The sequence below is a fragment of the Pezoporus occidentalis genome, unplaced genomic scaffold (genome assembly GCF_034315485.1).
Source record: "Pezoporus occidentalis ecotype Australia unplaced genomic scaffold, CSIRO_AGI_Poc_V1 ctg78, whole genome shotgun sequence".
NCBI lineage: Eukaryota > Metazoa > Chordata > Aves > Psittaciformes > Psittacidae > Pezoporus > Pezoporus occidentalis.
In genome coordinates, this window is record NW_026916137.1 from 625,622 (window position 1) to 913,021 (window position 287,400).

The 287,400-nt window shown below is 44.0% G+C and overlaps 5 protein-coding genes across 8 annotated transcripts; 3 read left to right on the forward strand and 2 right to left on the reverse strand.

Annotated features, from left to right (window-relative positions):
- The first annotated feature begins 15,187 nt into the window (after nucleotides 1–15,187).
- On the forward strand, nucleotides 15,188–185,759 carry ABTB3 (ankyrin repeat and BTB domain containing 3). 2 transcript variants are annotated; one of them, XM_062602739.1, is made up of 17 exons: nucleotides 15,188–16,403; nucleotides 112,398–112,547; nucleotides 126,608–126,812; nucleotides 137,575–137,727; nucleotides 151,616–151,781; nucleotides 155,159–155,248; nucleotides 158,402–158,503; nucleotides 159,618–159,711; nucleotides 159,821–159,956; nucleotides 161,570–161,790; nucleotides 163,214–163,392; nucleotides 174,624–174,729; nucleotides 175,519–175,621; nucleotides 177,423–177,504; nucleotides 178,361–178,429; nucleotides 181,515–181,628; nucleotides 184,321–185,759. In XM_062602739.1, exons 1-17 carry the CDS (start codon nucleotides 15,446–15,448, stop codon nucleotides 184,528–184,530), a joined length of 3,138 nt encoding a protein of 1,045 aa, XP_062458723.1. In that variant the 5' UTR covers nucleotides 15,188–15,445; the 3' UTR covers nucleotides 184,531–185,759. The 2 variants fall into 2 exon arrangements, with proteins under 2 accessions (XP_062458723.1, XP_062458724.1); XM_062602740.1 differs by lacking the exon at nucleotides 158,402–158,503.
- Nucleotides 185,760–204,188: 18,429 nt separating this feature from the next.
- Nucleotides 204,189–227,215, forward strand: PWP1 (PWP1 homolog, endonuclein). Of its 2 annotated transcripts, none has more exons than XM_062602699.1 (15): nucleotides 204,189–204,313; nucleotides 204,409–204,467; nucleotides 206,384–206,538; nucleotides 206,978–207,063; nucleotides 209,268–209,364; nucleotides 210,636–210,746; nucleotides 211,374–211,504; nucleotides 212,810–212,883; nucleotides 215,106–215,202; nucleotides 216,212–216,273; nucleotides 218,195–218,306; nucleotides 222,731–222,821; nucleotides 223,668–223,789; nucleotides 224,705–224,810; nucleotides 225,540–227,215. In XM_062602699.1, exons 1-15 carry the CDS (start codon nucleotides 204,248–204,250, stop codon nucleotides 225,641–225,643), a joined length of 1,473 nt encoding a protein of 490 aa, XP_062458683.1. In that variant the 5' UTR covers nucleotides 204,189–204,247; the 3' UTR covers nucleotides 225,644–227,215. The 2 variants fall into 2 exon arrangements, with proteins under 2 accessions (XP_062458683.1, XP_062458684.1); XM_062602700.1 differs by having other exon boundaries at nucleotides 204,250–204,313; nucleotides 206,364–206,538.
- A 342-nt stretch (nucleotides 227,216–227,557) lies between these two features.
- On the reverse strand, nucleotides 227,558–245,684 carry PRDM4 (PR/SET domain 4). Of its 2 annotated transcripts, none has more exons than XM_062602698.1 (11): nucleotides 245,499–245,684; nucleotides 243,830–243,963; nucleotides 242,998–243,183; nucleotides 240,162–240,956; nucleotides 236,647–236,796; nucleotides 235,299–235,417; nucleotides 234,477–234,562; nucleotides 233,193–233,320; nucleotides 232,326–232,640; nucleotides 230,160–230,328; nucleotides 227,558–228,764 (listed from the first exon to the last, which is right to left on the reverse strand). In XM_062602698.1, the coding sequence occupies exons 1-11, from the start codon at nucleotides 245,507–245,509 to the stop codon at nucleotides 228,455–228,457; spliced, it is 2,403 nt and encodes an 800-aa protein (XP_062458682.1). In that variant the 5' UTR covers nucleotides 245,510–245,684; the 3' UTR covers nucleotides 227,558–228,454. The 2 variants fall into 2 exon arrangements, with proteins under 2 accessions (XP_062458682.1, XP_062458681.1); XM_062602697.1 differs by having other exon boundaries at nucleotides 235,299–235,438.
- Nucleotides 245,685–254,004: 8,320 nt separating this feature from the next.
- ASCL4 (achaete-scute family bHLH transcription factor 4) lies at nucleotides 254,005–256,050 on the forward strand. Its single transcript, XM_062602629.1, has 2 exons — nucleotides 254,005–254,466; nucleotides 254,553–256,050. The coding sequence occupies exon 2, from the start codon at nucleotides 255,464–255,466 to the stop codon at nucleotides 256,028–256,030; it is 567 nt and encodes a 188-aa protein (XP_062458613.1). The 5' UTR covers nucleotides 254,005–254,466; nucleotides 254,553–255,463; the 3' UTR covers nucleotides 256,031–256,050.
- Nucleotides 256,051–272,906: 16,856 nt separating this feature from the next.
- On the reverse strand, nucleotides 272,907–283,278 carry RTCB (RNA 2',3'-cyclic phosphate and 5'-OH ligase). Its single transcript, XM_062602736.1, has 12 exons — nucleotides 283,081–283,278; nucleotides 282,903–282,981; nucleotides 282,135–282,202; nucleotides 281,019–281,118; nucleotides 279,629–279,785; nucleotides 278,855–279,011; nucleotides 277,583–277,742; nucleotides 277,088–277,263; nucleotides 276,299–276,487; nucleotides 275,703–275,813; nucleotides 274,889–275,008; nucleotides 272,907–273,981 (listed from the first exon to the last, which is right to left on the reverse strand). The coding sequence occupies exons 1-12, from the start codon at nucleotides 283,171–283,173 to the stop codon at nucleotides 273,874–273,876; spliced, it is 1,518 nt and encodes a 505-aa protein (XP_062458720.1). The 5' UTR covers nucleotides 283,174–283,278; the 3' UTR covers nucleotides 272,907–273,873.
- Nucleotides 283,279–287,400: the final 4,122 nt, after the last annotated feature.

A 287,400-nucleotide genomic window follows, 5' to 3' on the forward strand; every position in this document is an offset into this window, starting at 1 on the left:
TTACCTTCAAAGTCTATGGCATAGGCTGGTTTCAAAGATTACTTCCAGGCTTATTTTAGATCTGTTTTAAGCCAGAGGAAATGCTGGTAGAGTCTGTGGCTGGCTTGCTCTCGCCTGGCTCTCATGCTTTCAGAATGCCAGTTATCAGACAGAATTTTAATGGCTTTTATGGTCTGTACGAAAGACTGGTGATATCAGAGGGAATTCTTAAACAGGCTTTTCTGGGCTTTACACAATGTCTTTTTTGCCTGCTGCAGAAATGGAAGCCCTAGTTGTGTAATGCAAAACAGTTTGGCTGTTGAATACTCTGGGGAGATGGTGCTGGGAGAAGGTACTTCCATGGCTGGTTCTATTCTAAGGGTGGGTTTGCATCTGCTGCCTGCGATGATAACCTGGCTCATGGGCTGCTCCCGTTTCCTGTGAAAGGGCCTCACATCGCGCTACCCCTTGTCCTCCTGGGTGGAGCTATCTCTGGGTTTGTGGCTTAAAAGCTGAGTGCTGGCAAGGGGAGAGAGAAAGATCAATAATCCTCAATAAGGAGCTAAGTAAGACAGTGGCTTAAGGGAAAGCTCCAGAGAGCTCATAGTTACCATTAGGAGGGACAAGCAGTGATGTCTTATTGGCATATCTCATTAGAAATTGCTCGGAGCTACTGGACTGGACAGTCTCTTCAAATGCCAGCAACCCTGGGGGAGCTGGATGTAAATGTTGTAATTGATATAAGGATGGAAGCTACTGCACTACAAAGTGACATTTCAAATATTGTGGGAATGGATGATGTGAAACATCCTCAGCAAGATATGTTTCCGTCAACTCTTTTGACTCCTGTCAGAGGTACATGTTTGAGCTTTTCTCTGGGCAGATGGCTTCTGCAAATAGAACCAGCTTTGAAATATGAAGTTTTGCTGAATTCATTATATGCCTTCTGACTTCAAAGCTTTGCACTTTCCTCTTTGGTTTTAAATAGAGTCACTCAGCTGCTTTCAGGCCTGTTACATTTGAGACAGGGTCTGCAGTGGATGTCACTGATAAAGCACAGTAGCGGTGGAAGGGTTATTCAGGGTGCACTGAGCAGCAGTGTGCCTGCCCAGAGCTTCTTCTCACCTCTGCCCACATCTGGCCAGGAGGGACACAATCCCTATAGTTACATGGGTCTCAGGCGGCTCTCCCTGTTAGTGACTTTCCTGATTTTCCCATTCCTCAATGAGAGGGCTGGCTGCACTAGCCTGTCCCTGCACCCTCAGCTTTCCCAGGGTGCGGGGCACTATGCAAGGAAGAGGATGGAAACAATGCTCACAACAGGACTTGTTCTGCCCAGCTCGGTGTAAGTCTTTACAAAAGGAAGCTTCTTCCCTGGGAGGGAAGATCTATATGAATTAATCTTTAAAGGGCTTTATATTGAATTTACCTTCTGGAGTGTGATGGCTTTCCACCTTGGTTTATCCAGTGGATGCTAGTAGTCAGAAGTTACTATAAGCATAAAGCTGTCTTTATTGCTTTACTTTGGCTGTATGTACTTCAACTGAAGTAACGGGTTTGGGGTTTCATATCTCATTTTTACTTTTGATGATGTGTTGCAGACACTCAAAGGGAAACAAATTGGAGAGCTTTCTCTTTGTATCTGCTTGCTATGCAGAGAGATGACATTTTGTTGGCCAAAAGTTTTCTTGGAAAGAAAATGTCACTTTGGGGACTGAAATGTCAGGTTAGTCGAATTGTTCATATGCACAAAGAGGGGGAGAGATGAGCACCCAAACTTCAAAGCAGCTGAACCATTCCTTTCAACATCATCTGATTTGCCACAACTTTATTTCATAATCCTTCAGATGCAGTTTGAAAGTTTTAAAGGTTCAAGGCCAAAATATTCAGACTGTACAAAATGTTTGCTTCACCCACAAACTACTTTTTTCTTTTTCCTTTTTCTTTTTCTTCTTTTTCCTCTTTTCCTTTTCCTTTTCTTTTCCTTTTCCTTTCCCTTTTCCTTATCCTTTTTTTCCTTTTCCTTTTCCAAATTGGCATCAAACTAAAGATCTATTATTTGCCCTGCTCTGGTTGCCTACAGCATCTGGGTAAATTGAAGGCAGAGCTCATGAAACTGCAAAGTATTTAAGCAGAAAAAATTCTTCATTAGTACCTCGGCTCTCAGCAGCTGGATCCTTTATGGATGCTCTAGAAAAGAGGTGTATTACAACTTTCAATATTCCTTCATGTACTCGTGAACTGGCGAGTTTTTGTGAGATTTTTGTCTATCAGCAGTACATTATAAAAAAAGTCAACTTTTTCCAAACCTTCATCATTTCATTGAAAGGGTTATTCTTAATTATAATCCTGGAGTTAGTTTATGCATTGTTTGATCGTCTGTTCCTGCTTTCATACAGATGCTAGCAACGTGGGCAGCAGAGCAGCCCTGTCACAGAGGATTAATAGCAGAGCGTGGTGTCGCTTGCGGAAGCAAACTAAAGGTTAACATTAATATTGTACCATATGAATAAACACTGAAATTGGAATAATTTTTCTAAATGTTTCAGCATCCTAAGTACAAAGTAATAACTCTGTCAGGAACAATATTCACTGCTCTCTTGTCTGGCTGCGATGGAGTTAGCAGCAGCCTCCTGGGAGGAACTTAGGTATGTCAGTGGTAGAAACCCACCATGTGGTTGTGTTAAGGCAAAAGGCAAACAAATCCCTTGTCACAGTACAGGGGGAGAAACCTAAGACTGCTTGGAAAATCAGCACTGCTTTGAGTATGGTGTTTATCTTGGTTTCCTCATGAGCAGAATAATGCAAAAATTGGAAATATGTATTTGTATATCAGACGCAATGTGTTGTAGAATTCGGTAGAGAATAAAAAACAGAGTCTATGAAAATCTAGAATCAGGGCAGGAAGAGATCAAACAGTGGATGATGAGAAATGACTTACTGAGTACTCTCTGCTGAGATATCTGTAAATATCTAGCTCTTCCTACCTGCCCCAAGGTCAGCACTTAGAGCATGGGAAATGTCAGGTGGAGGCACTTGCATAGAAAAAACAGATGCACAATTACACTGTTTACCCTGTCTGCTCAAAACCATGTTGAGCCCTAGTCATCTTTGAAATAAAATCTTCCTCCACAACATATTGGTGGCCAGTAGCATGTGTCACAGAACTCATTTAGGATTTCTTCTGAAGAAGCCAAAGTCAGCTACTGCCAGAAATCAGATATTCAATTAAACAGTCTCGTGCTTCAAGCAGTATGGCAAGCCATGAAAAAATTGCTGCTGTGGGAACAGCTGGGATTACATGGTTATGGAGGGAGAATGTTTACATCAGCAACGTGGTCACTTGCACATATGGAGTGGTAGGATCTGAAGAGGACAGTGATGAAGCTCAGTGCATGTGTGGTGTTTCCCTCTTCCAGCCTCCAACCATGATCTATCCTGACCATGGCAAATCACAGCAGAGACAAAAAGAGGCTCCACTGAAATGATGATTTGCAAGAAACAGTTGCACTCCAGCTTTGGCTTTCCTTGAAGTGACTGTGCTGGGGCTATTGGCTTTGAATGTTGGCTTTGACAACAAGGCAGGTTTGTGCCTCTGCTGCTCTTCCACCCTTCTAAGATGGCTGTGTCTATGCGTAGGGCTGTCCCAACACTGAACAGCATCACAGAGTGGAGCTCATACCCTCTCCCTTCCCCTTTTGCTTTCCTCATGTTATTCTTCCCACCAGCTCAGCTCCTGGTGCAGCCAGCGATTACCAGGCTGGGGCAGGGACTCACCCAAGGGAGCAGGAGATCTCTGTGCCTGTGACTGTAACGTGTGAAACAGAAGTTATTTGATTTGCCCTTGGATCTAACTCTCTTGGTTTAGGTAATGTCAAACTGTAAGGACTGACGTTAGCCACCTCACTTCTATTAGCAAAGCCGCTTTAATACCTTGTTCCGATCACTTTGTTTTCTGCCTGTCTGACTGCTACTGCTGAACCCAGGACACTGCCTAAAGACCTTTTTACTGTTCCTTTGCATGATGACTGCTTTCCACAGGCTGAGCCATGCAAGCAGAAATCAGGCACATGCATCTTGCTGATATGGGTATTTTGAAACCCTTTCCAAATACCTTTGCCAGTGAGTGCAGAAAAGCTTTTATATCAGTAACGATGTGTATATTGGGCTTTCTTCCAGAACCTGTGAGAGGGGCACAATATGTGCTGCAGCATTATTTTACTAACTGAATAAATGTCATCTCTTTTTCCAATAAGAAGCTTGGACTATGGCAGAAGAGGTATTTCACTTTATAAATGAATTCTACACATCCTGAGTGGGAACTCAGTGCCTTCACAGGGCAGAGAAGCTCAGTTCTATGCAGACAAAGCACCCCAGTATTTTCAGTGTGGCAGATTTTGACTGTCCGATATTACACATTGTTTTTCTCCCCCTTGGATCATTTGGCTTTTTAAAGCAGCAGCTGAGACCCAGGGGACTATTAAAGCCTGAGGGGGGAAATAAATCTTCACAAAACCTCAAGCTGGGCCTCTGATTTTGGGACACATGATTGAAAATGTGTATTCTGGACTTTTACCACTCTGTGCCCTGTTGCTCTGGGGGATGGTTGAGCTATACGCTGTTTTGTATAAGGGGATGGATTATTGCACTCAAAAGCCTCACTGATTTACATAGTTCTTCTATCTGGTGGTATGTCACTGGGGTATTTTTCCTTTGCAAGATGAGAATGTACCAGGAACAACAGGTCTCTTCAAGAAATGCATCATGTGGCTTAAAATGTAGTGTACAATGAAGGAAAGTATCACGTTAAAATGAAGCCTTCTGTTTGTAATTAGGAGATTAGTTAAGCGCTGTGCTCTGCAGCTCTGGAAAAGCCACAGGCAGCAGCTGAAATGCCCTGGGAAGGACTGTAATAGCTGCCTTGGTACTTAGGAATCAGTCTGTGGCAAGCTGTGTGTGTTCCCTGAAGTGAAATGTATCGTGGACCCTGATGAGCTTGTCCTTCGAGACAGCTAGCATGCTGACCTTGCTATGCTTGGTGGGGTTGCCGCAGATGTACTGTACAGATGGTGACTCCAGGGAGCCCATCTCCTAAATGCTGATCTGGATGCTCGAGCCAATGGTGCTGTGCAGCGAGTGCAGCATCCTGCAACTGCAGAAGCTGCGGAGCCAGCTTCGACACTGGTCAATTTTTAGAAGAAGACATCCTTATAAACTTACTCCTCTCCTTCTGTGCTGTAGGACTTTGGAAAAGGCAGAGTATTGTCTACAATCCCCGCAGGTCCATGCCTGGTGGGATGGGAGCTGCGTGATGCAGGGCCACCACAGATGCTGGTACCCATGGCAAATGCTGGTACCCACCACAGGGCAAGCCTGCAGCATGCAGCTGCTCTCTGCTCACCAGCAGGTAAAGCACTTCTGTCATACACTCTTGCTAAAAATGCATGGCTTGTGGCATTATAGGAGAGAAATCAATGCATTTCCATTTGAGTACAGTAAGTGTATTTTGCTTCTGTGGGTAGTTCCTCTAAGGCCTTAATTGGCATTGACTGGTGATGATCAGGGTGTAGAGGAAGAGCCGGAAGCAGACGGTTTCTCAACCACAAAGTAGCAAGTGGCTTTGGGCTGACTTTTAGCACAGTGTAGAATTAAGCTGGTTTCTTCTGAAGCTTTCCTAGAAAAACCTTGAATTCATTCTGCAGTTTGCCTCTTTGCTGGATGGAGTACAGTAGATGTTTGTCTGAGCTTGCACAGAGGTTAGCTTGGGATTTTTCTCTCCCATTGTCAGCAAATGGGACAGTGCTTTTGTTCCCAGACAGTTCTTAATTTTTAAAGCTGATGAGTGCCTCACTTTGACAGAGTGTTAAACATTTATACGCACCAGTAGGGTGCCTTCTTCATATCACACTCAGATGGCTCATCTGCAAAAATAGCCCCCAAAACAAACTGAAAACAATTCTCCTCATATGCAGAAAACTCGGCCAAAAAACTTTCTTCTGTGATCAAAGTAGGATCTATGTAGTTTGGTTTTTGCAATGGGGTTAGATCTTTTTTTCCTCCCTACAGGGAGGAAACAGCTTGTCAGTTGTCAGCCAAGAGATACATTTGGATTTTTCATCCCTATGTGGATATGTGGGAACACGCACTAGGAGACCAGATCAACATTGTAATAGTGCCTGCATTGATCTAATGCAGTGTTTATGTGGACTCCAGCCATCACTCATTTCTTCTCCAGCATCCAGAGGCTATGATGGGTTATTTTATACAATAATCATGATTGTACTTAGCTGTTGTCTAGCACTTACGAGGCATTTTATGAAGAAGGTCAATGTAATTATCTCCCTGTTACAGCTGGAAAATAAAGACACAGAGACATAGAATGATAGAATGGTTAGAGTTGGAAAGTATGTTAAGATGATCTAGTTCCAACCCCCCTGCTGTGAAGTGATATGTCCAGTTCCATTAGCACCATAGCAGTGATGGGACTAGGGAGAGGATGTGGGTCCCCAGAGGCCTAGAACAGGATTCTGGGTGGTGTGTCCTGGCCATGTGGCTAAAATGAACCCTCTCTTTCCATTCAGACAAGGGTAAGACCCCTATGGCTCTGGGATCGGTTCCCACCCCGTAGACTCATGCCATGGGAGGGATTATCTCCCCAAGAGGACACGGCTGCTGAAGGATACAGACCATGTGGTTGTCCAAAATAAACAACTGCTCTTTCCTGCAATAACTGCATTGAGATGGGATAAAAAGGGAAGTGTTTATGTCTTTCATCCCTCAGTTGTCTTTTCCTTTTGGGAAATCCTGTCACTGAAATTTGACTGGAGCCTTGCTGGTGTCTGGGATATCTGCCCTGGCAGCTTGTTTCTCCACTGACTCACTGCATCTTCACCTCTTCTGCAGCCACTTCCTCCAGCGGCCCAAGGAAACAGGTCTCATCCTTCCTCACCCCTTCTCCCATCTGGCCCAAGAGGGTTTGGGAGCCCAGCATGGCCACCTGTGAGAACTTCATCCCTCCCAGCCCATCCGCAGCTCATGACGAGATGTGAGAATACAGGGGCTTCCTCACACTGAACTGAAATTAAGATACGAAGCCAGATGAAGGCAATGGCTTGTCACCAACACCACCGAGCTTCTGCGCTTGGGGGTAACAGACTTTGCATGTCGGGAGTTTGCAGAGGGTCTCTCTTGTTGCCCTAAACTCAGTAGATAAAAATAAATCACCAGATCAGTGTTTAATACTGCCTAAACCTCCTGCCCTTACAAACTGGGCCCCACCTAGCTTGTGCCATGTTCACAGCATACGCTTACTAGTGTTTGCAGTGTATGTTTAAGAGCAACTTAAGGGCACTTTCCTGCACACAAGCCCAGCCTGCAGGGGACAGGAGCATGGGTTAAGTGTGTCATTCCTTTTCCCTTCCACAGTCCTTGTAACTACAGGGTAAAACAGTGTGCATGCTTAAGCCACACCTCCTCCCAAGCCCAGGGTGGACTCCTGTCCTGCATTTACAGTCTCCTTCAGCATCCAGCTACTGTCAAGTGTGAGCCCTTCCCAGCCTCTGCTTTGGGTACTGGAAATGTTATATTCCCTTTGCAGCTGACATCAGCCTATGACCATATCAAGGTGTATCAAGATATCCAACAGGGGACTCTGAAAGGAGAAAAAGTTGCTAGTTTGGAAAGGTTGTTTTGGCAGGTTTCTAAATGAGATACGGGTCATTGAGAGCTTGTGATGTGAAGCATAAATGGCTCCCAGGTGTTTCCCTTGCTTCTGCAGTGCTTGCTTCCTGAGCCTTTAGGCATCTGCAGATGCAAGAAATACTTGAAATTACAAAAATTGGAAGAGGCAATTTGGTAGCTCATATTTCTTAAAGTGCATGGAACTCCAGTAGGTCACTGGCTGGATAAAATGGATAAAGCATAATCCCTGTGCAGACCGTAAATAGTTTGTCTACTCCCAGCAATAGAAGGGAAAGAGGGGGAAATGGCGGAGAAAGCAGGGATTATGGGTTAGTTAGGGCTAGAGATTTCTCACAGTTATGTTCTGATTTACTCACACCTTTACCATGTGTGAAATCAAGGGGTCTTTGATAACCTTCCAGTTCCTGGAAACAGAGTTACTCAGTTCAGAAACCTCAATGGGTTCCCAGGAGATGTCTGCTCCTGAGCGGAGCCCACTGTCCTCATGGGTCAAGTCCTCAACTTCATTAAACCAATCATAACCTCATGCAACTGCATTCCCTGAAGTGGAGAGCTGGCCTTTCCCCTCCCATCTTGCTGTACCCTCTGCTTCTGAGTCACCAGGGTACTTACGCTGGACTGCACTGTACGATGGGGCCCCATGGGGTGATGAAACAGGTGATGAAACACACCTCATGCCGGAGTTGGGAAATGTCAGTTCTCATCGCCCAGTGCTCTCTACTGTTAATCTTAAAAAAATTACTATTAACCCTCAGAATAATAATTTAATAATAATTTAACAATAATGTAATTAATTTTCAGAAAGAAAAAAAAAAGAGGTGTGTATTATATGTTGCTGTATTTACTTGTTTTATTTTTTATGTGTGGACTCCCATGTATTAAGGTATAGTTGTTGAACCTGATAGACTGTGGTGATGTAATATCTCCCTACAAGGAAAAGCGCTGACAGCAACATGAGCTTTTCAGGAGTTAGTTCTTACTAGGTCTGAGGCAGCTTGGCTGTTTTCTCCCCTCTCATTTATTTATGGGCATTTCAGCAATACTTTTGGTCAGTCAAGGAATGAACAGAATGCTGTGATGTTAAAAAATAAAATATGGAGCTTTGATCAGTTTTTGAAGGGAAATGAGAAGAAAACACGCAAAAGAAGTTGTAAATGCTAGGACAAAGGAAAGGGACTGGTACAATGCTGCTCAGTTCCTTCCTTATATGTTATATCATCCCAAAATGCCTAGGTTTTGTTTCCTTGTTTTTAAAGGAAGGAAAAACCCTTTCATATTACACTGACTTCTTTTGTGAGCAGGACCTCAGCCATGGCAGCATGGATGGTGAGGATGGGAGCTTGTGGTGCAAAAGATATCTCTTTACACGGATGGCAAGGTAGTTGGTATATCTGCAAATGCCCCCTGTAAGAAAAAAACAACCAACCAACCAACCAAAAAAACTCCAAAGTTACATGGGGAAATAGGGAAAGTCTTTACCTGGGACTTTTCTTTGTCAAACAGAACTGTCTGGGAATAGCCTTAACTGACATCATGCCTTTTAAACAACAGAAACATAAGTAAGCCCTAAGTACTGGCAGGAGGCAGAGCTGTGAATAGATTTTAAGATAACCTTCTGTAGTCCTTTTTCTTCCCTCTCCATTCTAAAAGAAATACCCAGGAGTGTGGGAAGTGAAGAGCATGGCTCATGTCCTTCTTCCACCCTTCCCTTCACACATTTTCTAGAGGGAAATGTTATATTGTAGAACCTGAACCTCTTAATGTTGCATGTGAAACTATGTGTGGACTACAGTACCATAAAGTATCATTTTTAAAGCCTCCTAAATACTACTTCTCTTCTAAAATCAGGACTGACTCTTAAATTGCAAACAAGGACTAACAAATTAGTTCGATATGGGGAGATTCAGGTTAGATACACGGAAGATGTTCTTCACTATGAGGGTGGTGAGACATGGGCACAGGATGCCCAGAGAAGCTGTGGCTGCCCCATCCCTGGCAGTGTTCAAGGCCAGGCTGGATGGGGAGTTGAGCAACCTGGTCTAGTGGAAGGTGTCCCTGCCCATGGCAGGGGGTTGGAACAGGGTGAGCTGTAAGGTCCTTTCCAACTCAAACCTTGTAGACACGCTGCATGGCACGCCGGGATCCAAGTGAGCACCAGACCCAGTCCACCGCCCTCTCATAGCACCAGGGTGCATCAAGTGTGGTTGCCTAACTGTGGTACTTAGCCTCTGCCAATGGCAGTCTTTGCAAACGAGTTTTTCAGCACTCCTCTCCTTGAGGAGACAAAACTTCTGAACTGCCAGGTAGGAAGAGGATCTCAGTGGTGATAGATAGACAGAAGCAATTACTTAAAATGGTAGAGTAACTTACATCATTTTTATGCTGGACATCCTCCCAAGTGAAGAGTAAAAGGCTGGCTAACTTGACAGCCACTGCTGATCTCAATCACATTTGTCACTTTAGATTTCACCTTTAAATTGTTTTCTCATATACCCATGTACATATCCCTTACTCAGGTTTGTTGTGTCTTAGGTGGAATGGAAATTTCCACTGGCTGAACAGAGTCTTTCCTTGTCTCTGTCCTTTAGAAAGCCTGCTGTTCCTGTTTCTTTTAGTTCTGATCAAAAAGCAGTATGTATGTATAAACTTCCTGCACATAAAGCAGGCAAACGCTGTTACACTTTTTGGAGTGCTATAGCAAATTGTAAGAAGCACCTACACTTGCTGGCTGGGGGCTAACTGCATGTGGATTCTGCTTGGCTCTATATATGCTTTTAGTAGTACTGCCTAAGATAAAATGAGACAGCGATGCCAGTCCTCAAAACAAGTTTGGGAGCATCTTTTTATTTTTTATGTTCGTAGGTTAGATGCTAGGAAGGCTGTTTCAAACAGTAAGATTATTTGGACCATCCAGGGATGTTGCAGTCTTAATCACAGATGGTTTAAGAAACAAAGAGATTAAAACCTGTCAGGATTCGTTTAGAGGTTGCAGCCAAAGGTTCATTACAACAAAGGACAAGATCCAAGATCTTGTGAAGACAGTAAGTACTGCTGTGTTGGCTGTGCAGACCTCTGAACCAAGTTGCACTTGCAAACTGGTGGTAGTGCCCTTGGCTGGTGTGGGAGTAAGGGCTTAAACCAAGGGACTGCCTTTGGGGCTCTGGTCCCATCTCTGCAGCACATTATCTTGTCTCACACAGCCACCAGCAGCAGACCCATGAGGAACTGAGCAGTGCTCCTTCCCCTGGCATAACCTCCCCTTTTCTGGCAAACAGCTGTTGAGAAACTTCCTGAGATGAAGACTGCATGTGCATCATTCTGTTTAAATTACCAGTGGCTTTAGCCTTCAGGAATTTGTCAGATCTCTTTCTCAAATTGCTTATGCTCTTGGCTTCCAACACATATGAGGCCGTGGGCTCCACAGCTTTGGTTTTGGCTGGGAGTTTCTCTGAGAATCTGAGCTTCTGAAAAATCCCAAGTAATAGCTCGTGGCGGGGGGGGGAGCCAGGCATGAGTCTCCAATGGACTTCTACTCTCAACATACAGTGGTGTGGGGACTGCAGGAAGAAAGTCAGGAAGGGTTTTGAGCTCAGTGGGAAGTAGGAGCTGCTGCTTTTGTGCAGCAGAGGAGTTTGGCTAGGCAATAGTGAGCTGAAATTCAAGGACAGGCTTTTTCCTTAGTGTCTGCAAGAGAAGCAGCTGATCGGCTGAACCTTGCCTCTGTGTGGGGCAATAGCTCCTGCTGAGTCCTTGCCAGGGCTCCTAATGTAGCTGGTTGCTGAAATCAGCAGGACGGAGCTGATCCAGACGGGAAAAAGTGGATTGTACGGCATTCAGCCTCCATGTGTCCTTCCTTCCCACTCACACTGGAGGCACCACCAGTGCCTCCCTTCCAGCTAGCGAGCTGGTGGCCTCATTGTGTCACTCATCCCCACTCCTTTCCATGATGTGTGTGCTTGGGAAGCAACACCAGAGTCAACTCCTGAGCCTGCTTGTCTGAACAGTTGGCAGCACTCACCCAGTAGCCCTGCAGGGACAGTGCTACCTGATGCCAGTGCTTGGTTCCTTTTTTGATGGATGTCGTATTCGCAGCAGCCCCAAAGGCTCCTCCACCAGGGATGTGCATTTCACACCTGCTTTACAGGTACAGGATTACAGCCTTGCTTTGTAAATTAACCTCCTGTGATTAGAAACATTAGCACTCTGACTTCCCAAGCAATATAAGCATGGTTTTCCTAAGGCTCACCACTTGTTCCTAGCAGTCAGAGATAGCACTGGGAGATCCTGTGAATGCTGCTTTTGATCCAAGCTGTACTGCAGTGCACTGCATTCTGAATATAAAAATATGTAGTAGCCCTATCCTAGGTACATTCTTGCTCTGTCCAAGAGCCTGTTTGCTGTCATGCTTTTCCCTACGGCAAGAAAATGCCACTTGCAGGCAGTTGACTGGGTGGGGAAGGAAAGCATCATGGCACTTCTCTCCTGATACAATTGTCAAATTCCCATTCACTTAAGTTTTCCCTGAGCGCCTTTCTAAAACGTGGTTCAGTTTCCCTCTTTCAGGTTTTTTTCTGGCACTTATCATCCTGGAATGGTACTTAATCAGTCCCTGTCTGAATTCTCTGTAAGGATAATTGATGTCTATGTCTCCAACAAGCTGAAAATTGTCCGTCCCCCCCCCCAGCCTTTGGCATATAAAGGGACTTTGTTTTCTGCAGAGGATGTTTTTGTTTAATAAAAGCAAATGACCCCAGCTTGCAGGGTGGGGGTACAGCTGCAGACACCTGCCTTTCGGCCCAGGGCAGGAGAGATGTGGTACCCTTTCTGGATTAAAGCTCAGGACTGTCTCCAGAGCTCACCCCATGCAGGCACTGCACATGTTCCAAGGGTGTGGGTTTTTCCCTTCAAACTGTTTGATCCCATCTTTTCCCAGGGCGGTTTCAAGAAGGAAGTCACCCTGTCTCAGGAGCACTTTAAGATGTCCTTCAGTAGCTTGCTTTGGGATGCAGCAGCCAGTGTATCTGCTCCCAGGCAGGTGAGATCCTTTAGGCACCAAAAGGTCGCTGGAGATCCAGAATGGCCACTCTGCAGTGATTTGAACTTCAAGCCCTTTCAATGAGGTCATTAATCTTTTGACTAAACGAGTCAGAAGCTCTCGCTGCCACTTTCAAAGGTTTAAACCAGCTGCTGACGTGCCTTTGGTGTGCCCAAGTGTGGCAACATCTTCTGAACTGGTAGTGTGACCAGGAATCAAATTAGGATGTGAGTCGCACATCTCATTGTGACTACAAAATCTCCAGTAATGTTTTCAGTATTTTGCTTTCCAAATTAAAACAAAAAAACCCTCCAACATCTTTTCAACTACAAACTGGCTCTGAGCTGGCAACATGAATGCTTGAGTCTGCACACAGCCTGTGACAACTGTTCACTTCTCACTTATCTTGTTCATCTCAATGCATGGTTAATGCTGCAGCATAAAAAAAATGATGCAACACCTAAGGCTGGTGTTGACCTATAAAACACCATTTTTTACAAAGGCTGGTAAGCAAACCACCCAGATCACTTGTTCCATACTCCCTGGACACCCTCCTTGTGCCTCCGTGAAGCCCAACAAACCATTTATTAGAAAACCTCCCAAACATGGACTTTCCCTCAGTTTGACATGCTGTCAAGTGTGCTCAGTGTGAGCCATTGTGGCACTTTGTGAAAGCACAGGGACAGAGTCAGGCAAATGGAGAGTGAGGGGTTTGGTCCCAGTGGTGCCTGCGTTCCCCTAACAAATGGAAATATGGATTTTGAAGGAAGTTGTGAATGCTCCATCCATGGCAGTGTTCAAGGCCAGGCTGGACAGAGTCTTGGGCAACACGGTCTGGTGTGAGGTGACCCTGCCCATGGCAGGGGCGTTGAAAGTGGATGATCTTAAGGTCCTTTCCAACCCTAACTCTTCTCTGATTCTATGAACAGCCACTGCACTGAAGCACTGAAGACAGCAGAGGGCTCTACTGCGAGCCTTACAGCTGAGTGGCCACAAAGTCCATCCGATTTTGCTCTCAAGTCATGCTCGCTTTTTTCGTGATCCTCCCCCAAAGCCTAGCTGCTGCCGGCAGTGTGGGCCTCAGCTTCTCACTCGCAGCATGACAGTGGCTCTAGTTCAGGTTGCTCCTGTCCTCAGCTCTTTTATCAGGATGTGGTGGTGGTGAGGATTTCTGTGGAAACCTATTGAGTTCATGGTGTGCCCTGTGGAAGAGCCAAGTCTGTGGTGAGAAACCAGTTTCTGACAGCACTTGACTTAATTTGGAAGGCAACCCCGTCTCAGCGTTTTTGATGGTGTCATAGTTCTCCCCAACCTGACAAATGAACTTACCTGTAATTGTGTTAGTGTCTTTCCTGTAGGAAGTTGCTGTTGAAGGATAGCCAGGCTTTGCTTGTTTGGATGGGGAAATCTCTTACGTGACTCGCCTTGTCTGCTCAAGAATTTTGGCTGCCTCTGTTGGCATGATAGAAAAATGTGCGTACTAGGCTTTTATCCTTAAAGGGATAGAATTTCACTGGTATTTTACACTTAAAAGGATAAAACATTTCTTCAAAACCAGAAGGCACAAGCATATACATTCTCAGTCTGTCGCCTGGGATATTAGGCAGACGACTCCTAATATTGCTAAAGCCTAGCAGTGTAAGATTAAAATATGTTATTTGGGGATAAATTGTCTGTATATTGCACAAAAAATCTTAATGGGCGTAGGAACTGTGCCCTAAGCCCAGTACAAATCTTACTTGCCAAAGCTTTTGTGATACTTGTGAGGTTAATTTCAAGAACAACTTAAGGGCTTTATTGTACTTGTTTTAATTATTTGGAAATTGCTCTTCCTGACTCCACTGATGCCTGGTATTCTTACGTGGCAGTTTCTGCTCAGTTTCAAAACATCTTGACAGTCTCGTGCTATTTGTGTGTATGCCGGTGCTCCCTTTCTTCTGTTTATAGTAACATCAGGAAACTGCTGCTGTCAAAACCGAGGGAGGGCTGGAGCGGGACGCCGGTTTACGCGCCTGAGCAGCGGCTGTGCTGGATGTAATGAAAACGTGCTTCACACCTTGCGGAGCCGGGGGGCACAGAGGACGCGGTTGGCCGGATTCCGCCCCGCGCATCGCCACGCACCCGGCTGGACCAGCGCCGGACTAATGTGGTCATCTTCGGGGCGCACAAAACCCGCGCCTTCGGAGGGGAACTGGACCGCGGGTTCCTGCCTGCGCGCAGCCTGCGGCCCGGGCGGGGCCCCGCGTCACCTGGACACGCCGGGGACAGCGAGCGGGACCGGGCCGCGCCCCTCGCTGCGCGGTGCTGCGCGGAGTGGCTCCGCGCCCCGCGGAGCTGAGGGGAGGTTCGTTCAGGCGCAGGGTGCAGCCCCATTGGCCGCCAGGCACGGTGTTTTGCATGTCTCCGCCCCCCCGCACCGCCCCATTGGTTGAGAGCCGGAGGCGCTTTGCATGGCCCCGCCCTCCCCGCGCCGCCTGGCCGGCGCTGCGCTGCGGTGCGGTGTCGGGCCGGCGGCGCGGCGCAGTGCAGGAGCGGGAGCTTGCTCCGGGGGTAGGGCGGCGGGCAGCACCGCCGCTTGGCTGGAGTCCGGCGGAGCGGCAGTAGCAGCAGGCTCTGTCCGGCGGGGTGAAGCGAAGCGGCCGGTGGGTCTCGCTGTTCTCCTCCCCTTTTCCGCCTTTCCTGTGAGCCGCTCCCCGCCCGGGTCCCGCGGGTGCAGCATGAAGTGCAGCGATGGCCCGGAGAGGTAAGACGGCGGTGAGGACGCTGGAAGACCTGACGCTGGACTCCGGGTATGGTGGCGCGGCGGACTCGGTGCGCTCCTCCAACTTGTCGCTGTGCTGCTCGGATTCGCACCCCGCGTACCCCTATGGAGGAAGCTGCTGGCCGCACCTAACTGACTCCATGCACAGTCGGCACAACAGCTTCGACACTGTCAACACCGTCCTAGCGGAAGACTCCGAGGTGCTGGACTGCGCGGGGCAGCAGTGCTCCCGGCTCCTGCCCGACCTTGAGGAGGTCCCCTGGAGCCTGGAGGAGGTGGAGGCGCTGCTGCTGCCCCCGTCGCGCCGGGAGCCGCGGGCGCCGGCCGCCGCCGCCAGCCCCGGGAGCCGGGATGCGGCGGCGCGACTCTCGACGCTGGTGAGCCGGGCGCTGGTGCGCATCGCCCGGGAGGCGCAGCGGCTGAGCCTCCGCTTCGCCAAGTGCACCAAGCACGAAGTGCGGAGCGCCATGGAGATCGTCCTGGGGTGGACGTTGGCGGCCCGCTGCACATCGGCCGCCCTGGGTGCCCTCTCCCTCTACAACATGAGCAGCAGCGGCGGCGACCGCTTCAGCCGCGGCAAGTCGGCGAGGTGCGGGCTGGCCTTCTCCGTGGGCAAGTTCTACCGGTGGATGGTGGACAGCCGCGTGGCCCTGCGCATCCACGAGCACGCCGCCATCTACCTCACCGCCGGCACCGAGAGCCTCTTCCGCGACATCCATGCGAGGGTGCTGGCCGGCCCCGCCGCCCCGCTCCCGCCGCCCGGCCGCCCCCCGGCCACCTCCGCCACCCCAGCCGAGAAGGAGAAGGAGGGCGGCGAGGCGCCCCGGTTCACCCTGGAGGCGCTGGAGCAGACGGTCAACAACGACCCCGAGCTCTGGGGCTTGCTGCAGCCCTACCAGCACCTCATCTGCGGCAAGAACGCCAGCGGTGAGTGCTGCCGCGGGGCAAGAGCGGGGGCCACCGACCACCTGTTGCGCCGGGGCGGGACCGGGCGGACCCCCCGATCCCTCGGCGGGCGTCCGTTCGTCCGTCCCACCGGGCGCGGGGCGGGCGAGGCACCTGCCGCCGGCGACGGGGTGGCCGGGGGGACGGAGGGGTGGGTTTGCCCCTTCCTGGTGGTGCCCGACGGAGCGCGGGGAAGGGGCTGCCGAGCATGCCCTTCTGGCTCTGCCGGGGCTGCCTGCGGGACTCTTGTGTGTGTGTGTGTGTGTCAGTGTTTAGGAGCTGCTGGCCGGGGTGCGGCGAGGGCCGGGTGATAGACATCGTTCGGAGCTTCAATTTTCCACAGGAAATGGCAGAAGCGCAGCTGAGCGCTCGCAAGCGAGATCAAACTTTGTTACATATGCAGTGGTTTGGCCAGAGATTGCGTGGTTGGCGCTGAAATGCAGTCTTTCTGGACAGATTTCATTCATGTTGCTGCTTGTTTACCCAGAGCTTGACACAGATGCAACACGGTGATGCATCAGTATCCTGGGGATTTTTTCTTTTCTTTTTTAAACAAAGAGCTCGATGTTTTTCAGTTATCGTTCAGTACAGCAACCAAAGTTGACGTTTCTTATTTCAGCTCCCTGTTTGTCAGGGAAAGGAAGATGGAATGAGCCACATCTTGGAGAGTCGGAGTTGAAATCTGGTGTTTTCCTGCTACCGTCTCCTAAGCGTGCACAGGCACATGCAAACACTTTTATTAAGCTTGAATACAAAATACCTGTCAAGCTGAGATGCAAATATTGACGGGTGGTAGGGGAGTAGGAACTGGGAGAACAAGGATAACTGGAAGCCTAGATCAGGTCTACAGATAAGCCCTGTTAAGTTTTTACGGCCACAGAGGATGCATTACAGCTAATTATCTATTGTGTTAAGACACCTTCTCTCCCATAAGAGACCCAAAGGAGAATGCCAAGTGTGAGCAAAAGAAAGGGGCAAATCCTCCTCCCCTGTGTGAATTGATGCGGCTCTGTTACATTCCTCTGGTGGTTCTACTCCATCTGAGGATGCCCTCCCCAGAGGCTCCTGAGCCTCCCTCCTCTCTCCCAGTGCATCTCCTGGCAGGGACATGGGTCGCAGGGCGCTGTGCTTGACCCTGGTGTTGCAGGATGAAGCCTTCCCCAGGAGTGCCCCGCTGTTTTTTCCTGGTCTGTGTACCAGGAGCCCTGGTACTGTGCCTGTACGTTTCAGATGGCACTGTGTTGCGTTTCTGACATTGCAGCACTGCCTGTGCAGGCTCCTTCATACTGAGCCTTTCATTTTGTTTTGCGGCTCTCTCTAACTCCCTCTGTATCAGCTCAGTGGGTTTAAATGAACTTCATCCTGACCCTCATGGATCTTCCTTCCAGGGACATGATTCAGAGTTTTCATCTCCATTTTGTTGTGGCTTTACCTGGCACAAATCTCCTTGGTAGCTCAGTCCTGACTCGAGCAAATGGCATTTTCTCAGATATTCCAATCAGACCCTAGCAAGTTGTCCATTTTGTTTTGCCTCTCTCCCTGTGTCATTATGCTTTCTATACAAATGACTGTAATGTTGGTTTGCTTTTTACCATCTTGCAGTATGTAGTTTGGCATCCTGTTATATATATTTAGAGTTACAGGTGCAAACGAGTCAGGCGTTCTTGTTATAAAAGCCATTTTTTATTGCTGTTTACATTTATTTAGATTTAATCCAAGGACGCGTTGCTTGCTCTGAAGTACTTTAATGACAACTAAAACAGCCATTATAAACCATTAAACACATCAGCCTGTTTCTTCACCAGTGAGATATGTATCTGTTTATACAGTCCTCACCATTTTGATGTCTGAGTGCTCCATGGTTGGTTTCCTTCTCAGGCACTTAAAAGGTGGGGAATTCTGATGGGAGAGATTATTTGACCTGCTTGAAACTATTTGGGCAATCTGTGGTAGGAGGCTAGGAGTGCTGGAAGTTACATCTCTATACAGTGGCATAACCACAAGTTCATCCTTCCTCTCTGCTCAGAACTTGAAACACCATGATAAAGCAACTTAATAGGTGGCAGACTTCTTGCGTTTCTCTGCACTGCTACAGGAGAAGAGACAGGGCTTGTACTCTGGAGGTTCAATAAGTCAGGGTGCCGTTCGCCAGCTGAGTGGCACATGGACGCAGGTGCTAAAATCAATGGATTTGGCCCATCTGACATGGATGAGAAGTGGTGGCAGGGTCCTTTCTGGAGGTGTCATGGCCAATATAATTTGGTGGGGGGGGGGAGAGAGAAAGCTATGTAAAAGCAGCCATCCTAGCTGTTTCTCTTTCTAGCAAGCAAATGTCCACCCTTCCAAAATTTTCTGGGCTAAATTCAGTACCCTGAATTCTGTCCAGGCAGTGAAGCAGGCAACCTGTGAAGAATATGGGATGCAGGTATGTGAGGAGCGTGAGTTTGTGCATGATGTAGTCTGTGATTGCTCTAAGACAGTTTATGAACACAAGTGTTGGGGAAGATGTTCTGAGGATCTGCAAGACACAAACCAGCTTTTCAGGGCTTCCCCGACGGCTGTGCAGAGCATTTAGTGGTTTTAGCTGAGGTTTTTTAGCCTGGTGTCATACCCAGTCATCTTGGAAGCTGCTGAATAAGATCAGTATTGCAAGATAACCTTCTCGTGCCTATAAATGACGGTCACATGCCTTCAGACAAAGTCTGAGCTGGTTCTTTTAGTGGGTGCTTCAGCCTGTTGGGCTCATCTTGGGTGTGTCTGGCCCCAACTTAGACAGTGGCCCTGATGGGAGCCCCATTCTCTGACAGATACCTGTTCATTCCTCATGCAGGGTGAAGGCATATGGATGAAGGTGGTGGCACTCCTTCCTTTGTGCAGCAGACCACACCTCCTTGATAAGCCTCTTGATAACCTCTTATGTAGGACTGGGGTAGGGATGACAAAGGAAAATCAAGCAGTGGCATCTGGAGCAAGATGCTGGAGTATGCCAGCAGCTGCTGACATCTTGTCTGAGCCTATCCCAGTTACTATATCAGAAAGAATAGAGCTTAAAAGCACTCTGAGGTAGTAATTTCCCCCTCTTCCTCCTCCCCACCCCAAATTTTAATGTCCTGGTTGAATGAAAATTAAAAACTTCACATTTGGGAGTTCATTTGGTGCTCAAATGTTTCAATTATGAGCTCCATCCTAACAGCATGGTACACGTTTTACATCCCGTAACAGTTGCGTGGGGTGTTATTTCCCTTGAAATAGTGGGAGCAAAATATTGTGTACTCAATGAAAGGCAGTAAAAGCTGGCACCTCTGTGGTTTAAGCTATATTATTTCCGTTTTCTTATTGCTCATCAAACCCGTACTTTCAGGCCTGATTTGGGAGCTGGATGGCTGAGAAGTTTCCCTAGGTCTGGGATCTACCGCGAATTGTAGAAATAAACCCATGCATTTAATTTTCACAGGGGATGCTTGGATGGCAGATCCAAGCAGCTCAAAGTCACCTGTGCTGTATTACAAAGGTCCTCTTATACCAGGTGGAGGAATGGTATTAGACAACACTTAGGTTAATATAGAACTTTGGAAAGAGGTTGTTCCCATTTCAGTCTTAGGAGTCTCCTTATCTTGTGTGTCAGGACTGATGGTGGGAAGGGCAGAGGCTATAAGCAGGACATCCATGGAGCCAGGGAGGAGGTTTTGGAGGAGTAGTCAGTGTGCACAGCTCTGCCTTGTGTGTTTGTGTGCAGCTACTAAAAATAGTTATTTGGAACCCAACTGCATCCCTGTGGTTTCTTCCTATTTTTAATATTATTTAGAGAGGAAGACACAATGACCAGGAAGAAACCCGGGATTAGGTCAGGCTTGGCTGACACGTGTCTGCTAACCTCGGTTTAACCTCAGCCTCTTGTCCTAACCCCCACAAACTAAACGGACTCCAAGCAAATGAGCAATATCAGTGTATTAGCACGGCTTAACTAAATCTGTTAATGCTTTTAAGTTCTGATACATATGTATGCATACACGTGTGTTTATAGAGACCATATCCTCTTTTACTCATGAGCATACTGTTATCTGTTTGTTACTTCTCTGCTTTCTATTGTAATTGAACCATTCAAGATGCTATTACATCTCTTGGGGCAACATGAAAATCAATCTAAAACTTATTCAGCTAGGATGATAGAGGAATATTTGGGCACAAAATAGAATTTCATGCCTTTTTCTTGGGCTTTTTTTAACTGCGGTTTCAAGAACATTCCCTTCTCCCCCTTAAGCTTTCAGAGTAAAAAACCCCTGAAATACAGTTTGAAGTTTCTTATATATGCTTGTATGTTATACTTAGAGGTCCCTGTTACTATGTTTCTCCCCATCTGTTCCTGGGCACTTGAGTCCCTGGCTGAGAGGTTAACACAAGTAGCGGTACAACAGATGATGTATGTGTGTCTTTGCTCTATTCTCTTACCTGACAATCCCCCAAGCAAACTTCGGCAGCCTCTCTGAATACATTGTGAATTTATTCCCTCTTTGGGTGGGAGGGAGAGTTGCCTGGCCAAAGGGCAGGAGGTTGTGCCTGATTGTGGCTTGTGGCCACCAATGCTGATGAGACCTGGAATGGCAGTGGAGAAATTGTGCTCCTTTCCTGGAATGCTATGGGTTGCTTTAACACCCAGTGTTAAGCAGGAGCAGGACAGACTGAGAGCTCAGCATGTGTACGCTTATTGCAGACCTCCATTACCTCACAATGGTGAGACTGTGAAGTACAGACTCAGTAGGAGGCTGAGGTTTGACTGGCAGGCTCACAAAGGTTTATTTCCCTCTGAACATTTTTGTTCATATAGTTTGATTCAGTTATGAGTATAACATTAAGAAAAAAGTCCCAGAAATGGTTATACTAGCAACACCCATAATAATCATATTGGCATACATCAGCTTTATGATTATTCCCCTTGTCATGTTGGAAAGTACCTTAATAGCAGTTATAGCCACTCTAAGGAGTTTTAGGGCTGCAGCTAAACACTTAGGTTCTGATGCAAGCAAGGCTTTGGAATAATGATTGGAAAATATGATTATATACACAAGAAGCATAATTTTATCAGTATATTGTGTTCCTGGCTGAAAGCTAACAGGTCGCATGTGGTCTTTCATCCCTCTCGTGAGTGGGTGACACAAGGTGCAGATGAGTGTTAGGGACAATGTTGTGCATTTCCCTAATGCTTCTGCAAATGCTCTCTGTTCTGTAACTGCTCATGGAATCATAGAATGGTTTGGGTTGGAAAGGACCTTAAAGTCATCCAGTTCCAAACCCCTGCCACGGGCAGGGACACCTTCGCTAGACCAAATTGCCCCAAGCCCCGTCCAGCCTGGCCTTGAACACTGCCATGGATGGAGCATTCACACCTTCCTTGAGCAGCCTGTTCCAGTGTCTCACCACAGAAGTTACTCAGTTACTTTGAGTGGAAAAGACACCGTGGTTAATGTGTTGGCATTTGTGCAGTGCTTATGGAACCAAGCTGTTGGTTATCAGTAAGAAGTCTTCCATGTCATCCAGAGTAAATACCTAGTGGTGCACAGCCTGGGGACATCAACAGCTTGGAGCTTTTCTCCCTTGTCCTGAACAGGAATTGAGTTCTCCCTCAGAAGTCAGAGGAAAGCATTATGGTCTTCCCCCCTGACCTTGCCTCCAGTGGAGGTGTGAAAGGAGAAAGCCACACTTGATTAGTTGACACCAGAGCAAAAGAGAGCTGATTTCTGGAGTGTGTGAGTGCCTGTAGTAATTTGCTCTGGCCAGTGTGTAGTGCAGAAAGAGTAGGGTCTCCTTTCAGATGGCTTCCTGAAACTAGCAGCTTCCATCCAAAATATCTCTGTGGCTGGCCCAGTAGAGGCTGTACAGAAAAAGCAAGGAGGAGATGGATGAGGATGTTCATCACCAAGATGTGCTCTCTTCCTGCGAGGATGATGAGCAGCAGCGCTGCTGCTGTTTGTGTCCTTGAGCAGCTTGGTTTTCTGTGCACTAGCAGGGGCCAGGGTGGGTGTTTGGATCCCTGTGGACAGTGGACTGGTTCTGATCTCTCCTTTAACACCAAGTATTAGCATTAGCTGCTGGACAGAGAAGTGAGCAGCTGCTTGGTGTTGTAGGCTGACTTTTCCAATGCTTTTGTCTCCTAAATCTTCTGACCAAAAGCTATTTACTGCACCATCTCTGTATAAATCTGTAATTGTTATGTACCTGCTAAGTGTATTAAAGATTTTAAAAGACATACACATGGAGACAGAATTCCCCCAGAGCTTGTGCAGCCAGCTTGCTCTCTGGTTACTTTGTCAGAGGTGTTCAGTTGGGCAGCCTGAAAAAACACAGACATTATAGAGGACTATGCCACCCAAAGCCTCAAATGCAGCTCTTGATCTGTCCTTGCTTTCAGGGATTTCCTATAACAAAGAGTTTCTATCAGTGGGTTCAGCATGGCTGCATTTGTCTGCCAGTGCGTAAGCTTCCCATTTCCCAAAAGGTAATACAGCAATCCTGCTGTTGTAGGCTGTGAGGAGGTAGAATCTGGTGGCCATAAAGCTACATCTCTCCCCTGTAAGAACAGGAGAGAGGACACCATCGATCAGGTGAAATGAGTCAGTGAGAAGGCAGTTGTAGGCTTGTTTTGATAGCAGGAGTGAGGGGTAAGTTTCTGGGAGGAGCTGAGCACAAGGAGCTATCATTGGTGTGGATCCATTCAGCAGCATGGATGGGGCACAGGCACTTATGCCTATACCTTGCAGAGGCTTGTCTTTGTTATTTTAATTAACTTAAGCTGTTACACTGCACTGATGCTTTTGAATCATCACACGACCTTACCATGGCAGTTTGTGGGTAAGGAGGAAGTTGCACAGCATGGCTTATGGGACATGACCATTTCCTTGGGCTCCATTCCAGCAGTGCTTGTCATCTTGGTGGTATTTTATTCTATTCCTTGATTCCTACGCTCAGTTCATAGTAAGCAGTACCCTTGTGTGGTGTAATTGTTACTGGGTACGACCAAGGAGGTTTTAGAGTATGGTACTGTATGGGGGCCGTTGGCATCCTGCAGTAAATACATGGACCAGCTTGATGGCTGAGAAGCTGCTTGGGACACTTGCAGGTTCCCACAGGGATTTTCTTGGCTCATCACTGATAAGGAAAAGAAATTGGTTTTGACTTGATTTAAATTATACCGGATTGGTAATAGAGAAGAAAATTAGACCTCTCCTATCAACAGGCTTTGGGAAAAGTAATTGTGCCCATGATGGACTAAGCTGGCAGAGGTGGGTAAGGGAGCAAGGATGGACTCATTCACCAGATCATTTAAAAGCACCGTGTTAAATGGCATCCTACTTGTTAAGATAATTTTGGGACAGATTCTGGTCATGGTGCAAATGTATGTGTGTGGTGGTGTGTTGTCTGTTGTCAGTGAACAAACAGATCTGCTTGGTGGGAGCTTTGGTGGCATGATGCTTGAGGAATGGGCTCTTCTTGCTGTTGTGCTGAAGGCAGTGATGGCTGTTGATAGTGGGGTCTTTCAAAAGCTACGTGGAAGCACAGGAGAACATGTATAAGCTCTTTTCCCCTGGTGTCGTAAGGCAGCTGAAAGCAAAAGTGCAGGGAGGGATCCGTGTTGCAGGATGTGTGGGATGTGGGATGCTCGCCAGGAGATAGGAGTGCATGGAGGCATTGCAGCTGAGCCGGGAGGGACGGGTAATACCTTTGGGTCAGCAAATTCACAGCCTGCTCCCAGAGCTCTTACATGGATAGATCTTGCTCATGTGAACAGCACATGGATTTCCCATGGCATAGAGGTCTCAGGAATGAGTCATGAGTGAGCAGGCGAACAGGAACCCCCGAGAAGATTAGAGAAGAGGCCTCTTCAAGGACCGGATTTCTGTCCTCGAGTGCTGTGGAGTAGCACCTGGACCTGTGAGAGTCTGAGGCTTTAAAATTAATAAAACCACCCTGCTTTAAAATTGCAGTGGTATGAAATATTGCTCCCAGGTGGGGGAAGTGAACAGGGCCAGGGTTGCAGCAAGGGGTATGGTGAATGCATTTGCATTTTCGAGGCAGTTAAATAACTGGAGGAAACTTTGCATCCCGCAGTGTTTCGCAGTTTCTCTGGCCCTGTGGTATTCTTGGATAAACACTGCTGGGCTGTTGTGCCTTTGCTAATGTATTGTGTTTGGCTGCGAACAAGGAACTAAAGTGAGGGAAAGTCAACTTTCTCTTGCTGAGCAGGTCTTGTGAGCCTCTCTCCAGTATATTATCAGGCAGGGATTTGGAAAAATAGAGGTGGTGAGGCTGTGAGCCGTATCCAGTCCCCAAAGTGCAGGTCCTTTGCCCTAGGTGAAGCATCAAAGCAGAGGATGTGGCTGATAGCAAGGGAAGCTGCCACTGGGTAGGCAGGCCTGGTGCCTGGGGACTGATGCTGGACTCCCAGCCCTGTGGTGGGGAGTGCTGCCAGCAGAAAGGAGAGAGATTTCAGAGGCTGGAGCAATTTTGGGTACCCATTGGGGTGCTTTTTGTGGAGGATGCCGAGAGGATTTCTTTGTAATACAGAGGCATTTTTTTGCATGCCAGTGTATCACAGAAAATTAGTTGCACTGAGTCATTCACTATAAGTTTAGGTAGGTAGATGATTTTGCTCTTGGCTGCAGTATAGTGAACAAAACTTCTAGGGGCTTCTAGGGGCTAATGCAGTGTTGTAGTCCTTGGCTGGGCAAGGACTGTTCCCACTGATTTCGGTGGTGAGGGTGGTCTGTCAAATGCCAGAATGAGATGTTGCATTTGGTAATAAATTAAAGAAACTCCCGAGTCAAAGCTGTAGACCCAGGTTTAGTTTTGCTAAAAACCAGCTTTTTCAAACCCGAAGATCAATATTAGATACTTATTCCCGTTTTCGTTTTCATTGTTCTAGTGATTCATGGTGATGGTTTTAAACTAAAAGAGGGGAGATTCAGGCTGGTTATGAGGAAAAAAATCTTTACCCTGAGGGTGGTGAAACACTGGCACAGGTTGCCCAGAGAGAGGTGGTGGATGCACCATCCCCGGAGACCTTCAAGGCCAGGCTGGATGTGGTTCAGGGCAACCTGATCTAGTTGAAGATGTCCCTGCTCATTGAAGGGAGTTGGACTGGATGAGGTTTGAAGGTCTCTTCCAACTCAAACTGTGCTATGATTCTGTGGTTCTATGGTGTTCAGCTTGAAGACTGCTCAGCGCAGCCTGTAAGCCCTTGTGCTAACTGGCTAGCCTATTTCCGCTGGCCCACATGAGAAAACCCTAAAAATAGTCCAGCAGCATGTGTTTTCAAAAGTAAATTAGATTTTAAAAATAAGAGCTTCAGTTTAATTATCTGGCATGCTCTCAGTGAGGAGGAGGGGTTTCAAAATACGCAATTCCTTTAGCATGGAAAAAAACCTCCAAACCCAGTAACCCCAAACAAGCTGCCCCTCAGTAGTTAGACCCTGCTATTGTACTTTAACTAGTTCTTCACTATACCACTGTGCTCACACAAAAAATTGCCTTGTGCATCAAATGGTTTTGGATAGTGGGAACAGTTCTGCAAGCTGAGTTGAATGCAGGGCAGACAACAGCAGCATGCACACTATTTCAAATGAAAAATTCCTGCCTGTGTGAATGCATATAATACCTTGCCTTCCATCTTAAAGAGCATGTTTGGTGAACCATGGGAAGATGAGCAGGAGTAATTTCAACTATTATGCAGGTTTAAATGGAGGAATGAGATAAACACCTGTCTAATGCAAAGGATGCTGAACTTACGTAGCAATGTTCTTGCAGCCGAAAGCTGGGAGCCAAGATAGGTAAGTCAGTGACGCTGTCTGTCTGATGTACATCAGCAGTTAAACTGTCGTGCCTGAATGTGTCTACAGCAAGATTAAATACAACAAGAGACAAATACCCTAGCCAAAGTTTATTCCCCCTTAAGCATGCAGTCTAATTGATTTTCATGAAGGATATGGGCTGTCACTTCTCTTCAACCCATAGAAACTGCCTATGTGTGGGATAATTGGCAGGTTTTATAAGGAGACCTGTGGTGATGAGAGCCATCAAACCAGCAGGGCAGATGGGGATGCTGATGTCTGCCAACTCTACCTCCTCTCTGCTGACCAGGAATGTCACGAGGAGAGAAGGGCTGGAGACAGAGCTTGAGGTTGTGGAGAGACCAGGCAGTTATCAGAGGGGTGGAAAACCACCATGTTATCAGGGGTGGTGAGGTTCTATGGAGACACCTTTAATTACCGCCTGAGTCGGTGCGAGGCAGGAGCTGGTGAGTCACAAGGTGTTTTCAAAGGTTTTGGGCTGGCCCTGAATGCTCAAGCATTGGCTGCTATCACAGCTGACTTCTCTTTCATTCTGAACAATTAGGTGCAGCCATGGCAAGGTTCCCTTTGGACCCTGCCTCCCTTACCCCTGCTTTTGTCACCTTGAGATCAGATGGCTCTGACTGGCCCAACCTAGGGCTATTCTTTGGGACTCCTTGGAATCACCTGGAATGCCGATGCCTGCTTAATAGCTGGTTCTCATGCAAACAGTGCAAACACACCCAAACTGCAAAACTGGCTACAGAGCTAGTTGTTGAGCAAAATTAGACCTGTACAGTGGAAAGGAGCTGCAAGGCCCATGGGCAGCTTGTCCAATCCATGTTGCATACTATGACTGCTGCTGAGGCATCCCTGGCTAGAGTGAGAATGTGTTATGCGCACACTGGGGTTGGGATTCATACCTCTGAGTTGGGTGAGCCCCTGGGAAAATGTCCATTTTGGGAACAGGATTTAAGGTAAGAGGGGTTGAGAAAATGAGGACTTCTTAATTTACTTCTCCACTTAACTGTGGCTTGAGGAGCATCATGGGTATGGGTTCTGATCTTGTTCCCTGTGGAGGTTTGCACTGCTGCTGGCACTGCACTGATACACTGAAATAGTTGTCGATATTTAAACACACGAGTGTTGGCCATGGTGTAAGGAAAAATGAGAACAATTCAGCACCCCCATAGAACATCCTCTGAGCCTGGAGTAATTAGTTCAGTTTCAGTAGCCTCATTTCCAGAAAGAGATAGAATAGAGCAAACAGCAGAAATGATAATGAAAGCTGGGGAGCCCAAGGGGGATATTTCAGTACAGCAATAGCCAACTGGCGTGGCGTTATTTGGTCCAGAAAGAAGGCACCCAGGGGAAGCTGTGATTGCGCCATGCAAAAGACTGAGTGGCAAAGCGGGAGCTGATTTTATTGCAGAGAACCACGATGAAAGACTGAAAGAGAGTATACTTAAAATAACTCTAAAGAACCCTCTCCTTTTGCAATGTACTGGGGGGGTTTGTGGAGCTGGATACTGTAGGGAGTGACTGGGAAACAGTATGTCGGGGTTATGCATATGAAGGAGGCTGTTTCTAAAGGTTATATTGCTACTCTGCCTTACAGTCATAGTTGCAGAGGAAGTACTGTTTCATGTTTTAGCCCAGGCTTTGCTTGGATGGCCTTCCCAGGCATTACATATGGTGAGGTGGTTGTTTCTGGCCTTTCTCTACACTGCAGAACCATTCGCTGCTGACGGTGCACTGCAAACTGAGGCTCCTTCCTGCAGTATTGCTCACACAAATAAACTTTATTCCTTTCAGTAGTCCTGTGAATGAGTAAGAGCCACAGGACTGAATGATCTACTGTTCTGAGCTCCTTTCATGATAACTTCTCTAAGTTTCCTTCTGCAGTTTTGACACGGGAAAATCTCCCTTCCCTCACTTTCATATGTGCTCCCAGCATTAGGAGTGGTGACCCTCTAGATATTATAGCTGCCTTTTTTCCCTCCTTTAGCTTCAAAGAAGTTTAGTATTTGCTGAAGAGTCTCGCTAATTTTCTGCATTCTGGCTTAATCTCTCTCAAATGCCTCTCTGAAAATAGTCTGTCCGGATGAGGTAAAAATATTCACTTGTCAAAGCAGAGTATTTAGAAATAGCTGTAATTTTGAGTTGTATCAAATAGAAACTCGTGCATTTGCATTTGATTAAGGACAGGTGTTTAACTTTTTGTGCAGCTGGGTTTGTTTGTAAGGTTGGCTGGAATTTTTGACCTACTGGAAAAAGAGCCCTCACTAAATCTGGCATCAGTGCTGCGGCGCTGTGAACTTGGTGTTCAGTAGGAAGAAGGATGCAAAGCATCGCTTCATTACACTGGACTTTTGCATCAATAATGTAGTAACATAATGACTTGGAGGGAAAATAATGGGCTCTAATGGTGTAACCAGTGTGTTTACTGATACTGTAGCACAATTAATTGTGGCTTTTTTGGAATTAAGTGCTGCAAACAATTTCTGTTGAAAATGGTTGCAGTGCATTCCAGCTTAGCCTCCTCCTTCCTGCAGGGAGGCTGGCGGCCTTGCCCCATTCCCTTGGGATGATCTGCAGGAGAATAGAAATGGGCCTTGTTAACTGAAAATTATGGAAGTGTTTCTCTGTTTATTGTCATGGAGCGCAAGAAGCTGGTGCTCTGCTTCCTCAGGCCTGTGTTTTGTGACTCTCCAGTAACCTGGGGTCTGACTGGGGGAAGTGCCATGGAGGGGCTGTGGACTTCAAGGCTTTGTCCCTATGCCTTTCCCCATGGAACTGTGAATAACAGGGCTGAAGCCTTTCTAGTTAGTCTGAGAGGCTTTTGTGCTTCCCTGAGCACTGTACCCTCTGGGAATCGTTTGATCTCACCAGGAAAGGCAGCAAATATCCCCTTACGTGGTACCCAGTCATGGTGTGGGGAGGAGGCGCTAGGGAGCACAGAGCAAACCATGAGGCTGGTTGGGCTGCTGAGACAGCAGAGTGGACTCCATGCTTTATTCAACTGTTATTTGTTTTTGTGGCCAAAACCCAGGGGTGCAGGGATGAAGGAGGGCTTTGTGCTTGGGTTGGATTGATGAAAACTTTTGCGATCTTTGCATCATTCCATCATTCAGAATACTCTTCTGTTGCTTTTCCAATACCTGACAAAGTTTCAGCTTGCTGCCATTCTTCCCCTCAATGGAAGATCTGTTGTTTCCATAATATTTGACGGAGCACAGTTGTCAGTGGCCATCCCTCTGGCCATATGGTCTTTGGCCAGAGCTGGTTGAAATCTGCATGTGATCTGGAAGGTTGCTGGGGTGGATGGAAGGACCAGCAGGCATGTGCAGCAATGAAGATCTCATTTTCTTAGAAAAAAGCTAAGAAATGCAACTTTCCATTTTGACAGATTTTTAGGAAATGGGTCTGCATTCATATTTCTTGTAAACTTACTGAACAGTCACCATGGTGTCATGTACAGTAGACAGAGAACTAACAGGAACTGCAGCTTGGGCTCCAAACATGGTGGTTTGTGGGCACCCCCAGGTTCCTGATGTCTTCAGCAGGTGAAACTCCCTGGTTTCGTGTCAGTGGGCTCCCAGATGTGTCCTGCTTGCTTTGTTGTGTAGTATTGACAGGGAAGGGAATCCAAAATAGAAAGGAATACATTCCTTGAAGCACTTTATAATGCACTTTTGTCCCCTAGTTTCAAATTGAACAGGATGTTTATGAAGGGATTTTCAGTGATGGTTGTTAGAAGATTTATTTTCTTGTTACAAAATGAAAGAACTCTTTAGTTTGATCTTCTAATTTGTTATAAAAGAGCCAAAAAAAGATATATTTAATCATTTCATAACCACACACTTTCAAAACTGTATTTATCTGATCTTTGTGCTGCAGAGGATAATTGCTTTTTTGTACAAAACAGTGTTTTCTGCTGGTGGGTTACTTGCTTTTTCGCATGTATGTAGCAGCTTTGTTTTAAAAAGACTGTGCCAGGGGGAGGTCATGCTTCAGTTCACAGAAGTGACAGTGTGCATTTGGAAAGTGGGACACTTTATGTAGCATAGAGAAGCAGCCATAGGTATCCGTGTGATGTGAACTTGGGACTGGCACTTACTGGGAAGATTCACCACTTTAATTACGTGAGAAGCTCACCCTTTCATGGGAATTTGCCACAATTTTGCTGGTAGCACTTTTCTGTTAATAAACATTTACCTCATTACTTGACGATGCTATGTACAGACAGCTATTTAATGTGTTGTAGACTACCTGTAGCCATAAGCCCCCATGGGCATAGTCAGCTAATGGTGGTGGAGGAGCTTCCTCCCCAGGAACAAGGGGGAGCTTCTCACATGCTTGGGCCAGAGGCCAGGCTTATTTTTTCTTACATTTTCTACATGAGTTTGGTGTCAGACTTCTTCCAAAGAGTACAAATTCATAATTTATTTTATTTATAGAGCTCTGTGATTTATACCCTGAGATATGTCTCAGCGGCTTCAAGTTACAGACAAGTATGGAAATACTGGCTGATTTTTCACTTACCCTGTTCATAGACTCCAAGCTGCAGGTTCAAGCCTAAAACTCAGCAGCTGGTAATGGAAATACAGTTCAGTTTCATGGCCTGCAGTCTTGCTGTAAACCTTTCCTAAATTTCTGCTTCCTAATGTGTGATGAGGTTTGCTGCAGTGATCTTCCTTAGGCTTATTGCTGCTGTGTGAGAAAGCAACTTTAGCTGCATTTAGGTCCAATATGTTATCAGGCAGATCTAGTGGTTGAAGAATGGAAAAGTTCCATTGAAGTCAATATAGCTCTGTTAAAATAAAAATAAAACAAAACCTACTAAATGAGTCTGTGACCTGGTATCCTCTCAAGTTATTGAGAGTTGACCTAGAAAAGATACATACATACTTATGTTAATCACCGTGGTTTCTATTCCTGGAATTTTCTTTGTTGGAGGAAAAACTTCTCTTATATTTGAACTTTGATACAGTGCTTCCCTCCTTACACGATTTCCAGTGATACCAGCCTTTGTGTTTGAAATGGTGCTGTTGATGGAAGCTGCCCTTTCAACACACACACACACTTGAAATGCCTCAAAATGAACGACTGATGTGGGCTCCAGCGCATGGTATGTCACAGCTTTGGCATGCCATCCATTTGTGAGGGCAGCTTAAGGGGTGCTATCCCAATCTAGCAAATACACCACAGCCTATTCATGTTGCCCACTGCCTTCTCCCAAGCGATTCTTCAACAGGGAGTTGTTTCAGACAGTCTTGCTGCCTCGGGGTACTGGATAAGTTGTCAGCTACTTGACAATTTGCCTCTGTTTTACATGTGTAAATGTAGTGTTGGGAAGCACCATCTCCCTAGAGCATGCACAAGCCAGCCTTATACTTGTGCATGTGTTTTAGTCTGGGGATGTTGAGGTTTGCTGTCACCTCACTGTGCAGGAGAGCACCAGAGGGTAGGTGCAGCTGTAACTACTTATGGCTGTAGTCAGTTTGGTGCCTCTCACTTCGGTGTAGCATCAGCTGCCAGACTGTGGGAGCTCTTTCCTCTGAGTCTTGAGAACCTGGAAAGGATGTAAAGCAGGGGTGGGTACTGCCTTCACATATGGAAATGGCATGTCTCCTGGCATGCCTGGCCTGGCTCAGTGCCCTGCTTCAGCCCTGGGTTCTGCCAGGTGGAAACCATGCAGAGCTATTGGGTAGTTGGGGGTCTTTGTGCACCCTTTTCCTAGTCATGAGGCTGGGGAGGCTGATGTGCCTGTTGAGATGCCCTGGTTGGTTTTTAGCTCTCTGTCTCTGTTAGCAGGACACCTGGCTTTAATGTTTGCAAAGACTGTATCTTGGGAGCTGAGTAGAAAACAAAAGCTCAAGTGCCTTGACTTTTTGATCTTCCTTGCAGAGACAGGCTGCTCCTTTCAGACCTGTGCTTTCTATAGACAGCCACTTCTGAAGTCTAGTCATTTCCAAAGAGCCAGAGCCAAACAGGAGGTCTTTGGGAGCCTTTCTGCTTGGAGGTGACCTTCAGTGCCAGCCCTGGCACTCTCCTCAGTGCTGAGAGGCTGGTGTGGTCCCATAGGAGGCTCTGTTGGGAGGTATTGGAATGCTTATTGTTTTCCGTGACTGCAGCAGGGCCTCTGCATCAGCACAGCAGCTGATGGCATTCAGAAACTGCACCTTTTTATGGCAGCAGAGGGAACCAGAAGGCTTAACGAGCCCAGTTGGCTTCTCCAGAAAAGGAAGGAGGGATTTATGTTGTTCTGTGGGCTTTTAAATAAAAACAATGAAAAGCCAAATATGTTTTCAGACTTGCGTGAAGTGAATGTCTAAACTTGATGGAAACTGAGGGGAGATTTATGTGTCATCTGCTGTCCTGCACATACCTGTGTAATTCCTTGAGAGATGCCTGGGGGGAAGGATCGGCTTTGTGTTGCAGCAAATCTGTTCAGTGTTTGAGAGCTTCACCAGCTATCGAGGCCGGCTGCCTATTTTTACCCACATGTATGCTGCAGGAAAAGAGGAAGGGTGGTTCTCAAACCACCTACCTCTCTCTTCAGTGTGTAAATAGTGGATTTGAAAGCAGTGTCAAAGTTAACAGTGGGTGCAGATGACATATAAAAGTGCTCTCCACTACTTGACAGGAACAGGAGCTGCAGTGCATTTGACTGGAAGTGATAGCAGTGGCTACCTCTCCTAATGCACCCATAGCAGTGTCCCCTCTGCTGTCATTCCTCTGAGGCACTCTGTGACATGGCCTTTTGCCTGCATTGGTGCTATAAACCTCCCTAAAGATGTCCAAGGCAACATTCCCAGGCTCTCCCAAGGAGCAGCTGCTTTACAAGGGTTCTGCTTTACCTCTAAAATTGGATTGTGAGGTTTCACTTAGAATCCACAGGCTGAGGCAAGTAGCGGGGCTGATTTGGGATTAACCATGAGATGTAGCATCCAGTTTGGATGTTCCCTGGCCATCACCGTGATGCGTCCTTTGAATAAATCCCTTAAACCAAAACTGTGTGCTACATCGGGAGGTCTAACCTTGTTCTTTCACTCAGCGGGAGGTTGTTGGAGTGACAGTGTCATACATCATGTGTGGTGTAGCACGTTACTAATCATTGTGCGTGGGCTCAGGCAGCTCCGTTCCATACATTCTCATCTCCATTTGTTTCTAATTAAGAGTTACCATGCTGGTGGTCTCTGGTGCTCCCCACATATCGTTCGTAGGGTAGGCATCTACCAGAAACTGGTGTTTCCTTCAAATTAGAGCTACGCAGCCATCTCCCTCTTTATTCCCACAAAGATTCAAACTTCCCTGGCTTTACAAATGTGAAATGCCTACAAGCATAGCTGTGAAGAATTACAGGTAGCCACTTTTGCTGTGAAATGCAAAGGAAAGTTGGGAATGCCAGGATGTGCAGTACAATCCTGTAAAGAATGAAAAGATGGTTTGAAAAAGAAAGCATGGGTATACAGGATGAATTCTTGAAGGTGGACTGTAAAGTGCTTTCAAAATGGAATTGTCCCTTTAACAATATGCGAACAGCAGTAGGAAAGGGAGCATTTAGTCACATTTATTTTATTTTTTCTTAAAAAACCTCTGAAATTCTCCAAAACTGTAGCAGCAGGCTGTCCCTGCTGTGCTGCGGTGCACTAGAATGCTCTGATGTCCCTGGTACCCCACTGGGTGATTGATCTACCCCATACAGGTTTTGCACGGTGGTGATTGCATATTATGAGGATGGCACAGCTTAGCATGGCCTGTGATCGTAGTATTTTATATGCTTTTGAGAGAATGTATATGGCAGTGTTTTTAAAGATTGTGAAAAACTGTTGCTCTCTTTAAGCAGTATTTTTCCATCCTTCTTTCCAAATATGTCCTTTTTCCAGTGAGGAGAAAGGTGAAATGAGTGGAGATAATTGTCTTGGCCATATGGGCTGGCAAACCAAGTGGATGCACTTCATAGTCTGGTATTTTAATTTTCAAGTTTCTATCAGTGCTGCTGAAAATAGTTTGTTCTTTACATACATTTTGTTCTGCTGCTTTGGAATGACATGAAATGTGTCCATAGCATTTTGCAGCTTCTAGCTTTTGCAGTTTGGTTTCTCATGGCCAAGTTGTCCCTGTTTTCTTTCAATAGCTTTTCTATCTCATCCTTCAGCTGGGCAAAACCTTGTGTTGTGCAGAGACAGTGGAGGAGACACAAAAGGTATTACCTAACTGGTGCCTCAAAACTTATCCTGGTAAATTTGATCTACTGAGCATGGTTGAATGGATTAGATGTAAACTTCAAATGTGTATAACATCTGACTAGCTTGGGAGGTTAAGGAATAAAGCAACTCACCACAGCAGCATTAATGGAGGAGGTGCAAATGATCTAGTATGAGTGTTTTTGCCTCCTCCTTCTGTGCTTCATAAATGGTTGCTGAATACTTACCATGCACCAAATTAATTTGAAACATCATTGCACCGTGCAGCTAGTGACCATCTTGAGTAAGTCCATGTACTGTCACTGAAGACACACGCTGATACAGGCTGAAAGTTACTAAAAACTGCATTTCTGAAAACTTTCCCTTCCTCTTAGCACTCTGCTTTCTCAGCGCTGTGGCCTGCAAGAACCCCTGGTGTTGACCAAAACCCTGGAATACTGCAACGAAGAAGGAAGTCGAGGCTGATGCTCCTCCTGCACCTTGCTTGGTGATGCTGCATCACCTGGCTTCCTGGGGAGAGTGTTTACTCTTGGAGAAGCAGGAGTCTCAGGAGCTTCACTGAAAGTCAGGCAGAAAGAGATGTGGGGAGCAGCCCAGCTTTTGATAATCCCTGAGTAAGCCAGCCAGCTCCAGGTTTATCCCCTGAGTTGCTGACACAACAGTTGGAAATAGCCTCTCTGCAAGGCCCAGGACTTCCTGGGAAGTCAGGTTAAGGATAGATGTCCTGCAACTGCACTCCCTCAGCCTTCACTCTGGAAATGCCTGTCACCTCCAAGCAGTGAGGTGGGGGGTGGTAGTGGGGGAGAAACAATGTACTTTCACGAGGGCCGTGAACTCCATAAAGAATGGGTGAGCCTGAATAAACTTGTTTTCCCATTCCTGTCTTGACAAGGTAAGCTGCCTTTAAAACACACAGTGCACAACAGGCACTTGTAGTTAGTTGCTCCTCCAAGAAGCACAAATTACTGTGTTGTGGGCCTTTTGATTGACAGCTGCTGCGGCAGCCCTAGCCTGGCTTTGAAATTCCCTATACTTGCTGGAGTTATTGAGTAGGTCATGCAGAAGCTGTGGCAAACATCAGGCATTGGACTTGCAGTCAGTGCATCCCTTCAAAGCTAAAGGCACGATGGAGGTCCAGCCCCCTCCCATGTGTGTTAGATGCCGGTTGGGAGGCAGAGGGATAGGCTGGGTATGATGGGAAGTTCCTTGAGGTGGGGAGCTGTTGCTTACTGGGGTGTTATTAGGGATGATTTATTTACAAAGCGCCTCCACAGGCAGGGCAGATAATGTCAAATAAAAAGCAATTTTGAGGTCTGGTGCCAGTGGAGGAGCTGTTTGGGTAAGCACCAGGAAGCCCGCACCCTGGTGTCTTGGTATGATAATGCTTTACCATAACTTAAAGAAATCTTTGTTTGAAGCTGCTTATGACTTTTCATCTGTTGTATGTTATCTGCCCTCTTGCTGCTATATATTGCTGTGTTTCAATTACACATAATTGTCTAATCGTCTCCACTTCCTCTTCTTTTCCTGAGCTATTAACACATTTCCTCGAAGCCCCTATACCTCCTAATACTCCAGGTTTAGGAGAATCCTCTTGGTGGCATCTCTGCAGTTGTGCCTTTCCTACCCCTTCCCTTCCCGCCCCCAAACCTGCAGCCTTTAGCACAGAATTGTGCATTTTGGCTGAACAAAGGCTTATCCTTCGTGAGTGCTTGTGTCTCCCTGGCTTGTGGGCTCATTGCATGGTTTCACTCAGTCTTCCCCTGTGGTGGTGGTTCTCCATCACCTGGTCACCTCCTCAATGCTCATCATGGTGAAATGGGGTTTCTTACCAGGCTGTAAGAAGAGGGCTAGTGCAAATGTGCATCAGGCCATCTTCCTGTCATCAGATTCTGTTCGCTGCCTTTTGTAAATACAACTTGATCATCAAATTTGCTTGGTATTTCTGTTTTTTAAGTGATTTTCTGTAAAGACACTCTATTAGTGTTTTTCACACTTGGAGATCTATTGGTTCTGTGTAAAGGTTGTGGGTGCGATAGGAACTTTTTCCTCCTCCACCAATACTGTAAATAGGCAAAATTTTGTGTTAAAATATTGTAAGACTATTTAAATGCTCTAAATTGCCAACTGGCTGGTCTGCCCACGGTTCTGATACACCTGGCTTGTTTAAGCTCACAGTAAGCACGCTGACAAAAGATGTGGATCTGTGATTTGCATAGGTGACTGAAAAATCTCCAGGCATGTTCTCAGCAGTAATGCTCATCTCCAGGGGAGAGAGTCAGTGATGTGAATATGGGTTTGAGTTCATCTGAATCTGTCTCCATAACTGGTGCTTCTGTCCAGCAGCTTGAGGTCTGACCATGCTCAGTGATTTATTAATGGTTCCTCTGGCATGACTGGTGATTTGCTTTCCAGTGTGAGCTGAGAACACTGTTATTGCTCTGTGCTAAATTAACACCTATCCTAAGAGCATTAGTTCACACTGTGAATGGATTGGGTCCAGGGCTGGTCCAGTCTTGGCTTCCAGCTCTGCTGTGCTGAATCCACAGCAGCTGGTGAATGTTATCCAGATTTACACAGGCATAGTTGAGCATATACTCTGACAGAGGACTTTCTCATTCCCTGTTTTTGTGGGATTACTGTGGAAATCATACTCTTACATATATATTTGTAATCCCATAGGAATAAGTAGTAATGACTGCTTGCTTAATCTGGGATTCATTCCCTCCAAGACACTTGCATGATTGGAAGACATTCAGGTTTCTCTGGGCAGAATAATTCTTGAACTTTTCTTTTACTCATCATGCTGTTTTATGTTGTGTGTTTTATTTCTTCTAATAAAGCAGTTGATTGGAATTTCCTAACTCTGTGTCTTACCCCATCCCCATGTTGTATTTATTTTCTACAAGCTGTTTATCTCCAGACTGCTCATATCTTGCTAGTTCTGTATTAGCTTGAAGACTGCTCCACAGCAGTTTTATGGTCTCAGTGTATATTTGGTTTCTTTAGATCCCTCCTGTGCCTGTCGTTTGGTCTTATTGAGTTGTAATATGGTAGGCTAAATATATCCCTTGTTTAACTCCATTGACTTCAGTAGATGTTTGCTATAGAAAGAATTTGGCATGTTGATTAAATGGATATACACTCACATTTCTTCTTCATTTTTTTTTTTCCCAGGCTTACCTAGATCAGGAATTGTATCTCCTGCTAAATACTTCTGTGTCCTTTGTACAGAGCACATAGGGAAATAACTACTGAGTGGCTTCATCCGTCTGGAGTCTTGTTACGTGATCCCCTGCCTTGTTCAACAATAGACTCATTCTCTCTCCAGTATTTTCCTTGGTTATATTTATAAAAACATATACTTGTTTCCCATTACTCTTTCAAAGTAAAAGCAAAACAAAAACCCTACTGTTTGTCCCCTTTATGCCTTATAATATTTTACCTCCAGTGTATATTCAGGCTTCATAACTTTTCTTTCCTCTCAATTTTTTTTCTCATGTAAGAAATGAGCTCATTGCCAAGAGCCAGAGGAGCCATTTATTTTGACCCACTTGTTTCTCTGTAGCAATGGAATTGCTTTCACATGTATTTCTTCCAGGTTAGCCTGTAGGGTATCTCATCCTTTGCATTTTGAAACGCAGGCAGTTTGTTTTCCTGAAGACAGATTGTAAGTCCCTTCCTTAGTACTTGGTTCATGCAGAAGGGCCACCAAGATTTTTCTTCTTGTTTTTTAGTGAACACCTCGCTTCTAGCATCAAATTTAGCATTACCTCATGTCTCATTGCATTCCCCATTGAAATGTGTTATCGTTACCTTCACAGTTCACAAAGTCCTCTGACCTATATATTATAGGATGGCAGGTCTTTCCTGAGAGCTAGCTCAGCAATTAAAGTTTCCCCCTGGCACAGATGGTTATGATAATAGGACATCATATATTTATATATAGAGAAAGTGAGGCAGGAGAGAGTGAGCACTCCTCCGTTTTTCAAAGCAGTGTACAAACATTAGCTAATTAACCCTAATAACAGCTCTGCAAGGAAATTAAATGTGATTATTCCCATTTTATAGGTGGAAACGCTCAGGAAAGCAGACTAAGTGACATGCCAGAGGCCAGCACAAGATGTCATTACTGAGGGGTGGGGTAAGATTTAAGGACCAGAAGCCATCCTGGCATGGTTACTGTTCAGTCCAGCAGGTTGCTGAGTGCCAGGTGAGATCTTCCCTGATCTCCCTCCAGCTGGTTTACACCTCTTGTATGGTTTTGAGTTGTCCCTGGTGCGCATATTTATTTGAGAGAGTTAAGTTGTTATTCTCAGAGCTCGCTCTTCTTTACATGGCTTGCATTTGTCACTACCCTGAAGCTAGAAGAGGTGCTTGGTGCTGATAGTTTATTTTCTATACACGTTTTGTGGTGATGAAAAAAAGCAGGTCTGTGTTGTAGCTTCACTGTGGACATCCACCTGGTTTCGGTGCAGGGAGCTCTAGCACCATTGTCTGCGCATGGCTACTGTGGGAGTTGAAATGTAATCACTGGGGCTGTTGTTGGAGGCTCCAACCTGCAGAGAAAACATGTGTGAGTAGTTGAGTAGTAAATTATTATTTCGTTTAAGTGACTTTTTGTCATCTCACCTGCTTCACCCACAGTGTAGGGTGTGTGCTCAATCTGTGAATGGAAATTGTGCTTCAGTGGGCACAGTGCTTACCCCATAGCAGCACATGGGGTCATGCTGTGTATGCCTTGTCTCAGCATCGCATTGAAGCAGTGTGGCAGCAGCCTGCTTGCTCTTAGAGCCCCATGACAAGAGGCTCAACTCATTTAACACTTACCAGTCACCAGCCCTATTTGTGCCTTAGCTTATCCACAGTTTAACAGGACAGCAGATTAGTAACTCTTTAAGTCTTCATGGCTTTTGTGGAAGCCCCTTTATGCAAGGGGAGTATGAGGTGATGTCCATGTCAGAATCAAGTGGGCAATGCTGTGAGGCTGTGAGAAGGGTTCCATGTTTGGATGGTTTTGAGGATTTGAAAGTGGAATCCAGTTGCGTGTTCTTAATCTTTTCTCACCTTGCCTGTCACTTTTGGTTTTTAAGGAGTGGGCAGAAGTGTTGTCTCGTGTTATCAGCTGCTATTTTTAACCAGAGCAATCAGCACCGTAGATAACCTGTACACTTCGCAACAGTTCCTGGAATGTGAGTCTTTCACATAACCTTCATCTCAAAGAGCACGTGCAAAATCAGATGCAGAGGTCGCAAGCATTTTGGGGAAAGATGGTGGAGTTTTGAGTGTTGCTTGCTTTTTATTTTCAGGTAACCATCTGGCTGAACACCTGAGAGTGGGAGTAGTATGGTGTTTACTCTTTTATTATCAGTCGCTGGCAATAGCAAAACTTCTCCCTGGAGACTTGTCCTGGTGAGGGCACAGCAGGAGCATTTGAATTGAAAATGGTTGTGCTATCTGAATTTTTCTGTGCCTAATGGAAACTCCAGCAGGGAGCTGGAGGAAACAAAAAAGCATTTCTTTTGCTGCGATGTCACTATCATAACTAATAATGTAACACAACCCAGTTTATCTCTTGTTGGCCTCCCACCCAGTAAACAGGGAAGCAGTGCAAAGCTGTCCTGGGTGATGAAGGGCTCCTAAGAACCGTCACACCCCTCTGCACAATAGGAGCGCTTCCTCAGCAGCAGGCATCTGCAAAACCTGAAATCATTCCTAAAGCAAGAGCTGCTCCTGTGTCTGGGAGCTGAACCTATGTGTGGCCACCCATGCCTGGGACATGTCCAGGGGCTTTGCCTGGTCCCTGCAGCTTGGGGGGAAGCTTTGCTATTCCTATGTTATGGAAGGAGGGGAGTGTTTTGAGGGAGCAGAGGAGGAGCAGGACATAGGTGCATGCCCTGGGAGACCATCTCCCTGAGACCTTGAAAGAGGGCTGGGAACTAGAGTTGTTTGAGCCCTGTCCAGCACCTGGGCTGCGGAAGCAAGCAGGGGAGGTGGCAGAAAGTGAGTATCTGGGGAACTTTAAGGGTTTGTGCCACAGACTGGGCCCATCTGAAGCAAGGAAGGGTGGGGATGTGACACATTTCCCCCCAAGTAACCATAGCCCATGGGTGCTGGGAGGGAGGTGGACCCCACTGCAGGTCCGCAGCAGTGATCTCTGCCTCCACGAGCCCTGGGCTTAATGCCTTTGAGAGGAAACTCTGCACTGTGTTTATTATCCTTGCTTTGTGTTGGGCTTCATTGTTTAAATGGGTCATTTGTCATAGGGCTAGAATTGGGCTTGGTAAAGCCTAACGTGGATTTGGTTTATGGAGGAATGTGAATCTAGCAGTGCTGCTTTCAGAGGAGCCTCTTTTGGAAAGCAGTTTCACTACATCAGGCTGAGTGTTTTAGTTCTCTTTATTCTTTCTCAAAATCCAGCATTCGTGAAGTTACTTCTGTACATTAGGAACTACACTGGCAAACATCTGCTGGCTGGTGGCAAGGTCCCCACCTAGGGGAGCCCAGTTGGTGAGCTGGGCTTGTGAGGTGGGTACATCACCTGAGCTGAGGTTTTTAATTGTCTTCAAGAGCAGTATTATGTGCTACTGCCCTAAATCCCTGCTTTACATATGGTTTTGACATGAGCCCTAAAGCTTTCCTATGTGCCTGACCCTTGGGGAGCTGAATGCCCGGCTGGGCTTGTTTTCAGTGTGCTGCAGCAAATGGATGAGCAGAGGCTATGAAAGAGCAATGTGCTACGAAGCTGCACCACAAGAATACATGGGATTAGAAATGGTCTCTGGAGTTGCTGTTTATGTTCTGAGTTAAATTAAGGTTTCTGAAATTTGGAGTCAAGGGGGAAAGATGGTGCAGTGCACAAAAGCTCATTACAGAGGCCTGGGTAAAAAGGCCCTTAGGAATCTGATGGAGTGGTTATATGAAATACTGAGAAAAGCCAGGTTGCATTTCCAATTTTGCCCTTAAATATACTTTCTTGTCTTCATTAAAGTCAGTGACAACCTTGCATATACATCTGAGGTCAGAGTTTCATCTATTAGAAGAGGCAGGCTTAGGTTGTTTATTGTTGGTGTGCAGATTGACTCTGCAGGGGATAAATGCAGTTTATTTTCATGTGATGTAGTGTAAGAATGCTTCAAGGAATTGCAGGCACCAGCAGGGCCTTAAAAGCAAAATCTGGAAAGATACTCACGTACTTGAGAAAAATAAAGGACAATTCATTTTATTTGGAGCTTGGCATTATGATATTTTTTTATTCTGCTGAAAAGTAAGATTAAAAAATTGGTTTTCATACGGCACTAATGGATTGGTTACATAGCTCAAGCTAGGAAAAAATCTTGAGACCTGGCTGTATAGTGTGAAAGAATATTGATGTCATCTCTGTGAAGTTTTCTGTGTATTAACAAGTGGCCTGGACGAAGTAGAAGTGAGGCGTGTAATACCCAGTTATCTGAAGATGGCAAATTGGGCGTGCTTTTCACATACGGAAGCAACTGCGAGACAGAAAGACCAGGAGAGTGAAGAAGAATGGGCAGCTGCTTGCAGTGCTGGCATTAGCATAGGTGTGTGGAAATGCTAATACACTTGGGGTGAAAATACTATCAGCTAGAAATTAAAAAGAGATTATTAAAATGCAGAGGAGCAGGGAAAGCCTGAGGATACCTCACATAACTACCTAACCGAATGTGAGTATTCAGTTTGATGTGTTGCAGAAAGCAAATGCTATTTGCCTTCCAGGACTACAAGAGAATATAATATATCCAAGAGCAAGTAATGCATTGTTAAGTGGACCTGCTTAGCATTCCTATGTTCTGGGGTAAAATAAGTTGGTTTGTACCAGAGGCAGCATGAGAAGGGGCCTGGATTTCTTGATATAGGTTATGCTAGTGGGAGCTAGCTCTTGCTGGAAGTCATGCTTAAACTTACTGTATGTTCTCCTGTCATGCAGGGAGCTTAAAACTGAAATCACTTTGGCAGTGGTATTTTTCTTTATTGTATGCCATTTTTGAGAGGTTCTGGGAAAGTCGAAAAGGAAATCATGTTAGATGTCTTGTTTCTTGGCTGAGGGGACTCCACTTCTTTGGTGCTTGGGTATGCTCCCAACCTTAACAGCCCCTTCTAAACTTGTTTGCACAACTGTCATGGGTTAATGCTTGCTCCCTGCATTGCATGCATGGCCTGACAAGGGAAGCTTTGCTGCTTTTTTTCTCCTGCTGTGTTCACATGGCAAAAACCATGAAAGATTCTCTCTCTGCTTATCAACAGCATTGAGAGACTAGTGCTAAGCACAGAAGATAGGGCTTTTGAGGGCTGTGGTCAGGATGCCAGTGAAGACTTGCTGTTCTCTTTTCAAACCACCTTACATTTCAGGTGCATCTGCTGATAATGTGGCCTATGCCCCCTTTAGTCATTCCTACATGACCTTTACATCCTGTAAAGGTCACCTCCCCTATTTCTGAGAGTTCACAGCTTGTGAAGGTTAACTGATGAGTGAGTTGTTCCTGAGAAATTAGCCCAAGCCCAGTTAGTAATTTCCAGCAGAGTAACTCAAGATAAGCACGGATTAACAGAGTTTGTAGGCTTCTGATTTTGACCTGGTAGCATCTACGTTCTTACACTTGCAAACAGGTAGGCTTACCCTGGTTTTATTCACACTGTACAGCAGCCCAGTCCCTGGAGTGCCAGTTCATGTCTTATACTGGAAACTAGAAGCCAGTGGTGCTTCTAAGAGGTTCTCATAAATACAGGCTGACTGTGTGGGATTTTTATTCCTCTGTGATATTGTGAAATGTTCTGTGTGAATGTCAGTGAAGGTAGTAAATACCTGTGATACTTTTCCTTTGTTGTTTTGCTAATGTTCCCATGCTTTTGCAAGAGTAAACTCACTGACTGGAAGGAGGTTCTTGACTCAAAAAGCAGTGTGATGAATGTGTATATATGAGTGAGCGAGTGAGATGTGATCAGCTATTTGGCTGGCATTCTTCTCTATGATCAGCGGGTCTCACTAGCAGTGCCCTCCGTGAGCACTGGTCAGCCTGTGGGCAGTGACACCAGGCAATTCCCTGGTGCATAGGGGCAGGAGGGACCACTGCTATCTCCCTAGTAGTACTACTAGGTACAGCATCACCTTCAACTTTGTGAAGCAGATAGTGCCAGTTCCCTTTCTTTGTGCCTCCTAAAGTGATCGCCCCAGCTGTGATGTGCTCAAATCAGCCTATACAATATGCACACCCGCTCCTTGTGTCCTTAAGATGGGCAAAATACCTCCTGTGCACTGTGTTGTGCTGCCTGGTGAAGCATGGCTGCTGTGGGTGGGGTGTGTGATTGCTCACCAGCAGTGACGGATGGACACAGTGTTTGTGTTGGCGTAGAAGAGTCAGTGCAAACCTGCATATGGGGGAGACTGGTCTTTATTCATGGAAATAAGGAACGTCATCTCCTGGGAAGAGGTACTCTACACCGAGCCTAAAAATACAAGGCCATAGAAGTCTTAAGATGTGATTATTTTTTTTTGCCTGTCTTTTCTTTCCCTCAACCAGCTACTGAGAATGAGAAACAACCAACCAACCAAAACCAACCAAGCAAACAAAACCGAGCAACAGCAGCAGAATTTATTTCTTCAAACCATGTGTGGAGGTTTTTTTAACTCTGCAAATGGATTTTCTTGCTGGGCCGCTTTTGTCCAGCACCTTCAAAGTCTTTCAGGTTAGCCTGGTGCTGGGGTCTGTTGTGCTTCAGCCAATCTCCACATCACATTGCTTCCCACACATTTTCTCCTATTGCAATGAATATTTCTGTTACAATCTTTATGAGCTGCTTGATCTTATCTTCAAACCAAGGCCAGGATGTGGTAGCCCAGCTAAACTGAAGGGTTTTGTAGCACCCAAACATGAGAGCTTTTCTATGATACCAAGCCCTGGCTCAGTCATAGGGCACTCTTGGTGGCTTGAGCCATTGAGACCAAGCTTGGGGACTGCATCTTGGAGGATAACTGCAAGATGGAGTAACCACCTTGAGTTCCTTAGGGCCCAAATACTGTCCACTGGAAATCCCATTTTATTTTCCCTGTGCTGAGGTGCTCCTTTCCTCCCTCTCCCAGCCTGAAGTTCAAATCCTGCCCTCGGAGCCTGCTGCAGTAGCAACAGCTGAAATGTAGTGAATTCACTTATTTATATTCAATTATATTGAAAATTATATCGAATATTATATATATTATTCAGTTCATTCAGGGAACGTTTCAGGGACATAGAAGATCATTTAGGGGTGACTCTCTTCCTTTTCAATAGTAGTGCGTGAGTGTTTCATGTGTATTGAGGAATGCTTTCTGCAAGAGGTTGAAACCGCTGCTTACACCTCTGTCCTCTCTATTCTGATGCAGTGTTAAGATAACTCTCTCCACTCAAACCAGATTGTATCCTGAAAGAAAATCTCTCTGGGAATGAAGTTGGGCAGCTTGACTGTGTCATTTTGTATTGTCATTTGAGAGAATCATTTCTCTGCAGCTGGGGCCATTGCTCTAAAAGAAGTGAAGGTTATAATTTACTTAGCTCCAGCAGGGCAGGGGATGCTGCATAGCCACACATTCTTATTGTTTTCACGGGGTTGAGCAGCACCATTTTCTCAAACTCAGAACCTAGGGTTTAATACAGCTTATGAGAAATGACAGCTTTTGCAAGAAAATAGAGTGAAAGTGTTAATCTGCGTGCCTTTATAATTCCCACATGGAGTGAAAATTAGCCTCTTTCCACTTTGCAGGAAAAAATTTACCAAGAGGGGATCTGAAGAAAAGGTTGCTTTATTTTCACTTAATATGCTATATTACATTTACCTGCTTGTTATCTAACTGAAACTGAACTGCAGTTGTCAAAATAGGTAGAGCACATCTTGCACATGTATAGAAGGGTATCTGTGTATATTGAGTTAGTGCTTGGTCCGGAATGGTCATGACCAAATGATCACCTGCTCCTTCAGCCTTTTGGAACAGCATTCTTGATCACTTATGGTCTGAGCCAGCTTCTGGGTATGTCACTGAAAAAGCTCTTGTTGACTTCATTTGAAGCTGGCTTGGGCCCCATGCTTCAAGATGCTTTAGGGTTGTTTGCATGCAGAGAGGGAAGGGACCTAATACTCCATGCTGGAATGAACTATTTTAGCTTGACATCCAAAGCCATGCTGCACACTTCATTCTTGAGGGTGATGGCAACTATTTTCTTACCGGCAGTGAACTGCGGTTGGGGAAACATTCCTGCCCATAGTGCAACAACTGGTGGAGGAAAGCACCTGCCAGGGATCCCATTGCCTGGTGTGCTGTTACTTCTGCTTTAGTCTGTCAGCTGTTGTAACAGGAGTTACATTTACTGGCTGCTGGAGCAGTGGAGTGGATATCAGATTGCTTCTTATGGGCTGGAAGACTTCAATGCATTGGTAGATTCTTCCATATATAGTGCCTTCTCTGCTTGATGGAGAAGTGTCTCGGCAAGGTTACCAAAATAGCACAAGAGCAGAAAGTACACAACCAACTGCTGTCTCCATCCTAATGTGAAATGTGATGGCTCCGGAGATGAGCTCATCCATGTCCCATTGGAAATGTCAGTTAGAGGTCAAGAGAGATGGACCCAGGTATGAAGAGTTGGGAGTATATGCAGTATACTGTAGCTCTGCAGGCAGGTCCCCTGGCCAGTGAAATGTGTTTTGATGGGCACACACAGAGGCTTGCCAGAAGTCAGGCAATGAATTAGGTAAGCCTTAGAGGTCTCATTTTCCAGGAGCATGCTATGGCCATTGGCAAAGCCTTGCTCGTTGCAGAACCTATGACAACTGTTAGATCAAGAACTATTGCAGGAGCTAGGTAATACTTTTATTTCAGAAGAAAGAATGCTGTACAGGTTTGCATTCAACAGGCTGATATGCTTAAAATCGTATTACAAACAAAATTATTTTGCACTGAAAGATGAGACTGTTGCAATTTGATTATCTCTTTTTTTCTTCTTTTATATTTGGCACAATTTGACTTTTGTATGTGATGACTGGGGGCATTGCAAAGTGTTCTAAAAATACAGGTACGTGTAAACATAAGCATCTGTGATGTTCCTATGTAAAGATACGGTCAATACATGTATGCATACTAATGTGTATAGGAACACATATTTGTGTAAATTTAGCAAATGGTAACAGTAAATTCTTTGCATTATTTAAAAATATTGAACATCATATCAATTTCCAACCAGTTAAATGCAGGGTTAGTTTTCCTTGCTGGACTGTTCTGGAAACTTAAGCCAAATATTTACACGTATTGCTCATGCTACAAATGGTATAATCCTATTTCAGAGCAGTTTAGTCACTGATACCAGGTTAGGTTAACAGAGGTTAGATGATGCAAACATAAATCAGCAGAAGCCAGGTTTCAGTGAGAGTTTAAGTTTTCAGAGCCCAGGAAGGCACTGGCAGTCACCTTAGTAAGGAAAACTAACACAGAGACGATAAAAATGCTGAGTGCAGTGCTTTTCATGGTCATGAGCAAAGCACTTTTTTCCTTTTAAAGGAGCTATTTGTGTATGTTTGTGCAGCATTTTATGTTGTCACTGCCAATCTAGCTTCCCTCAGTCCCCTTTCTCAGCCATTATACAGAAATCCACCTCTCTACTCCCCCATCTTCCCACTTACTCTTCTTGGGGAACCCAAATATCATTGTATTGAGCTTAGCAGAGGTAAATACCTGTTGGAAAACCAAGCAGCACCTTAGTAGACATGCCGTTCCACTGCAATTTGTAGGACGTACTTGCATGCTCTTTTGAGCATGTTTTGCACCACCTACCCAGCTGGCTTTCCCCTCCTGTGGTTTCACAGCTCTTCAGCAGTAGTTACACATATCCCACGTACCCATAGATGATTTATCCACTTCTTTTTCCTGTCCTTTCCAGTTGCAGCACATTTGCCTGTATCGCTTTTCAAGTGTCAGCCTTTTATTAGTCTTGTTGGGGTAGGCTTGCTCCTGTTCTCCCAAATTAAGTAAGTTCAGCCCATGCTGTCATTGACACATTCTCAAATCAAACTTTATAATCATTCCATGAGCTGTTTTTTGACCAGGTCATGAAGTTTGCACTGCTGTGAAATCACTAGGCGTTCGCCTGAATAAAAAAAAAACCAGAATAAGGTTTTCTTTTCAGGGTGAGCTTGTTATAGAATCATAGAATCCTTTAGGTTGGAAAAGATCTTTTAAGATCATTGGGACCAACTGTTAACCTAGCACTGCCAAGTCCACCACTAAACCGTGTCCCTAAAGTCACATCTACACATCTTTTAAATATTTCCAGGAATGGTAACTCAACCACTTCCCTGGGAAGCCTGTTCCAGTGCTTGACAACCCTTGCGGTGAAGAAGTTTTTCCTAATATCTGATCTAAACCTTCCCCAGCGAAACTTCAGGCTATTTCTTCTTATCCTATCACTTACCACTTGGGAGAAGAGACTGACTTTGCTACAACCTCCTTTCAGGGAGTTGTAGAGGAAGAAGGTCTCCCCAAGCCTTCTTTTCTCCAGCCTGAACAACCTCAGTTCCCTCAGCTTTTCCTCATAGATTTTTCTCCAGACCCTTCACCAGCTTTACCAGTTTAAAACTCTGTCAGCGAGCCCTGCTAACTCCTGTGCAAAGATCCTTTTTCCCCTTTGGGACAGATGTACCTGGTCTGTTGCCAACAGGCCTGGTGTTGTGTAAACCGACCCATGATCAAAAACCACAAAATTCTGCTGGTGACAGGTATTGATCTGCTGGCTCTTCCCTCATCATTTCCTGCAACTGGAAGGGTAGAGGAGAAGAACACTGCTTGTGATCCAGTTGTCCCAAGGCCCTGAAGTCTCTCTTGATTGCCCTTGGACCTCATGTTGCAACTTCATTGCTGCGTACCTGAAGAATCAATAATGGGTGATAACCTGAGGGCTGCACCAGGGCGGGAAGCTTTCTCTACACAGCTTTAACCCAGGCCCCAGGGTGGCACCAGACTTCCCTTAGCAGTGGTTCCAGTGTGAATATTGGGCCTTCTGTTCCCTTCAGAAGAGAGGCTCCTATGCCAATGACCCATCTTCTTTTCTTTATGGAAGCAGTTTTGACAGAGGGTGTAGACCAACTTAACAAGTTAGATGACCCATGGTCCTCATTGTTCGGTTCCACTGTCAGAGCCTTGTACCGGTTATGCGAGGGCAACTGGGCATTTGGGGCAGTCACAGAGTACACGTGCCTGCTGTGCTGGGTGGGAACTTGTTGCCATTCCCCCCTGTCCCTTAAGCCACTGTGTTCAGTCAGGCAGAGAGAGGATACGGAATCCTCTGCATCACATGTGGGCCAGTTTCAGGGATGGTAGGGTGGGATTCCTGTAGTGTCTCTCTTTTGCTCCCTGATACCCCTCAACCCCTTCACGTCCTCCGGGAGCTCTGTCACCAAGCGGAGGAGCTCCTGTGTGAGATGTGCTCACTCCTGTTGTTTGATACAAGCCTAAGAGCAGGGTACACCCTGCAGCCTGACACCTGGGTGGCACCATGTTCCTGCCTGGGCAGCTGCCTCAGTCGTGGTGCGTGAGAGCTTAGAGAGGCCATGGCTTTCTGCAGCGTGGATACCGTGATCCCCAGTCAAGCTGATGGAGCTTCAGCACCCTTCCTGCACACCCTTCCTCGCAAACTGCCGTGCTCTGTTTGCTTGCTCTGGTCAGTGTGCTCCCTAAGGGCTGTGTTTATCGGGGTGTGTGTGGCGGGTTGGTTGCCATTGCTCCTGGCCCCGTTCAGGTCCCATCAACTGTTGTCTCATTAGCTGTGGGCTCCTGGGGTCTCTCTCAGGTTCCTCAAGAGGTTCCCCTTGGATGCAGATCGTGCTGGCACCAGTGCTGCTCGCCTTGGCGACCTTATGTTTGTGAATTTAAGCCTTCCCTTTAAGACAGTGGTCATGCTTTGAATCAAGTGTTCATCCTTGCCTCCTACTGCTTACTTTTTTTTTTCTATCTCAAAGGCTTTTGGTTGGTTCCAGACTGTTGGTCTTATGTGTGGCCATGAGGGTTGGTCTTGGTGCCTCCCATGGGCACCTAATGTCCTATAATCCAGTATATTTAATTCAGGACTTAAGACATGGTATTTATCTGGCTTAGCCTTTGGTTACTGAAGCAGCAGATCCTTCTCTTCAAAAACAGAAGGAGGAGAGCCCCTGCATCAAAATGTAACTCTGAAACATCACCACTTCTTCACCACAGTACTCCAAAGCAGAGTAAGAGCACAGGTGCGTGTCAGGGCAGAGACTGGGCTCTGTGTTGTAACCGTGTTTTGGAGACAAGCTGGTTAGGTGGGTGATCATCCTTTCCTCTCTCCTGTTTGCTTTTTGTTACTGTTTTGGTTTATCGTGTGTGTGTGCTTTTGTTGTTGCTAATTTTTGGGGTAAAATACTGGTACTTGTGAGCCAAAAGAAGAGATGGTGTGGTGTGTTACAGCAATAAGTAGCTCTGACAAAAGATGTAATTGTGCCAGGGCTTCTGGTCACCACATGAAACATATGAGCAGGCTTTGGATGGCTTCTCACCACATGGCCCAAATGGGAGGTGCTTCGATTGCACTATTATATTTGAAAAATAAACTGGTTGTACTTTGCTTCAGCTCAGTTTTGCACTTGTTTGTGATTACCTCTGGAACCCTCTCCTTCCACCCAGGAGTGACTTGAATGTGTTCTGTGTTTTAGTATCAGGAGCCAAGCCTGTATGGTGTGGGTCTTCTCTTGTAGTGTTTTCTGCCAGAGAATGAAGATGCAGGAAACAGCTGGAGGAGCATTGCAGCTGGCACTGGTGCAAGCTTCAGGGTGGTGGTGGGGTTGATTGTTGAGACCCTGCAGCAGTTTGCTGCTTGGTGTCTCTTCCTTCAGTGCCTTTTCTTTTCATGCCTGGTCAGACTTCACTTTGGCTGCAGCCCCAATTGCTGCAGAGAGGGCCAGGAGAAGGGAAAGCACCCTACCCCCTGGGAGCCTCTTGGCTAGGAGTCCCATGCTGCAGGATCAACCTTCCCATGTTCCATGTTGCTCTTCCTTCCTCTCTGCTCTGTCCCTTGAGGCTTTGTGGCTACTGGTGTGAGCCTGCATGGCAGTGCTAGTCGATGGAGTCCCTTTCTGTAGGTAGCCAGGTGCCAGAAATGTGGGTTTATGCTCTTCTTGAATATTCAGCCTCAGTTGTGACCTGCAAGTTGGGTGGGTTGGTGTAGCAGTAGCTTGGCTGGGAGCAGCCCTGTACGCAGGACTTCCCCAGGGCTGGTGGGCTCCTCTGCTGGCCCTACCCCAATTTACATCTATTTAATAGAAAGTGTGACTGCAAACGAGTTAAATTTGCTTGAAAAAGTTCCTGGGCTGACTGAGGACTTCCCAAGCCAGAAGCTAGGGTGTTTCCTTTACTTGTTCCCTTGAATTTGGACACAAATTATGTGTAAACCTTGTGATGGGAATGCACGTGGGAGATTACAGTCCAAGGTGCTGGTTTCCATGGGACTTCCAAGTTCAGTTCACCTAGCAGTAGGCTGGGCGCAGCTTCCGTATGGTACTTAACAGTGCTTATAACATTGATTGCCTTCACTTTTTGGTAAAGAGTGCCTGCTGATACATACAGCTTTAATCAATAAATAGCAAATATGAGTCTGCGTACAATCTGCACTGGGTTCCTTGGTTCAGAATGCCCATTTTCCTCCGCAGAGTCTACTGATTTGTAATGCTAGGTGTGAGACCCTCTCTGTAATGCTTCCTCCATGTCAGGAAAACCTCCTGGTAAGCAGATGCCTGCTGTGCTTGGCTCCAGCAGCTGTTGGGCAGGCTGACAGCTAAAGATATGCTTTGCATTTTCCGTGGGGAGTGTTTCACGTTAGTGAGTAATTAGCATTAATAATAATTAATGTTGGATGGAGAGAGTTTGTACCTCTACAATACATTTATTTTGAGAAACTCAAAATGCATGTAGTTGTGGGCTAGCAGCCTGGAATAAATCTTGATGCAGCTGGGGTTGATGGCTTTGACCCTGCTGTTCCCTAATGAAAAGTGTGAGAAAGCTGGAAATAAGAGCTTGAGGCCTCTGCTCCTCATCACTTGTGGAGCAACTTCTGGGTCGTACCCTTCCTACCCACACAGGGCCACTTGTGTTTCTTACGTGTATGTTTTATAGTAGTTCTTGCAAGCATCAGCAGAGACCCATTATGCTCCCTGTGGAGGTGATCGCAGCCCTGACCAGCCCCACTTGCAGAAGCAGTCTGCCTGCCCTGGTGTGTGCCCCTGCCAGCAGCCGCTTCCAGCACGCCAGCTTGTGAACATGGAAGTCAGGTGCTGTTTGGTGAAACAGCAGCGAGAGGGATGGAAGCAAGTGGCATGTGATGGTGTGGGGAGCTCGGAAAGCTGGCAGCAGTGGTGGCGATGGAGCCCGGCACTGCCTGCTTCAGCAGGGACAAAGCTCGTGTGCTCAGCCACACGCCTGTCACGGGCTGTGGGTTGTAACCTTGGTGGAGAGTACCCTGAGCAAAGCAGAGCTGTCACAACCTTGTTTTATTTAATGAGTGAAGCCTTGTGAAGGCACAGCTTCATTTATTGGATCTGTTCCCTGTGCTTTTTCCTAGCACTTAGCGGTGCTTTACATGTTCCTTGGAAGGCTGAAGAACAGGACCATGTCTATTTATTAATCTTTGCCTAAGAAAGATGACTACCAGATATGTTCTTTGGCCTTAACAAAGAGGTATAGTCAGTGATGAGATTAGATGTGACCCAAGAGGAGGTGCTTTGCTTAGGAAAATATTCAGTGATGGCATATAATACAGCCTGTCTGAGGCACCATATCCTCCCTGGAGGCCTTGTCTCAAACTGAGCAGTGACCCTTCCTAGCACTTCAGTGCCATAGGGAATCTAGGAAGAATATTAACAATAAAGGGATATACAGAGCAAGCTTTGCCTCAAACAAGACACCACCAACCTAAAATTATTCAGCAGAAGTTTAGTTGGCCAAGTTAATAATTTATGGTTCTGGCTGATAGCACCCCATGCAATAGCAGTGTGTTCAGCAGCCCCAGACCTGATTAAATATGCATGGACTCATTGGATGCAATTTCAGTGCAATTAGAGTATGAAGGCTGCGTATGGAGGCAGAAGGAACTCTATCATTTCTGGAATTGTCCTAAAAGGCCCTGGTAGTTCTTCCATTGTCATGTTTTACAGGATAGCAATTGTTCCACATCAGCTGTATTTAAGTACGCTGTTTTAAGGAGCGGCTGCCGGCTGTGTTATGTACGATATGAGAAGACAAGTACTCTGCGTGTCAGTAGGCACACAGACTGCTTGCAAATGTTAAGCTAGTGCAGGACTAGAGAAAACTTGTTGCAGTAGAGCTTCTAGCCTCATGTGTGTCAGATTTGTAGGTGCTGGCAGTGATGATGGCATGAGGGAAAGGTTAGACCAGAGAAGATGATAAATCTCATTTGTTTTTTCTCTGTTTGCTGTGAAAACTTGTGTATCATGCTCATCACTGAGACTCTGGTGAATACGGGGTGCAGGAGCTTAAATCCTTATAAAAATGCTTTAAGTAAGAACAGGGAAAAAATCGTGTTCGATGTTCCACAGTCAACATTGTTGGCATCTAGGTGTGTCCTGGCTAAAACGCCAGCCGCTCCAACAGCTTTCCTTCCTGGAGCCACACCACTGACTACTGTGTTTCATCCATCCCCAGCATGGCCAGCTCTGCAGATGGAGACGAGTCTGACCAGTTTATGCCAGCTGACAATCTGGCTTATTCTGTTCTGTGACCAAGGAAAATCCTCGCTCTTCTGTGCAGCTTCCTTCATTTTCTCCTCTCTCCTTTTGCTTCCTTGTTGCCCTCCCTTCTCCTCACTGTCTCTTTTTACCTTCCTCCTAGCTGTATGCTCTTCGGTCTGCTGCCCACTTATGAGCCACATTGCCTGAAGATGCTTCAGTGCCCTGGGTTTCTGTCATGGGTGCTTTTATTCTCCAAAATCCATTATTTTACTGGCTTTTTGCCTAATGAGATTTAAGACAACCCTCAGAAGGGTTGGATTGCCTTTACTTGTGGATCTCTTGGTGGAAAGTCACCTGAATGAGTGATTCCCTGTAGAACCTAAGGGGAACAGAAGCTCAGCAGCTCAAGACTGGAAAGGAGCATGAAGGGAAGAGTGGGCACATGGTTTGTAGCATTGCACTCTGAGCCTTGGAAATCACTGATGCCAAGAGTGGCTCAGTACTGTGGAGGAGAGAGACAGAGAAGAACTGGGGTTGGAACAGACTGCTGGAAAGCACCTAGTCCAACATCTGGCTGGAGGCAAGATGAATTTCAGATTTAGGTCACTTTGCTCGAAGGCTGTCTGGTCAAGGGTGTTAGAAAGAGCAAGAAAAAGAACCTGTATTCCTGCTCTTCAAATAAATGCATAATCACCGGTTTTGGCTGGTGCAGGTGAATTGTTCAGGCCATGGAAAGAGCTTTCATATTCTCGCTTTGGTTAAAATTCTGAAGATGTGCAACCTGTATTTACTGGTATGAGCTCATACAGGTGTCTGCTCACCTGGTCGTTTGATCTCGTTGCATTATTGTGTCTGTCCTGTGGAGGCCTGGGTTCATGTTATTTTTTGTAGCGTGATGGTGTAGAGAGGGAGGTGGTCCTGACTGTAAGGCAGAGATGGGGGGCATCTCATTCAGAAGCTTGGTCCTTGCAACCCTGTGTTGTCCATACAACTGCAGCATTAGAGTTTTCAAAGGAGCTAAAGGGAAAGACAAAAGCAGGGTGAGAATTGGACACTGAGAATCATGTTGATGTTTAATTTCACTGGAGTGCCTGCAGCTGCCTTGGCCTTTACTTGCCCCTTCTGAGCTGCCCTCCAGATACCTCCAGGGCCATTGGTGTCTAGGGACAGGGAGCTGGGAATTTAGGGCAGCTGAATGCTGCCCTTAATGCCTCCAGGTCTCCTTGAATATTCAAGCCTCCAGCTTGCTTCCTTGGCTTCTCAGTCAGTAATTTGGGGATAACAGAGGTGTCTGCTTCTCAGAAGTGCTGGCAGGATTAAAGGGTGTTTGGGAAGCAGCACTTTGAAGAGGAATGTGAGTAGTGGTGTTGCAGGGTGGCAGATGGGATTTGCTCTGTGCCTCCGGGGGGAGAGTGGCATGAGCCACCTCTGGCCAAAACTGCAATGTTTGTAGCATGTACAGAATAATCTGTGCCACCTCAAAATACACATGCACCCTGTTTTCCACACCTGTTACCAGCCTTGCAGATGCAAACACAGCTCTGCTGACACAGTCTCCTCTGCCTGCAGCGCCCTTCTGCTGGATTGCAGGCACCAGGAACGGGTTCAGATATATAGGTGCAAAACAGGTACTCTGTCTCATTTGTGGAGCCCAGGGGAGGTAATGCTGTACGATGTTTATCAGCTGTCACACCTGCAAAACCCCAAGAAGTCGCTGTGTTGAGGATGCTTTGGAGGAAGGTCACACAAATAGCTCATGGTAGCATTGACCTTTATCAAGCACTTGGTGCTTTTCATCATGGAAGGTGTTACTCTCAACTGCAAAACAACTGTTTGAAGGAGGGAGCTGTTGTTAGCATGCTCTGTACAGATGTAGAGCTTGGGCATTAGGCAATCTCGCACGTATTGCGTGGGAAAAACCTGCAGGTGGCTGCTTGCAGGGCTCTTCATCGTTTAACCCGTGGCCCTAGGGCTTCATTGAGAGGCAGAAAACTGAGTGATAGCTTGAGTCTGCCCTCTTTGGCTGTCGACTTTCAACATACACTGATGGAGTTACAACAAGTGACTGATGGTACAGTGAGGATAGATTGAAGGAGAAGTTTGGAGCATAGAGAAGGCAGCAGGCCAAAGGAAGGCAAAAAGGAAGAGGGAATTATGGTGTAGGACTAAATGTCTTCTTGCGTATTTATGTCAGGAATGACCCATATACATCCACATGAAAGGACATTGGCTGCCATTTACATACTGGCTCTATGAGGTGTATCTCAGATAAGTAGGTAGAAGGAAAACCGAGGCCTGATGAGGAGAAAGAATAAGATCATTTGAAAGATCATCCCCCCCATCCCCTCTTCCCTCAAAACCAGAGGCATCTTGAAAGTTTGGGCTAGAATATTTGTAGCAGCTCATGGGAAATCTTAATATAAGCATTTTGTTTTGTTTTTAATTTGTAATAATCAGCTTCTCCTATCTTTAAAAATGAAGTTTGTATTCATTGTTTTCTTCTAAGTATGTATTTTGTTCGGCTTCTGAAAAAAACATTTCAACCCACACATTATGAAAATCAGCAAGATTCAGCTTTACATCTGTCTGTCAATTCCATTTTTTTTTTTTTTTTTTTTTTCCCTTAAGAAAGGAATTCCCATACTTTATTTTTCCAGGCTGCTACTTCTGGAGGATCTGTTTTTTTCCAAAAATCAGCTATTGCACGTCTGGCTGTCAGTAGCAGTTGTGGTGTTGTTGGGTTCTCCCCAGTGCAGGAATTTCCTTGGGTTGTGACCTAATAAAACCAATGTGAGTTTTGTGCATAAAGCTACTTTACTGATCTTGCATATTCTATTTGTTGGTTTTGTTTTTCTCTCTAAACCAGTACTTTAGGCTATCTGTACGTTTCCAGAAGACTCCTTCCTTGAAGGGGAAATCATAAATAATAAGGTTTTCGTGGATGTTGAAAGGATGGAGACTCTTGAAGGAGAATCCTGTTTATAATTTCCTGGTTTTCCTCCTGCAGCAATAGTTAGCTTTCTTTTCTGTAAAGTTGTGGAGGTTATGGAAATATATTGTGCAAAGGGGTGGGCAAGGAGTTAACCACTTCGATGCTTTACAAAGCATTTAGTAGCGATTTGGAAAGCTGAACAGTATTTCTCTTTGCAGGATTTCTATGTGGCAAAGATAAAGGTAATGGCAAATTTCTCCGATCAGAAATGGCCTAAGAGTTTTGCAGATCATATCTATAAAAATAATTTATTGCAGTTATTCATTAGGGGAGGCATTCAGTAGCAGAATGAAGCATGTATGTGAGGAACAGATTATTGCCTTTAAGTCAAAGACACATTCATATTAAGTTTTGCATAAACATAAATTGATATATAATCAAGAAGACCAGTTCTATTGAGGTTCTGCATATTCAGCAGCTCTGAATGAGGGATTGGTTCATATCTTCCATCAGCCTTCAACAATGGAAGTATGCAGACTATTTTCCCATGAAAATTAGAGTTGCAACATTGTCAATGTGATTACTCAAAACAACTTTTCTCAAAAGCAAGGATAAACCAAGGAGTTGGTAGTTAAATACTGGCCTTCAAAAACAAAACCCAAAAGCAGAGTTTTTCAGTGGAAAGCATTGGTTTTCCATGGGAACTGTTTATTTAATGATATAACTTTAATATAGTGGTGGTTTAAAAGAATTGGGTAGGAAAGATTTAAATAGCTTTTTTTTTTCTTTTGGTATTTCTAGAATATTAGCTGGTAGCTTGAATGTAAATAGAAGGATAGGAGTTCTTCATCTGCCCAAAGCAGGCTGATACCGTCATGTAACTAAAGTGGGGTTATTGTGGATTGCAAGCAGGAAAGCTAGATTCATAAAAGAAATTGCTGTTAGCATTTCTTTTTATCCCAAACCACAGGGTGGTTTTGATTAACCAGTTATTCCTGGCTTCTCAAGGGAGAGTTTGGAAATTCAGAGTAAGAAGAAATAGCATGACAAATGGAAGAGTTTGAGATTTTTCTGGCTCACATCAGCTAGGACGATGCAGGGGACATAACTGGTGTAACCACAAAGTCAGTCTTTGACTGTGGTTTTTAAACCTGCTTTACTTTTTGTCAGCAGAAGCAGCATTGAAACCATGCTGCTCTTGGTATGTAACTTACAGATTTTGTTTTTCTTTTTCAGTACTGTTTGTTTGTAGACTTCCAGTTTACTGAGGTCCGGATCTTGTTGCTGTTGTGCATCTCGAATAGCGGCGACGCTATTGCCAGTTTCTGTAAATTTACTGCTAGTGTTTCAAGAACTGTTTCCTTACTCCTTGTAAAGCCAACTACTACAGTGGGATTTCAAAAGAGTTCATTTAATTCTCCTCCTTCCCTCAAAACCCACCCCCAACACACACATCAGTTTTTACATGCCATGGCTGTGCAAAAGAGCTCAAAAATGGGAAGCATGTGTGCTCCAGAGGCTCAGAAATCTGACAGCAAGTAAAAAGAATTATGGTTTGAAAATGTATACATTGGGCTTTTTCAGCCAGTTGCACATTAGGGGGGAAGAGGGTGGCTGGCAGATGAAGTTTAAGCCTTTATTGGCTGATCTGAGCCCTTGAGCCCAGATACTGGTTATGGATTTGGCGCCTTGGCCAGGCAAGTACAGCATGTTGGGAAAGGCATTGGAGAACATATTAAACATGAACTTTGCATTTTGCTATAAATGCAGTTCAAACAGTCTTTTATTTAAATAATTAGCCTTAGCATCCCAATGCTGCTCCCACAGTTGCTTCTAAAACATAAGCTTTGCCCAAGGATTAGCTGGTCAAAAATGTCCTGGTGTATTATCTAATTTATTCAAGTGGGTTCTCCAGGCAAAAAAAATATGAAGAGATATGGCATGGCTTTTCTCCTTGTGATGTGACTGCTAAGTGGCTTTTAGGTTGGTCTCAATCTTGAGAAGCTGTCAAGGCCTTGCTGACTTTGACAGGCTTAGTACTAGACCTGTGCAGAAGCTTTCTTTCACATCACCTGAAGATGCTGGGTTCCCGTTAACCCCCTCATATGCCAGCAATAAATTGATGCTTGCAGAGACAGTTGACAGAAGGATTCATGTATCACTTAAACTCTTATTTGAAATATCAAAACACAGATAGGTCGTCTTAGTGTATATGGATGCATTTGTCATGGACTCCCTTTCTCTCCCAAATACTTATGAAGTAAGAAGCAGCAGTAGCTGGTAATCAAAGACATGAAATAAATAGATTTATTTTCCAAAGACTGACAACCTGCTATACAAACCAATGCCTTGACTTTGCAAATACAGGGATCTTAATAGATGCTAGGATACAATGCAACACTATAATTAAGTGCTTTTACCTGGGGCTTGTCCTTATTTAAAACAAACAAAACCTTGGTGGTGGTAAAAATGATGGAGAGTCTGCCAAAGGAGGCAAGCTTTTTCTACCTGTCGCAGTTGCTAAAAATACACAAAGTAAGTCGTGAGAAAAGTGCATTTCAGCCAATAAAGGTTCTGTTGAAAACTGTACTTTATCTACAGTGTTCATCTAAGGGGGAGACTCCATGATGGAAAATGTACCATAATAAGCCTTTCTGGACTGCATTTCCTTTAGGCATTTTGAATATTGAGAGCAAGCTTTGGCACTTTGAGTTTGCAAGTCTCAGGGTTGCTCCACGATGGTGTTGGCATCCATGTCTGGGTCATCCAAAGTTGCTGATTACTAGTGAGTAGCAGGCACGTTGGATGCAAAGCAGGGTAATGTATTATGCTCTGCTGCCATTACTGCTACCTGTGCTGTGTTATTTTTGGGTACCATTATTAATCTAAATGGATGTACTAGAAAATAGTCAGAGGGGATCAACAAAAAAAAAAGCCAGGGAAAGAAAACAAAAAAGCAAAGATTTGGAAGCAGAAAGCTTGTAACAGAAAAGCCTGAGGATGAGCTCTGTGCCAAGAGACAGACAACTAAGAGACACAATATCTACAAATACGCAAAGAACAGTTTCAGAGCAAGCAGGGATCAATTATTTGTAGTCAGTTGGGACATAAATAGTGATGAAGGGGAAAAAATACGTGGAATTAATGGTAAAAAGGTGAAGATCGCTTTGGGAAGGGCCATGGGGTATCCACTGTGGATGCTGCAGGCTTCTGGTGGCAAGGAGTACCTTCTGTGGGATGATTGTGCCCTGCTGGGTGCAGCTGGTGGGCACCACCATGAGTGGCTCAGTGGCCAGAAGTAATTTTAAGCCCAGGTCCCAGTGCTGAGGAAACACTTGAGCACTGTCTGGGTTTGAGGTGCATGCTGGAGTCCTGGTGGTGGCAGCAGGAGCTCAGTGCCTCCTTTCCTTCCATGACACCCCTCCAAAAATGTAACTCTTCAACTTCTGAAATGTAGAGAATTTCAAAGTGAGGTTTTAAATGGTAAAGCTAAGCCAGAGCACTGAAGGAGACATCTCCAGTGGCAGTGGAAGCTGGAGCTTGAAGCCTTAGTTTCCAAGTCAGGAGTTGTGTCTTTACAGACCCTCAAGCTGGGGTGATCTGATAGTCAGTGCAGGAGTGCAAGCTGTTTGCAAGGGATTGGAAATTGTTTCTGATGTCTCCATAATGAGTCCTTGGGTGTTGTGGGTGTGAACAAATAGTTTCTGTGACATTGACTTGTTTGGTGGTGGGGAAAAAGCTAGTGACAGAGAGAAATTAATGGTTCCATTTATACTTTTTGACCATTTCTTTTTCTTCTGTAAGTGTGGCTCCCACAGACATGCCATGATCTGGAGGAACTAAAGAGGTCTTTATGAGCTGGGAACCAGTGGTAGGATCCATGCTCCCAGGAAACACACACACAGATTTTTTTGGTGTTATTGATTTATCAAGTGCAGTCTACTGATAGAAATGAATGTTGCTCCCTCAGAAACCTGTCCACCACCTCTTCCCACGGAGCTCTTGCCTCTTCATTGAGGAAACACAAGCACCATTTAATGCTGCTAAACTAAAGCTGCCAACAAGGTAACAGTTGACTTTGCTTGAAGCTGGACGCACTCAGCTCTGGTAGGGCCAGTATTTGAGTAGACAGCTGCCTTGAAAAGGTATTAGCTATCATCCTAAATACGAATTTACTTGTTGGGTTGACTTACTTTGGAGGTACGTGCCGCACTAAAAGCACAGTGTGCTTGTGGAAGAGTTGTCCTGTGCTATGGTGTAAGTTTGGAGCTTTCAGGAGTATTATGTCTTTAGGTGCCCTGGCACAAATGCACATTGTGTGTTTGAACGAACTAGCCCTGCTCAGACAAAGGTGACCTCTTGCATGCTGCTCCTTCTTGGGGAGAGAACGAATAGGTGAGAGATGGTAGTAATTCAGCTTCAGCAAGCACAAGAGTAGAGCATCTCATGTCAGAAACCATATGTAGATTGGTGTGTTTATCAGTGTTGACCCATTATGGTCACAGCTACATCCAGGCTTCGTCTTACCTGTGGCAATTGCCCTTCACCTCACCATTCTCTTTGGTTTCCTTGTTAGCTGCAGAGAACCAAGACTCAGTTACCTGTGTGTTGCATGCAATGCAGACACCACTGCTGTAGAAGTCAAAGCTTAGAAATCCTTAGCATTTCTCACTCAAATGCAGTTAGTCTGATTGCCATATTTCAAGCCTTCCTGCAGATATTAACCTTCTCCTACCAGCTTTTTATTTCTCCTCTGCAGAGCCTTTAAATCCCCATCAGCTGCTGTGGCAGTGTAGAAGATCTCATGATCCTATGATACATTCCTTTGATTTTGGTTTTATTCCTCTGAGTGGATGCCCTGGACTGAGTGAAGGTTCTTCAGAGTCTGAGCTGTTCAAACTTAGTATTTAAGCCAGTATTTGAAATATCGGGGGGGGGGGGGGGGAAGAACCTCCCAAACCATCAGTTTGTTTGTTTGCTTGCTGGGTTGTTTGTCTCCACTGGGTGCTGCTGGTAGAAATCCCCCAACAGGCACCGCAAGGCAAAATGCCGTTCAGGAGACTTCCCAGTTTAGCACTGTGATTCAGCAGGGTCCTGGAGCAGAAACCTTGGTGTGTGGTTTAATTAGGAGCTAAAATCAGGCAGAAGGAAAAAAACCTGCAGAGCCTCGGATAGAAAGTGAACAATCTGTGATATGCTGTTAAAAGCGGCTTTCTCAATGGGTTTGTGTATGCTTCTGTCACCCAAGCACAGAAATCCCAAATACCCTCTCATCAGGCCCACTGTGTCCCCTGTTTGTCCCTGTGTCCCCAGGCTCCTTCCAGCCTGCTCTCGTCCTCTGCATTGTGGGCAGGCAAGAGGCAGTGTGCCCCTGGCTTCTGCTGACCCTGTGTCTCATTGTCAATTTTTGTTCAGTTTGGAAACCTCGTTCCCTCCCTCAGATGGGGCTGAGGGTTGTCATGGGCTCAAAAGGAAGGGACACCAGGAGGCATGAGCCTCCCTGCTCTGGGAGTACAGGCTGCTGCAGAGGGGCACAGCCTGGGTAAAGAAGGGGAAAGAAATTCCTGTTTGGATGGAGAGGCAGTGATGAAGCTAACACAGCCAGCTAACCATATTGCATTTCTGAAAAGAAAATGGAAAATGGGAAAAAAAAAAAGAGGTTTTCAGTTCTGTATTATAAAATCTGGTACAGATTTGTAGACAATAAAACTTCACGTATGAAAGAACATCTAAGAACGGGAGATTTGTCTTATCAGTGCCGATTATGTTTTCATTTTCCATTCTCCTGAAATGATGTATAAGAACATTTTTAATTACCTTTTCAATGTTGTTCTTTATCACAATGGTTTTAACTTTGAGGCCATTCTGTATTTTCCACTTGAAAAATAATCTTTTCCTTAAATTTCCTCTCTTTCCCCATGCTTGTTAGATGCCATTGAGTCAAGTATCAGAATGGTTATTTTATTTATATATGTTTAAGGGATTATATAATTTTATGTCAGATACTCGTTGCGCATATGAAAATAGAGCTAAGCAAATTTCATGCTTCAGGATATAACTACTTCTCTGGAGATGAGGAGAGATGGTTTGCCGCATTGCAAATTCGCCTGGGTGCCTTGGTCCTGCAAATGGCCAAGGAAGTGTTGAGCATCTCTGGGCACTCCGTGAAGGCTGGTGGGGGGGAGACAGGAGCACCCAGCATCTTACAGGATTGCTCGGGACCTGGCAGCTCTGAAGCCTGAGGCTTTGACCTTTTGTTGTAGCATCAGGTATTGCTCGCTGCTGGAAAAAGAAACATCAGTCTGGTGATTCGTGAAGTGCAGACTTCTCTGTATTTACTAGACAGCTCTTACTCTTGTTTTATAGCGGGGATCCCGTCTCTGCTTCTGGAATTTTAAGATATAGTATGCAGTGCAGAAACCCATCTCTGCAAATGGAGCCCTTTAGCTGACTTCTTGCACTTCGTCATCAGCTGTTTGTCTTGTTGCCAGACTGTAAATCCCTGTGCTGAAACTTCCCAAGAAGGTCAGCAAAACTGATGTTTGTGCATATTTTAATTTTGGGGTGGGACGGAATGTCAACCAGAATAGCTCAGAGATTTCCAAGAAATATGTTGTGTGGCCCAGGTGAGATATTTTTGGGAGCAAGGATTTGGGGCCTGGCAGAGAAGCTTCTTGGTGGCAGGCATGCCTCCTCCCCATCCTCATAAAGATCTGCACCAAGTAGGCGAAGTGCAAAGCCTTGGATGAATGTCATGCTGGAAGAAGGCCAGATTTGGCCGCTGTCTTCTCCCACTCCATCAGCATCCCTCTTTCCTCCCTGCTGCTGCACAGTGGCCATCCCCACTGGGGCAGCCCTCACTGCTGGCCTCCTGGTACCCAATGCTGATGAGATTACCAGGCTGTTGGATTGTGCTCCAGTTCTCCCTGAACTCCAGCCACTGGGCTCTCATGGGTTTAACAGGTGTGTGAAGTAGTGCACAGGTGATTTTGCATGCCTTTTTGAGACAAATTACTCAACGGAAATAACCTGAGATGCTGTTATTTATATCCACAACCCCTTCATACATTTTCTTGCTTCAGTGCATTTCTCAGTACAGAGCTTTCATTGGGCTCAGGAGCCTGGGGTCTCTCCTCCAACTGCCACAAGCGTGGCCAGCAGGACCAGGAGCTTCTCATCCTGTTCCCCCAAGGTGCTTGCTTTGCCCTTGGCAGGACTCACAATCAAACAGCAATTCTGCCTGCTAAGAAAGGGTATTTTCTGTTTGCAGCCTCCTCATGCAACCTGCTCTCATACGTGCCCTGTGGTCTCTGAGGGGATTGTGATAAGCATATTGCTTAGCCCCCTGCCAGGGCTGTGGCATTCCCAGCTACTGCAGATCCCATCGCAGCAGTGGCTCTGCTGGATTAGTTTTCTTCCTTCAAGAGAGATTTTTGATAGGCTTCTGCTGCTATTTCACGGTCCTGTTCTCTTGTGCTGCAGTTCAGAAGGGCAGGTTTCTTGCTTCTACAGTTTTCCAATAACTGAGCAATAGCTTACGTTTGCTCCGCAGTAAATTCAATTTTTAGTGTACTGGCCTAGTTACATAAGTGATCCGAATCCCTCTGGATGTCTCTTGTGGTTGCTTCGTATTTACTACTCCCTTCAGTTTCATGTCATCAGCAATTTAGCAATTTTACAGCTAGTTTCTTCAAGTAATTTATAGACATTATCAACAGGGTGGAATAGATACTGAAAATTTGCTGCGTAGATCCCACTGACTTTAAATGAACTACTTTTGCAGGAGCAAGAGTAGTTGACGGGGTGGGGAGGTGATGGCGTATACTCACATCTCAGGCGGGCAATGTGCACGCTGGTGATCGGGGAGGTAGTCTGGCCATAAATTTTAGTGCCAGCATTGGAGAGTTTGGGATTGATGCTTCTGAATTTTTCCAGTTGGGTAGCCATGCTGATATATATAACCTATTTCAGCTGCATTAACAGCAGACACTACTGTCAGCATCACCTTGAAGGATGCTTGCAGTGAGATACTATCTTAATTCCTTCCCCTGGGAGATACAGGTATTTCTTGTGCTGCTCCTTTGGAAGGAGTGCTTAGGGCAAGGATGCTAAATCTCTGTGCTCTCCTCAAAATAAGAGATGGAGAAGGGATCCTAAGAAGAACCACACAGCTGAAAAAGTCTTTAGTTTGGCAGCATGAGGAGTTAAAAAAGAGGTGGAGGGATATCTCTGCAGGACTGCTTGGACATGTCTCCTGTAGCTCAAGGAGCAGAAACTGCTGAGAACTAGGCTGCTCTTTGATAAGGTGCCATAGCTGCTGGCCCCTTAGAGAGTACATAGCAAGAGAAGGCTGCACCCCCTGGGGAAGTCCAGTGTTGAGGCGTTTCGTGTCATTGCGCGTAAAACCCACGGCATTGCTGACCTCAAGGCTGTGATGATGGACGTGAAACTGGGGAAATGACTCACTCCCTCTGGTAATTCAGGCTGAAAGCTAGTGTTCTCCAGCCTTTGTTTGACATTTAAGAGGTGTCCCCCTTCCCCTCTGAAGAAAAGTGAACTCGGAGTGCCCCAGCCAGTCTCACTATTGCTGTGTCGTGTTGAGGACTTTCTTTATGACTGCAGGCGCTGAGGACTGAGTTAATCCAGTAAAATTAAAGCTGACGGTGGAAAATAGTGGGAGGGCAGGTCTCTGCCTAAGCTGGCTCACTCTTCTTCGGGAAAGGAAGGGGTGACCCATGCTTAGAGAGTTGTTACCACAAACATTTATTCTGAAGGGCAACAAAGCACATCCGTTCTCATGGGGAATATTAAATGTGTTAGAAGTTTTTAGTGAATAATACATGGGCTTCCCCAAGAAGCCTTAGATTATCTAGGGAAAATGTCTCTTGCCTCTTCTCTGGTTGAGAGAGAGATGCATTGCGGGTGCTGCGTGCTCCGGTAGGGAGCGACTGGGTGCGTACCGAGGGAGAGCAACCTGCTGCCATTTCCAATGGGAACATCATAAAAACTTGTTATGAGCATCACAAAAACTTGTTTTGAATATTTTCAGAATTTGTCTTGGCCCTGCCATCGTTTCATAAAAAATCAAATCAAACAAAGAAACCAGCCCTTTGATACTAGTTGGGATATTAGATAGTTCTAATTGCTTTTCTCTGCAGTGCGGAAACAGTCCACTCCCTGCAGACACACCTTTTATCACTGGTATTTTCTTTTTGCTTATCTATGCATAACTTTGCTGTATTTTCGTGGTGACATTTCATACTTGGTTTTGATACTCTTTGTTTTGCTGCTTTTGCTTTGCTTCTCAAAAGGGATGAGAAAAATTCAGTCTTCCAAGGTATGAATAAACCTCTTATCATCATAGTTTCAAAGGGTGATTAATGGAGCATTTCAGGTCCATTTTTTCTGGTTGTTTTTCAGGTCCTTTTCCAGTTTTCCATTTGCCAAGTAATTCCTTGATTCTAGAGTTAACTCGCTTGATTTCTCAACTGATTGAGCACTTCTGACGCAAAGAACAAGACTGGCAAAATTGGTCTCTGGAAAAGCACCCTGGTAATATAATAAATAGCATAGAATTCAGTGTTGTTTAAAACCCACCACACATTCAGTTCCTCATAGACTTCACACAGCCTGGTGGTGGGTTCAGTAGTTTTGTCCAAGAAATTCAGGCGCAGGCACAGTCAGCATAGCGGAGAGGGAAATGCCTATAAATGTATAAAACCATATTTATGTACTGTTGCCAATACTTTTAACACAGCAAAGGCCTGATTTCTGAGGTTTCTCTTCAAAGTGCAGGCTCAATAACCTGTCTTGCTGGGCGCACACTGATTTATTTGCCCTATGTTTGTTACCACATCCTGTAAGTCATTAACGGTCACCTCGGAGGTGCTGGAATGTCCTGTCTGAAGACCATTAGCAAGGTGCACACATATTTCTAGGCCCCACTCACTTGCTCCTGCCCAAAACCTGCCCTGCAGCAATGCTGCCTGTACCATGTTGCCCGTCATCATCAAGCATGAGCATGGGACTTGTTAGCATATAAAGCCTGTACCTCTAGTAGGGTTTCCCTTCTCTTCCCCCTAGTTTTACCTGGCCCCAGGGAGGCTGAATGCAAACAGAACCAGACTTGCCGCGGGTCAAAGGAGCGAGGCAATCAAGAAGGCAAGTGTATTCCCAAGGGGGGATGGACTTGCTGGCTGATGCCTGGGATAATGAAACTGCTTGGGAGAAATGTCAGCTTAAATGAGTATGTTCAGAAAGCCGGTTATTGCAGCAGGACTAGTGGGTCGTGGCCATTTGCAGGACAGCATGCTGGTTTGGTCATGCCAATGGTTAGCTTGTAATGGTTGCAAGGGTGGCTGCTTGCCAGTGTGAATAGCTGGGTAAACAAATGTATAGGAGAGCAACTGTGGATGTGAATAACCCACTCTTTATTCAAAGGATGTGAAAAAATGTGTAGCTCTAATCAAATCTGCTGTGGAAGCGACTGCGGAGGAGATTTGGGTGTGATGAGGAAATGGAAATATTTGCCTGGAGGAGAAGAGAAGCTGAGCACTGTGGTGGGGGCACAGGGGCAGGAAACCCTGTGAGAGGGCATTGCCTCTGTCTGTGGGCCCTTCATTGGCAGTAGCTAAGGGTTTTGAGGGCAGCTGTCCCCATGTTGCTTCTGGGGCCGAGGCTGTGGGGACAGAGCAATGGTTTTTGTGGCTTGACCCAGCTGGTGAACAAGTGAAGGGGTGGATTTTTCTTGTTTCTTTCGCCTGGCTGCCTGGTCAGCCTCCGTGCCAAGCTGCTGGAGTTGTGTGGAGCTCCCTTATGTTGCCTTCCTCACTGCTCGCCTACGAGGGTGATGTGGGGTGAAGCATTCTTCCTCTGTCGGGTTGGGATGCTTCTCTACGAGGCAGGGTGAAAATCAAGGGCAAGCTGAAGCTCAGCAGAAAACTGCAGTTTTGTGCTAAATACGTAGCCACTAGGAGTAAGGGTGCTTTAATTCAATGAGTCATCACTTGTTCTTATTAAAGAGTCTGTGGGGACAGCTTTTCTGGCGCACTTGGCTGGGTTGAGGTACAGAGGGGAGTTGCTGTAATGTGTAGCCAAAGAGCCAGTCCCAAAGGCATTACCCCAGCTGGAGGAGCTTGGAAAGGCATTTTCTCACAAGAACTGATTGATAGCCCATGACCAAACGAGAGACCTGGTCAGGAAGGAGGGTCCTGTCTGACAGGCTTGTGCAGGGAATGGAGCCATCCTGGCTGGGTACCCCACAGGGCAGGAGCTGGGGTGCCCCAGCTGTGGGATATGGGAACATGGGCAGGATGAATGTGCTGATGGGCCTGTGAGGGTTGAGTGAGAGGATACTTTATTTCTCCTTCAGTTTCCCTTGCTAAGATAGGAAAACACAGGATTCCAAATCAGAGCATGCTTTCTACTCATTTCCCCAGCCCTTCCCCGGGCAAGGAGAAGCTTGTAGTTTACTTTCTAGAGTTGATGCCTAAGAGTGTATAAATAGATGATGTCTGAAGGGATAGAGCTTTAGATAACAGTGATGTTAGCTGTGCTTTTCAAGAAGTTAGCTTCTGTTGAAGTACCCAACCGTATCTTATTGCAGTTAAAGGTTTTGAGGATGGATAGCATTCTCCAGACTGCAGAAGTAGCGTAAGATGTGCTGTGGGTCATGTTATCAGTCTCTTGCAGGTGGTGGTGCTTGTTTAGTGTGCAGCTTTGAAGAGAAACCCCTTTGACATTGAGGTGCAGTTCCATAAGATCCAGTACAGGTGTAATGCAGAACACAGACCTTCTCCAAATAGCTTATGCTGTTGATTTAATAAATGGCAGTAACGATTGTCTTAATATAAAACCCATAGCATAGTTGTGATATTGTAGAGTCTGAAATCTTGTTGTCCATGTTGGGTGGTATTTTTGGTTTTGAGAAGATAGCCAAGAAAAATAACTGAGCAAAGTCCTTGGAAAAATTGGTGCCATCTTACTCTTAAGATGTACTTGAGTTGACCTGCTTCAGGTCTAGAGGTTTGGTAGGAGGCATCTTCAAATGGACATTTAACACTGATAGAAATAATCTTAATTTTAGGTGCATTCACAATAAGCAAGTGGTTGCATGAGCACTAAGAAAAGCTGTATTAGGTGAGTGAAAAGCAAGGTGCAGTGCTATGTAAGGCAATCAAAGAGGCATTCATTGTCTATCTTTTCATCCAGCAGCATTTTGCATAAAAATTAATTGCATGTAAATACATAAAAAAGTTAGACTGATATTCACCTCATCTTCATTGCTAATTGGAACTCCAAATTGCTGTGTTATGTTTGATAACAGATTGATTGACCTGATCAAGCAACGCTTGCTTATCTCTAGAATGGAGACAACTGAATTAGCGTTCAGAAAAATGCCAAGATGATTATATCATACCCCATAGTTCATAGATGCTTTCTTCAATAGTATTGCCTTTAGTCTTCAATAGGTAGCACTGGGCTCAGTATTAATGTTGCCATGATTAGAATACGGCCTTTATGGAGGTAGGAATAGGTTCAGGAAGCACCATATTCTGTACTGCCAGTCAGACTTGGAGACGTGATCTCATCTGTCAGTGGGTAATGAAAACTTAAACTAAGTTAGCTGTCAAGCTTATGTAAAAAAAAAGAGACATGCTGAGTTCATGTAAAAACTAGCACATATAACAGCAGCATCCATAAGAAGATGAACAGGAATGATGGAAAGCACAAACCTGTACATAAATGTCTTGGATTCAGTATTTACTTGCAGCTGAGAGGAAGCATTGGGCCGCAGGGCACAAAGCGCCCTCTTTGTAGGTGATCCAGGTATGCAGTTTTCAGACAGGTACTCAGATGCTTTTTGTTATTATTACTTTTCCTTTAGAAAAGTATTAAGATCTCAGGCACAAGGATAAAGAGCTGTGGAAGTTCCTGAGCAAAGGCAGCTGCGAGAGGATAATAGGACTGAGTCTAATTGGAGTATTTTTGGCACTTATCCTCTAAATAATTAATGATGCTGAAGCTGAGCCATTTTGCTCAGATGTTTTGATTTCAGGAGTGTTTTATTAGATTCCAAGATTTAAGATGGACTCCCTCATCATTTACCACTTGGGAGGAGGTAGTGAGAGGTGTGTTGAGGTGAAGGAGGGAAAGAAAGCAGAGGGGAATAAAAAAATCTGCCCTGTTCAATCTGTTGTGTCTCATGTTGAGTTTCCCTGCTACTAGTTGTGCCTGTAAAACCTCCAACTTACCAGGCACAGAGGGATCCCAAAAAGGTAAACTGAATTTCATTCTTGGCTTGAAAAAGTTTTTTGTTGTGGGAAAAACATTCCTAATGAGCAGCTGCTCCTTCTTACGCAGCTCAGAAACTTTGGGGCCTGCACTGAAGGATAGCATTGATGTCTCCGTATTCAGAGGTTTGACAGGAAAATGTCTTTTACCACATTGGCAGGAGTGATCCCTTGGGTAGCAAGCGCTGATGTTAATATCTAAAGGGAGTCCGTGTTTTGTGGCTGTATCATATGGAATGCAGCATGTGGTAAAATATTAGTAGGTTGGAGAAGGTTTTAGATAAAATATGTTGATGATTACTTGAGCAGCTAAAATAGCTAGGTAAATAACAGCTCTGCGGGCAATTTAGTGATTAAAATGTATTGAAGATGTCTTCAGACAGCTAGCATGCATGCGTATCAAGTGAGACATCAGAGGCTAATTCTCCAGGGATAAAAACGAGGCTGTGATCTGTACTCATTTGAGAGCTTGCTGCTGAAAGGTGGTGCTGAGGAATAAGGGACCTGAAAGCTGGGAGCCTGCAAGGATGGTGGTCACATTGCGTGCAACGTCCAGGGGAAACCTGGAACTGAGCATCATTGCCGTTAAGTTTTTGTCCCTTTAACAAACCAAATACATTTGTTTAGTGTGTCTTCAGCACAGTATAAATAAATCTTCTGGTGACAAGGCTTGTGCCTTGGAGTCTTCTGAAAAGTCCACATGAGCAGGAAGCAGTGGCTGGCAGTGAGTGACTCTGACTACTTACAGCGACTGGCTTTCAAAAGGTCTTGATCTAAAGTGTTGCTAGTGTGCAGTGCATGATTTTTAGTTCAACATGCTTGGTGAGCTTGGAAATGAGACTCAAGGAATAAATTTCCCTTTTGACTACTGTCAGAGAGTTTCAACAGTTAGTTTATCAAATCTGTACCAGCTGTTTGGTGAGCCTGAAAAATTATGGTCTGGGACGTTATCTCCTTTCCCAAGCCTCCATTTGCACTGGAGCAGTATTGTCTTGTTTGCTGGGGACAGCAAACACACGAGCAAGTGCTTGGAGCAGATGCTACTGCAAAGGTAACTGCTCTGTCATTCCTTTCAGCTGGAAGTGTATTTGTAATTTTAGGATTAGATTTGGGTGGAAATGTTACTTATTTATAAATACATGCACATGGCAAATTCTTTTTTATGTCATCTAATAAGAAACAGAGGGCAGGCAGTGTGGCTGAAACATTGCTTGTATCCTGGGTTTCCATGTTCATCAATGGTAGCTTTCTAGTGTTCTAAAACCCCATTTTTAGTGGAAAAATCCAAGACACAGGCATACAGATCTGGAAGCTAATGCAGTTCCATAGCCTGCCAAGCTCCTGGCAGGCACCTCAGGTCTTCTGTCAGATGATTTTGAACCCATTTTTTTTTTCCACCAGTGAGTTACTTCTGTCCTTTGGAGTCTGCTGTTCTTCAGTTAGGGAAGATGCACTGTGACCTTGGGTAGTCATCAAGAAGTCAATGGATTTATATCAGCTGGAAATCTCATGGCAGTTAAAATAGTGCTGGGTTCTGGGAGGATGGGAAGACCTTGAACTCTGTCTGGGGTGTCTGTACCTCCCATCACCACAACCTGGCTGCAGGCAGAAGCCCAAGCTCTGTCTGCCTCACCTCTGTGTGTAAAGTGGGGATGCCAGCAGTGGGAGCCTGGTTGAAGTGCTTTGAGGACCTGAGATGGAAGGATCTACACCTTGTCCGTGTGTTTGTCAAAACCTTGTTCATGTTCTTTCACCAATAATACTGCTGTACTTAACACTAAACAAGCAATGCATGCATGTTGTTGCTAACCATTTATGTAATAACGAAGTCATTATTTTATCATCTTGAGCCTGGCAGTGCCAGCCAACAAGAGTTTTGAAAGCAAATGGTGTCCTTTCCCACTCCGGTGAGCATTGTCCTTCCTCCTGTCCTCGTCCACAAATAGGAGGAACTCCTAATCTCTGTTCTTGATAATGCCTTTTACCATCTCGCAGTCCAGGACTCTTACTATACACTCATAAGAATAGATCTGAGAATTATTTCAGGAGTCCACCCCCTTACACCCAGTAGGATATTTTTGGCTGAGTTCACCTATTCAGTTTGTAAAAGCCTTTAACATGGGAAATTCCACAGGCTCCCTAGGCAAACCTCCTCCTTCACCATTGGAGAAAAGCCTTCCCTAATGCTTAAATTAGTACTTCATTGCTGAAGGTTAAGCCCATAAGTTCCTGTTCTATGCACTGTCAATGTGGAGAACAAATCAGTTCATTTCTATTTGCAGCAACCTTTGATGTGTTTGCTGACCTCAGAGAAAATCTGATCACTAGCCTCTCACAGGTCCAGACCTTTGATTATTCTGCCCTTGTCAAAGTATTCCCTTCAGTTATCTGAATTTTTTGTTCCAAGTGCAGATGGCACAGATTTCTTTTTGTTTGGTTTTCTTTTTTTTTTTTTTGGTGACAATGCTCTGTTAGATATGTGTAAGTTCAACTAAGGCACATGTTTGGTTGACTGAAGTAGCTCATGAGTCTTGAAAACTTTCTTTTATGTACTTGCTGCTATCAGTCACGTTGCCATTCCATTGATTTCTTATGTCCTTATTCTACAGTCTTGCAGCCCTAAGAAATCAAGTTCTTATTTTTGAAGGTTAAAGCTTCCAAGAGTGTCAGTGATCACTTGTTTTGTTTCCTTTTGAGGTAAATGCTATGTTTTCTTTCAAGTGTCAGATGACTGCAGGTGATCAGCAAGGGCGTAACAATGCATGCATAGAAATCATTGGTGTGGGGGGGAAGTCTAAATGTCAAAACCAAGAAAATCACACAATCCAGTAAACCCTTGACTCTCCTTTAATGTCCCTGGTAGTTGGACATTATCTGACTTGTTCCCCATGGGATTTACTTGTATGGCTGCTTTGGTTCCCAGGCCTTTTGCACAGTAATTTTCTATCTCTGTTTGGCAGTTTACAGTGGATTACCTGCAAAGTCTATTCAAAAATAAAAAAGGAAGCTCATTGAAATTCAACTGAAGGGTGTATTCACAGTCTTTTAGGGACTGAAGAGTGAAAAAGGGTTAAACCCACCCTTCCTTTTGGCCCCAAAGTCCCTCCCTTTTCTAAAGTAAATAATTGCTCTTCATATTCTGTAGCTTCTCTCTAACCCCCTTTCCTCCAGAAGCACTTCTCTTCATCCTCAAAGTTTTCAGGAGAAAAAAAACTGAGATAGTTTAAGATATTTTGATCGGGATCTGTCAATTGGGATAATTACTGTTATTTAAGTTCTTCAAAATGGACAAGATCTGGTGACGTTTATTGTTAGATGTTGATGAAATGGGGTAGTAAGACCAAGAATATATTGTAAGAGAAGATTTTTTGAACAGCAGATGTAGCCATAATTACAAGTATTTTTTCCCTGTATTTTTTTTGCTTTTCTGAAAGTGCATGTTTTAACAATAAGCATACATTTTTAAATAATACCACAAAGAGTACTGATGTGTATGTGGAGTTGTGCTTAAGTCATTTGCCAGACTATGCTGGTTGTAAATGACTCCCTGTCACTTTAAAAAGCTGCTTTTCTACATCCTACAATAAAATAATTCACAAGGTCACAGAACATTTGCAAATACTCACAGGGCACCATTCATACAGATTGGCAGGTGAAGAACGAGTCATAAATAATTACAGAGTCTTTTCTTTGCCTTTGGTGAGCTTGGGATCAGGACATGGTAGCTGGTTGGCAATTGAAAACTGAGCTAAAAATATTTGCATAAACGATCTGCTTCATGGCCATGAATGCTGAATACACTGGGAATCTTTATAGCCTCTTTGAAGACCATTTGAAGCATATACGGATAAATTATTTAGGTAAATAATGTGCAGCTAGCAATTTGACAAGATTTAGGTTTTGCTGCTCTAAAAGGCAAGTGCTTAAGTATCTTTGTAATGTGCAGATGAAAAATCTTGTCTTAGTTATCGTACAAAGTTTGGAAGAGTGAGGTTTGCTGAGCCTCTAGCAAGTCTTGCAAATCTTCTGAAACAGGGGCATGCCATAACACTAATAAAAAGACAGTGACATATCCAGGTCCATTTATAGAGTGCTTTTACAAGGACTGAGGTTTCACTTGACAGAAACGAGGGGGATTTACTTGGGCAGAGGAGAACCAGTGGTTTTCTTCTTGTCTCCCTGTCAAAACACAATTAGGTCAGAGGCAACAGTTGAGTAAGCTTAGGGATGTCCAAAACCCAGTTGCATTCTCATAATTTACTTGCCTAATTTAGCTACAGCTAGTGGGTATTTTGGTGCTAGCATGGGAGAGGTGAAGGCTCTGAAACCCATGCAGGTTCCCAACCTCAGTAGCGCAGCTGAATTTTAAGCATGCGGGAGATGCCTTGCTGAATACCAGGGACTGGCAGTCCTGGTGTATGGGGAGGTGACTTGGAAAGAGCTTTTGTAGCAGTGCTGAAAATGAGTGGCTGCTGTTTAGTCAGCATTTATCTAGAAACCTTAAAAAAACTCTCATATTTATTCTGATTTTTCTTATTTTGAGTCCTGCTTTTGCTAAGATGATGGTTTTCAAGAGCGGTCAATAATAGATACATTGGTTAGAGGGCTGCTTTCTTTAATGCTTTTTAGGAATGATGAGAGTAAACAGATGGAAATGAAGAAAGTTGTCTATAAGCTTCAAAGTTCTGCTTAGTCTGTAAGAAGCAAATCTGCAGATTGGAGCTGGAATTAATCAGTGATTTTTTTTAAATTCTTTTCTTGTGTGCAGTTCCCATAGGCTGACTGTTCTTGGCATGCAACAATGGCTCTGGTATTCCTTTGGGATAATTTTGTTGTTGTTTGGGAATTAAATCTGCTGTACCAGTAATTCACTTCTAAATATGAAATTTCAAAGAATATCATACATTTTGTAGCCTGTTGCTATTGCGAGCTTGAAGAACGATTGAATGTGAAGTTTTATTAACTGTAGCCCTGGCAATTTCAAAGATACTGGTTGTGGTGAAAGCTTTTCTGACAGTTCTTATTCATAATGGCCTGAATATGTCCCAGGCTGCTGGATCTATAGCTTTTAATCAGCTAATGGATTGAGCCTCACAGTGAAACTTGGCTGTATTCAGGCTGGTTAGAGCAGAAAGTATTTTGCCATTTTACTGTTTTCAGACTGGGGCAAGTTTCTGAGGGAAGCAGCAGTGTTGTTCCTTGCTGCTGGTTAATGACAAAGCAATGTTATACCTCAGAATAAAAGGTTGCTCAGCTTCCCTGAAGCCTTTGTAATGGCCTTTGCCCTTGTCCTGTTTTAGGATTTGGGATCTTTATATTGCTGTGTTTTCATCTAGCTATGGGTAAGAGCAAGTAAAGCAGAGCAGAGGGAGATTACCACAATTCAAGGGTGTATTTCCACTGTAAAACTTTATAATCTGACCTTTTCCACCTGGATTGCAAATTCAAATAGGCAAAGAAAAGGCTGTATAGAGATATAGGCAATGGTTGGGATTGCCACATTTTCTCCTGCTTGTTGTTGCAGTGATGGGGAGGATGTGCTGTCAGGGTGGTCCATTGGTGGGGAGAAGCCAGGTGGCATTGCCAGTGATGAAACCTTCAAGTTCAAACCTAGACATGCGAGGTGTGTGTGTGTCCTGAGACCATTCAGGGAGATACACATATACATAGGAGGTCTGAAGTAGTTTACTGGAGTCTGACAAGTTCCCTTGTCAAAATTCCTTTGTGTGTTATCTGGGCAACCTGATCTAGTTGCAGGTGTCCCTGCTTATTGCAGGGGAGCTGGACCAGATGACTTTTGAAGGTCCCTTCCAACCCAAGGTATTCTGATTCTGTGTCTGAGAGCTTTTCACAGGTTGCACATTTCCAGTTATTCTGTCAACCGCTTCCTTTTGTCTTTTAGTCCAAAATTCCAAGACTGGAGGGGGGTGGGGGGGTGGAATCCAAGAAAGAAAAATCAGGTTGATTTATGTCTTGGGGAGTGGGAATTGCTAAGGGATAGAGAGGAGGAGTCATTCTTCTTTGAGCAGAGTAAGAAGATGAAAATTGCCCTGTGAATATGAATTCACTGGCTTTAGTGTGTGTGTGGTGATGTTCCCAAGCTCTGTGCCTGTAGTCACAAAGTCTGGTGAGACTTCCTTGATTTTTTTGTTGTTTTTTTTTTATTTTTCCTCTTTCAAAAAATAGGAAGATACTTCCTTCAGGATAGGCCAGCACTGCTGCAGGTGTCACCACCTGGGTGCAGGTGATGCAGTTTGCATCCACATTTACTCTGGTGTAGGTTGAAACTGACTTGCCTGCCCTTCTGAATTCTGTGCCTGTAGGGTAAAACAGACTCTCTTCCCTTTAAACAGTCTCAGATTTCTTATATGTTAAGTGTGTTATTCACACCTGGCACTGCACAATGAAGGCACTATATTTTTGGTTAAAAAGAACAGGAGAGAAAGAGCCATTCTGTGGTGATGCTCTTCCCTGCTGCCCCCCAAAAAGAGAGGTTTGGGTTGGCTTTCTGTTTTGTTTTGTTACGAAGAGGTTTACCAGTCCCTGGAGAGTGGGGTGCTGAAATGACTGTTGCAAGCACAGGCCTGCAGAGCTGCCAGGCACCCAGACACCCCACTTATGTTATAGGGAGTGATGTGGTGTTGCTGGTGGGGCTGGGAGCACCCTAGCCAGCTCCTCTTGCTGCCAGGAGCAAGGCAGCTCTGTGCAGCAGCTCCCCATCCATCCCCATGGATGCAACGCAGGACCAAAGCTACTGGGAGGGCTCTGGCAGGGATGAAGGAAAAAGAACAGGTTCCCAGGGTCTCCCCTCTTCCTGGGGAGGCTGTGGCAGCACATGGTGGCCCCTGGGTGAAACACAGAGTGGTGCGTGCCTTGAGGGCAGTGCTGACCCCAAGCCTGCCCCGAGCCCTGCCCCACACACCCCTTCATTTCAGCGGGGTGATGCAGGAGAAGGGGTCAGAGGCTGGGAGCCACAGTGGTTCAGAGCTCCCCTCTCCCTGTCCTGCCACTGCGCTGGGGTGGGTACCGCAAGCGGGTGTTTAAAGGGATTACTTTACACGCTGTTACTACACAAGCTGGAACATGATTCAGCCCTTAATTAAGATGCCATAGTTAGGAGCTGTCTGCAGACAAGCAGCACCATTTTCCCACATGCGGAAGGCTCGTACTTCAGCTTTGCAGAGAGACTGCCCAGAACAACAGATTTCAAACTGTCATGGAGAACATGATCTGCAACCAAAGGTAATCTGTGCTTGAGGACAGCAGCAGAGCTATACTGATCCTCATGTCTTACACTTGAAAGGTTTTTTTTTTTTTGGCAATGATGGGTGGAGGAGGAAAAAGAGGAGCAATAGTCTTGTTCCACACAGGGCAGGAGTGATTCACAGCCCACCTTTGTTATTGCTGTGACTTCGTGTTTGCCTTGCCCAGGAAGTATGTCGTATTGGGTTTGCAGGCGTGCAGGCATGAAGTGAAGTTACTGTATCAAAGAGCTTCAGATCACGTGGGATGAAAGGAAACTGGTGGGTGTCAGGAAGAAGGTGGTATTTCTTGTGGTTGCAAGTGGAAGACCCGCGACCAGTGGGCTCACCAGTGTCACACTCAAAATCTGAGGCAGATCCGATGTGAGCCCTCTCTGCCTTCTGCAAAACTTGTCTGTAGAAGAGAAGTGTTTGACAAAGTGGCTGAGTTTGAATGAGAGTGAGCGAGAGTTTATTTTATGGAGCCATTTAAAAATTGTCCGATGTCACATTCTCTTGGGTACGATGGGTGTATCACTCATTTTGATGGGCTTCCATGAGAATAAGCCTTTGGTCCATTGCTCTTGGTGTAGAGATTATTACTGATCTCAAATGTGGTATGGACCAGGATTGGGTGACCTGTTCATGTCCCTTCAAATGGGAGAACTAGTATTCCTGGGCTACCTAGCCACCATGTTGGTGGTAAGCCATATGATGGAAGAGTTTTGATTTTGTCATCTTATGGCTTGTATCAGAAAACTGTACATCAGAAGCTCTGCAGAGTTTGGTGGTGACGGAGGTAGGGTGGCTGTGAGCCTGGGGAGCCTCTTAATGATGGGAAGGTTGTTGGGGACCAGGTCACACCTTGGGTCCGAGGAAGTTTTGGTGCCCCCATATCAATGGTATGCACATGGTGGGACCCTGATCTTCAACCTACACTTTGGCCTGTGGGTTGGAGAGCTGCAGGTTTGGGTAGGAAAGAGTCTGCTAAAATCCCACTTGTGCGGTGTTGTAGCCACTGCACTCACACTGTGTGAGCATGAACGTCTGGCTGGGCACACAGCTGCTCCCTGCATCTGGGCCTCAGTTCCTTGTTTGTCATTAGCAGGTCTCCCTCCCATGCCGGATCCTCCCCAGCTCTGTGCGCTTCCCAGAGAGGAAGTAAATCTAGTGAACCAGGGAACAACCTTGTAGTAGAGCCAAGTGGGATGGAGGGCTGCCAGGAAGCTGCATGGGTGCAGGCTGAGCCTAGCAGATGTGCTCCTGGCCCTTTGACAGTGGGAAAAAGCTGACTCGTGTATCAGGCGGGCAGGTATCGTCTGCAGCCACCAAGGCTGGTGTGCGTGGGGTTGTCTCTGCAGCCTGTCTTGTCTCCTATCTCTGCTACAGGCAGATGGACAATAAACCCTCATCCCTCAACTGCAGTGTCTCTTCTCTCTTCACACACGACACCTATGAGAGATCACACTGGCAGTCTTGAATATTTGCATTTGGTGGGAGGGGCTGGTTTGGGGTATGGATCCTAAGATGTGTATCAAAGGGATTGCTCTTTTATATGATGTTTCCACAAGTGAAGATTTCATCAGACCTTCTCATGGCTGGTTGCTGTTGGCTCCAATTGTCCAGCAGCAGTTGATGGGAAATCCATTTGCCATGGGAATTAGCAGAGGTGGGATTTGTGCCAGGGCCATGGGAGATCCAGACTCTTCCTCACTGCTCCCAAAACTCCCTTAACACCAGGTGCTTCCCTTCATCAAGATAAATGAGATAGACAGTTTTCCTAGCTCTATTTTTTTTTTTTTTTGCATATACAGACCTCATTATTGTCCTTGAGCAGCTGTGGGTATGTATCTGTGTGCGTGTGGTTTGCAGACCATCTGCCAGCAGGCAGAACAGTTTTTAGGCAGACTTTTCAGATCTGAGGTTCAGGTCCTGAACTGATGTAGGTGGGTAACCCACCAGCATTTATAATGGGAAGCTGGTGCCTGAAATATCTAGGTGGAAACTGAGCTACAGGTCAGGGGGGCTGGGGAAGCCTTCAGGGAGTCACAGAGAAGCACCATGGATGAGTAGAGTCAAACGGCAAGTCCCTTTTGGCTAAGGGATAAGATTGGGCTTGAGTTGGATGGCTGTGGGCTCATCCAAACTGCCCACACAATCTCTGGTGCAAACACCTAGTTTTGTCCCGCACTTGACCACAGCTTTGGAAGGAAGAAGTCAATTTTCTGCCACTGATCTGTGAGAAGAAGTGAGGGTCAAGCCTGTCTCTGGAGGTGGACGTCTCTTTCCCTGGGTTTCAAGGGGAGCATGTGGAAAACCGACGCACTCCTCCAGCCATTGTCCTGCTTAGGCCATGGGGAGCGTCTGTCTCCCAGAAGAAGGTGCTCTCTGGGGGAGTTGGGGCAGAGCTGATGCCTTGGGGTTTCACCCACGGGTGGGAGAGGGGCTGTGGTGGATGTGGGTTTTGTTAGCCTGCCCTCCCTGGGAGCTCGGGAGGAAGACAGAAGCCTGAGCCTGGTGGAGGAAGGAGGAGCAATTATTGGAAGTACAGTTAATCTTTCTTTAATTAGAAGACATGCTAAATTAAAAGACCCAGGAGTGATCCCACAGTTGTCAGCTTACTGAAAGATAATAATTGGTGTGAGAATCTAATGTTTTGCTAAGCTTCATCTCTGCGTTTGATGGCATTGTTATGTATTTGTGTGCTTTGTTTAAACTGAGAGAAACTTGACCCAAATAGACAGCTCAAGCTTTGTGTTCTGTCTTCTTCAGGACTGGCATTGGACAGTTTTCTTAAGCAATAATGCCCATGATGATTATAACAATAATAAGCATCATGATTCTCTATTGTCTATAATTTTTGGAGAAAATAGCAGCCAGCTTTAGAAACCTTTGGAGAACAAATGTCTTTATGATGGCAACTGTGGACTTCAACTTTTGACAGCAGCTCTTGTGGGTAAACTTCCAGGAGGATAAACCTGAGTGGTGAGAGGCAGGACATTGCACAGAGCAGGCAGATCCTCAATTAGGGTATCACACAGCAGAGATATCCCGGCTCTGCTCAGCGGCAGGTAAGAAAATCTGCCGTCTCCTTTCCAAAGTGCAACAAGTTTTTCTCCTGTAATTCTGGGTTGTTCTAGGAAATTCCCCTTTTGCTTTGGGAGTGGGGGCTGGCTGTTAAATCCATGCTGTGTCAAATCCTGTGTCAGTCCTGCAGTCCCCATCCAGTTGCCCCTCCACATCCTTCTCTGTGGGACCCTGGCATGGATCTGAGCTCATCCCATGTGAGTGCACAGCAAAAGGCAAGCACTGAGTCCTGGCTTGGGGACTTGCCTTTTATATGTAAAATTTAAGCCAGCAATTTTTTTGAGTGTAGCAAAGGATCTGTACTTTCCTTAGAGTTAATAGGAATCAGCAGCTCTTGCTTTATGGGATGTCGGTGTTGGTGAGGCTGTGCCTTAAGCAGAAAGAAATCCTCTTTCATGCACAAAAAGAGGGTCCCTCTGAGTATCCTTAGAGAAAATAGGAGAAGCACTTCTGTTGAGGGAAGAGCATGAGGGTAGAAAGATGATGATGTTCATGCCTGAGGATAGCTCAGGGTGCTGGGTAAGTTACAGCTGGTGATGCCTTCAGCCTGAGTATTCTGCAGAAATAAAGGTTGTGGCACATGAGAGGGAAGCTTATGGATTTTCACGGGCCTTTGGATTTTGACTTGAAAGCACTTTCTATTACAGTCTGAACCCGAGCAACAGCATTAGAACAAACGAAAATAATCATAGCCACTTTATTGATATAGACCTAGTTACAAGGAAATAGACTGTTCTTTTGGAACCGGTTTTCCAATACAGTAACGCAGTCAACCCAGTGCTTTTCTGACTTAAACCTATTTTATACTAATGTTTATATGAACTGTGATGGAATTATTCCCGGTTTACATTGGTAAGTGAGAGGAAAATCAATTGCAGGGTATCGACCTTTAAATGCACTAATTACTTGCTGTGTGCCAAGCTGGGTGCAGCTAAGAACTGCTCTCTGTGTCCCACAGAGCTTTCTTCCTTCCCTCTCCTCCTGCATGGTGGCTGGGGATGCGTGTGGTTTGACTGCTCAAACAGGCAGCAAAGTTTTCCTGCCCTTTCAGGTAAGATCTCATCGAGATCCTGACTCTGGAGCCCTTTTGGCAGTCAGCACTGTAGCAGAGAAAGGGCAGGAACTGCTTTCCCAGGCATTGGCATGGCCAGGCCCCGCATCCCAGGGGAAAGAAAAGTCTAGGAGATGCTGTCAGTGTCTTCCATTTGTTGTGCAGACCTGGTGAGAGGTGCTGGAAGATGCAGCCCCTGAGAGGAAAGTCCTGGCAGAGCCTAGAGCCAGGGCTGGAAGTTGGTGGGTGGTCCCACAGCCACTGCAAAGTGGCACTGAAAAACTGGGAGGCTCGCAGCACCTCATCCCGGCCTCAGAAGTGCCACCCCGTTGTACAGCTCTGGCCAGTGTATGGACGTTCCTCACCATCCCACTGCCCCCATCTGTATTGTTTTATTTTTCCCAGAAACAGGGAAAATAGCTGACATTTTTAGTGTTTTTTCTTAGAGTTGCTCTGAATCTCACTCCAGTGTGAAGTGAAACCTGAGGTTGTACCCAGTGTTACATAGATAGTTAACCCTTCTCTCACATGCCTGTTTTTTGTGTGTGGCATATCTTCAGGTTGCAGAAAGATGTTATTTCTCTCTGCACTCAGGAGCTTATGGTCTGGCTCAGACATAGGATTAGGTACAAGTAAAAGGAGATCAAGATATCGATTCAGCAAAGCACTGGCATTTAATCCTGTGCCGCCCCTTAATAATAACAACACTGGTAGTGTGACTATAATCAGTATTTACCATCTGCAGTTTAAGTGCATGCTTTTATGCTTGGCTGAATTGGAGCCCAGTTTTCTGTGTATGTAGCAGAAGGGGGGAGAGGAGTGCTGGTGGAGCAGCAAATAGTACAGATGCTCTCTTATCAGGACCTTTACATCCATGTGCTTGCACTGATGTGGGTACACCTGTCTTACACCCAGGCAGTGGGGTGGCTCTGGCAGCAGCACATCATCCTGCTGAGGGTGACGGGGTGGTTTCGGTATGCTCTGCTCAGTGATGGGAATCGTGCATCTTGCTGAGGAGGCTGCCCATTCTGCCTTCTGTGCTTGCAGAAGTGGTTTGCTTTGGCTTTTGCGCTGCCACATGCTGTGGCTGTAGGTCTGAGGCACAGAGCAAAAGCATTCCAGAAAATGAATGGCAGCATTTTTTTTAAGAAAGCCTTCAAGAAAAACTGTTATCAGCCTTTAGAACAAGAGCTGCATTCACCTTGTGTTTATAGCAAAGGCTGCTCCACTATCTGGAAGGTATGCCTTCCCTTTTCATTTCCAATGCAAGGAAGTCCTTTTTTGTGTGGCAGTTGAGAAAGAAAACCACAGAAGCTTCCTCTTCTTTCAGTGCACTCAGCCCAAAACACACTTTGAGGAAATACTTGTTCCTGCCTGAGAAAGGAGACTGCTGTGTGCTCTGCAGTTCATAGCTGCAGCACAAAACACATGAAGCTAGATCATTTTGCAAGCTGTCCTAATGCAACCGTCAGTAGTCCTAAAATGAAGGAAATTAGGAGGCTAAATAATGGCGAGTAGCTGATAATAGTAATTTAAAGAAGACATGCCAATAAGCAAGTTATTCTCTGAAACAGCTCATTATGATACTATAAATCCCGCTACTTTCAGGAGGGTCAGCCTGCAACTTCTAGCTCTTTGTGTCATTCATTCAGCCTTGTCATATCTATTTAAAACATTGGTTACCTACTTAAAAGCATTCACGTTCATAGCTTTTCCTCTCTTGCTATTCCTTGGGAGAAGACTGGATTTTCTTCTGAGCACAACAAAGTTTTAGGTTTTTACGTGTTTAGCGAGGCAGCTGCTGGCCTTGCTTTCACCAGCAGCACTGAACAAAAGAATTAATGGGTAGATTAGTCTATTTTATCTAGTAGGCAAAGGCTGTTTATCTGACTTTTGACTAGAGCACTGACTCACTGTCAATTTTATTTTAGTCTTTCAGCATTTCACGTTCAGTGAAAAGTCCAGTGTTAAATGACATAAACCCAACATCTCCTTTTCCAGTCAGCCATGCGATTCGATCAGTTGTTTGTATGAGTTTTGTGCAAATGTCAACATTACGAATTGATGGTGCTTGGCTTGTCCGTGACTGATGATGATTGATGTGTTTTGGCGCACCATATTTGTTCATAATTCATGAACTTGCCTTTCTGCCTGTGTTCGTATGTGGCCAGAGCTTACAGCTGTGTAAATCAAGGCAGCACTTGAGCAGTCGTGGTCCCTGCTGACCTGAGAGTCTTTCTGTTAAAGGCGAGTTAAGATTGTCTCATCTCATTTTCAGATGTGACGTTTGCATCACCGTGGGGCAGGGAAAGGTGCTCGTGGTGGAGACATGGTTTGTGATTGCTAACATCCTTGCATTTGAATGTGTACGCAGCCCAGCTGGCAGAGCAGTTGAAGGCAGTGTTGGACACAGATGAGAACAGAGAGCGTGCTGCTGGTCTCTGCTTTCTGACAGACAGATCTGCAGCATGTTTTATACATAGGCTGTACGCAAGGATGCTCGGCAGCGAAAGAAATAAATGTTTCGGCATGACGGAGCCCATTTTTGCTCTCATTCTCATTGCAAGATCTATGCTTATGGTAAGCTCTGGTTTTAGCAGGGCTTTTTTGCTTTTGACCTAGCTAGTGACCTTCAGAGTGCCCTAATCCACACAGTACGGTCTCTGGACAATATTCTAGCCAAATTACTCATCACGGCCATACAGTCCCCGAAAGGCTTTAAATGATGCATTAAGCAATGTAGTAGCATCTGCCACATGTGGTTACTCCTCTTGGGGATGTTTGCACCCAGGCAGCTCTTTGTTTTGCTTTGTGCTTTGGGAGGACAGGGATATGTGTGTGCATGTGAGCAAGAGAAAAGCGCACGTTGATTGTGTTTGCATGGATGGATTTAAAGAGGTGTACCTGGTGTAAGACCTGCAGCATTGACCTGGCAGAGCCTTTAAGCTTCATAAGGTGTGAATAATGTTGGAGAGTTTAAGGAGGCACCTTAAGTGTCTTCCTGGACAACTGCCCAACTACTTAGCACCTTTTGGGTTTTGTGTGAGATCTGTGGGTGTTGGAAGCAGTGGAGGTGAAGGAGTGTTTCTTATGTAGCCTCTAGCAATCATGGCAAAAGGTTGGTTGGATATTTGTAGCAAGGGCTCCATCCTGCAGATGTTTTATCCTGCAGGTAGCCCTGCTGGAGCCTGCTGGGCTGCTTGTTGGATGGGCCCAGGGCAGGAGAAGCCTGCAGTGGAGGAGGAATGCAGCACCCATGTTCCCCATGCCTCATAGAGGCCCATGCACTCAGCTGTGCAGCCTGGCTCCATATCTTGTGCATGGCAGAGTGGGGAAGGGGAGAGTAAAGCCACTGAAACCATCTCAGACAGGGTGAGCTTTTGCTGTCATGGCACGCAAGTGTTGCTTGTGATGATGAAGGTGCTTTACCCTCTGGGTTCATGTCAAAGTGGTGGGGTGACCTCTGCGTCACATTGTGAAGGCTGAACTGGCATTGCTGCAGACGGCGTGAAAGGGCTCTTGCAGTGCCTGGGGGGATGCAAGCACTTGTGCTGTGTAATGTATGCACAACTTAGTGTAAATATGGAGTCTTGTGTGCAACCATCTCTTTAAGCACCATTACTATTAATTAGTAAGGAGAGTAATAGCACTGAGGGTGCTTGACCTGAAAGAAAAGGAAGGTGCGGTCTTCTGTACGTTGGTAAATTCATGCAAAGATTACTGCAGAATTTAAATGTGTCCATAGTGACAGGGTTATATTTGTGAAGAGGAAGATTTGCCTTAGAAAGTCACACCTGGAGCACAGGTGGGTTTTACTTGAACCATCATGCTGTGATAAATTGCTGTGGTTTTGAATTGTACCTGGGGAACAGCACTGAAAATAGCCCATCTACCAACTGAACCTAGGTGCTACCATGACTGTTGCTGATTTTATTATAATATTATCCAGAAGGTCCTGCTGTTGCTGGTTGCATTACAGTAGGCACATTTTTTGCATTGAGATAGACTAGCTCCTTTCCTGGAAATCCCCATATCCTGTGGGTAGATGTGGGGTGGGAGAGCATTTGAGACTGGAAGTTCACACAGATGCCTTGTCCAAGGCCCCTTGAGGAGTTTCTAGAAGTGGACCTCAGTCTTCCCCATTTCAATCTAGTGCCTGAATACTGAGATGAAATTTGTTAATGACAAAGCAAAATTATAATGACTCGGGGGAAAGTGTGACGTCTCTAACACTGACAGATGCAACGTGGTGGTTGTCAGGATCCAGGGCTTGATATTTCCTTGAGTATAAAGAACCTGAGTGGGTCCCTTGCTGAGATTAACACCTCCAAATCAACCTGGTGTACATCAGGAGGGAATACACAGATTGTCAATTATCCTTGCTGAAATTACACCTCTGAATGAATCTGATGTACAGCAGGAAAAAATACATCGATTGCTAAATATTCTAGAATGGAGACAATATTTCAAATCCTATTTGGATTTGGAACAGTATCCAAAAAATTAGTGGAATGTTTCTGGATCTCTGCAGCCCTCCTGGAGAGTGAGGAATAGCAAAACAACCCTCTGTCAAGGTTCAACAGATTACAAACCTCTGCATTGGTGTGTTTGGCTGGGCAGAAACTTCAGTTTAGCCGTTTGTCTCTCCAGTAGCTGCAGTTCCAATGGCAGGGAATATGAGATACCTGTGGGAGACGCTGTCATACAGAAATGTCTAGGAGGGAGGGAGGCAAATAAGAGCTGTATTTCTTCTTTTTTAGCTAAGGGAGAGGGAAATACTTTTTAGAAGGTTATGCCACTTTCCTCAATATTTGAGTTTTCTTCCAAGAGAGTGAGTTTTGAAACTCAAGGTAGCTCCATCAAGAGCTGGGAAATGTGGAGACGAAAGGAAAATTTTAACTTTCTATCTGTAAGTGTAGTTCTTTGTGCGGTGACCATCAGGATGATCTGCTTCCTTCCTCTGTCTTGGTGGGACAACTTCCTTGAGTGCAGGTAGCATTGCCGCTGAACTTCCTTCTCAGTATATGTTCATTTGTATTATCCTAATTTTGGAAAAAAAAAGAAGGAAAGAATGAAGATGGGGCAAAAACTGCTGGCTAACCCAGCCACAGTTAATGCGCCACTGGAATTTGTGTCAACAAGCTGAGTGATTCTGAGGTTACGTTGTAGTCCATTGTGGAGATATTTAAAACCTCGTCAGTGGCAATGCTGGGAGAAATAAATGATTTAGAAAACAGATTATAGATTCATTTTGCATGGAGTAGGTGCAAGCCATATGGAGTCCAGATGTTCCTGGTGCCTTCCGAAAAGGTAACAATCCAGAGCCACTAAAGGAGGAATTTCAGACTAAACAAATGAGAAAAATATGTGGCTGAACACAACAGAGCTTTTCAGCACAGCAGTCTCTCCTGCCTCTCACCTCCTCGCCATTGCCCTGTTTCATTGCCTTCTGTGGGAATTTTTTAATGTAAAGTAGCAAAAAACACACCTTGATAGGCAGAATAGTGTCTCAGCATCTGTGTGCAGCCTGAAGTTAACAAACAAGGCAAGGTTTTGGGGGATAACAAATAGAAAATGTTTAATAGATGAAAATAAAGAGAATGAATAGAAAACATAAAACATTTTAAAAAAATCTGTGATTTCCCCCCCTTGTTTCTCTCAGCATAGGCCTCAATATTTCCTCTTAAAATCCTCTATGCTGAATTGTAACTTTTTATCAATAATACATAATTTGCATTTGCAGCACATTACCTCATTTGCATTTTACTTGTCAAGCAACTTGAATACAAAGAGGTAGAGGCCCCAGCTCTGCAAACATCTATATGTATGAGTAACAGTTCAATTAAGCAAAGATATACATATGCATATGTTTTCAGGGCGGAAGCCTGTGTGTTCCTCCTGAGGTAATTTTGGAAGTTTAGGGTTTATTCAGGTTGAGAATTGAGTTCATGTCTCTCAATAGACAGAACACTCTAAAAGCCATTCTTCATGAAAATACAATGCCTTCCATGTGTTTGCAGGGAAGACAGGATTCCTGGTAATTTGTTTTTCTGTACATGAAGAAGAAACAAAGGATGAGGGAAATATCTGTGACAGGTAGTGCTTAGACATTCAGGACTGTGTTCCTCAAAGCCGTACACCAATATTGCCTAGTCATGCACCAGCTGCATTTTCATGCTAAAATTATTAGATCCTTAAACTTTGTGTTACCTCTGTCTGGGATATCTGTGCCAGCAGAAGACCCATGCAAGTGTGGACATAAAGGGAAATCGTGTCTCTTGTCAGGATAATTATTTTGCTTAAGGTGGACAAGGGGAAGGAAGAGAAGTTTAATTGTAAAATTGTTCTTTAGTCAATTGAGATTGTCTAAGTGTTAGGAAAAGCCCGCTTTTGTAAGCTGCTTTTCTAGCTGTGTAGTAGGCAGATGTTCCCATTGCACACCTGCTCTAGGAGGGTGTCTGGTGTGCAATCGTGCCTTGTAGCATGCCTCTCTTTTCCCTGACTTTCATCTGAGGGATGGATAAACCTCATTTGCAGAAAAAAGGGTGAGCGCTCCTTGTAAAAGAAGTAGTCCCACGTATGAAACCAGCAGCCTCCATCTCCCCTGAGTTTGTACAATATAGTGAGTATAACTGCAGTATCTTTTTCTCAGGTTCACCTTCTCCAAATTAAGCGAGGAAATTGGTTTTCTTGAGGCACGCTCCTGGCGTTTACCCTCATTAAGACTTCCTGCTAATGTGATTGCTCAGCAGTATTTTGCCTTTGCAGATTACAAAGCTAATGGGTGAAGGCTGCAGCTAATGAATGACCTCCTCAGTCCTTCTGTGAGCTGAGAAAAACACTGCTCAACTTGGAGGATTTGGCATCACTTGCAGCATTTTGCACTTCTGGATAGCTCTTGCTTTGGATGTTGAGGAAGCAGAGGTAACACAGGCCAACTGCATCCCTGGTGTAATGCCGCATGTGGTCAGGAGGAAATGGCCTTGGACCAACAAACGCAGGCAGTCACAGCCAGCGTGGTGGCTACCTACTGAGAGGGTCAAGCCATCAGCAGAGGTGCTTTCCCTGCACTAGCTTCCCTGGTGCACCTCGCTGAAAATGACAGATGCCTGCAGAGCTATCAATCACCTGGTTCATCTACCTGCTCCCTGTCCCACTTTGGTTGCAGAGCCTGGCCATGTTCATGGCTGGGCGACTCCATCTCCAGCCACAGAGCTGCTGTAAGCAGATGGAGAGAGGCTGGTGTGGTTGGGTTGTTGGAGGCATAGCTGGAAACAGGAGAGGATGTGCGTCCCGCTGGTCTCAGACAGGGAAGGATAAAAAACATCTGGAGTATTCAGTCTTGCACACTGTCTAAGGTGCAAAAAGACTAGAGATGGGGGCAATTCTCTCCAGCTCATGTTCCTTTTTGTTCTCTCTGAATGAGACAGAAAACAGCAGAAGAAAGTAAGGTAGCATAAAACATGCAGGTCAAAGTGTGTCATCTAGAAAACAAAATAAAGAGTTTTCAAAGAGATGCTTTCTGAGGTTTAAAATTGCTTTTTCATGTGTGTGTGCTGCTTTATTAAGACGCTTTGAGTTTCAAGCTGAAATTTAAGTTATGTTCGTTGTCTGCTTAAGCAAGGTGTTGTTTTGTTCCTACTTTCAAAGCTGTTGGTGTCAGGTTTGGCTTTTTTGATGTCCCCATCACATGTGCCAGCGTTGCAGCAGCACCTGGCTTTTTTCTTTTACCCCAGGCCTTGAAATCAACAGTTTTTCTGACAATCAGGCTGGTTGTTTACTACATTCATGTTCCAAAAGCATCCGTAAGGGGGCTATTGTGATGTAAGCAGTCTTGAACCCACCTCATTTTGGTCTGGAAGCATTTACCATTTTAAGGTTATGAAGTCTTAAATTTTCCCTTGGTCTGTTTCTGGTATTGGCTGAGGGTGCCTTCCGCTACACATGGCAATACATGGAAGATGATCAGAAGGGCAGTTTAATATATCTGTCACCTTTGGGACTGTGAGTGGGGCCCTGTTATGTGTTAGTGGCATTTGGAGAAAGAAATTCCATTACGACATTTTGTTTCTTGTCTTGCACCTTCTCACATTTTAGTGAGCTGTTCATCTGTTGTTTCACTGAGGTGAAGTTTACGCTGGTGATCATGTGGGAAGGTCGGAGAGAACCATTAAAAGACTGAAGAATTGCCATTGAGGGGACATATCAGTCTAGATTCAGTCACCCTTGCTTCTGACCTCAAATAAACATGAGATTTCGGGTGTATGCACCCATGTGCAGTTCTTCAGATGTTAAAAATTTACTGCAGCAGTGCCATAATGTTCATCACCCTGTGCTGTTGGTGAACCTCACCCTTGAAATGTGTGCTCTTTGTGCTTTGTAAAGCTCCTCTTAAATAACTTGTAATAATGCAAAGATTTTAACCTGGGGTTAGGAGTGAGCAAGCTTCTCCAGAGGGCTTTAGCAGTAGGGCTGGGACAGGTGATTCAAGAAAATGAATTTATAGTTGTCAGACATTGCTAATCATGGTGATAGTGAAAGACAGCACTTGCCCTTGGAGGTTTAGTGATGGAGCGAGCAAACTGAAGGCTCCCAACCTTCTTGCTGTCAGGGTGCTTAGAGACACCAGGCAAATCTTTGCTCAGTACAGCAAAAAAGAAGCTCTTGGTCATCAATCGTCCTGAGTTCTTCGGGCCTTTGTGCTGCCTGTTAGAGAACAGAACCTGCACAGTGGCCCAGATAGTCTATTTAATGAGGTGTTCCTCTAATGAGGGGTTATCATTTTAAAGCTGAGCGAATAAAGGGTGAGGTGTAGTTTCAGATGCTTCCTTTTTGGGCTTTGCTGGGTGTTCAACTGGCCTACTTAAAGTAAACAAAACTGTAGCATTGCAGAGCAGCATTTCACAAAAGCAGATTTGTCCTGTGTTTTCATATTCTCTGGAATATTACCTGGTACAGATGGAAAAACTGGGTCGTCTTTTCTCCTCCCAGGAGAAGGTACTGCTATGTAGATGTTCAGCCAGAGAAAAGGTGGCTGACTGTATGTTGGCAGCACATCAATGTGAAGCCATCCATCTCAGTGACAGGAGGACAAGGAAACGCAGTGGGTGTTTGGGTTTAGTTTTCTTTCCTTGTTATTGTTTCTCTCTAGAATCAGGGACTAGTCACTGTAATCTTCTGTTATTTCTGTTTCCCTTTCAATTTTCCAGGTCTCTGTCAGTTTGGTAGAAAAACCAACCTAGCAGTGAAGTAAAACCATGTGTGGTAGTGCAGATGTATAAGAAAACAAAATTGCAAGTGCAGCAGTAAATTTAATCTGGCAATCCCTAATTTTAGAATACTTGACTTTGTGACTTTAACTTTCCTTTGGTGTGGTTTGGGCATACAGTTAACTAAGCTGTTCCAAAAAATTACGTTTTCTGATTGAGTCATGTGTGGAATAGTTCATAACATAAGTGAATTATCAACCCAAAAGTAATAATTTGTCTCTGTATTTTGTTACCTATATATTGGTGAGTCCACTCATTTTCCTGCATGTGGTTTTTGATTTTTTATTTTAGGATTCTTTTGTATTTATTTAGTGCAGATGTTAAAATTTGTGCAATTTTTATCAGCTGTGTAATACTGGGCTGTGAGGTTTGATTTTAGTCCAGGTTGTGCTCACGCTGGTTACTTAAACACTAGTGGATTGCTAGGAGGTGCAGTATCTTATAAGGTATAGACTGCCTTTGCCATTTAAGGGGCTTTACACTGCTTTAAACATTCACTCTTTTTTTAAAAATTGGCCTTCATAGTTTCCAACCTTACAATAAAGACAGATAGTACGTGCATGTAAAACATTTATAGAAACATTAAAATTGTAACAACAGAAAGTAGGAATCCTTTCACATCGCATCTCATTTCTAGTTAGTAAGTTTCTCTTCTCTTAAGCTATGACTTTTAAGTATCCACCAGTTTTGTAGCACAGCTCTATAAAACCTTTAGTTGAGTGAAGATCAGTTATATGAGGGGACTGATTTATTGCTGATCCCCCGAGTGCTTGCTTGCAAGCAGTTTTGCTGTCAATATCATTTCCAAGGGTGCTGTATTATTTTTGCATGTGGAAGAAGAGCACAGCAGCAGCCTGCGCTTTCTGGAGACAAGGCATAGCACAGTGAACCTTCAGCTACCAGGAAGGAGAAACATGACTGCTACTGCTGAACCCAGGACACACAGGCTGAAGCTGTGTTGGTGCTGTGGAGTCCTGCTGGTGTGGCTGTCAGCAACAAGTTGCCTCCTCCAGCTGGTAAAGCCTAACCAGCAAAAAGCCCAGAGTCTAGATGGTGTTACACAAGCAAAATTACTGCCTTTTGGTTCTGTATTGCTGCAGCCAGGGTCTAATGATACTGCTTTTCAGCTGCCTGTGTAGAAACTACTCCAAAAAGCCACTTCTGTTTCCAAAACTTCCATTGTCATCTCTGCTCTTTCCAGTTTTTTTTCTTCCTGTCTTCTTCGGGTCAAGTCGCATCCCTACCATGTTTTCCAAATGCTTCCACATCTTCTTCTGGGTAGCCCTATAGATAAGATACAGCTTTGGAGTAAATCCTTGCATCTCTTATCAACTCATTTTGTGCTATACCCAGGATTTTCTGATACATTTGTGTCTAACAGTGTTTGTCTATCTATTCCCTTCACGGATTTACAGCTTTCCTGCCTTGATATACAGGCAAGGGTAATATTTTAAGTTGAAGACTTGTAGTCTTCAAGAGTTTGAGCCGTAGATAATATTTTTAATGGACAAATCCTATTTAAGATGCTAAGCACATATATCCTCTTTTCAGTTGGTGAAAATTATCCCAGTTGACTGTAATATACAGACAATTACTGTATAAACTGCATCACTTCTGCTAAGATGGAAATTATGTTTTAAGTACATTTTTTCCTCTGTAGTAGGCTGCTAACTCCATCCAGTGCTGGATCCAGCTGTTGGCCTTTGTTAGTCTCGTGTTTTGGGTGGGATGCACTTGGAAGACTTGGGGACATCAGCAATGGCTGAATTTTGAAGGGGACTTTTGCTAAACCGTATATTGTTACCTTTATATTGGTTTTACCAGTGAAGTCAATTGCAGTGCCCAGCTACAGAAGTGAGTGAATTCTTGCTGATCTGACACCAGCCTTTATGTTGAACCCTGTACTTCAATCTGCATTTACTTTAAGTATTCAAGCTGCAGCTTGGTATAAAAGCTTGATGATGTAATTATTTTTGTTGCCAAGCCTAACACTTCAAGATGTTCCAGAGTGAATAGTGATGGAGTCTGTCAAGTGCTTTCTTGAAATCTCTGAAGTTTATGATGAGTGAATTTTGCCATTTGGTGCTTTCTTCAGTGATTAGTCTTACACTGAAAATCTGGTCAACACATGAGCTTTCAGGTCAAATTATTCACTCCCTCTTTCAGATTTTCATGGATATTTTTTCTTTCATGTTTTTTATTAAAATGAGCTCATTAAACCAAAGTTTACAGAACTTGATGCAAAGTTTACATAAAATGACAGAGAAAAGCATCTCTGAAAAAAATTACCAGCAAACTGTGTTAAGGCTTGCCATGGAAAATATTGCCAGTCTCTTTTGGGTGTTATCAGGAGTGCCCCGTTGCAGAGGTTGCAGGGCTGGGTATGGCTGCCAAATGTTGTTCCCAGCAAAGACTAACAAACCCCACGATGAATTTTGGGTTGAATTGCTTGTAAATGCTTGTCATCCTCATGTGTTTTCAGCTGTGGTGGCTAAACAAAGGCTTTGCAGAGATAAGTGTGTTCTGCCATAGAGCAAGAGGTCTTGTTTGGACGGGCTCTGCGCCTTCCGGGCAGCTCCACTGCTTCCCGTTGGGATTTTGGAAGTGAGCGATTAGCAAGCTGCTGCTGAGATCTAGTTATACCCAAAAAAGAGAGAGAGGGGGAACTGGATTTTCCTGAATGTTTTGCTCAGTGGTAGTCTCAGTGACTCTGAAGTTACTCCTCATTTTTCACTGTAGTGATGGAGAGCTTAATCTGGTACATTATTTTTATGGTATGGTTTTAAAACAACAAAAAGCAGATGAGTTGGCAAATAAAAGTCCTGTTGTCTTTGATCTTTACTGTGCTGACGATAAAATTGGTATGAGCTTTGTGTTCTCTGAACCCTGTTTCCTATGGGCTTCATCTGGTTAAGAATATTCTGCTAAACCAGTGATCGGGTTAAAGTCATTTATCACTGTCCCTTGGCATTTCTTCTTAAGAATGAGAGAGTGGTGCTTTTAAGATCTTTAGAAAAAGCTGAAACCAAGGAAATGCTGTGACATCCAAAAACCAATTTGGAAATCGTGATGCTGTATACTAAATGTGAAATCACTAATCATTAATTTCTATTAAGTTCCTTGCAGCATGTTTGCATCCAAAGCATGACCTTTGTCATTCTGTAGAGCACTTGGGCTCAGGAGTCCCACCAGCCAGCTCCGGCAGTGAGAGGTTGTGAGATCATGTTCTAGCCCTTGGCCTGCAGCCCTGGCGGCTGTGCCTCTGCCCCTAAACCTGCAGGGGTTTCTGTGTGTTAATACCAGTAAAGCTCGAAGTGTTGGAACAGTTAGGAAACAATAATAAGGTCACAAGGACAGCTTACAAAAAAATGGTCTTCTGTTTTGGGATTGTTGCGTGAATTATATTTGTATTATTTCTTATTTTTATAAACTCTGTCAGTACAGATTCTTTTTCCTAGTGTGCTGGATTATTTTCACTGTCTTTCTTTCCCTGGCAAATGCCATAAGCTTTTCTTTGGCATTCTTCTATATCTTTATTTCTTGCTTCCCTTCTACACCCCCCCCCCCCAAAAAAAAAAAAAACCAAGAAAAAAAAAGAGAAGGATTTAGTAGATTTATTGCCTGTAAATCTATGAAAGGTGCTACTAAAACTCTCAGACTGAATGGCTGGGATACTGGTGAGGATCCAGTTAAGAGCCATGGCTGATGTGATCAGTAAAGGTCTCTGCCTGTTTGATGGTTTTCCTAAAGCTCTCAGGATGCTGGGTTTTCTTGAGAACTTTTCCTCTGACATGAAAGAAAAAGTAATTTCTGTTTTTCTTGTTTGAAGAGATAAGTTTGACAACATGACTAGAGCAGAGTGTGTGTTGAAAGCCATGGAAATAAAGCATTAAGTGAAAGAACTCCAGTTTTACTCATAAAAATGTATTTATTTTTTAGCCAATTTCAGGATTTTTTGACATTTGGATTTCCTGATAATGAAATATCTAAAAGCTATGACTTTCCCAGGTAGGGTGTGCAGTTCAGTGAGCTCTAATGAATAGAAGGGTACTTTCCTCCTTGTATTTTTCTTCAGCTCTTTTTTTTTTTAATTGTTATTATTTGTACAGGCACAGTTTTAAGAATTGAAATATTAGACATCTGGGTTTATTAAAGTCCACAGTGTTGGGTGAAAGGAGTAGGGTTTTTTAAGAGCACTTCATTTTCACCTCACCCTAGCAGAGTTGTCTTTGAAATGTATCTTTCAAGGGAGCAGAGCATGTGCCCTTCAGCCACCAAGGCCCAGTTGTCTGCCTGTGTTTAAGCAAGTCACCATGAACCTCCCATTTCCATTGTTTCTTTCGAGAATAGGTTTGTTGATAAACCTTCTGGGGGGGAGCTGCTTATGTAGCATAGTGCTTGTCAGGGTGCTTTCTAGACATTACTGAAACAAGTAATGTTCTGTGGCATCACCAGTTTTACAGAGGGATACGTTGAGTGTCCATAGGTCTGTGAGCTTTTTTGGAGGCCAGATTGCATCCATAGCAGACTACAGCTGGAAACGAGAGTCCTGGATACCAGCTCATTATGGAGGTGTGCTGGGTGGCGGGTGTGCTTACGCTTGCTGTAGAAGATCCTTGGGCCTCCTCAGATGCAAGGCATATATGTTCCCCATGGGAGCAAAGCTTCTCTACCCAACCCCACTGCCTCTGTGCAGTGTGCTCTTCTGGATGTCTCTCTTCATCATAAGTGTTTTTGTCTTGTAGTGAGGGCTGATTTGGGACCAATAGTGGTGTAAATAAGGGGCAGTGCCCCTAGTGTCAGGTGGAGTGAAGCCGTTTCGTCTGGCATCAAGCTGGAACATTTGATGAGCCTCCATTGAATCTGTGTGTTAAAACATTCACTGTTTGCATCGTTCATGCTGCATCCTCTTAAGTGGCTGTGGTGATGAGCTTCATGTTGCTGGCTTCGACTGGAGGGTGTCTCGCCACCCAGCTTTACCCTCTTATAAAGAGGGTTTGGGCTGGCAGACCTCTGAGCTCTGGTTTCATTGCAGATACCAGTACCTCTATCCCTATTCAGGGCAAGAAGATTTGAAGCGTTATACCTCAACTGCATAAACTAGAAGCCTAACCATACCTTCTGAAGTCATGGAGGCCTGAGGAAAATTTATGTTCTAATATTAGTTAATTGTTTTGAAGATATATATTGAAAATAAAGGTCTGAGTATCTTTGTAAAGATTGTTTCCTTTATTACAGCAATGTATCTCATTTTATGGGAATCGTTTATAGTAGCAATCAGTCCGTGGCGATAAAGCAAACTCAGCAATGTGCTTTACAAACTCCTGCTGTGCAGGGGTGGTTTGCACCAATGGCTCTTCAAAGCCAGAGGATGCACGCTGGTACACACGGCTACGCGAGCAAAGAAACCGAGCCTGTTTCCATGCCTGCCTGCAAGCACAGCATGCAGACCACAACACCTACAGATGTCATGTACGTCCCTTAATGGGATGAAGGAGGTCACCCCGTTCTCACAGGTTGTGGTCTCTTGCAGAGCCCTCCTGAAGCAATGAGGAACCAACCCAACTTGGCAGCATTGCTGGGTTTCCCTGCTCTCAGGCTGGCATCGGTGTGGCTGTGCCATCAACCCCTGTGCTGTTCCCCTGCTGCTCTTGCAGATTCCCAGCTTGAGGCTACAGCACGTGGGGATTTGGTCGGTGGCCAGAATAAACCAACAGAGGGAATTGAATAAAGAGTGTGTGTTGGCACATGTACAGATGTACCGGCAGGGAGCTGTCGCTGGAACAGGATTTCCATGGGCGGACAGCTCACTGGTGTTTGCCACCAGCCGAGCCCCAGCACAGCAGGCACCATGCATGCCTACAGAGTCACCTTTCACAGCCAAAACACCCCGAGACCACTCAGCTTAGAGTCAGCTTTTCCAGCAGTGTCCCATGGGCCTCTGGGTTTGATATCCAAACAGGATATTAGCCAAATAATTGGCTGTTAATAACAGTCAAACACTGTGCACCTCAACTGCAAGGTGATGGGACACCACGGGGCTGTTAGTTCTGGGGGAAGTGTGGTGGTGTAGGTGCTTGCAGGAGCCTGCATTGCTGAGATGATTTGCTGCTGAACCTGAAGGCTTCATGATGAGTTGATGAACTGCCCTTGTCCAGCTGAGAGTTGACAAAAATGTGTTTGTTTCCACCTGGTCTCAGTTCATCTCTAATAATATATTTATTGTCTTTAAACAAGACATTGTCTTGTTTTTTGTTCAGGACGTTGTCATTCTCAGATGAAGATCTGCATGTTCTAGCTGTCCCCAAGATGTATAAACTTTATCTTTTATCTTTGTTAGACATACGTGTTTTGAATGTCTCTCTTTGCTTTGCTTCAGAGTAATTTCATGGTCAGTCTGCATTTGAAGCACCTGAGTTAAGGTTTGCTGTACATCTAAAATTAAGTGCAAACTGGTGTTTGCTTCAACAAGCTGGTGTTTGTTCTCAAATATTGCTGCTATACACACCAGTCAGCTACTATTATATCATAAAAAGTAAGAGGATGGTATATCACATGAATGCTATTGCACACTCAACTGCCAGTTCATTCCCCAAAAGCATGCAGAGTGGCTTAGTGTGAACGTTATTTTCCATCATTTATGGTTTTGTTTTCTTTCTCTATAGCTGCTTGCATTAATCTTTTATGTCCTGTCAATAAACCACAGTTCACGAGCTCCTTATCTCTCTTGTCTACATCATATTGGTCTGTGCTGACTCTTGAGTTATGTGCCTAAGGACATTTGAATCATACTTCCACTTGCACATGAAAGCCATTGCTTCATCCTGCATATTTCCCATGATTCTGAAGTCATCCCCAAAGTATTTTACTGGTTTTCCCCTTAGAGTTGCAAGCATTGTCTCTAGCAGTCGTATTTTTCCTTGCCTCCACGATGATTTGCAGACCCCAGAATGTACTTTTTGCTGTGTGAACAATTCAGATTGAATATTTCAAAAGCATATGAAGACCAACACTGCGGATCCTGAGAGATCAGTTCAGGGCAGTCTGTGTCTGCATCTTGTTTCTCTGTCTCAGAGTGTGCTGGGGAAAGCCATGCTGCTGGACTTGTCCTTTCTGAATCAGATTCCTTCTGAAATATTGTTTTGCTTAAAATCTCCAGTGGATGGGCTTTGCAGTGGTCAGTCCATAACCAAATCTGAAGGACAGTTTTCAGTTCATCTTTCCAGCTCTATCTGAAGAAGAAAACCTTGTCCCAAAATTTCCAGTTGTCCCCTTTGTGATCAGGGCAAAGTCAAGGTTACTTGGGGATCCTTAAATTTGACCTGGTAGGATTATTAGTGTTTTGGGGCACTGTAGGGTAAAAGCTGAATTCCCAGTGTTTGTTACTTTGAGAACTGCTCTTGAATGCTTTTGGGTTGCCACACTGTCATTGTTTTTGCTATGATTCTTATCTTCATCCCTTTAAATCATTTGAGTTGGAGACTCAACAAAAGTTCATTGTGAATTCAAAGGTACAAATAGTGGCTGTTTAAGCAGAGATGGGGAAAACGCCTGTGATCATATGATTATTCAGTACTGGTGACTTGTATACACACAGTTTATTTCAGAAACTAAATAAAAATGTGTCAAATTCCCTAGCTATGTTTAGTGAACAAGGAATAGCACCTGAGTGCTGAACAAAGATGCAGCTGTCTGAGGAAGGAACTTACAGGTGTATTAAATGAAAAAGTTTCAGTGCAAAAATCAGCTCACCTCTTTTGTCAGAATTCCTCAGCATTAAATGTGGTCTTTCAGTTCTCATACTGAAGGCTTTGCTTACTGCAACCATGTTCATGGTGACCTGTGTATTATGGAATATTGCTGTTACCGTATCATACCCTTTCACTGTAAGAGATGGAGAGAAGGGAGATTGGTTCTACCTCTGCTACAGTAAGAAGCAACTTTCTTATTCAGCAAACCTTTTTGAGAGTCCACTAATCCACTGTTAGTCACCTAGAGAAGTGATTAATGAGAGAAATTTGGACCAAAACAACTTTCTTCATTGAACAAACCTTGTGTCAGAAAATATGATCCATGTGCAATGTGTTTGTCAAGTGTTGCATCTGTGTCATATACGTATAATGGTGCAAGAGAAAATGATATTGTTTCCCATTTAAATAACCAGCTTAGCTCTGCCTATGTATATAGTCTATAGTTAAACAGTATATTTTTGTCCCTGAATGCACTAGAACTTAGTTTAAAAGATGATAGCAATGAGAGAAATTGCACCAATTTACTTTTATACAGCAATTTCTTGCCAATGGTTGGTGCTTTGCAGCATGTTCAGGAGCTGCCAGGTGCCTGAATGGCAGCATCCTCAGCACTGTCCTGTGGCTTAGCCCTCATACATAAATGGGTGCTAACTCTTGAGGTTAAACGAATAAATAGATAAATACAGGAGAGGCATAATAACTTCTTTTTTGCATGTTGTCTGTTGGATCCACCAAGAGTGGTATATGTGGAGGTGGCTTTCCAGGTACCTCTCTGCACAGTGAAGTCCAATGTGTATTCAAACTCTTAGCAGCAAGTTAATAATTGCTTTCTTGATTACATTTTCTGGGCAAACAAGCACTTTTCATTGAAAAGTGAAGATCTGTGTGCAAATGAGAGGAGGGAAGACACAACATGAACAGGTGGCTGTTTGGGGACTGTACCCGAGTGATGGAAATTGAGTTTATCTATCTGGCTGTTGGGAAAGCGGAGTATGATGAAGAGCCTACCTTGTATTGGTTTATTATTTGGGGGTTCTTTCCTACCTCGGCTTTTGACTTGAATCAGTTTCCAAGATTTATATTTTATTTCTCTGTCTTTCATAGTGTATATTGCTGCTTTGTCAGCTTGTCAGTTATGTAATGCTGTCCCACTGAAGCCACATCTGGAAGTTTCCAAATAGCATTTGGTTTCTTTCAGACTGCTTGAAAGAGAAAAGGTTAAATAAAAGCAGCAGATGAGATGTAGCTGGCGAGGCAGTTAGCATGGCCTACTGTGATGGCTACCTGCTGATGATCGTTATATGTCCCTGATTTCAGGTGCTTCTGATATGTTCCAACAGCATTTAGGTTTTTCTATGACAGTCACTTCCCCTCAAATGATGCAAAAATACTTTTTTTTTTTCCTAAATTTCAGCAGAGTTGGCTCAGCCATTTCCAAGATCAAGGCTGTGGGGGAAAAACTGCTCCACAGTTTGTTTCCCATCCTAGGTTTGGTATTGCAGAAGGACTGGTGAAGCTGTGCTTGCTTGGAGCAGAAGCATCTCCGTGGGGCGGCTGAGGTACTGCTGGGGGTGTGCCTCTGTTCCCAGGAGGGCGCCCATGGGAAGAGGTGAGGGGAATGGCATTGTGCTTTACTCCAAGCAGAGGATGCAGTCATGTCAAAGTCGTGCCAAATACCTCACTGGATCATAAAGATAAAATAGTGAGCGTCTGCTTATTCATTAAGTACTGTCTATTCAGTGCACTGCAGAAGGATCTGACATAAAAGTGGTCATACTCCTTTATTACAGGGGTTTTGGTGTTTGTTGATCTGTCTGTAAAGGTCTAGGTGAAACAGTGGAGGAGATTAATAATGCATAGGTTCAAATCTGAAGATTATGCACAAATGAAAACTGGGTTTGACCCTTAACCACTGTGAGAATAAATGTGCAGTCATCTCTGTCTGGAAAAAGTAATAGAGGGCATCATTTTCAAAAAATGAATGAGCTATTTTAGGAATAAAACCATGTATCTTGATATAAAATTCAGAATGTACAAATGGGTACTCTGCAGGGATACAAAATACATTAAACTTACTTAAAGTAGTTTTTAAAAGTCTTTTTCACTTTAACTAGTAGCCTTGTAATGAGCTCATACAGCTGACTACAGTATGTATTGCAGTTGGGTGGGAAGAGGGTGTCCATCAGCTCTGTTAAACCTGAATAATTTGAAATGGGTTCAGCCAGCCAATCTGTAGGGCAAGCAGCCATAAAAGTATGCTAGCAACTTGGTCTAACGTCTCTTCTTGTAGATTTTTTTTCATTCTCTGTAATGATTTTACCATATAGATATGTGTATAGGTTAACCTTTACTGGTCAGAGCTGATTTATTGTTCAGGTGTCCCTATCAAAGGTCTGGATGGTGAAATATGCGCTATTAACAAGCCATTTCTATTTAGTAAGCCAAGTGGAATGTTTGAAGAACGTAAAGGTTACTTTTAGAAAGGACTGACATCTGGCCAGCATCCAGGGTTTCCAGTCAGTGAAATTTTTAGGTGAGTATTCGGCTTTAAATACATGGCAGAAACCCATTGCAGCACATGCTGAAGGCAGAGAGTTACTCCTTTACTGAGGGTCAGAGCTGGGTACCTTGGTCCCACACAGGTCACTGCTGTTGGTACCTGAGCTCAGGTGTGTGCAGGTGAGAACATCTTGTTTCCTAGGGATACCCCAAATGATGCAGCAAACCTGTTTGAGGCAAGTATGCAGGAGACTGTAGGACAGGTCCTGCTCTGAGGTTGCCCTCAGTTCAGGAGGTTGCTGTGGGTCCTGTGCCTCACACTTTCAAGGGGAGGTGTTTTTTTTATCCTGCTGTGATAATCCCCTTTCTCAGTACCATCCTTACCGGGGTGGGAGGGAGCGCAGTAAATGCTCAGGGTGATGAGATACTGCCCTGAAGCCAGTAAATAACATTTCATGTTTCTAAAACATCTTATCATTCTTTATTTTCATTAAGCACAGGCTTTCATGGTGAGGGTGGAGTGGCTAATCTGATATTTATCTGTGCAAGCAGTTGAAAGGAAATTCTAATTGCTTAACCTTTACTGTGGGCTCCACACGTGCCAGTTTACCCAAAACACATTGCTTGGGGGTAAAATCCCGACCCTTACAAAGTCAGCAAGAGTTCTGCCAGAGCTCTCTTCTGTTTACCTCCTGAAGCATGGTAACATGCGGCAGCAGTGCAGCTGTGTTCATGTGTCCATAGGTTCAGGGGCTTCATTGCAGCCCCTGCATGTCATATGTTTGCAGGTTTAATGCTCTACCTACTGCAGACTACTGGTTTTATTTATTATTTACTTATTTCTTTCAATTATATACCCATGTGTCTTCCCAGAAAGCTTTGGGGCTGATGGTTTAGTTGTTCGAAGTTGAAGGATGGTGGTGGTTTTAGCTGCCCAAGGCTTTGGCACTGGTGGAAGATGACTTACAAAGCAAACAGTAACCACACGGCTCTACCAAAAGGGATGTCATTCTTCAATCAGCTGGTCACCTCACCCTTGTTAGGTCAGGTGTTTCACCAGTTTGAATTTCAAACCATCCTTATTTCTTTCTGTATGTATAGTTTGCATAAGCTTTTGCATACGGAACTGGCTTCCAAGTGCAAGGTGGTGATTGCTCCATAGACCACAGGTGCCTTGTCCCGCTCCCTTCAATCCCATTTCCTGCTGCTGCCCCCGTGCCCGCCTGTGAAATGTGAAGCGTGCAGTTGGTAATGTCATGTGGTGGGAATTCTGTGGTGGGAATGTCCTGTGCTCAGTTTCAGCACTGCGTGTCTGCTCCACTATGTCTTATTCATGGAGTTTTGCACAAGCTGATGTTTCAAAGCGAAAGGAGGGATTTTGGCAAACAACCCCTTCTCCTGTAAAAAGTATACTAATCTTCACAAATAATGAAGCAAATGGAGGTGTTTTTTAAGGTATTCAAGATATTCTTGCCAAGTGTATTGCGTAGTATTCAGTGCAACTGCTCAGAAATGTAAGTGCTTCAGTGTTTCTGAAATGATGCATCTGACCCTTGAAGGCATTTAATGCGTGATGCCTATGCCAAAGGAATGGTTGCGCACAGAGAAAACAGAGGAAAAAATAGTCTTTTGGATCAAGCAGTTTGTACTGCTTTATATAACTGCAGTACCTGGTACTGAATCCTGTTTGGATAGTAGGCCTCTCAAAAATGAGGGATTACGTGCTTGCATGGGATTTTCATTTCAAATTGAAATACTCAGTCCTTCTTCTCAAGAAGTCCAAAGCAGCTGGGTCCTGCATTTGGGCCACAATAACCCCATGCAACACTCCAGGCTTGGGGAAGAGTGGCTGGAAAGCTACTCAGTGGAAAAGGACCTGGGGGTGCTGATTAACAACCACTGAATATGAACTAGCTTGTGCCCAAGAAGGCCAACATCATCCTGGCCTGTGTCAGCAATAGTGTGGCAGCAGGGCCAGGGCAGTGATCATCCCCCTGTACTGGGCACTGGTGAGGCTGCACCTCAAATCTTGTGTTCAGTTCTGGGCTCCTCACTACAAGAGAGACACTGAGGTGTTGGAGCAGGGCCAGAGCAGGGCAACAGAGCTGGCAAAGGATGTGGAGCACAAGTGTGTGGGGAACGGCTGAGGGACCTGGGTTTAGTCTGGAGAAGAGAAGGCTCAGGGTGACCTCATCACTCTCTACAACTGCCTGAAAGGAGGCTATAGTGAGGTGGGGTCGGTCTCTACTCCCAAGTAACAAGTGACAGGACAAGAGGAAGCAGCCTCAAGCTGCACCAGAGGAGGTTTAAATTGGATATGAGGAAAAAATTTCTTCACCGAGAGGGTGCTCAGGCATTGGAACAGGCTGCCCAGGGCAGTGGTGAAATCAGTGTCCCTGGAAGTGTTCAAAAACCGTGTAGATGAGGCCCCCAGTGACATGGTTTAGTGGTGGACTTGGCAGTGCTGCAGTAATGATTGGACTTGATCTTAAAGGTCTTTTCCAACCTAATTGGAAATATGATTTTATACAACAGTGCTTAATTATCGGCTGGTGTTCTGTGTAGGAAATACTGGAGGAGACTGGACTGGATTAGGAGAGAGATTGCTTATCAGCACCATTGGGCTTCCAGGCCATGCCCATGTTATGGTTACTGAAGGGGAAGTCTGTTGCGGCTGGGCATTTTGTGGGGCTGACAGTAATGAATGAATGAAAGAAATTAGAGGCCCTAGGAAAGCATATTAAGCTATGAATCACTGAATCCTCTTGTTCTGCTCCTATCAGCTGGCCGGCCTTTTTCCATAAAATAAAACCCATTACTGTGTTCTTCATCATTTTCAGTGACTCAGAGGCTTAGACCTTCTGCGAACTCTTGGTCTAATAGGGAGTGTGCTTATTTTAAGCCAAACCCATTTTTGCATGAGTTAGTAACTCCTGTGCATGTCTAGAATCCATGTTTATACCAGTGCACAGCCTTTCCCCCTTGAGTATGTCTTCCACCTTGAGTACTTGCCGGTAGCTGCAAGAGGCATCTCACAGTTAGACTGGGTACCATCAAATCCACATTTCTCTCAGCTCCTTCATTTACCAGCACTGCCAATACATTCATTGTGCTCTTTTTGTCCATCAGTTTTACCCACGACTTCTCAACTTCTTGCATCTGTGGAGACATTGAGGTCTGCATCTGTTGTATTTATTTGCGTGTAGCAGAGAAGGAAGATGATAACTGGCATTTTTAAGTTTTATTTTCTGTATCTGGATGCCTCCTGTCAAGGAGTGTGATAGAAAACCTTTCTTCTCTGCATCGCTAGTTCCAGGGCAGCATAGCTTAGATCAGGGTGATCTCGAGCTGATGAGTACTCAGTGTGAAATAAATGCACTGTGTCAGCTCTAACATCTCTCTGCCAAAAAAATCACAACTCGCACTGAAACTTTTATGGTCATGGTGACAGTGGAATAGCGTGGCTGAGCACAGGGTGCTGTTGTGCAGTGTTCCTGTTGCGAAGTCGAGAAAATGCTGCTTTGAGGCCAGGGGGATGAGCGGAGGTGAAAATCACAGGTAGGGGATGGTGTGTGGTGCACATCAGTCCCCTCACAAGGGAAAGGAAGGGAGGTACAGCTATTGCATCAGTCACAGCTCAATATGCTGTCACACACGTGTTGTCTGTCCAGTCCATGGATGCACGCTGGCAACCAGCTTCAGCTGCTGCTACTTGCCCAATGGCAGTACCAGAAAGACCACTTCATGGAACAGGGATGGACCTTGGGATAAGCATGAGGAGATTAATCTGCATTTCTTCTCTTGCTTGTGGGCTGGCTTGCTTCACATTCATTGGTTTTGTTTGTGTTTGTTGGTTTTTTTTTGTTTGTTTGTTTGGGTTTTTTTTGTTTGTTTTTTTTTTTTTTTGTGGTGGTGGTGGTTTTGAGGATTTTGAAGTTTTGCAGTTGATTTTGGCAAGACCAGGATTTTGTTTTCTCTGTATCCTAATAAAGTTAAATGTGAAGTTGGAGCTGGTGATTTGGGAGCCTAGTTTCTATTTTTAGGGGGATCTAGTCTTCTGATTCTTCCTTGTTTTATGATATATAGGCTAAACAATCAAATCCATCCCGTGTTCCACTTGGTTGTGCACCGCTTGGTGCTTGGTGCTAGCCAAATGTATTCTAATTTAGTTGAATGTTGTTCGTTCTATGCCATTTTAAGCAGCAGTGATTGCCACACATTATCATTAGGCTAAAGTGATTGCCTTTAGAAGGATCTTAATAAGGAGGATGTCCCAGTTAAGTAAAATGTGTTGTGCTAAGGAACTCCTTAGAAGAAAAGGTATCACAGTCACTTGTGATATAATTCTCTTGTCTTCCTGTAGCATCTGCTCTAATATCTCAGAGAGGTACTCTCTGCGTTGGATTATTTTGTTAGGCTCTCAGTTCTTTCATTTTAAAGCGTTATTCATCTGCTCTTCTACTGAATTTTTTCCAGGAGAGAAAGGGTGATCTCTTGTGGTTAAACTGCATAACTAGAGGTCTTATGCTTTTTTCCTGGTTTTCTCTGGCATTGCTTATTTCACCTTGAATTGGTTACTAAGTTCTCTAATGCTTTACTTTCACTTCATCTATAAATTGGACATGAATATTGCCTTACCTGCTTAAGGCCAGTGTCTTGAGGCTAAGAGAAAAGCTGATAATGGTTACTTACATCTTTAGGTAGTAGCTGTTAAAGACACAAAGTAGTGTCCCTTTATTCTCTTGCATCCGATTCCTGTGCCTGTTCCACCCTTCCTCATTTGGGCTGCTCTACCTACTCTTAAGATTCCAATTCTGGAAACTTTGTATCACCACCTAGCTTTCCCAAGTGCTTTGTATTTTCTCCATGCAAAGGCACTCCTTGTTATTTAATCAGGCTGGAATGTGTGGAAAGAAGACACTTTGCACTCTTTGCTTTGAATGCTTTCCAGGTCTTCCGTTAACTGAAAGCACTGGCTGATATGATTAGCTTTAAGGTTTTCCCTGTAGTCTCATTTCTGTAAGGAGAAATCAAGATGTTTTCCATTTTGCCTTGCTGATCAGGTTGACAGGCTGAGCTGGGGAGTTGCTTCAACCAACAGAGACCCTAGAGATTCTTTCCAAGTCTGAGTTTCAATGTAGTGGTTTATGTCACTTTGTATTTACCAGTTCCTGTGCATTGGTGTCAGGTTGCTGAACTCATGGTGCTGGTGTTCCCCCACCGTGCTTCAAAATCTGGTGTGTACCTAGATGGTGCATCGTCTCACATATTCATGGTTGCCACAATTGCAAAATGTGGGGTCAGGAGAGTTTTTCTTCATGGCAGAGTGCCAACCCTGTGGGTTTGCACCCAGTGAAATGCTTTGCAGCTTGCAATAATAATAATAAGGCAGCTTGCAATACTTTGTCCCTTTTATTTCTTCCCCATTGGCCTATGTGGATCTCAAGAATACTCTGTGGTGGTGGGAAATATTTTGGTACATGTGGAAGAAAGGTGATTTTTTTTTTTTATTGGATGTTTTGTGAGCTCTTGAACTTTACATGATTGTTTATGAGAGCAAGACACTGGACTCAAAGACATTTTAGTCCCATTACAGTTGAGTGGATTTCCTACTCCTAACCATAGCCCGCGTAGGTAAAGTCAGCATTTACTTGACCAATGTAACGTGCAGCAGCACATTTTGGGGACTGTTCATGGTTAGCTACCCTTTTCAGGCTCCTTACATGCAGCAATTTGACTGATCTGTCATGCACACTTAATTTCTATAAACTCTTAGTAGGATCCAGCTGTTCCTTGCAGTGGGAGTATAAGCTGTTTTCCAGATATGTACATTTGCATAAGATGTAATAGATAAAGAGGGAGGTCAAAGATACTTTGAATTATTTTCTCTTGAAAGCAAGAGCACTTAATTAAAGAAAATAGCAAGAGATGAGCAAAAAAATTCTTACTTCCATCCAGACTCTAAATTAATACACATAAAGAAATTTGGCACTCTTTCCAAAGGAACAAATGTCAAAATGTGCAAAACATATTTTATAGTCTTTCCAGCACTTGTATTTTTAATCAAAACAAACACATTTGTGCTGAGTTTCTGCTAGGTGCCTCAGCATGGATCATTTGAAGCATATTGTCCAGTGGGCATTTTTATTAATGTCATTGGAAATTTGTTTTGGTTTAGACCATGGGGTTTGAATACTAATGACAGGTAGATGGCAAAGAATTGGAAACATGGATTGCATTAGGTATTGCAGTGGAGACTTTTCCTTGCTTGCCTTGGTCTGTCACTTCTGTATACACACACATATATATATATATATAAAACAAACTGAAATCAGTGATACTTGAGGTATTATTTGGTCTCAGTGAATTTGCTGTATGCTCAAGCAATAGTTTGATTAAATGTCTTCAACTCCTTGATGTACAAATGAAAACTTCAAATACAGGAGGTGTATGGTACTGACTCATGTTTACAATGGGTGAGAAGAGGAAGTTTGGAGGAATTAACTTCAGACCTTCAGTAATGGGAACTGCAGGTTTAGGTTCTGTATCCCTCATTCTCCTTTTCCTGAGATGGACTCACAGTTAAAAATGAGGCTTTCGGTGGCAAAGCTGATTTGGGACCAAACTATGAGATGTTTGAGGATGCAACACAGCCTTGCCCTGGACTTTACTGGCCATTCCGAATAAACAGACTTGCTGTTTTCCTGCTTTCCACATTGCGTAGTCATTCATTGTGATATATAAAAGACTGCTTGTCTTATTTTTTGCTGTTTTGCCCTTTGATCTGCCTTTGCACAATGAAAATAGCTGTGCAGTGCCAAGAGCAATAGATGATCCATGGAAAGCCAACAGCCTTCTATGCCCGAGAGAAAGTGCCGACTGCTGATCCTGGAAAATAGGCACTGTAGGTGCCAGCACTCGAGGAATCAAATATTTTGCAACAGCTGGTATATAAATAAGTGCAGATATCTGTCTAAGTAGAGAAACAGTGGAGAGGGCTTAGATTTCTTTTTTTTAACGATTCATCTGTATTTAGGTGAGATTTGGGCTACAACCCCTGTATTTCTCCTACCCCGAAAGCCAGAGGGGTCACATAACCGCTGCTGCATCAGGTGTTGGAATTGCTCTGGTCCATCAGGTCCTTCAGGCTGTTTTGCTGGGGAGAACGTTCAAGCTCTGCCAGGGCTGCTGCCAGGTCCTGAGTTTGGGATGTTTGCATTATCCATGCACGCTTCTGTCACGCTGCAAGGACAGCATGGACAGCTCCGTGGCAAAGTCTGAAATGAGTATGCAAGAATGTATGTATATTTGTGCCAAAATCTGCCTTGTAGTGGAGGGTGGTGCATCAACCAAGCCCAAGAGGTGGAAATGTGCATGAGGAAACTGGAATAGGGGTACCAGGTACCCCAGCTTCGAGTGAGTTTGCATGAAGGTTTAAAATAACTGCTTCTTTTATGAGTTTGGGCATCTTCAGTCTTCACTTTGTCATTTTGTGCAATACTTGTTTGATTTGGGATTTTTTAAGTCCGTGGGGACTGAGTTCTGGTTTGTGTTTCAGCTTAGCCCAAGGGGCAGGAAAAACGTGGAGTCTATTAATTGCACATCAGATTTTTTGCTATGATGTTGTTTGTCTCTAGAGATTTGGGAGGGGGAGCATTACGAGCTTGTCACTGTGATTTTATTTTTTCTTGGCATCCTGCTGGTTTTCAGATGTATTCTCTGCATTTCTCTTCAGTCTTTTACCTATAGACTGCAGGGTATCCTGAGGCCAAGGGCAAAGTGAATAAAACAATTTTGAGTATGGCCCATTCTGAATGCCTCCTTGCAGACAAGTCCTAGACAGATCCCTGCCCCAGGGAGGTTGCAGACATGGGGAAGCAGTGAAAGAGGTGACAAAAATCCAAATACACTTGAATGCTTTGGTTGTCTTGCCTTGCTCCAGTGACTCACAGCAGTCACAGATGCAATGTATGGCTGCTGTAGATTGCTTGGTGGCACAGAGCAGCCAGGGGCATATTGAGTGACTCTGGCCCTGTATTTGTTGGGCAGTAACTGACTGCTTAATTTCCACTCTAGTGAATCAAGAGAGAAGAAGAGGGATAAAATAATGGGCAAAGAAGCGCACAGGCTTGAGTAACCGTGCAGAAAGGAAGGACATTGAACAGCTGAGGGAAAAGACAGATAACTGCCTTTCATTTCTGAAGATACTTCACAGACATTTTTGGTGTAAAATGACAGATAGCATCAGCAGTGACAGATGGGAAAGCAAGGGGGAAAACATCCTTTTCTTCAGGCCACTGGAAATTTGAAGTCCTCGTGTGTTTGTCTAGTTCAACACAGTATGGCTGAAGACACTGCTGAAAAAGCAAGTGGATAATACCAATTGTCACAGAATCAAAATAAGGAAGTTGAACTGTAGCAAAGCCAGTGAAAGCTGGTGGTGGCTATTTAAATGTTTATATTTATAAAAAAGAGATTTATAATTGCAGACTTCTTACCTTTTCCCCTTCCACTTTGATTTGGCATGCTATCTTCTTGCCAAGGAGCAATTCCCTGCCGTGGCCTTTCATTGGTAAATTTGAGCTTTACATCAAACACTGATAAAAGAGAATGGTTTTTTTGTTCTAAAAAGCATTTCATTCATTGATTTTTATTATTTTGGGGGGAAAACAGTTGAATCTAGAAAATTGGCAGAGTTGCATGCCCAAGCCATAGAATTCCCTTTCACCGTACTGGCAAAACGCAGATCTGATCCAGCAAAATCATGAGAACTGGTCACCTACTGTGGTCAGTTGTAGTTCTGAAGCTGGCATATTAAGTATCAGATGTTTGGCTATTGCATGTCTTTAACCTCCAACCCAAGTAAAATCCTTTGGCGTGACATTCTATAATTTGTTAAGTTTTCTAACAGTGATACATTTTACATTTCATTTTCACTTTTCATCCAAAAACCTGAGAATATTTTCCCCTCACTAAAGAACAGAGTAATTAATCATCAGGGCTGTTTGTAAGGAAAAGCCTGGCTGTGGGAATGGAGTCGTAGATAGAGAATAAAATATGTCTATATGCCACTTCCTGGAGAAATCTCTGCAGTACATATTATGATTTAAGCCACTTGAATCTTACTATTAAAAAGGTATCTTAAGACAGTTTTTTTTCCATGCTTAAGGTGTGTTTTCACTGAAAAAAGATTTTTTTTTCTTGGATATTTGTGTTTTAAAGATGCCATAAATGTGTTTGTGCTCTATTTCTTGGTTTTAGAAATGTCTTAAAATATATTAGATCATTTACACATCTGTTTTCTGCAGGGAAGACTCTTCCAATTCAGTCTTAATTTCTATCCATTAAAATTATAAAGAACGATCTAAATAAATGAGAAGGATTTCCAAGAGAGAATACTTATTACAGTATGTGAGAAAGTCTGCATTTTAAATCCAGGTGTTGTATTCCTCAAGCTCTGTACCTTTCCAGAATATAAATGTTGATCAGTGCACCAAGTGTTTATGCGAGTCAGCCACTGAGCGATGGCAGGAGGATTTGGAGAGCTTGTTTGATAAGCTGTTGTCGCCTTTTATCCCTTACCTCTGTGTTTAATTTTCCTCCCTGTTGCTGTGTCAGATGTCCTGCTCTTTCTCTCCAGGCTACTTCCTCATGGGTCGTGTTCCTCTCTCGTGACCTTCCACACATTAATATGTTTTTTCTGTAGTTGTTACAAGCCCGGGATCAGAGCCAGGGCTGGGATAGCGGCTGCTTCTGCTCCTCTATCTCTAGCATTTCAAATAGGCTATTAGGGAATTTGTTCTGGTGTTGCTGTTGTGCACAGAATCATAGAATCATAGAATAGTTAGGGTTGGAAAGGACCTTAAGATCATCCAGTTCCACCCCCCCTGCCATGGGCAGGGACACCTCACACTAAACCATGCCACCCAAGGCTCTGTCCAACCTGGACTTGAACCCCGCCAGGGATGGAGCATTCACAGCTTCCCTGGGCAACCCATTCCAGTGCCTCACCACCCTTACAGTAAAAAACTTCCTCCTTATATCCAACCTAAACTTCCCCTGTTTAAGTTTGAACACGTTACCCCTTGTCCTGTCACTACAGTCCCTAATGAAGAATCCCTCCCCAGCATCCCTATAGGCCCCCTTCAGACACTGGAAGGCTGCTATGAGGTCTCCACGCACCCTTCTCTTCTTCAGGCTGAACAGCCCCAACTTCCTCAGCCTATCTTCATACGAGAGGTGCTCCAGTCCCCTGATCATCCTCATGGCCCTTCTCTGGGCTTGTTCCAACAGTTCCATGTCCTTTTTATGTTGAGGACGCCAGAACTGCACACAATACTCCAGGTGAGGTCTCACGAGAGCAGAGTAGAGGGGCAGGATCACCTCCTTCAACCTGCTGGTCACGCTCCTTTTGATGCAGCCCAGGATACGGTTGGCTTTCTGGGCTGCGAGCGCATACACTGCTGGCTCATCAGAAGATGATTCTGATTTAGGTTGCTATCTCATGGCCATGGTGGACAAGACATTTGGTCCGACTTTTCCCAGTGTATACCCCTGCTTTTTGGTTTGAACATGCTCACTGAACCTGCATCACCTCACTCCTCTCAGGATGGGTGTTTTTAGGTCTGTGCTGCCAAGAAAACTTTTAGGCTAAACTGCAGGGAGGAGATGTATGTGAGGAGGGAATCCAAGGCAGTTTGGTGTAGCTAACAAGGTGTCTGAGAAGCATCCCCTCTCAGGTGCATTGCCTGGTCTTGCAGTGCTCCAACGCAGAGAGGTTTGTGGGGCAGTTGCATAACTGAGGTAAATGGTTTAAGGTAGCTATGCTCCACTGGACCTCAATGCTATATCTATTGGTAGAATGCTTGATTGGTAGAGTTACATGCCATATATTTGATGACCTGGTAAACTAAGCAAGTTCTTCCCTCTGAAAAAAAATCCCACTAAATAGGTACTTCTTTCTTAACATACTTGGTAAAGTCTGCTTGGCCCCTAAGGGCAGAACCTCTGCCCTGTGCTTAAAAGGTGGGAATAGAAAGAGCTAATGGAAAAAAATTTTTTCCTATTATGGCTTCTTTTCAATGGTATTTGTTAGATTTCATAGAATCAGAGATATGATGAAATGTAATCATCATAAAGAAGTACGATTCCACTGCCTCCAGTGGGTCTCCACCTGTGTGTGTCCCAGAGGGAATTGGAAGGCAATGCTGTGAAGAGCGTGGCCATAGCTGGCTGTTCACAAACCTCAGGAAGGGAGGAGAGCTTACTCTCCAAGCTGGACTTCCATGTGTCTGTTACCCAAGGATGGTAATGCAGGGTTTGCTCTTGTAAATAAGTTCTGTTATTCAGCATGACAGTGATTTTGATTAGTAAATGTGTGCCCTCTATCTACGCCTGAGGGTTTAGATATTGTGGGTAGAAAGTGACTTTTGTGCCTGAATAAATGTGTATGCAAATTATTATATGTCTGTAGCTTTATTTATGCCCTGCCCCACAAAAATTCACTGCTGTAAAGGCTTCTGCATAATGTGCTTTTGAAGCCCAAGCAGCTCAATTGTCAGGAGTTGTATTTACAGGAGAAATTCAATATGCCCATCAATGACACTGTGAGCATCTTGACACTGTCCATTATTTTGGCAATTGATAACGGAATTTCTCTTAGAGGAGAATCCTGTATCATCTGTCTTATAATTTTAAAGCCAATCTTTAAGAATTGTGTTGCTGAGATACCATTTTCTAATAAATTTGTATTTACGAGTAGTTTCTAGGAGGCTTCTTTGGAACCCTCTTGATATCCTCCTTGGGCAATTCTCTAGGTTTTTCCTTAGAATTATCCCTAATAGACATTGTAAGTGACTTAAGGGTATTCAGAAGTGCTAACGAGGGCTACTTCCAAGAGCATGAGTCATCTAGGATGTTGAGTTATAGATATTGACTGTCTTTGAGCTCTGCACACACACTGTGTCTTGGAACGTCCCTAAAGTGATGTGGTGGTGGCAGCCAAGTCACCCGTGGTGGCAGCCAAGTCACCCATAGTGGCTGAAATGACAATGGATTTCTCCTTTCTTTTTATCCACTGTAGGTGTTCTCTGCCTGCCAGACAGCCTGAACCTTCACAAAGACCAGCAAAGGTCAAACAAGCCTGGGGAAGTGCAGATGTTCAGCCAGTCAGAGCTGAGGACCATCGAGCAGTCTTTACTTGCTACCCGTGTGGGGAGCATTGCTGAACTCAGTAAGTACAAGGCTGTTGATAATGTCTGGGTTTCCTTCCTCAAAATAAAGCGAAGTCGACTGCGTTGCCAGGTTATATGGAGAAGAGAGGAGGGGGCACATGTGACGTTGAAGGAGACATTGAGGCCATGTTTCTGTTCCATGGCTAGTTTGGAAGCTGAAGCCATAGGAGGAAAGGAGTCTTGTGCAGTCTCATAACAATGCCTATGACTTCTTTGCATACACTGCTCTCACTTTTAAAGGTGGAAGATGCTTTGTTTCATCCTCTTTCTGTTGTGTTTGAGAGCACCTCACAGCTTGGCCGGACTTACAAATGTCTGTTATATTGGTGTCCCATCTCATTTCACTGGGATGCCTGTTTTGAGATGGGCAGGCAAAAAGCTGAAGTTTGCAGTAAGCAAAGGAAATACTGTCACAAATTTAAAGTGGAGTTAGTTCCACCTGTGTTAGGGTCCTTCACCCTGCCTTTCCTTCTCAGTTCCAGCAGAAGAAAGAACCACAACTGAAACACGCACCAAAGGAATTTGCCCTTGGAAGATAAATTATTTGCTATTAATCGAAATACTTTTTAAGAAATGTGAGAATCTGTGATATCTGTCAAAATCCGAAAGCTTTGGTTTGAGCACAAAGGAATTGTAGGAGGCAAAAGCCATGTGAATCCTCATATGATGTGGAGAAGTGCCTTTTTTTAAACTTCTTAAGAGCAAAGCCTTCCAATCACATGTTTATGGTATGGTTAGAGATATGAAACAATATGTGGGGAAAAAAGAAACGTTCAGACAAAAATAGTGTTGTTTTTTCTGAGGTCTGTCAGGAATACTGTCAAGTATTTTTTTCCTGAGATCTGTTATGAGATTTTGAGGAGCAACTGTAAGGAGTCAGAGCTATGAAGATACAGGCCACCCAGCTTACTGCTGTTCTTAGTACTGAATCCTGTGTTACAAGCATCATAAAGATCATGCATAGGGATTTCATGTTCATTTTCCTGGTGCTTTCTGTAGCAGTGGGAGTCTTCTCTGCAGCTCCATCATAGTCAGGCCTCAGTTTACTTGTTGCTCATGAGCCATGTGGATGCATCATGGATGTTTGTCAGCAAGCCACAAAACGATTTTCTGTTTTCAGCTTGCTAATTTTTTCTCTGCTTTCATGAAACATCAACAAGCCAAGAGCACTTACATGCCTTAGTGTGAAGTGTTGCGCTGCCTCTGGTATCAGGTGTTTGGTGTTATTCAAATTAAGTAATTTATGCTTATTTACTTCACGGTCATGAAACACACAACACTAGTCTGTGTGCCAACTAAATTATGCACAATACAGCTCTCTTCCTAGAAGTACATATGGTTGTGTTTTAATAAATAAGTAAATTTGCGGATATTTCAGGATTACTTTTCTAAATTCATCCTGTATTTTTTTTGAGCCTCTGTATGAAACCAGACTCCTTTACTACTCCCTCTCCCCCTTTTAAATTTGATTCCCAGAAATCTGTCATCCCTAAGTAGTCCTAGCTTATATTCAAACACTTGGTTAGTAGGGTTTGCCTTCTGTGTATCTGTTGACTGCAAACACAGGCAAAACACTCTTCAGGGTGGCCAACTCGAAGGAAAGAGCACATCAGTGGGAGTTAGCTGCAGCTGTCAGAGAGGTTGGCACCTCCAGCATGCTGGTAGGTCTCCAGAAAGCCCTCTGGACAACCGTCGGGAGTGCCTCCCCAGCCGCTGCAAGCAGACGCATGTCAGGGAAGAAGCAGTAGGAGGAGTGGTAATTGGCAAAGCTTACAAGGTTTGATGCTCAGCTGGGTAGAAATCTTTGCTGCGGAGCAGTGCAGTGCAGAGTTCAAAGCCGAGTTGTGAAATGTGGAGGGAGGCGCAGCATGTCGGTGCTCAAAACCCCATGAATCTGGGGAGAAGGTTGTGAAATGTAAGGAAAACGGAGGGGTGGGAGGTACAAAGGGGTTTGCTCTTGCTCAGTGCTTGTGTATCTGTCTCTGGCATCAACAGAGGCTGTGACCCAGAGATTACAGCAGATCCTCTGCCATAGAGGGAGGCTGGGAAACCACAGCATGGGGGCAGAAACCCTGGGGAGTGGGGAAAAGCCAGCAGGGAACACCTGGGGATCAGAGCACGTTGGCGGGGAGAAAGTAAGCAAAGGAGGATTTATCGTTAGTCCGGTGGTGTGAGGGGGATGGAGAGCTTTAGAAGTGGTATTATGGAGAGGAAAAAGGATATGGCAAGCTCTGGTGTGGAGAATGTGGGATATGAGGGAAGGGTTAGGTATCTAAAAGCCCCTGCTCATGCGGGGATGAATAAAGGTGATGAGGGAGAGTCTCTGGGGATAGGAGGGAATTAAGAGGATAGCACTTGTGAAGAGGAGGAGGAGATAACATCCAGGACTGGGTGGCAAGGACAGAAGCTTGGCCTACTGGACCAACAGAGGAGGCAGTTCCTGGGTATGTGTCCGCAATGTTCCACCAGTTGCAATATCCCAGGAGCCAGGACTTCATTTCTGTTCTCTTCAAAAGAGTACAGAAAACAAGGGCAAAGAGTGATCTTGCAATAAAGCAATTTAATTTTGTCTCAGGAAAAAAAAGAAAGGGCAAAAAAAAGCAATTCTAATTGAATGATATTTGCAGTAGTTTATCGACATTAATAATTAAAGCATAGCAAGTACAGGGAACAGCTAGAATTAACAAGTGCCTGCATGCGGAGAGAAGGCTTCCCCTGCTCTCAGTTCTGCCCGGCATCATCCATGTAGCGGCATAGCCGGCTGCTGACTTGCTGGAGGCATTGAGAGCAGGAAATCAAATCTGTGCCCTGTAAGATAGCAGCTGGCAAATGGGCCCAGTTTACTGCCCAGGACCTGGGTTTCAGCTCTAGTCTTCTTACGTTTCTTTGCACTATGGTCCAGGTGGAAAATGGATTCACGTGGTGAAAAGCCTTGCATGTTGTGGTACCTTCATCTTGCCCTACATATGCTGGCCCTCAGTTGTCAGCTCCCTTTGATTCTTCATGTATGCTGTCTTCCTATTAGAAAAGACCATTTAGGTGAGCTGCATCTCCCTGAGCGGTGGCAGAGGTTAGAGAAAACTGGGGGAAGGTGGGGTGCTGAATACAACCATAGCAGGAGGGCAGCACCTTCTTCAGAAGAGGAGGTCAACCCAGGATGACATTGAGGGGTCCTCACAGCCAGGCAGGTACAACTGGACTGAGAGATGCTGCTGTGGTCCCCCAAAAACCCTGCTTCTGCTTTCATCTCCTAGGTTTGGCAGGCAGCGGGTACTGGTTGTCACTGGAATGGCCCTGCCTTGCCTGGCGGCGGAGAGGGGAGGTAACATCACTGCACTACTGGCCCTGGGGCGCTCTCCTGAAAACAGGAGGAAGAGGAGATGTTGCTGACTTAGGGGAAAAAAATCAAAGGAAGGTTTCATCTCCAGGACTTAGGAGGAGAATGTAAATAGAGACCTAATTCTGCAATGCAATTACAGTGTAATGCGTGATTCCAAAGAAAAGGCTTGAAAAATTAATGTGAAACCTTATTCATTAAAATATAATGAACACGGCACAAACTTAAAGAACAACAATAAATCTGGCCCATGTTATATTGGCATTTAGTATTCAGGAATTATAATAGCCTACTACAGTGTGTTTTAAAATAATTTCATTTGAAATGCTTATTATATAGAGAACATTGGGAAGAACTGAAGCACAGCAAAAATAATAGGATTATAAACAGAAACCTGACAGTATTTCACTGTTTAATCTTAAAGAAAATATTTCATGAGACTTCCCCCCCCGCCCCCCCCCAATTTTTCCTAAATTTTCTGTTTTTTCCAGACCAGACCTAGAGGAGAAAGGGGACAGATTTGTTGGGGGGGGGGGGTTCAGAAGGTTTTGGAGACTTTTCTAGATTTCTAGTTCTTCTCTTTTATTTCATCCCCTTCAGAGGAGGAAAAATAAGTAGACTGAACAGAAAAAGAGAGGAGTATTAGGGAGAGCTTTGGCCTTTGAGAGGTTCCATGATACCTCTTTATATGCATGTTTGCAATCCACAAACATTTAGGTTGTATTTAACAGCATAACACTCCAACAAATCTATTCATCACCCATCTAAAAATGCTACTGCCCAGATGCAGAAGGGATGAGGCTTATAACTGGAGGTCACTGATGTTTTGCTGGATGGAGGAAGACCCTCTTTCTCTTGTGTGTGCATGTAGGTGGTTAACAAGGAAGAGCAGAGGCTTAGCACCAATCCCGGCACAAAGAAATACTCCTTTCTCGCTGCCTTGGGGTGAAGAATGTAAGGTGTTGGTGTATAGCTGAGCTCAGACAGCCACCCCATGCTGAGGCAAATGCATAGGGCTGCAGGAGGGCTGTGTTTCTTGAGGGTCATATAGGGATTAACTGTGGTTTAGGATGTCATCCAAACTGTGTCTTCACGCATGTCTTCAGGTTAGAACAGAAAACTGCTTTAAGTCCAAAGATGGCCAGTCTGTTACGGCTTTTCTGGTGAGAAGTTTGCCACCCAATATTGTACAAACTCTGGTGATTGGTGGTGGCGGCATTGCTCTAGGTGTTAACCACAATGAGTAGACATGTTTTATTTTAAACTAGGATAATCTGAAGATGTGGATGTGATTTAGCACTGCTGATCTCACAGCTTTTTGCCCTTCGAATGGTGTTTAACTCAGCTGTGATGCTCAGGCTGATAACTTCTTCCACATCAGGTCTCAGCAATGTTTTCCTTTTTGTCATTGGAAAAATGCCACCCTTCTCCATCATCCTCTCTTGGCCTCCGCAGTTCTGAATGTATATATTTCCAAATTAACGAGTCGATCTCGGCACACTGTTAGGGATGAAAGGAAGGGTTACTGCTTAAGCATAAGTCAGAATTTGATTGTACATAACAATACTGATTTTCATTTCTCCTCTCAGCCCCAGCTAAGGAGATGATGAAAGTTGACATCCTCTCTTTTGCCATTTCATCCTCTGCAACCAACAGGAAGGAGCACTGCAGGAGCCATACAAACCAATTCACGTCCTGTAAACAAGAGGTTAAACCTAGGCTTAGGAGAAAATACCAGGGTAAAGGTGCTTGGTGGAAAAGTGGCACCTGAAGGAGGGTTGATTTTAAGTGATCTACTTATTTACTGCCAGAACAAAAGCCTTATTTGTCAGATATTTTTCACAGATTAAGCAGCATTCTAGAGAAAGGGCAAAGCTTAGTCCCTGTGAACAATTTGGTTCATGCAGCGTACTGCTGAGCTAAGTGGAGGTACTAGCCAAAACCTGAATTCAGACCATAGTGCTCCCTTCAGTGTAGGGTTTGGCCATAGACTGGCAACCTGTGTGGGCATTCTCCACCTGTGATGATACCACTGGGTTATTGCACAAGATCTCCATGTCCTCGCTCTCCCACTGCTTTCTGGACCTTTTGTTTGAGGTTCCTCCTCAGTGCAATCCACACGTCATCTGCTCTGTCTGTAACAGATAAAAAAGAGAAGTTGTTGAGGTGTCCCTTCAGTGAGCACAAGACAGATTAATGCAGTGCTTAAAAGCTAGGTAGTTCCTTGCCTCCAAGTGCTAGCTGGTTGCAGGCTTTCCTAGCCTCTGTGTTCCCCTTGCAGCTCCCTCCAAGTGATGGACCTGAGCCCCTGTTCACTGTCTGTGCATGAAAAGGATTATAGTTTCTAAATAGCCCCAAATGACCCCCTTCTTTTCTTCCCTTTCCCCTTATCATAAACCATAAAGCAATACGTTTATTTATCAATGAAATGAAGCAGGAGGGGAAGATAATTTGAAAATACCAGTCTATACCCTGCTAAGGCTTTACCTTCCCTTTCACTGCCATGCTGACCATGGAGTTACAAGGGCTGAACAGAGGCAGCTGTCACTTTCCTGCTCCCCATCTGCTGTCAGCACTCCTTTGGGGACTCCCTGGCTCTCCCCACAGATAAGATTCAGCCACCTTTGCCTTCCTGGGGGCCGAGCCAGAGTCTTATCCCCATGCAGGTGGTTTTCTTCCTCCAGGGCCTCTATCTCATGCTTCTGAGCCCACTCAGGTTTGATGATTAGAGGCAAAAGGCATCGCCTTGGTGGGTGGGGGATGCTGGAGCTCCAGTCCTCCATCAGCCTTTTGTGATATGCCACTGTATTGGCACAGGACTCCCTCACATACATCATCCTTGAGGTGCAGACTCCTCTTCACCCCTGAACTCCTGTGCATGACACCACACTTGGTGTTAAAAGAGCATTTTCCTTTCCTTAGGTTTGCAGTCCTCTCTGTTTCTGCTGTGCAGAGCACAGATGATCAGACGGGCCAGGGTGAGCACTCTTCAGCTGGCCTTTTCAGCCATGGGGGGCTCTTAAATTCAGAGTTTGAGCACATGGGTCTAGGTCAGGCCAAAGAAAATCTGGGAGCAGTGGTCCATAAGGCAGTAGCAGTCTCCAAAGGGAAGGCTCTGCGTTAGGTCAGGAGATGAATAGCTCATCTGAGTCAAAGCTTGTTTTGTTTGGAGTTGACATGGTTTAAGAGGAATCAAACACAAACATCATGCTTGCCACATTGGAGATTTTGAAGGTAATAGTGTTGGTATAATAGGTATGTGAACTTGAGAAGGTTTAATTATTATTGTGGCTTCTTCATGGAATGTATCCAGTGCCTAATTTCTCAGTCTTCAAAGGCTTTGCAAGCACTAAATCGCACACGAACGCTACTCTGTAATATAAATAGAAACTTCTTGTGACTGTGGGATAAGGGGAGATAAAAGGTTAGTGATCTGTGGGAGGCCACAGGGAAGCCACTGTCAGGAAATGGGCTGCTTGTATCCTGGTCCTCTCTTTTGGCACTGAATTCAGAGTTTGAGACCACAGCTCCTTCGTTTGCTCTTCTGTGGGTGAGACAGTTGGCTGTTAGGAAAAGAAAAGATTGCTGGGAGCAGCAAATTCACATAGGGGCATGGTATGGGCAAGTGGAGATAGCAGAGATGGGGAGGTTTCTGCAAGATGAGCTCAGTGGTGAATCTGTTGCATGTGGAATGCTCCACTGACTGTGGGTTATGGCACCCCAAATTCACCCACAGCCTCAGGCAGTTGGCTCTTGAATCTGGAATATACTATGTGCCAAGAATAGCATAGCTTTATGTCGGAAGTCACTTTGTGCTAAGAGCATTGTGCACAGTGAAATATGTACTAAACGCTTTATAGTGTGCATCCACCTAGCTCTTTGTGCGCTCCTTTCCAGGTATAGGTTGGTCATCTTGAGTTAGCAATGCAAAGACCTCCAATAAATCATTTGAGGAGAAGTTTCAGTCGAGCAGTTTTTGCTCAGCTCACTTTTGAAACATAAGAGATTGATGCAGCAGCAGAGGTACAGCAAACAGAGAGGAACAGCGTAGCTGAAATCAAGAGTGTAGGGATGGCTGGGGCGGCTGACTGAGTAGATGGCTGGAGGCGGTCTGCTGTGGTACAGGAGATACAGTTCAACTACTCGTGTTCACCCACATTCATGCACTTACAGGCATAGGCTGGTGTGAGATGTAGCAATGCATCTCTTCAGTGCAGACACCAGAGGAAACGGGGAGGTAGGAAGAGAAATGTAGCTAAAGTCTGGGAAGGATGCAGGATGGCCACGGCTACCAGGTAGCAGTCTGATAGGACAGACTGTGGTTTTATTATCAGGGTTATAAATCATGTTTTCAATATAGCCTCCCCAGAGCTGGTCATGAGCAAACACAAAGACTCAAGACTTTTATACTTAGGTGTGAAATGAGTCCATGTCAAGAAAGTGAGTTTGACACCTGGCTCACATGCTTGTAAAGGAGTAAACTTTGGAAAGTGCTGGCCATGACATGAAGTTGACATCTGGAGTGCAGTTCCCTGACCAGTTCTCTTCCTTTTCATGGTCTGGGCAGGATAAAGGAGGACATTAAGGGCTCTGAAGGGCAAGCGCAACCCTAGTCTACAGCTCTGCCCCCTCTTTGCTTGGGGATGATGTTCACTCAGGTAACACTGGTGCTGTCAACATGCAGGGCATGATTCCTGAGAGCAGGCTACACACACTGGAGTCATCGGCAGCTGGATGGATGATCAGACCAGCATTATCAGACTGATGGGTGCTACCTGCAGGGTGCTGCCATGCTAGAAACACAGCCTGCTGCTGCTTCACACGGTGTCCTAACAGGATGTGCTGTGGAGGGTGGGCTGCGATAGAAAGAGAGATCCTTTTCCCTCCTGTGCTTTAAAGAAAAGACATGGGCCAAAGAACTGTGTGACCTCTTTTTTGTGTGCAAAAAGATCATCATTAAGTTATTCTTGCAGTTTTAGGACATGTTTTTGTAACAAGAAAAACTTGAGGTAGGTGTCATAGGGAGTGGCCATGTAAGACCTCAGGGTTGTAGTTGGCCAGTCACACACCCTGCTGAATGTTGTATGCTGTGGAATTTTATCTCTCTGAAAGCAGTGAATCTGCTCATAGGCAGACATGATTGGACAATCAGGTCCATCATGACAGACCATAAAATCCCACAGGAAGCTTCTAAGAAGTAGGCATTGGGCATCTGCCATTTCCTCTTTCTTCCTTCTCTTTGCTTTTCTTCTTCCCCCTCCTCTCCCGCATCACAAAACTGGAAATGAATGTGCTATATTGTAAATATTTTTCTTTAAAATAGTAAAAGCAATGATAATAGCTTTTACTGAAGCCAAAAAGCCTTTGCTGGTGACTGTGGAGCAGGCTCCAGCTGTCCACTTGTGTGCTGCATGTTGTATATAATATACCATCCCCATAAAGACTGAAGAAGCTTAACTTTCCGTGTCACATCACATCTTTGGCTTGAAGTTGGTGAAGCTGTTCTTTAAATATTCATTATTGCCTTAAACCAGGCCTGTGTCACACCATGTGCATTATATAATATTTTCAATTTTTAAATCAAATGTATATGGACTTTGCACTCATGAACTGTGCTGAACTGACAGCAGCAGTGACGGGAAGTCCTGTTTTAGTTGCGGAAGGGGTGAAGTGTGTGGAAAGCAGCTATAGTGGCTGCTTTCCACACACTGGGGTATGCTGATGGTTTCATGGGTCCATTGCTAACCTGTGTGTGAGGCATGGTGTTCCTCCCCTGGGCTGACAAGCTCCAGTGTGGAGCTGCATTGCCAGAGCTCCTCCCCATCCCAATCCAGGGCTGCAAGGCAGTGCCAGCCTGGGGCTTGCTGCTGCCTTTGCTGCTCTCTGGGAGCCTGCTCTCCAGTTCTGGATTCCCAGAATCAGAATCAGCAACAAAAATATCCTCAAATATCCCCCACTTCGCTGTTCAGTTTGTTTTCTACGTGTCTACCGCATACAACGTGCTGTTTTCCTCTCCCTGTTCCTGCCAGCAGAGCAGTTTGTGCGTTGGCTTGTGTTGCATACATTACGGAAGTGTTTATTTGGCTTAAATTAAAAACAAAATAAAATTGGCAAGGCCTTTCGTCAGGCAGATCAGCTCCTCGGTCTGTTCTTCAGATGGGTTGCAGGCGGTGGTAGAAGAGTGTGAATGAGCCAGGGGGCAGTGAGGCAGGGATCCCCACCGAGACCCTTGTGTGATCCCACAGCCCTCAGGAGCCAGGTCCATGGAGTTAAAAGATCAACTGGGATTTTTTATGTTTTCTGGGTTTTTTTTGTAATGATGCACTCAGTAATTTATTGGCTTTTCAGATGCACTTAGTTGATACACTTGAGACATTTTCAGGTGCAGAAGAACCAGCAATGCTGTGAACGAGTAACCTTCCCTTGCAGAGCATTGCTGTACTGACCACATCTCTGACGAGCGGAGATGGCTGACACAAACTGATGGAGGGGGCTTGCCTTTCTGTGCTTAGCTACAAATTCAAGGTTGCCCTTTGTGTTCAGATATACCATAGCTTTTACAGCTGGCAATGAGAACTTGTATAGGTTGGGCTTCCCAGATGAGACCTGTGGCTGACTGCTGGAGACCAGACCAGCAAATCCCTTCATGGAGATGGTTTCACATCCATGGGCTTTGGGGTGCACTGGCCACGATCAAAGAGTGTTTCAACTCTTGGTATATTCTTTGGAAGAAAATGGAGAAGAAAAAACATATTAGCAAGGAAGAATAGAAGCAGCAAAATGTGGTAGGGATTGAAAACAACACACGTGCATCTCAAACCAGATGTTGACACTATACTACATTTTACAGAGTATGAATAAATACTGCCATACAGTGTGTGCGTGTGTCTGTCAGCTTCCTCATCTGTTCTTGGCACTGATCCTGGCACACAGTTTTTGCTCTGAAGAATGTACACCATAACTGGAGGAGGAAAAGGGCACCAGGGCATGCAGTGAATTGTCCGAGGTTACACTGTGGAATAAAATAGAGAGCAATCATTCCCATCCTGCTTCCAGTCCTCTGCCTGTTGGGTACCAAGGTCATAATGCAGCCTTTTATGCTTACTTACAGCCAGCCCCCTGTGAAGTTCAGTGCTTTATAGGTATTCATTATTTAAGCTTTGAATTATCTCTGATAGAGGAATGTTATAATAATTGTTAATATAGATACTATTTGAAATGTAACCAGAGATAATATAAGAAAGGCAAAAGCAAGATCTAAGCCAATCAGTTCTTGGTATAATGTGATTAAATGAGGTTTAAACATGAAAGGCATTAATACAGCTTTAATGGCATGAATCGGTTTGGGTTTTTTAAGAAGCAGTTGAAGAAACACAGCATAAAAGGGTGAACTCCTGGTCATACTGAAACGGATGGGAGCTTTGCTACTGATTCGAAAGAGGCTTGAGTTCCTCTAGCCTTGCATCAGCAGTGCTGCTGAGCTGCCTGCCCTGCCAACGTCATTCTTGCTGATGCTTTCCCTCCCTACTCACTGTGCAGCTTCCTCTGATGCTGGATGTGTCACTGAAGTTGCACTGGAGAAGTGCCTGGGGAAGAATGAAGATGAAGTAATGCTGCTGCCTGTATCTGGGCCTAAATGGCATCCTGATTTTTATTCATTGTTCAGTACAGGAGTCAGAGGTGCCTCTGTCTCAATCCACTGAAATGAGACTAGTCAGGTGCTTAATTTCAACAACACGCTTTAGTGCTGTAGTGGTTTGGGTCTGAAGAGTCTGAATTTAGTGCAGCTCCTTTTTCTCTGCTTTTGCAATTATTGTTAAAGCTGGATCTTGCAGCCAGCACTTCTATGCCGTTGTTTTGCCTTTTGGAGAAAAAGAGAGGAATTTACTTTTGTTGTCAGCAGTGTTGCTGGCAGTTAGATTGGCCAGTGCTAGTCTTGGCAGTGCACATCTGCTGTGACAGAGTGGGCCGAGGGAAGGGGATCCGGAACTCTCCTGCTGCTTCGAGGTGTCTGCAGTTAATTTGGGGCAAGACCAAGGAGTCACCTCTGAGGCACATCTGCTTCTGCTGCAGATCTGATCCTTCAGGCTTTCTGCATGCACAGTTTCTCCTGGAAATTATGAGAATGCAGGGCTACAAGATTGGTTCTATCATGACAATTTCCTGGCAGAAAGAAAAGACAGAAACTATTTTTAAATGAAAGCTTTGAATCTTTGAATCAGAAGAATATTGCAGAGTGCAGCAAAAAATTGTGTTAAACCCCTAAAATCATAGACTCGGCAGTTTTCTCATGCCAGTGGTTTTCTTCTCTCCATGGTTTTAAGGCTGTGATTTTCGAGGACTGGGCTGAGCATTTTTCAACAAGACATTTCTATTCTCTCTGGTGCACATTATCACAGCAGCATCATCATTTTCTGCGTGAGTCAGGTTAGAGAGGGGTGGTATGTGCTGTGGTGTGTTCGCAGGGATGGGGCTTTGCAGAAAAACCTGTAGCTCTGCCTTGCGCGCAGTCATTCCTCTGTAAGTTTGCCCAGGAGTTCATTATTGAGCTTTTATTTTTTTTCCCCCAGATTTGGTTTTATGTTCCTACCTCGGTGTACATTTTTAACTTTTTCTTCCAAGTTTCACTGCTCAGTGGTCACCTGGGAAAAGCAAATAAGAGAAAGTGTGTGACTTCTTCTTAACACTGAAAAATTATGTCCTCTTTTCCCCATCACTCGCTTTTGTATAGCTTAAGAATGACCCAAAGGGCTCTTGCTCAGGTTTTCATTTGAAACAAACCATCTGATTTGATCTGAGATCATTATTTTCCCCTAAAGCACTCTCAGAGTGATCTGAAAGTGTGAAAAAAGACAGTTTATAACCGCAATTGTTTCCTTACCTTTGATAGAGTGGTCACTAGTCAACAGAGGTAAAATTCACTGCCTCAGAGGGAGGCACTTTAGTTAATTAGTTACCATCAGTACTGTGCTAAGAGACTTCACTGCTGCTTTCCCATATATATTTGCCTGCTCATCTCACTTGCTGGCTTTACTGATCCTGGTCCGCATACTGTCTGTGACTTCCCATACCCACCCTGCGAGGAAGCACCCGGAACCACTTCTGTGGAGGGGAGACAACAAGCATCATTCTCTAGGGCCATTTTAGAATCATAGAATCACAGAATGGTTTTGGTTGGAGAGAATTCTTAAGATCATCCAGTTCCAACCCCCCTGCCATGGGCAGGGACACCTCACACTAGACCAGGTTTCTCAAGGCTCTGTCCAGCCTAGCCTTGAACCCTGCCAGGGATGCCGCGTTTACAGCTTCCCTGGGCAACCCATTCCAGTGCTTCACCACCCTCACAGTAAAAACCTTCTTCCTAATATCTAACTTGAACTTCTCCTCTTTCAGTTTAAACCCATTACCCCTTGTCCTACCACTACAGACCCTCATGAAGAGTCCATCCCCAGCATCCTTATAGGCCCCCTTCGGATACTGGAAGGTTGCTATGGGGTCTCCACGCAGCCTTCTCTTCTCCAGGCTGAACAGCCCCAACTTTCTCAGCCTGTCTTCATACCGGAGGTGCTCCAGTCCCCTGATCATCCTTGTGGCCCTTCTCTGGACTTGTTCCAACAGTTCCATGTCCTTTTTATGTTATGTTGAGGACACCAGAACTGCACACAATACTCCAGGTGAGGTCTCACAAGAGCAGAGTAGAGGGGCAGGATCACCTCCTTCGACCTGCTGGTCACGCTCCTTTTGATGCAGCCCAGGATACGGTTGGCTTTCTGGGCTGTGAGCGCACACTGAAGCCGGCCCATGTTCATTTTCGCATCAACCAGCACCCCCAAGTCCTTCTCTGCAGGGCTGCTCTGAATCTCTTCTCTGCCCAACCTGTAGCTGTGCCTGGGATTGCTCCGACCCAGGTGTAGAACCTTGCACTTGGCATGGTTAAACCTCATGAGGTTGGCATCAGCCCACCTCATAAGCGTGTCAAGGTCCCTGTGGATGGCATTCCTTCCCTCCAGGGTATCAACCGAACCGCACAGCTTGGTGTCATCGGCAAACTTGCTGAGGGCACACTCAATCCCATTTTCTGTGCTCTGGAAACCTTAGGGGCTGGGTGAGCCTACTTCACAGGTCTTGCTCTTTTGCTAACGTGAAGTTTTCCTGTGCTTTCAAATTGTAGTTTTGGTTGCATGTTTCTGATGCAGTCTTTTAGGAATTTTTCCCCCTTTTTTTTTCACCCACATGTCCCTTTGCACTCTTCCTTAGTGCTTAGTGCGTTACCTGACTGCCTCCTTCCTTCTTTCAAGGGGCTGGATTTCCCTGTCACTCTCTAACCAGGAGCATGCAGCTTTTGGTGCCACTCTGCATTGTTCTCACTGGTCATTTTTGGGGGGCTGTGGGGTGAGGTAGCTGTGTCACACACCCTGGCGTACCATCTCTTCTGGAGTGCTGAGATGGCATTGCGTACACATCCTGTTTGCAGGGAAACATCTTCTGCAAGCCTTTGGGAGCTTACTGGCAGCTTGGGTATGTCACACCACACCATGTAAACCACCAGGTGAAGTCCAGCCTGGTGATGAGCAATGCACTGGATCCAGTCCTACCCTTTGCCATTTGCACATGTGAGGTTAAACAGAAGGGAAAACCAACCCAGCGTGTCTTTTGGTTTGAAAACTCAGGGGAGAGGAAGCTGAAAAGCCTGGCATTCACCCAGCTTCTGCTTCTTTCCAGGCGACCTGGTGTCTCGAGCGATGCACCACCTCCAGCCTCTCAACGCCAAGCAGCACGGGAACGGGACACCAATGCACCAGAAGCAGGGTTCCTTCTATTGGGAGCCAGAGGCTCTGTACACCCTCTGCTACTTCATGCACTGTCCACAGATGGAGTGGGAAAACCCTAATGTGGAGCCGTCAAAAGTCACGCTGCAGACTGAGAGGTAAGAGCACTTAATGTCGTGGTGAAGACCTTTTGTTAATAAATCAACTTGGCTAGGTGATTGCTAATTACAGCTGGCGTGTGAGAGGCTGCGGAGTGGTCTGGTTTGGTTTAGGATCACCTCTTTGAAATCTGTTTCTCTCACCAAAGCGCTGCGTGGCTGAACCAATATATATCAAAAGTGACACCCAGTGGCTACATACAGCAAATTGGTTCCAGATGTGCACTCGGGAGAGATTTCCTTTTCCTTTCGTTGTTGCTCAGCTATTCTGTGTTTTGGAAAAGAAAATGAGAACTTCTATTTCTGGCCTAGCAGGTTTGGGTTTAAATGTGTTTTTTCTATGCGTTAATAGGGCTCAACAGCTGTGACTGGGGAAGTGGAAAATGAATAGAGTAGTGTGTGGAAAGGAGAGGTCGTTAAAAGATGCTGGGCTCCAGCCATGCCGAATACCCAGGCACAGGAGTAACCTGGGGAATGCCGTGGCCGGTGATGTGGCAGGCTCCGGTTGTGCTACTGTTGTCCCCACTCCAGAGATGGCCAGGGATGTTGAGACATGCTTGAGGCCCCATTGGTCTCAGAGTTTGCTGTAAGGTGAGAACAATATACCACTGAAGCCAGTGATGGGGTTACCAACACCGGCAGGCAGACAAGGTACCCAGCACAGGGCAGCTCTTCACCCAAGAAAGCAACCAGGACAGCCTGCTGGCCAGGAAAATAAAGCCATCTCCTGTCAGAAGCCCAGCAAGCCCTCTACTGATGCAAGCCTCCACTTGTGTGCTGAGGCACAGAATCACAGAATACTTTGGGTTGGAAGGAACCTTCAAAACTCATTTAGTCCAACCCCCCTGCAGTGAGCAGGGACATCTTCAACTAGATTAGGTTGCCCACAGCTACACCAATGCTATGCTATTTCCCTGCCATGCTTCTCCCCAGCTCTAAACCAGGCTTCCCCAGTACTGAGACAAGAGGACCAGCAGGTGCTTGGAGAGTGCTGGGTATGCATTTTGAGAATGGGTATCATGGTGATGCTGATGCAAGCTGTTTTTTCAAACTGGGCTCTAGATTTACATCCCAGTACATATATTGCACTATACATGTGTGCCAAACTGTCATCTGCATGTATGCCCTGAGAACTGCACATATAGGGTTTGCTTATTGTTTCAGTATGAGGTCTGCATCTCAAAAACAGCATTTGAGAATCTCATCATATGTGTAATTATAAATGGTATATAATATGATATCTTCATGGAAATACTTTTGTAATGATTCACAGAAAAGCATACAAGATGAAATTCTGGCATTAATAATGTTACTGGGAATTCTGCCATTTGCCTTTGGATGGCATTTTGTTTCTTTTCAAGTTTGGGTCGCTCCGTGGGCATGTTTGTTGCTTTTTGCTCTATTGTTCCCAAAGTATGAAAGAATCCAGAATTCTCTCTTTTTTCCAGATTAATTTTAATTTCATGGTTTGTCATACAGCGTTGTTATTGCAGAAGGCAAAAATTTGTGTCCAAGAGTGGTCAGTATGCACAAAAGATAACCAAAATTAGAAAATGCCCTCATTTGATCTATAGTCCCCATCCATGGGAGAAATGCCACTGGGACCAGTGGGAATATATATAAAAGTGAATAGGGCAGAGGCTCTGGTTTTGTAAGATTTCGGCAGATTTCTCTGTGAAAAGTGAAAAGGGCAGGGGAATATTTGAAAAATCACTTTTAACATTTGCTTTAATGGGTTTTCCTTTCTCTGAGGTCACCTTTATGCATGTTCTCTTGGTTAGAGCAGTTGAACCGGTGACTATTTAAAGTGATTGTTCTTCTTTGCTTTATTTTGAATACTCCATCTGGCAAGACATCTTCCTTTGGCAGGGCAGTGAACAACTGCGGTGTGCGGTTAGGGCCATAGCAAGTACTCAGTGTTATTGCCAAGAGCTTGTGGTCACTTTTGGAAGGAGCAGATATGTCTCCTGTTGCCTAATCAAGCATGCGTTAGTACTTAGTGCTGGAATGGGGGTGATGCAGGGTTAAGCATGAGCCTGGATATTTCCATGGGGTTGTGCTCTGGAGCTTCACCAGACGGATGTAACCATCCTGTGCTGCAGAAAGGAGAGTGGTGAAGCTGACTTCTCTTTAGTGCTGTGAGGAGCATGCCTAACCATTTCCCATCAGTTTTTTTTTTTACATGCAAGCATGCTTTGTGGTCCATTACTTATTTATGATGGTTTTGGTTTCCATGATAGTTTTTGTGTGTTGCAGGGAAGTGGGTTTGTTAAACATGACTTTTTCATATGCAGAATATTTGCCAGCTTTGTGCTATAGCTATACGTTGTATTCTGTCCCTTCTTCTCCAGCTGTGTCAATTGGTTTTATGTTGAAAGAAGCCCAGAAGGAAGCAAGGAGGTCCAGGCATCTTTCCCCACCCTTGGCCTCTCTGTATCCCTGCTGGTGCAGAGAAGCCAGGAATACATAGATCTGATTGTAGGCAGTATTCCCATGAAATGGGGATTGTTCGTGGCTTATATGAAGCCAAACTGGCTGCTGTCTTGGCTCCCTCCTCTCTGACCATGCAGGCCCAGGGTTGAGAGTGTTGTGGGATGCAGCCAGAGAGCTTTCCCGCTGCTTGCAGGGCTTGGGTGGCTCCATAAGAGCTGTTCCTGTCTTTCCCACCCATTTCCAGCCCACCTGGACTGCAGTTTTGAACCAGGTTGACTTAAGAGGCTGCAAAGGCTCTGCATGTTCTTCTGTGGAGGCTGGATATGGGAGGGAAACTGGTGTGGCGGCGGTCCCGTCTGGCTTAGCACTTTCTAGCACAGAGAGTGGTACCTCCTCCAAAGTCTTGGGGGACACATAAATGGGATGTTTTCATTTGAATAAATCTGGCTCTTTTTTTTCTAGGGAGTGTTTCTTTGTATTTGCTCTTCAGGGAGGTAAAGAAATGAGATTGCAGTGTATTTTTAATAGTGTTTGTCTTTACATAAAATAAAAGGGAAAAATGATTATACACTGAAGCTCTTGCTTGGGGGGGTGGGGGGGATGGCTCCTTCCATGGGAGGTGAAGGTGGTGGAAAGTGGCCAGGATTGCTCAGAAAACCTGGAAAATATTCCCCACTTCCTAAGCGCCAAGAAACTCAACCATAAGATGGATATGTGACACCCTGCTACCCCAAATTTATATTCTTCTTTCAATCTGGTCACTTTGGAAGAAACACTGATTTTTTGGCTGTGTGCAGCACCAACACAAGGTAGTCCTGCTGGGGTGGGTTATCTAATGGCCCCAGGTACCATGTAGACAGCTATTCTGGTAGCATGGAGTTACAGGCAGGGGTTTGGACCAGTCTGTGGGGAATGTAGACAGCTATTTTAGCAGGCATGAAGGTACAGGGAGCATGTGGGGTAGACTTGTTTGTGGGGTTCTCCTTTCCAGGCATGACATGATGGAGGCATTTCTCTTTGTGCCAGGTATTGCCTGCAAAAGCACTGCTCCCTCTGCATGCAGGCAGCTGTTTTCTTTATTCGTTTTCCCTGGAATTAGAAATAAAGGAATTGTAGATGAAACCACTTTTGCCAAGATATCTTTCTTGCTTGCTGCTTCTGGTTTAATAAAAGGATCTGTCTCATGGTTGTGTTTTGCTTCTCAGCCTCTATAACACTTCCAAAATTATGGCAAGTAATTTCTTAAGGACCGGAAAGCGCAAATCTGTAGCTGCAGATTTGTGTGATGTTTTTTTCTGTAAGTGGTTCCTTACCCACTTTTATCCACAGCTATATTGACAGAGTCCTCATTACTTCCTAACTCTCCATGTTCCCCATTAACAACTCATTGAGAAGCAGCAGCTCAGCAGCTCAGCCGGTCCAGAACCACTCATTAATTCTGCACACAGGCAGCAAAGTTCCTTCTCCACCGCTTCCTCTGCTGCTCCACCTTGGAGGAGCATTAACTCCCTGTACTAGAGTACAGAGGAAGCAGAGTGCTTCCTCTGCCGCTCTGTTCTGGGGGAGCATTAGCTCTCTATACCACCCCGCAGCTTTTAGCTTTTCTCCTCAAATCTTCATTGAGTTGATGGGGATGTGTCTGGTTCTAACCTTTGTTTCACTTTTCCCTCACTACTTTTCCCTGTATGTGGAGCAATCCCTTTGGAAACTCCCATCGGCAATTGCTTGCTTTTTATTTTCGTGCCTGCCTTCCATGTGGACACACACAAAAATATGCATGTCCCTTACGCATGCACACATGCAAATTACAGCCTGTAGTCACTGATGATTAACAGAAAGGTTTGGGGTTATTGTCTGAATTTTGGTTCGTGCTTTGGATACTTATTAGTGTACCTGGTTAATTAATGTGAGGAGTGCTCCACTACTATAAAATAAATTGAACCCTTTCAAAGCATCTTCATAACTGGTACATGTCTGTAGTACAGATTATACCCATTGAACAATTTCAGTAAGAAGGTAGCTAGGAAAACGTGTCTTTGATTTAAATTATTATGTGGTACAAACTCCATGGATAGGGCAGTCTCCAACAAAGGCCCACAGAGAGTGGAGGGAATGATGGGGAGTGCTGATGAAGAACAGGTAAAGCACTAGCACTGGGAATGTGGAAATCCTGCTATGAAACCTGAATGAACCTAGCAGCCTATACCTGAAGAAGGGGTATGCTGCTTGATGTGTCAGTATGGCATAGCCCCATATAACCCTATATATTTTTATCCACCGTCTAATGGAAAATTTCACGTGGTAAAACCATGACTTTGCTGAACTCAGAGTTACACTGGAGTTGATATGAATGGGAACTACTGAAAAGAAATCCCAGATCCATCTTTACATAAATCCTCTAGGTTTGCTTCCTAAGTATCAAACTTACCACTCTTTAATGATCCCTTCAGAAATGGTGTTGGCAGCTGCTTGCAGCATATGAGATAGCACATGTTATGAGAAATAATTCAGGCAAGTATTCATAGCTCGACTGTCAGATGCCATATACCCTTTCTGGGCTAGGACTGTATTCTACATCTATAGACTTATGCTGTCCATGGGATGGCTAGAGGATATTTTAAATAGAGAAATTGCCTGCAGCACTGCGACAACAGCGCATTACTGGGGCCGTTCTGCGCCATGCTCCCAACGCTGACGTCTCTTCAGGAATTTATGCCACAACCAGCCCTGTCAAATCTGATGTCAAAACTGGCTGTGAAATATTTTCCTGTTGTGGTTGCTGGCTGAGTCATCACTTCGACTCGGTTGTGTTTCAAACTTTGGTCATTAATATTTTGAACGCAGGAGAGGCAATAGCAATGGTGCATTCAAATGCTGGATGCAAGTTTAAAACCCATGACTTGCAGATTGCCTTGTGAAGACTCTGGAGCACTGATGTCTTGTAGAATCATAGAATGGTTTGGTTTGGAAAGGACCTTAATGATCATCTAGTTGTCTTGGTACAGAAAAGCAACTCCCCCTGCCTAGGCAAGTCTCATCAAGGGTTGTGCAAGAGCAATGAGATTTGTTCCTTTGGCCTGAACAGAATGTAGAATTGGCTTTTTCAAAGGTCTTCTACTTGGGTTACCCTTAGCTTTGTTTCTGGGGCAGCAGAGGAGCTGCTTAGGGATAGCTGCATGGACTTGGGTGGTGCTCCAGTTGGCACCACTGGGTCCCTGGGTGGGATTGAGACTGGAAGCTTTTTGAAGGCATCAGAAAATAATTGCTCTCTCTGAAGACAAGTAGCTTATGTTGTAAATATAAACCAGGAGTTTTGCAGCCCAGAAACCCATCTGAAATGTGTGATAAACATTGGAAAAAACATGCTTTTCTATCCTCCAATAACACTAAAAGCGGACTAGAATTGCATATATGGTTTCATCATGTGCTCTAAATCAAAACTGTCGGAACTGAGGATGCTTTTCAATTTCTATATTGGAATTTTCTGTAAAAACCATTCATGAAAACATAACTAATCAAACCAATGAAATCTTTTTATGATGTTAAAGTTGCTGACTCATATCTGCAAGCAGAAACATCTCTCTGCCTTTGTTTAGATAGGCTTTTTCTTGTAAAAGTACAGTCTTACGTTTCTCAGGAGCACCGTTAATTCTTTCTTGTTCGTTTTTGCAATTGCACACAGCAGTGACCTGCATGCAGTGCTTTGGCTACCATTGCCATGAAGGTTTGCAGTCACCACTCCTTGGCTGGAGTGATTGGAGAAGCTCAAGACTCACCACAGCAATAGCTAAAGGATTCTGCAAATAGAAATCTCTGAAGCAATTGTCGTAATTGAACTGTATAGAACATGTTTAAGGTAGAGCAAAGTCAGATCTCTATAGCTGTGTCCACAGCTGGTGAAACTGAGGGGTGGACAGCAGAAGGCAGCTGTGGGAATTCACAGCTGAGTAGGATTAGCCCTCAGGAGTTTCTCCATTTCTGTCATGATGCAGACCATCAAGCTGGTCCTCTCTGTAAAAGTTGATTTAATATATGCATGAGCGTGTGTGTGTGTGTGTGGTGGGGCAAGGGTTTGGTATCAGAAGAAGAGCAATGTGGAGTGCCTCTACATTTCCCCCATAACATCTGCATTCCTGATGAACCATTTTGTGTTTAGAAGTGCCCCAGAGACATCGGTCCTGAGAAAGACAAGATACAGGTTTGATGTCCAGTTGGGCAGGAAGGGGTTGTCAACCCCACTGAAAGGAGGGTGCCAGAGAGAGGCATGGGTGGGAGCCAGTGTGGACCTGCCACATGTGAGGGTGATGTGGAGAAGGACAGAAGTACATGTGATAGACTGGACTGGGGAGTAAGGCAAGCAGCTGTCCCTTGTGCAGGGTGCCAGCTGGGTATTGTCTGCAGATCTGCACAACACAGGAACTCCTGGCTCCCTAAGCTATCCCAAAATAGATGCAAGAGGGGCACTGGGCAGCAGGAAGGAACAGGAAGGAATGCTATGTGAAGAGAGGAACCAGGGATGTGAGAGTTTGTGGAGCATTCATAATTCTTTTCAAGTAGGGACCTGGGTAGGGCATGCTTCAAGAGGAGCTGTCTGTCCCCTTGCTGAGGACTGGGGAGATAACACCCGGAAGGGACCAACCCTTTGGAATCTGCTTTTTGCTTGCCTCCCCCATCCTTCCTCCGCTTCCCAGCTCTTTTGCGTGGGATGGAGATTGCTCTGTGCAGAGATCTCTCCTGCATCCTGATCTGGCATGTTTTTCCCGTTAGATGACAGCTCAGGAAAACACAAGCCAGTGCCAAAACCCATCTTTTTTTGGGATATTACTTCAGCTCATGCTTAACTTTGAACCTCAGTAAATTAAAGAGGATGGGAGCATGAGTTTAAAGTTAAGTGCAGGTATAGAGATGGGCTAGAGGCTCACTGACTCACACCCTGGTAAGGTGCTTCTGCAGCAGTTGTGCTGCTCCTGACTTCCTTCAGGCAGTCAAGCCCAGCACGTTCTTACCATGGTTAGGTTAATTTAATTAAGATATGCACTTCCAAAGCACATAACTGGTGACTTATCTGCTGTGTGTCTGCTCTGGAACATGAAAGTACCAAACTCTTCTGGTTGTTGTCTGCCTTTGTACCAGAGATAAATCAGTGTATTGATGCAATGCATTAGCCTAACCCATTTTCACACAGTGTCATTTGAAAAGTGAAATGTTTCTTGCTGATGTCACATTGTCCTGTGGGTTATCACACCCCTATAGCTTTGTGTTCCTTTTTCTTCTTTGGCACACAAACAGTATTTAAAAAAGAAAAAATCCCCTTCATGTGGTGCATAGACTCTTGGAGGGTATTTTTAACCTATTGCACTCAGCCATATTTGGTTCTCTTCTCATAATACAAATTCCCTGACATGCTCAGATATGCAGTTGGGATTTTTCTTTTCCCTTTGGAAAAAGGTAGGTATTGTGAACAAACCTCACATCCTCATGTAGGGGCTGAAATTGGCCTTTAGAAAAAATTCCCCTGCCTCTTCAGAACACTGATTCTCTTCCCTTTAGGGACTTACTGCACCAAAGAGCTACGTTCGTTTCCATTTCTCTGTTGAAGTTTGCAAGATGAGGAAAGGAAAAAAAAATGCAGTTTTATAGTGCATTTATCACAGTTCCTGTGAATAATTTATTTGCTCTGCTCCTCACTGTGGTGAGGGCAGATTTTGTGCTGGGTGAGCTTCTGACCTGCACAAGAGGAGGAGGAAGCATGATCCCCAACCTAAGACCCCAGTTCAGCCATAGCCCTCTGCTTTTCCCTTCACCCAGCACATGTTATAGAAAGGTTCCTTACAAGCCTATCTTAATTTCTCTGGTCCAGACCATGTTTGCTCTTGCAAACCGTAACCTAGAATTGAATTTCCCTTTCCTTGCACCAGGTTCTGTAGGTAGCTATATGCATTTTTACACTTCCAGTGTGATTTGCAGCTCCCTTTCGGCTGTTTGCTCAGCAAGTGATGAAAACAACTCCCACCGATCACTTGTCCCCAGCTACTTAACGCTGAGAGAGTGTCACTTCTGCTCTCACAACACATGTCACAGGTGACCTGGGAAGCAGGTCGTCTTCCAGGAGCAGATACACCCCTGCTTCTCCCTCCTCTGACTGCTGCTATCATCACGACAAATTAGGTGGGTTATAGAAGTCGTTTCACAGAACTGTGGGGGAAGATGCTCTGTCCTTATCTACCTCCTTATGTGGTCATGGCAGATCTGGGGAGAGCAAAAAGCCTTGGACGGAAATGCAGCCTGGTCTTGAGGTGATGGATAGAATAATGATGAAAGTGGCAAATTGGCTAAAAATGTCATATTTCAGAAAGAGGTTGCTCATTTAAGATCCCATGAGATCTGGGGGCCAGGCATCCTAGGGAAAGTTAGTGGCCTCAGGGCTTCACTATCCTCTGGCACTTCTGAAATATCCCTCCTCAAGAGTATTAATATCAGAGCTGTGTAAAATCAAGCCTTCAGAAGAGAAATGAATGGCATAAAGAGCTATAAATAGGAAAATGATATTCCAGAATTAACATCTTCTTAAATAACTTTTCTCCTTTTCTGGTAAAGTTATATATTTAAAATGTAAAGTATTTGCCTACTGGGCACCTAATCCACTCTTTTTTTTTCCCCTTTTTCTATGAAAAAGGACTGCAGAAGGAAAGGTGAAAAAGGGAAAGCAATATTGAACGAAAAGGAGCAGGAGAAGGGAAGGGAGCAAAAGCAGGGAATGGTGCTGCACTAATAAGAACATTTCCAATATTAGAATGATATACTGAGCTAATAAACAGAAGGAATATGCAGTTAAAGAGGATGGGGAAAGGAAGCCACATAGGGAATGAGGCAAAAGAAAAAGATTCAGAAGAAGGTAAGAGCAGGTTAATTGCAGACATTCCTTGAGGACAGTAGTCATTTACTAGTTTCATATCTTTTTTGTTGTTGTCAATGTTCTATCAGTGTGTTAAAATACCAGTGTAGCCATGGTATTTACTTTACAGGGTGGATGAAACAGTCTCATTGTGTCCCCGTATTTTTCAGCAGTCCTTTCTAATCACAGGACTTTCAGCACAGTTTTCAAGTAACTCTTGGACAGAAATACTGATTTTTAATGATTTTACAATTTTTAGAATTTTATAGTATATTGTTATAAAGAGGGGTTTCTCCTTTAAACCTTTCCGCATCCCTGCCCCACACAGACTTTGTCTCCTGTGTACAGCTGTGGAGGAGACACCCATTTTGGACACCCCAGCTGGGTGTTGAAGCAGATAAAAACCCTGTTGAGGACAGAAGGGCAGTAGCTACAGCCTTCATTGCTCTGGGGATTTTATCCACCTTGATCTAGCAGGCAGTGACCTTCCAAGGTGTTCAGCTGCAGATGTTTTCATTTATTTTATCTGCAAGCTAGGGCTAGTTTTTGTTTAAAGTTTGGCTTTTTGCTCTTGGTCCCCAAATGGTTTTTGGCATAGATGAAACAAACTGTATGTTGTGCGTTTTATCCAAGGCTTGGGCAGCTCTTGCTAGGATGCAGCGCTGTCTAAGACTTGTGAAGGACCACATCTTTGATAGCATCCATGCTTTGCTCAAGTGGCGGCTGTGGCTCACTCCCGCCACCCACTCTGGGGGCAGTTCTGTGTATTTTTGCTCAAGTGTCAGAACAGTTGGTACCCAGAGGTATAGCAGTTTGATGCCGCTTAAAGTGAAACAAACCATTCTAATTTCTGATGCTGCTTGCAGGTAACTTCCACAGCACAGCTGCAAAGGTCCCTGCTTTCAGTGCTGAGCATGAGGTGCACAAGCTGGAGACTTACTGGGGCATCACCTCTCCATCCCTGGCATTTCAGGGTGGGGCATCCTATCTGTCTACCCATCTTTGTTCTCCTGCCCCTATTGCAAAGTGGCAGGGGAGTGTACGCTGCCTGGCCCATCAGCTAGAGCAGGGCATGGTCTTGTGCTCTCTTTTTGGGATACACTGAGTGAAGGATGGGGTGAAGGGAGGGCTTGCCAAGCAGGTGCACTGACCTCATAGGAGTGCCATAAATGAATGTGGCTCATAAATTTCCCTCTTCAAATAATCCAGCTTCTGAGACAGGGTGAGACATTTTGATTTAGACCTGCTTGAAATTTGCTGAGCTGGTTTGCTCTCCCATGCTTTCAGTTTGCTTGTTTCTTTCGCTGTCTCTCCGTATATATATATATATATTCTCACACACATGCACACACACTCACTCCGCTGCTCTCTTTACATATACCTGTTCTTTTGATGCTAGGGTACTGTAGTACTCATGTCTGTGTGCTTTCCCAGGCCGTTCATTGTGCTGCCTCCCCTGATGGAATGGATACGGGTTGCTGTGGCTCATGCAGGACACCGTCGCAGTTTCTCGGTGGACAGCGATGACGTACGGCAGGCAGCGAGGCTCTTACTGCCGGGAGTTGACTGCGAACCTCGACAGTTAAAGTAAGTCCACACAAAAAAATCAGCTGCTTTGTGCAAAACGTGTCTCTAGTCACAGCAAGCAGGCAGGCAGAGGGCTCTCTTTCTGCCTTGAGAGGTGCATGGATGCTCGGGCTCATCGCCGTGCGCGTTGCAAAATCGGCTCCTGGTATTTATTTGCTCACATCCGTGGATAAGCTGGTTGCATGGTAATGGGTGTCTGAATATATCACAGCTGGATCGAGCCCGTAATCTGCTCCTCAGAGCTCAGACGGGCTTCGGTTGGGGTTTTTTTTTCCTCTTACTCTTAGGTTCTGCTTGCTAATGAGGGGCTGAAATCTTCTGCTAATTGTCTGCTTCACGTTGCTTTGCTATAAAATACTGAACTGTAATTGGCAGGGCTGCAGATATTTTTCAGGGCTTTGTTTTCAGCGTTAATGCTTAAAGGGCACATTTAAACTTATAGGTAAGACCACCTCTTGCAGTAGAATCGTATTTTTCATGCGAATGTCAGTTCAAATTAGTTGGAAATGTCAGCCTAGATAATTCGACTTTTTCATGTATCAGTTGTGACCTTTTGGTTTTCTAATGAAGTCTTAAAGTATTTATTGCCAGGGTATGCTTTTAGTGTCTGTTTTGCCTTATTATTATGTACATGTATAAAAGCATGATCCAGGGCTGTTCTGGAGTCAAGAATATATTTGTGTTTGATTTTCGTGTGGAAAGGAATTCTGAATCTGCAAAACAGAAATTACTCCCTGCTATTGCTTCACAAATTTGTGCATAAACCCCAGTTTTCAGCAGTCTTGCCTCTTCATACAGCAGTAGGTGCATTCTTTCTTGCAACACAGAAAGCAGAGGGATGATCTACATGATTAGCTGTGACAACCTGCATCAGAGCAGCTCCTTCTGTTGACTCTGGCCTTAACGTGCTCTTTCACCAGAGAGTATAATACTTGGAGATTTGCATAGGCTTTTTATAGTCACACCTATTCAATATCTAATTGAAGAAATATATTGAATTTCAAAAGGGAAATCTTGAGCGTTTCACATTTCAAATCTTTGCTGTAATTGCTTCCCTTCGGTATGACCATCTTGGCCCTCATTTCCAGAAGTGCAGCGTTCTGTGTCCCTACTGAAATGTCAGGACTTTAGAGATACTTACTTTCTGAAGACCCAGCACTTGGTTTTGAAAGGGCATAATTAATTTAATAGGTCTTCCAGTAGTTAGGTAGCATTGCAAGTAAAGCAATAATGTTTCTACTCTATATCCTCTATCTTAAAAATTAAGGCGTATAAAGTGAAATATCTGTGGGCTAAAAAAGCGCAGGATTTTATTCTTGAAGTTGTATTTTGTTTGTGTGTATATAAATACGTATGTATATATATATATATATATATAAATGCCATCAGTGGTTAGACAATTTTCCAGGAGTTTCAAAGTAATTTGAAGTTGGGGAGAGCTGTGTTATGCTGCAGAAGAATTTATTAATTATGAGGAACAAATCAGCACTTAATTTAAAAGTTGCCATCAAGAATTCATTTAATAAAGAACAGAAGTGTTGTCTTGCTTGTCTTGCAAGTGGGAATGAGACTGAAGAGCACTGTCTGGGATTAATCAGGTGGGAATGAAAAGAGAAATTATTACAGAGACAAACTGGATTTTAGAGAGACCAGACTTTGCAGTGTGCCCTTATTTGGTTGCAGGGTCCTGATTCACCCACAGATGTCCCAAAATGACAGTCTCACTCTACTGTGCTGGCAGAGGTCTGCAAATGAGTGTCTGCATACTTCAGGTTTTACTTTAAGGTCTGTGCCTACTGCCACTGTAGTGCAGCAGTTTCTTTGGATAGCTGCACAGAAGACCCTGTCTGCCTGTAATCCTGAGATCAAAGGAAGGGCCAGGCTTTTCTGGAGAATAATGTGAGGCATCAGGATGTCAATTTGAAACATTGCAGCTTGTAATTTTTTGTTTGCATTCTGTGCAGACCCACAGCACTTCTCATTTCCACTAAGCCAAGCGCCAACTTTTAATGGTTCCCCATTATGGAGGGAGTGTTTCCAACTATCAACTCCTCAACAATCATTAATTCTGTAAATGCAAACACTGGGATGGGGAGAAAAATACCACAACTTTGGAGGGAATGGCTTTTCAAATAAGCTGTGTGATGAATGACAGCTGGAGGATTTTAAATGCAGTTAGCTTGATATATTTTGTGACTTTTATAGAAAAGGCTTAATAAGTAGAACCTTGAAATTGGTTCAATTTAGGCTTTTCTTAGCAGTTGTCTTCAGTCCCTAAAATATAAGAGACCAGAACACAAAAGCACCCGTGGTCCCATGTGATACTGCATCATTCCATGGTGTTGATACACAACCTGTCATTGCAAACGCATAAGGCAAGATCAGCTTCTACGCTGGAAAAACACACATCCAGGGGGAGGGAGAGATTGGCAGGATCTCAAAGGCTATGAAGCTGAGGATCAGTTCGGATAAAAGCCAAATGTTCAGTTTCTTATCTGAACTACAGCATGGAGGTCTCCCAGCAGATTGTCCCAGCACAATCACATACTCCAGCAGTGAGGTTCCCAATATGTGGCTTTGTAAATTACCTCCCCTTTCTTCCTGCCTTTCATTCCAGTACTTCCTCTTTTTCTCCTCTCTTCTGATCCTTTCTAAAAAACCCATTGCCTTAATTTCTTGCAACGTTTTCATCTCCTGAAAGAGAAGCCGCGCTTGCTCTGGGTAGAGGAGTAAGAGAAGCTGTGATCAGTCGAGAACTGCTTGTCTCCCTCCTGGTCTGTTTCCATTTTACAGCAGCAGACGTGGCAGAACGTTTCTTCCCTTTCCCAAGCCTTGGGACTTGAGCAGGGATATAAATGTTCATTTTCCCCCCAGGAGTGGAAGCTTTAGACAGATCAGTTGTCTCACCTTTTGCAAGGAGGCAGGTTTCACAGGTGGATGCACAACAGCTATCTGAGATGGAAGCCCAAGTTGTGTCCAAAATATTCTTTGTCACAATGAGAGGTCAGACTTCAATAAAGCCTCACCTGTACCTAGGGCCATGTTGGGCCACCTAAGGCAGCTCAGTGTAATCAGCAGGGAATTGCGTGCAAGGTAGCTTTCTGCAGGCATAAATCCATTGAAGGTGGGTGCTCTGCTCCCTGCTCTAGACCTTTTATTAATGAAGGCATCAGGGATGAAGGTAGTTTGTTACCAAAAAGGGGCATGGTGATAAAAACTGTGTTGACCTGCCCTTCTGCTGCAAGAAGATAGTGTCACTTCTCAGTCTGCAGTAGGTCTGGTTGGCTGCAAACAAATACCTGGTTTTGGCTGCTCCTCATCATCGCATCTGCAAGGGGTACTTTCCTTACCTAAGTACAAGAAGCTCTTTGCATATTTTTCCTTCCTTCACTCTGGGGGACATTTGTTTAAAGCAAAAGCAATCCCTAATATGTTAGAGATGTGGTGGAGGGGATTGTTGATGGATGACTACATCTGGGGACTGGAGGCTCATGGCAGAGAAGCTTAGCAAAGGAGAAGCATCCTGTATTGTTCAGTACAAAAACATGTTGCCATGCTTTTAATCAGGGTCAGTGGCTGCACTTCTGGTTGTGATGTATCATGGCAATCTTGAAGGATGTAAAGATGCTGGAACAAACTGGCCCGAGAGAGTTGGTAATGTCTTTCAAGGAACTGTTACATGGTCACTTTTCCACCTGGCTGGATAAAGGGCTATTTTCTGTCCAGTCAGAGATCAAAAGAAGAATATAGTCTAGAATGTGAGTGTGTGTGTGTGTGTGTGCATGTACATGTGCATTCTGACATCCAGAAGCAGCAAAAAGTGAGTAAAAGTTCACAGTCTTGGAGAAGTGAGTGCAATTCCACCCTACAAAGGGCAATTCCCATGTGCTATTTGAAGTACTTTCTTCTACCCTCTTCATTGCCTCAGACTTCTTTGATTCTAAGTCATCCCCTGTCTGGTTTCTCTGGAAATCTGCTTTTTCCAGATATTTCTGGGTCTGGCAAGAAGTCCCTTGCCCCTGAGAAGGGCTCTGTGCTCTGCTGAAGGGAATCAGCTAGGCAGCATTTTCACTCCTGGTACTTACAGCGATGCAGGAGGAGGTACTGCAGGAGATCCTGGCTTGCACTGTCCAAGACTGGGGTTCTGGCTCCTGAACTCTGAACATCCCAGCTGGACATTTGATCCCCAGCTTGGCTGCAGAAGGAATGACCTGCAGGGTTGCTGACCTAGCCCGCATCAAAGGGCCTTCCTGTCATCTGAATGAAGAGGGATATCACATGTGTCCCCATGGCACCAAGATCCTCCAGAAGCATTGCCCTCAAGGCTGGGCGTTTTTTTGCAGCCATTGGGGTATCTGGAAGCCCTCTCATGCTCATTAGTCCTCTGTCCCCTTGCCCAGCAGGCTGCAAAGCTCCTGGCTGAAATTTGGAAGAGAAGCATTTTAGTCATCTTGAGGAGTGGTTTCTTTTTATCATAGAATCAACCAGGTTAGAAGAGACCTTCAAGATCAAGTCCAACCTTTACCACAGCACCTCCAAGTCCACCACTAAACCATGTCACTGAGGGCCTCATCTGAACAGTGTTTGAACTCCTCCAGGGACTGTGGTTCCACCACTTCCTTGGGAAGCCTGTTCCAATCCCTGGCCACCCTTTTGGTGAAGAAATTTTTCTTGCCTCTTCTCATATTGACATAACCCGGAGAGACCTCCCAGGCTCTGATGGCACCATAAGAAGCATTGCAGTCATTTGTTTGCAGTCTGTGTTGTTGGGGGGATGCTGGAGGACAGAGCTGGGCAGCAGGGTTTGCATGCCAACCCCGCTGGTGCAATCAGAGAGCTCCCCCTTACGTTCCACTCCAGTTTAGTTGGAGATCGCAGCATTGCTGCTGGTCAAGACAGAGCTGGTGACAGCAGGAGCCAGCACAACCAGGGCTTGTGCCTGTGCACAGATCCCCTTTAATCACTTGCTCATACACCTCAGAAGCATTTCAGAGTTACAGCTGGCATGCAAAGGTGGAATTTGTATCAATAACTGCTGGCCTTGAGGCACATGTGAGAGTTGTGCATCAGTTCCAGCAGAGGCCATCACCCAAGCACTTAGAGTGTATACTTTGCCTCTGGTTTGGGGAGGAAAATCCTGTGGGGGAAAGGAAAAATAAATACTAGCAATAAGGTTATGAAAATGGAAAAACATTAATCAAAAGGAGAGCAAATTATGCAGCTTAATGCATTCAAATTGGGGTGACCAGATAACTTCTATCCCAGCAACGACAAAGCTGCCTCACAAAATCAGAGGGTCAAAGGGAAATACTTTTAACAAAGCCCGCAATGGTGCCTTAATGCTAAGGATTAATAATAGTAATGCCCAACAGTTGAAAAAAAATGAAAAACAACGGGAGGAAAATTCCAGGCTGTTAGTGCAAGGCTTTTGAATGTTTTTTCAAGCAAAGACTGATTAAAGGCATGCTGTTGAAGGAAAAATGGGGTAAAATGTGACACAGATTTTCTAAAGATAGCTCTTGCCAGACTAATCTAATAACTTTCTGATAAAATGACTGATTTTCTACCAAAATGAAATTCAGTAGATACAATCTATTTGGACGTGAGTGAACAATTTGATGCATTCCATGCAGGGAGTTAACTGGAACAGGTTAACTAGAGAGGTGGTGGCTGCACCATCCTTGGAGACATTCAAAGCCAGGCTGGATGTGGTTCTGGGCATCCTGATCTAGTTGAAGGTGTCCCTGCTCATTGCAGAGGGGTTGGACTAGATGGGCTTTGAAGGTCACTTCCAACCCAGACCATCCCGTGATTGTAAGACAGAGAAGATGTGGGTTAGTAAAGGAATTGAAAAGTGAGCAGGGACTGGATTCAAGAGATGTGGCAAGGGCTGGGTTGCTGTGATAGGGTTACAAACAGAGATCTTCAGCTCTCACTCACTTTTAAGAATTGGTCTGTTTTAATTTTCAGAAAGGGTTTTGGCACAAATCTTAGCAGCAAATTTGCTGATGCCACAATGTTAAGAGACATTGTCCTGACAGAGGAAGTTTGGGAAATCATCCAGGAAAAAGTGGATGACCTTGAGGACTGGGACACAAGAGATGGGATGAAATGCAGTTTTCCACAAATGGAAGACACATTTGGAGATTAATTAGAATAATGCACACTGCAGTGTATATGTAACATGCACACTATTTCCGCAGTATAATATATACTTATATATATATTGAGAGCTGAGTATTGGAAAGGTGGTGGTAAAGACTGTAAAACAGTATTTCATCTCAGAGTGATTGTAAGCCACAAAAGAGGATTTTTCCTTAGCCTTGAAAAAAGCAAATGCATTTTAAAGATGTATGGGGAGAGGTATTTCCAGTAGAAGCAGGAAAATATTGGTGCCTCTGTACATGAAAGTGGTAGGAAGTGATATGGAATCTCAAATCATGTGCTTGGGTCAAGCAAATATTCACATTGGAGCAGGTAGAGAGCAATAGGCTGGGGTGATTGAGTTTTGACAAAATGGTCTCATGGAGGAAGACTAGAAGAAAAAGGTGTATTCAGCAGGGCTAAGTAGGTGCAGAGGAAACATGTGACTCTTCTCCAGAAATACATCAGGGGTAAACACCACAGAAGGAAAAATACACTATTTAAAGGGCAGCATGAACATGGGAATATGTGAATATTAACAGGTCACGAGTAAGTTAAAACTGAAATTGTAGAGGGATCCAAGCCTTGTTGCAGTATAGGACTACATTTATTAACTCTCCAGTCTCATGTGCTCCTGCAGGTGCTGCCTCGTCACAGCCTCACCCAGGGCTCTGAGTTGCATTTACAGCTCTGATCCAGAAAGATCTCTGGGCAAAGACAGGATCTGAGTGCCTTTGAAAATCTGTCTTTAATTGAAAATCAGTTCTCATTTCCAATTAGCCTTGGCCTGATATTACCTAAGTCTGCTTTTCTGTCTGGGACCATCCCTCTTAATGAAGGCTCTCTAGGAAAATAAGATTACCAGCCTCAAGATTGAAGCTTATTTAACATGAGGGCATCCTTGGCTCATTTTAGTGTTTTCTTAAGACTGTGGAAAAGGAAAAATACAGCAACATAAAGGGAAGATCTGTTACTTTGTTCTTTTAGAGCAGTCTATACCATTCGCCATGTCATCTTAATACTGTACCACACATATGCAGTTCTAACTTGAAAGAGGAAGAGTTGCATTTAATGTTTTATTTATGGAAATCCTGTGCTTTACTAGAGCATGAAAATGTAAATAGAGATTTGAAGGCAGAAAAATATTTCCACTGCTCTTTGCTCTCTCTTAAAATGCATGGGGTAAGGGGCTGAATTTCTGGACAGGGAGAGTGAGTAGGAAGTTGCTAAGAAAGTCTGCTGTTTCATTAGATACAGCCACTTTTAAGTAGGGACAGTTGGTGTTTGCCTGGCTCCTTGAATGCCCTTCCACAAATTTTCACTAATCCTTTAACACCAGCCACGGCTACTGCTGTAATTAGACACAAAAATGCCAAACCAGTGAGTGGTAGCAAACAAGCTACTTGACAAAATCCAGCAGTCCCTTAAGGCAGATAGTGCCAGTGAATGAAGGAGATTTTATTACTTAAAAGATAGAGTACAGGTTTCCTGAGGTGAATCTCAACCTCTCCTGCCAAGTGCCTGCTTGAAGACAACAGCAATAAAAAGAAATTATTAAGGGGAGGACCTTGTCCTTATGTTCTCCTTCACTTTCAGGGCAGAACAAACTTGCATTTTTATAGGCTTTAGGATCCAGCTTTCTTGGGCTTTTCTCACTGTGAGCAAGTTCATTAGTGTTTCATATGTTCTGTCTCTATACACATTCCTGAATATAATAATCAGGATACAGAGAACATCTCATCTTCCACTCATCATTAGTGAAGACTTGTGCTACCTATTTATATGAAAGACAAATCTGTACCCAAATTTTCCTATGACATAGTGGCTGTGTTCATAATCTGAAATCAGATTCAATTTTGAACATGGTTTCTGGCCTGTATACGTGGGATGTAATATTAAGAGCTCTGAAAAATATATTTAGGTCTTGATTTGATAGTCACATCGCTTTTTAAATGAATTTTCCAGTATCAATAGCCAATTTATTTTCAGGAGTTTGACAAGAGGTTGGCTAATAAATGGAAGGAGTACTTCTATTTTCTTGTCTTAATTTGGCACCTGATTAAAGTAAATGGAAATATTTTATGCCTGCATTGGAAGGTAGTGCTCTTCATCACTTCAATCAACATGTTTGTGCTTAACGTTTCCCTCTCTCCAGAACTGAAAATGCAAATAATTTTCTCAGTATAGTATTTACATTGCAGTCCCGTTAATATCAGCATTATAGTCTCTTTTAAAGCACCATATTGGAAAAAAAGAGTGCTCACAAATTTAAATCTAATCATCTGCCGCTCCTGCTATTGCCTTTTGTGCCTGTAGTCTCACTGAAGAGCCGCAGGCAAGGAGCAGGACCCTTTTGTGCTACAGGCTGTGCATACCCAGATCAAAACTGTGATCTCTGACCCCAAGAAGTTCAGCATTGCAAATACATGTATATTACTGGCTAAAATATGACTCTTTCCAGACTTCAAACCAGCTGAACTATAATTTCTGACTCAAGACCTCATCCAGATTTAGGACAGACACAGGCTGAATAAACTCTATAGAGCTAAAAGGATGGACTTCATTAATAGATTATCATTCTCTTAATTGAAAGGGCTGGCGATCAAGTCCCAGGTGGACAAACAAGACTTCAGTGCTTGGCTATCAGGAGGATGATCTGTTCACTTCAGTGGAGGGAAATGATTATCCTGCCCCTCATCACAGTCTGCACTCCATTTCTTTTAAATCAACTATTAGCATGCTATGGCTTAGCACATGATTAAGATGTTCCTGTGTCTTTTTTTGTTAACATTTACAGAGCATTGCCTTTTCTTTCTTTTTTTTAATTGTCCACTACTGATTACAGCCATAATCCACCCCAAAGAACAAATAATTAAAAAGCTATGCAATAAGAGAACTGCTGTGTCTACCAGTTACGACAGAAACACTTTGCCTTTGAATCATCCATTTTCCCAAATGTATTCAATCCATGACTAACTCATTAAAGATCCGCACAGATTCTTAGCCAGTCTAAATGAAAATGAAAAAAAAACCCTAAAACTAAAACCAAAAAGCCAAAACCAATCCAACAAAATCAAACTCTTGCACTTAAACTGTTGCTATAGAAGTACCGTATTGTGTTTTCACAATGTGAGTTCGGGAGAAGATAAAAATGATTTGCTGTACTGCTAGGATCCATTATAAAGGAAGATTATCTTTGACTCCTTTCAGAGGTTTGAGTATTTCAGAATATGACAGAGTGTCATCATGGTCACCACGCAGCATTTGACAGTGACCGTTTGCAAATAATTAATGTTACCATGGCATTCCTCATATAAAGCCATAGTAAAGTTAATTATGTGCAGTGGCAACACTGTAATGATCTTGAAGATGACTGCCGTAGAAGCAGTATCTGTGAGGAATTGAAAGTGGACTCAGAGAAAATTGTTTTGCACTGTAAATTGAAAAATATGGCCGCAGCTTTGCTACAAGTATAAAATCAGGAACAATTTTGCCAGTTTCTAATTTTCCTTTTATTTACAAAGGCAATTGTTTGTTTGATTCAAGGTAGGGAGGGACCAGTTAGGGAGTTTACAGGCTGTGTGATTGAACCCCTGAATTAGAAGGGGATTTGCTGTTGAGCACGAGGACCGTGATCAGTGTATGTTATTAATTCAGGTATGATATTTCTCAATTGTGGGAGTGGGAGCATGTATACAGGATGGTGGTGCCAAGGAGCCTGACGAGCCCCACAGGTTGCTAAATAGGGAAAACCAGAGTAAGCTCAGTCTTTCGTGATATCAGCCTCGAAGGATGCCCGTCAGTCCTATCTTTGTCACTGTATCACCTCTGGGAACCTCAGAGTTAGCCTCACCCAGCCAGCGTCTGGGATGGTGATGTCCTGCCATCCTGAGACTCTCTCAGGGGAGAAGAGAGGGAGAAGAACATTGGCAGCTCATAGTCTTCTGTTCCTTCTTCCTGTCAGCTCTCCCTGCCCCTTTGATGAAAAACACCTTTTATGCAGCATGAGGTCTTGGGGAAAGGATGACCCATGTTAATGCTGGCAGCGGCAGAACCTGGCAACCAACCAAGGTGGCCTTGGAGGGGACACTGCACCATCGGGCTGGTGTCAGCCTCCTGTGTGCTTGGAAAGATCACACAGGCTTTTTGGCAAAAGGGCCTTGAACTGGCTCTGCAGCTGGAGAGGTTTCCAGCTCTGTGCTTACACTGGCTTCCCTTGCTTTGCAGGCACAGTTTCCTAACTCTAAAAAGTGACCCTACATATTTAGCTGACTTCACGGTTCCTCATCAACCTTATTTTTCAAGTTTCTTCATGTCTCTTTCCCACCTCTTCCTAGCTTGTCAGTATATTTGTTGCAGTCCAAAGATAAGAAGTCTTGAGTGAATCAAGCCTGGGTGCCTATTCCCTTCCTTCTTTTCTATCTTGCATCCTTTAATGTTTGTGATTCTGGATAGTGTCTTTGATGGAGCAGCATCCCCTTATACAGTGTACTATGGAGCAGAGGCCCTCTGTTCTTTTTGGAATCAACATTATGCAGTTAATGGTATGAAAGAGGACTTTAAAACAAATGCAGTGTTGTGGTGGCTTAGGGTTGATTTTTTGATGGATTTGGGGGGCTGGGTTTTTTGATTTTTCAGTTTTCATTTTGAAATGGCACTGCTCAGTCTGTCTGCTGTACTGTCTTCCCAGTTGGCTTTTTCCAGTGTTAAAAGTGATGCTGTGTTCTCCTCTTCTGTACTTGTAGTTCCTGATCATTTTTGATCTGTCTCTACACTGCTTTTAATCTGTACATGTTAAATCTCTTTTTCCTTAACTCATTCATCTCTCTGTCTTTTCGAGACGTTATGCTTTCTCTTCTGTTCCTTTCCCTTGCGTCATCCTCTTGTTTTATTAAACTTCTCAGTTTGATCACTATTCGTTTTATTAGTCAACAGATGACAGCGGTGGCACCGGCAATGATCATGTCAAATTTTGCCGCATAGTTTCCTTTTCTTTGTCCCATAAATCAGGGCTGTAGCTCACTCGAGACGGTTCCTTTGTGGGGTATAAAAAGGCAGTGGGACACTGGAAGTGGTACTAAATTGTAGTTTCTTGCTTTGTGGTATTTGGTCTAGGTGACATTTCATTAGTGCTGGCATCCTAGCAGCTGTGCAACCCAGGTGCTCTGCTGCATCCATGTTACTATTGCAGAGTTTGTGTATCTGTAGCATCCTGGAGCCCTTGGACCAAAACAGTACCCCTCACTGATTGAAGGGTACTGATTTGCTGATACCCAGTATCAGCAGTAATTAATGAGTCCCCTTCTTTGGCTATAGTAAGCAGGCGGGGTGATACGTTTTTAGGGGACCAGAGACAACTCACAGCTGAGTTACTTACGGAGAACTATGTAATTTCTGAACTTGTGCCAGAGTAGTGATCTGGGCAGCCCATATAGGATGAGATTGGTCCTGCTTCCTCCTTCCTCCCTTGTGTGGGTGTGCAACCCAGGTCAAAATCTGGCTTCTTTTAAAGAGGAGATCATCAACTATCATTTTGCATGTACCAAGCTGGGCTTGACGTCAGTGAAAGCTCTGTCTCTTTCTGCCAGCTCTGAGTTTGACCCATTTTACTCAGAGCATATGTTATATACCTCAGTACAAATGATGAAGCAGTGACTTCACATAGGCTCTGATTCATAGTATCAGACACCTCTGCAGTCCTCAGAGGATGTCTGGATCTTTCCATAGCTGCATCTTGCTGAGAAGCCACCTTGTTTTCAGCCCAGAGTCATCTGGAAATGGCCAGCTACAGCTGGGAGGACCAGACTCTCTGTCTGTCCACCCAAAACCCCCATCACCTAACTTCTGAGCATGCTTTATCTTTGCCATACGTGTAAGGAGGGCACAGATGATCTCTGGCATCACATGCTATGGGGGTAACAAGTACCAAATGTTGCTGTAGTTCTTGTGTCAGAAATGTGCCATACGGTATGAATGTGTTAAGCCGCAATTGTTCCCATGGATCTTGGTGTTGTTGAGCTCAGCCCTGCACGTCTGTGCTGGTTTTGCTTTTTCCTTGCACCCACCCAGAACCTACTCCAGAAACCTTGCGGTGCATTGCTTTCTTCATCTCTGTTGTAGGCATATTACTGCTGCAAAATTTGTTATTGCAGTTACGGTGTTTTCATTGTGACCAAGTGCTGTGCATTAATCTTGCAGCATACTGTTGTGATGAAGTGTCATCCTTGTTCCCCTGAGTAACAATAGTCCAAGCACACCTTGTTTGCATTCTTAGGACAACAACTTTTTAGCAGTCAAAACGCAAACTGAGCACATAGAATGAACATCATCATGTATCTGTTGTCTTCCAGACTTGCCGTGGCCTAGCACAGCAGAGAACAAGCTTGAGCTCAGATGCCAGTTTCAGTACTAAAAGTCCTGCAGAAGCTTTGATCAAAATACTTTGTATTTTCCATCTCCCTTTCCTTCCTCTGTTGAAAGAGGAAGAGTGGTAGCTATTACTACATACCACTGCTTCTATATAAGCAGCATATGTGTTCCATACTGCTGTTAAATATTAAGCAGTGTTATATATTTTATAAAGCTCTGATAAAGCACTTTGAAGAAAAAATCTAAATTACAGTGATGTGCTGTTTATATTTTTCTTTTCATTTGCTGCATTTTTTTACATATGAAACAGAAAACAAATATTTGATGTATTTTTGTCTCTCTCACTTTTGATCTTTATTTTGTTTTCCATTCATAAGTAGCCCCTTGTTTTCTGACCTAGCATTTTTGGACAGTGAAAGTGATGTTTTTCTAAACAGTTCTTTGTCTAAATTCACACCAAAACCACTGGATTTGGACTCCAACCTCTGCCCTAGACACTCCTCAGCATGAAAGAGAAGCAAATCTGTCTTTTAATAAGATGAAGACAAGCTAGATAAACATCAGATTTGAATTTCTGAGATTCACATCTTGGCTAAATAACTCTAAGCCCTTCTTCCATTTGAAATTGATGTCTTGAGCAGTTTACAGTTTGGAAATCTTTTCCATAAGACCTTAATAGAATGACATCTCATCTGTTAAGACACAGCCAGCAAGGACTTGTGGTGTTTTGCCACCACTACCTGCCCCGATTGCCTTCTCCTTGATTGCATGATATGCTGATCTACAGGATATCATGGGCAGGGGAATTGGACCAGATGACCTCCAGAGGTCCCTTCCAACCTCAGCCAGTCTGGGATTTTGCACATTGGACTTTCTGCTCCAAAAAGACTTCCCTGTTACTGGGGCTGTGCTGGTAAAATCCTTGAAAATGTTTGAAGTGACATTATTTTCTCTTTGTTGTATTGTCAATGATTATACATCCATTTGATGTAAGTTCAAAGCTTATTGAAGCCACTGAAACTTTTCAGGGATCAGGGAGACTGGATCTTTCTGCCATGCAGAAAGAAAACTTGCAGTGAGAATTGGCTGTGCATTGCTTAAACAGGGAAACAGAATCAAGTTAAAGCTGTGCCTTTTTTCCCCATTTTTTTATAAAATGTGCAACTTGTCCCATGAAAGATAGACCAAGGGCAATCTCCATTAGCTTGCATTAGCATTTCCCATTCATCACTTCTCTGGAACATACAGGTCAAAGGAGAATGAATGTGTGCATGACCTACATCCTTCATACATAGGGCAAAGTATTATTTTCCTGGGGACAGTGAGGTCTGTCCTTTGACTGTCCTCTGAGGGAGTTTATTTCTCACATCCACAGAATCGACGACTGTTTCTGTGCATCTCGGAAACTGGATGCAGTTGCCACTGAAGCGAAGTTCAAGCAGGACCTGGGTTTCCGGATGCTCAACTGTGGCCGAACGGATCTGGTTAAACAAGCCATATCCTTGCTGGGGCCGGATGGGATTAACAGCATGAGTGAACAGGTAACGAGATGATAGAAATTTAAAGAACCAACTTTGAAATGCAAGAGTTTTGTCTGCTTATCACAGAAAATGAGCTCCAGCTTTCAGCTAAACATAGGACCTTAGTGCTTTCTCTGCATTACTTTGCATTGAGTTAAAGCACAGCCAGGTGAGCATCTACATTAAGTGGGATAGTTTTGAATTGCATTGATGTTTTGGTGGTACTGAGGTAACTCAGCATGAAGGCAGATGCATCCCCTGAAATCTTAACAGTGACCTGAGTCGAGTGAAGCCAGAAGATCCCAAGAGAGCTTAGTGTTGATCTGAATACTTAAAGCTGCTTCAGGTCCATGAACAGTGGTGTAGGGCAGGGCTTTTGAGGTGAACATCCTTCCACTGAACACTGCCCTGGGGTCTGCAATGCATTTCATGTGCACCACCAAACCCCCAGCAGGAAACAATTAATTGCTGGCAGTCTTTAAATGCGCTCAGCCCCGTTTGAGCTGACCTTCCAGATGTGAAAGTGTCTCTGTTGCTCATTGTGGTCAACATCCACCAATTGAGAAGCCCAGATTTTTCTGGAGTTACTCCTCCATTGAGGCGGTGGTTGTGGCTAGGGGTAAGCCTGCCTCTGCAGCTACCTACCAGCAGCAGTCTGTTGGACTGTGATACTCACTGGGGTGGTTCCCCCTTCCCAGAGGGAAGTGATGGCCATGGTTACTACTGTTCCCTTTTGAAACAGAGCCCCCTGAATTTTCTGATGGCCCTGATGGAAGTGTCACTGAATATTCCTATAGCTGTGAGCATCCTCTTTGGCAGGAGGCAGGTGGCTGCTGCCCCCTGAGGTGGTCTCTTGGGTCAGGGGCTGGAGTCTTAGTAGGTTTAGGTCTTCTGAAATGAAAGCTGCTCCAGGAATGTGAGTTATGTTGCTGTTCAGTAGCTTTAGTCTGAGTCAATATTATGGATTTGCTCAAGAAAAGCTTTAGAAAAGGGAAGTATCCACCAAAAAAAACCACCCAAAACCCAAACCAGACTGTTCATTCCAAAGTTCATACATTATACTTTTAAAAACTATTATTACTTTAAGTTAGTCTGAACCTGGAAACTTTTCACACCATATTTCCTCTTTCCTCCAGACGGAAACCTGGGAACACTCTGGCTTGATTCATCAAAGTACCTAATCATATGCTTAACACTGAACACATGCTTACATCCTGTTTGAGTGAAAGTTAAGCCTGTGCTTAAACATCTCACGTCTTGTAGGATCACACATCTTGCAGGACAGAGCCCTAAGTGATACAAGGGTAAAAGAGAAAGGGTGATTTTTTATTTTGCCAAAAGCCAAATGCTATTGTGTTGATCGTACACGTAGTTACTGCCTTGTGTGTGCATTGAACACTAATGATGGGCTCATTAAAAATCCATTCCTCCCACATGCAAAGAGAGTGCAGCTGAATGATGCTGTAGCACAAGGCTGAGTTGCAGAGCAAGGTTGGGGATGCTGGCAGAGGCAGATGCAGCAGGGATAGGAGTGCAAGGGAAAGGGAGGTTAGAAACCTCATTAACTCCTTAAAACCCTGACACTGCAGCATGACGCATGACACTCTGGGCCCCTTTTAAGTCCTTCAGCTTCATCAGGGCCAAAATACGCCCCTGTGGTCCCCAGGCAGACCCTTTGCACTGGGTATTACTGCGGGGCTCTTTGCCACAGCTTTCCATGTGCTGCATCTTGGGGGGGGTGCGGCGCAGGGCTTTCAAATACTTCTCTTCAGATCTGATTAGACCCCTTATGCTAAACACTTGATTTAATTATGCAGTGACGCCACTTAGAGAAATTGAAAAAACAGCTGTAGGAACGTGTATTTAATTTTAAGCTGCCATCCTGTCCCCATGTTTCAAGGCCCAAACACTGTTTTTTGTAATTCTCATGGTTCCTGTAGCATTTATTGACTGCCAAAGGAAATGTTTTGCCACTGACTATAGCTGAAGCAGTTTCAAATTCTCTTTGCAAGTAACTTGAAGTCACTAAAGAACTCTCCTTGCCTGGGGTGAGCTTGTTTCTTCTTAATAATGGCATGAAGCCCTAAACGCCTGTTCTCTTACTCTGTATCTCCATGAGTACAGGGCAGATTTGATCCTCTGAAATGCTCAGTCTGTTGCAGGGGGCATGAAGTACCTTAGAAGGACAAACCTTAATTTACATTTTCTCTAGAAGAGCAGCACTTCCATACATAAGCACCCACAACCTTTATCTCTGCATGCAATCAGAAAAATGGGGTAGTTCAGCAAAAACAGTGGTGCTGGCCTCTTGCTAAGAAGACCTCTGTGTTGTGGTACTGTGTCTGGCCATGCTGGGCACCTCCAGTTTCTCTGGAAAACACTTAATGGCAGCACTCAGGTTGAGCAGCAGACAGGCTATCATCTGACAGCAAATTTACCAGGAGAGCTCGAGGTAGGCTATAAACATGCATCAGAGGTAGCTGCATGCTGTGGCAGATCTACTGCAAAACAACTGGTGGCTGTTGATTAACACCCCCCAACTGTATTTAATAAGCAGCTTTTTCTGTTATAATTTACAGTAGATTTAATGATTTTTTTTTCTCATGGTTTTCTCTGGACTCATTACCACAGCCACAGTAATACTTATCTTAAGGGAGAAATGGTGATCAGCCGTAGCAGGTATTTCAGATTAATACAAATTGCATTGTGGTGGTTCTGTAGCAAAGGGTCACTTAATCTGCTTTTTCTCCAAACAGGCCATGTTTTCCTGGAACCCGCAAGTTGCAACAATGCTGTCTGGCATTTCAGTTAAAATTAAGTCTTTGTTTGCTAGGGAGTGCTATACAAAGCCTTTACATTTCTACCTCCTTAAGCATACCCACTCTGAAAAGCTGTGCCCAGATTCAACCTATCTTAAGAGGAGCCTGGGATGTTTCTAAAGGGTCTTTCAGTAATCAAGAAGTTATATTTTATGAAACTGTTATTATAGAAAACTGAATAGAATTATTGTCTTATTAAATGCCAGTGGAAATTTGGTTGCTTTGATAAAAACATTTCTTTGCTGGGGCCCCAAAGGCAGAGATGGTCAGTTTATTATACAAAGATGGAGGTGAGGCTGACAAGCCCTAGTTTCACTCACCATGTTGAGGATGCTGAGAATAACGTGAAAAAAAAAAACAAAAACCAACCCAAAGCCAGTCAATATGACAACAAAAATGGAGATTTTACAAAAATGGTTACCATGGTCTGAGGGGCATGTCTGTAATAGAGGTAATGGCTTTTGTTAAATGCGTACTGTTAGTCTTGATTATATATACATAAATAATTGTTTAAAAAATCAAACAGTTTTGTGTTAAAATTGTCAATTCCTTTGTTTTTTAACTCCAACAAATGACTAGGGCATGACTCCACTGATGTATGCTTGTGTCAGGGGTGATGAGGCTATGGTGCAGATGCTGCTAGATGCTGGAGCAGATCTGAATGCTGAGGTGAGGACTTTTGTTGGTTGTATCTTTGTTCTGTTATTTGTTTGCATCTTAAACTACCCCCTGAAACCATACTGGAGGGAAAATCCCAGGAATTAAAAAGAAATGTGTCTTACCCTGGACAGCACCACTTAAAATTAATAGTGAAATCAAACTGCATTAGATTAACATTAGGATTCACTGCACAGAAGGGGTCAAGTCATCTTACATATCCCACAGGTAATATTGATTTTGTTGTGTTTGTGCACTGGAAATGAATGCAGGCATTAGCACTAGCACGGAGCACGGCTCTAATGATATTGGAAGGACTCCCTGAATCTCAGCTGAATAAAAATGAAGAGGGTAAAAGAAATACCCATCTGATAATCTGCCAAAGCTTAAGCATTTCTGCACATTGGGATGTTCCAGCTAAGCATCCCCAGCACACAAGCGCAATGTAGGTCCCACTGCTTTGTCCAACGAAGTGCCTCAGGCTAAAAACTGTTGGATGAGGAGTTTGAAGCTTCCAGAATATCAATGTCTCTTTGATGAATGCACATCACAAATTTACACAATCTGTCCATTTACACAATCTGTTGATTGTGGTCCAGCTCTGCACAGTGCAGGTATGTACATTTTTAAAGAGCCATTTGAATATCCACAGAAGAATTATTTATTTGTTAATGACTTCAGTTTCAATTTGTTGAGGTCATGAGTCAATTAAGCTGTCTGCTTCACTTATCTGTGTTCCATCTGTTCTGTTTGGACTTGAATGAGCTGATAAATCGTAGTCACTCCTTTCAGCCAGATGTTTTGCACTTCTGAAAAATCTAATTTAAAAGTAGAAATGGATGTCACCTGTAAGAGACTGATAGTCATTACTATCTGATTGCTGTTTGGTGGCTTATGTGAAATCAGCTGATGATTTCAGTTCCCCAAATTCAAGCACACCGCCCTCAAGAGCTGGCAATAATTGAAAACTTGAATCCCTGTTAGCACTCTCGATAGGCACACCAGAGACTGAATTGGCCTGGAGACTGACCTCTCCTTTAACCCTGTCTGTGGCTCAGAGGTGAGTGGCATTATTTGGTTCCTAGGACAAGTTTCCATTAGGAGCAGTTCTCCCAGTTGCTTCAGTAATCTTCCAGACCTGTATCAAATGCAAATTTAAACAGTTTTGTCTTCCTGAAACTGCTGACATCTGAGAGAACAGCTCCAGTGATGAATGTGAACCTCCCTGATTCATTTCTGTAGAGTGTTTGCTCTGAAATCAAATGAAAACACTTTGGGACAAGAACTGTGAATAATTATGGTGTGCAATTATAAGATGATTTGTGCACACCACAACCAACTGTGCAAATTGGGCAATTATGGGGGAAAAAAAAGGCAAATCAACCACGAACAAAAATAAATACTCTTGTCAGGTGCCTGCATCATTTTCCCCTTTCACTTTGAGAATCAGTGATATATATATATGTTTCCAAAAGCAGCCTCAAATGCTGGGTGCCTCCCTTTCTGATTGCCCATCTTTAGCAAAAAATGGACTCATTTCCAGATGTGCTGAGATGCTGCAGTTTGCTCTGAAGTCAGTGGGACCTGCTCAGCAAATCTCAATGGAGGCCTTAAAAGCCTGGTCAACAGCAGGTCTTTTGCAAACACTGTCAACTGGAAGGAACTCTAACCCCAAAAAAGGAGCAAAGGAGTTAAAATGACTTCATTTTCTTTGCCGCTTCACGTGGGCTGCCCCAAACAGTGGTGGGAATCTGTGCTTGAGGAGGAGCTGGAATGCATTTGCCAAACCCTGATCCTGCCCATCCTCACCCTCTGCTGCTCTTGCTCCCCAGGCTAAACCCCAAGGCTCGAGCTGCTCAATCTTCCTTCTGAACAAACGCAGACTTAAAGAAGCCTTTCTCAGAGGCCAGCACTCTTCTGTTGCACTCTGAGCTTTCCCTTTGGCAAATCTCTGTGATAACACCTAGGTGCTGGTGCAGATCTGCTCCTCTGGCAAAATGCGGGATCTGCATGGGCTATTTAGATTTTGCCCTCATCCCTGTCCTTGGGACTGAGGGCCTGGTCGTGTGCTTCTAGCAAAACACTGCATGTGGCGCTTGGAAATGTGAGCTGCTAATGCAACCAAGCATTTAATAACTGCTCCTGCTCCCCTACGTGGATAAACGTGCTTCAGACGAGGTGGTGAAAGCATAGCTGGCTGATGAAACAGAGATGGTGCATCTTTTACTCTGATTTTAGTCCTCCTCTGAAGATGAATAATAAGGTGTTGAATTTTAGTGTCACACTCCGAGTGTACAGCCTTGGACTGCAAACGTTCATTAGATTTTACCATCACTGTGGACCTCATCAATATTAATACCCCCATCTTTAAGTCAGGGAAACTGAAGCAAAGAGTGGTTATTTGTCTTCCTCAATGTCTACATTAGATGCATCAGGCACCAAGATGTAGAAAATGGAAGGAGCAATTTGAAAAATACCCTTTCATTTTCCAAGGATGTAGTTTGCATCTCTTTTATCTGTCACCACTCTGCTCTTTTAACTCAACTCAGACGGGAGAAGGCAGTAAAAGGAGTTTTCTTAAAACTTTCCTGAAGTGCCACTCTGCCCCATCACTTCTCAGGTGTCTTTTTTTCCTCTGGTAACAGAGGAGGAGCCCAGAAGCACGCCTGTGAACTCTAGGGTAGGGCTTGTGATGTGTCTTTTATGACGGCAGTGACAAAGTGATAATGATTTATGTGGAAAGAATTTCTTTGGGCCTGGAGCAGTCCCAAGACCCAGGGCTGTTGATACACGGCCTGGAGAAGTCAGTGGGAGCGGTCCTTAGCTGTAAGTGTCCTGATCCATCCGCGCTTCCCCAGTGTGTGCTGTTGTAACCAGCTGTGGATGTTTTTGACCTTGTGCAAAAGAATCCGGTGGCCAGTGGTTTAGATGGAGCTACAGTAGTTGGTAAAAAGACTTCATTTGGTATGAACTCTATTCAAGCTGTCAAATCAGCACAGATTTAATATTGAGAAAATTTTTGCAGGAAAAAAACAAAGCCAATAATTTTATAAAGCACCTTTCCCAGGTTTTCTTTCTCACTCCCTCACATGCCTGGCTTTCAGGCAGGTTGAATTTTATTACGTATAGCTCTTTAAAAAAAAAATAACTTTAATTTGTTTGTAGGTTGTCAGTACTGCTCATAAATACCCATCCGTCCACCCTGAGACCCGCCATTGGACAGCTCTGACATTTGCTGTGTTGCATGGACATATTCCTGTAGTTCAGGTATTATTGTATTTCCCTACCTGCATCTCATTCTTTTGTTTCTCCTTTTCAGTTCTAATTACATCCATCTCAAACCAGTATCCCTTTGTCATACTTATATTGGTTACTTCTGCTTCTTTTAGAGTGTACTGATATATAATAGACCTATTATATAGCAAATACAGTGTTCAAACCTTAACCAATATGAGGTTTAAATAGGACAATTTTAAAGCAAAGTTGCACCAAAAAAAGTCTGACAACTCCTTGTGCTCCTTCCTGACCACTTGTTTTATATGTTTGTTTATTCATTCATTACACTTTCTTACACTATAATGTTCTAGCAAATACAAAACCACTGCCATGGTGGGGAAGAGGTGGACAACAGCCCTTGTGCTGTTCCGAATGGGGAGTATCACTCACTCTCCTTACTCCATTGAGGTGTCACGTGGGATATGCTGGTTCTGTGCTTTGGCATCTTGAAAGTTGAGGAGGTTTATTCTTCAAAACAGCTTGTCTACGGCACACTTAATGAAGCACCAAAACTGTGAAGGTCTCAAGACAGAAATGGCCAAGACAGGGCTGGAGCACAGGCTCCATGCTGCTCAACTTGCCCGCTTTTGTTTTCTGCATTGTTGTTATGCATGTGCAAGTGTCCCTGATGAAGATCACAACTTTTGGACTGATTGCTGCAATTGGTTCTTTAGAATTGCTTTCTTTTGGCCATGACTATATATAAAGATGGAGAAAATTGAAATCTGATCCATTTTAGGATGGTGCTGGGCTTCTAGAAGACCACAAAGGAAGGATGCTTGTTGGGTTAATTTTCAGTACTTCCATCTTCTATGCATCACTTCCTAACACTGACCTTACCCCATTTCCCATTCAGAAACACTGGGTTACACTTTTTTGGCTCTGAAGTTGGACACTACTGCTCCTGGTGTCTGGCAGCATAAACTGAGCGAAAAAAGGAATGAATTTGCCTGTGTGAAACAATGGGCAAAATTTGCATGTCACTTGTCTCCATCATATCTGGTTTGCAGATAACAAGATGCATTAGACTCTCATTCGTCACTGTTCATGAATTCTGAAGGCTGTGATACCCCCAGTTGCTCTAAACAGTGATTTTTCTTTCTAGCTGTTGCTGGATGCTGGAGCAAAAGTAGAAGGTTCCTTGGAGCATGGAGAAGAAAACTACTCTGAAACTCCTTTACAATTGGCAGCAGCTGCTGGTAAGAACTTTCTCCTCCCACTGTAATAAATTCCTCAGTCAGGATCTGTGATTTAGATGAATAAGCACTGGACTGTAAAAGAAGTAAAACTGAATCTCTTGACTTGCAGGAAATTTTGAACTGGTCAGTTTGCTGTTGGAGCGAGGAGCTGACCCCATGATAGGAACAATGTACAGGAACGGCATTTCCATGACTCCACAAGGTGACATGAACTCTTTCAGTCAGGCTGCTGCACATGGACACAGGTAGAGTGGGAACAAGTCTAGTGGCATCCTTCAAGTGCTTATTTTTTGCCTGGACATCCGGTTCGAGCAGATGGGTGCAAGTTCTGCATGAACGATTGAATATGCCACCAACTGAGCAGAGGCTTTTTGGTAGCATGTGATTTTAACCAGTTGGTGGTACAAGTTGCTTTTTGCTATCTGATTGAAACAAAAGAGGAAGGGCAGTCCTCATGCTGTGTCGCAATGCAATGGTTGTTAAATGGCAGCTGATGTGATGACAGAAAGGAATGCCAAGAGCATTCCTTCTGAATTTCTTGATATATTTCTCAGGTTTGAGCGAATCATGTCTGTACTGCTGCAGCCCTAATTTTTGTTGAATACAGTTTCTGCATCTGTGTTTACTGTAAAGTCCTGTATGTCTTAATGTTGTATGTATGCTGTAAATCTAAAAAAAAAGGCAATGAAACGAGCACCTGGCATGCATGATTTTGCAACACTCAGGAGTTGACTGCAGTGTAATGGATTAGTATTATGATCTTCACGTTCCTACTTTTCTGATTGTAGCCATCCAGAGGAACATAGATACAGGTTAGAGACAGTACCTACCGTCTGTTTGCTTAGAGATGAGCTGCCAGTCTAACAACTTGCTAATGGCGTGTCAGGGTGGGTTTGCACAACATTGCCCATCTGGAGCCTGCAGGGGATCCCTGGGACAGAGAGGACAGTTTGGTTACTGGAGTCTCACGTTCAGCTGGCATATGAGTGGGAGCCATGTGCCTGAGGAGGACCTGGGGCTCTCCTCGGCTTGGCTGTCGGCTGTGCATGTCTCAGGCCCTGGCTCTTACGTTCCTGTGTGTACACACACACTCCCTCCTCCTTCCCTTTCTGCCCTAAATTTGTCTGGGACGTGCCATGCTTTGCTGCCACCCCATGCTGGGGGCTGAGCAGCTGAAGGGAGGACATTGGAGTACAAGCAAAGTGGGATGAGGCCCAGCCTGGTTTCTTTTCTCACAGCTGTGAAACCAAGTGACTCTGTTAAGACTGATGAGTTTAAACTGGTACAAACCTAAGGTCACCAAGTCTCTTGAGTTTGGGCTTTGCTATTTGATGGCACTTTACTTTGCAGAGTGGTCTCAGATGTGCTCGAACCTGCCCTGACTGGCCTTGTTCAATGTCTAGTTGCTCCAGCTTTCCCAGACCGCTTTGTGTGTTAATCAAGTGGTGGTGCTTTCAGTAGCTCCAGGCAGCTCCTTTCTCAAGTGGCCTCCATGGTGGAAGTCCTGAGATCTTGTCCAGAGGCACCTCAGCCTTCCCTGATTGTGGGAAGAAGTCTTGAGTCACATTTAGCTCATGGGTCTCTGTTCCCATGAGATGATGCCACTTGTGCAACATCTGTATGGTTCCTGTCACAAAAGCAGACGTGGCCCAGGCAGTGCAGGTGGGCTAGCAGGAGCTGTGCTTGTCTCTAGTCTGCTCTCAGCTGATTCTGCCATTAATTGGAGTAATATCCTGGATAGGTGTTCTAACTTGCCATGTTGCAGCAAGTATGCTGGGCACAACAAAAGCCTGGCCACTGACTCTGCTCTCCTGCCTTCTCCTTCCCTCTCTCCTGTCTGCCATGCTGTGATTGACAGGAACGTCTTTCGCAAGCTGCTTGCTCAGCCAGAGAAGGAGAAGAGCGATATTCTGTCACTGGAGGAGATCCTGGCTGAGGGGACGGACTTGCCCGACTCAGCAGCAGCTCCGCTCTGCGCCAGCCGCAACAGCAAGGCCAAGCTGAAAGCCCTGAAGGAGGCCATGTACCACAGCGCCGAGCACGGCTACGTGGATGTGACCATTGACATACGGAGCATAGGTCAGTCCCAGCACCCTCTCTCCTCTCCCTCCAGGGAAGGATCGCTGAAAGAAATGCATCTGTCAATGGACTGTTGCTTAAACCGACCATGGTTTCACCTCCCTCAGCTCTTGTGGAAGCAGGTGATGGGGGATTTGGCAGGTGCCCAGCGCGTTTCAGCTCTACAGCATGCCCCATTCAGGGGCTACTGGCACATTTCTTCAGAACAGAGTGATTCCTACTGGCAGCTATCTTCACTGCTGCATGGCAGAGCATCAGATAAGGCTCTGAGGCAGTGTTTGGCTCAGTGGTTGGGCCATCTCTAACAGCTTCTCTTTCGTACTCTGCTGTAAGGCATTAAAACATCTTTATTTCCTGGGGTTTGTGAGCCTCTGAGGGTACGGGCAGGGAACTGACTTCTGGTTGTGCCAACTCTGCCAAAGCAGGGCTTGAACATCATACCAGCCTGCTGGGAATTGCTTCTGCCTGTGGGGAGGGTGGTTGGGTAGCATGGAGGGGAATTGGTCTGGACTGTGTATTTACCATCGCCATTGATCTGCATTCAGAGAGACCCAAGTGCCTGGCATGCCTCTGCCTGGTGTGGTGCTCCAGCTCTGGGGATGTGTGCTGTGGGGCAGTCTGAGGAGTGGCTCGCAGAGTGGGCTAAGCAGGCAAACCCTGGTGATGAACGGGAGGAGAGCAACAGGGCTGCTCTCCAGGTACTGGGCATTCGCTGAAATGGAAGGAAAAACCTTTTGCAGCCAAACAAGAGGCTTGCGTTTCCTCCTGCTTTGTTCTGCAAGAGCAGAAACTAGGTCACATCCAGCCTAATGGCTGCAGAGGTACATTAGCTCCATGTGCTTTCTTGCTCACTGCATGGGAGCAGTTCCCTTTAAGTTCCTGGAGAGTGGTTCTGCCACAACAAACTGCTTGAAAAGGCTGATCTGCTGAACTCACCCAGTGCTGTTTAGGGAAAATAGTAATGATCAGGAGAGAACATGGAGTAGCACTAAAGAAAGTTTTAATCTGGAGACCACCAGTCTGAATCTAGGTGGGTAGTGGCCAAAATTGTTTTTTTTTTACCATTTAATGGCTCTCCAGGGCTGCATTCGAACAAATGAGCTAGTGTAAATCTGGTTTCCAAAAGGCTTCTGCATCACAGAGCACCACAGCAATTACCACAAATTGGCAGTCTCAGCAGAGAAGCTGAAAGCTAGATGAGCAGAGAGACCACAGTCTTCTAGCATTTGGAGGAAAGCCTCTGTGTAATAGGTCTGGGATGTCCTGATAACTACCAGCCTTCTCAATCAGGGAAAAAATAGGAATATGATTTCTAGGGTTATTTGGCAGCTTTTGCTTAAAATCTTAGCATAAGTAAAGGTAAAAAAGCAGAAGGGCACTTTCTTCTCCAAAGCTGGGAATGAGCTTTGTCCTCTGTCCATAGGCGTTCCCTGGACACTCCACACATGGCTGGAGTCCTTGCGCACATCCTTCCAGCAGCACAGACGACCCCTCATCCAGTGTCTGCTAAAGGAATTCAAGTCCATCCAGGAAGAAGAGTACACAGAGGAGCTCATCACACAAGGGTTGCCTCTGATGTTTGAGATACTTAAAGCCAGCAAGGTAGGATAAATTATGAGTTTTAAAGACATCGGCTTCATTCCCATCCATTGCAACTTTGGTTTTGCACAGCTGTCCCAAAGGTTGTTTAGACTGTCTAGAATTATTATTAGTAGTAGTATTAGTATTATGTATCTCAGTGTTTTTTCACAGTGGAAACATGGATTAAAAACAAGCTAATGACATCTCCTGCTAGAACAGTTTAGTACTGATGCTAACAATAAGCTGGAGAGACAACAGAAGCTGATGCATAGTGGTGAAATTAACATCAAATGGGTCACTGCAGTATGGCAAGAGATGTTGGTAACAAAACCAAACCAAACCAACCAAAGAGTAACTTTACCCAGCTTGTTTTACAGGACCGTACAACAAAGCTAATATTCATGTTTGCTTTGGATTTGTTTAACCTCGCACATGACTTTCCCTTCCCTTCATGTGGGATTTGGACTCTTAACCATGTGGGGAGACTGGTCTCTACAAGCACAGAACAGGATAGGGTTTTTTAAATCTTTTGTGTGACTGTTTGTACTTGCAGCCTTCCCAGATTTATTCTTAGCTGACATTTTCTTAGCCAGACAAATCAGACTAACAAAACCTTTTGAGGGAGGTACCACTGGGTATGAAGCGTAACAGCAAAGGGGATGATCATGGGGTATGCAAGGAGGGGGAAATGTCTTACCTCGTGAAGGATGGATGCTTCCTTTTAAAACTTGTTATAACCATCATTCTCTTCGCTACTGGTCCCCCTGACAATCAGTTGCTCCCAAGGAATGCCCGGTCAACTTTACTGTTGCCAGAAAATCATTTTAGTGATGAAAAGCATCAAAACGGTTTGATTGCTGTTCTTTTTCTCATGTATCGTGTTGCTATGGTTTTCTAATTGTTGAACCGGGAAATAAATAACATTTCTCACCCAACTCTGCATGTAACAGCAAAGAGCAAATAATTTTTAGCATCTGCAGCAATAGCCTAAATAATGTGAAAAGGGGAGAGGTTCTGGTCTAAGCACTCAATACTAAAAGATTCCAGGCTTAATATACCTAGTAAAAGCCTACATGGATTTATTTCTTGTATCTTCCTGCAAAAGAGGGCTTGGACTACAGTCTGAGCAAATCCTCAACATTTGTTCCAGCAATTGTTCTGATACTTGCTCCCACAAGTCTTCCCTTTGGGATTAGTTTGTATTGGATGGGTATTTATGGAGAATGTTTGAGATAGCTTTTAGGAAATCATTCCAAATCCTAGGATTTGTAGGTTCCTTGTTCTGAACTCACTTGGGTTAACATTTGGTCATGCAGGAACTACCAGCAAGGTGCTGTTTGGTTTGAAAGTTGATATAAAATTAATCATATTGAAAACTTAATGGAGATTCAGTTTAAGCCTTTTTATCTAGGTTGAGGGGTGTCATTAACTGCCCTTCTCCTGGGTGGCTGAAGCCAAGGCCAGTGATCACTATTAGAATAAGTGACTTACAGGATAAAGCATTTGGGATATGTTAGACTGTGTCTACTGAGTCTGTTGTAAGACACCTGGAAACAAATAAGACTGCTACCTTCTGCTTTGGGTTCACTTAAAACCTAAAATGTGGCAGGGTGAAAGAACTGAAGTATCAAAAAACTCCTACATTACAAAGAAGAAATCTGTGCTGATCTTTATTCCTGCCTTTGGGCCTTAGGGGAGCTGCCTTTCTTCACTCTTCATGAGCATGCATATTCACAAACACACACACACTGCTTCATATTCTTAGAAAAATAATTAATCATTCTGGGACACTGTAAGGGTTTACAGATTGTCTGCAAATGACATGAATTATTGCAGTGGTCTTGTCCAAATGGCCTCTCACAAAGCTCTCCCAGACAGAAATGAGGACAGACTCCATGTAAATCCTTTGGAAGAAGTCAAAATAGATTCATTTGTAGGAGAATGAGCCAATAAAATTTCTCCCTGGTCACTCTGTAGAAGGAAGCTGAGATTCAAAGGATCTTCTGTTCCCCTTCTCTTGAAGGGCTGGGAGCAGAGACTGTTCTTTATGTACACTCACAGACTGGAAATCTCCTTTAAGAGGTGCAGAAGGGCCGTAACTGTGGTTCACATCCCTCTTTTTCAACAGCAAATTTTAAAGTCCCGCCTTTTGTGGAGCTGTGGGGAGAGCAGCTGGATTTGCCCACATGGACATCCATTCCCCTGTGGCCTGGGAACTTCGAGAGAGATTACGACTCTTGCTAAACATCTCAGTCTGGCTCAGTACCCTTCCTTAATGAGTTTTTCAGGGCAAAATGTATAAAATAAGCAACTAGGAAGCACAAAGCCACTTTGCATTTCTTGGCTGATGTAAAACAAGATGTCCCATTTGCTACATATTGTGATGCTCAGTATATTGTAACAGCATGGCAACTTGCATCTAATACAATTGGCATTTTGCATTCCTAGAAATAGTTCCAACTATCCCCTATTCTCAGAACAATTTGCAAATATTAATGAGTTGAGACATTGAGGAAGATCTTGCCTCCCTCTGCAAACAGGGAAACTGAGGTAATTAAACAGCCGTATCCTTAGTGCCTCATAAAGTGACAGTCCTGGCCTCAGAGGCTGTGACGACCTCGATAAGCCAGACAGAGTAGGAAGCACACCTTCTGCCCCACCTTTTGCTTTGGACTGTCAGACAAAATGTTCTTGCAGGTCCAGATGTGAGGGTTTATATGGGAGCCCTGCACCAGCCAGCACTGATGCTGGTGTCCTGCAGGGTGGCACTTTGCTCCCATTTATGCACTGGAACACTGACAGTAGAAATAAAAGTAAAATTAGGAGAAGTCCTGATGCTGGAATAGAGAACAGCAATAAAAATTGGCAAATCAGGCAAAAGTGGATGAGCTGAAGGCCATAGTTTCATTGTTTCTTTTCAAGCTGTGAAATAAGCAGGGAAGAACAGTGAATAGATTGCACACTGGTTGTTCACTGCTGCACTAAAGCCCTGGAGGAAGACTTCCAAAAGCACAAATGAAGGTTCAATACCCAGCTCCTGGTGGCTTCCAGTGGGACAGAGTGCTTTCATTTCCTTTCGTGCCTTTAAATGTCTTTATTAGCTGCACCTTTGAGAATTGGGTGGAGAGCAGAGAAGTGGCAATATTTCCATGCTGGTGAGGCAGAGCTGCAAGAACAGGCAGAGAATTGCTCTGCACTTGCTCCCTCCATGGTTCCTGCCGTTATGCAGTGAGCTTGGGTCTTTACCAAACCAAAGATCAGAGACAAGGTACTTTGGAGAAAGCAGCATCAGTGGAAAGGACATGGAGAGCTCAGTTTAAGGCACTCCTAAAAGCCAGCAAAACTCAAACCAGGGGAAGGTCCGACATTAAGAATGTCAATGATGTGGTGGTGGATTTATGCCACCAAATGAGGAGGAAAGGTGCTGCCATTTCGGGATGGATTGAATGTCTTTGGCAGGCAAGCACACAAACCCAGCCTGCTAGAAGTGGTTTGGACAGGGCTGCATGAGACAAAAGCTGGAGAGACACTTCTAGGAGTGAGTAGCCCTCAAAGCTAAGATGACACTGGAGATCTTGTTATAGAAGAGCGATAGGAAGATGCAGCTGAATTCCTGCCTGTTGGTATCTGTGCTGTGCTCTTCATGTCCTGGAGGATGCCCTCCAGACTTCTCATAGGAAGCTCTGCTTTGCCTCCAGCTGAGGTTGATATTTGCGTTCCCTGAGCTTGGCTCTGAGCTAGACTGACCTCCTGCCTCATGTCAGAGGACTGTATTTCCCTGATGAGTGCATGTACCTGAGGGCTGGCCACCGGTCTGAGATTGCCCCTTTCCCCCCACCCCACCCCAAACAGGCACTTTCAAAAGAGCTGTGTGGAGACTGCACCCAGATCTGTGGGCTTATAGTGCCTAAGGTGAGGGCTCACAGGTCAGCTCTTCTGTTTTTTGCATGGAGATTCTCTTGAGAACAATGTGCTGAACGTGCAGGGATGCTCCTTTGTCCTCTCTCTATGAAAATCCTGGAGCTGTTTCAGTTTGATCTTGACATTTCCACAACCTGAAAAGGGAGAGACTCAAAACCACAACCTTGGAAGTTAAACACATCTGGCCTTTAGAGGAGGTTGGTTTTAGATTTCCACTCTGGACCTCTGCGTGAGCTTGAATTGTCATTAAAATCACGCAGCTCCATCCATGCAGATGAGCCAGCACTGTTGCTGGTAGTGAGAGGTTATGAGCCAGTTCCATCCACTGCTTTTTCTGCTTGTCCTTGGCCTATTTTTTTGCAGAAAACAAAAATACAATTTTTTAATTCCAAATAATCTCTCTTACAACTTTCTCTCTTCCCTCCCCCAGTGGCATGGGTGAGGAGCTGCTATTTGCCACTACTTTGGATCCTTTGTGGGCGCACATCACCAAAGTGCATGTGATAGTCCCCACGTGCACTCAGTGCACGTGCTGAAGCGTTTTCTGAAGCTCTGCCTCACACTGAAGGTGTTTTGCGCCAGGAAAATTTGGCTCAGGACTACAAGCATTCCTGCCAGTGTATTGTCCAAGACAAAATCACCTTGGAAAGTCATGGGAGAGCTCCTTTATCACCATGGCCTCCCTTGCGTTCTGCAGCTTTCTCTTCATCCTTCCCATCGGTTTGTGTCAGTGACGAGGTCGTTTATTTAAAACCTAACCCATTAGTGAGGTGTTGCTCATACTGTGCAGTGGGGCTTGTTGAAAGATGCAGGAAACTACTTTGCAAAGGTGTTTCCTCAGGATTTACAATTCCTGCAGTTTCCCAGCATCTACAGATGTATCTACAGGCAGCTGAAGGAACCTGCAGGAGTGCACCAGCTCTTTTGGAAGGCTAAACTTTTTGAATAACAGCCATCAGTCTGGTGTTGACAGTCGTTGAGAACAAATAACAATTCAAAAGAGTAACCAGGTTTTAAAACTCCAACAGGCATGTGGGTATCTTGAGAAACCTAGCCTGGATAGTTTAAAAGCTCAAGTACTCTTTTCAGCATTAACTTAGCCACTTGGAATCCAAAATATCTCAGAAAGTAAACTTGTGTGTGTGTGTGTGTTAATATATCTTTTCACAAATTGCAGCATGTAGCCTTTGCCTTTCATGTCTCCAGCAAACAGAAAGCAGCGGGAAAGGCTGAAACACCTGCCTGCTCTGCTGCAGCAGAATGTTCAGAAGCTGAGACTTGAGATGGGCATCCTGTTTCTTTATTGCTGTGGTCTTTCTGGATTTAATCCCCCTAAAACAAATGTTGGGAGAGGTTCCTCGGAGAATGTCAACAGGCTCAGGTCATACACGGTGGTCAGCAAACATCAGCTTTCCCCCAAGGTCTGCATGTGACCTGGGAAGTGGCACTGGAAGGAGCTGGAAACTTCCCCTTTTTGTCCCTTGCTTCATGATGGGCTGAAATTAATATTTTAAGGTGGGCTCGAGTGAAGCTGTGTTTTGCTATATGAATCCAAACTACCCTGTTCTGCAGGAAGGGCTTAGGGGATTGGTGAACCCTGTATGGCACTTGGGCAGACACTGGGTTGTAATCAGCTCCTACAGGAAAGCCCTTTCCTAGGAGAGTGTTGTATATGTTTCTTTTGCCAGGAGACAGACCAGGAAAGACCCCTCTATGCTGGGTGAAACTTTCCTTCCTTGTTTAAACTGCCTTTCAACAGAAAATTGAGGGTTTACTCTAATAACAGGTTTCATTAGAACGTTTGTTCTCCACATAATATTTTACCTTTCTTGAAAAAAATTAACACCTGAAAATTGAGTATTTTGGCTGATGACTGAAACACTTTAACTGAAGTAAAATGTGGACTTCCCAGAGAGGAGACAGACACACCAAAACCTGCACTGAAAAATAACCCTGAAGACATTCCAGGATGCTAAAGTGCCTGCTTATGGGTTCCATGGAGTGGCTAATGCCCTTCTGTGTGTCAGCTAGTGCCCAGCTTGCACTTGTGATTGATCTTTTGGCTAGGAATTTGAGTGGTTTCAGAAGGCAGATTTCACTGTTCTGAAGAAATTGCAGTGTTCTGTAACATTGCCTGTTGTCATTTGTAGTACTTCTGTGTCTAAACAGTTCAGAATAACCAGGACGAAAGTTATCCACACATGTACATCGTGCATTCCCCATGTGAGATGCGAACGCCAGGTACCGAGTGGCACGTTAATAATAACTCTTAACCCTGTCTCGTGTTTTCGTAACGCAGATTCAGCTTTGTACTAACACAGGTTTGACTCTTTTTTTACCCTCTGTCTGCCTTCTAAAATGATTCCCTGCCAGAGGCAGGAGCGGTTTCTTCATTTACAGTAAATAAATGCCATGGATGTGACACCTGCCCTTTTCTGGGCTCTCACCCAGGGATTAGACTGTGCCTGGGGATCTGAGCTCTTTACATACAATGCACAGCTGTGGTATAAAGAGCCTTTTGAAAGGGAGGCTTGGCAGCTTTCCCAGAAGTGAACTGAAGGGTCCATTTGTGCCTTACCTGTGATTAATTCTTTTCCGTTTGTATTTGCAGTGGAAGTACTTGAGCCTGGCACTAACAAAACCCATTTTGTTGTGCAGTTCACTGCCTCTAACTGTATCTCCAGCCTCTGGGGCTTCCCTACCTTTGCAGCTGTTGACTAGTATTAATTATGTGTATGCTACTTAATCATCTAGGAGTGACCCTCTAAAGTGGCATTTAATCCGTTTTGAGGCAGCTGACAAAAGTGAGTTATGCCAGAGGACTGTAGTGGAAACACCTAGGCAAGGATGGAAAAGGTTCAGAGGGATGGCTTTGACAGCATCCCTGTTCCGTGAACAGTGGGGCTTCTCTGCTTGCTGTGGAAATGTGTGTTAAGAGGCAGGCACCAGGCCCAGAACAGTAAGTGTTTTACCTTTCTGTCTAATGTGGTGAGCTTTTGGTTTTGAGGCTTTGTGATAGAGGAATTTGAGGGCCTGACACACTTTGGTTAAAACAGCATTAATAGGGCAGAGCTGGTGAGGGTAACATCAATGGAAGGAAAACCCAAAGTACTGCTTGGGATTTGAGAAGCAAAGCAAAGCAAAGCAAAGCTTCTTGACTTGTTACCTCTGTAGAGGGCACCAGCACGGAGGTGGTGGGATATCTGTAAGCCAGTAAGGGGAACTAATGGGTATGGGTTTTAAGTGGTCCAGAGAGATATGATGTGGGAGTGGGGGAGCCTATGACAAAGAGGCAAGTGAAGCACAGTGTGATCAGAGAAGAGTAAAAGCTTAGTCTGATGAATCCTACCAGACTTCTTCCCTTGAGAGTTTGGACCATAGCCACCAAGATGACATGTACCTTCCACAGGTACTGGACAGAGCTGGCTGTGTATTTCCCAGCTGTGTCTCGTACCTTGTAGGTCCATGTCCCAGAATGGCTAGGCTGGGTTGAATTGGGTAAGCTGAAATGGAGCAAGCTCTCCCAAAGTATGTGCTGAAGTCTGCAGGAGCCTTTCCTGAGTCCTGCCACAGACTTTCACTGGATGGACATTCAAGAAAAAACAGCCCTGCACTCCCCACGGAGGTCTTCACCTCTTTTCAGATCAATCATCCACTCATCTCTGCTCCAGCAACTTGAAAACTTTCAGCTTTGCTTCAAAAGAATTCCCCTCACAGTTCAAGTGCATTCACTAGGAGCGGGGGAATTCCTTTCGATCTCTGCTGAAGAACGCTTTTAAGTCAGGAGACCGCTTGTATCTGCAAAGCAAATTTGCTTGCTCACCAACCAACCCTCTGCTGGAAGCACCATCACCCTCAGAAGATTCACTGTTGTTCCCTGTTCCCTCTCGCCTATCTGTAAACTACCCCTATGGCTAGGTAAATATTGTTATTACATCCTATGCCAGGTTTTCTTCCCCCTCCTACAGCAGAATATGCGCATCAGCTCACTTTGTGTGTGAACGCCCATGTCTGAAAGGAGCCTGGCTTTGCTCCAGATCTCAGCCTCTCACATCCTGGCACAGTGTTTTCCAACATCAAACTGCAGCAAGAAAACAAACTTTGGTTTGCTCCTCTGGTGTTAATATCGCCACCCACAACTGCTGCAGCAAGCTCTTACAGCTGTTCTTTCACAGACAGCTGGTGGGGTGATAGGATAAAAGAGGAGGAATTACCCAACTCTGTGCTTAAACAGGATGGATATGGTAACCAGGGCATCATCTGAGCTTCCCAGTGTGGACACTGTGCAAAGGGGAAGGTTGAATAGGCTGGACATGTCGTCCTCTCTGCTTAGAGCAATGCTGGTGCCCCAGGTCATGGACTCATGCATTTGTTCCCAGTTACTTCGTAGGCATCCCAGCTCACCCTGCTCCAACAGCAGGATTTGGCTTTAAAAAGCCGTTTTTTTCCCCAGCCATGTAGTGACAAGCAAAGCATTGCTTTCCTCTTTCCTCTTTGCTGCCTCTTTCTGCCTGGTTTATTGGTAAAAGCCATCAGCGGCTCTGTGGGGAGCAGATCCAGAGCCACAGCCCTGTAAGCTTGGCTGCATGCAGGGTGGTGTGGGAGGCGAGCTTGCTGTGCTGTAATAGCTCACCACTCCCCTCCCTGTGTCTCAGAGAGAAAACTTGCTGCTGTTTGTTAGCGATGGCTCTAAATGAGCTTTCTAGACAAGCACATTTTTTAGCCTTTCAGTGGCATGCGTTGTAAGTATTTAATGTTATCGACACAAGCCAAAGGTCTCCAAACCTCCTCTCTGCCAAATGAGATCAGAGTCCTGCACTGGAGGTCTGAAGTTCTGCAGCGCATTGAGCCACTGTCTGCCTGATGGCCCCACTTTCTTTGATGTGCCTTTTCTTGAGGTTTTTAAACATCTCTTACGTGAATGTATCACATCTTGAGATAATTTGAGCTGTTTGACCTGTTTTTTCACAGACTTGTGGGCAGTCAGTGGCAAGGTGGCTTTATAATGGGCTTGTGTCTGCACACCACAGGGTTCATGCCCTGTTGGTGACCCAGGCAGCACCTTGCTTACATAGGCAGGCTCCCATGGGGTTCATCACGTTGGTTGGAGTTATGAGTAGGGATCTTCACCCACCTGTGTGACTGGGTTTTGCCTGTTCTTCCCTGGTCTCAGTGCACCAGGACATCCTGGCACGTGGTGCCTTAGCTCAGACTGGTGAGTGAGTCCTCTGGCTCCTAATGAGGCGCTGGGAAGTCAATACCCAGGTACTCCATCAGTGCATTCCCACAGGCACCCAGAAGGAGGAGATGGGTTGTCTTTATTGATGAATTTGTGCCTTTTGAAAAAGCTTTTGCCCAGGTACAGCTGTGGCTGTGACTGGTGAGTTCATGGACCACTAAAACCTCAGTGGTATAGACAGGACTTGTGCACCCTGGCAGATTCGAGAGGAAGCTGCCAATAGCTATCCTCTTCAGTGCAGTTACTCTGCTTTATTCACCACAGGTAAAGGTTAGCATTGCTCTTCCAGTTACGCCTCTCCTCTCCAGAAGCGTCCCTCTGCTCTGAACCACAGAATTATCCCCATCCTTTCTTGTATTTACTGAATTCTTAGCATCTGCTGGATCCAACTGGGAGCTGCCCTGCTGGTAATCAACATCCCCCCAGACATACTCCTCCATGACTGACTCAGTCAGCCACAGCGCTTCAGCACAGCCCTTCCGAGCAGAGAAGCAATTGCTCTTTCTGCCCTGTCTAGCGCTCTCCCAGCCAGCCCTCCTGGCAGCTGAGTCACTTCCTTCTTTAAATCTGGCCTTAAACCTTCCTTTTCTCTTTGCCCTGTGATTCATTCCCTTTGTGAAGTGTTTTGCAGAGATCCAGCTGGAAGATGCTGAACAGAGAAATGCCTCCAGTGTGAGACATCCTCCTTGTCTTGGAGCCACAGCGGTGAGACCCCCTCTGAGGGCTGGTCCCTGCACAGTGCTAAATGGTGTCTCTTAGTATCAGTGTTTCTCTTATCTTTTACCGTTTCTTTCAATGCTGCATTTTAGGAGTAGGAGCCAACTCCCGCCTGCAGGCAAACGCGTGTAATTTCCTTTGACATCAGCGTGTGCCTGTGAGGACAAAGCTCTACCCTTTCCCACCCCATCTGATTAGATGTGGTGAGGGAGTCATTACAAGATCTCTGCTGCTCCTCCTTGTCTCTTGTGGGATTTAAGGAGAACCACTGTTAAAACTGAGCTGAAATGCGCTCAGAGAAGGGAAAGCTTCAATTTCTACTCTATAAGAATGCAGATATTTTTAGTATAACATCTACACGCCTCATATTTTTCTATTAAGATTTAGGGTGTTTTGTCCCTCACCTGCTTATTTCCTTGGCTTTGAACCCTCTCATATCTATCTGCCTCGCCTCTTCAGTTTCCTGGTGTGGAATGGAATCACCAACCAAGGGCATAGTTAAAAGATGTCATCATGTGGCACCATTGAACTTGGCTAGACCTGCCTCTGTTATCAGCAAAGCATGAGGAAAAATTTGCCAAAGCTTTTAAATCCTGCTTTCAGCTGTGACTTGGGTAGTTAAGCTCTAAATCCATTTCACTATCCTTGCAGCTTAGGCATATGAACACTCAAGTTGCTTAGCACTTAGCAAAGTGTCCCATGGGTGTACCCTTAGAGTCTTGGAACAAATGCATACAGTCAGGATCCAGACTTGGTTCTGTTATGGTCTCATGGCTTCCTTAGGACAGTGATGCCCAGGCTAGTGCTAGTGTTGTAAGTGCACATTAACGAAACATTTAGGAATGAATGAGGAGAGATGCAGTAGGAGACTGTGATGCTTTGGTCACTTTGTAGGGGAGGGTCTGTTTGTGAGATTGTTGCTTCTAGAAGTGCATGCAGGCTGTACAGCTGTATCTGTTTGTAGCTCTGGTTTTCTAAAACACGATCGATGACCATTTTCTAGAGAGTGACAAAAAGTCATTTTCCAGTACGGAAAGCCTGCAAATAAAATGATATCACTATTGTAAGGGAGCTTTGTTTCTGTGGAGGGGACAGGAGCTATGGAGTTTTTTAGAAATGAAGACCTCTGGTCCGAGGAGAGGACTTTCCATTTTTAACTGATTCTTACAGGAGACACAGCAATCAAGTAAATGAGAATTGTCATTTCTAACAAATACTGGTAATCCTAAAATCTGATTTTTAATAAAGCTTCAGCAATCACATTCTTCAGCCTCAAAACAGGCAATTCTTGAGAACAATGTAACATCTCCTTGGCACACTGATGTTCCTTTGCACAATGAGCTTACATTGCATATATCTGTTTTCTTTTGCTTAGAATGAAGTGATCAGCCAGCAGCTCTCTGTCATTTTCACTCATTGCTATGGACCCTACCCTATTCCGAAGCTTGTTGAAATTAAACGCAAGCAGACCTCTCGCCTCGGTAAGCATGGCTTGAAAGTGCTTGTTGGTTCTCAGAGGAGAGCTGTGGGAAGTCTGTGTCCTGGCTGTGTGGCGGGTGGGCATGAGTCAAAGGAAAACCTGAATCTGAAAGGCAGAACTAGAAAAAGGCCCCCAAACTTAGCCTGACCTGAAACTCCCACTGAAATCAAGGGGGGTCATCAGATGTGTTAGAGTGGGACCATAAATTGCAAAGATTTGTCTGTGTTGATAACTAGGCTGGAATCTAAGCTTGGAGCCAAACGTCTGCCCACATATGAAAATGCTGTGGCTGGCTGTGGGTGTTGCCAGGCTAGCACAGCCCTCCTTGCCTGCAGACAGAGCCCAGGTCATTTTAATGTGCCCAAGAGAAGACCAGAGGTCTTCCAGGACCCTCTTTCCCTGGGCAGAAAGACTTCCCCACACAGGGAGAGGGGTCTAACAGGGTATAAATAAGCGTAGGGCCCTCCAGCATCCATTCAGGTGTAGTTTACTTTGGGTAGCAGAGCTGGGAGGCCTTGCCAGCTCCGCTCAGCGGGGATGGCTGGCTGTCAGCAAAGGTCCTCACAGAATTCAAAGCTTTGAATTCTCTTCATCTGAACTCCATGTGGCTGTCTGGGGGCTCAGGCTCTCCACAACAGCTTCATAGGCTTTACTCTTTAATTAAAAACAATATCCTTTTATGCTATTGTCATGTTTTATCAAACCAGGATAATCTTCTCTACATTCATGACCTCTTCCAAACCAAAGTTATTGGCTTTTTTTTTTCTTTTTCTTCTTTTTGTGATTCTAGATCCCCATTTTCTTAACAACAAAGAGATGTCAGATGTTACATTTCTGGTGGAAGGAAGACCATTTTATGCACATAGAGTATTGCTATTTACTGCATCACCAAGGTAAAATAAAGAGGCATTTCTGGTTTTGTAATAAAAATCAAACTTAATTTTGTGGTTTGGTTTTCTTGGGGTGTTTGGGTTTCTTTTGCAGGTGGTTGGGGGGGGTTTGTTGTTTTGTTTTGGTTTTTTATGTTAAGATTCTTTGAAGGTTAGTGGCCCAGCCTTCAAGTTTTTCCTATGAAGAACATCTCAACAGCTTGTTTCTTGTTGATCTGCAGGGTGTTTAACAAGTCCTGCTATCACTAGGTTCCTACCCAATAAATCATCCATGCTTCTGGCCATGCATCTGACTTCATTCCACTGAGGCGCATTTGCATGGAGCTCATTGCTGCATCCCGCTCTTGATCGCAGAGGAGTCTTTTAATATTTTTATTCCTAATGATTTATCCTGTCAGTGGCTAAATCCTGCCTTGCATCGGTGTAGGCAGTCTCCACCAAAAACAAACTCCTATCACTGCTTTCATTGACAGCATTTGACCCTTTTAAGATAAAATTAAGTAACTATGAAACGTATCATACTGTATTCAAAGACAGTATTTATCGTCTGTTCCCTGTGCTCAGGAGGCTGGACGTGGGTTACCCAGCACAACCCAAATCTTATTTGTATGCAGCTTTATAATTAAAGGTGTGCTTTGAAACAACTTTAGCTAGTCCGCCATAGGAGCTTATGTCAAGATGTGGCAAGGATGAGCCACTGAGTCTGGGTAGTTGAGCTACCATGGGAACTGATGCTAGTCATGCTGCCAACCCACACCACAGAGTAAGGAGACTTGCAGAAAGCAACTGCAGTATCTAACTCTGCCTTCTATTAAGAAATGGGTGGTTTGGTTTGGAGCTTATTGGTAGAGGTACAAACATGTTCTAAACTCCAGCTTTAAACCTACTAAATTGTGTTCATAATAGAGTTTGACACTAGGAAAAGCAAATCAATTGTTACCTCTATGTTAATTAACAAGATGCAGTCATGATGTGGAAAAGGTTACCATCCAGCAAATGCTTGTCTTGATAGATAAACCAAGCTTCACACTACTGTTGGAAGGTCAGGTGAATTACCAAAAAGAGGAATTACAAGGACAGATGTTTCTGACAGCATATTTCCTATTTTTGTCTTCTGATCAAATGGAAATATCTGGTTTTGAGAAATAGATTGCTACATACAGATATGTCTCACATAAGTCTGCAATTGTTAACTTAGAATGTGGGGTTTTCTCCAGAAACTTGTGTCTGAATTTCAGGTTTTGATAATAAGAGAACAGCATCTTGTCCAGTTTTCTCTCCTGCCTCTTCTTACACGTGTACTGAGCCTACATATATGTAGCATGAAAATTCTCAGTGTAGCTGCTTTAATATTTTTTTCCAAAACACTTTTTTAAAAACAGCATAATGAATATAGGCCAAAATCTATGTCCTTCAAAAAAAGAAGGTGTGCTGTTTTTAAATGTTGTGTGTCTTCCTAAAAGAACATATTGCCTCCAAGGGGCAAGGGGGAAAGAAAACAATAGTTTTGGTTTTGTAATATGCACCATTAAAGAATCCGAATTTCTTATGTACGTTTTATTTTGTTGTGGTATTTAGATGTATTGTTCCAAAATCTCAGATTGAAATCTCCTGAAAGAGTGGCATCTTCCTTTTGGTTTGAATGTTATGTCAGTGTCTAAATCTTGATGCGTTTTAGTGACAAATCCATTCATTTCAGTGTACTGAAATGTATTTGCAAGAGCTGATGCTGTCCTTCCACTTCACTGTGCCTTTTCACAGAGATAATTGGGCTGGTATTTCAATCTTGCTTCTTTTTATCTAGGTTTAAAGCACTGCTGTCTAGCAAGCCCGCATCCGATAGTACTTGTATTGAGATCAACTATGTGAAGTACCCCATCTTTCAGGTAAAGTCAGTTCTCACATTGAATTTGAATGGAACATGTAATAGGAACATCGTACATGCCCTGTCCAAATTAGTACGTATGTATTTAGAAAACACATAGCTCAGAGTAGTGGTTTCATGAGCACAGGTTTCACCTCTGTTTATACTCTAAGCTGCCGAGTGCTACTGATTGCAAATGTTGTGCCCAGCCAGATTCAATAGCATGTATATGGGCTGTGCAGACAAAGCAGAGCATATCAAGGTAAAGCACTTCACTCTTTTTTCTCTTGCTGGCTTTTTCTGTATTTAATGGACAGACTTGCAAAAGAAATAGTTAATTCCATACCTTAGCAGCATTGTTCAGTCAATTTTTTGCCATGAAAATACAGAGCTTTCTTTCTGTATCAGAAGCGTATACATGGTATATGCTTCCCTCTATTTGAGTCAGAGCTCAGACAGTTCCACGTATCAACTGCTACTGCTGCAGATAATTCCCAGCTGTCTACAGTAACTTTAGGCTTGCTGGAAGCTCACTGCAGAGGGATCTTAGCTGGCTTGTATTACAATGCAGAGCCTCCCCCACTCTTTCTCATCATCCATGCGTGCCCACACACAGCTGGGTGAAGGTGGGGGTGCCATTGCCAGGGAAGGAATAAGGGAATAACTATTATATATGCTATGTTTTCCTGAATCAGTGATGTACTTTGAGAGAGAGAGTAGTAAAATCTATCTTGAAATTGGGAGGTTTGGGCTGGTTTTATTTACAAATCCTTGGTGGTGTTGGAGAGCCTTAGGTATTGCCTACAATCTTTACATCACTCCCTACTCCCTGATGTCTTGGATAGCTTTTTGTAAACACTTCCTTTGTTTTATTACAGCTGGTTATGCAGTATCTTTATTATGGAGGTGCAGAGTCACTCCTGATTAAAAATAATGAAATTATGGAGGTAAGAGACATTTATCTTAATTGCAGTGGGAGCAATGCTAAGTGATCTCTGTACCATTCACCAAAGGGCATGTGGCCACTGGGCAAGACATGAACACTCCTGTTAGAGCCAGCAGTGCACAGGCTGTCTGGAGTCCTGCAGGAGACTTTCAGTCTCCTTCTCTGCCAGTCATCTGTTAATGGTAACTTTTGCCAGTATGAAGTTGGCTGTCAGAGAAGAGAGAGTATAAAAATTATGGTCATCAAGCCCCCCAAAAGTATCTGAAATAAAAATATATAGTTAGGTGCTTTGAGAGGCTCTTTCAAGGAAATGCAAAGCTGGTATTACCACAATCTGGAATGAGCCCCCAACAGCATAGTATACCATCCACTCTATCTTTCAGCCTGATAGGTTGAGGTGCTCTTCTACAGCTTCCCTCTGACATACTCTTGCTTTTATGTTTATTAGCTCAGGCTTACATGTCCAGACCCATCTCAACAGCATAAAAGCATCCTGTTCGGTTCTTCACTCAGGAGAATTCTTGGGCATGTACCAGGCTTTAACCATGCGAGAAATCCCACTGGAATCACAGTTCAGTTCAGTTTCAAGCATGTGACTGTCAAGTTTTCTGAATAATACTTTAAGCTGCTCCCTGAGCTACAGAGACTTCTTTGCCCCTTTCTCACTGGATTTAAAACATCCAGTGCCATTGTGCCCATTTGTGAAAGTCAGACCAAGCCAGCTGGACTGACTGAGCTGTCAATGTAGCCACACATCCGCAACCTCTATGGATGTTAAGTCATCCTCTTCCAAATACTGTGTACTGTCATTGCCAGCTATGATCAACCTAATGACCTCAACTAAACTGAACTAAGACATATTAGAGCAAATTCTTGATAGCCATTGAGGGAGTTTTCCTGTTGACAGTCACCAAATTATGGTAGCCAAAATTAATACAGGACAGTAAATACTAAAATCTTGAACAGCTAGTGTACAGATTATAGTCTACCACCACGATGTTTTACTGTTGCTTACATTAGTTAGTCTGTCCCTGTGACACTGTTGCCTGGGGCATCTATGCAAGGCTTGGCATTTACCAAAGTACTGCTAACCACAAATTGGGAGCAATTCTTTAGGGTACAAGTGGCCAGGGTGAATCAATTCTGATGGGTACAGGGACATCTGTACCAGCCCTGCTGGCAGTGAGAGGATGGAACTGGTTGTGACTGAAATTACCCCTTCCTGGTGCAGGTGGTGGATTTTCAACTAAGCATACCCACCCTGACTTTCTGATCTTTACAGGACAAGGTCACTGATTCTCATACCTTGTATGAAATCTCGTATGATTTCATTTGTAGTTTTGAAAGAAGCTCCTGAATTTCTTACCCTCCCTGGAATAAGAAGTCTTAGACGAGGCAGTACAACAGCTTTATAGAGATGCCTGTGTTACCACCTAGGCTGTTAAAAAGCTTGCGCTGCAGTTCAGCTGGCAGCTTTGCTCTACTTTTGTGACATCTCAAAACTTCTGTGACTCAAGAATGTATGACTGATTGATTGATCTGTTGATAACAGATCTAGCCACGGTTCCTCACAGTTTACAGTAATTACAAACCAGCACGTGACTGCTTGAGCCACAGAGACAGCTGGAATAGGATTTGGCTTTATCTTTCAAAACTGCATTTAGCAACTTGCCTTATTACAAATAAGATAACAAGAAGCACCAGAAATACTCCACAGAAATCTTTGCTGCATTTCATAATTGGGGCCAGCTGGCTGCTGTCACATCAGCACTGCAGATTTTGAATACTTGGATTTATTTATGGGATTAAAGCAGAGCTCAAGCAGACTGCATAGGAGAAGTTAGAGTAATGTCATGGAAGTTTCAGGCGTTTGTTCCCCAGTGCTCCTACCTAGTGGCATGAAAGCCCTTTTGGGATTCACAGGATAGCTTTTTGTCATGCAGCTATTGATGGGAAGGGCCATATAAATGCCTAAACACCTGAACAGCTTGGCCTAAGAGACCTGGCTGGATTAGAGCAAGGTGTCAACAGTGAAGAACCCCTGCTTCCTAAGCCGGAGCAGAAAGCAAGAGGCAATGACTTAACATGGAAAGACAGGAAATGAAATCCCTTTTCCCTGCTGTGAAAGGACAGAAAGGGAGCAATAGCAGAAATCTTGGCACTACTGAAATCAGTTGGAGAAATCAAAATTCAAGCTATTTTCACCCCGTGGGTTCAGGTCATGCTCACAGATCCCAAGGCAGTACCAATCCAGGCAGTATATCCATAGGGCTGAAGAGGGAGGTCAGCTTGAGTCCTGATGGCAGGAGAGTCATGGCAGTACAGCGATATAGACATGACACTACATGAGTGTTAACTAGGCACTGCCTCACACCAAGCTGGTTCCACCTTTGCATTGTATCCCACTGTGCACCCACTCCTTGGAGTAATGTGGAGTCAGCCAGTGTTTTAGTGGCCATGGCCTAGCTGTGACCTTACTGCTGCTCACAAGCTAGAGCAAGGCGCATGTGGAGATCTGATTCCACTTCCTTGAGCCTGCTGAGATGACAGATTTGAAGTTTATTGCCTCTCTGGACTTTTAAGTCTGCCCAGGGTGGTCATCATCATCTGGTTTGAATTCCAATATCCTCTTGTCCTGGTCCTTCTGCTGACATCCCCATACCCAACCTAGGTGCTCTGTTTCAGCTACAGCCTGGGGAATGGTTGAACCAGAACTTTTTTTTTTCCTGGAATGTAATTGCAGATCCCTCCTTGCCAAGTCATGATTCAAAGTGACCAGAGACTCTCCAAGCTGCTGTTTTGTTTTTCTCTTCCCCCCCCCCTCACCACTGCCCCTATTCCAAAGTTAGCACATGGGTCTGAGCAGCCTGTGGTGGTCTCTCCATGGACAGCTTCCCCCAGTATGATCTAGAGGGGACTGCAAAGGGTTGAGGCAACCAAGCAACCTTCTCAGTCTGACTGTCAGTACTTTCATGCTAACTGAAGTAGGGGCAGAGAAAGAAATATAATGAAACAGTAAAGAAGCAAGCTCTGATTCTGTATCGTTCAGCAGTTTTGACTGTTTTTTCCCTTCTTTTTTTTTTTAGCTTCTCTCTGCTGCTAAATTTTTCCAGCTTGAAGCTTTACAACGGCACTGTGAGATCATTTGTGCAAAAAGCATTAATACAGAAAACTGTGTGGATATTTATAATCATGCCAAGGTAAAAATAACTTCATATGCTTGCATGTTATGTGGCTGTCCTCATATCCATAGGTCACTGTTATGATAAGTAGTGATACATACATATATCATATGCTTAGTATGTTTTTATGTATCTAAGATTTGTCATTCATTTACTGTGACTGAGTGGCCAATAGGTACCTAGTATAGTGACAGTCCAAAATCATGTAGTGTAAGAGCATCAGTGGCAACTTCTCACCTCCTTCCCTGTGCGGCTGAAATTCAAGTGTACCACCGTGTGGCAGATCTATCCCTTGTCATGGCAACCCAAACTGCTGCGTTACTCAACAGGAATCACCTAAGTGAGTAAGACACCTCTCTTTCACCTTCCAAGCCACGTGGTTCCGTTACAATTCCTCTTTCCCTCCTGCCTCAAGCCCACTGTGGTGACACACTCCATGCTGGTGACAGCTTGTCAATGTATAAAAATGCCATGCTGTCAAAGTACAACATCTCAGAGCCATGCATGGATGGTAATGAGAATTTTGTGTCTCAGAGAGATTTGCAGCTTCCTAACTGGAATCAAATTATTTACTTAGCTTGTGAGGGGGCCTAAGCCATTAGGCATAAAAGCATGGCATTTTTTGACCTGGAAACCCTATTTTTGCTCATTGATGGAGGTGGTTGCCACATTGATTAGTTTCAGTTTTTTCTCCTCCTTTTGTGTACTTAGTAGTTAAGACTTTCATTCAGAAGACAGAAATGATACACAAATAGTTGCAACAAAATATTTTTAGAGCATTCCTTAGATGATTTTTTCTAAACTTACATGGTCTATACGCATGATAAAATGGTGCAGCATGACGTGGAGGTTTGATTGAACACAGTAATCCTGCAGATTGCTCCAAACCCCTGCAGACCTCTATTCACATTATCAGGTATTTCTTACAGAAAGTAGTAATGTTAAGTCTTGATGTAGAGATAACATGCAATCAGTGTTTGAAATAGTATAAAGTTCCACATATAAAATGAATAAGAAATGAGTTTTATCTGCAGGTCCATTTATTGTAATAGAAAAATAAAATCAGCAGTGCAAGAATCTTTTGAAAAATACCTGATTTATCTTCTAGCTCATGTAGGAGCTTCTCAGTTTTTATTAGTTACTAAAAGTAAAATGAATGATTTTGGTTTAAAATCGCATGTTTTCTTTGAATTGTGAAATGTAGCTGTTATTCCATCCTGATTGAAGAAAGTTCTTACATGGAACTTTATACCTGCCTAAGGGACTTGAATACCACTGGTGATGGGACTGAATAAACCCAGTGATTAAATCCAGCTCCTTGTTTGCCTGCAAGGGCCCCAGCCTGCAAGGTTTTTTTGCCTGCATCTTCCAGTGGTGGCAGTGGAAATGGTGTCCTTGAGAGGCTTTCATGGCTGGGGTCATGTTAGCACTGATGTGGGTTGCGCATTGCAGAGACAGCCAAGTTAGCTGTGAATGAAATCTTGACTTCATTAAGCCACATCACCCTAGAGCTCTGCATGGGTTAGTTTACCTTGCTTCCAGTATATTACATGGGCTAAGCTTCATACTGCTATAGCTAGGTGTCCAGGACCTGAACTCACACATTTAAAGCTAGTTTGGATACCTCTCTATTATGCTGTCTGCAGAGAAGGCACTCCCATCTTTTGGTTCCCTGTCTGTGTGATGTGCAGGTGATTAATCTGAGCACAGATTGTTCTGCGTAGAGTGCTTCTGTCACACAGTAGCTTCATTTGTTTGTTATGTGAATATGAGATAATGGTATGTGGTGGAAGAGACCAGATGGTTGTGGTGAGCCAGAGGAGCTCACATGCAGTTTAAGTGCAGCTTGCCAGCCAGCTGTCTGCTTTTCCATGTTGCTCTCTGAAGCGTGGAAGAAACTCATGTTAGACAACAGTTAGGCTGGGAATAAGGTGAGCAGGCACTGAAGCCAGGAACCACCACATCAGCCAGGAGCAGACTTTAAGTATCTTGCTCCTGCTGTAGGTGCCGTTTCTAGTCTTTACAAGCTCAGCTGCATCTGCAGGTGCTCAGGTGGTGCTGAGACCTGCCCTTCCAGATGGGGATGTGCAAACAGGTTGGCCTAGAGACTCTTTACTCAGAGCTCAGACTTTGCAGGAGCTTACTTGGGTGGGAGGGTAGGCTGAGCACTACTCTTCGTATTTGCACGCTTATAATTGCAGCTATAGTGGCATATTGTGGCTGTACTCTTTGTATGACCACAGAATCTACGGATTTGAGCAGTCTGGTCTAGTGGAAGGTGTACCTGCCCATGGCAGGGGTTTGGAACTGGATGAGTTTTAAGGTCCTTTCCAATCCAAACCATTCTATGATTCTGTGACCAATACAGGTCACCCATCAAATGACCAGCATGGGTCATTTAAGGTTTGCTCATACATTTTCACTCACATATGTAAGGTTTGCTCTACACGTGCCCTACAAATCTCCATTTCCCTGCTAAAGATTTCTTGAAGCAAGAAACTTTGCCTGACGGGTTTCTGCAGTCGTATGTCCCATCCTTACTGAGGATGGCAGTCATGAAACTTGGTCTGTAGTACATTTCCCCAGACATACATGTGTAAGCATTACTCTGCCTGTCTGAAAGGCTTAGCTTGTGTGTTTGTTTGTATGCAGCTCTTATGCACTGTATTTGCTGAGCAGATTTATCTTTCTCTAATTTCACTTCTTGTAGTTTCTTGGAGTCACAGAACTATCTTCCTATTGTGAAGGCTACTTTCTAAAAAATATGATGGTCCTCATTGAAAATGAAGCATTCAAACAGCTGTTGTATGACAAGAACGGAGAAACGTCTGGTCAAAATGTACTACAGGACTTACAGAGGACGTTGGCCACAAGGATTCAGTCAATCCATTTGTCTTCTTCAAAGGGCTCCATTGTGTAAAGCTACGGAAGACGGTAACGCTCTAATAAAGACCCTGCAAGTTCAGTCTGCTGTGGCAGTTGCCTAAACCCATTGCAGTTGCTTAAACGACTACGAAAAAAGCAATTAAAAAAATTCTACTTTGCATCCAAATAGTTCCGTGTTGGCCAAAGGTGCTGTGCTGGGGCCGCGGCCCTGTCTGGATGAGGGAGTGTGGAAGACAAAAGCTCCTCCATGTTTTTGAGCAAACAGAGTACCCAGTGTATCCAGTGAATTGCTGTTGTACTCAATTTCTGAACACGAACACACACACACACGCACATACATGTGGTTGTGGAGCTTGATGCCAACAAAAGCCAGAACTCAGTGAACACCAGAAGCCCCTGACTGAGCAGTGGTGCTGCGGTACACCAGAATTGACCAATTGATCACTTAAGGCAGATTTGTTCCTGTGTTACATACTTAAGAACTATATGTATCCCGGAGTCCATTATCTCATGCATTTAAGAAATGTAAGAACTGTTACTGCTGTTGAGCAAAGATCAACTGTATTAGAGAGTGGGTAAGCCTATTGCAGCTGAGGGAATATACTGACAGATTTTTAGGGGTGGGAACTTTTTAAATTGTTCATAAAAAATAATGGGGTGGCCTTGTAGTTTAAAAATGATTTCTTAAGCTTAAAATTTAATTTTCAACAGAGCTGTGTTTGAGGATCTATGTAACATGTTTTGGTTTTTTAAATGGTAAAATGTACATTGTGTAAACATACATATGATCAAGTTTTGCTTGTATTCTTTCCTAGGGTGGTATAATCTTGCCTAATAGGCTATGATTACACCAAAGAGGTACATTACCCAGACTATCTCTAATACAATAGTTGGGGGGCGGGGGGGCGGGCAGGAGAACTGCATGCTACTCATGATTCGGGGCTGAAAACAATGACAAACTCAACATGCATTTGCATGGTAACTGTACCTGTGAGATGTTACATTCGTGCTTCGTTTTGCCAAGACTAATGCAGTGTTACTTCTTGTCAAACTTCATTTGTGAAATTAGCACATTCTTTCATTTGGTGCGATTGGTTGTGATACAATACCCCTGGAGACCCTTCTCGAGGTGATGATTTCTGTTTGTTACAGTGAAGTGATAATAACAGGTCTTCAGTCATGTGTTGACACTTTGCTACTGGCCGGAGATTGTGTCTGAGTTAGACTTTTTTAAGTTATAATTAAATATGTACAATAGAATGATTTCTCACTGTATCCTGAGAATGTATAGGTTATCTACAGTGCAGGGGTTGGTGGGGTGGGATGGGGGGCGTGATTTAATGTTAAAACTTTGTTTATTTTGCGGCATACTGTTAGCAAAGCAAATCTGCTACATGCCACAACATTCCCGATGCTGTGTCTCTGAAAACCATAGCAAGAAGTAGGCAAAGATATTGCCTTCTCCATGGCAAACTGACATTAATGTATTTATTTTCTAGGATGCCATTCAGAAACTGTGCCCAGTTCATAGACTTCAGAAGTTTTATTTTGACAGTGTATGTTAACCTCTTGTACTTTTGTTGAATTATCTATTGATAATTGAGTGCTCTTCCATGTTGGTAGCTTTTGGCATGCTCAGTGAACACAGTTTTGGCTCTAGCTACCAACACGGCAGGAAGCTGGTTTATGACTCTGAGGTGTAAATCCTCCTGTGTGCTTGGTCTTTTAAAGCCTCTGCAGTTTCTGCAACACATTAAAAAATGTCTAAACTGCCACTAATGTCACAGAGACTCAGCATGTCAGTCAATCAGACCTTTTTTTTCCCATGCATATAGTAGATGTTCACACAAGATGCTGTCTGTAACATTTGGGTAATGGCAACTTCTGTGTGAACATTGTGATCCTAGTGAAGCAAGACCATGGCTGATGCAGAGCAACACGCAGGGGTGCCTGCTGTCATTTGGTGTGTGTCTTTTTCTATGGAAACCCATCTTTCCATGCCAGTGATAACTGGATAAAAGCAGACCTCACCCCACAGCTTCATGGTTTAAAATAGCAAAGCTTTCCAAACAGTAATCATGATACTAAAATTCTTCTCTTGGGTACACACGTACTGCCCAACAAAATCATCAGGGGTTGTGTATGTGTATATCCATAGGCAAAATAGTTTTTTCTAGGAAACATGCCCACAGGTATACATATATATATATATATATAAATCTGGCATCAAATGCTATAGTGAGAACCACAGGTGCTGTACCCCTCTTTCTAGCTCAAATACTATGTTTTGGTAAGGGGATGTAGAGTCCTGTGCATACAGCCTGCCCCTTGAAGGTGATGTCTTTTGAGCATTTGCATGAACCTGCCTGGAACCCATTAGGAAGGGAACACTGGTAACTGTACAAGTTGTTCTGATGAGTTGAGAGTATCCGTGGTGATGTTCACTGGTTTTCATTCAGAGATAAAGAGCTTAATATCCTTTGGCTATATGGGAACTGAATGGTCACTGTGTTTGGGCACTCAAAGGCCAACACAAGCCAAAGGCTCTAGCAGCAGAGTGCAGATGCCTCCAACCACACACTGTACAAGCCTGCCAGCACCAGCTCATGCACTCCTGTATCCCTTTGCTCCTTTGGGTCCTTGTGAATGTGGATTGCTGAGCACGACAGAAATTGTGGCACCCACTAGTGCTGTGAGATCTGCTTTACCGGTGTCTGGCAAATGGTAGGAGAGAATAAGCCCCTAGAAGCTATCATTCAAAGCTGTTACAGGCAGGGATTGCAGCTGTTGATTTATAAAAGAGTAACTTTAGGCCTTCAAAACTCTGGTAATCCCGAAGTCACAGATGTATAGCTGAAGGGAACCTAAAAAAAAGAGAACTGTAACTTTCAATTCCATGCCAGATAGTGTGCAGCTTGCACACAGGGATAACAGGGATCCATGACCTTCACCTCCTTCATAACCAGAAGGTTTTCCTAAGAAACTGCAATTTACTGCAAATAGAGCCACTTTTCCTTCAAGCCCTGATTGAAAGGGAGAAGGGATGATCTTACAGGATCTTCTTACAAGCTTACTTTATGTATTAGATTAATCCTACTTTCCTCACTGGTATAATCTTTTCTGGTTCTTTTGCAGTTATTTTCTATGTCTCTAATTTTTGCTGTTATTCCTATCATTACTCCCCAGTTTCCCCAAAACACAGCACTCCAGCAAGGGTTTTATACAGTAGCAAGCAAAGCAGTGTTAACTGTCTCTTGTGGTTTATATAAAGCATATCAGAAAATATATCCTGGAATATTTCCTACAAGAACACCCCATGGCTGACTTTGATCTAGTTTGTCTTCTCTTATAATTCCTGGGTGATTCGCTGCTGCTTTCCCAGGAGTTCCCATTTTCATTTGTGCATTTGTTTACTGCACCTTCCACAGTGTAACACTTTCAACTTGTCCTTATTAAACTTGTTCTGCTTTAATTGGGGCAATTTCCCCACTTCATCAAGATCAGTTGCAATTCTGATCCTGTCTTCTAGCCTGTTTCATAATCTCCAAGCTTTATTGTATGTGGCTTCATGCATGGATTCTTCATTCCATTATCTGGGGCTAGGGGAGGAAGGTCTCTGTTGTCAGTTTAATCTAAAAAGCAGTGTGAGTTTCAGTGGGTGCCCATGAATACCATGCCTATCAGATAAGGCTCTTTCCAGCAGAGCTTTTTATTAGCATTTTTTAGAGAGATGGTGTTATCATCTTGGAAAATAAAACACCTTCTGCTTCTTTAGTCTTTGTATGGGTTGCAGTAAGTTACAAATTTTGAGGGAAGATATTAGCTCCAACCTAGCTGAAATGGAATGAAATACAACATCCTTAGAAAAACTTGTGATTTTCTTCTTTAATTGTAACTTTCCAGCCTTTAATGAGTGAAGAGCTGTTTTGGTTCCTTTCCGTCTGTCTTTTTATCCTAATCCAGTGCTGTAGTATTGGAGGACTTGCAGGCATTCTGCCCCTGCCTCATGGCAGATCTTTTCCTTCTGCCTCTCCACAAGGTCCTTCCTTAGTTTCCAGAATTTCCTCACTTTGCCTCACATTCTGCCAGTTGCCACACTTCCACACTTCCCAGGGCTGTTTTTTTTTTTTACTCTAGAGCCCTACTGGATGCTTTCCCAAGCCCAGAAAGAATATCTGTGTTCTCCTGAATGGGCAGTTTTCCAATAATTGGCTTGAGAGCTGGGAAGAGAAAAGGACGCGAAATGTAGGAGGGCAAAGGTTTTGGACATCACAGAGTAAGGCTGGTATTATTTTCATGACAAAAGTCAGCACTGTCTACTTGTTTCTCAGATTTTCCCGTGATCTGTTCCTTCTGCCTGCCGTCCTCTAAACACAGCTGGTGGCCAGATGCCGTGTTCTGGGAAAGGGCCAGCTTTCTAACGGCTCAGACTTCTTTTCTTTTCTCCAGCTAAAAGTTTTGCCTGCTTGGTCTCGGCTTCAGAGTGTATTTGTGCAAATGTCCATTAAAGACAGAGGAAACATCTTTAAAGAGGTGTGAAGGCTCAGTAGCCAGGCTGCTATGGGCACTAATGAGAGCTGCTTGCTGAATCCTCCACATGCTGCTTTTGACACTGAGCCTTTTTGTGTTGAATACCCACTGGCTTCATACCAGACGCTGCACAAGTTCTGGATGGGCTGCAGTGTGTGGTGTGCTGGGGGATTTCTGAAATTCTAGTTTTGTTTCAGAGCGCAGCACCACATGCTGCTCTTTGAAGATTAAAGGAAAAAGGGAAATCCTCAGTTTGTACTGAAATAAACTGCTCTGAGGTGGTGCAGTGAGGAAAAAGAAAGGGCATCTTTTCTCCCCGTCCTTGTACCTGTCTAAAATCAGGGGAGGGTTCTGTTATGGCATGTAATGCAACTAGGTCTGTGGGGACTCAACATGCAGGACCCTGTTTAAGTTGGGTTTTTATGTTCAAGAAAAATACAGGTGGTGGTAAAGTTCACACATCCACATACTCAAGGCAAGGTTCAGGCCATCCTAGGGAATAAGGGTTCCTAGTGCTCTTGTCTATGGGCTAAATCCTCAGAGAAGCAGAGAACCTGCAGAACTTGTCGTTGGTTGCGGGTATTCAGTGTCCCCACAGGAGCTGGCTCTGTCTTAAAACTTGCTGGAAAATGACATCCCAAAGCCTGTGTTCACTAAAGCTGCCTCTGAAGGCAGTGGATGATATTTTATTTTGAGGGACTGAACGAGAGTTACCTGAAATCAAAGACTTTAAGTTAGTTTGTTTGACAAAGTGTCTTTCATGTGAGGCTGTTCAAGCACTTTACAGAAGTGAAGGGCCTGATGTTGCTTTCGTCCTCTGGCCCAGAGACGTTGAAATATATAAGCATTTTGAAAGCTGCTTGCAATTTGTCCTAATATTTAATAAACTAGCATGCAGAAAATTAGCCTTGAAATAGCACTCAAGTAATATCTGAAACCCCATAGATGAGAACATCACTAATTTTAGATGTCTACCTATACACACAACATTGCTATCTCTAACTCAGCACTTCCAATCACATCTTCCATAGGTTTGTAACAAAATTAATGTTTTGTTAGTTTTTAACCTGTTATTTGTTTTAAGATAAGGCCTGTTATCTTCAGTAGGTGAAAACTGACCACTCTGACCAGATCATCACATTTCAAGTAGAATTGCATCTGACCTACTATTTGTAACTGTCCTCCATGGGCAAAAAATACCGAAGCTGAGTCTTCAGCTTTGAGTCAATGATCCGTGACTTCAGTGAGACTGCAGCTGAAAACACTGCACATGTGGTACCCAAAGCAGAAGGAAAATATGGAAACCTGCAGAAGCTGATGGGTGCTTGTCACCTGCCTTCAGTGAGCCAAAGAACTGGGAAGCGAGCTCACTGCAGATAGCAGGCGGGTATGCAGTTTCTTTTTGTTGCCATTAAACTGTCATTCTTTCATGTCAGTTCAAGGCTTCTTGCATGGAAGAGACATGGATGGCGTACTGGGTATTTATCTTAGGTACTTGCAGAGGGCTTACAATATGGTATCTCATGTTTTCAGGTCAGTAGTCCCTGTTAAGACGATACTTTATGTGCTTTGCTTGGATTGCTTGTCACTAAAACAGCCAGGAGACATGGCAGCAAGTTAAAAGAGAAGTTACATTGGCTGGATAGGCTAAATTCTACAAACAACTTGTGTTTTGCAAGCTATGCTGTTTAGCTGACAAAAAAATGTCCACCTGATTTTATGTGATGTACCAGAACAGCAATTTTGGTGTTTCTTTTCCTTTGGAGAGGCATTTTTCATCCTTCTTTCAGCTTACAGTTTTGATCTTTCATCCTGCAGTGGTGATGACACAGTGTGATGAGGCACAGGTTTCTGTCCATGTTGGATGGCATGCTAATGAATAGGTAAGGGAAGAGAATTAGGGACAAAGATTTCAATGTCTAACCTCAGATCTTTGCCTTGGATTCCAGAGGTATAGTGTTCCTTATTTCCTGTTTCATATGTTCTCCAACTCAGGAGTTTCCATGAAATCAGAGGGGAGGGCAGAGCAGAAGACAGGTAGGTGAGGAGGAAGTAGCCCCATCTCGGCATCCCCAACCAGCCCATTTGGCTCTGGTCTCTTTAGTGCTCACAAAGAGGGTTTGTTCGGTCCCACTGCTCAGATATGACTGTGGAGCTCTAGCAACTGGTAGCTTTTCGTTGTCCTTATAAATATCTTGACTGCCACAGCTGCAACAGTGAATTTGCCTGAACCCCTTTGTGTGTGGTTAACTTCGGTCTTTTCACTTCCTGTCATCTCTGCTGCTGTGTTTTCATTAAATCTTCCATTACTTGGCTTTGCCCAGCTCAGTGAGAGGCAATCTTGTTTCTTATTGCCTTTCTAAAGCAAACAAAGACAGGGAAAAAAACTCTCTGAAATACCCAATCAGAAATCATTCATGGTTTAAAATAAGCCACATTAGAAAATGGAGATGCTCAGACACACAAAAAGACAGCCACTTTAGAAAAATCCAATGTGCTAGAAGGTCATTTTAATTAATTATGGTCAAAGCCTTAACACCTCACATGTTCTGGCAGGGATGGATTAACGTGGCTCAAAACATCTGGACTTGTTCAAGCCACGCGTTCAAGAGCGTCCAGCCTTACCCTTTCCCCTTCCCAGCAATGGATAAATTGACTATCCTATAGCTTACTACGTGAGAGGCTTTCAAATGAGCTTTTCCAAAGCCTGGTTCTCTCTGTTCTGCGTAGCTTTTGAAGAGCTCACAGCACATCTGTGGGCTGAGATCTGCTCCTGAGGACTGTTAAAAGCCCCCTGCACCCCAGCACTGGCTTTGCCTTATTGGGGCAGGAGGTAGAAAGGAGCATAGGAAGCCCCTGGAGCCTCATCAGAGAGAAAGCTGCTTCCCCAGCATCCAGGCATTCACTTGATCAAATAACCCTGCTTAACCTGCTCAAGCCTGTGTAGACTGCTGATAGACAAATTTGGGACAGCTGGTTAAATACCTTGGGAACTAATTTTTGCCTTGCCATTATTGAGACAGTGACTAATTGTGCCATTTGGGAACATGTAAAAATGTGCAGTCTTCCTGGAGTTACAAGTTTATGTTTATCCACTGAAGAATACAAGGACCAAAGGAAAATACCTGAGAGCTTTTTGACCTTGTGCTCCTGGCTGAATTCCAATTAATACTAGAAAAAACTTGACTTATTTAAGTCACATCAGTACATTTTGACCAGTATGTTGCTTCTTGTCCATATTTCTCTGAGTATTGCAGCTGCTGTATGGCCATATGTGCTGTACCAGTGGGGAACAGAGGTGCCTGAGCATCACACTTAAATAGGTAAATCCCACTCTCTGCAATGCAGGATATTTCTTCAACTGACCTCTTCAGTGTTACGTCAAGGTGAATTAAGCAGCTCAGCTTTTTACAGCCCAAAGATAAGGTCAGTGCTCTTTTTCCAATGCTCTCTTCACTTTGCCAACTACCACACAGCAGTGGAATCTGGATCCTGCATTTTAAAAACCATAATGTAATTAAGAGCAGCAGAAATAAAACCCAACATGGGAAATCAAACATTCCCTCACCCCACTCCACTCCCCCCACCAGTAATGGGTGGGCTACTCAAGTGTCCTTCAATCCCGCACATCTGAAAGCTTATTGTAATGCCATTTGTGCATTAGTTATCCTCAGAACTGGCTTTTGATTAGGTTGAAGACTGGAAAGAATCTGAAGTCATTCAGGACAGAAGTGGCACGTAAATTAATTTGTTCTACATCATCTGAGCTGTGCGCTTTGTGCTTCTTTGTGGGTTTTGGTGTTGTATCGGTTGTTTGGGTTTTTTATTGGGAAGAAAAGGTTAAGAATGTGCAATGCTTTGGGTTTCTGTCCATAGTTATCATTGTATGTTTGTATGTGAGAGAGAGATAGACAGTAACTAGATCTACGGGATATGTTATGAGGTGTGAAATCACGTTTGTAATGAGATTTCTTGTTAATGGCAGTCAGCCTTCCTTGATGCTAAGCATTAATGCAATATCCATTAGTGCAGCTAAACCTCCCTCCACTCCACTTTCCCAAATGGGTTTCACTTTGTACCTAGTTTAGCATTTATAAATATTTGATACAAGGTTCAAGAAGTAATTTAAATGTTAAATGAAAGATAGATTAATGTTCTAGGAAAGATACAAGTTAGGAATCTGCTATAACATCATTCACAAACCAAACATGAAAGCATGATGAAATTTGCCCCATGAAAATCGCTGGAAGCCTTTCCATTGATTTTTCTAGTCTGTTTTCCATCTCTCTTTCATACTATATTACCTTTGAAGTCTTTGCACATCTCGCATTTTCCAAGCTGAATGCCTATCTGTAATTAGAAAACACAATCTTGATCTTTAAATGGGGAAGTGATCCTTCCTCTGTCATTCACTTCTGAAGCTGGTTTTGTATCTTTATGTTCACCACTGAAAACAACAGCTGAATGGGGAAATGCCCGCGCAAGCATCCTGAAAAGACAAAAGAACTAGCACTGTCAGTGGGACAACTCTTTGCTTCCTTCCTGCCTCTTCTCATCCACTCCCACTTGTCCCTGAGATGTCTTTGAACTTAAAGCTAAAAAAGAAAAATAAAAACAAGAGGAAAGGATGTGCTAGAAATAAGATGGTTTCTAGAACAGTGTGGAACCATCAAGTTAATCTGGATTTTTTTTCAGGTTTTAGGCAGACTCCTAGTTCGTGTAATATAAATTCAGGAATAGTCATGACTGGTTTGCATTTGTGGTTATTACTATTATTTTCAGTTTGGTTTTTCTGGAGGAGTAGTTTTGTTTGCTGCCATCCATTGTTGGGGTTTTATGGGCAAGTTTTTATTGAGAAGCAAATGAAAGATCATCCAGCCTAACAGTAATTGTGAACAAATACATAGATATTGTCCTTCATCCCACAGATGTAGCTGAAATACTGTTTTATACCTTCATAGGGATGTTTGAGGTCATCTGCAATTAACAACACAGGTGAAACCTTCTTCCCCTTTGCTTATCCATTTATAAGAGGTAAAAAATAGGAGAGAATCAGAGTATAGACAATAGGATGGCAGATGTTTTTCAAAAGAGAAAGAGGACAGCTAAGAAATACAAATGTTTCTGGAGCCAAATCTTTTTCCTCAAAAAGACAGGTAGATATTTGTAGCTTGTTCAAAGATGTCAGCCTCTCAAGTCTATTAGATACTTTTGAAGAACTCCTGTTTCATGCTGTTAATGTTCCAGAGCAACCTGTTCCACCAAAGACTGAGGGCACTCTGGAACGAGGCAGAAGGGAATATATTAACAGAGAGGAGCTCAGTTGTGATTTGAAGCGGCAGCTTTTGTCCACTGCATCCACAACTTGAATATTATTTTAAAATGTGTGCTTGTATTTAATTTATTTTGATTTTTTAATTACTGTTTTGAAAAGGAAAATAATTCTCCCTTGAGTATAATGTATTCAGTCAGCAGGATCAGAAACCTCTATGTGTTTTATCACATAATCAGGTCTTTAGCATAAACGTTGGGAAAACTCTGAAAGCGTCTTCTCCGAGTGCACCTTAGGTTATCTTAAACCCCATTCTGTCTGATGCTGATCCTTTTAAGGTCTCCAGTGAGATTGATTCGTCATTGCTAGATGTCGTTATGTTAACAATGTCCAAAGACAAGGCAGCATGTGAAACCAGCAAATTGGGGTTTTTATTATTCCATAACTAGCAAAAAGAGGAAAACTAACCAGATCTTTGTTTCTAGTGTGAAATACTCCCCTTAGTTTGAGAGGACATGTTCAAAGCCTCTGCTCTGAATGCCTTGTTATGATCAAGTTACAAAATGGAGGAAAATGGTATTTGAGAAAGATTTTTGAGGAACTTAACTCCAGTGGTGCAGAACATGCACTTGTTAAAGCCTGCTTTCTCTGCCTGTCATGAAGTCAGTGGGAATCTTTAATAGGAGTTACTGCAAGGCTGTATGCTTTTTAATGCACTAGCAGATGTAATTTCCCATCTAGTCATTTGCTCAGTTGTGGCTGGTACACCATGAAGGCTGAGGGCCAAATCCTGCTGTCATTGCACACAGCAGCTCTATTTCAGCAGGGATTGTAACTCAGGTTACACGAGTTAGCTGCACAATTTTGAGGTACTTTCTCAAAAGAAATGATGGGAGAGGGCATGCTTTCCTTCTGCTTGTTCATCGCAGCCTTTGCATTTCCAATGACTCTATTAGAAGCATCATATATTTACATGCTGCAGAATGAAGCCTGCATGGGATGGGAAAGATTTTTATGACTTTAGACCTGCCTAAGAAAACATCAACCATTCTAATTTTAGACAAGTTGCATTCCATGTCCATCTGTTTAGTGGATCAGTCTGATGCTTATTGTTTAGTAAATTACATTTGGTCTCCTTTTTTTATGTTTCTTCGAGGGCACTGCCTAGTGTAAAATGGTGCCAAGGACTTTCAGACATACCCTTAGGGACAAACTCTGCTAGCTTCACATACCACAATCCCATCAAAAGCAACGAAAGCTGGACTGGGCACATGAACTGCAACCCCCCAATGTGCAGTTACATCTCCTGCCTCATTTCGTAGAGATTGATGACTTCCTGGAAAGAAAAAACATATGCTGCCAATTCACCCCAGTTAAAAATATATTGAAGTCAAGGAAATTACATTAGATATGGCTGTAGTCTACCAAATCCAATCCTGTGCATAGGCAGAACTCCCAAGGGAAAGTAATGGGAGTTTCTGTCACGGTGTTTGCGGAATTAAGCCTATGTAATGAACTATGACAAAATGTCAACTTTGTGTCAACTCGCCTGGTGACTCTGTATAAAGGTTTGTAAGAAATCTTCGTTGGAACACATCAGAGAATAATAAACTTGCACCTTGATAGAATAGCTTTATTTGTATATACTCTATGTAAATTTTAAACCAGAGGATACATGTCATTCCTTGTACATATCTGACTAGAACTGTGGCAGTGCTGTGCACTGCTGTTTAGGAGATCCAGGTTCTCTAGTCTTGGGTTTCCAACTGTAAAGGTTGCAGGAGACTGCTTGGGACCAGCCAAAACAGGATGGATAGATGCTCACCACCCACTGCTTAGGACTGAAGGAGCAGGAACTGGAACAGATGTTGGCTACAGAGAAGAATGCTTGCCCCCACTCCTGGCTAAAGGACAAGTGCCTCCTTCACTGTCATCTTCAACAGAAGTGATTTATGGTCAAAGAGTGTGGAGAACATTCAGAGCCCTATTTGGATCACTCTTTCGTAGGGACCTGAGCTTACAAGGAACCCACACTTCTGGTGTAACATGGGAAGGTCCATGAAAAAGCAGTGTGTATATACATCTACCTATCTGTCTGTCTGTTATATCACAGTGTTTCTGTATTGAATGGTTTCAGTAACCTGTAAACAAGTGATTGCTCCTGTTGTGTTACTGCTTCAAAATTCTTTGCATGCACTCTGGCATATAATTCTTTAAGAAAAGAAATTATACATATTATATATATATATTGTAGCTTGCAAAATATTCATGTTGAAGAGCCATGTTTTGTGCAAATTGTACATTTATGTTGTGAGCAATATTGCAATATGAACTTTTATTAGTTGTTGGCATTAAAACATGTTTTTATTGATAGTAAATTTGTCACATTATTTTTGAGCGTATGTATGTATCCCAAGCTTTCAAACTCAGGCTTTATATCAACTACTGAAGGAGACTCTTTCTGTGCAGTAGAAATAGCACAGGCTTTCAGTAAATAGGCAGGTGTGCAAGTCCCATTGCAAGTTGCAAAGCTGATATTTCATGCAGTTTGCTAGGCAAATACTTCTCTTTTGTCAGTGCTGGAATTCGTGTTTGGTATGAGGACGGTGTTGCCCTCATCTATAACAACTAAAACCCCAACCTTGCAAAACAACACACTTAACTCCTCCTGCCCTGTCTCTGCAGGTGCTTCAACATAAATACAGTGAGGACTTAAGACACTTCCAATTTCCTGCCAGATAGCCAATGTTATATTTTCAAATGCTCATGCTACATAGTTTTCAATTTAGGGGCTAGATAAAAGAGTAAAAGTAATACCAGTATGGCTTTAGGAAAGCTGCAGTGTTTGGAGCTTGACCCTGAAACTTCCCTGATTTCTGAACATCATTGGTGGCTTTGTTTGCTCAATGTTTACCTCTGAGAAATGTATGCTGTTGATTTAAATGTTTAATATATTGACTGCCTTTTTTGTATATTTGTTATCATAACGATTTGGTTTAAATGCTAACAACTGTGGTCTATTTTCAGACTTTAAATAACATATGGTTCTGTATTTGGAAGAGAAAATTATTAATGAATATAGCAATTTGGTATTTTATTCCTATTTTATACAGCTGCCCCCATAGGTTATTATCAGATGGCAATGACTATTGCTGAACAGCAGGTGGAACTCCTTTGAGCGTGTTTATGAGCCATCTCTGTTCAATAAAAATTCCATTGTTTTCTAGCCTAGGAAATGGCTGCTGCGAGTGTTTTTGTTGTTTCCTCTCCTCTTCAGGCTTTTCTCAATGTACTTCAGACAGCAACAGGACTGAGCTGCTTCAAAGAACCATCTCCCAGAAACCACACGTTTGGGATTTTACAGTCTGGAAGTTGTGGTGATGTTTGCACCCATACACTGCTGTCAGTAATGGTTGCTGTGAATGTGAAGAAGTGACATGGAGCCTGTTCCCCAAAACTTTACTCTGAGCCTTGACCTGGCAAAAAATGGGCACATAAGACTAGGGAATGGAGCTCTGTGGTGCTCGAAATTTAGCATCTGCAAATGCATTGTAGCCAGACAGTTTGGATGCAGGAAGACCTGAAAGGCTGGAAGCTTGCTTCATTGCACAACATCACTGCAAGTGCATACAAGTAAGTTGCAAGTGGGTATCTCAAAGAGAAGTCAGAAGTAGAGGGAAAGGATTAACTTTGGCATGAGTGTAAAAATCAGGTTTTGAAAAATCTTTGTATTTTGGCATATTTTTACTTTTTTAATTTTTAAGTTAATTTACAGTGTTCCGTATGTTTCAGTGGATTTGGAGTCGAGTCCTTTCTTCATAATGTACCAGATTATAAAGAAACAGGTTGGTCCAGGAGGCAGGAGGTGGTAACATCCTTTCAAGCATGGCCTGTATGTGAGCTGTGGGAGTGAGACACTGCTCACACCACACTAGATGTGCAGACCAGGACCGTGTCTTTGTCGGGTGCCTTTGGGCTCTGCAAACTCTGCTGTCCAGGAGCAGAGTTTGAAAGGCAGAACAATTTAAAAACCATTATTTCTAGGCATTGGAGTTAACTCTTCACTGAGAAAAATAGGGAAGTTCAGCTATAATTGTTAACACCATTCTGCTGGGTTTGCTATAAACTCATCTGTGCTCTTGCTACATCCATTTCACTTTCCTTGTCTGTTTTTTTGACTGTCTTAACATGTAGAGACTGAGGGCTGTGGCACATGTTCACTGGGCTAATTAAGGTTTGGGACGGACTTGCCCACTACTGTCTTCTCTTCTCAATGGGGCAGAAATGGGCAGCAGTGTCTAAGCCACCACTGCTACACTGTAGGGCTCACATTAGTGGAGCCTAAGGTTTAGTCCTGAAGCAAAAGCACTGTCAGAAGTGCTTGATGTAGATCTGCTGTTGGAATCAGTAGCAAAGACATCTGTGTAACATAAAAAAGATCATTATATGTCTCAGTTTGACTACTTTGAAAGCAACAGTAACATTTAAACCAGACAGAAATATTTTTTTAAAAATCTGCATAATACAGACATATTTCTTGCTGTGTAGCACTTTCAGCTAAATTTCTCCACGTCAACAAAGCCTTATATTTTAATGAACATTTCTGCAGTGGCTTTCATTTTATCTAATGAATGTTTCAAGGAAAATGTTGTTTTGGAGAAGGCGTGTGGGCTGGTTATCTCTTAAGCTTTGCAACAAAGATGTAAGACTATGAGGTAAATGATGGCTGACAACCTGTACACATATCCTTGCAAGCTGGGAGGCCCCCATACCCAGCACAACCCTACTGCCTGGCTACCTTCCTAGAGCTTATCAGCTCCTCTGCTCTGCAAGCCCAGTGGCTTGTGTAAGGAGTTGGAGTCTCCTCCTGAAATAGGCAAATCTTTGGAGAAACCAGTACAGAGCAATATAAGGCCAGGTTGAAGAGGGCCTTGAGCAACCTAGGCTAGTGGGAGGTGTCATTGCCATTGGCGGACGGGTTGGAATTATATGATCTTAAGCTCCTTTCCAACACTAACCATTCTATGGTCCTATACGTCAATGTGAGACAAACACTGGCCCTAATGTCTGCCACCAGACCCATGGTGCTGGAGGGGTAAGAGTCCTCAGCTGTTTTGACACGTGCCGCTGTCTTCAGAGGCGTGATGTAGCCCTGCTGCAAGTGCCACTTCTCCCAGCACTCACCCAAGTGTATGCTGACACTGAACCTCTGGTTAGCAAAGCCTGGAGGTAGAGGCTGTAGCAAAGTCAGGGGAATGCACACAGACCCTGCTTCCCGCCTGCTGTGAGAACAAGCGTTATGGGGCGCAACTCACATAACTTGGCTGAGTCCCAGCATGTGGAGCGCTGCCAGTTGTGTTTTTTTCCCATACCCATATGTTTACTGACTTTACTATTAAATCTTTAGTATGTTGCACCATTTTATGCTTCTTTTCAATTTAATCTTCTCTGTGTAAATTGGCCAGGAATTATGCTAGATCTTTCATTTTGTCCTACTTTCATGTGCATCTTGGTTCTTCTTCTCCAGAACACTTCTTTTCCTCTCAGCTCTCTAATCCTGGATCCTGGTAGGCCAATGTATTTAAAATTACTTTTCTGTATTGGCTGTATGTGGCAAACATGACTCTTCTCCATACCCAGCCATCCTTTCTCCAGCTTCCTGAGAGAGCACTGATGATATTTCTTTCCCTTCATGTTAGTTCCAGCTCTATCTGACAGCAATCATCGCAGGGATGATGGGATTCTCACTCCCAAGCTCTCTGCACACATTCTGGGGAAGCAGATGCTCTGTAAGCATGCCTCTCTGCCTGTATCCCAAGAAGGATTTAATATCTTTAACATGTATCTAGTTCACATTGAGATCACACTTATTACTACATACAATTAAAAGCGAAGTGACAGACCTAGTTTATTTCATAAAGTTAAGCAAAGAGCACCAAAAGCAACACATAAAATCTGGGAGAATAAGCTCTAGTTCAAAGAAGTTTTATCTTTTAAAGTGAGGAGATCGGTGCTCTCCCAGAGAACTCCTTAAGGAGATCATGGATGAAAGAAAACCAAACCAGCCTTGTTTCAACTACCTGAAAACTTAACTTTATGCCTAGCTATCAGTTCAAGAGCTCTTCCCTCCAGGCTATGCTGCTGTGTGCAGAAAGGGTGTGTAGTCTCCTTGACAAGATGCTGCCCTCCTGAGGTCTGATCTTCCTTTGGTTTCCTCCCACTATTCATGCTATGTGCTTTGCAGAAACACAAAGGGAATGCAAATAGAAAATCAAAAGGTAACCTTGAGGACTTTTATGGCTGCCCTTAGTGTTTCAAGCCACTGATAAGTACTTTTCTTTCTTTCCTGAGTTAGAGAATTTCTTGATGTTGTGACTTTGGTTTTAGCTGTTCAGCATCTCTGGAACTGCAACACTAATATTTCACGGCTCATTTGAGAAAACAGAAAATGTTTTCTTTAGTAAGATTCTATTCTAATGTATCAATCCCTTTCCCCTCTTCTCATCTGAAGAATCAGCTGAACCACAGCCATAAACCTATAGCACAACTTCTCTTAAAACACGTAAAATTCCCTTTGTTTTCTTGCTTACACCCTGTATGATTTGCAGTAAGAACCTTTTCATGACCTTGTAGTACCTTCCAGCTGTTATACTAGCCATGTTTACAGTGCCTCTGACAGTTTCATGATTCAGGGTATGTCAAAGCCCTTGCAGAGCCTTGGACACTGGAGCTCTTCAAGATTTCAAATACCAGAGCCTGCTGGTACCAGCTGCTTCAGCATCACTCTTTCATCAACCAGCTCTCTCCTCTCTTCCACCCTTACTCAGTGTGAAGAGGAATAATGTAGCTTTCTGGGAACTTTGACATGCCCTAAAAAAGAAGCTGGACCTTCCCTTTGCAGGAGCCATTGATTTTTCCCACTGAACCTGCTTTTCTTGACCTGGTAAATCCACAACAGAGGTTTCCTCTCTAACTTAATCCAGCTGAACTTTTGTGAATGTTTATGACAATGCCTTGAACAAGGCACAGGCAAACACTTCCTGTGGATGAGAACTCTCCAGCACTTGCATCCTCAGGTGAAAATCAGTAGGTCGAGATGGATCAAATGCAGAGCTAGAAACAGGAGCAATGTTTTAATGCTTTTCACTTCAGACAGGCAGAAGTTTCTGACACCAGAACTGATTACTAAGCTGAAACAATGAAAATCACTGCTGTCAGGTTTTATCTTAACTTTGCAGAGGTCCACTGGGATCAAAAGAAACTTAGCTCTGCTCACTGGAAGATGAAAAATGGGTCTAAGAGAGATTCCAGGCACAAACTAGTGCTGGAGGAGAAATACTGCTGTGTCTGATTGATCTCCGATGATGGAGGGGAGGGGGGGGGGGAATGAAGCCTTCAGTTTTAGAAGCTAGTTTTTAGGAAAGGCCCAAGGCCAGCCCAGAATGGGTTGTGATGAGAATGTTTGATGACAATGCTTCTGGTCAGAGACCCTTTATTTCCACTGGTCCCTTCCTGGGACAGCCATTCAAGTCCTCGTCTCCTGTTGTATGTACCTTCATGGCCATTTCTTCCACCTCACAGAGATGCAGAGAGACTTCTGTCAGCTATACAGACTCATTTCCAATTAGGACAGCTCTCTGAGTTCATCCCAAATTTCCTCCAACGGTTGTGTCAGAATTCCGTCCAAATTAAGAAATGAACATCTGGTTTCTTCCTGAATCTTCACACCTCTGTGGCTGAGTCATCTTTGGACACTAAATACCAAGAAGACCACTTTTTACTGGTGTGTTATCACCTATGAATCGTCCTGGCTGGTTCCTTGGGGTGAGTGGGCTGTACTGCACTAGCTCCCAGTTACTATACCAAGTGTCTCCAGGGAGCTAAAGGGGCACCACCTTTTCAACCAGCTCTCTGTGATTGCCAAGGCACCCTGGAACAATAGTATCTTTAACAGATTGGTGTTTCTTTCCTTCAGACTTTAAGACCCAGCTCCACATCCCCAGGAAGTGTGTGACTGAGAAGTACTAAAATCACACAGCATTTTGGACTGGGTCTTGAAAAAGAAGGTTTATTACTACTAGCTGCAGTTTCTAAGCTGTAGTATCCATGTGCACAGTTGATACCTATTTTCCTTCCTTTCTCCTTCTCTAAGTCTCATTTTCTGGTACCTCTGTTGTTAAGCCTCACTGCAGTACGCTGCTATTTTGTGATTATGTACACAACAGGAGGGAAGGTAGAGCATGTGTGCCCCCTCTGGGCATTGCTTCAGTAAAAGCAAGTTGGCTCAAGTGTTTGCTGAGCAAACCTCCACGCTGTAAATGTATGTATCTGCAAAAACACATATCTAGGAACCACAGCCACTGGAAAGTAACCTTGCTTTCCTTGTCTTGGCTGCATAACACTCCCCTCTGCTTGTCCTTTAGGAATAGCATCTGCTTACACAAAACTGACAGGCAAACCATAGCCTGTGGAAGGATAAACAGGATTTCTTGACTGCTGTAAGAGAAGGTGACCAGTAAAGCAAATAATAACAGCCCAGCAAAAAGGCAAGCATACCAAAATGCAAGACCCATCATTATAGTCCCCAGGTAGGACTAAGATGCCTGTGCTACAGGGTAATACAAGGAATAGCTAGAAATAAGCAGCTTTTGCCTTAGTATGCTCGTGTCTAAGACAAAATGTAGCAAATGGGTGAAATGCACAGGGTATTTTGACAGAAATGTATTTATCTCTCATGCCAGAACCACAGAATAATCAGGATAAAAATAATGAAATTGAATACAGTTGTGCTGCCTAGTGACATGTGGATGAAATAATGCAGCCATCCTGTCTGCCAAGCTGAAGTTCAGTTGCCAAGTCCTGGAGTTTTACCATGAGAAATGCTCCTTTCCCTAACCTCAGCAGCCCATCCATGTAATTTGCAGTTATCCCCTGAATTAAGATCTTGGTGATGGAAACAACAGTGATTTCTGCATGTTAGTAAGAGACTACCTTCCTGTGTATTCCAGCTGGCTTTCTATTTTCTGATTTGATAAGTTAGCTAGTATAGGAATCTGACACTTGAGAGGGCAAAAAGCAGTCCCTCCCATGAAGACACTGGTCCTTCCAACTTCTGTAACTCCCTTTCACTGTTGACTGTGCACTGGTTTCATGGATCAATTTTAGGGATCAGTAAAAAGTTTCTAAACCTTTACTTTTGGTGGATCACTGCTGGGGTACTTCAAAGTGAAAGCCAGTGTCAGCAGGGCAGGTTTCTCCCTGCAAGTGGGGAATGCCAGTGGGGGAAATGGAGGACCTGAAAAGCCTGAAGATGGGGTTGCGGCACTGACGTGACCTGGTCACTTTCAGCTGCACAAGGACCTTTGCATGGAAAAACATTATTTTCTGTTACTAAGAGCCTCTTGGAGCTCCAGCAGGGCCCAGCCACAGCTAAAGACAGCAGGGGTACCATGTGTGACAGCCTGGGCATGAATCATAGACTTACAGAATCAAGCAGGTTGGAAAAGACCTTTAAGATCACCAAGTCCAACTGTTCCCCAGCACTGCCAAGGCCACCACTAACCCGTGTCACTGGGGGCCTCATCTACACGGCTTGTGAACACTTCCAGGGATGGTGATTCCACCACTGCCCTGGGCAGCCTGTTCCAATGCCTGAGCACCCTCTCGGTGCAGAACCGTTCCCTAATACCCACTCTAAACGGGATCGCCTCAGGGATGCGAACACCAACGCGCCAACAGCCACCCGCTGCCCCTCCCGCTGAGGCCACGCCCTTCCCCTCCTTCCGGCTCTCTCGGCGCTGGGTGATGACGTCACGCTGCTCTATCTCCGCCCGTTCCGTTGTCCTCCGCCGTTGCAGGCGGGCTCTCGTGTCAGACACGTCACTCGTGGCGCGCCGCAGCCGCTTGCACGTGTCGCCCCGCACGGCACACCACAGAGCCCCGCGCCGCCATGAGCTGCCCGGTAACGTGCGCCGCCTGGGTGCGCTGCGGCGTGGCCAAGGAGACGCCGGAAAAGGTGAGGCCGGGGCTGGGCTGGGCTGAGCTGAGGGACCCCCCGCCCGCTGTCGCCTCCCGCCGTTGCCCTCACTCCTCAGTGTGTCTGCCCCGCAGGTACAGCTCAGCCAGGAGGAGCTGAACGACCTCATCGAGGAGGCCCAGGACAGGGTGAGGTGAGCCGGGGCAGCGGGCGCGGCCGTCTACCGGGACCGGTTGGAGCCCGCCGGGTATCGTCGCCGCTGACAGAGCAGGGAAGAGGAAGGGGGGGGGGGGCGATTGCACAAACCTGTCACACCTTAGGTTTTTGTACGTAATAGAATGGTTTGGGTTGGAAAGGACCTTAAGATCATCTAGTTCCAATTCCTCTGTCATGGGCAGGGACAACTCACACTAGACCGTGTTGCTCAAGGCTCTGTCCAGCCTGGCCTTGAACATCACCAGGGATGGAGCATTCACAACTTCCCTGGGCAACCCATTCCAGTGCCTCACCACCACCCTAACAGAAAAGAATTTCCTCCTTATATCCAATCTAAACTTCCCCTGTTTAAGTTTGAACACGTTACCCCTTGTCTTGTCACTACAGTCCCTAATGAAGAGTTCCTCTCTGCCATCCTTGTAGGCCCCCTTCAGATACTGGAAGGCTGCTATGAGGTCTGCACGCAGCCTTCTCTTCTCCAGGCTGAACAGCCCCAACTTTCTCAGCCTGTCTTCATACAGGAGGTGCTCCAGTCCCCTGATCATCCTCATGGCCCTCCTCTGGACTTGTTCCAACAGTTCCATGTCCTTTTTATGTTGAGGGCACCAGAACTGCACACAATATTCCAGGTGAGGTCTCACAAGAGCAGAGTAGAGGGGCAGGATCACCTCCTTCAACCTGCTGGTCACGCTCCTTTTGATGCAGCCCAGGATACGGTTGGCTTTCTGGGCTGCAAGCGCACACTGAAGCTGGCCCATGTTCATTTTCTCATTGACCAGCACCCCCAAGTCCTTCTCCTCAGGGCTGCTCTGAATCTCTTCTCTGCCCAACCTGTAGCTGTGCCTGGGATTGCTCCGACCAAGCTGTAGGACCTTGCACATTAGCAACTCCATAAGGTTGGCATCAGCCCACCTCACAAGCGTGTCAAGGTCTCTCTGGATGGCATTCCTTCCCTCCAGGGTATCAACCGAACCACACAGCTTGGTGTCATCGGCAAACTTGCTGAGGGCACACTCAATCCCACTGTCCATGTCAGCGACAAAGATGTTGAACAAGACCGGTCCCAACACCGATCCCTGAGGGACACCACTCGTTACTGGTCTCCAGCCGGACATTGAGCCATTGACCACAACTCTTTGTGTGTGGCAAATGAGAACTGTCTTTACTCATTGTTGCTTAGGAATCCCGAGGGCAGAAGGAAAGGAATACAGTGTATTCAGCAGGGATGAATCCCTCTGGATCACATTCCACTGAGACATCTCAGATGCCTATTAGGCCCTCAGTTAATCTTTAATGCACACTTCCTTCTGCTGAATTCCCTGCATATGGAATTGTTCCACCTAAGTACCAAGTTATTCAGATGTTGCATAGTTTACTTTGTAAGAAATAATCCACAATATATCCCTACCTAATGAATTTTATGTTGTTTTTTCCTCTAAGGTAAGTATGGGAAATATGAGTAAATAAGGTCTTGAAAATCTTGAAGAAATGCAAGAGTCATCACCCATGACAGGGCCTGTGAGTGTGGGAGGAAAAAGGAAGGAAGGAATTGGACATGTGCAAATGTACACAAGTGAGGTTGAGAGCATTGTATGCATAAAAAAATAAAAAGGTAAGAGAAAGGGATTTAGACACACAGATTATCTCTGAAAACCAAAATGTGTGGCAGTTTGTCATGAAAACTGTCAAGGAAGGCTTCCTTTGGAAGCCTGTGTATAATGGTGCTGTTTATTTTGGGAAAAGATAGGAGTGGATGGATTTCCAAATTATTGGCATAAAGGCTGGAGCAGCCAGGATTGGGTGCTGAAATCTTGTAAGCAGTCTCCTAAGCAATTACCTGGAAGAATTCTAAATGTCCGCCTTAGTTTCTCAGGGATGTGTATCTTTAAACAGGGATGCTGCTGATGGTAGTGATGAAGGCCAGATGGCATCTGATGTGAATGTAGATGTTCCTGGCAGAGCTGAGTCTTCTCATGAAAATGAAGACCCACCTGATGATGAGCTAGATGAATATGATTTGGAAAATTATGATGAAGAGGAATGCACAGGTAACAAAAATGTTAATGTCAGATACACAATGTAAGTGAAGAACCTTTTCAAGTTTTTGTTGTAATTAAGACATTTGTATCCTAAAACTTCACAGGTCTATGTTTCAAATGCTGAAAATCCACATTTTTAGTAATCTGTTTGTCCTAGTTTCGGAAATCGTTTAGTGAGTGAAGTCCTTCGGTGTTCCTCATCCTGATGCTTTAACCAAGAGCATGTTGGAAAGATTATCGCTCCCCCTGCTGCAGTGCTGGAGCAGAGCAGCAGAAGTCCTCCAAACCAGCCAGCAATTTAGCTTACTGAGATTCTTATGTTTGTAACTTTGAAGTTAATTTAGCCCACTCCTTTTTTACAATATAGGTAATCCAGGTATTGGTACAGGAGTTTCTAACTTCACCTGTCATTGACATGTGTTAAAGATGTTCTGAAATTCCCACCTAGGTGATCTAAAACTTGGAGACTCCTTGGCTACCCTGGCAGTATACGGGAGTAATGATAATGATCCTTACATCACTCTAAAAACCACTGTAAGTATTATAAAAATATTAAACATCTTAAACAGCATAAACTTAAAAATCAGTTAAATTTTCCATGCTGCCTCAGGGTCTGTAAGTGCTTGCAGTCCTTTTCCAGAGGTGTGCCAGATTTTTGATCAGATGGAACTCCTTTTATAGTTGCTTTGTGCAGGCCCCTCTACACGTGCCTTTTATGTTTGAGGCAGCTGTAACAGTTCTATGTGTGGTGTGGTTTGTCACCTGTCCAGTAGGACACAGAAAATGCTTGAAGAGGTAACAAATCACAGGCCACTAATGATCCAAATATTAAAACTTCCCACACTGCAAGACTTCTACACCTTCCACCAGTTTGTGGAAGAAACCAAACTAAGGTAGACTCAGGTATGGCATGAAGAAATATGTCCCTGTTAAGCATATATGCCCAGCATACTGTGTAGTTAACTGCTTCTGTCTGTGTTAGTTTCTATCAGGTATCAGATGGGGAACATCTTTGCAGGAGCTGGCTTTGTAAGAGCTCCTGCAGGGAGTGAAGAAGTCTCTGTCTGTAGTCTAACAAGCTAACTGTGTCAGCAGTGCTGTCCTGTTATGCAGCCTGTTTGTCTTTCTCTAGTGAATATTGGTACTGCCATGGCTAGGATATTTGGTCCTCAGAAAAGACAAGGAGCAATTCCAGAGACTATCCACATTTTAGTTCAGGATAGACTGCAACTTGCGATTGATTTACACAGAGAAATTGCATAAATTAGTTGGAAGATGAGGTTGCAAGAGAAGAGTCAATGTAGCATAGAGGCATCAGGAGAGACTATGATCATCTGGGTCAGGGTTAAGGTATAGGTGAATTTTTGGGACCTCTTGTAAGCATAAAGACTTTTCTGGGTGCTGTCCTTTTTATACTATTTTTTTATTCTTTACAAAGCTAGTAAGGGTGAAAGAAAAGAGGAGCTATAGGTTTCTACTGCAACATCTAGTTTGTGTGTCGGGGGACTTCATCTAATGTGTGGTCTTGGACAAGTTGTTATGGTGACTTCATATACTTTAACAAAACTCAAGGAGGAAGGCATACATCTTACCTTTTTGTGTGCATTTTGAGGCACTGTATGTTTTCTCTGTGTTCCACTGACTCTTAGTGATTTTTCTTGTTCCTGTGTAGCAGTAGAGGAGAGAAATGCTTTCAAAGTGATTTTTATAGTCAAAGAGGTATTTGCACAGGGCTTCAGAGATAATACGAGATGCATATATTCTGTGTCAGAAAAGCTAACTTTCTTCTAGACAGAAAGAATGAACATCTTTTTCTTGGGCCTTTCTTGCTGCACTCAAGACCATTGCTCAAATTCTGAAAGAGAGTACTTTTAGTCTTTAATATGCATTTTATATTGTCTTTTGGTATTTACTGCTAGTACTGTTGAAGGCCAAGTATTGTGTAACAACATTAAGTTGATTAATTCAAAAAAGTGCAGGACTTGATAGAATTCAGATATTGAAAAGATGCTTCCAGTGAATAAAATAGAAATTAAAAAGCTTGCAACAAGTCCAAAAAGTCTTGTATGTGTTGTATATTTGAAGGATGGTACTCTGTGCAAGACTATTGACTTTTATGTAGAGTTCTTAGTTTTCCACTGATAAAAATTCCCTGAATGCCTTCCATTCCTCAGTAACAATGAAAGTTAGATGAGATGTTACATCTGTTCTGGTACTGCTGAATGCCCAATATAGCTGTAGGCAGCACTTTTTTTGAAATATTTTCCATAAAGTAGACAATGCTTCAGTGCTCTTGGAATTGCTTCCTGGATGTGAGGAGCAGTTACAGTATGCTTATTGTGTAAAATGATGTTACACTATATAGATGCTTAAGGCATGAGAGCACAAGGGAAATAAGCTGCATGTGTGGGCTCCTGGCAGTGATTTTCTTTTCAGCAATGGGCTGCATCATGGTAGCCTCAAAATATGGTTTCATATTTGATAATTGAAGATCTCTCTAAATCCACCTAGGTCCACATAAGCACTCCTTCAGTCTATATAATAACTATCCAATTCCCCATGATTGAGTCTGGTTCCTGCCTTTCTTTGTTTACCACTGTAGGATGACTTTAGGCAGGTGGGCAGCAGGGTGTTGGTTTTTTGAGTGTTTTCAGTTAAAAATTATTACTGATTCATGTGTAGTTTTGTGCATTTATGTGCTCTGTTTAATATCCACTGATCTCCTTTTTGCTGTTCAGGATCAGTATGAAGAAGAAGACTTCTTGATTAAGCCCACTGACAATCTTGTCCTTTGTGGCAGAGTTGATAAAGACTACTGTAGTTTGGAGGTCCATGGTATGTAACATAGGATTTGTTCTTTACAGTGAACTTAGGGAGTATGTCTCACCTAGCCTATGCCATATGGCTCTGTAGAAGGGGGAGAGGGTTGGTTTTTGGAAGGTTCTCTTTCTCCTTATCTTTCCTGTGTCATGGTGCTTTAGCCACTTTTCAGAACTTGAGTCTTTCATGTGGTGGTATTGCTATTTAGAGGGTAGTGTGTTTTTTCAGCTATATAGCATTTGCTTTTCTTATTTCATTTCTAATGGCACTTAGAAAATACTATGGCATTTTTATTCTCTGAATAAATTTATTCTCTGAATAAATTTCTTCTAAATCATGCAAGCTTCTTCTACTGGCTTCGTGCTAGGAGTAGAAGAATCAACACCTCTATCATTGTAGTTTTAGAAGAGATGATCCTTAATGAGGTCTGAATACCACTTGTTCTAGGGATGGTGTTTACAAATTTTATTAACTGTGTAATTTTCCCAATATACACTTATAAAACAATAGCACAGGCTTCTGCTGTTTATAACGTAGGGTGGCTCTGTCTTAGTTAACTGCTAAGACTGCTTAGTTAACTGAAGACTTCAGTTACTATCTGAACATCTGTCACATGCACTTAAAAATGGCACTGTGATTTTGTGTTTGTGATGATACCATGTTATTAAAATAATTAATGGGTTTCTCTGCTGTCCAGTTAGTAAATTCTTTTATTATAAGGAAAAAAAGAGCTGGCTAAAGGGAATGCTGTATTTAGCATATGGTTGCTTTAGCAAGTCTTCCTGCAGCTCAGTCAAAACCTGCTGAAGATAATTTCTTCTGACTTCTTCAGCTTTCTCTAATTTGCAGACTGTTTGTCTTTTATCTTCATTTCCCCTTTGATTTCCTCTCAGATTGTTTCTGACTGTATCCTGATGTAGAGAGTGTTGGATATGGAGCATCAATTTCGAAGCAGTCGTAGAAACAAAGTAGTGTAGTATGCTCAGAGTCAAGTGTCTAAGCTTTGCTGAACTTGTCACTTCTTTGTCTAAAGTGCACATGAGAATGTTTTATTTGTTTTGTGTAATTCACAGGCCATAACATTAAGTAGCCATAATATTAGTAGTTGGAGGCACTGGCCTCTGTGCTAAAACTCTGAATGTACTGAGTTCATACTGGAATGTAAATTTACATTCTAGATCTCCTTGACAATTTAGCTTTTGCTACATCTGCCTTTTGCAGAAGTGAACTGTTCATAGTTGCTTACTTTTCCTCTTCATTGATGTATGTCTTTAATTCTTTTTCAGTTTATAATCATGAAGAGAACTCATTTTATGTGCATCATGATATTATCTTGCCTGCTTACCCTCTAAGTCTGGAGTGGCTGAATTTTGATCCTAATCCTGATGAATCAGTAGGTAAATTACAAAGGATACTGTAAATGTCCATTTTTTTATTTGTTTTGGTGATACAATTATCTTAGTGATGCTGCCATAACAAGTGATTTTACTAAAACACCAGCTTTATTACAAATAATTAAGTTATTGCCAGTTAGACCAAAGCAAGCTCTTCTCTAATTTGCTTTATTTTCCATTTGTAAATGAAAAGTTACTTTTGTTCAAACTCATTATGGCAAATCCAAACTGTAAAACACAGCAAAAGTTTTATATATTTATGTATTCAGTAACTTTTTTCCTCTGTTTTACAGAATTTTTTTCCAATAGTACAGCCAATGTGGGATTTTGTTGTTTGTTTTTTCATCAAAAAATAAACCAAAACGTGGAACTGTATACAGCTGCTTTGGGCAGTTACTTTTACTGAAGGAGGAGAGCAAGTAATCTTTTTTTTTCTGGCAACATCTGCTGTCAGTTGATTTTTTAAAATTGCTCCTAGTCAGTTATAAACATCAAATATGTTCAAATGGGAAATTCTGGTACATAAGTATAAGTTTTACTTAATCAAAGAAATAAGCAACAGCTGGATTGCCAAATATGCTGTTTCGTAATTCTAAATAAATGTGGTCACATTTGGGTTTCTGCTTGTAGGAAATTATGTTGCAGTGGGTAACATGACCCCAGTTATTGACATTTGGGACCTTGATGTAGTAGAATCCTTAGAACCAGTCTTTTCTCTTGGAGACAAGAAAGAGAAAAAGAAAAAAAAGAAAGGGAAGAAAGTAAGTATTGCAAAATTGTTTATCTAAATTGTAGATAATTGGATTTAATTCAGTCTGTTGAAAGATGGTATTTAGACAGGTTACAGAAGATAATGTCATGGTTATCTGCAGTAGGTTAAAATTGGTATTTTCCTGTGTCTTGGAGTTGAAAAGGCATTGAGGAATAAAGGACAAGGTTTACACTAGTAAAATACATTTACTCAGGATTCACCTTGTTAGCTTTATCTGTCTAAAATTTAAGCATATTTCAAGATGATAGTCATAGAAATTGAGGTAAAGGCATAGAGGCATAACCTGAAAATGGCTCAGTTTCTCGTAGTGGACTACAGAGAAAAACTTAACCACCAAAGAGGAAGAGTGAGGTTGAGACTGGATGCTAAGTTATGCGAGATGAATGTCATCCTAATTGTATGCCAGAATGTGCTATGATTTATCCTAATCCTTTGGTATGTGAAACAAGTCTGGAAGTTGACGTCACTTAAATTTGCTAGATTTTGTGTGTAGTAGATGCTTCAGGAAGTGCTTAAAAACTCCCTAGAGTAAATAGGGAATGTGGATGCTAAATATATAGCTAATCTTGGTTTCCCAAACAAAGGAGCACTACAGTGTTAGTCAGATAAAGAACCTTTTTATTAAAGAACCTTACTGTCATTGCGTAGGGGGTTGACTACTGCAGCTCTCAGACCTATTAGAGAATAGAGAAAATATCCTTGGAAGGGGAATTTGTTCTATGAAACTTGCCTCTGAAAATCGCTGGGTTATCAGCATTGCTGTTGAAGATATCATTCATAAATGTTACTTCAGTTTGAAATGCTAATCATTCTCTGTATGGATAATTAAAACGTGGAATTGAGAGAAATGGGGTGAGTTATGGGTGGTTTCCGATTGCTGTCTTTGAAGCTTAACCATTTTAAGTTAGAAGTTGTAGGAGCTGGCAGTTACAAGGACTTCAAGCTCAGTTAATTTGAAGGAGTGAGGGAACTGCCAGGAGTGTTTAGAGAGAAGCTGAAGAAGCTGCACATTAGCTGGAGACAATGAAGTTCTGCTACTAGCCTGAAGGGAGTACCCAGTTCTATAAACCCAGCAGCTGTGAATGAAATGAAGCCATCTGACATCTGGGATAGGAAGTGAGGTGCAGGTACTGAATAGACACTTCTATCAAAAACCTTGTTGCAGCAAGTGAGAGTAATATAAAATACGAAGTTGTTTGTGAAGGTATTAAGGATTTTATACTAATGTGTTATAACGCTTGACTTCCATTGGAGCTGTAATTTTCAAAAGTCTTTATTTTGTATCTACATACAGAGCTTATCTTCAGAAGAGACAGTGAAAGGACATACTGATGCTGTGCTTGATCTTTCGTGGAATAAACAAAGCAGGTAAAAGTATACTTGAATAACAATGGATGGTTACAAATTTGTGCATTTAATTTGGCATGCATTTTTCACAGAAATCCAAAATACAATGTAGTATAATGTTGAACTTGAAAGCAGTGCTGAAATGAATCATTTCTCAAAACTACACCTCCCTCCCCCCCTTTTTAACTGGAAGTCTTGATTATTTTTTTATTATCATTATTTTTAACCTACATGTTGCTGCAGATCACTGTGTGTTTGCAGGTTGTCCAGATGAGTGCAGGGCTAAGGTGGGTTTAAGCCATTTGTTAAATCAGCTCCGTTTAGGTCATATGCACAGACTAGATAACCAGATGGCTGCTGTCATCTGTGCTGATCTGACAATGACCTAAAACACCATTTCAGCAGATAGTAGCAGATTTGTAGAAGAAAAGTCTTTGCTATTCTCTTGTTTTTTTTTAACTCTGGCTTTTGCACCTGAACTGTGAGCAGAAAAGATAGTGTAAAAGCCCTAATAGCACAGTTACAAAAATGCCTCTGACCTTTGGGTTATCCTAGACAGAGACAATATTATGCTGCCTGAACAAACTAGCAATTAAGTGCTCCTATTGAAGCAACACAAAGCTGGCCCATCTTGGGTGAGAGGTCAGGGGCAATGTGATGACTGAAGTAGCGATGCTGCTGTTTTTATCAATTAAGGTAGTTGTTAACAGTTCAGCTATCAGAGGGTCTTCAGCGTGGGCCTTGAAACTTGAAAGAACTTCTTCCTTATATCTAACCTGAACTTCCCTGTTTTAGTTTGAACCCATTGCCCCTTGTCCTGTTGCTACAGTCCCTGATGAAGAGTCCCTCTCTGGCATCCTTGTAGGCCCCCTTCAGATACTGGAAGGCTGCTTTGAGGTCTCCACAGAGCCTTCTCCAGGCTGTAGTTAACTCTGTATAGTCCTAATGAGCAGCTGTAAGCCTTCATTTGTAATGACCTTTATCTAGATAATACTGAAGGAGGAAACATCCATATAGAAATGCAATAAATGTACATAGATTGCACTCTTCATTTACAGCGCTTTGCCTGTTCCTAAATTATACACATGTGCACAGTGTGGCAGTGATCTTTCTGTCTGTCTTACAGAAGAGTAGTTTTCACGTGCATAGAAATGATTTTCTGGTGATAATATAGAGACAAGTCATAAAACTTAAAGCCACAATAATTAAGTGTTTGGAATGCATAATTCTGCAATGGGCTGAGTTACAGACTCATTGATACTGGTAGATTTTTCAGGGCATTAAACCAGCCTTGAAGTAGGAAGCTTATGGGCCAAACAAGAAACTCCGTGGAGCAGCTTATATTTAAATGTTTTGTTTGTTTTTTAAGCAAGATATACTGTGACAGCTCTCTGTAAATAACTTTCTGCCTGTATGTCATAATGGTGCTACTGTAAAATATTCTCAGAGCCTTCACTATGCATTTTCTTAACTTTCCCTTATAACGTTTGGAAGGACAGTGTTTCCAGGAGGATGTTAGCTCTTTCAGTCCATAACGCTTCGTTAATACACAAAAAATAAGGGATGGGGGAGCAGTTTTGATCAGAAACAACATGTTGAGGTAATAAATCAGGTTTTAAGAGCAATAGTAGTTGTACTGTGTATTTGACAGGCCTTTGGGAAAATTTTGAGGTTTTTTTTCTGATTAAAATTCTAAACTGCATGTTTATTGCTCTTAACACAGTTGACCAAATTTAAGTTGAAATAGAGGGTCTGTAAACTAGCTAGTATGTTAGTGGTTCCTTTTAGCATTCTTGGAAGAGTGTACAGTGTTAAGTCTTCAGCAGCTAGATGAACAGTCACATATTAGAGAGCAAAGTATTTTAAAACCATTTTTTTCTGGCACTTGGCTGTATGTGTATGTAAGCAGGGCTAAGTTGCTAAGGAAAGGAAATGCTTAAAAGCCTTTCTTCATTTTGGTCAAGAAATTTTCCAATAAATGATATTTTAAGTGGTGTCAGGGGGGGAACTGAAGCAAAACTGTCAATGTTGTTACTGTGTTAAATAATGTAATATAGTCTGTTTGTACTCTTTACTCCTAACTTAGAATTACCTTCAGGGAATTATCCGTCAGGCTTGAGAAATACAGTCTGTAGTCCAGAGCATACTTGATCTCAGAATTGAGTCCATGTATTTTGGACATTTGACCATTTGTTTGTATCTGTATAAAGACGTTTAAAACTTATTTCTTGATCTGTTATCAGGAATGTTTTAGCAAGTGCATCTGCTGACAGTACTGTGATTTTGTGGGATATGTCTGTGGGTAAGCCAGCAGCCAGCCTGATGCTACACACAGACAAGGTAAGTAACAATTGCTGTGTTTCTTCCACTGTAAAATACAGAGAAAAAATAAATGCAGTTTTTCATTAACTGCTTGGTGGTGAACCCTTACAACAACAATTCTGTAGTTTTCTAAGAACTGTGCAGAATTCTTTAAAGTTCTGAATTAGTTGCCTTTGCAAACAACAATGTATTTGCTTTTTAAAGTGCTGTTTAACTTGTCCTTTAGATAGTTTGTGAAGATTTACAGCAGTTTTCTAAAATGCCTTTTTTGTGAAAGCCCTAATGGTGGGAATCCGATAGGGCTGCAATAAGCTCCAAAAAATAGGTCTCTGAGAATAGGTCAAACTGTAATTTTCTCTGAGGAAACAGAGAGTGTCAGTTCTAGGTAAGAAAAGTTTAAAATAGATGATACTAAAATACCACAGTGGTGGGTACTTCAGAAATGAATTAATCTCATAGTAATTAAAATGTGGAAGTTAGTTATTAATAGCTGTAACCTTATTCTGCTGTTAACGAAGTCACTGCCCTTGGCAAACTCCTGATTTTCATTTTTTGCTAACATCTGCATTTTTTCTATAACTGGAAGCAGCTCTTTTTTTTATCTCCTCTGATTTTGGGTTTTTTTAGGGTTTTGTTTGGTTGGGGTTTTTTATGTTTTTTTTTAATATCCAGAGCAGAAAGGGGCCATGTGGTTCTGTTCAGTTCATTTATATATATAAATATATATATTATATATATAATATATATTATATATTGTATATATAAATATATATAAAAATATATATAAAACAAGGAAAATACCTTGTTTCCACTGGGTGGGGGTGTTTGAATAAAAATAATGTGCCTCTCTTGCACTGTTTTATGAAAAATCTGAGTATCAACAAGCTTAATAGGATCAATTTGGGGGGGGGCAGTGTGCTGGCTTTGGGAAGGAGGGCTTGTGCTCTTGTTTGTTCAAAGAAAGATTGTGTATATGCGTACTATACCTCAGTGCTTATTTTTAAATACAAAATTTTCTGTTATCTAGGTCCAGACGTTGCAGTTTCATCCATTTGAAACTCAGACCCTTATTTCTGGATCTTATGATAAGTATGTCAGGGTCAAATGTCATTTTCATTGTCATTTCTGGATCTTAATGATAAGTATGTCAGTATGTCATTTTCAAATGTTACGTGTAGGGAGGGTATTAGTATAAAATAAAGCCTGTTAAGTTGCTTCATGTTTTCCTTTTCATTTGCTTGTAACTGTGCCAAATTTGAATAATGCTGTTTATTTTTTTCCAGCAAGGTAGCCAGGTTTGTATGTGGCCAAAATGTAGTTTTCCTTACCTCTTTCTCAGGACTAGCTAAATCCTTTAACCATCTGGAGCAGCATTTTCTGTGCCAGGTGTTTATGCCAAACTGCATTTCTTTCTTAATTTGGCCTTACGGCATTTTCTGCATTGGGAACGTGACACTGCTCATTCCTCTGAAAACCTGTGCAGGTCTTGCCAAGCTGTAGGACCAGGATGGGTGCATGAGGGACTTCAACATCCCAGTCTGCTCCCTACAGCCTCTATTAATAGGCGTGCCATAGCCAAAGTTTAATGGGCTACCTCCGGTGACTGCAGGCTGGAGATGCTGTGAAATGGTTTGTGGCTGCACGCTTTGACTAGCGCTATAACTGCCAGTAGCTTATAAGCCCTGCCAGCTCAAAAACTTCCCCTCTGTTCTCCCATCCCATAGGGGTAACTGTTTAATTTTGTTCTATAACTGTGACTTTCTTATATTGATTTTTTTTTTTTTTTAATTCTTTTAAGACTTTGTCCTTGTGGTATTTATAGACTTGTCAATCTTTAGCCAGGCCTTTATATTTTCTGGCTTCTATTGTGCTCTTGCTCCATCTGCTTAAGTGAAAGTAATGGAGAAAATCCTTTTATTGCTGTTAGGAGCTGCTCTGCCTGCTTTCCTCCCTCTTGACTTCCTTCAGTAGAAAGAAAAAAGTCCACACCCCGAGGCCAGCTACTCAGTGCTATTTTAGCTAGCCCTTCGATACCATGGACACTATAAACCAGTTTACTGTCTATACACTGCCTTTGTGGATTTTTTCCTATGAAGCCTTGCAGAAGCACAGGCTATTCAGTGAATATTGGCAGATGCCTTCATAACCTAAAAGTCAGACCATTAAAAATTGCATATATGCTAGAACTGTTGTAAGATGCCAGGTAATAGAGATCTAGATCGCATCTCTTTGGTTTTAATTATATGATAGAGTAGGAGCTAGTTACACTGTGGATGCTGGTTGTGATGAGGTGCTGCAAGAGTGACATCATCACACCTCTCTTGCATTCATATCCAGGAGATTTTGGGGTTGGGACACATTCTGCCACCACCGGTTTAAGCACATACCTGTAAAGAATACCAGGGGACCCATTAACTCCCATCCACTGTTTCTTCTTTTTGGAGCAGCATTTCCCTAATCCCTTGTAAAGATTAATTTTGTATTTCTTAAAGGATATTTTAGGTATATGTATTCCACAAATGTGGAAGGTGTCCTTGCCCAGGGCAGAGGGGGTGGACCTAGATGACCTTTAAGGTCCCTTCCAACTCAAACCGTTCTGTGATTGAATCCTGAAATGGATTTCCTAATTAGTGCAATATTTTTGAAAGTCATTGCTTGACTTTACTGAAGTGTGTTCATAATTCAGTGATATATTTGCATAATTATGGTCTCCTGTGTAGTAAGTATCTTATGCATTGAGTAAATTCAAGCTCTATTTGCTTAGTTTCAATAGAACAGCTGTTTGTAACCGAGATGAAACTTGAAGGCATATGGGAAAGTCTTGTGACTTATCTGAGAAATTTTCATCTGTTGTTGAGTTGGAAGACTAAATAGTGAAGTTGTTTCCATTTTAACTTTTGAATTGTAGTTTATGTGGGCCTTCTATAAATGCCAATGGTAAAACAAACTTTGTAAGGTGTTCTACCCTGATTTTTCTTATTCATTTATTTCCTCTCCCTTTTTCGCATAGATCAGCTGCACTGTATGACTGCAGAAACCCACAAGATAACCATCGCGTGTGGCGGTTTAGTGGTCAGGTTGAAAGAGTAACTTGGAATCATTTTTCACCTTGTAACTTCTTAGTGAGTACATGCTCTTCTATTCTCAGTTTGTAGACTGTTGCCATTTCATTTAGCCTGTATTTTTGTGTTCATAATGTTTCTGAATCATATAATGGAGGTGATGGAGTTGGACTGTTGTTGGTTCTTATTTTCAAGATGCAGTGCGTGTGAGGATGGTTTTGGGTAGTTTTTTTCAACAAGTATATGAAGACCAGCTCTTTACCCAGTACCTCTATTATGGCAGTAGAAAAGCAATTGATACAGTTGCTTTTTGACTCCAGAGGTGGCATCTTTGCCATGCTGTTATAGTGTTCAGTGGCTGGGATGTATTTTCCTTTGCATAGTTGCTTTTGTGTTTCGTGTAATGAGGCAATTGCAGCTGAGAAGCAGCTCTTTAGACCGAAGATCCTGAATATTGTTTCAAATCAGCACTAGAGGGCATTGTCCACCCTGCTGGGGTACCTTGGGTTTGTGAAGATTTTTATAATACAAGTTTTAAACAGAATTTAAAAAGAAATAATTTTTATTACCTCAGTGGCTGTCTGGTTGTCTGTTGCTTTATATATACAGCCAAAAAAAGCAGTTGCTCAGTTCTCTTGGGTTTGTGATACAGATCTCTCAGCTTTGAGTATGGCTCCAGAAACAGCTGGCTGATGCACTGGTAAAGAAGATCTCTACTGGTGCTGCCAGGAAAAAGCGGCGAGTCATAGTAGTAGGGGACTCTACTTTGAAAGGGACAGAAGCACTCATCTGTCAGCCTGACCTGGTCTCAAGGGGAGGTGTGTTGCCTACCAGGGGCACGGATCAGGGATGTTGCAGAGAGGCTGCCTGCTCTAGTAAGTCCCACGGATTATTACCCACTTCTAGTGATCCATGTGGGTGCTAATGATATAGATAGTAGTAGCCTGGGGAACATAAAGAAGGACTACAGAGCCCTGGGAGAGATGGTTAGGGGCTCTGGAGCTCAGACTGTCTTTTTGTCAATTCTCCAGGATACAGGGGAGGACCTAAAAAAAGCTAGGAGGATTGGCCAGGTTAATAAATGGTTAAAAGGGTGGTGTCATAGTCAGGGGTTTGGGTGTCTAGAACACAGGACCCAAGTTTGTAGGCCAGGTCTAGTGGGGGCTGGTGGAGCTGGTCTAAAGAAGGGAAAGAGCAGTTTTGGTAGGAGGCTTGCCAGACTGGTCAAGGAGGCTTTAAACTAGATGTGTTGGGGGAGGGGGCATCATTCCATCCCAACACACCCAGTCAGTTGCCAGAACCTATAATAAATGCTCAGAGCAATGTAGAGATATCCCAGCCGCTCCAGCCAATGAGCCAGCTTCATTTGGAGCTCGGCTCAGATGCCCCTATACAAATGCCCATAGCATGGGGAACAAACAAGAAGAATTAGAGATGTGTGCACATCTAAGGGGGTATGATATAATAGGCATTGCAGAAACATGGTGGGATGGCTCCTATGACTGGAGTGTTGGAATGGAAGGTTACAGGCTCTTTAGGAAAGACAGGCCTGGCAGGCGGGGAGGGGGAGTTGCCCTTTATGTTAGGGATAGGCTGGAGAGTATGGAACTCTGTCTGGGGACAGGTGAGCAGTCCACAGAATGTTTGTGGGTCAGGGTTAAAGGGAAAACAGCTATGGGAGACATTACTGTGGGGATCTGTTACAGACTGCCTGATCAAGGAGAACCTGAGGATGAAGCACTCCATAGACAGATAGGAAAAGCCTCACGCTCGCAGGCCCTTGCTCTCATGGGTGACTTCAACCACCCTGACATCTGTTGGAAGGACGGTATGGCCCAGCACAAGCAATCCAGGAGGTTCCTCGATTGTGTAGAAGACAACTTCCTTCTGCAAGTAACAGAGGAGCCAACAAGGAGAGGTGCCATGCTTGACCTTGTGCTCACCAACAGGGAAGGGCTCGTTGGAAATGTGACTCTCCAGGGCAGCCTTGGATGCAGCGACCACGAGATGGTCGAATTCGAGACCTTCAGGACAGTGAGAAGAGCGTGCAGCAAGCTCACTGCCCTGGACTTCGAAAGAGCAGACTCTGGTCTCTTCAGGAACCTGCTTAGGAAGGTTCCATGGGATACAGCCCTAGAGGGCAGAGGGGCCCAAGTCTCTTGGTTGATATTCAGTGATCACCTGCTACAAGCTCAGGAGTGTTGCATCCCAACCAGAAGGAAGTGCAGCAGGAGGGCCAGGAGACCTCCTTGGATGGATAAGGAGCTCCTGGGGAAAATTCAAATGAAAAAAGAGGCTTATAAAAAGTGGAAGCAAGGACAGGCGGCCTGGGAAGAGTACAGGGATGTTGTCCGGGAAGCTAGGGACCAGGTTAGGAAAGCTAAGGCCCAGTTAGAATTAAACTTAGCTAGAGGTATCAAAGATAACAGGAAGGGATTCTACAGGTACATAGCAAATAAAAAACAGACAAGGGAGAACGTAGGCCCCCTCAGGAAGCTCTTGGGAGAACTGGCTACACAGGATTTGGAGAAGGCTGAGGTTCTGAATGACTTCTTTGCCTCGGTCTTCACTGCCAAAGGCTCTGACCAAACCACCCAAGTCTTGGAAGGCAGGCGCAGGGACTGTGAGAATGAAGACCTTGGGCCCACTGTAGGAGAGGATCTGGTTCAAGACCATCTTAAGAACCTGAACATGCACAAGTCCATGGGACCTGATGAGATCCATCTGCGGGTCCTGAAGGAGCTGGAGAATGAAGTTGCGAAGCCGCTGGCCATCATATTTGAGAAATCATGGCAGTCAGGTGAAGTTCCCGATGACTGGAAAAAGGGAAATATAACCCCCATTTTCAAGAAGGAGAAAATGGATGACCCGGGGAATTACAGACCAGTCAGTCTCACCTCTGTGCCTGGCAAAATCTTGGAGCAGATTCTCCTGGAAGGCATGCTGAGGCACATGGAAATCAACAAGGTGCTTGGTGACAGCCAGCATGGCTTCACTAAGGGGAAACCTGCCTGACCAACCTGGTGGCCTTCTATGATGGGGCTACAGAACTGATGGACAGGGGTAGAGCAGTTGATGTCATCTACCTGGACTTGTGCAAAGCGTTCAACACTGTCCCACACGACATCCTTGTCTCTAAATTGGAGAGACATCAGTTTGATGGATGGACCACTCGGTGGATAAAGAACTGGCTGGATGGCCGCACACAAAGAGTTGTGGTCAATGGCTCAATGTCCGGCTGGAGACCAGTAACTAGTGGTGTCCCTCAGGGATCGGTGTTGGGACCGGTCTTGTTCAACATCTTTGTCGCTGATGCCAACCTCATGAGGTTTAACCATGCCAAGTGCACGGTCCTACACCTATGTCGGAGCAATCCCAGGCACAGCTACAGGTTGGGCAGAGAAGAGATTCAGGGCAGCCCTGCGGAGAAGGACTTCGGGGTGTTGGTGGATGAGAAAATGAACATGAGCAGGCAGTGTGTGCTTGCAGCCCAGAAAGCCAACCGTATCCTGGGCTGCATCAAAAGGAGCGTGACCAGCAGGTCGAAGGAGGTGATCCTGCCCCTCTACTCTTCTCTCATGAGACCTCACTTGGAGTATTGTGTACAGTTCTGGTGTCCTCAACATAAAAAGGACATGGAACTATTGGAACAAGTCCAGGGGAGGGCCACGAGGATGATCAGGGGACTGGAGCACCTCCTGTATGAAGACAGGCTGAGGAAGTTGGGGCTGTTCAGCCTGGAGAAGAGAAGGCTGCGTGGAGACCTCATAGCAGCCTTCCAGTATCATGAAGGGGGCCTACAAGAATGGCGGGGAGGAACTCTTCATTAGGGATTGGAGTGACAGGACAAGGGATAACGTGTTCAAACTTAAACAGGGCAAGTTTAGATTGGATATAAGGAGGAAATTCTTTTCTGTTAGGGTGGTGAGGCACTGGAATGGGTTGCCCAGCGAGGTTGTGAATGCTCCATCCCTGGCAGTGTTCAAGACCAGGTTGGACAAAGCCTTGGGTGAGATGGTTTAGTGTGAGGTGTCCCTGCCCATGGCAGGGGGGTTGGAACTAGATGATCTTAAGGTCCTTTCCAACCCAAACCATTCTATGATTCTACTATTCAATGATTCTATTATGTACTCAGTGGATAGCTCCAGAAGCTTTGAACTGCCAATTAGGAGACTATTTCATTGCCTACCATGACAGCCAAGTGTGGTAGCGTATCTTCAAAATAACAGTTTAAGAAATTTGTATATGATTAAAGCTTCCATGTAAGTCAGTGCAGCATAATTTAGGTACATAGAACAGCTCAGGCACTAGCTGGATGGAGTCTGACTTTGTGGATGCAGATCCATGTACTATGACAAGCGCTACCAAGAAGTGTAAGTCTGTCTCAAATCACAGGGGTTTACTAGAGGGTGGGTATTACTTTGTAGGAGCTTTTTTCCAAATGAGTGACTATGGCTGTTTTCACAATCTTGTGTTTTCCTTAGGTGAGCACAGAGGATGGCTTTGTGTACTGTCTGGATGCTCGTTCTGATAAGCCACTGTTTACTCTGAAAGCTCACGATGAAGAGGTGTCAGGTAAACACTCTGTGTGTGTGTTGTGTTTGTCCCCAGTGGCGAGGCACATCTGGAAGATGTCTTTAATGGCTATGACTGAGGTAGTAGCAATTCCTTGCTTAACAAGTTAAAGTTGTGCATACTCACTATAGGTAACTAGCGAGTGAAACAAATCTGCTGAGAAGCTGTTGTAAGCAAAATATTTTAACAACAGTGAACTTTTCTCAGTGAATGTCGTGAATAAACATGTCAAAGCTGATCTGTTCACTTGAGACACATTCCCTGTGTTTTTTTGGGTGAGGAAGAACAAAAGCTATGGAACCTGGTCCAGGATCACAAACTATAATGTTTACCTCCTCTATCAGTAATTATTTTATACTGGCGTTCACTCTGGAGATGATTTAGGTATAGCACTTGGGAAGGTTTATACACTGCCTCCTTCAGGCTACTTTAATTGCTTGATCAGTGTAGGAACCCCTAAGAAGCAACTTGAAACACCCGATTAGGTGTCTGAAATGAGATCTATGAATATGCCACATTGCCTTGGATAGCAAAAGAGTCTTTGGCAAATGAATGAAGAAAACTACCTGGAGAAGCCAGATTATGTGAAGAAAGAAGCATAACAATAGCATCCTTGCACTGCTACAGTTGGAGTGGGAAACAGAATAGGCTGGCATACCATCAGTTTGTTGTCACTACGGGAAGCAGTGGCAGCATGAAACTTTATCACTTTGCTCCTTTTTGCTGGAACAATTTAGTGTGAGGAGAATATTGGATTTCTCATGACTTTGCTTCAAAAAGGGTCCTCATCTCTGTGAAACAGTGATTACCTGGTGCTATCACACTGCTGTATTCTTAATCTTCCAGGGCTACAGCTAAGCAGTCAGATCAAAGGATGCCTTGTGACATCATCTGCTGACAAACATGTGAAAATCTGGGATATCCTGGGAGACAGACCAAGTTTAGTCCATTCCAGGGACATGAAAATGGTAGAGTAATATTAATTTCTTAATTCCAGGAAGGTTTATGTCTGCTTATTCATTTTTTGTCTAGCTTGAATCGTGTTTTACCTAACATACTATCTTTTAGGGGAAAAAAGTCACACCTGTGTGTTCTGGGTAAATCACTGTCATTATAGTGTGGTATTCAATTCAACATCTAATTGGCAGACCTGAATATCAGATGCAACATTCTGAGTAGAATTGTAGGTGCTCCAACGTGTAACTTCCAGGTTCAAGACAAAGATGTGATTCACTGTTTGTAACTAGCAGCTCTTGACTTTAATTTTGTGTCTTCACAAAATCAGGAAACTGTTGTGGTTTAAGCCCAGCCGGCAACCCAGAACCATGCAACCATTCGCTCCCTCCCCTCCCACACTACACACAAACCACTGCTGCTACCACCAGTAATAATAATGATAAGGGAAATAACAAGGGAAGAGAGTACAACCGCTCACCACCCACCAACCGATACCCAGCCTGACCCGAGCAGTGATCTAGCCCTTCCGGGTAACTGCCCCCAGTTTATATAGTGGGCATGATGTGCTGTGGTATGAAATACCTCTTTGGTTAGTTTGAGTCAGGTGTCCTGTCTCTGCTTCCTTCCGGCTTTTCCTCCTCCCAGGCAGAGCGTGAGACTGAGAAAGTCCTTGGTCAGAGTAAACATTACTGAGCAGCAACTAAAAACACTGGTGTTATCAGCGCTGTTCCCAGGCTGAAAGTCAAAAACACAGCACTGCACCAGCTACTAAGAAGGAGAAAAATGACTGTGACTGCTGAACCCAGGACAGAAACTTAGAGAGATTACATTTCTTAAAACTTGCTTGGGATTTTCAGATGACAGATTCATTTTGGGATGGTGGGTTTTAAACAGTCTCCTCTTTTTTTTCCCTTGCATCTTCCCAGGGTGTTCTCTTCTGCGCGGCTTGCTGCCCTGACCTCCCATTTGTTTTTGCCTTTGGAGGAGAGCGAGAAGGGCTGCGTGTGTGGGATATTAGCAAGATTTCTGCAGGTAACATTCTCATTTCTTTGGATCTTACGATACTCCCCTTGCCCCCAGGGTGTATTTGTATATTCAGTGATGTACTGTGGCTCTGAGAGTAACTAGGTTAGTATTTTTAAATGCCCCGAGGCTGCAGGTGTGTTCACATTTTCAGCTTCAAAAAATGTGGGTTTTTCTAACTTGGAGACCTGTGTTTGCCACATGATTTTCTTGTAGCTGAAGTGTAATACCTGATTTCTTGTAATACCAATGTTTTACTTTGTTCTTAATGTTCCTGGTGTAATCGAGTACCACATTCTTGAGTACTTGTAGGCATAAAAGTGAGGACTGGGTTTGATTGGTGGTGGTAGCTACATGTAACTAAACGGTGTGAATTTCTGGAGAAGGCTCTTAAGAGCTTGGTGGAAACCAGAGAGACTAAAACCAGAAATAAATTATTTAAACATAATGTTTTGCACTACAAAACTCATCCATTTCACAGTACTTAGGCACAGGAATTATACAGAGGGAAACCTCTAGAGATGCTTTGGAGGAGAAATAACAGGACTTGTAATTTAAGTATCATACGTGGGAGATTGTTCTGATGTGTAAGCTTTAACTCCCTACACAGGGGAAGGGGAAAAGCTTTGCAATGGCGCCAAGTTAGGTTTTCCATTCCATTCCATGATGCTCACCATGCTCCACCTGCTGTAGTTCTCTTGCCTCTGGGAGAATAGCATGTTCCCATCTGTTTTGCAGTGAATGAAGTTTTTGGAAACAGAGAGAGACTTGTTCTGGTAAACGCCAACCCTGTTGCCAGCAGCAGCAGCAGCAACAATTCAGAGACAGCAATGGAATCCTGATGGACCAAACATCAAAAATCAAAGTAATTAACGGCACTATGACTAATGTGGATTCTGCAAGTCCTGCCATTTGGTGAGAGTTCATAGGAATTACTCTGGTGTCCTGCAATCTGCAGGCTTCTTCATCTTGAAGAAATACGGTGATGGGGTCAAGCTCTAAGTCAGCAGTTCTAAGTTCCTGCCTCTGTTACTAGCTGTGAAAGATTAAATGACTTGCTTTTTGCCTGAGATTATGATCCCTGTAACAGGAAGTACTATGTGTAAAGTTGATACATAAACTGAAACAGGCACTAGAAGAGTACTTTGCTACTACCAGAAGTTTGAATACTACAAAGGTAAATATCTTCTAAAGGCATAAGGAAAAATACTTCAGCCAGCAGGTGTGTAATAAAAAAAACAAAAGTTAAATGAAATGACAAGTGTAAATAGATAATTTATACTTGATTTGAGGCTAGATTTACAGATTCCTAATACAGATTTTAAAAGTTCTATGTAACTTCCCTAAGTCTTGAGTGTTTCTTGGGCAGTAAGTTGGGAGTCCCCGAGTAGGATCTTGAAATGCCTTTGTAACACCTTAGATCACCAGTATCAAACCAGAAATATCCCATATCTATCCCATCAAGATCAAGGGGTTCTTTTTTGTGGTTCCACAGCAGCTGAAGCTTGTTAATGTCACATGTGCACTGGGTTTTTCTTCAAGCTCCAGATGTTACATATATATGAAGACAATTTGAACTGAAGTAAGGGGTTACTACTCAGAAGAGGGCGAGAGGCTGTCAGGACACAAAGCAAGGGTGGGGATCTCAGCTTGTCACTGTCACTGGTGAAAGCTGACCATGTTGCGTGCTCATGTTCCTAACTCCTCCCAGGCATTTCTGCCTGAAACCTGAAGGCACAAAGGAACGTTTTGAGTATAATCACCCTAACTGCTGACTTTAATCATAGGTTAGGGTGGGGTGGAAAGGACCTTAAGATCATCTAGTTCCAACCCCCCTGCCATGGGAATGTGACCTAAAACACCCAAGTGCCTTACCCCAGGCCAGTGATTATTGTGTCCTCCTGGGATGTGTTTCCCTGTCTTCATAGTGGAAGGTATCTCTGTCTGTTGAGGTGGTGCTGCTGCAAGAAGTCCCTGGGTATCAAAGCAGCCATAGTGTTGGGGCCTGTTGTTGATGGGATCTTACCACCACTTCCCATCCCAGCTCACTGTAACTCCTGGTGAGGTGAGGCAGATTGACTCTATCAATACAAAATGCAGATGGCGAAAAGGCAGGGCTGGCAGTTTGCTTCCAACCCCTTTAAGTTAAATGGCTGCTTCTAAGTTCTATTTAGTTGCTTCTAGTCTGGTGGCATGTACCTAGCATGGCTCTGCAGGAACCAAGAATACTTTGTGTTGGGATTCCTGCTGCAGTCCAAGCAGTAGTGAAGGACGTGATGTGGACAGTAAATGAACCACCACTTTTGTGAAGCTGAAGAAGGTGAAGGCATCAAAACCACCTCTGTTCAAGTGCTCTCCACTGAAAATCTGCAAGTTTTTCAAAGCTTTCCCTCGAAATAAATGCTTTGTGTTAAGCTCTTGGAGGGTAGTTGTTTCTGTTACCTGTACCTCTGGTACTAATTTCCACCATAGCACTAGATGTTGCTTTTTGTTTTGGGAAGAAATTGTGTTACTGCAAGCAACACATCTTTCCCTTGACTAGACAAAATCCCTCAACCTGTCCTTCTGGAGCTTTTTATTCACATTCTGATCTCAGAGGGCAAGCAACATGCATTTATCATGGGATTCTTTGGGATCTCCCTAGGAAATACAGCGTACAGGTGATGAAAAAGTTGTGTTCTTTCTCTTAGCATTACTATCACAAATGGGATCCTTTTTCTTAAGAATGTGTAAATATTAAAAAAAACTCAAAACCATTAGAAAAGAGCCACATTTTTAATTTTTTCAAAGGAAAACCACCAAGTAAAAATACATCTTAATTACATAAATAATGTTAGCAGCAAACCCTCCCATCATTCCAGGTGGTACAAGGTTTACAGCATGAGAAGTAATATATACTGTAAACACCATCTGAGCATCTGTAAGCCTCCTCCTTACTGTACAGTCTTTATGTCTTCACCTGCTGCCATGTTCTCGTGAACCAGAGCAAGAAGAGGCAGTAACTCTTCTCCGAAAGCCAATGTCTGATTTTCTGTACTGGGGTAATTGCTTTGTCTGCAAATGCTGATTTTTGCTGATTTCATGGGATTTTTTTTTTCTTTAACCAAAGCTGTTTGAGGTTTTCTTTAAGAAGGAGACCTGAACATTGCTAAGTCTTTGCTTTGTACCAAACCACATCTTTCAGTTAAAAAGTATTAAAAAGCAAAATACCTCACATGCCACCACCATTTTTTGTTCATTTCTCTCATTGTCATGGCTTTGGCAGCTAAGGACATTTGGCTTACAGGTCACTGCAATCACTCAACTACATCTCTTCTGGTTTGTGGCTCTTTATTCAAAGGGCTATGCAAGGTGTGTCATGTATCCCGGCACTGGATGGATTAATCTGAGTGATTTGGAAGAGGAAGTATGCACAGTGTGTGTGAAAAAGTCTGCTTGCCTCACATTTCCTTCTTAGCAACTCTTGACTTGTATGTGCATGATCCATTCTCATTCAGTGTTCTGGCTACAGTTTAATAAGCAGTGGTAGTGTGGAGACAAAAACAGAAGGAAAAATCCTCATCTGACATACGCTGTTGACTGGGAAAACAAAGAAGAGGGTGTTTTGCCTTCTCAAGTTACAATATCCAAGGATATTTCCCTCTCGCTTTTCTTCATTTGTGTCCAGAGAGGGCATCACCAGTTGAATAGACCCCATTGTTAATCCTACAGTCTTCGGTCCTTATAGAGTCTATTAATTCCTCCTCTGAATCGTCTTCCTCTTCCTCCTCTGGGGCTGACAGGCTGGATGCAGGGCCTTTACATATTTTTAAGTGGCGAGTGAGGTGATATTTGGTTAGATAAGCCTTGGAGCATTTTTCACAGACATAGTCCCTCTTTCCTTCATGTGAATTGAGATGCTTCTTCAGGTGATTTGTCCTCAGAAACAGCTTGTCACACTTGGGGCACTTGATCTGCCGTTCTCTGTAAGACATGATAAAGTTAGTTACAGTCTGCTCCTGCTACAAGGCAGCTGTTCCTGTATTAAATAGCGGGGTGGGTGGTGATAGGAAGGGTGAAAGGGTCAGTCTGACTCCTAAATCTTACTTTCAATATACCTGAAGGAGGAGCAGACCAAAAATAACAGTGCTACTAGTGTAAATACTGCTCAGTTTTCTCACACAGTACACACACATCCATCTTCCCTGAGGCAAAAGTCTGGCTTTTTAGGTTAACTGCTAGCTTGGGACCAATTGTTCTTTCCCAATGATGAACTGAAAAAGAAAGAATTCTACAAGGGTTTTGTTTGTTTGTTTGTTGAGTAAGACACAGCTCTGGTTGAGCTCCATGTTTTGGCAGGGGAAGAAATGTTGCCATGGTGGAAAGGCTGGTCTCCGGCCTTCCTACCCTCCCACCCTGCATAAATGGGTGCAGGGGGGCAGGGAAAGAACAATGAAGCAAACAAAGCTGCCGAGTGTTAACAACCCTCGGTCTGTAAATGCCAAGCAGAGGCTTACCAGATTGCAGCAGTCAAATTCTGAAGATGACTCTGCAAAACACCTCCCAGCAGTAGTGCTCTGGGCATAAGAACAAGCAGCCAAGCAAGACTGTCTGTCTGCCCCTCACTCATGCTAGCTGTACTATCCTGTCTCCTAGGCAGCATTAAAGAAGTAACAATCAATTCCAAGCGAGTACAACAAACAGATGCTGAAAACAAAGTAAGCAAAATGAATGGCTTTGGGTGAACAGCCTTTAAGGGAAGACCTTGTCTTGGGAGTAACAAAGCAGGATGGAAAAACCTCACAGCAGAAGGAAAGATCTGGCCTGGCAGAGAGCTGAGGGGCAGGGGAAGACCTGTAGGTCCGGAGTAGGAGGACCTGTGGGTAGGGATCTGCCCTGACCATGGACATCTCCCTGCAGGAGGAGCAGGAGACGAGGTGCATGTATGAGACCTGGGGGGGAGGTAAAAGGTGGGAATGGCTGCACCCCACCCCAGGTGCAAACCAGTTAGGATAACATTGAGGAGTTTTATGATTTTGATTTGTATGATCTATGATTGGGGTTGCATTCTCAGCAGAGAACTAAATGTAAATCAGCTAACCCCCTCTCTCTCCAAAATGATGAACACTCCAAAATGCCATTTCACAGGAAAAGGTGCATGTCTGGAATTTACTGTCATTAAAACACTGTGAAGACTAGAACAGGACAACTCCAGCCAGTAACAAGAAATTTGTCCACCTTGACTTCTCTGTCATTTCGGAGAATGAGCCTGTACTCCATAGGCCAAACTATTTGCAAACTTGAGATTCTCTCTCAGACTGTCCAGCTTCATTATATATTGCACTGGCCAAGTCCAATGCATCCTGTGGGATCACTTACTGCGTGTGAGTGAGTACATGCTGCTTTAGGTCTTGCCTCCGCATGAACAGCTTTTCACAGTAATCGCACTTGAGGTTCTTCTCCCCAGTGTGGATGACCATGTGCGATTCCAGGTGAGCCTTCTGGGTGAACGACTTGTCACAGAGGGTACAGCGGTAATTCTTCTGCCCTAGGATTGCATATGTACACCCACAAACTGACAGTCAGTGTCCCAAGAAATACAGTAAGCAAACAAGCCTGACCACTTCCCAGAAACACATTTTACCCTGAAAAAAAGCAGATCTGTTGTGAACAGGACCTGTTTCCTCCTGCAGTTCCTTTAGATTCACCATACAGTCTAGATTTAGTTATGCAAAACCCAGGCATGGAATCATAGAATGGTTTAGTTTGGAAGGGACTTTCAAACTCATTTAGTTCCAAGCCCCTGCCACAGGCAGGGACACCTTCCACTAGACCAGGCTGCTCCAGGCCCCATCCAGCCTGGCCGTGGAGCTGCCAAGGATGGGGCAGCCACAGCTTCTCTGGGCAACCTGTTCCCATTATCTGTCAGTGTCCTGTGCATCTGACTTCATCATTCCCAAAGCTTTTCATCCCCTAGCCCATGTCCCCAAGCCAAAAGCCCCACTTGATACTACTGTTTCAAACCACCGAGCCCTTCATGAGATGCAGTTATGCATCCTTATTGGTCCTTCTAAATACCGATTCCTCCAGTGCATGTGGTCAGCCAGCCTTTCCCATAAGACAGACTTTCCGATTCTTGCCTACACGATCTGTGCCTCCCTGGCATGTTCTGCATAACAAAACATCACCAGTAAGCTTGTAATTTTTCCCGCAAAGAGACTGAGGCAAGCACTTAAAAAGACCAGGCTTATCCAAGATGAATTCTTGAGGAAAAATAATGGTAGCCTCCCTTTTAATAGTAGCCATGGTAGCCATCTAGTTACTGTACAGTAGTACATCCCTATCTCCACTGATTTCCCACTGGAACAGTATCTGATGCCTTACTGGAGCCCAACAACATTTGATGCACTGCATTGCCTTTGTCTAGAAAAACAAGTTCTCTTATGTAACAAACACAGGTACAAAGCTCACTGGCTCTCTGGTAACTTCTGTGTTTTATCCCATTTTCCCACTTACCTGTAGTTCTTCCATTATTCTTTGCCAGAAAACCCCTACACACCACTGCATTCATACTCAGTTTGAATATCACTAGACTCCCTCTCCCACTGAGTATTCTGTGGTTGTGTATACCACATTTGTACTTGATCAGTTTATTAAAACTCCTCACTGCTGTGCCCACAGCTTCCTGTGCTTGACTCAAGTGCACTGAACTCCCAGTTTTGTTTCCAATCTGTGATTCCCAATAGCTGTTTCAACCTTACTGAAAAAAGGAGGCAAAAAAATGCACACTATTGCTAGCCTGTACTTGACCTTCACCTTCTTCCTATCCTCACACTGTGCTATATCCATGCTTTTTGTATTTCTTCTCACACAGATGAAAAATCTTTCACTGTTTAAGCTCTTTTAATGCTCATTCACTGATCTGCTGGCAACTCTCCCTTTATCCCCAAAGGCTCTAGTGATACCCAAATGCCCACAGAAGTCAACAGCATGTTCCAACTTCAGTTTTGATGAGTGACTGACTGACCCTTATACACATCAGTCTCACCCCCGAGTCACCAATTTCAAGTCTTGTGCCATTATCTTAAGATAAAAAACAGTTCAGATAGGAAAGAGGGGAAAGATCTCAGACTTTATACCAACGCCTATAATGACAGGACAAGGGGCAATGGCTTTAAACAAAGTAGAGAAATTTAGGTTTGACATAAAGAAGACATTTTTTTAGTGAGGGTGATGAGACACTGGAAGAGGTTGCCCAGAGAAGCTGTGGCTGCCCCATCCCTGGCAGTGTTCAAGGCCAGGTTGGACAGCACTTGGAGCAACTTGGTCTAGTGGAAGGTGTCTCTGCATAGGCAGGAGAGTTGGACTAAATGATTTTTAAAGGTCCCTTCCAACCCAAAACATTCTACAATTTTATGTTTCTTAGAGCTTAGATTTATAGGCACAAGCTATGCCCCGACAACTGGCCAAAGGATCAGACAGAGAAAGCCCTGCCCCAGTGTTTTACTAGCAGACGCATCTCTATTTAAAGTCCCCAGCCCTTACCTGTGTGTATCTTGAGGTGTGTCCGTAAGTTGCTAGGATCACTGAAAGCTTTGCTACAGAAATCACACTTGTGTGGCTTCATGCCCATGTGCCCCATGAAATGGACATGGAGCTTGGATGGGGAGATGAAAGCCTGGGGACACATGGAGCACTTCCACTTCCTTTCCTTGCCATGGCCTGCTCCGTGGCTGCTGCTGTGCCCCTGACTGGGAAGGTGGCTGTGAATATGGCTGCTCAAATGGGCCTTGAAGTCCGCATAGGAGGCGCATTCCTTTCCACAGTGGCAGATGTGCACGTCCGGATGTTCAGGTACACCTTTGGGCACAAAGGCATCACTCTTAATGAGGCACAGCAAGGCCTAACAGAGTGAGATCCATGTTACCACTTAGTCTGCGGTAACAAAACCAGCTGCAGAGATTTTCAGCCCTGTTCCTCTCAGCTCTGATGCTTCCTTTTCAGCACTTTTAGGTAGGCCATTTCTAATGTTTTGGGGGGCCAAACTTTGGAATGGTTTTGAGCACAGCTCCACCAAACCTACATTATCATAAGCACAGATACGGGAGGATGGGAAAATCTTCAGCTAGCAAAACTCCTTTAGCACCAGATGGATGAACAGAAGAAAAACAACCCTTTTTTCTTTGAAATGGCAGTCTTTTACTCCTATCAGTGGAATTAGATAGTGAAATATTTCTTTCAGATGATGGTACTCCTGTAGTCATGGAATAGAAAAGGAAACTATGATGTGCATCACTAGTAACTGAGAAGGAACAAAAGGTACTCCCAAGTCACAGTGCCCAGAGATGGCACGAAAAGGGAACTCAAGCCAAGTACTCCCTGCAAAGCCAACAAAGATGCGTCCTTACTTACCAAGCTGTCGTGCGTAGTCCCGACTGTAATAAAAGAGAAGCTCGTGTTCAGGTGGGATGTCCCGAGAGGTGCAAAAGTAAATCTTTCCATCATGAGGATAAGCTACGAGATTCTGCTCTTCCCGGTTCCTGTGGCAATAATGAGTGTTATGAAAAAAACCCTCCAGAAATGATGACTTGCAAAGAAAAAAAAAAAAAAAAAGAAATTCCTACAAGTAGGTAATAAGAGAACCTCAGTGCTTGTCAGGACATAAACCCCTTCATGTCTGTCACTTCTGTCCTTGCTTATTAAAGGAAAGTAAAAGAAAACTGGACCTTGAGAGCCAATCTGTTTCACTAAATGATGTATTTTTCGCAGCACTGTGGTATCTTGCTGAGAAAATTATTAATACACACTGAAGTGGGTTGAGAGAGGAGACTTTATGATCTCTTAAGGAACTACAAAAATATATATATAAAAAACATTAACCCCCTTAAGAAACAGATAACACATGAGGGAGAAATAAATATCAGTAAAGTCTTAAAGCAAAATTGTCTTCAAAAATAACTCTTGAAAAGCATTTCCAAGATGTGGTAACTCATCTTCTGAAGCTCTTTTTTGCACATATTTGTTCCCAGTACCTGAAACCAGCAAAGCTTTGCCCCACTGCAATGGTAGATCAAGCATTAAGTTCTTGACTCCTACATATAGGAGCAATGAAATTAATAGCAGGGAAAACGTACTCGTGTCACAGAGCAAGAGGAAAGCCTCCCAGTGGACTATATATGGAGCAGTACTGGATAGGTTTCACTGCAGGCTCCAGAAAGACTGAAAAGGACAGTTCTTGTGTGCTGTAAGAGCCTGGAACTTGGCCAAAAGAACCCAGGAACGCTTTGTTGATAAATTATTAAAATAAAAAAATACAATCAATATCAACTTCACAGATGTATCCAAAAGGAATGGGACAGAGCGAAGGCAGTAAACAAGCTAATACACAGTAAGCCAGTATAAAAAGAAGCCGGTTTAAAGCTTTAGAACAAGAGAACAAAAGTTCGTGGACAGGTTTGGGGCTGTTTTACTACAGCATGTGTACTGGCTCCCCTGTAACATTCTCCACTGGGTGCTCTGTTTCATTCTCCCCACCAGTCCAAGATGCCTGTATAACTCCTGAAGGGAAGGTCCCCTGGTCCCAAGCTCATTACCCTTTTGGGCAGTCAGTGCAGCAGTGTACATTCTCCAGCACATCCTCCTATGAGCCCACAGCTCAGACTCAAAGGTACTCAGCACAGTACAGGTGGTTCTCACCTGGCTTTGTGTACAAACATCATCCAGTTACATTCATTTTCATCAGTTGTAATGATGCAGAACTCCAGGACACCATTGTGGTAGATCTACCAGGAAAAAACAAATGCAATCTTTCTTAGGACAAAACACAGCAAGAAATGCAGTGAAAGCCAGCTTCTTTCTTTAAGAGAAGATATGTTTATCTAGAACAAGCCAAGAGGTCTCCATTGCAATTGCAAAGACCACAGCCCTGTTCTCACTTTCCCTTCCCACAGGAATCTTGACCTCTCTACTATCCAGGAGGTTAGAAAAACTGTTTATCAGCATCCTTCCTACACACCACCTTTAGCTCCAGCAGAAATGTATTTGGTTTCTTTTCTTACAAGCAAAATCTTGTGAATAATAATATCTGAGCAAACAGTACATGTTTTATTTATATAGATCAATTTTACTTTCTGAACATGAAACGATGGGGGAAAGAAAAGCTTTAAAGCAGCCTTCCTAAAACAAATCATTCATCACCTGGGGGAACTTTCAATAAACAAGGATACAAAACAAGTGCTACCCAGTAATTCATATTCAATCTCTACTGCAACTGCACACAAATACTGGAAACCACATACAGCCTTTTAAAAGAAAAGATGTTTGTTGTTCTTCAGAATTGATTACCAGTGTATTACACAGTATACAACTCTGCTATGCTGATGCAAAGTATTAAACAATCAAACTGCATTAAATTTGATTCTTGACAAGGAAGATAATGTTAAATCTGATGTGTCATGTGGTGACTTTCACGAGATAAAGGCATGCCTGCAGGCTCTATGAGATGCAACATCTGCTGACCTTCCAGATGTGACTAGCTGCTTTGTCTGTCCAGTCTGCCACCTCCAGAGAATGGCTCTGCTGCCCGATCAAAGGTCCAAAACAAGTTCTTACAGGAATGGTTTCTCGTGTCCACACACCTATCAGTAGAAGACCAAAATCTGCAGAAATCAATTACTTAAACAACTAATAATGCATAACAAGGAGGTAGGAGGTTTATGAGATAATGCTCCAGGGGTAATATCTAGGCAGAAGATCATCAAAGCTTCTACTTCACATGTAAAACACACCTAAGGCAGAGACAAGAACCACCACCACCACATGACGCTATTGGGAGCCGCTTTGTTCTAATTACAAATGTTTATTTTGTTTGTCAAAAGCAAGTAATTTACTTTTCAGTAAGCTATAAAACTAAGATCCTAGCCACTGGTACCAACTCAGGTTTTCATGGCACTTTCTGCAGAAGCAGAAAATACTAGTTTCAGTAACTACATTTCGCCTACCTAATCCCCAGGAATTTCCAGAATTGTTGCTGGGCATTGTTAAGCAGCTTCTGCATTTCTCCCCAGAGGCAGCTGTATTTCTGTCATGGGCAGAGGGATTCCTGCGTGTATATTATTTATTATTAAACATTTATATATATATATGTATGTCGGTCTACATGAATACACTGAATAGCTTTTAAGAATAAACTGGAAACTAGTGCATCTTGAAAAGATGTAATCTACTCTCAACAAGCAGCATCACTAAGCAAGCCAATAATCACATTCTCCTCTAGGCTTCAGATCCTTAGGGTATTGCACTGTACTCTTCGATTTCCAGGTGACAGTGGCGTGAAATACAGTAACAAGGTCCACATCCAATGACAAGGTCACAGTCTACATGCCAAATGTAAATAAGGGGAGAAAAAGAAAACAAACAAACAAAAAAGAGGCACTTGTGATCAATACTACAATGAGAGCATCCAGAAGACCCCCAGGTAGCAATCCAGGCTGATGAACAAGCAGACAGAAATCTCCTCCATTATTTATAACTTATCTTCCCCCAAACTGCAACTGCTGTAATGTTTGCTCATTAAAGCTGTGCCCAGGCTGCTTAGTGTGATAAAAATAAACACTGTACCTTGCTTGTGCTTGACCTTATGAAGTATTTCAGTAACAGTATGGTAGCATGCCTAGAGTCTAGCTGAAGTCCAAGCAGTAATGAGAGGACAAGAAGCTCTTCACAATGTAAGGGTGATTAGAGAAGAGGGAACCACCTCTCTATTGCATTATTTCTTTCCCACATTAAAATCCCTGTGGTTTTGGATTTCAGGCAGTGAGTGTATTTTAAACGGCTGCATAGAAATACAGAGTAATCTGATTCTTACCCGCTTCAGCTCCCATGATGGACTGCCGGAGGACGAGCTGCTTAGGGAGAGAAAGCCTGGCTCGGCTCTCTATTGGGGTGTCAGGGACAAAGGTGACGGGCCCATGATCTGGGCAGTCTGATGGATACGCCTTGTCACACAGTGTACACCCTGCAGGGAGGGGAAGGGACAACAGGGATTAAAAAGATGCAACAACCCTGACAGTGCAGTCAGGTTCCTCCCATTCATCTTATCAGAATCTTCAGCTGCGCTCCTGCCACAGGCTGCTTCCATGTGGTTTAACTTGTCAGCTCTACTAGTGTAAAACCAGTAAACCAGGACAGACTAGCTTTTACTCAGAAGAATACAAAGCATACTATTACAGATGGGCACTGACAGACATGTCACCCATGTCATCGTTCATATCCAATTCAGATCAAATGTGAGGATCTCCACTGACTTTCCCAATGGCAGATTAATCACCTCTATTCTCAGTTATCCCTGCTTGGGGCAATCTAGCAATGGGACAGAGTCCACACTTCATAAAAACTACGGCAAAGTGGATGGTAGTCTCCCAAGAATTGGAAGTAATGCTGATGATGAAAGAGCCACTTTCTGACCACAAGTGAAATGACCTTTATTGCCAAAAAAATCCAAGCCAAACACTTTCTATCTGGTTATGGTTTTGGAATTTACCAGGAACACACGAGTTTTCTTGCATGTAGAACCTCAAGAATATTCCTGCAAAGGGACAGTAAAGTCTTCCTGCTAAACTTTGTCTAATTTGAATGTACAAATCCCCTTATCTCCATTTAAATTCAGACAAAGTGCAAATATTCATGGCAGCAAAAAACTGACCTCAGTGCTGCTTTTGAAGGACTCACTGCACTACACTCATACAGTATACCTCTGAGGGATGCCACTGAATAGAACAAAAACAAAAGCCCAAGAAAAATCACTTTCCAATCTATCACTCAGCAATAAGTACTGCTGAAAAGTAAACCTCCAGAAGTCCTCTAACAGATCTAATAAATTCAGGAAAAAGCACAGCATAAAATGCTCTCATCTAGAAAAAATATGCCATTTTAATTCTCTATGAATGGAACAACCAACACCTATTCAGCAACCACCCTCCTGATAAATCATTCTTTTTCCGAGGAAAGACGCTCAGCTAATTAAGCAAGATCTCCACAAAGACCTTCTTTAGCCTCTTGATGCTCCAACTTCACTATAAAGACCTACCACAGAAGTAGCCTTCAGCGAGCAGAAACAGCAGCTCCATTATTATTTGTTCAAAGAGCTTTTTGGGACAACCCCTTCATACATCAGAGTACCATAGACTGTCCCCATACAACGCACAGTTTGAGCAGCTACACAGTTACAGATAGGAAGGTACTCAGAAAATTATTAGGTAGGGCTTACACAAGCATTGCTTCATGTGCATAGATGACATGTAGGAGTACAGCAACAACAGCCAGACCTGACTAATGAGAAACACTACCTGGACCCGCTGTTTTTAAGCACTGCCTAGCACACACGACTACAGCTCTGTGGAGAGGTCTAGCCCCAGAGAGAGGCAAAAAGGAAGTAAAGCAAGTTCCAGGCATCTGACCCCTCCTGATAGAAAGACTTAAGGATTCATACATTTTTAATAAGTTGAAAAAGAAAAAATCCTAACATTTTACAGGAAGCAAAAAAAACACACCATTTCCTTTCCACTTCTGCCCTTGCCAAATAGTAAATAAAAATAAATTAAAAAAAAAAATAAAAATCACAGTGATTACTTCTCTGATTTGGGTGCACAGAACTCTAAGCCAAGATCAAAGAAAGAGCTACTTAAAAGTTTCAGAAACATTTAGGACTGTAGCAAAGGCACACTGTTTCCTTCCTGCTCAGGAACAGGGTAAAATGCTTTCTGAAAAGGGCCATGACTCCTGCCTTCTTAATAAAGAAAAAACACCAAAAGGCTCTAAAACAACTCCTCCTCCTCGCTGTCACTTGTCTGGACACAAGTTCATGTTTTATTCAGGAGAAGTTTAAAACCAACAACAAAAAGTTAAAATTTAAACCTTTCCAAGTCAAAGACCTGTTTTGCAAATCCCATGAAAGTAGCAGGCATGCAACAGCTGCTGTAACATCCTACCAATGGGGACCATCATCTGGGAAACAGGACTGTTTATGCATAGTGACAATAGGCTGGCACATTGAATCTCACTTAGGTAAAAAAAAAGAAGTGATTTCATCATGAACATGTTAGATATCACAGTATTTTGACCATTATTTGTTCAACATGCAACAGATGTATGTAAGAATTTCGGACTGCATCAACTGTAAAACTCTTCCTCTAGGAATCCCACAGAATACAAGTTTTAATTCAAATTCACTCTGCACTAAACTGCACCTCAAGCATTGCTAACCAAGGCACTCTTTCTTTCCATTCCGTAAGAAATGTTCTCCAGGCAAAGCTTGTCACAAGGCTCAGCACTCAGCAATGCCACCACAACTAACAAAACTGAATATAAAAGCTGGCCTTACGCAGTCTCTTCTCTCAAGTAACAAGCAATAGGACAAGAGGTAACAACCTCAAGCTGGGCCAGGGATGTTCAGACTGGACACTAGGAAACACTTCTTCACCAAGAGAGTGATCAAGCATTGGAACAGGCTGCCCAGGGCAGTAGTGGAATCACTGTTCCTGAAAGTGTTTAAAAAACATGTAGGTGAGGCCCTCAGTGACATCATTTAGTGGTGGCCTTGGCAGTACTGGGGTAAAGGTTGGACTCAATAATCTTAAAGGTCTTTTCCAACCTGATTCTATGATTCAGTGGCAGGAAGCCAGACACACCATGGGTGGAAGTTCAAATCTCTGTCCCACCAAATGAGAACTTTGCAGTTCTCCAGCACCACTCTTTGAATGATGTCAGGACTGAATGAATGTGATGTCCAGTATTCCTCTCTTCTTAGGAGATCAATTAACCTCTGGACTGAAGTCTTTTGATAAGAATAACTGGAAATATTTAAACTTCCCTCCCTCTCTGCAATTTTTCCCAGCAGGTCCTGTTGACAACATCATTTTCATGATGATTGTTCATAGTTTAATAATAACATCATACTCAAACAATTATACCAACTTGATGAAATGTGTGGCTTTTGGTGGCGTTTATTATTTTTTCAATGGAGCAAGAAGAGTAATTTGTGATGTGACTTTAAAAAAAAAAAAGACTTATTGCAAAGGGTAATATCAGCATACCACAAAAGGCTAAAGGTTCATAAAAAACTCAGCTTCCAACCTCAAGGCAATATGGGAGATGGATACAGAAAGAACGACACTAAAACACCCTATTAAGTCCACTTCCAAATACTGTCGTTTCAGCATGGTTAATCTGCCACTGCAGATGTTCCAAGTTTCGTGGACTTGCTAAATAACTAAATTTCTTCAACCAGAAATCTTTCATACTAGCAACAAGAGTCATGCCATCCCACCAGACAACAGCTGCGTAAGAAACCCCACCCCAAGAAAGCAGGAAATGCCCACTCACATATGGTAAACAAGGTTGCCATGTTCTCCTTGTTCGAATTGGAGTCTTCCATTTGCAGAGAGGATGGTACGAAGGCAAGATTGTCTGCAGACACATCCACATGACTTGGGCCCATGGCTACTTCCTGATTCATGGAAGAGACTGCCACTGGCTCAAGGCTGAGGCCCACTTCGTGCAAGGCTACCGAGTCCAGAGAAGCTAGGTTGTGTGAGGTAGAGAGCGCCACACTCACAGAGTTGGTGCTCATGGCCACAGTATGAATGGAGTCATTTAGTGTGCTGTCCGGTATTCCTGCCACCCGCCCAGCCATGTGGTCAGGCTCCATGACGACAGGCAGTTCCAAAGTGCTACCGTGAATGGGAATGACACCGCCGTGTCCCACAGGGTCCGATGTCAAGTTACTCCCCACCGTGTCTACGGTTAAAGGTTCATGGCTCCGGGAGCCATTTGGGATCTGTGAATGATCCCCAGCTACGTCATCCATGGTAAGTTCCTCTGCCATCCCATCCGTAGAGATGGGGCTGGTGACCCTCGATACGCTCTCCATAGTGATTGTAGTATCCAGAGCTACCTCATGGCCGTCACTAGGGTGCAGATTTTGAGCACCATGGGTGTTCACTGTGCGGGAGTCCATGGAGACAATCCCTGGTTCCAGCCCCACAGTTCCACTGGGCTGGTAGGGATCTAGGGCTGAGGGATTGCTGGGGACTGACAGTGCTGGATTGCTATCCACATTTATAGTGTTAGGATGGATGTACTGAGGCGGAGGTCTGTCAGCCAAGTAAGATAAAATACCTGACAGAATGAGAGGAGGAAAGAGAAGAGAGTGAGATAACACTGGTTTTCAAATCTTGAACAAAAATACCCCACCATCGCAGCACAGTATTTTAAGAACTAGCTCCTTTAAGACATGTTCTTTACATTGCGCCCAATTAAAAACCACTAATTCTAAAACATGGCTCACAAACATATGCCAACCCAACACTCTTGTCAAAGTATCATTTGAAACAAATACAGAGCTTCCATGCAACACGGCAAGTCTCTAGTTATTTGTCAAACCCTGAAGAGCCAAGCTTCTGGCAGCATTTAACCCAGGCTCTTCAGTACAAAGACTGAATTAGAAAGAAGTTGTTCACATTTTAGGCATAATTTTTCATTCTTAAGAAACAGCTCACGAAGGATGAAGGACTGCTATAGGAATCTACTATCTGATAATCTTAGGTTCATCTTTGCTAGAAATAGAAACAGTTCGCCATGATACATCCTTTTTTGCTTAGGTATTTAACAATGACTACTTCCTTCCTCTATGACTAAAGTGACACAACTGTCCATCTCAGAGATCATCAACTACAATTCTGAAGCACCAAGATAAGGTCTCTCAAAGGTATTGTGAGTAATCTGCTCTCTTTCCTTATGTGTAAAGTATGCTATTTCTCCTGAAACAACAGACCAGTTAAATTCAAATCAGAAACCCTGACATCTTTTCTCGAATTCTGGAAAGCTTCTCAACATCAACCAACCTTAGAACTGAAGATACAAAGATATACTAAGCTATATTTACATGCTACCAACTTCTCTTGTTGGATAAAGCTGGAAAAAAAAAAATCTTTGGAAGAAATACATCAGCACATTCAAGTAAACAGCAGTGGCAGAGATGGATTTTGCAGATTCTGCAAGATCTGAGTCAGCACATTTCTTTTTGGCCTTGAACCCTACCAGCCATTTGTTATGTAAAAATTTTCCATTCAAACATGTCCATTATTACAAGGATGCATGCATGGATACTCCTTCTACAGCATCATCCCATTAAAAGTGGCTAAGCCAAGAAGTGGACAGTTGAATTTAACCAGCTACATGAACTATTTCTACATGCAATGCTGCCTTGAAAAAGGCCTGAAAAAGAAGGATCCTTGACAGCAGTAAGATGACTGACAGAAAAGCCCAAAACACATTTCTGCATAAATTATTCCAGCTCAGAAGAATAGCAAATACCTTTGGTCCCTAAATGCACTGTCACCTCTTCTACGCTTTGCCCACAAAATGGGCTGGCATGTAATGCAGTAGGAAAGGTTACTCCTAAACAGCTGCTGAGTTCAGCCACTAGTTAACACTAGTTGGATGAAATCTGGGCTGCTATATTTCTTTTCCTAACCTAGGCTGAACTAACAACACTCACTGGGTGACCTTGAAGACATTTATCTACTCCCTTCCACCCTGTCAATCTTAGCCACAAACCAAAATAAGGACTACTTTAAAGCTCAGACTTCTGTCTTCACAGAAATAAAATTCTGCATTTATACTCTAAAGCACATGTGAGACAGGACTCAAGATAGAAATCAGTGTGTTAGGCCTTTGAAAATCAACCTTGACCAAAAATAAAGAGAATTATGTCATAGGCTAAACGGGAGGGAAAATGCCCTAACTCCTCAGCTGATGGCTTGCTCTTTTTCACCTCTGAACTACTGCAACCTACTGTTATGCACATATTAAGTATGGCTTCAGACTACAGGAGAAAAATAAAAGAAACAGCTTTCAAACTACAAGCCATCTAAGGTACAAAACAGGCATGCTTTGTTTTTTGTTAATCTTTAAAACAAAGCAGCAGGAGGAGTGATAAGAGGTCAGGTGTCAGTAGAAAATTACCTACAATTCATACACATGTATAGCAATAGAGACCTGAAAATAAAGGTGTGTAAATGACACAACAGACTCCAGACAAACTCAGGGAATTTACAGCTCTGCAAAATAATCAGTCTCACCTGCTTCAGGACAGAAACAGGTAGCTCTTAATTAAATTTATATTGCTCTTCCCACCCATCAGCATCGCACTACTTACCAGGTAGAATGTGTCTGAAATAGCTGCTCTCCAGGTGAGGGTATGGTGGTGGAGGTAGGGTGTAGTTTCTCTCTGGTATACCACACATAACTCCTCGATCTCCAATACCCATTGGGAGCATCAGAGACAGAGCAGAGGGCAAGGAACTCAAGGAGGGGCCCAAGTTTGGAATTGCAACAGGCAAGCCTGCAAAAGAAAATGCCTATTTAAATCCAGTGGAAGTACTTGAATTTACGAACACACAAGCTAACAAAGAGGTTACTAATTCCTCGGGAGTTTCCTATGGATGTACAATATGGTACTGTCAAAGTAAGGTGGCAAGCTTCGAAGAAAGGATCACATCACAACACCAAGGGACATCCCTTGCTGTTGTGCCTGAATGTGGCTACATCTTTTTTTGGTACATTATGTAGGGCCTGCTACTACTTCACAGCTGTAATGGACTTTTGTCTCTGTAGCCCCCTGAAGAAAAGAGCTAGGAAAGCAGTTCTGCTTTACAGGTGAAAAATCATTATTTTCACTTGACTGAAGTCAGACCTAGATGGGGGCAGTCTATATTTCAAAGGATTATACTACTACCCACACAGAGTGCAAACCACCACATTAGAACAAAATGAGACTCCCATTAAGGCATAAGTCTGGTAAACACACATCCCTTTTGCTTTGCCCACCAATGTTTTATGGTCTACCCTTTTCCATATCACCTCATTTCCTGCCATAAAGACATGACTTGCTATCAGAGCAAGCACTGCTACCTAATTATGAACACTTGTGTGACAGTCAAACACTGAGCATGAGCTGCAATACCCTCTGTGGGAGCTTTCCCCATTACCTGGTGCTGGTATGGCGTTGTGAGTGGGTGACGCTGACAACCCCAAGTGACTCCCCGAGACCGGCAGGGCATTGCTCACAGAGGATGAGGTCAGCTGGTCCATCCCTACAGTACTCAAGTTCATTTCATTCATTCTGAGGGCAGGGAACAGAGAGGGGAGGGGAAAAAGAGAAAGAGAAGCAAGAGCAGTCCTGATTACTGACTGTACTGGGCTGAGTAAACAAACTAAAAATCAGATACCGACACGTTAAAAACTCTGCCTTAGAATGCTAAGCATAAAGTACATCAGCCACACACACCGTGATCACATCAATACATATTGATCATATCAGATAGCAATAACCAGGATTGAAAAGCCAGTTCAAAAAGACAGATCAGATCAGACCATAACTTTTTCCTTGCCATCCAGAAAGTCTCACTCCTAGTAGTCAAAGCTACTGTGACTGAAGTATTGTGAACACAGATCTATTTGCAAGCTGAACATCACAATTATTTGAGCAATGGCATCTGATTTATATTTCAAGACTTCTGGACACCACATTCACGTTCAAAAAACAAACCTTAGGGGAGAGGAGTGGGAAAGATCACTTAACATTTGTAATAGACACAAACCCTCTAATTCGAACCACCAGTTCAAACCAGGCCAGTAGTGACAAGAGTCACCGCTGCAGAGTTTTAACAGGCTACCTCAGTCTGGTTCTGCAGATATATCGCATGCTCCTACCACATCAAAAATTGGCACCATGGATGACACTGTATTTCAGAGTGACCAACCAGTCTTTCTTGAGTGCCTGCAACCTCTTAAGCTACTCGAGTGGGCATACACCACATGCATGGCTCTAATGCTGCAGACAATTCCAGGCTGCCCAATAGCCCAAATCCCCAGCCTTGGCAGAAACCATGTGGGCTCGGGGCACATCTGTCCTCTGCGGTGTCAAGCTGCACGTGCAGCCTGAACCAATCCATGGGGATGAGGACACTGAGGAGACACGGTCACCTCTCACCTGTCAAAGCTTTGCAAGCTCTGCCTGGCCTTAGCTCTGCTCACCCAGGTGCTCCTGCCCACACACCAGCTCTCATCAGCATTTCCTTGGGCCAGAAACGCCGGCTGCCCCCACTGCGGTCAACCCCAGCAGCAAAACCCCACGCTGACTGAGCCTCTCACATGCCCCTTGCAATCAGCAGGCCCAAGCTCTGCAGTACCGACAGAGAGCTGGAACTCGGGTTGACACTCGGGCAAGGAAAGGTACCGCTCACGCTGGAGAAACAGCCGAATACACCAAACTCACGCAAGTTAACCCAAAGGTCTGAGCCGCACAAACGGAGTCACCGACTTTCATGTCGCTTCTGCCCAGTTTTCGCATCGCAAAGCCTGCCCTTGTCAACCGCCCCACTCTACCCAGGACAGCTTTACAAGGACGTCGCCGAGGGGTCCTGCTATCCGGCGGGGCAGGCACATACCCCCACCCCTGGCCCAAACGGCTCCTGAGGGTGGTGATACCCGTAGGAAAGACCCGGGACGAAGCCTCAGGGCCTGAGGACAGGCTGAACGCTCTAGGGACCCCCTCCCCTCCTCGCCCCTCGGCCGACGTGCGCGCCGCCGTCGCAAGGCCCGAGGTGCCCGGTATCCGCCCAGCCCACCTCCCCCGGCTCCCCGGCGGACGCTCACCTGGGGTGCATGGAGACCGGCACCTCTCCCTGCGGCGGAGCAGCCGCAGCCGCATCAGGGCCCTCAGCCCCGGCCCGCCGCCGCCCCTGGGGCAGGCGCCTGCCCCCGGCCCGGCCGCAACCACCGCCACCGCCGTCGCCGCCTCATGGGCGGGGCCGCGAGCGGCGCGGGCCCGGCCACCGGTGAGGGGGGAGCGGGGCGGAGGAGGCGGGAGAGGGAGGCGGTGATGGCGGAGGCGGCGGGAGGGGGACGGTGGCCGCTTCCGCCGCCGAGCGCCACATCCAGGAAGCGGCGCCACCGCCCCGGAGTTCGGGCGCTTCACCCGGGCCGGCGCCTCCGGCGGGGCTCGGTCATGGGTGGAGAAAGGGTGCCTGCGGGGCCCGCCCGGCTCCTTGTCATCCCGGACAGCCGCCGGCCCACCACTGCCCGTGCCGACTCCCTGGCAGCCGCCGCAGGGCTCGGCACCAGCCACAGTGCTGGAGGCCGGGCAGGCCTGCCTTCGGTGTACCTCAGCAGCGCTTCGGCCCCTTCCACCGCCTTATCTCCGGATTGCTCCCAGCACTGGGGTGGGAGCCGCGCAGGTTCACGGTAGTTCTCCCTTTCCGGAGGAGCAGCTCGGTTGCACTGCCCCGGCATAAAGCGTTAATCCCCGGCCTGCTCTGCTGACCAAAACCCCCTGCCCTTGTTACATGCACTACCTCTTTCAGACGGGTGCGATGCTAACTCTTGGTTTTCTTCACAATAGTCGCAGCTCTCTCGCTGCTTTCTCATTACGCCCTCATGTCTGCTGTCATTAGAGGTTTGTGGTTCATATCCTCTGGTACGGTAAGCCTGCACGTCCCCAGCTGCCTTCTGCACGCCAACCGTTGTTCAATTATCTAGGATTTATGGTTGGTACAATTCCTGCTAAGGCTACATTGCAAAGGGATGTCTTGATACGTGCAAGTGGTTTTGTAGCTCGCTTTCTCACCTATGAAACAAAGATATTCATCACATACACTGCCCGGATCAATCTGCAAGTTCCGCAAGTGCCTGGGTGGACAGCTGTTTCCTGAAACACCGTAATGTGGTTCTGTAGTTTTATCGTGCTTGACACTTACAATGCCTTACTAAATGAGACATCTCTTGATAGGATGTCAGCACAGGAGGAAACTTTAGTTATTTTTCTGCCCACTACCTTTTGATCTAAAGAACTTAAATGTAGGATCTGGAAGGGTCATTCCAGTTCAGTACAAACCCATTGGTTCTTCTAAGGGTGGAAATATGCTCTCCTCATTTGGCTTTAGCTGTCAGGAAGTAAAACACCTTGTATAGGCTAGGTCTTCAGGCTGTTTCAGTAGGTGAAGGAGAGAAATAGGCTGCTGCTTAGAGTGCTTCATCTCACCCTGAGCTGGATGTCTGAGGTGAGTGAGAAGAATTTGGAGCTACTTACTGGGACCTGTGTATTTAGTTTAGCCTATCACTTATAGAGAACTACATTTAGGCAAAGTAAATACAGGTCTCTGCCATTCATGACCAAAACAATTACCTTATTTAGTTTACCTCATACCCTATAACATCTCCTCCACTAAGCCAGGTAATCCTTCCTCTAACCATGACTGAGTGTATCTGATTTGACTCACAAACATATTTCATCAAGTCAGGAAAGAACTCATCAAGTCATCAGGTTTTTAGGGACTACTAAACTTGTGATGGGGGGGGTAATCCATGCTTCATTTTTATGTATATAGTACCACATATTCACGTGGTTGGTGCTAATATTTCACATCTTAGAAACTCCAGCAAATGATTACAAGCCTAAAAGTCTCTCTCTTCACATTGCATTCCCCAGTATGTAGGAGATGACTGGAGACCTTCCATTTTCAGTTGCCATCCTTTCAACTTCACAGTTATACTCAGTACATCCCAATTCTGTCCCAAAATGCTAGGTTATCCCAAGCTCTCAGCTTGCCTTAATGCCAATTATGATAGTTCTAGTGCAGAACTGCCCTGGTGCTGAAATCCTGGTGCTATTTCAACTGTCTGAGCTGAAAGCAATACTTTGAGCCTATGAGACAGATTGGATATTATCGTACGCAGATAAGAGTGTGTTTTCCTACTGTCAAACATGAGTCCTCTGAGATTCCAGCTTTTTCTGTAGTCACTTTACTCCCTTGAACGAGTGATATCTTAACTACCAGTCTAAAGCAGAAGTATCAAAGGAAGCCAGTGATAATATAAAGTGTCAGTGAATGAGAAATTAATCTGTGTCTACAGAGATGTATGTTGCACGCCCAAGGTATTGTGATAAAATACATTTTAGAACTGTTTTTTCTGCAAGGGAAGAAATTTTTTTTTATATACCGAGCACTTTTATTGTATGTGAAGTGTTTTGATAAGACAACTGCACTATGTCCCCTGAAAGCTTAGTTTATTGACATTTATAGCAGTACTTGCTGTGTGAGGAACAAATTGCAGAGCTATTTTTCAAGTAGTCTTCAGATCCTGGAGATGTACTGAAAGATAAGGGAGACTTATAAAACCACGGGGAAAAGAGATGCAGTAAGCTCACTTCAGTCCTTCTCTTTAGTGTGAGCTGAAATCCCTGCTGGACCATGCCCACATCTCAATACAATCAGTTCTCTTCTGCTGTCGCAAACTTGCTGTTGGGTTCCTTCTCAGGGTGAGCAGAATTACACAGAACAAAGATTATGCAAAAAGCCAACATGGAAGCCAGCCATTTTAACATCAAAAATCCAAATCTTTCACCATCTTTATTGGCTACTCAGTGCTTTATAGGTGTGTATTTTGGTGATAGTCACAGCATTAAAGCTGGATAGTTTAGGTGCAGCTCTCACTGCTAGCTATAGAGCTGGAAAGGGATGGCTCATGCTTAAGGATAAAACAGGATTAGAGAGGCACAGAACTACTCGATCCTGTATTCCTGGATCTCAGTCTAAATTGCAGTTATTACTCTAATTCTGTGGTATGCCGTTAACAAGAGAAACTGCTAATTTCACAGTTTCATATCTGTTAATGAATTGCAGCAGCCCAGACTAACTATAATATGTATTGTAAATACTAGAATTTGGTATGATTATAGCACAGTAAAATATAACAAATCATAGAATGGTTTGGGTTGGAAGGGACCTTAAAGCTCATTCAGTTCCAACTCCCTGCCATGGGCAGGGACACCTTCCACTAGACCAGGTTGCTTAAAGCCCCTTCCACCCTGGCCTTGAACACTGTCACAGAATCACAGAATCCTAAGGGTTGGAAGGGACCTCAGAAGATCATCTAGTCCAACCCTCCTGCAAGAGCAGGGTAACCTAGAGTACATCACACAGGAACTTGTCCAGGCGGGCCTTGAATATCTCCAATGTAGGAGACTCCACAACCCCCCTGGGCAACCTGTTCCAGTGCTCTGTCACTCTCACAGTAAAGAAATTTTTCCTGATGTTCACATGGAACCTCCTATGCTCCAGTTTACACCCATTGCCCCTTGTCCTATCACTGGACATCACTGAAAAAAACCTAGCTCCATCATCCTGGCACTCACCCTTTACATATTTGTAAACATTGATGAGGTCACCCCTCAGTCTCCTCCAAGCTAAAGAGTCCCAGCTCCCTCAGCCTCTCCTCATAAGGCAGATGTTCCATTCCCTTAATCATCTTTGTGGCTCTGCGCTGGACTCTCTCCAGCAGGTCCCTGTCCTTCTTGAACTGAGGGGCCCAGAACTGGACACAATATTCCAGATGTGGCCTCACCAAGGCAGAGTAGAGGGGGAGGAGAACCTCTCTTGACCTACTAACCACACCCTTTCTAATGCACCCTAGGATGCCATTGGCCTTCTTGGCCACGAGGGCACATTGCTGGCTCATGGTCATTCTCCTATCCACCAGGACGCCCAGGTCCCTTTCCCCTTCACTACTGTCCAGCAGGTCAGCCCCCAACCTGTACTGGTACATGGGGCTGCTCTTCCCCAGATGCAAGACTCTACACTTGCCCTTGTTGAATTTCATAAAGTTCCTCCCTGCCCAACTCTCCAGCCTGTCCAGGTCTCGCTGAATGGCAACACAGCCCTCTGGTGTGTCAGCCACTCCTCCCAGTTTAGTATCATCAGCAAACTTGCTGAGGGTACATTCAGTTCCCTCATCCAGGTCGTTGATGAAAATATTAAACAGCACTGGTCCCAGCACCGACCCCTGAGGGACTCCACTAGTCACAGACCTCCAGCTAGATTCTGCCCCACTGACCACAACTCTCTGACTTCTTCCTTCCAACCAGTTCTTGATCCACCTCACTACCTGATCATCAAGCCCACACTTTCTTAGCTTATCTATGAGGATGCTGTGGGAGACAGTATCAAATGCCTTACTGAAATCAAGAAAAACCACATCTACCGCTCTACCATCATCCATCCACCTAGTTACTTGCTCATAGAAGGCTATAAGGCTGCTCAAACATGACTTCCCCTTGGTAAAGCCATGTTGGCCGCTCTTAATGACCCCCCTCATCCTTGATATGCCTAGATATGGTGTCAAGAATAAGTTGTTCCATCACATTTCCAGGGATGGAGGTAAGGCTGACCGGTCTATAATTACCCGGGTCCTCCTTCTTGCCCTTCTTATAGACCGGCGTGACATTTGCCATCCTCCAATCCCCAGGCACCTCTCCTGTTTCCCACGACTTACCAAAGATGATGGAGAGTGGCCCAGCAATGACCTCTGCCAGCTCCCTCAGCACCCATGGGTGTATTCCATCCGGACCCATCGATTTATAGATGTCCAGATTACTTAACTGATCCTTAACCCAATCCTCATCTACCAAAGCAAACTCCTCCTTTATCCTGACTCCTCGGGCTACAGGAATCTGGGTCCCCTGGGGAGAGTCTGCAGGAGTAAAGACAGGGGCAAAGAAGGCATTCAACCCCTCTGCCTTCTTTACATCCTCTGTCTCCAGGGCACCCACCTCATTCAGCAGTGGGCCTATACTGCTTCTTGTGTTAGTTTTATTCACTATATGTATTTGAAGAAGCCCTTTCTATTGTCCTTGACCCGACTTGCCAGATTAAGTTCCAAGGAGGCCTTAGCTGTCCTAATTGTTTCCCTACATCCTCTAACAGCTGTCCTATATTCCTCTCAAGTGGCCAGCCCCTCGTTCCATAATCCATAGATTCTCTTTTTCCATACGAGTTTGCCCAGCAGTTCCTTGTTTAACCATGCTGGTCTCCTGGCTCCCCTACTTGACTTCCTACTCATTGGGACACTCTGATCCTGAGCTTTGAAGAAGTGGTCCTTGAATGCTGACCAACTATCTTGAGCCCCTTTACCACCTAGTACCCTTTGCCATGATACTTCCCTTAGCAATTGATTGAAGAGGCCAAAGTCTGCCCTTCGGAAATCCAGAAATGTGGCCTTGCTAGGTATTCTATTCCTCCCACACAAGATCCTAAACTCCACCATCTCATGGTCACTGCAGCCCAGGCTGCCATCGACTGTCACTACTTCAACCAGACCCTCCTTGTTGGTGAGTACCAGATCCAGCAGCGCTCCTCTCCTAGTTGGTTCGTCCACCATTTGCATTAAGATGTTATCATCAATGCACTGGAGGAACCTCCTAGACTGTGAATGACTGGCTGTGTAAGTCTTCCAGCAAATATCGGGGTAGTTAAAATCCCCCATAAGGACCAAGTCAGGGATGAGGCACCCACAGCTTCTCTGGGCAACTTGTTCCAGTGACTCAGAGCCCTCACAGTAAAGAACTTATTCCTAATATCTAGTCTAAATCTACCCTCTTCCAGTTTAAATCCATCCCACCTTCTCCTATCACTACATACCCTTGAAAAAAGTCCCTCTCCATCTTTCTTGTAGGCCCCCTTTTAGGTACTGGAAGGCTGCTATAATGTCTCCTTGGAGACTTTTCCAGGCTGAACAAGCCCAACACTCTCAGCCTGTTTTTGTAGCAGAGGTGCTCCAGCCCTCTGAGTATCTTTGTGGCCTCCTCTGGACTCACTCAAGCAGGTCCACCTCCCTCTTGTGTTGGGAGCCCAGGAGCTGAATGCGGTACTGCAGGTGGGGTCTCACCAGAGTGGAGCAGAGGGGGATAATCACTTCCCCCAACCTGCTGGTCACAGTGGTGAACAATGTTGTGACGGTTTCTTTTTAAACTCCCGATGTAATTTCTTTTTCCCTCTCAATAGTGTGTTCACAGGTAATATAGTTGAGACATCATCTATTAGGAAATAGGTGGACTCAGCTGACTCTTGTGTTTCTACTACAATATTCCCATGGATGACTTTCTTTTCAGACACAGAGGGACACAGTGTCAAGGAGAATCTGTTGCTTTGAGTAATTCAAAGTAATGCAAAGCAATCACTGTGTAGTGTTAGTCGTGTTATTCATGATTCTTTTGGGAGTGTGAATGAGTTGAGGGTTCTTTTGTACAAATGTTACATTCTTGTAGATACTGTGTTAGGATATATGCAATTAAAACCACAACTAAGTTAGATCTGGAAGTAAGATGCTTCAATGTTTTGTTTTTAGGCATGTCAGAAATATTTTCTATTCATTTTGGCTATGTAATTAGGTGAAGTAAAAGGAAGGAAAGAAGGAAGGGAACCTCTTTGAATGCCAGTGGAGTATGTAAGGAATCTTCCAGCATCACCATTTAAACTTTGTATTCAAAAAAAGCAAACAAAACAAAAAACAACAAGAAACAAACAAAAACAAAACCAAAGCAAAGCAAAACATACAATATATATATAAACAGTGCAACTTGTGTCATTGCAGAACAGTAAATGACACCTAGTTTGTACCACCTGGAAAGCAAACCAAGCCATCTGCTTTGTATCAGCATGAAGGATATTGCATTCTGGAGTAAAAGCATCATCAAGGCAGAGGTGTGAAGAGGAGTTCATTGGAGAAACAGTGTAAGAAATAAGATCAAAGGTTTGTCTTAGAAGAGGAAAGAGTCTTAACCTACTCTTAAAATTAAAAGGAATATGTATTAGCCTGTCACTTTGGTGGGCCAGTCCTGCTACTTTCACTGAGCCTGCATGTGCAGACACGTTGAGAAGGGTCTGCTTTGTGCAGAAATCGGTATGGGAATGATACATTGCTTTAATCTGCTTGTGCTCTCAACAGGGACCTTCGGGGGGATGGTAAGGTGCATTGGCCTTGTGCTGGCTCCCTGCCCAAGGGCAAATCCCTTTCTGAGCAAGTGGCATTAGAGCATCAACAACGATACAACAAAAGCCTGTGGCATATATTCTTATTTCTCTTGCACACAGACAAAACCAGACTACAGAGTCCATTTGATACGAGATCAGCTTCAATCATTCAGATTCATAAGTAACATTTACCTGTTACGAGATCAGCTTCAATCATTCAGATTCGTAAGTAACATTTACCTGTAGTTTTTCTTCATGTATTTCTCTAAAGGTTTAACAGTGTGGATTTTCCTGTAGGAAGAACAGATGTCTGTTTAGTACAGGTGCAATTCTGACACTCTGGGAAGTGCCAGTGACCTGCATTTACAGTAAACAGAAAAGAGGTGTGGTGGCAGGGAATAGTGCATTTGCATGACAGAACTGAAATGTAACCCTGCCTTTTGAACATGGCTAGTCTTCGGGCAAGGTCATGGAGATCTGTGAAATGATCTGGCATCTGAGACCCCTGAGAGGCATGCTTCCATTTCCTCACAGGAATACTGCTAGGGAGCAGCATTTTAAGTGTAATGATGACACAAATTAGATGGCATTTTCCTACTTCAGGTACCTGGCTAGAGGCTGACATCCTCTTTGTTTTAAGAAACCTCTAAGTCCTTGTCTCCCTTAGTGCTACAGTGAATGAGTTATTTTCATTTCTAAGCATTTAATGAATAAGCATTCATTTCTGAAAACATTTGTACTGGACAACAGAGTTTGTAGTGCAAGTGAAAAGCCTGGACTGTTCAACTGTTTCCAAGGTTTTTTTAAAAGGCAGAAAAGCTCTCATGACCATTTGATCTGAAATGAGTTGTGCATACCATGGGGTGTTCCCCAGTAATTCTTCCCTCACACCCATACCTTCCGTCTGAACTACGGCACATGTTTTAGAAATACATTCATTTGTGACTGGAAAAGATCACAACCCCTCATGGAATGCATTAGCTAACTCTTAGGTAATACTACAAAACCTTCAGCTTCAAACACCAGCTCTTGCTAGGCTATGTTGGTGATGGAGGCAAAAGTAGATGGACAGTTGCCCTGTCTTATGAGCCATTTTGATTCTGATCCTGCCCCTGGCATAAACTATAGTCCAGGGTTGTTCTCAGTCATGTCTGTCTAGAATGGTCTGCCTGTATGTTCTTCATACTTCGAAGATTATCATTGTTTTTTGAAGCTGCAGGATAAGCCAGCAAAGATATAAAGGCTGACTTGAAAATGAATGCTGACGTGACTGCTTCTGGTTTCTGATTCAGCAGAGACATAGATGTGTTTCTCGGAGTGGAGGATGTTATTTCAGTTACGCTTCTGAGGTAGTTTGGCATGAAAGGCTGAACGGGGTGGAAACTTTCACTTTGAGCAAAAGAACGGTTCTAATGGAGTCTATGTGCTTGTACTTTTTCATGTCTGTCCTTTCCCACAGCTCTCCCAGACCAAACATTCAACTCCCCAAACTGATGGCAAAAAAAAAAGAAATTCAATTAACTGTGAAGATGTGTTTTCAGAAAAAAAATATAACCATGGAGCTCTTGGACACAATGTGGGGAAATGTCAAAGACCCTTCAGTTGCTGCAGAAAGAGATCCCAACACAACCAGGTTAAGTTAGAGGAAACGCACAGATGAGGACATTATGCCCCTATAAACTGCCAAAAGTCCTTGTCTTTTGTCCACCTCTTCTCCTCATCAAAGCTGCTGGCAAACTGGAGGACGCAGCACAGATCTGGCACAGTCAAGAAGGATTTTCAGCTCCCCAATTAAAGCAGTGTGTATGGTCCATCAGGTAAGCCAATGCCCATGTAAACATCTAGTAATAGCTACACAGGAGGCAATCAGGGCATCACCTTTGTTTTTGTTTATCTGAGACAGGTGCTCATAGTGGTGACCAGAACTTCCCTGCAATAAGAAGAAATATGCAAAATGGTGAAGATTTTTTGAAAATCCTCATGTTCAATTTGTGAAACTCACATTTCTTGAAAAAGCCTCTTTGGGTGAAGAAGGCAGTTTTTCTCTTACGCTTGCACGTGTGCATTCTTGATCTGACATGACTTGCAACCACAAGAGAGCACTCTTTCCTTTGAAGATTTCTCAGTTTCCCCAGAAAGCTAGAGACATGCCATATAAGTTTGCAAACAGCTTGTAAGCTGTTTCAGTTAGACCAGAGCAGCCGAAACAACAAAGCTTGCAGTTGTCTTTTGGATTTCGTTGTGAAAAGCCTTTGGGTAGTTTTCAGATGACAGAAGATCCTTGGTTCCTGAGAGGGAGGAGTTGTGCCAAAACTTTGAAGATCCCTGTAAACTTTGCAAATTACCCATCTTGTGGAGACAATTATATCAAACGATATCGTGGATTACAATACATGAGAAGTGTTTAGAGCCTGGAAGATTATTTATGTTTGGCATTAGCTCTTATGGTCATAATTTCAAGCAGAGAGAAAAGGAATACACAGGAACCCTCTTATTATCTTTTGAAATATGAAGATCAGAGGAAAAGAAGGGTTTAAAGTGTGGAGTGATGGTCCTCAAAACCTGTCTGTAAATTAGCTGGTATCCAACATCTATAAAAACAACAAGACTTAGAGCTGACTTCCAGGCACAGAGTGGACCTCATGAATGGTTAGCAGTGCTTTGAGATCTGAGTGTTCATACACCACAGGAGGAAATTGCAGCCTGTGGGGTAGAGTACCTATACAAATGTTTCCTCCTTGCTTGGACTGATACAAGATTTGGAAGCCAAATTTGGGAACTGACATTCCACCAGTGGGGAATAAAAAAAGAAGCATGGACAGCAGTAAAGATGATGATGGACTACTGAACAGGATTGCATTTCCAGGAGCTATGTCCCTGGCTAACAGCCATGTGCATCCCCATGGGGTGCCCCTAAGAGAGCCCTTTGGGGTTCCCTTCCATCTGGACCCATCTTACTGGGAGCAAGCCTATGGCGGGCACACAGGTCGCATCTCCTACATCCCATTCCCTGGCTACGTGGGCATCTATGACTATTCCTTTGAGCCTGCCTTCATTCGAAAGAGGAACGAGAGGGAAAGGCAGCGGGTGCGCTGCGTGAATGAGGGCTACACACGCCTGAGAGAGCACCTGCCCAAGGAATTTGCTGACAAGCGCCTCAGCAAAGTGGAGACTCTGAGAGCTGCAATAAGCTACATCAAACACCTACAGAGCTTGCTGGACTGTCATCCCTTAGGGTCGAACAGTAAAGAAATGCTCTCTGACAAGGAGCTCCCAGAAGCTCCCAGTCCTGGTCGCCCACGGGAGTGCAACAGTGATGGAGAGTCCAAAACCTCATCAGCTTCATCCCCCTACAGTGAATTTGAGGAGATGGGCAGCTAAGTAACAGCCTCTCTGGAGACTGAAAGCTGAAAACCAAATCTAAAACCCTGGGGATTTTTCCGCAGATGAAAATGAATACCAGGAAAAGGAAAAGCAGCTAGGGAAAACCAGAAAAGGTATTTTCGATCTGTCAAAGGATTTAACTGTTGTCTGTACAAAACCTAAAGATGATTTGTGAGCAAACAGATATATCTCAGGTTGCTTCAGCTGTGTTACTAAACTTCCTTTGGACTGTTAAAACTGAAGTGATGTTTGTATTCTATTTTTCATTCAGCTTTTATTCTATTCATCTATTTTCTTTTGCCTTTCACTTGATGAGACAGCAAAACGAGATGAATGCATTTAAGGAAATTCCCCTTCCCTTTCTCCTGCTTCCTCCTGTAAGTTTTATTGGCTGGTTTTCCTGACTGCTAACCTGAGATGCACTGGCTTGCAAAAACATGGACTGGGAAAGGTAAGATTTAGATAAAATGTCTTTCCCTAAAATTTTTAGGAAACTCACAGAAATACTTATGTTTCTGAAAAGACAATTAAAAAATATAAATAAGGCTATATTTGGGAAATAATTTATCGCATGGCATCTTTGAAAGTGAAAGAAGCAACTCGTTCATTGGACACTGGCTATCTGGTGATTATTTGAAGGACAATTTTCAGGAAAAGAAAATCTGACACTTTCATTTTAATCAATACGAAAAAGAGGAAACAAAGTTGTGTAAAGCTGCATCTTCAAAAGCAAAGCTCCGCTCATTATACTGAAAAAATGTTGCCAGTCTTTTTCCTCCTTTTCTGAAAATTGAGTTTGTGGACGAAATAATCTTGACTGTGTCTTTTCGGCAGGTCTGATAGAAATATGCTTAAAAGTATGTTCCCGTAGTGGTTAGATACCAGTGTGTACAAAAAGGGTAACGTTGAATATATCAGTTTACATCTCTGCATGAAAACCTAGGTATTTCTCCTTTTGTTTAGAATATTGTAATACTTTTTCAAGGAATACACCTTTTAAAATCAGTATCTCAAATTCTATGGACTACCTTTAATTTGGACCATGTCTACTTAAAATGAGAATTTGTCTCCAAATTGCTTGAAAATGTTCCTTTCTCCAAGGCCAGATTTAAATAACATTTAGCTGTCTTAAATCCCATGCTGAATATGGGGTAAACACCTTCTTACCCATACACTTTCAAACAGACTTTTCAAAATTCTGCTTTTTTTGCCCTATGTTGGTGAAATGGATTTGTATCTTTTTGTCTTTCCTTCATGTCATGCTGACTCGACACCTGAAAAAATACTCGTGTATAAATAAGAACAAATACTGATGAAATACCTCAAAATGTGTCTATAAATTTCATTTAAATAAAAAATTGAATTATTCCTGGCTATGTTCTTTTTCACTTTCAATTGCTAACAAATGGGACAGCACTGTTTGCTGGAGTAATGAATTTTCAGGAAAGAAGAAAGAAACTAGATAAGAAGTAAATAGGAACTGCTACCTATTAAACAACATTTTAATCTAGATTTTTAAATCTAGATATGGAGCAGGTTTGTGCAGTGGGCATCTAATAAAAATTATTGTGTATAAAACCTGCTGATTTCTAGCAGATCATTCTGAACATTTGTACTTTTAGTTATTGTGTCCATTGCATCCACAGGCTTCATTCTTTATTCTGTATATGGTAAACAGCTTCCTTTTCTAATGTCTATTTTGTTTTTCTTGCTACTTTTGCAGGGTCTGTTTCCCAGACTGAAAGAGTAGAGGTCTAGTTACCTGGACAATTCAGATCCAGAGCCAAAGCACTCGTTTCTGGGTGCATGTTGTATTTGTTATCCAAGAAAGGGGAGGGGAGCAAGGTTGGGATCCATTATCTCATGTCTTTTTTCTTTTCCTTTGTGTTCACTGACAGAGATTCAACCTCTCTCTGCGTCAGTTTTTTGATTTCTAGAAATACGGTGGTGCTGCTGGTAACGCTGTCAGTAAGCCTGAATTGCATTCCTCGGTCAGAGCAGAAGTTAAATCTTTGTTATCTGTGAAAACCATACACTTCCTCAGAGTACCTGAGACAAGTTCCGTGAAACATAGTTGTTTGTAAAGCACTCTGAAGATGAAAAGTGGTTAATGTGCACATAGTGACAATTCATAGCCAAATCAAACTGAATCAACATAAAAATTACCAGAATGACCGTTACTTCCTGGGCAGGGCACATCAGATAACGCTCCAAATAGTTTTTTAGGTCAGATGGTTGTCATGGAGGCTTGGTCCCTACAGAGATATATGTAAGAGCCAGAATCCTCAGATTTCAAACGCTAGAGCTAGTTAGGCCATCCAGAGGAATGAACTAGGCTGCAGCTCTGCCCCTTTTCAGCTTCATCTCAAACGGGATCTTCCTCAAAGGGAGTCTAATTGAGTGACAAGCATCGCAACCTGTGCCTGTGCTTGGCTGTCACTGCTGTAGGATGTCTCTTCGCCTGTGAGATGCAGGCTGATCAGCTGCACATCTAGATAGGACTGGTTTATTTGTTGCAGATCCTAAATATTCTGCAGTCAGAACCAAACCGGGACTTTGTGAAATAATATTCTGGAAAATGCCTCTGGACTTCAAGTCAAGGAGACGGGTGAAAATCTACATTTAATAAAACTGTGGCTACTTTTATGTATGTATTGTACATCTCTGGAGATGTCCCTAAAATACCCCCAATCCAGTGTTAATACTGAAGGTGTAAAAGCTAGAATGTCACGTGTAGCTTAATTTAATTTTAAAGGAAAACTGATTTCTGGATGAAGAGAAAATTCTGTGTGGGAAAGACTGTCACAGGTTGAACTACTCTCCTTAGGAAAGTTTTACCTTTCTATTTCTCACAGTTCCTGTTGTCATGCAAATCTCTTGCACATTTTTAGCACAAGGAAGTAGAAAACAGCTCAAGATTTCCCAAAGATGAATCAATGCTTCCTACAGGCATCAACAAAAGTTTAAAGTGAATGCTACATTTCAAAAGCTTTCTTAAGCTGTATCTGTCTAGACAAAGGTTTTCTTCAAAGCTTCTAAAGTGTATCATTATCAGACTTTGAAAGCAGACATTGATCCAACTTGTCATCATGAGAATTAAAGTTTCAATAAAAATGTTGACCAGGGAATTCTCTCCATGTGGCAGAATTACTGTTTACAAGAAAGGTGAACACTTCTATCTGTAGGCAACCATGCTACAGCTCTATTGAACTCCTGCACACCAAATGCAGACACTTTAATCTTTGTATCAAATGTGAAAGAAACCCCACACATCTGAAGTCTTCCCTCTTCTGCCATTAAATTACAAATCCATTTGCTCCTTGATATTATCAGCATTTTAAAGATGTGTAATCCTGGCCATGGAATTGCTTTTAATCCCCTAATAGCTATTTAGCTGATTTCTTTGTAAAAGCCTGTCCACACTCCTTTCATGTTATATTACCCAGTGTCAATAACATGGCCAAAGAAAACCAGAGGCACTATAGAAAAGTCATGTTCAGACAGTAAAGCAATCAGGGCCAGTTTATCTCACTGGAGTAAATGAAAAGGGAACATCCACACAGAAAATAAAGACTGAAAACATTTGACACCAGCATCCTTGCAAAGGAGACAAAACAAGATCCAAAACATCTTGAGGAGAGGCTTGCAAGTTGTACCAACAGGAGAGCCCTGCTGAAGTTAGCTGAGGTCAATCACTATAGCTGAGCAAGGTCTTAGTAAGTCTCTCGAGAACAGAGTCTAAGCAAATATAACTTCAGCAGGTGCTCCTCACCAGTAACCCTCAGGGGCTGCACCCAGTGGTTCATTGGGTGGCACTGGGGTTCTGGAGAGGCAGATGACAGCAGGGTGGGTGTGAGAAGGGCTGTTGCTACTCTTAGAAGGAGATGGGGAGTGAGGTGGGAGCTACTGCTCCCTAAGAGCAGGAGTCAACAGGCCCTCTAGTAGCAGGACTACACTTCAGTAGCCTTTACCTATTGTACACTCGAAAGGTTCTTATTTAAAAAGCCAAATCAAAAAGCAGGCCTGGAAAAAGACAGGGGAGCTTCAAAGGAGTAAGTCTGTCACTGAAGTCAAATGAGCTTTTCTCACTGGATAAAGCCCTATGTGAAAGTCACCTGGTGTCGCACCTGAGCTGGGTTGTCACCCTTGTTAGAACTTGTTCTCCATGGCCTGAGCATGCAGCATGAACACAGGCAAGGTACAACCAGAACCATGGTGGGTACTTGAGCATATGAAGGGTGTGGATATCTGCTTCTACCAGGCTGAAGCTAAGCTCCAGCCTGGCAGTGAGGTGCAGCCTTAGAAGACAAAACCTTTGCCTGGTTGTGAATCAAGTTGAAAAATGAAGTGAACAACCACTGAAGTCCAACTTAGGAATGGATAGCATGAGTATGTGCAGAGGCTGGGTCTCTGGGATATACTTCAGAGGAAAAGCACAAGAAAAGGTTGGTTTAATTGGTTTCCCTTTATTTGTCATGGCTTACACAAGAACCGTTCTTCCCTAAGCAACACAATAGCTGCATGTGTACGAGCTGGAAAGGCTGGGGTACCTATGACCCAGCTCTGAAGCAGCGTTCTGCCACTACGTGTTTTGCTTTTCCTGGGGAGAACAGGAACTTCATGCAGTCTCACACCTTACAAACCCAAGGCAAAGCCCATTAGCAGGTTTTTGTCTGCTTTCCAATGAAAACAAAGCTCATGTGAGACATCCCGTCTCCAAAAACTTCTGAATCTCTGACTGATTTTCAGCCAACCCCAATGGGGAGAACATCTCAAAATGCAAATCGAATTTCTTCCCCCTCACCCCCAAAAGAGGGGTTGGGCAGAGATGGGGAGCTCAGCTTAGTGCTTATGGTGATGAGCTGTGGTGCTTCATGCTGGGTCATCCTGTGATGCTCAACTGCTGGAGGCCGCAACCCCTGGGCCAGACACAGAAAACAAGCAGTTCATTTGCTCTTCAGCTGCCTCCAGTCATAACTAGGCATATTCATGTAAACTGAGGGGATTTGCCAAGGTTAAAACACCCATCTGTGAAGCTGAGAAGCTGAAGACTCTGATTCATTACATCACTGTCTTTAGCTATGCCTGAACGGGCAAATGCCCCCAAAACTGTGGGTTACAGGGATAGGGAGCAGCCAGGAAGCCTCTATCTCACTCTGAGTTCCCTCAGTCTTTTTCAAAAGCTTTGAAGCCAGGCTTATGGGATTCACTGTCACTGGGGAATGGTTTTGCAGTTGCTGAAGCACGAAGATGGAAGTTTGTTAACCTGGTCCTCAGTTTATCAGTTACGTTTTTGCAGCTGCAGGGAATTAAAAGATATATTGGTATGGATCATGGTTTTTAACCAAGTTAAAAGAAGTCCGTACATCTCTCTGCTAGTCTACCCCATGCAAATTTTGGACACCGCTCAGCTCACTTCAGATATGACTGGTATAAGGGTTTCAAAGACATGAAATTGCTACACAGTCCATGAACAATGGTGGCATCAGAGTAGAAAAACGCACCAAATTAGAGTCCTGGGAGCATACAATACCAATCCAAGCCAAGCTACATTTGCTGTGCTACTCACAAAGCACCTTACTCGTCCCCATGATTTTATTTGGATGTGTAGTGGTTCTGGGCATATACAGCAGATTTTTGTGTTCCAGGGCTGTCAGTCGTCAGTACTGAACCCAAACCAATCTCTTCCAGCTGCACTGAGATTACAAAGAGAACAAGTGGTTACAAATAAATGGAATTTGCACATCTTTTAATGCATTTGTTTTACTGCCAGAATTATGCTATATTAGGCTGCTCTCTAGGTGTAGCTTTTTGAAATTAAGAAACATCAAAGAAGTCTCAGGCTCAGCTGCAGAGGTTTATCCCAGGGACACTCATGAGGAGGTGATACGTGCATCCCAGAGGTGTTAAAGCTCAGTGGTGCTTAATGAATTGAACTGATAATAAACAGGGTAATGTATAAATGAAAAAAGCCAGACGTATAAACACAGGAGTGTGTGTTGTGGTGTCTGCGCATGGGAAAAAGAGGAAGGGTGGCAGAGGGGAGGGAGAAAAGAGAGTGGTATTGAAGTGTGGCACGCTGCTTGATAACAAACCGGCTGTGTGGCTGAGACAAGGGAAATAGCAACCAGGTAGATAAGATACTTTTTGGGGAGGATTAAATCCTTACAAAAAATAAAAATACTTATTTGCAGGCAAACCCTGTGAAGGTATAAAAAGGCTGTGAGTTTTGAATAGCAGAAATGCTAATGACAGCAAGCAAAGCAGCAGCTCTCATGAGACCAGGATTTAGAGGGAGCCATAGGACTGGAGAGAGATATAACTCCCTCCCTGCCACGACCATCAGCCAGAGTGGATGTTTTCCACCATTTAAAGTGCTTTCCTCCTTCCCGTGGCATACTTACTCTCCTCCACTGGGAGGGAGGAGTGCTCCTGCCCTCTGGGCATTTTTAGCCCTGGGGAGCCATGAGTTTAGGGAGGTCTCAGCTTTGCCTCTTCAGGCTTTGCTCACTCGAGGCATCCCTCACAGGGTTGGCTAGATCAGATGCATCTGCTGTCTCTGTTATGAGGCTGAAAATGAGAGGTGGAGCAGGATGGGGCTGAACTACAGGGTGAGCCCTAATCCTGAAGGAGCAAAACAGAATAGTGGGGAGAGTAAGAGAAGCCAAGCACCATGATGAGGAGTCTGGAGTATGAACAAAAGCCAAGCACAGAAGGTGTCTCTCCTAAAGGAGGAGTTGCACCACTGGCACTGCTCTGTCTCACTCCTCTGTCCCCAAGGCTGCGAGTCAGGAGTGCTGCTGGAAACCATGGGGACATTGTGGTGGGCATTTCAGGGCAAAAGGGGAGCACTGGTTCTGTGAATGGCGGTGAGGGGACAGGGGCAAAATCTGTACTGTGAATGTCCAACCTAGTGCAGTAACACATCTTTTAGGAAGAGGAATGACATAGCTGTAGGCTAGGCGTGCTCCGCTGGTCACGATTAAAAGCCTCACAAAGCTGAGGACTGTAGCAAGGGCTGTTCACTGCTGTTACTGTTTTATTTTAGAGGGTGGATATATGTTTACATCATGGTGATAAGGCCCCCACTTTCTTTACATTTTGCTATTCAACATCAATCCCTATTGTTTTCCTACTCTCCCAGCCCCGGTAGCTGTGGCTCCTGCTATAGAGGCAAGGGTATAGAAGCATGCCCTGGCTGTGTATTTTGTGTTCTTCTCATACAGCAGCCTGATAGCATGTCTTCTTGCTAACACCTCTCTGCTGATCACACTATGTGCAGCCCTTGATGAAGATGGACAAGTCTTGCAGCAGCTGGGCAGGGAGCTTCTTAATAAGCAAAATTTAAATTGAAATAAAATGTCCAACCCCCTATCAGAAAAGCAGCAGCAATATGATTTTACCACCAGCCATTGTGCAAAAATGGCTGAAACCACACTATTTGCATGAGGATGAGTCTGTCTGCCTGCTCCTCAGACGCACCACATTTATCTGCCTAGCATTGCTTCTCATTCATCTTTTCTTGTTCATCATTGCAAAATACCTCCAAGCGTATTTCTTATCAAAGTGCTGAGCAGTTGTGAGCAGGCTGTGCTCTAGGTGGGGAGCTCAGCCCACCTGCCATCAGGAGCTGAGTGATAAACCCAGGTTACTTCAGCCCTGGATTTTCCTTCTGTTTCAGTAACAGTGTGGCCCTCTTGCCACTTGCCTTTGTGCTGGGAGTGCCAGTAGATCCTGCTCCATCTCACTGCAAAATATCACCAGGCTGTCCCTGTCACACTTTACCAGGAGCTGGTTGAAGACATGGCTCTGCCAGGAGCTAATTGGGCTGTTTGTTCCCTGTGTGAGTGGAATCTCATAAATAAATCTGCCCTTGCACATTACCCACATCTGGTATCACAGAGCTGGCATCTGCATCTGCATCTGTTCTACTCTACTCTAATCAACTGTACTCTACTTTACTCTCTATTCCGTTCCATTCCATTCCATTATGATCTATTCTGTTCCTGTACATTACAGTTATAGTGAGGGTGGCAGGGACGAAGAAGTCTCTCTGCCAGTCTGTCACGCGAGTGATGCCACCAACATCCTCCTTGCTATGAGCACGCTCATTGCTGACTAATGCAAAAAATTGCCAAACCCAGGCAAAAAACCATAAAAAGCCCTGCCCAGTTCTACTATCACATCCCTCAGCACCCTGGCCCCAGCAATATGCTCCCAACACAGCAGGATAATGCTGCACTTCTGGTTCGCAGGGGCGATGCCCCGTGCAAGCAGTGGTGGCACATCTGGAGAGGCCTGTTAGATCAAAGCTGAGCACCTGCAGCATGTCATGCTGACAAATGCAAGGCATTTACCCCTGTTTATGTGCAGAGTGCTCTGTAGCTTTGCATTTTGCAGTGCTATGAAAGCTTCAAAAGTTCCATTTATGTTAACAAGCCCATAAAGGATGGCGTTATTAAATGGTGTTTATAGTATGCTGTCTATGAAGCTCATTTAGTTACCAGCTGGCTCAATTTTTACTAAAAGTGAGTTCCATGAGAGTGCCAAGTTGTAGCTTTGTTGGGGGAGTTTGTGCTGAAAGGACAAGAAAAACAATGGCAATGCCATCCCCATGCAATGGCTGAATTACTCTGTAGTAGGAATGGTCAGTGTTTTCAGAGATGAATATATTGGATTTGTGATTGAAGAAAAAATATTGTGTTTAAACATTTTTAAACCTATAAACACTGAAATTTTACTGAAGTCACAGTTTAGGTCATTTCATCATCTAGTAATCACCACAAAACAGGGTATCAGAAGCTGTGGCTGGGCAGGAGATGGTCATGCAGAATGAGGATTAGGTGGCAGCAACACGGCCAATGTGGCATTGTATGGAGTAGGCATTTGCAAAGAGAGGCTGGACAGGAAGGGCTGGAAAAAAAGAGTTAAAGGAGATGCCTCTTGACGTGTTTGGATAGGATTCCAAGGCTTCATCCACAGGGGCCTACTGAGAAGGTGACACTAAGCACATTCACAGTCTCAGGGTTGTTTTATTTGCTTCCAAGGAGGAAGTCTGAAGTGGGATCTCAGGGCAGACTTCCCATGGCTGAAGGACAGGGTAGGAAAAGTACCTCTAGGAAAGTCACTGCTGAGTTTTCTTCACAGTTCTTAATTGCAAGAGAGAAAGAGTTTGGTAATTAAGTCCAGCAGCCAAATGAGCAAGTTGCTCAGGTGTGACTACAGCAGCAGCAACCTGTGTCCAGGAATCATCAGGGTGACGTGTTTTATTTTATACCTGAAATAAGTTTTACAGATAAGAGAATATATATTCTGAAGGGCGTTTTCAGTTTGCAAGATACAGTTGAAAACACTGTAAAAATCTATTTGTATTGAACCATGCCTGCAAAACAGAGGTAGTGTTGGTTTTACTTTTTCATGAAAGCACTTCTCTCTTTTCAGGTAGCTCCAACTTTTAATACTGAGAACAAAGCCCACAAGCTTATGCTTAAATATTGACGATGACTTGATCACAATTAGGGAAGTAACTTGACAGATGTGAAGGTTTTAGGCATTCACACCATGAAAGGTGTGAATGGAAATCCAAGGGACTTAGAATTTACTTGGAGAGGTGTAAGGAAAGGCAGTTTGTAGGGTAGAGTAAAAAAGCTCTAAAGCTTTGGTGAGTCATTGTGATGCCTGGAAGATCAGATGCTATATTTTTATGGGACTCCTTGGGATGGACTCTTTGGAGAACAGGTTTTGTAGAGAAATTTCCAGTACCTCTTTGTTTCAACCAGGTTAGACAGATAAAGGTATTACAACACAGATGCTCCAAAGGTTAAGCGTGTATAAACCAGGTTATCAAACAGTACTGAATTATAGTCTACCTGGCATGTTATGGATGTGAGACATATAGGTGTGACAACACCTATACGGTTAAATCATATCCCTTCTCTTTTTTTTAACCCTAGTTTCAGTGGGACAAACTCATCCCCTCATAAAAGATCTGGCAGCTCTCTCGAAGTCCTGAATGCTATCCAAGTGATAATTACACCTGTTTGAAATCTAGGAGCTGAGGTGTAGCCTCCAGCCACTCAACAGAGGCTCCTCCAGTGCTCCGAGGAAGTGGTGCCGACACTTCCCTTCTCCTGCTGAAACACATTTGCAGAGTTTCCTGAAGCCTCTAAGGCTTTTGCAGAGATCTGGTGGAACCAGACCTGGTATCTCATGAAGTATCATCACATGCAAAGACAAAGAAACACCCCCACAGGCATAGTTAATGCAGACAAACTTTAATGGCTTTTTTTCCCCCCTCCTTCTTTTGCCTCCAGTTGTAAATGTGTAATTAATCTCACTTCAAATTTACATGTTTGATCTGATTCTGTTAGTCTTCAGATGTCTTTGAAGGAAGGGGAAGACCCTGTGATTTGATCTGCAATGTGTAGGATACACTCAGTGTTTACGTGGACAGATATCCCGTGCCCAGTGCAGGTTGGACGTGGAGCACTCCTGGCTTGTAGACGTGGTGGGGGAGGACAGGGGCTGAGGTGCTCAGCATCCCTTCATCCCAAGCCACCATTTCTCCAGGGCTTCCGTGGACAATGAGTGCATCTGTATCCTGGTGGTGGAAATGTTCTGCAGACAAGGGCCGCGGCAGGAGCTAATCCTTCTGCTGCTGCAAACAGACCCTCTGAGTTCTCACTTGCGCAGTGCAGAAGAAATGAAAGGTGTAGAGATAAAAAACATACCCACTTCAAACAGGGGTATTTCCATTTGAAGTACCGTCTTGAGTCAAATCCTCTCCAGCAGCAGCACTTCTTTCCCCCTCAGTAGTGTGTGTATCAATTTCTTCTGACAACAGCTTCATGGCTCCAGGATAAACCAGCCCAGCTCCATCGGTATTATATTTTACAACTACAGACAGACCATGGAGATTAAAATTCTTTGGCCGAGTCACCAAAGATGGGGAGGAGGGAGGCGGATCTGCCAGGCACTGTGAAAGGCGAGTTGAACCCAAAACACACTGAATACAGCCTTTCATCCTCTGCTGCACCAGGGAGAGGGCAGATGCAGGGAGTGAGTGACAAGGGCAGAGCTAAGGGGACACCACCACGAGGGTGTCATCCCTGTGTGCTGTGGAGGTGGCTTCTTGTCCTCAGGCTGACTGAGGGCTGGGGAGGCCTCTGGGCTCTTCAGTCCTTATGGCACAATAGTAATTGCTTGTTTCTTTGGCAAGCATGAGTAGCTGAAGAAGAAAATAATTTCTGGTTGATCCACAAGGGTTTTGGTTTGGTTTTGTTTTCCCACTGGAACCGAAGGCCTCCCTTAAGTGTTTTCTTCCCCAAAGTGCAGTGTTTTGGTTTGATCTCTGGATTTCTGAAGTCCTTCAGAAAGTAAAGTGAAAGAGAACCCACATGCTGACATGCATTGCTGAGATGTTTCCTGCTGAAAGTGTCAGCCAAATGCTGTCCCTTTCCCTGGTCCACCTTCCTTTCCCTCCATTCCAGGTAAACCCACTGATGAATTTGATGTGAAGTCTAGATGAGTCACACAGGCTTTACCAGTAAAAATAAATCTGCTGGAAGCCACAGGCAACAGCAGGGTCTGCACTCCGCAAAAAGGTACCGCATTGTTCACCAGCACTCATAGGTGCAGAAGGAGACAGTCCCTGATTCAGAGCTTCGTATTTCAATAGGATAATTATATATATAGTAAAAAAAAAAAAAACCAAACAGATAAAAAGTGAAAGTAAAGGAAGTGATTTTAATCCCCATTTGCAGATAGGGCACCGAGACATAGGAAGGTGAAGTGACTTGGTAGAGGCTGGACAAGTCTGTGGTGGATAAGAGCACAGAAAGCTGTTCTCTAGAGATGTACCCAAATGCTGTATGCCAAACTTTTCACTCCAGGAACCAGTCTGTGAAGGAAGATTCACATTCTGCCAGAGGAGCAGGGAGGAAAGGAGACAGCAATGGTGCTGTTGGCTGCTATTGATAATCATCAAGCTCCTGCCTGAGAGACAAGGAAACGAATACTTGCCTCATAAAGAAGGCTTCGTGTTTCTCAATCCAGATAAAACTTCTGCCTCATCCACTGACCATTAATGGAAGAGCTTGTGGGGTCTGTCAGGAAGAGCAGCCAGAAGCCTGTGTCTCCTGAACTAACGGGATTTGTGGAGGCTTTGCTCAGGTCACCTGGGCCTGAGGCAGGGAGGGTTGGGGGAAACAGGAGAGACGGAACCTCTCCAGAGTAGTGCACGGCTCCTGGCATGCCAGGTGCCTGTGAGCAAGGGTCTCCCTCCCTTCTCGCTGCTCCAAGTGCCTTACAAGCACTGCCATCTCCTGAGGCCCCTTCCCTGGGGAAGATTCTGTGCTATGGAGGTGCCCACTGGGGCTTGACAGCACCCAGCACAACACTGCCTGCACTCGAAGGCACCCTCTTGCCAGCACAGCACAATGTCTTGGGCTGGGCAAAGAGCTTTCCATGGGTGGAGGGGTTCCTGCTCCACTGCCAGGCTCAGGCTCCAGCCCTACAGACACACATAAGCTTTTGTCAAGAATGAGTCAAAGTCCTTTGGGGGGCTAGACTCAAAATACAGATTCCAAGAATACACAAAATGGAGAAGAAAGTGTTTGTCATGGACCTTTCTGTATCTGCCTGACAAAAACCACTCCTATGGGAGTGAATGGAGAAAATCCCTTTGGCAGCAGCTATGGTACAAATACCCTCCAGGGGAAAAGAATAATAATTTACAGTGATATCTTTTTCTTCCTCATCCAAGAGGTGGTTAAGGATTTGGCAGGGAAACAGTGGAGGAACTGATCAGCCTACCTGTGATATTAAAATGTGGTAACTTGTCTGTGAATGCCTCCAATTTATAGCCCAACAATATTAAGCTTTATTTAAAAATAAAACAACCAGCTTGCCTTGTTATAAGATTAAAAGCACAAACAGGGTACAATTCTTAAAAGCCAAGATGATTTATCAGCACGGCATTCCTCCAGCACGGAAATCTTCCCTGCTTCCTTCTGCCTGGAACTGCATAAAGGGTAACAAAGTTATGGAATTTCATTTCAACTACGTTTGCCTTCTTTTCCTCTCCGTCCTTTCAATTTAGTCTTAAACCCCTCATGCCTTGCTCTCAGGTGAGTATATTCACAACCACCGGCAGGTTGCTATTCTCCCTGGGCGGCTCTTCCCTATGAGAGTGCCCAGGTGTGATAATCTCCTACCACTTAATTGACTCAGGTAATAGCCTGCTGCTCTAATGCATCAGGGCTTAAACCTTATCGCACACACACTCACCGCTGCCACATCTTCCCCTGAGGGAGATGCACCCTTCCCTCCCCTTGGGTGCCCGCAGGGCCTCGCTCCCCATCTATTTCTTCTTCCTCTCCTGACACATGGCAGGGGAACAGGTTTGCCAGGTTTCCGATTCACAGGGAACAGCAGAAAGCCTGACTTACCCGACTTCGTACCCCATGGGGCTGAGAACAGAGAGGGGAAGAGCCTGGGCTCCCACTTCGCCTTCCTGATGTGAGGCACAACTTGCGCAGAGGGGAAAAAGGGGTTGGTGCCTCAGTTTCCTCAGGCACTGAGGGTGGGGACAAGGGAGGAAAGCATTTTCTCTCCCTTGCAATAACCTGTGGGGCAAAGCTGAGCCTAAGGAGAGAGCCGGGTGCTGGCTGTAGCTCAGATGGGGTGGGAGAATGGGGGGAAACAACCCAGGCTCTCCCTGGCACCTCTGTTTAGGGTCAGGCTCCATCACAAGGCTGACTCAAACCCCCCAGTATGTGAGGGCAGCCCAGCCCCTTCATGTCTTTTGCTAAGCTAGTAAATGTTAGATTAAGTGCTGTCAGATGACTCCACTTCCCTTTCCTGGTCCTAATCTCTGCAATTAAGACTAGTGATTATTTTGGTTTCTGAACTTTATATACAACATGACCTGAAAGCGGTCTCCTGGGTTTGGGGAACGAGAGTGCAGCACAACGGGGCTGTGCTCAGCACCAGGAAAGACAGAAACAGAAGCTCAGGCTGGGGATTGCTTGGCCCGTGCCTGAGGAAGCTGAGTCGCCCATGTGTCTAGAGAAGATCAGAGGCTTTTCTGTGCTCTCTGCCCTCCCATCTCACTCATGCACTGCTCTACACTGCAGGGAATGACCCTCATCCTCCTGTTACATACTGGAATTAAAAACCAAAGCCCCCAGCAGAAACCACATCATTACTGGTGTTCTGTGGGTGCCATCTTCCTCTCCCTCCCACAGTGCAGGGACCTGGCTGTGGAGCTCCTGCTTCTCTGCCATACCCCTCCTGCTGCCACCTCTCCAGGCAGAACCAGAGGTGCTGGTGATCAAAACCCCTCACTAGGATAGGGCTAAAGAGAGCAAAGTGAATGCAAGGTACAGGTAGGGCCTGCTGTTTAATTGAAGCCTTCCTCTGCAAGCAAGGGAGCATGCTGGCACATGCCGCAGGAGGAATATTGCTGTGTCTGATCGCTTTGAAGACTGGGGGGTGGAGGGAGAAGAGGCCAGTTAAGTGTGTTTATGTTTGAGAGGAACAAAGGAGAGTGAAGGAGAGAGTAGGGGGTGCCTGCAGCCAAAGATGTGTCAGAGATCACTTACTCCTCCTGGGCCAGAACAGCAGTGTGGGACCACCAGCGGAGGAGCAAGGAAGCGGTGTGTGCAGAGCCCTGTTTAAAGCAGGGAGAGGAAAGTTAAAGCAGAGGAGAAAGGAAACTCCTAATAGACTTAGGATGGTGATAATCAAGACACAGGTTAGACGCTGGGTTACCTATCAGTGGGGTGTGTGATACAGCACAAATATACCACAGCAGATAGCACTGTACCTTGCTGGGTCTTGGTGTCCCTTGCAGAAGGCTGAGTACATGAAGTTTAACCAAGTCAAAGAGAAGGAGTCCATCACTCCACCCCAGCTCTGCCATCCTTTACAGCAAATGAAATGCGGGTCTCCCTGTTTGCAACAATGCTGGGAGTATTGCAAACACTCCTTTCCCAGGGGGTTCCAAGCATTGCCCTGTCAGCCTCACACTGCACCCCAGCACACAACACCCCCCCAGCACACAACACCCCCCCAGCACAGGGGATGCAGTTAGAGGAATTTATGGAAGAGCCAGCCACCAGCAGGAAAAAAACCCATGTACTTCTCTATTTGCTGTTTAATGCTGTGATGGGAACATTACCTGCACAAGCCCCTGAATGCACTGCTAACAGTCAGTTCCCAGCAAGAGGAAGCGCTTGCCCATGCTCACTGCCATTGCACAGCACCACTCCCTGCAGCAAGCTCTGTGCCACTCAAGCTGCCACCAGAGATGATACCTTCTACTTCCCAGAGGCATTAGCTCTGTTTTGACAGGTCCAGTCTATAAGTTAAACGATCCTGTTGTCAAGCAGAGAGCAAGATAAATGCAGTGAGCTATTTGTTCTTACCAAAAAGAAGCCTGCATTCAAGGACTGGTTTTATTGCACTGGCTGAAGGCAGACTTAATGCAGATACCATGTGCAAGCCCCAGGGCCAGAAAACCTCTGCTGCAGGTCATGAGTGAATTAACCACACTTAGGTGGGGAACAGGTAAGTGCCTGTGGCCAACAGAGGTGTGCAACAGCTCTGGGGGTGTGGTGTAGCCACAGATCTACCTGCAGTTTCCCTCAAAAAAAAAAAAAAAAACAGAAGAAAGACCCTAAATGATCATACACCAAAGCTTTTTTGGTCTGTTGAGGGAGGGAGGGAGGGAAGCACATCATATGTTAACAGGTATTTCCAAGTTCTCAGTAACCTTCCATGGAAGCAGAGATGGTTCAGTAACTAAGTTCTCTTTGGTGTTGCCAAAATGCTTCTGAAGATCCACCTGTATTGCAGCACATGAATTTTAATACCATGTGCCTTCCCTACCTTCCAGTTTTTAAAATTCACTTTTAAAATGCAGATTAAAAAACCCCCAAACTAGTGGACAGCCCTCTTTGGAGAAAAAAAGCCAGACCTGAATGAGAAAAACATCCAGGTTTAAACTAAGAACTGGGAGACAACATTTTCCTTCTTTTTTAGGTGGTTAGGAAACCAGCACTCTTCTCCATACAGCACAACATATAAGCAAAACAAGTACTAGCTTTGCAACAGGAAACCAAAATTGGCAATACTTCTTGTGTTCTTGAATGCTAATGCATAAATACTGATGACCAGACTTAAGGCATACATATAAGACCACCTCCATGGTACCTGTGATTTCTGCCTGTAAGAAACTGAAATTTTTCTCTTGATGGCAATGGTAAGTAAAGGCAGAAAGGAGAACTATGTTTGAGACCCCCATGGACTCACAGCAGTGACTACCAACTGCACATGCTGTTTCTGAACCTGCAGCAAATACAGTATTTGAACTTAAGAAACCAGTAAGCACAAAGCAGTTAAGCAATAAAATGCCATTATGCCTCCTGAGATCAACAGTTTTCAGCTAAGATCCTAAACTTAAAGGGATGTTTTATCAAAAGGTATTCGAGTCCCATCAATCACTATCTGCTCCTTTTACAGGAGTCCCTGGCAAGGCTCCACTCCTGCTTCCAGATTTTCCTCCAGCCGCCCTCTTGTGTCTGCATATAGAGTTACAGGCAAGCCCCATCCCCTCTCCAGTGAGGTGGACCCAGGAGGCCCCAAGGAAGACAAATCATAACCATCATAAGCTTATCATAACCAAGCTGAGAAAACAGCACTGTGTGGCCCTTCTCTTACTATAGCCTGCAAGCAGTTATGCCATCTGCACATTTCTTTGCAAGACCCATCAGCTGAAGTCACAAAATGATGGGTTTCAAGCTCACGTACGTACTTAAAAGTGGAAAACAGACATTTTAGCCACAGAACAAACATGACAAACAAACACTGCTGTGTCCATCTTCCCATTTTATTTGTAAACTCCAAAATGATCCAGTGGTAATGGTCAGCTTCCCCTCGAGTCTTGGTTAATGAAAGCAAAAGAAACATCAGAAGTTACACCATACTGCGCCTGAACCTGCAACTGGACTTTAGGACACAGTGAGCAATATTATCCAACCCAACATTTACATACAAATTTGCAAAATGTTGGATTAGCACATCTACAATTGTGAAGTCACAACTTTTACTGGGCAAACAAAACTTCTCAAAGCAACATACTCAGTCCTACTGTCATTTCCAGAAAGACCATGGAACACCTTCTTGTACTGAGCCAAGTACACCAGGTGCTGTGTTAAATGGGAGAGGGTGCAGGCAGAGGGAAGGACTGTGCCTGGAGCCTAGCCAGTCCCTCTCAACCCAAGCAGAGGACCACTCCCAACTCCAGATTTCTTACCCATTTGCCACAAAACATGGAACAATAGAGACGATGCATAAAGGTATCTGCACACAGAGCAACCTCTCCCTCCCCAGGAGTGCTATACCCTGCCTAACAGAGTACTTCCATATGCTGAAAGAGCATCAGGCACTCAGGTGTGGAGACAGCAGGTCTGGTTCATATGCTATTATCGTCACTGCCAGAGGTGGTCTTGCAGCACAGCAATTAGTGACAACTCAGGCAAGCCTGAAGTTCTGCCTGTGGAATCATCAGGCAAATGGAGGAGGAACTGCATATAAAAACCAAGACTTACTTATTTCTTTGCCCTTTCCTCACAAGAAAAGAGCACCATACAAGGAGGGGGCCATTAATTATTCCTAGGAGTGGTTAAAAATAGGGGTATTCTCAACTGTTGTGTGTCCAGAACAGGGCTGTGATATCTGAGTGTCCTACAGAGTCCAAGAGGTGTGGGAAGACGACGGTTCTAGTCAGTTTTGTAAGGCCTGGAGATGTCAGCGAGTTTCTGATGCCTTGACAGTTCCTAACCTTTTATAACAGCAATAGGTCTCAGTTTAATGGCTTTTTTGCTGATGCCAGCTGCATGGCAGGTATTAACCACATCTGTCACATTCTTATAAGATTCTGGTGCCTGGAGGAGGAAGAGAGAAGGGAGTAAAACAAAAGACAAAACAACCCAAAGTCACAGGAAGCTAGATGTAGGCTTTTGACAGCCTCTCTTCACAAAAATAGAGTCAGATGTATTGAGGTGAACAGATGGAGAATCTGGCTGCCTTACATATCTGAGAAATCTGTGAGACACTTAGGTTTCCAAATAAGCTTTCACCATATTTCAAATAAAATACTAGCTATGCTGGTTCAGCTTTCCCTATATTCTCAGATAATCCAGTCCACTAGCATGTGAGAATGTCAGGCCTCATTATCTGGCAGGAACTGACTCCAACCTCCTCCTTACAGATAGCCTTTAAGATTTATCTTCACTGTCCCTTAGTGACAGGAATCAGGGTTCCCCCTCCAGCATTTTGACAGGGAAGCTGCTCTTAAACAGAGACTGTAACACCAACAGTGCTAACAGCATACTTCCAAATGATTAACACGATTCTATGAATGAGGTTGTGAACAGAGAAGACATTCTGTAGAGGAACTGGAAGTCATAATATTCCAAGTATCTAGCATTTAGAGTTCTCTTCTTCTTGACCAACTATAGAAATTCATCTTAAAAGAGGCAGATCTCTTACAACTATTTTCATGATGCGCACACAAAGACTTCTCAGGGTCAATTAGTAATTACCCTACTGCCAGGCAGAAGATAAAAAAGATATACCCCCAAAACCTGTCAAACAGGCATCTCCCCTTTCAGCAGGATTTTAAGGACAGGGAATACACGTCATCTTATTTTCAAAAAGTTAAACAGCTGAAGCTCTATATTTAGGGTACTAGCAATCACATAGCCCTGCTAAAAAATGAGTAAGGGATGGGCATTAAGCTAAAGAGCAAGACCCCCTTTTTACTCTCAGATAATGAAGTATTAAACTTACTTCCTCCATGACCAGTTTGGGAGAAGCCACACGGATGGCAATGCCCATGTCAGCCAGCTTGTCCAATACATCCTGGAAGTCCAAGTTACGTCGAGATTTGGCTCGGGACAGTGCGCGACCCTAAGACAGCAGTTTTGTTAGTTACAATCGTTTTTAGTGGTTTGCAAAACCAGAACTCTTTCTTATTAAAGAAAAACATGATTACATTATAAGTAAACACAGAATGGCTAAGAGCATAGACCACAGTAAGCCACAAAACAAGAAATTAATTTAGACTTTAGGTGATGGGCTCCTGCAGAATTACACATCTGGTATGATGGCTAGGAAAGCTCCATGTGTCTAACATACTAGTCTGCAAGTGTCTTTCTATCTACACCACTTGTCAGACACTTGTGCAGAAGTCAAAATCTTACTCGAAGCTATTTCTCTTCCTCAATCATCCTCTCACACTGTAAACTGTAGGAAAGGAAATACCTTATTCTAACTACTGAGGAGTTTTATATGGACAGCCTCAGCACAGTTAATCCTTCTTGTTAGCTCACAGATGCCAGAATTTGGTAAAAGGAGCTCATTCTCCACATCTTCATCCACATCATTCGTCTTGCCCCTTAAATTTTCTGCAGGAGTAGTCAAAACTACTCTGTAACATAAAGGACTTAATAGCCTGCAGTCCTCCTGGGCTGGGATTACTGTGGCAAGGCTACTCTCTAGCGATACGACGAAATGATGAATCACACATTGTATGACCCTTGAACAACCCTGTTCTCTGAAAGATAGTCGCATTCCAATCCCTTCCTATCACTTTTTGACTTACAGCTCCATGGCAAGTAGTTCCGAAGGTCTCAGTCATGCCTTGTTCTGTGCCAGTAAGAACATAGCTACAGGTGCCCATCGTCCCGCCGATCAAAACAGGCTGTCCAGTCAGCTGTGGATGCAAAGTTTTAAGTCACAAGAAAAAGCCTTAAACTCATTCCTAATAAAAGTCTGAAAGGAACCATATCTCCAGAAAATGAAGTCAGATTCACATTCCCCCAGAGCATTCCTGCTTGCCTTGGGTGGTTGGTATCAAGGATTCTAGAGAACTAACTGCACTGAAAGATGCAGACAAGCAGATCAAAAGACTTGTGTCCAACAGAAAGACAAGGCAAATCACTGAAGCCTGCCCTAGGTATGAAACACTTCTTTCCCTTCATGATATTCCAGTCTTTGTGGGTGTGAAGCAGAAGAGAGAGCTCAGTGCCCCAAAAATCTAACACTCAGACAAGCAGAATATTGCCATCCCACTAGGGTTCCAGTGCTGTTAGCTCAAAAAGGGAACTCACAGCATTAGATCTCTGTCGGGGACAGAGATGAATTGTCTGAGCCATCCAGAACTGTCTTCCAATTTACTTCTCCCAAAGTTAAACTTACTTGATAATCAACAGCAATAAGAGGATGGTGAGGAGGGAAGGCCCTGGTTGATCCCTTTCTGTGCACCAGCAGAGTCCGCTCCTTTCCATCCACTACATGTTGCTCTACTTTGGCAATGTTGTGAGACACATCATAGATAACATGCATATCAAGGTCATCTGGGGTTGTGTTGAAGACTTTGGCAAAGGCCTAAAAAGAGAGCAAAACAGGATGTGAACTACAAAAAGATAACCGCTATGTATATGTAGAAGAGTTCCAATCTGTTTAGAATTAAAAGGAAGAAATTTGCTTGAAAGCGTTTCATATGGTAAGTCAGTGACCTAAACACTTGGCATGGCACGTAAGAAACATCAGTTGAATTCAGCCAGAATGGCATTCCATACACCAAATGTGTGTGTGACAGAACTGGACTATCTAGATTGTTTATCTGCCCATTGGCAGTTTTAATGCTGGAATTCAGCCAGATACTGGCAAGATAAATTCTTGCAACTCTGAAAAGATGGCTTTAGCAGTGTAAAAACAATTTTCTTGTAGCCTCTTCTTCCAGTTGAAGGCATTTTCAAAAACATTGCTTAAGGGGCTTCTGCAAGTACAATACAGTGATGTTGAGAGGATTTATACAGACTGTAATGACTGCAGCTTTGTGTAAGTCTCTCCAGAAAACACAGTTTAAGAAGCACAAAAATGAAAATCGCATTAAACACAGCAGCTGCTCTGTGTTCCGTATGCCTGGGATAAAGCAGGAGATGCAAACCAAAATCTCTGCATCAGAGACAACTCTGGTCCTACCTGTCTTGTTAGAAAAGTCATAGAAGAGCGGTTGACCCAGGCATAGTTTCCAGCAGCTGCCATTCCCTTCAAGTAATCCTGCCCCTCTGCGGAAGAAATCCTGGCACATGCCAGCTGGCGATCATTCACTATGATTTTGTCCCGTTTCATAGCTTTTTCCATAGCCACCAATGCATCTGGGGAATAAACACAGTAAGACTAAGTGACTTCCTAATTTTGTTTCAATCTGTTGAGATGGATGACTATAATTTATATTTTAAAATTGAGCTCATCTGTCCTAGGGTCAAACCTATGGTGTCTTCTCAAATGCAAAAGCTAATCTGTGGCAGAACCTTATCAACTGTTTGCAAATATACAACCCCTCTCAAGGCAATTCAGAGTAGACTCTGCAACTGCACTCTAAGAAATGCTTTTTGGTGCTGGAGTTTACTGTCAAGGACACGATCAGCTGAAGAGTTTGCTTCACTCCAGTTACCTATGCCAGTCAGATCATACCTGTAGCAACTTGGTGGCCCAGACCTCTGCTGCCACTGTGGATCATCACGCACACCTGCCCTTTGTGGTCAATGCCCATCTTCCTGGCAGCATATTCATTGTAAATGTCATCCACAACCTGGATCTCGGCGTAATGATTTCCAGCTCCCAAGGTCCCCAGCTGCCAACCACAACACACTGATTAGAAGTGCTAGTAAAGCAGCCTCTGGGAGCAGAGGCGTGAGCTACGGGAATATGGGCAGTAGGCCAAATGTCTACACCAAGGTTTTGATTTTAGAAGTTTTCCTAGGAAAAAAACCCACAAATCCCCATATAAACTGAAAGGAAGTAGAACACAGCAGCATCATGACTGTCCTCTTTGTTCAGATTTATAACTATTTTTACCATTGGGAACAAGACTGCGATTAAACAGACAGACCAGGATCTACAGCCTCTGCCACCACTTTTTTCCAACTTACTCAGGCTTAGTTGAAAGATGGGAAGAGTACAGAGTATTGGGAATTTATCTTCAATTTGTATACACAAGGCAGACATATAGTCTTATCCTTGTGGAGTTGTAACCAAGTAAGTTACAACATCCTGTTAATTACGTACTTTGAACCTTTCAGTAGATTAAAGCAAGATATTCAATTTCCAAGACCAAATTTTTCAAACTCCGTAATAGATGATCATTTACTTGCAAGGCAAATGTGAAAACTGAGGATGGAAGATTACTGTCAGGTTAGAATGCTATAATCTTGGAGTACCACAGTTCATAAAACTCATCATATGAAAGAAAGCTTTACAAATGTAGCATTAGTATAGCCATCTCAAAAGTGTTCCACACAGAGCAATGAGACACTATGTATAGAAATGAAATCCTGCCCTTGAACTGCAATTGAAAGTTATGCGCTAGTTCTATTTATTATTACATCCTTCTTCAGCATGCTATTAACTTGCTGAGCAAGCAAGAAGAAAAGTTGCAGAGTAACTTGCCCACTTCTTAAAAACAAAACTCCATCTGGATGGGGAAATGCCACTGAACATGAATTCCAGTCCCAAGTGTTAACTGATGAAAGGTGACCTCAGGGACCTTGGGTATGTCCAGTATCACTTCCCTATATTTACGTTCTGTCAAGAGTTATTCAGAAACGGCTGCACCATCTCACCTTTCTCCCTACCCAGAAATGCTAAGCCGAATTTCAAGAAAAGACACAAAATTAGAGAACTACTTGCCAACCTTTATAATTGAAATCTGGGAGTCCTTACAGCCCTCCAGAAACACAGTATTACCTGAGGCAGGCCCCTTTTCTTTGCTCTTGAGGAGACCTTGTTGGGATCGGCCTGCAGCATCCTTCCATATTCCTCACAGTGCTCCTTGTCCTCTGCCCAGGCATAGCCCTCCCGGAGAGACCAGTCCACACCCATCTCTAGTGCCTCTTCCAAATCCCTGCAATTATCAAACACCCACATAGGTTATCCTTGGATATACTCAAAACGCCACTGGATATGGCCCTGATCAATCTGATGTAACTTCATTGTTAGACCTACCTTCAGAGTTAGCTTTCCTTCATGCAAGGAGTTGTAAGAGATGATCTCAAGAGATCCCATCCAAACTAAATAATTCTATGATTTTATGATGAGCCCCTAACTTCTAGTAAGGGGTTCAACATCTTAACACTTCATGAAAATGTTCTACAAATATATTAACTTCAGATGGGTCATTACTTTCTCCTCTTTGTTGTGTGGGGAATAGCCTATTTTCTCTCTCATCCTTTTAAAAAGGATACCTTAAGGTTCATGGAGGTTTTCTGTCAGAAGAAATAAGAACCTTTCAAGAACTTTTAGTTATTATCGGGTTTTAAATGGGGGAATAAACACCTGACTTTGTACACTGATGATTATAACAGTCCTCCTGGTGAAGCACATATGCAGAAAGACTGGAAAGAGTTTTCTGGAAAGAGAACTACTTTTTCTTTCTTAAAGTCTCCCACTGATGAATCTGTCATCAAAATAAACACCAGAGATGTACCCTCCAGTAATGGGTGCACAACGTCAGTCTCTTACTTGGCATTCATGGGGATGACACCTTTTGAGCCAACACCAACAGGAATATGGTCAAACATAGCCTGGGCAAGCTGCTCTTTCACAGGCTGCACATCACTTTCATCCAAATTTGTACGCAGTAAGCGGACACCACAGTTGATGTCAAATCCGACACCACCTAGAAGTGTGGAAAAAGCCATGAAGTTAATAAAGAAAGCGTGCAGATGGTGAGCACTTGCTGAATATTCATCTTAAATCAGTGTCCCTCTGACAGGGAGCAGCACTGAACACTGTGATCTTACACCTTCTTTCTGACACAATACTGGGGGAAAAAAAAAAGCAGAACTGCAGTAAGCATCATCTTTACAGAATTACATGGAGCCTCAGATTTCAAGACAGCCAAAAATGTAGTCTTGAAAAGAACCGGAAAACTCTTAAAAAAACCTTGGTTTTTCAGTCTTGAGCATATGCTCTGCAGACATAGTTGTACATTTACCTATAGAGCTCTGCATCTACCAAGTTGCTCCAGCAAGTTCACAAAGTAGACACAATTATAAAATATGCTGCCCACAGAAAGTAGAGAGGATGTTCCTGTTCTTCTGCCTAAGGTCAGAAGTGACAGATCTTAGCATGGCTCCCTGCTGTAAGATGTTCTCAAAAGCAAGTCCTTTTTGCATCTTCACTGGAATAATAATAACTAGTTATAACAAGTGATAAATACTTACAGGGAATATTAAACTTCAGTGCTTAGTGTTTTGCTTAACTCTTACTATTTAATAAAAATAAATACTGCAGGGCAAGGCCTAATGTGAAAGATCACTCATGCCACCTTTAGTATGAAGGTGCTGGTATTAACTAGTGTCAGAGGTGGGGATACCAGACTAAGAGATCTTGGGTTGGAGCCAATCAGAAACACTGGAACTGACTGAAGCAAACCTGAAACATGACTATCACATTTCATGACAACCACAAAAGCATCTCCAGACCACCAGCAATTAAAGACCCAGGTGTTGATGAAAAAGATGGACATATTTTAAAGTCACATTTTTAATCAAGAGTAGAAATATTCTCAATAGAAGTTTTCAAACATTGCTCAAGGAAAATAATCAGGTTTTTATCAACCTGGTGAAGCCCAAGTTGAAAGCCTTGTCTTCTTCCTTCAAAACTGAGGGATATCATGAGCCCAAGCCATAAACACAAGGGCTATTCTCTCTTCACTGTTTAGATGTTTTCAGTGTAATCACCTGCTCCATAAAGAATAAAGATTCTGAATGCAAGAATTAGGCATCTTTTAACTCCCTATTTTTTTTTTCCTTTGGTTCTGTATATGCAGTAAAGACCTGTCATTTCATAAAGTGGTTTTGTGCCATCCCAGATATTTCTCAGTGCAGATGAAGTCAGTCATCCTTACCTGGTGAAACCACTGCTTCAGGATCATTCATATCGAAGGCAGCCATGTTGCCAATGGCAAACCCATAGCCAGAGTGGACATCTGGAAGACCTATAGATCTCTGAAAGAGAAGGAAGGGGATTGTAAAGTTGTATGAAACTCTACGCTGCACAGTGTCATCTTGGTTACGTTTTGCCTTGTGGCACTGGTTGTCACATTAGTAAACAAATATACCAAAAAGACAATGGATTTTCAGATGTGGATGAAATAAACACATTGGTTCAGGTCAAGTAAGTATCTAAACTTCTGCAGTTACAGGACCATCAAATAAAGCAGAGTACAGATCTCACTCTGAAGCAAACACCCAGTGGCCAGTCATGTGAGAAGCCCTATTGGCTCTGCTGACCAGATCTCAAGAAAACCTAAGGGGAACTTAAGCACTTAAATGTAGGAATTGTAATCTCAAGATGAATTCTAACCTAGCTTTTGCTTGGACTAAAGAGTTCTTGCATTCAAAACTTATGCAGGCAATAGCTTACTGGCAGCATAAAGCAGAGACATGAAAGTGAGGATGAGTTCATCTTTACCAAGTTCCATCTGGAGGCATCCGCAATATTTAAATACTGCAAATGTAACAAGGGAAGAGTTCAATGCTATGGAATGGAATCTTAAAACAGTCAGCATTTTCTCTTCCTACCTGTCACTGAACAATGACCAAAGACTGCACCCTATAGGCAGGAACAAGTCATCCTTTTTAGGATGATATCCTGAGAGGACAGAACAAGAAAACAATCTTTTTCAAGGAACCTTTTCATATTATTACTTATTAGAGAAAGTAAGAATATGCTTCTACACAAGTCCAAAGGATATCTAAACATGCCAAGCTAGATTAGGATGCCACAAACCGCATTCCACAACCTATTTGAGCAAACAAACATAAAGCCCCAAATACACAGAAGCCTGTCAGAAACCGGAACTTCTCCATGTGTATTAAATGGTCACTGTACAATAGTTTTTCAGTGGGATATGTGCTTCTTTTGCCTATTCTTGCCCCCACCAAGAAATCTCTTGGGTTGGAAATAAATCCCTGGCAAATAGAAACCAAAGAAAGCACAAATTTTAAGAGCAGTTACTCACATGAACAATGCCGGGTAACGCTGCCACATTCCCAATCTGTTTCATAGCAGGCAAAAAGCCACCTGCACCTGAAGAAGAATCAAAACCAAAAGGTAAGTAATCTGATGATTTACCACAATAATCACAATGGAGCACTTCATAAACAAGTTGCTCAAAACAGTGGCAAGTCAGAAGTCAGTTACCAGCAAGTATTGCAATCTGGCATAAAGCACCTACCATTATGCACGATCTGCAGCTTAATTACATGAGGTATTACGCTAATGTTCTCTTGCTGTTAGTACCACTGCAGACCAATCCATGCTCGCAACAGAAGCGTGCTAACCGCCACACTGTTAGTAACATGCCAGCTGTCACATCTGGATCCAGCTCTGCACTTCAGCCCCACACAGAGCAGACAAGCCGAAGTTACAGCCCCACTAAAGCAAATTCTGACAGCAGGCATTCAGGAATGCTCTGGAGCACAGAGAGCAACCACCAAGTCTGTGCCTACACATCTGATCTGGGCACACGCCACGCCACAGCTGTAGGTGACATGCCTGGCACGCAGTGGCTGGCAAAGTGAGAGAACTCATCCCTGTTTGCTGTCCCTCCACACGTGCCACCCGGGGCATACACCGGGCCCGCCCCATTGTCCCTGCTACACTCTGGCCCCCTCAGGACCCACGGGCAGCTCGATGTGATCCAGGCCCTCAGAGAGGCCACAGCAAGGAGCGTGTGAGTGTAGTCCCGGGGCAGAGGCCCCGCGCTCTGTTCTTCTACCACACTCACCTCCTCCGCGGCAGGCATTGCGCAGCTCCTCGAACATCAGCTTCTCCAGCGGGTCGTTCACGTAGAAAACACCCTCCACCTGCGGGGAGAGCTGTCAGGGATGGCGACCGGCACCAGGCCGGGACACCCCAATCGCGTCCCAGTCCCCCCAAGTTTGGGTTCCCCCACCCCCACGCACATGCATGTTGGGCACGAAGCCCTTCTTGATCCGCCAGCAGTTCTTGTCGATCTTGTCCAGGTACTGCAGCTCATCATTGTAGCTGCGGCTCATGGCGGCGCCGCTCCTGCCTCCTGCTCCCCGTCAGCACCGCCGCCACCACCGCAGCGAAGCACGAACGGACGGCGGCCGCCGAGGGCCACGCCGGGACGCGCAGCAGACGGGAGCCTCCGAGGGTCAAACTTCCTGCTGAGCTGTTGGCCGCCGACGCCCCCCGGTGGGAGCCGCCTTTCCTCGGGAGAGGCGCGCTAAAAACTCAGGTGCAGCAGCGGGCTGGCCGCGTCAGGGCAGGGGTACACTAGGGGAGGCCGCCAGCTTGTCGCACTCAAGTCTGCGGCCGGCTCGAGGCCGTCCGGCTTACTCAGGCACTGTCTCTCCCTCAGGGCTTGACTGTCACTTATTACCTGTGAGAAGAGACCGGCGCCCTGGGGCAGGGTAGGGCAGTGTCAGCCTGCAGACGTTTAGCTCCTGCTCTGCTGCAGGTGGGTGCGTGGGGTTTGCGCAGCTACATTCAAGCAAAGCCTCCTTGCACCCCATCAGCAATTGCGTTTCTCCCCATGAGGGACTCAGCTTTTTGCTGCTCAGCCCTGGCTTGGAAAGGACTCCGGTTAAGGAGCGAGAGGCGTGTGCTAGTGCACAGATGGAGTTTTAGGTGGCTATGAAAAGGTGGGTTGCCATGCTGGCGGCACTGTTCTGGAGGTCACCATGTGAAGGTGATGCCCATCACCAGGTTTCTGTCCTGAGCGCTTAGGTTTAGGAGCAGGGGCTGGACGTTCGCACTCTGTGAGGTGGTTTGTAGTCTGCCTGAGAGCACTGCCCTAAGCACAGTGTGCAGATGGAGTTTTAGGTGGCAAAGGAAAGTTGGATTGCTGTGTTGGTGGCATGTCCGGAGGTTGCCATGTGTAGGTGATGCCCTTTGGGGAGTTATGACTTTGATAGGGATGAGGACAGAGCCTGCTCAGCTCTAGGTTTCCTCTGTGACTGCAGCACGTGTGATGTGGAGGAGGGACTGTTTTAGGTGGGTAGCGCTCTGTGATATTGCCTTGCAGGATGGGGTACCACCCAGCTTTGGGGTGCTGATCACGTGAGGTCTGGAGCTGACTTCAATCTCGCTTTGGTTCTCCAACATGCCCTAGCTACTGCAGGGCTGTACCATCTTTCTTCTAACATTTATTAGAGAGAGAATGTTTATCCTGGTCATTTGGCTTATGTGTACAGGGACACACATCATGGCGAAAAGACCTTGGAGTGCTGAGGTATTTTGGGAATCATTACACAAGGGAAAGAGAAACGGTACCACATGGAGCCGTAAACTAACCTTTCCCCAGCTATCTAAAAGCAACTAGTCCTTGGCCTTGGGGTAGATATAGCTGGTCAGGGATACAGTGACTATTTTTGTGTGGTTGTAATAGTGTTTGTTAGCAAACTTGCTTAAAAAAAGCCTCACCTCTCACTGTGCCACAAACTGAAATAAACATTAACTCAAGGTCACTCTTTTGGGTTACAGGAGAACCTAAAAATAAGAGCCTGTGGCATTGTGACATGGTACAAGAGAGCTATGTAACTGAGAAGTCTGCAGTCTGGGCCATAAGTGAGCTAATGCTGGGAAAGACATAGGAGGGAAGGCCTCTATAAAATGAATTTTAACTATATTTTACACCAAAAAGACAAAGGAGTCATAAAGCTGAGCTTTCTGGGCTTTTTTTTTATGTGGAGACAGTGTGGGTCTGAAGTATAAGTAAAAACATGGGCTCCACTTGCAATGAGGACATTTTCTGTGCTACCTGCATCACAAAGCTACAGAAGAAGCTGAGGTGCTCCGAGATGAATCGGAGTGGAAGCTCCTTCGGCTCATAGGTCACTGCAACTGTGCAACCATATTTTGATTTTTTTCTTTTCTTCCTCTGATGGCTATCCAGATGGAAATTGGGAGTTTTCAGCATTGTCTGGGGGTGCTGAAGCTGTTACAGTCTGACCAGCCTCCCAGTGAATCTCAAATCCTTGCATGTGGATGGGCTGTGTACTCATCACTTGTACACTATACAAGGGAGAATAAATTGTTCTCCCAATATATTCTGGTCCCAAATAAGGCACAAAGGTTTGTGTGCCACACATTTATTTGAGTGAGAAACAAAGGGAATAATTTGATGTTTTGTATTTAAGGTTTCAGACTGGAGGAGTCCCAAAGAAGGAAAAAAGCTGTTAATTTCTATGAAGGATACAACCCTTAGTCATACTTACCTAGAGAGAAGCAAAGAGATTGTGTCAGCATATATCACAGTCATGACTCATTTCTCTTTTTAACAGTACCAGCTTGGTAAGGCTATTGAGTGTTGGTGCTGCACTTGGAGCACAGAAAGAATGGGATGGTTTATGGCCCTAAATTCGATTCATGGTTGAATGTCTCAAGTAATGGAAGCTTTTACCACACCACTTGAGAGACCATTGTATTGTCTGCTAGATTTCATAAGCAAGAAGGTTTATTTTTTATTTAGTTGAGCTGCTTGCTTCTTTCTGAAGAAATAAATGGCCAAATGAAAAGCAAATCTGAAAACCTCCCCTACTGAGAGTTTCAGTTGTTGCTGTTTTCTTCACATTTTCCTCCCTGAAATGCATTAGTTTCCAGTTGAAGGAACCTGAAGAAAAGATGATTATTACCAAGAAATTTGCAAATTAGCACAGCTCAACCCCTCCCCCAGCAGTGTTCTAGTAAAATGAGTGAGGCTGGGCTAAAACCTCTATATATTTATTTGGATCATTCTATATTTGGATTTAGCAATCCTATTACTGAGCTGAAATTTAGGACTCTTCAGATGCATTTGTCCTGGAAATAGCAGTGGTAAATTATAAGCTCTGATAGGTGGAGGAGGAGGATAGCATCGAAGTTCAAACAAGGAGAAAAGCAATAGACATTCTTCCTTTTCTATTAAGTGTGTTTGCATATTTTCAGCACATTCAGCAAATGAATAGTTTCTCTGGATGGACAAAATTAGTGGTTAAAGAGAAGCAGAATGCACTGAGTATGGGATGTGGGATATTGCAGTGCTATTATACAAATCGATGTTATGCCTCCAGCAAGAGTTTTCAGTTCAGTTTAATCACCTCCAAGGAGGAGGAGATGGCAGCTAAGTCAGACCACCAGCATGTCTCTATGCATGGAAAAACTCCCATATAAAGAAAGGTTGTAACATAAGTGATGAGGAAAGGAAGGGGTGGGAAACATACATGTCATATAAGGTGCAGTGCTGGAGCAGATGTGACCATTAATCTCTGTTTTTTTTTTTTTTTTTTTTTTTTTTTTTATGATACAAGAAGAAAGGAGAGTTTGGTGATGAGGAAAGACAGGTAAAAGGAACCTTTCTTTCATATGGCTGCTTTTGTGTTTCTTGGAGTCCAGGAGTTTAGTCCAGCTCTAAACAAGGGTGGAAATTTCTGTGTTAACTCCAGTGTAATTACTGTAGTTGCAAATGCATTTTTATTTCAACAGTGCCATTCTGGAAAGCAGAGACCTGCCATATTCCTAAACAGAAGTCAAATTTGGATTCCGAGAATTTGTCAAGAAATGCTCCTGGGAGACAAATGATCACATAAATGTCAACTGCAGCATTTCTTAAATGTTTTTGCTCCAGTAATTGCCAGGAGTAATGCTTCAGCAGTATCTTTTGGGCTGAACGTGGACCTACACAACATTATGTTCATTATTTTCTGAAGACATGCAGCACTGAATTTTTTCACCATATTCCTGTCTTTGCCATGGCTAAGTTTGCACTTTAGGTAAGTATTATCCTGCGCTGCTAAACTCATGCTACCTGCCAAGATTTGCAGCATCTCTCCTTAAGCTCAAATGACTACAAAAATCACCAGGTGGCAGCAGAGCCATATCTGGTCTCCTCTTACCCTGAACTGGTCACAACTGCTTGCTCTGGCGTGCACCTTGTAACCACAGTTCCCAGTTTTGCAGGATATGAAAAGGCAGGTATACCTAGTGAGAAAGTACTTGCCTCTTCATCAGCAAAGGTTTTATGTTCTCCATTTTGTGCCTTCACGAAGGCTGGGTTTTAAGGGATGATTTCTTCAGATTTTTCTCCAGATTCCTTGGTTTTGTCCAGAATTGTCCCAGTTTGTAGCTTACAGATCCTGGTATATACACACAATAGTGGCTGCGTTCTTATGGTATATGCTGCAAAGGTAATGCAAGGTAACTAACTTAACTTTGGCCAAGAGGAGAGACTGTCTCTGAAACTAGCAGTGGTTGACTCCTTGGCTCAGGGATGAAACTGG

Coding starts and splice junctions, on each gene's coding strand:
- ABTB3 (XM_062602739.1), top strand. CDS start 15,446: ATGGCCCGGAGAGGTAAGACGGCGGTGAGGACGCTGGAAGACCTGACG. Junction 126,813..137,574: donor GTCACGCTGCAGACTGAGAG/GTAAGAGCACTT, acceptor GTGCTTTCCCAG/GCCGTTCATTGTGCTGCCTC. Junction 155,249..158,401: donor GAGCAGATCTGAATGCTGAG/GTGAGGACTTTT, acceptor ATTTGTTTGTAG/GTTGTCAGTACTGCTCATAA.
- PWP1 (XM_062602699.1), top strand. CDS start 204,248: ATGAGCTGCCCGGTAACGTGCGCCGCCTGGGTGCGCTGCGGCGTGGCC. Junction 223,790..224,704: donor ATTCCAGGGACATGAAAATG/GTAGAGTAATAT, acceptor GCATCTTCCCAG/GGTGTTCTCTTCTGCGCGGC. Junction 224,811..225,539: donor TATTAGCAAGATTTCTGCAG/GTAACATTCTCA, acceptor TCTGTTTTGCAG/TGAATGAAGTTTTTGGAAAC.
- PRDM4 (XM_062602697.1), bottom strand. Junction 236,797..240,161: donor GGCAACCTTGTTTACCATAT/GTGAGTGGGCAT, acceptor CCCTCCCTGCAG/GGTGTACACTGTGTGACAAG. Junction 233,321..234,476: donor ATGTTTGTACACAAAGCCAG/GTGAGAACCACC, acceptor TTATTGCCACAG/GAACCGGGAAGAGCAGAATC.
- ASCL4 (XM_062602629.1), top strand. CDS start 255,464: ATGGACAGCAGTAAAGATGATGATGGACTACTGAACAGGATTGCATTT.
- RTCB (XM_062602736.1), bottom strand. CDS start 283,173: ATGAGCCGCAGCTACAATGATGAGCTGCAGTACCTGGACAAGATCGAC. Junction 282,982..283,080: donor GCTTCGTGCCCAACATGCAT/GTGCGTGGGGGT, acceptor CTCTCCCCGCAG/GTGGAGGGTGTTTTCTACGT. Junction 276,488..277,087: donor TGACTTTTCTAACAAGACAG/GTAGGACCAGAG, acceptor CTCTCTTTTTAG/GCCTTTGCCAAAGTCTTCAA.